Source organism: Tasmannia lanceolata, unplaced genomic scaffold, assembly GCF_043159265.1.
Source record: "Tasmannia lanceolata isolate RefF3 unplaced genomic scaffold, GAP_Taslan_0.1 ptg000002l, whole genome shotgun sequence".
NCBI classification, from domain to species: Eukaryota; Viridiplantae; Streptophyta; class Magnoliopsida; order Canellales; family Winteraceae; genus Tasmannia; species Tasmannia lanceolata.
In genome coordinates this window covers 44,761,356-45,009,488 of record NW_027518679.1, presented here as the reverse complement: position 1 = coordinate 45,009,488, position 248,133 = coordinate 44,761,356, and the positions used below count along the sequence as shown (strand labels likewise).

The window sequence follows — 248,133 nt, the reverse complement described above, 5'->3', positions numbered from 1 at the left end:
ATATTTAAATTAGGGGCAATAAATGAATAGTTTGAATAATGGAAATGACATAGTCGCCCCTTTTTCTTCCCCAGCGTATGCGCCTTTAGTGTAAAAAGAGTAACCATAAGTGCACTAGAGAGGCGTTGCCCTGGGAAGAAAAGGGGGTGAATATATCACTTCCTTTTAGACAATCCAATAATGTGGGTCCACAGTATTTTGTTTGGTATCAAAGTTACAAAACGTGTCGCCCCCAAATCAGCCTTTCACTTTAATGTGAAGGACTGAGATTTTTCTCACTATAAAATATGTCTCTTAACCTCAACCCTTCACATTAAAGTGAAAGGCTATTTGTTTTTTTGTTTTGTTTTTTTGCACTTGGCTTATTCACTATCCTATTGAGACTTGGAGATGCTTGGATGATGTGGGTTTGATTTGGTTAACTAGATTATTTAACAATATTTTGAAGACTAATAAGATGCATGATGAGTGGAGGAAGAGTACATTAGTACTTATTTATAAAAGGGGATATCCAGAGTTGTACCAACTACGGAGTATTTAAGCTAATGATTCACACCATGAAGTTTTTGGAAATGGTAATTGATCATAGACTAAAAAAAGAGACTAAGGTGTCAGAGAATCAGTTTGGCTTCATGCTCGGACGATCGATTATGGAAGCTATCTTCTTGATTAGGCAGTTAAATGAGAGATTTAAAGAAAATAAAAAGGACTTTCATATGATTTTCATTGATTGGAGAAAGCGTGTTGATATGATTAAAGATATGTGTGATGGAGCAGTAACTACTGTCAGAACTACGGATGGCACACGTCTAGTGAGTTTCCAATTACAATAGGATCGCACCAAGGATCAACTCCAAGCCCTTATCTTTTTACGCTAGATATGGATGAACTTACGGAGGGTATCCAGGATGAGGTACCGCGGTGTATGTTATTTGCGGATGACAGCATTAATTGATGAAACCAAAGCATGAGTTAATACTAAGTTAGAGTTTGGAGAACTACTTTGGAATCCAAAGGTTTTAGACTAAGCAGGACTAAGACAGAAGATATGGAGTGCAACTTTAGTAATGTAAGAAAGTTGGGCGACAATGTAGTAAATGTGGTTGGATAGGATGTACCTAAGAGGGGTATCTTTCCATATCTTGGTTCAATCCTACATAAGGAATGAGAGATTGAAGAGGATGTTAACCGCAGAAAAACAGAAGGTTGGTTGAAGTGGAAACATGCTTCAGGAGTTCTGTGCGATCGCAAAATACCTACCAAGTTGAAGGAAAAGTTTGATAAGACAACTGTGAGGCCATCCATGTTGTACGGCTCAGAATGTTGGGCCACCAAGAAGCAGCATGTGCATAAGACCAGTGTGGCGGAGATGCGAATGCTTAGATGGATGTGCGGCCACACAATGTTAGATCGAATTAAAATTGAAGATATCCATAAAAAGGTGGGGGTGTCACCAATTGGGGAGAAGATGAAAGAGCACCGCTTAAGATGGTTTGGGCATATCCAACGTAGGCCTTTGGATGCTCCAGTGAGAAGAAGTGACTTGTGCCAAGTTGATGGAGTAAAAAGTGGTAAGGGCAGACCGAAAACAACTTGCGTAAAAACACTGAGGAAAGACTTGAGGGCTTGGAACATAACAGAGAACATGACCTTGGATATTATAGAATGGAAGAAAATGATCCATGTAGATGAACCCAACTAGTGTCAGGAGTAGACTTAGTCGATTTGAGCCGAATAGATCATTTCACCTTCTTCATGAAAATTTTCTGAAGAATTCAATAGCCGACCCCAACTAGTTAGGGACAAAGGCTTAGTTGAGTTGAGTTGAGTTGCACTTGGCTTATTCACAACAGAGGCGAAACAATCTCATAATAGATAGCCATATTTTCTAGTGCAGCCCAAACACTAAGATCAACCAAAAGCCAAGAAAGAACAAGTAACAAGAAGAACTTGTACGAAATCTCATGTATGCCACTCTAAAAGTAAAAATTCCTATAAAATAGGGAAATTCCTACAAAATAGAAAAAAGATAGCAATTAGCCTATAAGCTAGGAAAAATTACAAAATAGGAAAAGCAAAAACTGAATTTCCAATATCTTTAACTTGCAAAATATTAGGAAATCGTATTTCCCAAATCTGCCATGTTTCCCAATATCTCAACGATTTCCAATATCCCCAATATCTCAAAATCTTGTAAGCTTGCAAGTTTCCACCTTCATATATCTTTCCATATTCTCAGAGTTTCCAGCAAAGCTAAAAATATCTCTTAATTCGCGGAAACGAACTATATTTTCCAGTTGTGAAACTTCCACTTATAAATCTTCTCAAAATAGCCCTCCTCAAAATATGCTCATAATTTTTGGATTGCATCATTTTCCAAGGCAGAATTACAAGAAGGGGTCACTTTTTCAATGATCCAAATCATTAATTTATCAAGGGAAATGATTTTAGCACTCCACTGTTTTGATAGGTAGCGAAAGCTTCTTGTCTTTTAGTGTTCCCAAGATGCTCTCACAATGCCAATTAAACACTAGAAGACAAGAAGCTTTCGCTACCTATCAAAATCATGACGAGCGTTCGAATCCCCCCTTGTTCAACCGATGCGCGTGGTCTACCGGGTGCCTGCGTACATCCCTAGGGACTAGTCCCGCCCCACGAAGTGGGGTGGGGATACCCTATGCTATCAAAAAAACAAAAAACAAAAAAAACAAAACAGTGGAGTGCTAAAATCATTTCCCTTTCTTAATTAAGCCATTTTTATAGATGGAGCAAATGAAAGTTCTCTTCCATATTATGATTATTCTAAGCTTTCAATTCTTGGTGTTCAAATAGATGATTAGAAAATGGAAAAAGGGAAATGATATATTCCTCCATTTTTCTTCCCCGACCACCCCTTCATAGTAGTGTAAAAAGAGTAGTCATACATAGACTAGAGGAGGTTGGCCGGGGAAAGAAAAGGGGGATCATATATCAATTCCCTAAAACAGCAATGGTCTACATTCATCTCGACAAAACAAAGGTCAAGATAGCCATTCAACAGAATAAAAACACAAAGGTCAAGATAAACAATTGTGAAGAAATTATGCCCCATGTCACAACAACCATATTTTTTTCAAAAGCTTTCGAGGTTTTGAACTATAATTTAAAGCTTACAGTATATAATAATATATAGAATCATTCAATGTAGTTGTTTGTCATGTAAACTTATTTAATACCTATAAAGGTACCTACATTTATAACTATTTAAAAAGATACAGAGCCACATCGGCAAATGAATAGAACAAATTTGGTGTTTGTTCTCTTCTGAAAAAGTGGGCCACTTAATTGTTTTTTTGCGGGACCGTCTAGACATTTCCTAATCATATATAGAATGTAGTTATTGAAGTGATCAGGTTGGGGTCGAAATATCATTCCTTGAAGAATGTATAATTCTGTTATTATTACCACCCCTTCTTTCACCCCTATCAATTTCTCCTATTTGATACTTTTACTATTTGTTCACATTTCATATTTGGTTCCTAAGCCTCAATTTCTTTCGATGTATTTTTAAGGCTCCATTTGTATTTTATTTTTTTTCCGGTAACGAAGGGTGTCCCTACCCCCGAAGGTAGGACTATTTCCCTACGGATGCGCGCAATCACCCGGAAACCACGCGCATTGGGTAAGGAAGGGGGGATTCGAACGCTCGTCGCTGGGGAGCAAACCCATGACTTTACGCCAAAGAGCCACACCCTTCCGGGTTAAGGCTCCATTTGTATTGACCTAAAATGGGTGTAAAAACAAATTTTACGCCCATTCTTACACTTAAAAATGAGCATAAATTTTATTTTACGTCCATTTTTACTTTGAAAGAAACGGAGGTGGAAATGGGCGTAAAAATAATTCTTAACCGGGAGCCTAAAATGAAAGTTTTCGGGTATAAATTTATTTGGGTCAACAAGGGATGAGAGTAAAAATTTTCCAGGCACTCATTTTCTCACCTTTCTTTCCCAGAAGTTCTACAACTTGAGTTTCTTTTTCCTGTCGATGTTTTATCTGTTCTTCAGGTTTAAATCTGTATTGGAAGATCAGCAATTATTGTATGTTTTCCGCTTTATGTCTCGGGGGCTTATCAATTGGGAATTTAGAATTTTATTATTTTTGTTTGAAAGTTCTTGATGAGAATTTGTCTTTGTTTTCTTTATTAGAATTTCGAGTTTTGAAGATGATCGTGTTGAGAAAAAGAAATTCACCCTCGAATTTGTGTTCTGATGTTTCTTGTGGAAATTGTGGTATGACTCTAAACTAAGTCATAAGGAATTTGCCCTTCTATAAGATTAGTTCCTAGAAATGTTGAATAGCTGAAATGTCAACAGAAACATGTGCATTAGTGGGTGTGAATGTTTCAATTAATGTCTTGAACTTTTTGGGAAAAAGCATGCATTACTTTGGAACAAGTCTTGCTATGACATTTTAGAAGAAACTAGTATTCTCCTTCGCCCAATGCTATATGCATCGGTGTGTAAAATAATGGGCCCCACCCATCAAAACATGGGCTGTAAAATAGTGGTCCCACCCTATGCATGGGCTTGGATGGAGATCGTGGGGTCCCACCCCATCAAAACATGAGGTAAAATGGTGGGGCCCACTGATCCATGGTTTTGAGTAAAGTTGGTAGGACCCACCTTATCAAAACATGCTGTAAATCGGTTGGCCTTACCTTATTCGTCGATTTGGGTGGAGATGGTTGTAAAATGGCAGGCCCCACGTCGGGGTAAAATAATGGGCCTCACTTTATCAAAACATATGTTATAAAATGATGGGAAAAAAACAGTAAGATCTTGGAAAGATCAGAAATATTCTTTACACCTTATGACCGGCGGTAGCAAAAGAATTAGGAAAAACACACAGAGAAGACAACGAAATGGGGGGGTTGGCACTAGAAGCAGAAGAAAAATCCAAGGAGAGAGTTTCTATCAAGACTATGACAAGATACATTTAAGAGGAGAAATTATATGGTGTTGTAAGACATTTACAACAATAAGGCCCTTGTACCGTTGAGGACCACCCTTGATATTTGATCTAACATTAGGTTTTGAAACGTAAGAAGTCAAAAGAAATTGTTTGAAAAGGTAAGCATTTTGATTTGGTCAAGAGAAAAGTGAATATATTTTGGAATGAAGTGACTGACCGGGCAATATTGTTAGAAACTTACCAACTTCTCCAAAAGCTTAAGCTGTTGGAGACAGGTGTTATTTATCTTTTAAACTTACCAACTCACGTAGACTTACCAACTTCTCCAAAAGCTTAAGCTGTTGGAGAAAGGTGTTATTTATCTTTTAAACTTACCAACTCACGTAGAAGGCAATTATCAGAACTCTTTGGTTTTGATATTGTCACTCCTTTGTCTGTATTCCAATTTTTTTGTTGAACATTTGCATTTCGGGAAATTTCACCAGAGAATAAGACAGCTACGATCTTAATTTTCTGTGCCATCTTTAATGAAATTTCACCAATTGGGGCGCAAGGGCACCTATGAATCTAGCATTCCTCAAGTATGAAATATGGAAGGAGTAATGCTAGGAAAACCGAGAGTATGACCTAAAATGGGACCCAACAAATTGTTTCACTCCACAACATCACTAGTGACATGAGCAATTCCTTAAGTTTAGGAAAATATCAAAAAGTAAATTTTTCATTAACACCCCATTGCAGGTCCCGTTTTAGGTCGTACTCTAGGTCTCCATATCATTTTATGATAGGAAAATGATACATTAGCACCTTTTTTTTACTTGGGATAGCCCCAGTAGCAGTCTCCATAACATTTTCCAATAGGGAAATGATATATTAGCACCTGTTTTTTACCTGGGATAACCCCAATAGCAGTCATAACTCACAAATACACTAGAGGGGCTGTCCCAAACAAAAAAGAAAGGGGGGGGGGGGGGGGGGGGGGGGGGGGTGGGCAAATATATCACTTCCCAAGAATCAATAATTTTCTTGTGAGTCCCTCAAAGACGCATTATTGATGAAGGTCCTAGAATCATCCAGTCATTGTGGGGCCATATCAACATATTCAATAATGTAAGCTTCACATGCAATGGACCTAGAGCCACTTTTCATATTAATTTGAATATATTTAAAATATACGCTACTGATATTCCCACTACCATGTTTTGATAATAAGACAATCCCACCTTGTCTATTCATTTGCCTAAATGCTGCTGAGAGCTTTTTGGGAAGGGAAAGGATATATTCTCTTCTTTTTCTTACTGGGCCACCCACTTGTAGTCTAAAAGGGTAGTCAAATACACTAGAGGAGGCTAGCCAAAGGTAGAAAAGGGGGTAAATATATCACTTCCCTTTTGGAAATTGTAACAGCATTTGACAGCTGATTAAACAATAAAAGGCACAGTGAGTTCGTCCTATTATCAAAACATGGTAGTGCAAGTATGAGTAGTCAAATTATATTATAATATAGTTTAGGGGAGTGATATATTCCCCGGCCCCTTTTTATTTGGGACAGCCTCCTGCAGTGTATTTATGACTACTCATATAGACTAGAGGGAGCCTTCCCAAGGCAAAAAAAGGGGTGAATATATCATTTTCCTATATTTTATGATAGTGCGTAGGCAAATGTTTTTTTTTTTTTTTGGGTGTGAACGGCAGTGGCTAGACAAATTGTTTGTTATATAATGTATTTATGGATTTGCTAGGCAATTTTGCGGAAAGCCATTTCGCGGCTGATTTTGCACAAGAGAGCAGCCACCTCAGATTAATTAAATGAATAAGACAAAATCTGCTGATAAGGGAGCCTATGTAGCTGTTCACCAATGCAGTAGTTGGCTGTGAATTGGCTTTCCAAACAATTGCCTAGCAAATCCCAGGTAAGTAATTTGTTATAAAATAATTTACATTAATAAGGTTTTTAATAACCACCTTTTTCTTTATGAAGTATTTAATGTATAGAGAGAGATTTACATCTATAAGGTTTTAAACAGCCTGGTACCTCCCTACCACCAACTTTTTCCATTCTAGTAGTGATTATGTAGTACGAAGTTGTTAAATTTTGGTACCTTAGTAGAAAAAATCCCCTTGAATAATCATCCATGGAGTCTTGGGTAACTCAGTTGAGATATCTTAAACGAAAGAAATTTCTCTGGTTTTTTTTTTCTCCAAAACATGAAGTCGTTTCAAAGTCGCTAGGGTTAGGGTTTCACATTTGAAAGTAAGCTTATAGCTGTAGACTTGTTTGAAAAGGTAACAAAGTCAAAGAAGTTATACGGTGGCCGCCCAGGCACGCACACTAGCGGGGCATCTCCCTTTGATATTTGATCCAACAGCAGACCCTTAAAAAGTTGAAGAAGTGGGCTCCTGTTGGATCGAATATCAAGGGTGGAAGCCCCGCCAGTGTACTTGCCCAATCGGGCACTACCATGTTTTGATAATTGCACAAATTCAGATTGTCTTTTCTTTTTTAGTTGAGTTCTGACTTCTGACAACCTTTTGAGATCTGAAGTAAGTAATCTTCGACAACTGCTTAAATAATAAAAGACAAGCTGAGTTAGTGCAATTAAATATCAAAATGAGATTTTATATAGTGTAAGCGTATATTTCAAAAGGTACTGTACTTCCTACACCATAGGATGATTCAAACCGTCCCATTCGATGGGCCACAACATAAATAGGCTGTGCCCATAAAATCATTTTCATAGGATGATCCTAGCCCTCCTATCTAGGGGAATTGCATATCATGGAAACTGATCTGATTTGGCTTTACGTGGGCCTTGATTTAAGGGAACTTCTAAATTGCTATAGCTCTCTCTTGTTGTCCCAATCATGTTTGCCTTGTTTTCTTCCCTCATATTGTGGCAATATTTCTTCTAACTTCTCTTTACTCTTGACGTATCCATTTGCTGTTATTTTCTTCTGATATTTTTCATTAGGATTCTGTCTTCTTGCACTTTTTCCTTCTTTATGTACTTCTCTTCAGCCTTTTTTTTTCTGGAGAACTTATATGATCCTAACCCTCTGGTCTGAACTGATCTGAATATGGAGTGCCCCAAAAATCATTTATTGAATCTTCTACAGATCAGAGGGTTAGCATCATCCTATTGAAATGATTTTTGGGGCACAACCTATTTACGTTGTGCCCAAACAGATGAACGGTTTGTATCATCATATGGACTGGGTCGTACCTACTATTTTAAACTTCACGTGTTTTCACGGCCACCCATCATATAAATTCTCTTTTTTCTGATAGTAAAAAGAGGGAACGCAAAAACACTTAAAGAAGCATGTATTTCCTTCTCACCCACAGCTATTGATTGAGGCTGTACCTCTCAAAGGTCCCATGCTTGCAAGGTACTACATAACTATGAAGAAAGAAATGGATTAGAGAAAAATGGGGGTGAACTTATCATCATAGTATTGATAATTTTGAAAATATCATAGATCTTTTACTATTTTTTTGACTTAAGCGACAAAATTCTGAATTTTTCTCAGGATATTGAAAAATCATAGAGATGCCTTCATATTTTATTTCAACTGCAAAAATATCTCTATAACTTCATGATATTTTGTGTTCAATAGAAAGAAATGGAGCCTTCAATAGAAAATCAACACAAAAACCGAAAAAAAAAAAAACATCAAAGAAGATAAGGGTAAGGAAAAGCTCTTTGTGGGCCTTAATGGGTTAATATTTTGGGGGGTTTGGCCCATTTAGGCTAGGGGTTTGGGATAGCTAAAGAGGGAGAAGGCTTAGGATTAAGACATGTATCTGTCCTTGGTAGTTAGGATTTTGAGGAGATGGTTGTTTGGCAACCCTAACTTATATAAATGGTTAAACAAGTTTCACGAGGAGCTAAGAGGTGTACTAATTGGAATTTCATGTAAGTGAAAATTTTGGCCAATGATGTAATTTGTGGATTTCATCCTATAATGAGGGGATTCTCGGTATGTTATATAATAAGAAGCTCCCCACCTCCCTATTAGTGAAAACCCTCACAACCCTAATATTCAATTCTATGAAACGCATATATTACTTCAAAGATTACTAGTGCCAAACAAAAGTTAGACACACCATGTCTTAAATGGCCAAATTTTACTAACTCTAAATCCCACATCGGATTCAGGTTAAGTATTCGCAGTTTGGAAGCCTTTTAGATGGGGAACTAATAGGTGAAATTTTTAGTGGAAATCACCTCTGGATCTTAGTTTACAGGCTAAGTGTGTGCTTCTGTGATTCTGTCCCAAGTGCTTCTAATGCACTACGAGTTGGGTCTGCCTCCCCCTAAATCTGCAGCTCGGCTTTGTTTTGATAAAAATTTGTTCCTAAGAGTGAAGGACCACGACTGAATTCATAGGCACAGTTAGGCATTTGACCCATGTTTATTGTTCTGATGGATTTGGAAAGGTTTCTAAGCAATAACCTTCCAATACAGTACAAATCTGAGTATGAAAAGACACATTTGGTTTACTAATTACAGCCCATAAATCAAGGCCAAAATCAAGGTAAAGTTATTTTAATCAGCTGCCCTGCCTGTGTCAGTTAATGGAGTCCAGAGGGATATTTTAAGAGTTCTGAGGTTACAAGGCAAAGCGATTATGTGTGAAAAATGGCTGAAAAACTTCAGAAAAGCAAATAAGAGTTCACTGAAAGAAATCAGGACAAAACCCATCTCTATATCTGGATGGAAGATATTTCTTGAATACCTCAAGGCAAAGTGGAGAACTGCATCAAATAGCTGAAAGAAATGCTTAAAAGGCCCATAATTTCCTAAAATTGGGAAGGCATAGATTAGAAAGTGGAAAATAGAGAAGCTTCCTCTCCACAGGAATTGAAGCTTAGTCAATAGATAGAACTGAGCAGATCTTTGAAGGCCCATAATTTCCTAAACTCGGGAAGACATGGAAATCCCATTATTGTTTACTGAGATGCTAACTTTGTACCATGCTAACTAATCACTGGTTCTTGTAATACTAATGTTTTCTTCTTGTAAATAATAATGCCAAAATTAGGTGTAACAATACATATCAACTTATAACTACCAACAGAAGCACAAAACCTCCCTCAGTTGTGCAATTCATACTGATATAATTTGTATGAAGTGTGGAAAAGGAACAGAAAATGCATACATTAGAAGTAGAGCACCGCAATTTTGAGAGATGAATCCTACATTTTGTGAAAACAAGGAAAGGGGAAAGAGAGCACCCACTCTGAAGTAACACGTCCAAAATTGTTTTGCTGGTCTCAAGCGAGAGTAGCAGATGGAGGAGCATTTGGAGGAGGTGGTGGTGGTGGCATGGACATCTGATGATGCTGTGGTGGAGGGGGTGGGCGCCAAAGTGGTGGCGGTGCACCCATCCCCATAGGAGGTGGGGGAGGCCTGGATAGCATGCCATGCGGAGGTGGTGGCATGTTAGGAGGTGGAGGTCTCATCAAAGGCCTGAATTGCTGCATGGGTGGTGGGGGCATAACGGGTGGTGCCATTGCTTGGCCCTGTTGCTGTGGCTGACCCGGCCAAGATGGCATGCCCGGTATTTGCATAGGTGGTGGGAAAGGCCCACCCTGTGGAGGTGGAGGGCGAAAAGGTGGCATTTGCCCAGGAGGAACAGGGCCATTGGCAAAGGGCCGAGGAGGCATTGGTGCGCCCATGGCACCATTCGCCTGAGGTCCATTCAGGAGTGTAGGTGGTCCACTCGCAAACATGGTGTGAGGCCTGTTTTTTGTTGTGCCAGGATTGCTTGCGGCCAGGACTCTTTCTGCATTTGATAAATAATTAGAATGAGAAATAATTCAACAACATGGAACCCTAATCGAAATTACCCCAAGTTCAGTTGATTTGGCTGATCCATGAAATAACGTTTTGGGTGTGCCATGGGCTGGACCAGGCCGAGCCTAGGCCTAAGTAACTAATAGCCACCAGAAATGTGGGCCAGACTTGAGTCTTACAGAAAGACCCAACGAGCGACTCCTCACATCGTCCATTAATTCTATGAAATAAAAGCATAAACCAACTATTTCCACTTGAAAAAAGAGTTTAAAAACATAAGTTTTCATGTGTACTTCATTTCTTATTTTTTTTAAAATTTAGTACTTCGTTTCTGTTTACCCTAAAGCAAAAGTGAATAAAAGTCAGGGAATCTGAAATCTTAAATAACCCGTATAGGTTTCTTGTTCGCAGACCGATGTGTTCCGAATACCGTAATACTTACTGAAAATAACACTTAAAAATGTCTGAAGGAGTTTTATATGTTTTTCATAACCATTACTGTAGATAGCAGGGGCAGGGTTAGGCAAATCCCCAAGGACATTTTTGTGGGCCAGGATTGTGCTTAAATCTCAAAACTATAACGAGCTTGGAACAAGAGTGGGCTCAACAAATTTGAAAGGGTTGTGAACCAGCTTAACCCTGCTGAGCAAGTCATACACATGAAATTCAAGGAGTCGTGAAATTGTGATGGGAGTATCTCTCTTTAAAAACCCAAATAACTTGATCAAATACTCGAAAAAAGCCAAAAATAAAAAAACATATGATACCGTCAGGATTTGAAACTCAAGATATTTGATAGAATACTCAAAGAGAGTTTGACTCAACTAGGACTTGGAGGTCTTCACCAAGTCATGTTTTTCGAGTTTTTAAACCATGCTTGCTGACAAATGTAACGGAAATCTCGATTCCAGTAATGAAAATGAAAAGTGCAACTTGCCTGCTGGAGTGCCATGGCGCTCCCCTTTGGTATCCTTCTTGTATGCATATGACACCGTTATTTGACGATTACAAAGATATTGTCCATTCATGGCCTGTAAAGAAGGAAAGAAGAGATTAAATTACTTTAAAAACATGATTTAGGGCAAGAAAATTTTCTGAATGGAAAACTCATTCCAAACTTGCAATTTGCATGAAATCAAATCGAAGACAAAACCTAAAGATGTCCATAACTACATAAGAGAGCTCTCAAGAACATTCAGTTTCCAACAGTTTCTTCAGAGCTAGAATACACTTAATTTTCTTTTCTTTTTTTTGAATGGTCAAGAGATTCATTAAGAAAAAAGACCGAGATGGTCAAGATACAAGAACGAACAGAAAAGAGAAAATAAAGAAGGACAGGAGAAAAAATCATGGCGGTAAGAAGTCATATTGTTCAAAGGACGACAAACACACTCCTTCCTTGGCTAACTTATCCGCTTCCCCATTAGCCGATCTCCTTATATGCCGAAAGGAGTATTTGAGGACCATGTAATATCTTTAATCTCCTCAAAATGCTCAGCGAATCTCCAAGGAAATACATGAGAACTGCTAAGCCACCGAATGACATTGAGGGAATCTCCTTTAACCACCACTCTATCCAAGACCTTCGCATCTTGCAACTTGAATCCCCGGTAAGCCGCACGAACCTCCGCCTCATTGGAGTCAATCTGTCCTATTGGACCCGCAAAAGCCCACTTGACCGAGCCTGCATCATCTCTTAAAATCCCACCTACTCCGGCCAGTCCCGGGTTTCCAAAGCTAGCTCCATCAAAATTTAATTTGAAGAACCCTGGGCTCGGCGGTTCCCAATATGCTACAGGCGGTCAACAGAAGAAATATGGCTAAAACTAATGGTGTTGTTCACGTAGCTTAATAAGTAGCCCTAAAACTTGAACACTCGTTGACTCGGCTCAAATCAGTCAAGACTTAGATCAAGTCAAGAGAATAAACTCGTTTTCTTCAGTACCCAATAGAATGCAGCCCACTAGAAAAACAAAGTGCAGTACTTGACAGTAGGACTCAAACAAGTCCTTAAAAAAATTGATCTAGACCCTGGAAAACCTCAATCAAGCACCCCAAAAATTGACTGGTGTAACGTTTTCAAACACGAATTCGAAAACCTCAGTCTTCAACTACTCAACTGAGTTTCAAATTAGCTTGGACCTATGAGCCTGGGTCGAGCAAAAAGTTTTTAAAGCTTGATCAAAATCTGCATACTACATATTATTCAAAAGGAACACCAATTCAAAAGAATTAAATAATGAAAATACCTCAATTGCCGCATCAGATGTCTCGAAAGAATCATAGCTGATGAAACCAAAACCGCGGGAATTACCAGTTTCAGGATCTCTCATTATCTGAAACAAAACCAAAAAAAAGACCTATCAGAATGCAATGAAAACTACAGCTACAGTAAGTCAATAACAGACACCACAGATAAAACAAACTAACAAGCCTAGCTCGTCTACAAGGCCAAAGCAATCAAAATTTTGTTTCTTGTATGGTAATTGAAAAAGAAATTGTGCGCGTGCGTGTGGACAAAAAAAATAGAGTAAATAAAAACAGCGAAATAAAAGATCCTTCAACAGGGAAATGAACAAAAAAATTGTGAGGGAGTCCTTGTCCACCCAACTATGGGTCAAATCACCCGCATCGCTGAGCAGAACAAATGCAGAAATGAAACAGAGTGCCCCCTCCACCACATCAAGGGCTGCAAATGTCCATTAATGTCCCTTACCATATCTAATTCATCAGATTACTTTTTTTGAAAGGTAACTTTATTAAGGAAAAACCAATGTACATTTACATGAGGGGACAAGATGTCCCGCACTGAAAATACAGAGATATCCTCAAATGGCTGCAACACTTGCAGACCCAGCACATTAAAGTTACTAAGGCCAAAATACATACAGAATCTGCATTGGCAACGATGTGACGATTTAACTCAGAGAAATGCAAGCAGACATATGCAAACACAAAAGCCCACAGTAGCACTGGTAGGAATAAGAGCAGAACCAGTCCTTTATCAATGTAGCCAGTGTCTGCAATTGCAGCCAGAAAGAAACCACTAAAACAGCATCAATGCAATGGATAGTGACAGCCTCTTTGCATGCACTACGAATACCACATACGCCCCTCGATAGGCACCTGCTTAGTGGGAGATTGCAATTCCTGCCGGACAGATTAACTTTCCCTCCATGTCTGCCCCTTCTTTTGATAATTTATCAGCATCCTCATTCGCCGATCAACGCATATGCTGAAAATTCGGAGCAATAGAAGCAACTAGATCTCAGACTTCCGCGATGATGTCCACTAGGCCCCATGGTCCCGCCACTTTACCGCTTGCTTACCGCTTGCACACGATATAAAATTTGAAGAGTTGCCTTCAATGATGACAGGCCAGCTCCATTGACTAGAAACCAACTCAGTCCCCAGAGTAACACCCAAGCCTCCGCTTCATTTGAATAGCAAACTCCAGCTGATCGAGAATACGATAACATTACTCGCCCATTTGAATCCCGGAATAGCCCTCCTATACCCACCAGCCCCGTGTTTCCTTTAGAGCTTCCATCAAAATTTAATTTGATCCACCCGGTTGGAGGGGGGCACCAAGTAGGCCTCCAATTTGACTTCTTTCTTTCGAAGACAATCTCCCTCTAATTCCTTGAGATTTCTCCGTCACTATAAGAGGGTGTTTCCTTATCAGTCTTACTCCACGCTATAAGGTCGGATTTGATATCAAGCAATGTCCTACCCCCATCCTCTCGAGGAGCCTTGAAAGATCCGATTGTTCCGCTCTTTCCAAATATGCCAAATTACCGCATATGGTCCGCCACTCCATTCCAACACTATTTTTTATGGATCTTTGAAATGACCAAGATGATCCAAAGCTTTTTATGGTGTTCATCCACAACCAATGAGTAAGTGCAATGAACTAGATGGTGTTCCCAAGATTACTCATTCTCCTTAAATAATATACACTAAGAGGCCATATGAACATTCCCTCTTTTTAGGCCATCACAAGTATTGATTTTCCTCCTTGCCACTATCTATGCAAAAGCCACCACCCTAGGAGGGGCCAGTGATTTCCACACCCTTGCACAACAAGATGTTTCTTTGTTCAATGATGCCAGCCTGCAAAAGAAGTGGCACCTCTCCACCACGTGAATCAAAGAGGGACAAGTCCACTAAGTGACTCAAATTCTTTATCACAACTCACAAGAACCTCCACTTCATAAAAGTCAGCAACCCCAATGGCCACAAAAAGTGCTTATCTAACAACAATGAGTCCCTAGTGTCACGGAGACGTAGACGATATCAAAAAGGTGACCTCGTCGCACTGTATCTTTGAAAGTATGCAACTACGGCACCTTTGGTGGACACTCCTATCCAAGCTAGGGGGATGCCCCCACACCTTAAGGAGTTAGCTTCATATGGAATGCTTCAACCCTCTAGGCCAAGCAAGCTGTAGGCCGGAACCTTGGTGATGGCTGAAGAGCTGTACAAGGGCCTGGTATGTGTGTGTGAGGCACAACGGAGAATCGGAAAGCTCATAGGTACCCTAAGGGAGCTTTGGGTGCTAATTGTGAGTTATCTAGAGGGATGCTCAAGTTTCTCTGGTTGGGCACGGGACCAAAGAAATCATTTAGGTGGGTTCCACTTGCGTTGGGAGTCCAGACCAGTTCTTGTGGGTAGGCCAACAGTTCGTGCCTCGCGAGACAAAAGTCTTGCGGAATGATCCATGGTGCATGCTTGTGCCTTAGATTAACGAACCTTCAACCGATATGGCCAAACGCTGCAAACTAACAAACTAACACACACACACACACACACACACACGTCAGAGGGTAATGAAAAAAAACACACACCCAACAACGGACCAAAGAATCCTCATTGCCGAGCAGAACAAATGCAGAAATGAAACAGAATGCCCCCTCCCCCACATCAAGGACTGAAAATGTCCATTAATGCCCCTTACCATCTCTGGTCCGCCGGATAAATTTAAGAGAGGCCCTCTGCACTACGAGAATCAAAGAGGGACAAGTCCACCAAGTGAATCCAATTCGTTATCACAAGAACCTCTACTTCGTTGGAGTCGGCAACCCCAATGGCACCAAAAAGTACCCATCTAACAACAATGTAAGCATCTGTAGTATCACAAGGATGCACTTGGTATTAAAATGGTGACATCGTCTCGTTTCATATTTGAAAGTACGCAACAACAGCACATTTGGTAGGCACTCATATCCAAGATAGGGCATGCCCCCATGCCTTAAGGGGTTGGCTTCCCATGACATGTTTCAACCCCTAGGCCTAGCAGGTTGTGGGTCAGGACCTTGGTGGTGGATGAAGAGCCGTGCGAGGACCTGGCATGTACGTATGAGGCACAACGGAGATAGCTCATAGGTGCCCTAAAGGAGCTTTGGGTGCCGACTACGAGTTATCGAGAGGGGTGCTCTAGTTTCTTTGGTCGAGGGCGGGGGCCAAAGACAGTATAAGTTGGGGTGGATTCCCACTTGCATTGTGTGTTTGGATCGGTGCTCGAGGCTTTACCATATTGACGCCCCAGAACCTTCAGGTTTGGCGGATTGGGATGTGGTCTTGCCAATGCCTCATTCCTTTGTGGACTTTAGCTATCCAAGGAAGATGGGTGGACTTATGCCACAGTCTTGCACATTGTCATTGTCCCTTGATGCAGACATATCACTTGTGTGCCTAAGTTAGTGGGCTGAGCAGAGTGAAGCAGAGTGCGGTTAGACTTTACCTCACCTCTAGATGGCTGTAGCTGCTATGCGAGGATTCGGTCCTGCGGATTGGGTCATGAGGCTTTGCGGATTTGTAAGTGGCAAGAACATGCCTCGCACTTGGATGGATTAGTACTTGGCTTGAGGGCATTGTACTCAATTACTTGTCATGCAGGCTGATCACGAGAAGTTGGGCTTAAAGGGTGCATGACAACAACAAAGTAGGCAGCACGAGTGGGCTGAAGTATGAAAGCACAAGAGAATGAGAAACCCTATCATTTTTGTGGCGAAGCTAGGCTGGGCTTGAATGTTGGCCAAGTGGTGGAAGCTTGGTAAAATAGATAGCGGAAGTCTTTGAATCTGACACCTCGGAAATCCAGTTGGCCAAGCAAAACAAAATGCATGAGATTCCTTACAAAAGAGTGGATGAGTAACTTTCTCAGGGTTGTGAGACAGCTGTGCTGGTGGCATGGGCTGCTTTGAGAACAAGGCGGTAAAGAATAGCAGCTTGAATAAGGACTCCCTTATCTTTATCAGAGTTGATGAGCAAAAGCATAGTAGCATGAAATTATCTCCTCCTCGCTCCAGGGCAGACAACTGAGATTCACCCTTCCTTACCTCCTCCCCTTCTTGTTCCAGGGACAAAAGTAGCCCCCTGCCGAACAGCCCCATAAGGACAGTAAATATTTAAGTATTGGCATGAACACTAACATTTCTGCATTAGAAAACAGAATATATACTGAAACGATCATGCAGATTTTCTTCTAGCAGGCAATGTAGGCAATGTAACTGTAAGGGGAACTGAATGTTTAGAATGAATTGCACTGAAAAGTGAGAATGCATGAAGAGGCTACATTGAAGATATAGCTACAAAAAAGAATCAGATGAACTCCATTCAAAGAAAAATAAAAAGAAACAGATGAATTTAAAACAGTTTTAGAAATAGTTAAATATAACAAAATTCCAAAGATACATAATGACATCTGCAAGGAGGAGATATGAAATGGAGCCAATGCGTAGAAAAATCAAGAAGATCTAACCTTAGGATTTGTGACAATGACTCCAAATGCACTAAAAGTATCATACAGAAGTTTCTCGTCCACATCCTGCAAATAAATCATAGGGTTAGTTAGTGAGAAAAAAAGTTTGTTCTCCACTAGATAATATCTTCCGCTAATCTGATTGGCTGGTCCATGGGCGTGATGGAACAGCCTGACATAAGCAGTACAACTACCTGTATAGGTCCCACTTGTAGCACCAATGTGATGGCACAGAGGTTACAAGGTTGTCCTACGGTGGAGGTATGAGGCAGTTCTCTAGCTTAAATATTGAAATCTATAGTGGAGAATAATTTCTAAGATATGAGTGAAAAGTTGCCCCTTGGTGAGGGGAGTACAGCTGGACCCACCAAATATAGCTGTTGCCAAAGTATCTGTTGCCGACTATTTCTAAAAGAAATATATGTGAACCCCACAATCAAGAGGTACATTTTAGGTGGCTTGCTAAGCCACTCAAGTGTGCGTGTGTATGTATCCATGCATATATGTACGTATCTGTGTATAGGGGTCTAGTCATACATAAATTTAGCAATTCCGTCGACAAACTGACATTAGGTGCAAGTGGCAATCTATGGGTGATACAGATATACATACATATATATCCCCCCCCCCCTATATATATATATATATATATATATATATATATATATATATATATATCTGTTTCTGCGCAGAAACAGGGTGGGCCCACATTTTTTGGGGGATCCAAAGCATACATTTGATGGGCCCTACCTATCATAGATTGGGTGTCCACAAAAAATCAGCTCCATTGGATCATCCTAACCATTCCATTTGTGGAGGGAAAAAATGGGCAGATTTGTGGACAAACAGTATCTGTCCATTTTTTCCCTCCACATATGGACACCCTAAGATGATCCAATGGAGCTGATTTTTTTTGTGGACACCGTATCTATGATAGGGTTAGGATGATCCTATAGGGCTGATTTTTTATATACACCCTATCCATGGAAGGCCCTTCCAAATGAATGCTTTGGATCCCCCCAAAATGGGGGGCCACATGTGTTTGTGAGCTCTGCTCAGATAAGCTTCTCTCTCTCTCTCTCTCTCTCTCTCTCTCTCTCTCTCTCTCTCTCTCTCTCTATATATATATATATATATATATATATATAGAGAGAGAGAGAGAGAGGAAAGTGTTGGTGAGCTTAAGCGCCCCAATCACATGGGTCCCACATTTTTTGTGGTGATCCAAACCATTCATTTGCAAGGCCCTATCATAGAAGGGTGTGTACCAAAAATCAGCTCCATAGGATCATCCTAACCCCTCCATTTGTGGAGGACAAAAATGGGCAGATTTGTGGACAAATAATGTCTGTCCATTTTGACCTCCACAAATGGATGGGGGTTAGGATGATCCTATGGAGCTGATTTTTGGTACACACCCCATCTATGTAAGGGTCTTTCAAATGAATGCTTTGGATCATCCTAACAAAGTAGGCCCCAATGTGATTAGGCGCTTAAGCTCACCATAAGTTTGGTGAGCTTAAGCTCACCAACACTTTCCTCATATATATATATATATATATATATGAGAATAGAGTTCCTAAGGGTGCCCTCATATAGCTTATATGAGGTGGCTCTCACAAAACATAAGGGGCCCACATTGTTAGGATGATCTGAAGCATTCATTTGAAAGGCCCCGTCATAGATAGGGTGTGTACAAAAAATCAGCTCCATTGGATCATCCTAACCCCTCCAAAATTGGGGGCAAAAATGGGCAGATTTGTGGACAGAACGTGTCTATCCATTTTTGCCCCCACTTTTGGAGGGGTTAGGATGATCCAATGGAGCTGATTTTTTGTACACACCCTATCTATAATGGGGCCTTTCAAATGAATGCTTCGAATCATCCTAATAATGTTGGCCCCTTATGTTTTGTGAGAGCCACTTCATATAAGCTTATATGAGGGCACCCTTAGGAACTCTATTCTCATATGAGAATAAGGGATTGATGTTCCCAGGCCCTTAAGACATTAAATGCATGACCTTGTTTCGTGTTTAGTGAGACTCTATGGGCTGAGGCAGGGATAATTGCCCCAATAGGTAATTCTTATTAAAAAACATTAAGAAAAAAAAAAAAAAAAACTGGCCATATACTCCATTTTCGTGTTTGTGGTTCAAGCAAGGGGGGCTCTACAGCGGCAATACCTGCTTGGTCAAGGTGAAATCAGAGTTTGAAGGGTCTGCTCAGGTAAAAATAAAGGTTGAAAGAGTAATGTTTATGGTGGTAGATGTTTCCATTCAAAAAAAATTGTTTTTGATGTTGAAATAGGGTTGTAATCAGGATTTTATGCCGTGATTATAAGAACAGAGAAATAACAAAAATGAGATTAGGGATGTAATGTTATGGTAGAGAGGTGGAATGAGGTATTAATTGGTTTGATGGAGAAGGTATTGAAGTGTTCCAAAGGTTTGATTACTGGTGTTTTTATTCTTTCATAGATTATGAAGGGATTTTGAGAATGAGGGTTTGTCCTAATTAGGGTATTCTGAGGATTATTCCATTTATTTCTTCCTCACGTTTCTGGTCTCAATTCTTTTTTAGTGGTTCTGGTTTTTGGATAATCCAGAAGATACTTGGGTAATAAGGGTGAATATTCTCAATATCCTGCCTCGAGGCAGATATTGATATCCACATTAGGGTATTCTGGGTAGGCTGCCCAATGTTATGAAAGAGGTCAAACTAACACGGTTCCTGATAAATCTGTACCATTTAGTCATTTGAACCCTCAACATCCTACCTCAAGAGAGAGATTGATAACCCCATTTCCAGACTGTTTTTTATTCCTGAGGCATTCAAGGAAAGCTAGGACTGATACGAAAATACTTTCCACCCCACATCCCAGAAGGAAAAAAAAAACCCAAAAAGGGAATGAACGGAAAATTGTTTTCTAGAGATGTCCATGATTCTCAGAACACTTAGGAAGTTAGGAGAGCCCCATGCTTGAAGACGAAGCGGAAACAGTGATTTGACTCTCTATCCATCTATCTACCTATTTATTTATCTATCTATATCTCTATGTGTGTGTGTGTGTAGAGAGAGAGAGACAGAGACAGAGACAGAGATAGAGAGAGAATGGTTATGGGTCTTACAAGGCCGGAATTTCTTTTCTGGACACCAAGTATCAATGGCTCCACCATGGTCCAAACAGTTCACCAAGCGGTGTGATTCTAGCCATCTGATCAACGAATAATATTGTCAAGTGTTGATATCTAATACCCTTAATCAAACACATGGCACTTCATACATGGTCATTTGGTGGTATGGATCCCACATACCAAACATGTGTAGCTTAGTATTCTGAAACTAAGTCGAATTGGGGCCAAAACAGACGCACGCACACACGCACACATAATATGGGAGAGAGAATCTAATGGCTTACCAGGTCAAGAAATTGTATAAAATAAATAGATAAATTGACAAGTACATGAGAGAGAGAGAGGGAGAATTTAATAGAATCTAAAGGCATACCGGATCAAGATTTCCAACAAAAAGGTTTGCCCCGACGTCCAAGCTCTTCTTGTCTTGTGAAGCCTAGAACACAAAGAGAAACATTAGATTCCATTTTAAGTTCTGACAAGCCATACAATGAACATTAATTGATTGAAAAATCCTATAGCAATACATTCGGAGTACTTTTCTAAAGCACTGAGGAATGAGTATCTAAGAGAAGAATAACAGTGATGCAGATAGTAGGCCAATAAGTGGTATATTTGCCCATTAGGATTTATTTCCATGTTATTTAGTTTCTAGGATTCTTATTTACGTGTCATTTAGTTTCTAGGATTTTATTTTCCATGTTATTTAGATTTAGGGCTTTTATTTACTTTCGATGGAATTTTATTTAGTTGCCTATAAATAGGCCTCATGTATTAGAGATTTTAAGTTTTGATGATTAATAAAGATTGATTGGCTTCTCCCCTCTACATGTATTGTTCTCCTTCCTCTATTCCTCCTCTTCTTCTCCTATTCTCCCTCACATTTCTTCTTCTTCCTTCTTCCTTCTTCCCCTCTTTCTCGTCTATTCTTTCTATTCTCTTCTTCCCTTATTCTTCTTCTATTCTTCTCTCTCTTCTCTCCTTCTTTTCTTTTTTCTCCCCTTTCCTCTATTTCTCTTCCCAGTCCTACATCAAATTTGGTATCAGAGCTAAAGATCCAAGCATATACAGCAAAAGTGTGTGTTACCACGAAAATCAAAGCAAAGAATTCCGAGCACGCCGTCAATTTCCGACATCACATCCCAAACCTACGTATCTTTTGGTTGCACAAGCAACCCAGAAATCAGCCACAAAGTACCCACTTCGTCATTCAATTGATCCTTCTCCTCCAAAGACTCGCCGTCAATTTCTCTTCCCCAAAAATACCCCAAATCTGATCCTTTTGAAAGCCAGCCCACACCTTTAACAGACACCCTTTTTCTTCCTTAGTTCCAAAAGTTTTCCACCTTCCCTAAGAAGAGAATCGACCAAGCTGCAAACAACCCTTGTTAACCCATATCTAACGGTTCCTACACAACCCTGTTAAAATTTGGTATTAGAGGACCAATCGACCAGCCCATCACCACCCTCACCCACGTCACAACCAACGACTTTGATAGTGCTGCAGACCCCTTCCATTCAACATCATCTGAAACCCTTTATTTTCTTCCCAGATTTTTAGGCCTCAAAAACCAGTCCAAGAAACCTTGCAAAAGGCATAACTTTCCACCTTTCATTCAACCAAACGGCCCCCATATCACAGCTGAATGACCAGATTTCAGCCTCTCATTTTGGGTTAATTTCAGATTTTGAAGTGGAGATCGAGAGCAAATTTGCTACCCTTGATGTCCTTAATGTCGAAAGCGAGTTGACCCGGGAGTTATCGCAGAAGCGCCGATAGAAAGAACAAGTTGCCATATTCCACACGGCACACCCGAAAAAAGGGTAAGTTGATTGGGGCTCTTTCTATATACAGTTATACAAAGAAAGAAAGAGAGAAAAGGGCAATGTTTCCTTTATTGATAAGGATCACTGGATTAGCAAGTTACCCTCTTCCCATGACCTACATCTACAGGTCACAAAAGGTAAGCTTAACCTTCCTTATTTGGTAATTAATTGGTGACCTAAAGTCAGGTAAAAGAAGAAAAAAAGAAGGAATCAGTTACTTCTTGGGGAAGTAAAGTGTCTATTTACCTTTCTTGAGGTTACCAGTGTGTGTCATTCAAAAGATAAAAAGAAAAGGCAACGTGTCCTTTTTGCTAAAACAGAGGAAAAAATATATATTAGAAAGTGGGTTGCATAACGTTTCCAACTCACATACTCATATCCGGTGGATTTCCTCATCAAAGTGGGTTGCCTCATTAAAAGTATCACCCTCCTCTTTCTTCTCTTGAACACCCCCCCCCCCCCCCCCCTCCTCGGGAAAAAAATCATTAATCACCTTATGAAATAAGGTAATTTTCACACCCCATCTTTTACCTTGGGCACCCCCTTAACAGATTCTGACCCTTTTTTCTCATTGGGCACCCCTCATATTAATTTGTTACCTTATGTAACAAATTAAAAGGTTACCCCCACCTTTTTCATCACTTGGACACCCCCTTTATAACTTATTACCTTATCTTACTAATAATATAAGGCAAGATCCACCCCCTTCTTTTACCTTTAGGACTCCCAAAAAAAATCCTAGAAACTAAATAACATGTAAATAAGAATCCTAGAAAGTAAATAACATGAAGATAAATCCTAATGGGCAAATATGCCGCTTATTGGCCTACTATCTGCACGGGTAAAACAAGTCTTCGAAAAGACACAGGGTTTGGATTAGCAACACTCTGTCGGAAAAAAAAGGTTTCGGATGAGGGTTTGGATGGACAGCAAACCCTCGAAAAAGGTTTCGGATGAGGGTTAAAGGATATACGGGGTATCTTTCAAGATAAATTTGCTCAATGATTGTAGACATCCTTTGGTGGATGTTTTCTCTACAAATAGGAAAGATCGAATAGGGATCCCCCAGCTCACCCTTGAAAGTAGGAGTGAATCAAGAAGTCAACGCATGTTTTTTGGGAATAAACGGGAAAACAAGGGTGCACGCAATCATTTTTATTTTTATTTTGAAAGGTAAAATTTATTAGCTGCAATAGGATCCTTACAGGCAGCAAAGAAGGGTGAACGCAATCATCATTATAACAGTATAAGCTATCATAAGTGTAACAAAACTACGGATGTGCAGATGCCAAAATATTTACTAATCCCACATATCATATCCACTAACAAACAATCCCTTTGAGTATCCTCAAACAAACATCAACCGACAGAAAACACGAAGCTTTGGGGGGATATGTTGTGGGTCCATAAGAGGGTCCGATAGGAGATGCAAAACAGTAACTCCAAATGTTGACCAGTATAAAAATAAAATTGATATCTCCTTTTACCGGCCTGTAGTATGTACACTTGTTGATGTACATGTCAATACGACATGATGACCATGAATGTTTACTCAATGCCAAAATGTCAAAGGAAGATCAGGTCATACATGTTAGAGAAGCTGTTTGTGCGCGGCATACCGCAAAGCACATTGCTGCAAACAACCAAGAAACTAAACAAAAGAATATGGAAGTCTGAAGACTACGGCCCTGTTCGTTTGAGATTGTGGCAGCCAATTGTTTTTTTTTTTAATGGCCATTGTGGCAGCCGATTGTGGAAGCCGATTGTAATTAATGGACTCAAAATTAATTTTGAGTCCGTGAATCACAATCGGCTTCCACAATCTCAAACGAACAGGGTCTAAAGAGGAATATAGAATAAAGAAAATCAAAGCAACTATGCCTTGTGGTTATCCGCAAATTGTGTTTCACAGAGGTACATCTAGCCCTCCCCAGACCCCGCAATGGCGGGAGCCTCGTGCACTGGGCCGCCCTTTTTTTTTAGAGGAACATACATTGGTATACATAAGAAACGCAAAAGAAAATAGTCCCAATGTAATATAAATGCATAAACAGGCATGGGCAACCGTGACTGAAGACAATAAAATTATCCGCACCTTATTTACACGTATTGGCTTCCCATAGAGTTTAATCATGTTTAAAGTTTTGATTGCCTGCATTACAAATATGAAATTTGAATGAGAAGAGACACCAATGAATATAAATAAGGAACTTCTAGCCAGCAACAGATAAATGAAATACATGATCTTCAAAATCCACACATTTGTAGTATATATAAAGAACAATACATCAATTCCAGGCAGTACTTACATAGTCAGCATCTTCCTCGCTACGAAACTCCACAAATCCATACCCTTGATGGAGATTTGTCACTCTATCTTTTGGGACATAAACATTAACTGTAACGGAATAAATAAACATAAGGAAATTCCTTCTACAGTTTCAAAAAAAAAAATCCTTCTAGTAGTTACACACTCAATAAATCTAGGAATGTTATCCCATTACACAGTATCCTTCAAGCACAATATTCTCACTCATCAGCAATAGGCTGAGAGAAATCATGCTTTACATTTCCTAGTCAAGCACCATAGCTTAAGTTGGTTATTGTGATTCAAATATTGCCAGTGTTCATATCTGTGTTTGAAAACCCATGTTTTGATGTGTGAAACAACCAACTACTCCAAAAGCTTAAGCTGTTGGAGATGGTGTTATTAAATCTTTTACACTTTAACACTCCCCCTTGCGTGTGGCCCCTCTTTTTAGGGTTGTGCTACACGTGGCACATATGGCCCCTCTTTTGGGTTGGCCATTACATGTGGATTTTTATTATCAAGGAGTTTTGAACCCAAGACCTTTGCTCTGATACCATGTGAAAAACCAATTACTCCAAAAGCTTAAGCTGTTGGAGATGGCGTTATGTAATCTTTTACACTTTAACATGATGAGAAATGTCTATAAAACAAACAGCAACTCTTACAAAAAGGATTTCTAGTTCTAGAACAAGCTATCTCCTTCATGGTTAACTTGTCCAAGCTCAGGTTTGCAGTTTGCAACTTTCGAATGAAACCAAGTCCCTTTTTTGAATGATGAGATAATTCATTGAGGAGGAAGAAAAATAAAGAGCAGAGGCATGAAAAAAGATGGTCAGTTCTATAACAGCAAGGCCAGGTAACAACACGGCCTAGAAAACCAAGCCACCAAGCTAAGTGGGGAAAGAGTCTGAAGAAGTCAACTCAGGCCTAGCCACACCCTCTCTGTTAGAGAGAACCACTTCTTTCACTGATCGCCTAACATGCTGGATGATCACATGATACCCCTCAAGGCCTCAACCTGTCGATCATCTCTTTGAAGTAATCGGCAAAGCACCAAAGATATCCTTCCTTGGATTGAATCCACTTGATTACATTTCTGGAATCCCATTCTGCTTCATTCGAGTCTTTGATGCTGATTGGACGAGTTCAAGATCCCTAAAGATACCTCCAATTGCTATAGGATCAACATTGCTCAAGGTTGGCCCTTCGATGTCTCTCTCTTAAAGGAGGCCAAGGAAGGGAAAGACCATTTGGGTGGGAATGACCTTCTCACAACTGAATCTCCAGAAATCCAATATTTGTGCAGCTCAGATCATGACGTACCATAGAAAAGGCCGGAGAAAACCGCCCACAGGAGAGGAGACGAAAGACGAACTGCTTAATACACTAAAAGGCTTAACCTTGCCATTGAAAACCCTCTTGTTCCTCTGTTTCCAGAGGATCCACAAAAATGGCGGAAAGGAAGAGAGACCACAGTAAAAGCCCAAGTCTCGACCAAGTCAGCTGCGGACTGGGGCATGATCTACGATAGATACCTCGAACAGTTGACACCTCAAGGCTCCAAAGGAGGGAAATGCTAAAAACTGGTTGCCTAACACTTGATCAAACCAAGATAGCAAGTCCTCTTTCACTATTACCCTACCAAGACTATTCATATTCCATTGTTAAGTACTAGCCTTAAGATCCTAACCCTCATCATAAATTGAAATCACTCAAACCTCCGCCCCATTATAAAAGGTATAGCATCCCCTGACTTCCCAAACAACAATCAAACCAAAATATAGTTGTGACTTCGGTCTCCAAGGAGGTTCTCTAATAACCTTCAAAGAATGTTAGTTTTTTATTTTTTTGATAAATTCAAACAATGCTAGTTGTGTCTACTTTTTTCCTAAATTCAAAGAATCAAAAGCTTTATTAAAAAGGTGAAAGGAAAACGAACCTTGATCAAGATTTGTCAAGACCAAACAAACGCAAAATATCTATAGAGAGTAATTAGATGGAAACAAAATTGAGAATGTATGGAACCAGTAATAGCCTCTTAACACATTGACAACTCCTTGCCTTTATCTTAGTTTATTTTTTTTATTTTTTTGTAATGGCAGTTTCTATTTTTTTTAATAGGAGAACGAACCTCGACCAAGATGGTCAAGGTCAAACAAAAGCAAAATATCTAAAGAGAAAAATGATATGGAACCCAAATTGGGAACCTGAGTATGGAACCAGCAATAGCCTCTTAAAACATTGACAACTACTTTTTTTTTTGTGAATGGTAACATTGAAAACTAATTAATCTTAGTTACTTTTTTATTTTTGGTTTTTTCTTAAAATGGCAAAACTACCCCTCCCTATGCCATGTGGCGCGTAAGGATTTGCTCAGTTCTGCTCTTGGTTACGCAGCCACTTTCCATAGCAACACTCATCTAGAGATAGCACAACCCATACATGATCCAGGACATGAAAATGGTCACATGCAACTAGGGACTCTAAGCACATCAACACGGGCCAACAACTCTTCATCCTTATGCGTCCAGTCGAACATATGTTAAAAGAGAACGTAGTGCCCCTCAATATGGTCTAGAACATCCTACAATGCTTCGGTGAATCTCCATGGGAAACCCTTCCCCTCTACCCAACGAATGAATTTCAAAGAGCCTCCCTCCACAATAAAAGAGCCAGGGGAAGCATGTTATCTGCATTCACTTGAAATCACGAATTGAATCAATCCATGCATCAGATTCTATTGATGACTAGATATGTCAAGAGTGCATTGGTTAACCAAAAATCAATTAATTCATATTGATTCATACCAAAGAGACTCCACCCAAATTAAGTGTATCAAGTTTCTTCTGAAATCTCGTGTATCTTTGGATCATCCAGTTCATAGATTGATATGAGAACCTAGTGAGACCAATCAACATACGACATGAATCTTACAGAGACCAAAATTTCCCTCTCTTCTCTTCTTACGCCATTGTATCTCTGTTACATAACTATTATCCCCTAACAAGAACTCAAGGCCTCATTGAAAAACGAGATATGAATAAAGCCTTACTAGGGAAATGGGTGTGGAAGAAGATGGCAACATTCTTTATGAAGAATCTTATGAGCCTTGCTTGGTGAGTAGGAGACTCTTCTACAATCCTAAGGAGGAAGGACCGAAGCACATTTATTGAGGCATAACATTCTCTACTAGGTGTTCCATTGGAAGCCATAGAGCTAAAGTCTAAACTCATCATTGACTCAGGTTGTTGTTTCTCAAGAAGCAGTGAACACGCTCAACTAGAAGATAATCAGAGTACGTAGAAAATTGGATTTGTGCCTAATCTTATTTTAATGTATAGATCTGCAAAATTGTTCTCTCCAATCTCCCAAACCTCAGATGTCATTATATGGCAAACCCACAAGAGCTTGCAGCATGTTCACTCTGCGGGTACCTTAGCTCCAATTATCTCCTCAAGCAAAGTCATTCTTGAAAACCCAATAAGCAGCCAAATATACCATGGCTTTCTTAGGGTTTGATAAACTTAGCCCAAGTTGATACCACCAAGCGGAAAGTACTCTCCTAATGTTCTACGTAGCCAAATGAAGGAAAGAAAGAAAATACATGAAACCCCAGTACGTGCTACACGAGAAACTAGAAAATTTCCAATTTACAACATTCTTTTGTGATCTTGTGTCATCCCAATCCACTGATTTAAATATCATCAGCCACAAAGTTAAGCAGCACTTTAAAGTTCCACATCTTAAGGGACCAAAGAAGTGGAATTTTATACAAATTAGTGAGTAACTTATAATCCCTACCCCATTAGCTGAGGATATGCATACGTAAAGAAGGTTTGTTAAATGAACTTTTTTTTTACTTGTTCTTTTAAAAAAACAAATCAATTTGAATGCAAGTAGGAAACTAGCATGTAAGCAAATCAGAAAATTAAGTTTTAACTGATGTAGTTAAGTAAATAGGAAAAAAAGTAGTGCTATAATAAGTGGGACAAAAGATACAGTTCATAATATGTTCAGGGGATTGTGCCACTTGAAAGGAGAGCAAAGAAAGGATCATTTTGAAAAAAAAAAAAAAAAAATTTTGAATGGTGTCATTTTGATAATTTGATACAAAAAAAGGTGGAAGTAAGAGGATCAATGGAAAAGCAAGCCAAGCACACCCATTCTAATAACAGAAACCAGTTAGAAGTCAATATTCAGAAGTGTTGAGATGACCATTTAAGATGTCTGATCAATTTATATGCAGCGACAATCAAAATGGATAGAATAGCTTATGTATGTAAGCATGTTTATCCAACTGCTAAGTCTTACAAGCATGCTGATAACGCAGTGTCTCATTTCTTCCAATATGTATTCCCAATATCAATGAAGAAGGACTCAATAAGCATCATATTGTACAATGATGGGGATATTAGAACCTACCAACGGGGCCTGCTTGGACAAACAATTCCCATAGTAGCTCTTCAGTGACCTGCAAAAAATAAATAAGTAAATAAAATAGATAATGATCATACGCCAAGACAGAAAGTTCACCTGACATCAGCCTACTATGTGAATGAGAAAAACTGTATGAAAGCTGAAAGCTACAAACTCATAGGGAAATTGATGTTTGTCCCACCTTTAGTTTATGTCATGCGCTTTTTAATTATTAATACTCAAAAACTTAAATAAAAAATTGTATCCAGACCGATAGTGCTTCTAGCACCATTCTTTCTTGTATGAGCTAATCTCCCACTCTTGTCATTATATTGGTCTGTTAATCTGTCACTCCACCCGCATCTTCTGGAGTATGTCTTAATCAATCTTGCTTAGTGTCATATATATTATATGAAGAGAAACAATCAAGGCAGAGATGAGATGACAGGGCTCCAAGTACCATATTTCCATTAATTTTCATATAGTCCTTTATGCACCATTCATTTAACAGATAAAGTTGACGTTAAAATATTTGCATTGAACATCATTATTCAAAAAACCACAAAAGAAAAAGAAATCATGATTCTCAAATAACAGAAGATATTGTAGAGAAATATTAAATATTGTCTGATGCTGCCTAGTTAAGTTTTTGGTAAAATGAGAGCAACTCCAAGATCAAACTAAAGTTGCCATCAAGCTCGGACTTCGGAATTCCTGCAAGAGTCATTGTTGGCACTTCAGTAAACATAACTTTTTTGTAATTTATTTTATCTTTCTAGTTTCAGTTACAACCTATTGTAGATGTTTTTTGAAGGAGTTTGTTTTGGAGAAGTTGCAATGATAAGCTATCCATATGATTCTGTATTTGTTTTTTCTGTCAGCTCTTGACACTCTGCATTTCTTTTTCTTTTTTAACAAATATTTGGTGTCCTGTATTTGTTTCGATATATTTTTTTTAAAGTAATTAATTAATAACGTCTGAGCAAGTTGTGTTTTAATAATAGTAATATATAAAAATTTATCAATGTTAACAATTTCTTAGAACTTTTATATAATACATGTTTTGTCTCTAATTTGCCATATTTGTCAACCTCTAGAATTTTTTCACCGTGAAATTCTGCTTCTGCACTGAGAAATTGTATAATTTGAAAGAGAAATGATCTTCATATTATTTTTTTAATTGCAGACGGCAAAATATTTGTTTCTTCTTGCTATCTAAGAAAGTTGATAAATATGTTAATAGCAACATATCAATCATAAAGACTTCGGTCTACCATCATTTTTTTATAATAGTTATCTTTACTTTTTCTTTTCTCTCGATTATAGGGTAATAATAATGAGGTAACCTTTTGCTCGGGATTGCTTATATGTGTAACCGGCAGCTGCACTATTTTTTCCGGTTCCTTGTCAAATATAACAAAAGTCGTTGCTTTTGTGTGATCGTCAACTTCAATTTGCAGCCTATGCCTGCAATTTTATTTTATTTTTGTATTCAATATAACAAATTTGTGAAATACTTTTAAGTTTCTTATTAATATAATTTTTTGGGGATTTACCTTGTCATTGGAAAGTCAGCTTCCTTCTTGCATGAATCACACCAAAAATTTTAACCGAATGCTCTTAAGTTTTTCCGGCAATCATTGCATGAGACATAAGATCAGTCATTCCGTACTTGAACTTTAGTGATAGTGGCTTTGAAAAAATGTCGCATCCTAATTTTTTATATTAATTTTAGTTATTGGGCTTTAATTTTATATTATCTTAGTATTACATTGTTTAACAATCATTTTTTTTTATTTTACCTGCTGCTCTCCTACTTTGATAAAATTTAAAATCTCCTGCACCGTTCTTCTATTCTTATCAATTGATTCCCTATCATTAGCCAAGAATTTTTTTGGTACCTCTATTGATCGAAAACTTTCTTTTGCATCTACAACACTGTATTCATGTAGTTGTTAATTTATTTTTCAAATATATTTGTTTAAGTTCTAATTATTAATGCATACATTTGCTTGAACTCTATCGCATCCGAAATGTCCAAGTTCACATATAGCTCTGTAAAGTTCGTATGAGAGAGCAATAGATTTCCTGCAAAATTTTAGTAAAAATTATTTTACAATATTTTGTTTTAAATTCGAATCTGTAAATTTAAAACCATCGTTTGAGAATAATGTTACACCTGAATTATAAACTTCGTTTCGTTTCGTCCGAACGTTTCGGCCGAAAAACAGAACGAAATGACGAAAATTTCGTTTCATTCCAGATTTCGACCGAAATCAGACCGACATTGACCGAAATTGATTGGAATTGACCGAAATTTACCAAAAAGTTTCGACCGAAATTGTCTGAAATTTTTTGAAGTGGCCAAATCGAAATGGCCACCGAAACGAAATTTACAACTATGTGTTACACCATTGGAATAAGATTGTAGTCACGTACCCATAAATTTCTTCATCGTACTTGATGTGACAATAATAAATATAAAAGGCTCAGAATTATGTAAGCAAATGTCTTATTTTATTGCCTCTGTCAACTGTCCCCATAGTGTTATTCAAATTTGATTTTTTTGCTACCAAAACAATTTTTTGAAATATCGTAAAATTTATGTCTATATTCTTCTTATATATTCTGTAAATATATTTTCTTTTGTTTTTGTTTTTTACCTTTTGTCTTAAAGGTCAATAACTCTTTTGTTTACCTTATTACCTTTTGCTTTTGTATCATCAACCCCAAATATTGCAGTAATTTGTCCAATAACATCTGTGCAAATTTTATTGTTGTATTATTTATTTTGGCACAAATTGAAGTAGAAATACCTGAAAATAATTTGAATTTTATCTGCGAGGTAGGTGTCAATATCTAATCGCTTGTTAAGAATATCAAAGGTTATGAGTTCGAATTTGTGATGGGCGGTAGCTTCAATTTCTGTTCTTTTTCTCCTAAACGAAAGTTGTATCATGAAAGTTTAACATATATTTATTACTAACCATTTTGTAAGTCTCCTTATTGTCAACTTTATTAAAATTCTTGATTATGTATGTGTCCCTCCTGAAGCAATGTTCTAAATTGCTGAGAAACTTTTTTCTAATTGATGCATAAATATGGTCGCCCTGTATAGACATGAATAGATTTGTTAAAAATATTTAGCGTAAGCTGTGTTTTAAAAGACTAAACAATTAACGTGCTGAATTTGTAATTAACTACTGGTACGTAATACTTAACTTTTTCATTAAGGAGAATGGGATCAAGACTTACAAGTCCATTATTTGACTTTACATTAATGGCATCCCACATTCTTGTTATTCTAACCAGAATTTTTCAATCTTCTTTGTCCTTCTGCAGTTCATTCAGAAATTAGCATCTGCTTTCTTCTTTGAAAATCTGAATCTGTAAAATCAAATAATTTATATCAAAAGATTTTGTACGATCTTTTTGTTCTTTAAATATTTAGTTTCTTGAGGTTGTAAGTAACAGTTTACATTCATAAATATTCTAAAAAAATTTATTAATTGACCTACATTTATGTAAGTTATTAAAAACTTATTTATATACTATGTTTTTGTGTAGCGGTATTCCTCCTAATTGTCTTTTATCAATATCTTCAAACCAAGGAAGCAAGATTCTTCCTTGGGAGCCTTTGATTCCCGTTTCAATTCCCGTTCTGGCAACCTTGAGCGGGATTCTTCCCTGGGAGCCTTCGATTCCCGCTTTCGATTCCCGTCTCGATTCCCGCTCTGGCAACCTTGCTTCAAACCATCAAGAGATGTTATTTAAGAGACGCAACAAATAGTTGGACATGGGTGAAAACATACTTTGACAAATACAGACCAACTTGTTCAATAGTTTGGCATTGACTTTTGTTAATAAACATTCCATAACACTCTCATTGAAAATTATCTTCGCCTCAATACGAAGAGGGCCACTTCGATTTAGTAGCTGTCAATATTACCCCAGGAATGAGAATTTTTGTTCTAATATATGTGCCTATGATTATTCCTTCTTTAATAGTCCAAGTGACTAACTGAGTTACTATTAACCTTGTGTCATTACACAAACCTGCATTTTGATTTATATTTCTCAGAAGTAATATAGAAATTCCAATTTTCAGTTTTATAATGTGATTCGATAATCGTGGAAATTTAAATGTATTCAAAAAATCTACTGAATATATCATGTTCTAATCAGCAACATTTGATGAAGCTTTACATATGGAGTATGAGATTAAATATATCCGGTCCTCTCCAAGAACGAATTGCAGCACTTAAGAGTTGATTTCATCGACTGAATGATTTTTTGGTGCCAATATTGCTCTTTTCTGAATATACCGTAGATCCTTTTGTAATTATGGTGAAAGGACGGATATTTGATGGATACTATTTCACCTATCGGGTTCTCTCCACCATGTATGAATTTGGAATTTTTATCAATGAAAGCCCATTCTCTTCTTCTCTTGATATTGTTAGAATGTTGCCATCTCCAATATCTAAAACTCATTTGCTGAATTCAGATATTGATTCAGCTGTAGTGTTATCAACTGAACTTGGATTCAATCTCATTTTTTTTGTTAAATTGAACATCTTCCAATGATCTCATAAGTAGGAATTGTTAATCGAAGCAAGCACAAATTCTTGCCTTTCACATTTTGGAACAACAGGAAGAATCTGTCTCAAATTACCACCAAGAAGTACAGTTTTTCCTCCAAATGGATTGTCATTTGAATTCGGATCATCAAATTTTAAGATGTCTTTTAAAGTCCAATCAACGGCCTCAAAAGCGTGTCCATGGTGCATCGGTGCTTCATCCCATATAATGAGAGATGTCTGAGTTATCCAATCCGCAAGTTGAGTTCCTTGATGAATACCACATGTGGAGTTTTTCACATGATTAATTAGTATCTCAAATCTTGAATGAGTTGTTCGTCCACCTTGTAGAATGAGAGCTGTTATTTTATTTTATTTTGAAATGGCAATGAGAGCACTTATTCCCGATGACGCAACAGCCAAAACAATTTTGCCTTCTGAGCGTAATCTGGTAATTATAGTTTTATACACATAAGTTTTACCTGTCACCCCATGACTATAAACAAAAACAATCCTCAGTATAACAGAATAATATATCTTTCTTTGGTCTGAGTTAAGCCCGCCGAATAACTTGGAGTGATGTATCCTTAAATGTTCCTTGTCATACGATGTTTCTTCCCTTATAAGTTTATTCTTTAGTTGGCGTAGCAAAGCTAAATCAGGTAGTGGAAATGGCTTAAAATCTTTCAAAGACTTCCCATTTCTCATGAGGATGTTTTCAATCTCAAACAAAGTGTAACTTTGTATTTGATAGTCATTGAGCTGTAATTGTGCATATCCAAATGCATGTCGTTGGCGATACTGAATACATCATATAGCAACTGCCAATTTCTTTCCCATAGCACCAATGGATTAGAGATTTCACAGACGAGCAGAAGTGTCACAAATAATTCTCTTAGCTGTCTTTCATTTGCCCATTGTGTTGCCTCATTAATTGCATCATGCCACTCCTTTTCGCCATCTAACAATCCACATGAATAACATGCAGATTTAAATGTGGGATGTATTACACCGTTGCTTGTTCTAATTTCGCCATAGTACCGAGGCCCTTTAACAATATTTAATAACATCCTCAAATGCAACCTTCCTCCAGAACTTGGATGCGCATAAATAATTCTCCCTATGCATTTCCCCTTTTTCTTGGTTGCCACATTTTGTATTTTTTTATACAAATTTTGTTGGGACAGAAAAGTTCATATTTCGGGCATCTTCATTAACGGCATTAGTATGCATCCACATTAAGTAAACATTGTTGTTTCTACATCATCCCTTGATTGAAGTGTTCAGAATCTCTAAAAGTAATACATTGTTCATCAAGAAAGTGAAACGTCATCCTTTCTACTGCAGGAGTTCACTATTGAATATAAAACTTATAAATTCTCCAACATGCTTCACACGCCGAGACATAACGACAATCTAAATAGCTTTTTGGTCTATCTGGTTTTTGTCCAGAAATTTGATCTAAGAAGTTATGAATTTCAGGCCACTTAGGATTTGCAGTGAATGTTATAAATAGATCAGGATTTCCAGTCCAGCCCATCTATAGATAACCATTGCATTTTGATAATTCTGTACCACATATCTCGAGCTTCCTGTAAACGATGATGGCAAAACTATTCTTCTTCCCACTAAAGCTGGTGTGGTGTCACCTCTCACAATTGCATCATGTAAACCATTATACAATTATGCTCTTAACTGTGGTTGGTTATTGCGGATCCACCTCAATCGATCATCTTCAATAGCTGTATAAGCATTGACTAAAAACTGTTGGAAAAATCGCCCACCACCAATAAGTGCTACATGATTTGTTGTAAATCGAAAAAATGAGGATTGTTCATTGTTTATGGTCATGGAGGGATGGGTAAAACTTATGTATACAGAACTATAATTGTCAGATTATGTTCAGAAGGCAAAATGGTTTTGGTTGTTGCATGATCTAGAATAGCAACTCTGATTCTACAAGATAGACGAACAGCTCATTCAAGATTCGAGATACCAATTAATCCAATAGAGAACTCCAAATGTGGCATTCATCAAGTAACTCAACTTGCGGATTTGATAACATAAGCATCTCATTATATGGGATGAAGAACCGATGCACTACAGGCACGCTTTTGAGGTCATATATAGAAATTTAAAAGACATCTTAAAATTTGATGATTCGAATTCAAGTGACAAGCCATTTGAAAGAAAAGCTGTACTTCCTGATGGTGATTTCAGACAGATTCTTCATGTTGTTCCAAAAGGAGGAAGATAAGAAATTGTGCTTGCTTCGATTAACAAATCCTACTTATGGTATCATTGAAAAGGTTTCCAATTTAACAAAAAATATGAAATTGAATTTAAGTTCAGTTGACAACGATACAGGTGAATCAATATCTAAATTCGAAAAATGGGTTTTAGATATTGGAGATGGCAAAATTGAAGTAATATCAAGAGAATAAGAGATTGAGCCTTCATGGATAAAAATTCAAAATCATCTTCTTTTACATGGTAGAGAGAACCTCATAGGTGAAATAATATCCATCACATATCCGTCCTTTCACCATAGTTATAAAGATCCACAGTATCTTCAGGACAGAGCAATATTGACATAAAAAAATCAGACAACAGATGAAAACTCTTATGTCCTTCAATCCGTTCCTGGAGAAGAACCTACATATCTGAACTCAGACTCCATATATAAAGCTTCATCAAATGTTGCTCATCAAAGACATAATCATCCGATAGAGTTTTTGAATGCAATGAAGTTTCCAAGATTACCGAATCACATTCTTCAACTGAAAGTTGGAAATCCTATAATGCTTTTGAAAAATATAAATCAAAATACGGGTTTGTGCAATGGCACAAGACTAATAGTAACTTGGTTAGCCACTTGGATTATTGAAGGAAGAATAATCACAGGAACAAATATTGAAACAAAAGTTCTCATCATGGTTTTAAATTTCTGCCGAAACGTTTCATTTCGGCCGAAATATTTCGGTTTCGCTAGAAAACGAAACGAAAAGAACATAGAGTCGGAAAAGTACAAATTATCGCCGAAATTTCGGAAATTTCGGCTAGAATTTCGTTTCCACACCGAAACAGTAAAAAAAAACCCTTATTAATTTGAAATTTCGTGAAATTTAGTGAGATCACATGCCAAATAGAAAAAGCCTTTTAAAATTTTAGAATTTCTGAAGAAATGTCACATTTCAGCAGAAATTCTGACAAAAACAGCAAAGAAGGAAAAAAAAAGGTGAAAAAAAGGGAGGACTGAGGGAATCTAACTGACCTTGCATGTGAATTTCTGATTTCTTGCCTATAAAATTACATCACCTTCATCTGCCTTTCATCATCTTCCCAACAAAGCTAAAGTATAGCTTCTTCATCTTCCAAACAAACCCAAAGCAAGCTTCAGCCTCAAGCTCTTGCAGCTTTAAGTGTTGATTCTTCCCGGAGGATTGCAAGTTTCAGCCGAAGCCACGGAGCTTGAGCCGCACAGAAAAAGCAAAGAAGCCACGAAGCTTCAGCCTCAAGCTCCATTTGCAGAGGTAAGAAACTAAATGGGTTAAGTTTCTAGGGCTCTGCTTTTTGGGTTAGCAAAAACCCTTACTCATATTAAGCCATTATTTTGGGATAAAAGTAAAACCCCCCATCTGGTATAATTCGCACCCTTTCACCATGAAATAACGAAAAAAAAGAGGGCATTTGGCAGACTTTTAACGCTTTTTTATGTAAATTCACGCTCAAGGGGTGTGAATTATCCTATAGTGGGCAACGCCCATAATTGTTTTAAATGTATTGTACAGCCACTTCGTCAGATGATCCTAACCGTTCATCTGTGCTACAAAGCAGAAGTTTGTAGGTAATTGTCATATCTTAATACACCCTATTGGTATTTTTAAGGTAATTTTCCAACTTTAGCTCCATTTGTATGTAATTTTTCATTTAAAACTTACCCACATTTGTCACAAATCACAAAAAATCGTAATGATTACTTCTTTTTTTCGATTTTATGCTTTTGCTAGCCACCTTTGCACTTCTGCCAATCTTTGCAATAATGGATGGCCACAGGCCGAGAAGTGGCCTTGGAGAAACTGGCTAGCAAATCCCAATACAAAAAATAAAAAAAATTGATATACCAAGAGAAAAGGAGAGAAAAGTGGCCTTATAAAGCCACATAATTTCAATCTTACCCCCTATAGATTGGGTGATCTTAACCATCTGATTTAAGAGGTACAGCATATTATGGAAACCTCAATAGATTGGAGGGCTAGGATCAGCCTATGGAAATGATTTTTGGGGCAAAACCTATTTATGTTGTCTTCCATCACATGGACGGTTTGGATCAACCTATGGATGTGGTCCGTACAGTGTACTCAACTGCCGACTTCATAAGATGATCCAAACCATTCATTTGTAAGGGACACAACATAAATAGGTTGTGCCCCAAAAATCATCTCCATAGGATGATCTTGACCCTCCAATATTTACATGTTTTCATATTTTGTGGTCCCTAAATATATCGGAAGGTCAAGATCATCCTATGAAGATGATTTTTGGGGCACAACCTATTTACATTGTGTCCCTACAAATGAACGGTTTGGATCATTTTCATAGGCCGTACAGTACTTTTAGGGGACAACCTATTTACATATGATCCTAGCCCTCCTATCCATATATGAACTGCATATTATGGAAACCTCAATAGATCGGAGGGCTAGAAACATCATATGGAAATGATTTTTTGGGGACAACCTATTTACATTATGGCCCATCATATGGACGGTTTGGATCATCCTATAGTGTAGCCCGTACAGTGCTTTTTGAAAAATAAGGGACTATAAGGGCTTACACCATATAAAATCTCTGGTTACCTAGCACTGTGTTATTTTTGTTTTGGTAGGTGATATAAATATATTTGTCCCCCTTTTTCCCTGGGACAGCCCCATATAGTGTATAAATGACTCCACTTTTATACTCCAAGGGCTTTATTAGGGAGAAAAGGGGGTGGATATATCATTTCTCAGTTTTTTAACTTACACAGAACATTCTTGAACCCACGCTGTACTATATCCACCCTCTTTTTCCCCAAGACAGCCCCCTCTAGTATATTAGTTACTACTCTTTTAGACTACAAGGGGTTGTACTAGAAAGAAACAGGGGGCGGATACATTTCTCGAGGAAAGATTTTTCCTTGGAAAATTTGTTTATTTCCACAATTTACTGGAGAATAGTAAATTTTAGGAATGTCATTTATTAAATTAAAGGTCCCTGTACAAAAAAACATGACTTCTTTGGTTCAAGTCACTTATTTTCTTGTGTAATCAAACAATGGAAAAGTGTTAAAGTTTGGAATAGTTTTTCATTTCTAAACTTTCCCAGACAATTCTTACAATCCAAACAGTTCCTAGAGGGACCTTCAGTAGTTTATGACGGTATCACCCTAAATTAACCATAATAATCTTATCGTATCCCTCTAAATTGCAATCCTAACAGAGAAGACCTTGTTTGGATTGCCTAAAAAAAAGACCCTGTTTGGATTGTAGGAATTTTCTGGAAAATTTTGAAAGGAATAATATTGCTAAAATTTGCTACTATTTTCACAACCTATTTACGTTGTGTCCCTTTGATCTTTCAGAGTCTTTACTGTCACAATGCCAAGACGTCCTCCTGCTGAGGATGGGGATGGGGATGATGCTCGAGATATTGGTTGGTTACATGGGCGAACTAATGGCAACAGGCAAAAGACTATATGCGATTATTGCGGGAAGAAAATAGGAAGTGGGGGTGTTACACGATTGAAACACCACCTGGTAGGTGGTTATGGAGATGTATCAGTATGCCCATCTTGCCCTAAGGAGGTTAGGACACTCATCTCAAATTCATTGAAGGGGAGCAAAACAAAATAAGCAGGATAAAGCGAGGAGGAGAGATGAGTTTATCGATGCTGTGGCGGGAAACTATGATGGAGTAGAATGGATAGATGATGATGATGATGATATTGCATATCCATCTGATGTCGAGACAAGCAGACAGAGAATGGAGTATAGACGAGCTATGGCAGAGTCTGTGGCTATCGAGAACGAAAGGCGGCAGATGAACAATCTTAATGCTACGAGGCCAAATTTTGGCCGATCCATACACGAGGCGGGTGGGGGTAGTTCATGGGAGCAGCAGGTGAGGGTAACATAGGAGGAAAGCCAATGCAGACGGGTTTGACACGTGGGGGCAGCCTAAGGTATCCAGCAAGCATGGACCCAGCGATATGCACAAAGGGAAAACAAAGGGGTATCAGGGGCATGTGGGGAAATGCGAGGGAGAAGGTTGGACGAGCATATGCAAAATTTGCCTTCCACAACGCCATCCCAGCAAATGCGGCAAATAGCCCATACTTGCAACATTTTATTGATACAGCTGGCCAACACGGGTCAGGAGTGAAGGCCCCCACTTCATATGAGGTTATGAACAAATACTTGCCCATTGAAGTGGCTGAACTGGAGGAGTACGTCAATGGGCTGAAGAAGCAGTGGGCTGAGTATGGAGTGACAATCATGTGTGATGGTTGGACTGGTCCTACAAGACAGTCAATCATCAACTTTATGGTATATTGTGATGGTAAGACTGTCTTCTTGAAGAGTATTGAGGCATCCGACGTTGTAAAAGATGCAAAATTCATATATAAGGATATGGTTGAAGTGATTAAAGAGGTTGGGAAGATGAATGTTGTTCAAATTGTCACTGACAATGGGAGCAACTACAAGAAGGCAGGACAAAAGATTATGAAGAAGTACAGTATGTTCTGGACTCCGTGTGTAGCACATTGCATCGACCTTATGCTGAAGGACATCGGAAAGAAGACGACGGTGAAGAAGCTAGTTGATGAGGCCAGATCAGTTACTAACTTCTTATACAATCATGGGTATATACTGGCCTTCATGAGAAGCTTGTGTGGAGGAGACTTGGTACGCCCTGGACTTACTAGGTTTGCAACTAATTACGTCGCTCTCCAGAGTATTTTGGATAAGAAGGTTGGTCTAAAGCAATTATTCTCTACCAAAGAGTGGAATGAGTATAAGGAGAGTAGGAGTGTAGCTGGGAAGAAGGCCGAGGAGATCGTCGGTAGACCATCCTTTTGGGATCATTGCAGGAGTATAGTTGGTATATTGGAGCCAATTGTAAAGGTATTGAGGATGGTAGATGGGGACAAAAAGCCTACCATGGGTTCTTTGTATCACGCCATCCAATTGATGAAAGAGGCAATAATAGTGGCTGCTCCTCGATCCTATCAGGGCTACCATAAAATCATTGATGATAGATGGACGAAAATGCTCCTTCACCCACTCCATTCGACTGGTACTGTCATCAATTTATTATCTCTTATGTCATCATTTACAATATACTAACAAATTATTATTTTATTAGCATATTATCTCAACCCAAAGTACAAGTACTCACAAAACCTTGGCACTCGAATGGATCTCATTGAAGACTTAGAAACTGTGGTAGCCAAGTTGGAACCGGATGCGACTACACAATCCGTTCTTCTTGGAGAGGTGAGCATTTCATTATTTCAATGTAAATAGATGGATATGCATTAGAATTTTCTACTACTAACTGTTGGTGTTAATTCAATTATAGCTTAAGTGGTTTAGGGATGCAACTGGCTCCTTTGGACGTGCAGCTGCTATGGCCGGGCGAGCTACGACATTGCCAGGTAAAGGCTTGCTATAAATATTAGTTGTCAATCGACAGTAACTAATTAAAATATTATTATTATTTTGCAGCTGAGTGGTGGGTGTTATATGGGTCCGATGCTCCTAACCTAAGAAAGATAGCCGCAAAAGTGTTGTCTCAAACAGCATCTTCTTCAGGTTGTGAGAGAAATTGGAGCACATTCAACCTCATTCACTCAAAGAGACGTAACAGGCTTGGACATCAAAACCTACACAAGCTTGTATATGTCCACTACAACACACGGTTGAGGATGAAGCATGTCTCTACAAGCCATAATCGAGAGGACTACACCGACCCTATTGATCTGACGGACATATTCTGTGAAAATGATGAGGATGACCCTCTATATGAGTGGGTGAGGGAGGTTGGAGAGGCGCTGATTGATGCCCCGGGAGGTAGACCGAATCCTCTAATCACTGCAGAGATGGGAATAGATTCGGATACATTGCCAGAGACACAGGGCCTCTCTCAACCCGTTGCAGTTCCAATACCGAATAATGATGATGATTGGTCGACAGATTCGCCATCAGATGATGATAGAGGAGGTGGCAATGCTAGTGGTGGAGGGGGCAACATGAGAGGTGTTGGAACTTCTGATGGTAGAGGGGGTAGTGTGGGAAGTGTGGAAGGTGAGACTTATAGACCGCTTAGCCCATTCACAGTGGAACAGGAGTTCGACCATGCTACACAAGACCAAGATCATGGTGCACGACCACAGCCAAGGCATGGGCAAGTATTCCAACGACGACGGAGGTATCAGCCCACCGATGAAGAAAATGACTCCCTAGATGCCCATTCACGTTATGGAGTTGATAGTTTGACAGACACATTCGACGGTATGAGCATGGAAGGTGGGATTTCGCGGAGTGTGGGAATTGCCAACTCCACCGATTCTGGTCCATATGGTTATGGATTGATTGATGCATCTTCTGAGAGTCGACAGGGTTCAACTACTCCTTACGGCTATGGGTACCCCTACGGCTATGATACACAGACGCAGTCACAAAGTGAGTCATATGGGTATGGGATGCCATATGACCTATATGCACATGCACATGGCGGAGCAGCATTGACAATACCTGGCCCTAATGTCATGTACCCACGTTTGGGACTGTTGATGCAAGTTGAGCAGTATGTCTTTGATTATTATGTCCAGCAATACCAACAAATATATGTGGTTAACATGTCCTGGCAGGAATACTACTTGTTTATTGAAGATCAAATTCGTCAGCAGATGCACCGTGCCCATCATGAGAGGAGGGATGATGAATTTGAACCCCCTCGTAATTCAATGTGGTATTGACATAGAGGGGGGCCCTTAGATAATTGGTGATTGTACTCTCTTTACATTACACTTTATTTCATTGTACTTCTTTCCTTTGACTTTAGAGTTTAGAATACACTTCATTGTTCCAACATATGCGATAGCGCATGTTTCTAAATTGGACGTTGTTGAACTACCATAGATGGCTTTCATGCTTAAATGATGGTTTCTATGTGTGTATTTGTGCTTATTCTAGCATTTCCTAAAGTTTCATCTTAAAATTCCATCATTTGCATATGATTTCATTCGTTTCTCTGGTTTTACAAGATTTCGTCCTAAATTTCATACCGAAACCAAAACGTTTCGGTTTCGCTGATGACCGAAACCGAAACCGAAACCGAGATTTAAAACCTTGGTTCTCATTCCTAGGGTAATATTGACAACTACTGAATCGAAGTGGCCCTTCGTATTTAGGCGAAGACAATTTCCAGTCAGAGTCTATTATGCAATGACTATTAACAAAAGCCAAGGCCAAACTATTAAACAAGTTGGTTTGTATCTGTCAAAACATGTTTTCACCCACGGCCAATTATATGTTGTTATCTCGCGAGTACCATCTCATGATGGTATTAAGATATTGATAGAAAACAATCACAAGGAGAAATGTGGATACACAAAAAACATAGTTTATAAAGGGGTTTCTAACAACTTACATATAGGTATCAATTAATAATTTTTTTCAAATATATTAATGAATGTACACAGTTAGAACCTAAAGCAACTAAATATTTACAGAAAAATAAAGACAATAACAAGGCTTCTAATATAAATTATTTGATTTTGCAAATTCGAATTTCCAAAGATGACAAGCAGATGTCATTTCCTGAATGAACTGCACAAGGACAAACAAGATTGGCAAATTCATGTTCAATTAACAAGAATGTGGAATGCCCTTAATGTAAAGTCAAATAATAAACTTATAAGTCTTGATCTCATTCTCCTCGATTAAATAGTAAGTATTACGTAGCAGTAGTTAATTAGAAATTCAATAGCTTAATGGTTTAGTCTTCAAAAACACAGGCTATGTTAAATATTTCTAACAAATCTATTTATGTCTGTACAGGCGACCATATTCAGGCATAAATTAGAAAAAAGTTTTCCCACCAGTTTAGAGCATTGCTTTATGAGAGACATGTATACGTAATCAATAATTTCAGTGTAATTGACAACAATGAGAGTTACAAAGTGGTTAGTAACAAATATATGATAAGCTTTAATGATACAACTTCCGTTACGAAGAAAAAGAACTGAAATGAAGCTATCGCCCACCACAAATTCAAACTCATAGCCTTTGATAATCTTAACATGCAATTAAATATTAACACCTATCTCAAAGGCAAAATCAAAATTATTTTCATGTATTTTATGCTACTTCAATTTATGTTAAAACAACTAATACAACAACAATTAAATTTGTATAGATATCATTTGATAAATTACTGCAATTTCTGAGGTTGATGAGATAGAAGCAACAGGTAACAACGTGAACAAAAGAGTTATTAAACTTTAAGACAAAAGATAAAAAATACACAAACAAAAGAAAATACATTTACAAAATACATGAGAAGAATATAAACATAAATTTTAGCATACTTAAAAAATTATTTTAACAGAAAAAATAAAATTCGAATAACACTATGAAACAATTGACAGAGGCAATAAACCAAGACATTTGCTTACATAATTCTGGACCTATCATTCTTATTATCACATCAACTACAGTTAAGAAATGTATGGGCATGTAACTACACTCTTATTCCGATGGTACAATATTATTCTCAAACGATAGTTTTAAACTTACAGATTCATATTTTTTAATATATTGTAAAATAATTTTTTACTACAATTTTGCAGAAAATCTATTGCTCTCTAAAACAAACTCTACAAGGCTATATGTGAACTTGGACATTCCATATGTGATAGAGTTCAAATAAAAGTGGTATACACTAATAATTGTAACTTAAACAAATATATTTGAAAAACAAATTAACAATTAAATGTTATACAGCACTGGAGATAAAAAAGAAAGTCTACGATCAATAGAGCTACCAAAAAAATCGCACCTCCTGGCAGAGAATCAATTAATAAGAATAGAAGAACAGTGCAGGAGATCTTAAATTTCATCAAAGAAGAAGGCCAGGTAAAACAAAAAATGATTATCAAACATTGCAATACTAAGATAATAAAAAATTAAAGCTCACTAATTAAAACTAACATAAAAAACAATAGAAGGCAATATTTTTTTACGAAGCTACTATCACAAGAGTTGAAGCACGGAATGGTTAGTCTTATGTCGCATGCAATGATTGTCGAAAAAAATTGATGCCATTTAGTTCAAGTTTCTGGTGTGCTTCATGTAACAAGAAAGTTGGTTTTCCAATGGCAAGGTAAATTCCACAAAAATTATACCAATAAGAAACTATAAAAAATCTTTAAAATTTGATATATTGGATACCGAAAAAAAAATTGCAGGTATAAGCTAAAAGTTAAAGTTGAAGATTACACAGAAGCAACAACTTCTGTAATATTTGATAATGAAGTAGAAAAAATAATGCAGTTGTCTGTTAATCGGATAAGCAATCTCGAGCAAATTGTAGCCACATCATTATTACTCTTTAACCGAGAGAAAAGAAAAGGTAAGCATAACTATTATAAAAAAAGGTTGACAGACCGAAGTCTTTATGTTTGATATAATGTTGTTAACAAAGTGATCAACTTTCTTAAATGAATGGAGGAAAAAACAGACATTGTGCCGCCTGCAACTAAAAAAATAATAGAAAAATATATCTCTTTCAAATAAAGGTCACTACATACAATTGCTTAGTGCAGAGGTAGAATTTAACAGTGACGAAAATTCTTGAGGTTGACAAATATGGTAAATTGAAGACAAAATGGGTATTATATCAAACTTCTCAAAAAATGTAAACATTAATATATTTTTATACATTATCATAAATAAAGCAAGACTTGCTCAAACGATATTAATTACTTTTTTAAAAAAGTATTGAAACAAAAGCAGGACACCAAATATTTGTCAACAAAAAGAACTACGGAATGTTAAGAGCCAACGGAATGGATGAATATAGAATCAGATACACAGCTTATTATTGCAACTCCTCCAAAATAAACTCCAGACAAAAAATCTGCAACAGATTGTAACTAAAACTATAAATACAAAATAAATTACAAAAACTCTTTGTTTACTAAAGCACCAACAATGACTCCTGCGAGGATTCCGAAGACTGAGTTTGATGGCAACTTCGGTATGATGTCAAAGTTGCACTCGTGTTACGAAAAACTGAACTAACAAACTTCATACAATATTTAATATTTCTCTACAACATATTTTGTTATTTGATAAATATGATATCTTTTTTTTTCTTTTTTGGTTTTAGGAACGGTGATGTTCAAACCAAATATTTAGACGTCCACTATATCTGTTATATAAATGCAGCATAAAGAACTATATAAAAATTAGTGGTAATATAATAATTTGGAGCATTGTCATCTCATTTCCATTGCATGTTAAAAGTCCATGCTTTTTGAGATATACTAGAGAAGAAACGGGTGGAGTGGCAGATTAAAACACTAATATAATGGCATTTAAGAAGGCATTACCGGAGAAGGCCCAATATAATGACAAGAGTGGCAGATTAACATCTCATTTCCTTTACAAACATCATATGAGCTAATTGATTAACATCACTATTTTCCGATCTATGAGCAATGTGAAACATTGTGAAAACCCATCAAGCCATCCAACACCCCTTAAATTACGTCAGCAAATCTCCAGTGGTAAACTTGCCCTTTCTTTCATCAAACAAATAATGTGAGTGACATAATCCACAATAAGAAAATCAAGGACAGCTGAGACTACGAGCCAAATTCCACTTAACATGGCCTGAATATCTGCCCCATTATAATCTCTCTCCAATCGGACCAGAGAAGGCCCACCGAACCTCATTGTCCACACTACAACGAAATCCCTCAATGGGAGCAAGGCCTGGATTCCCCAAGCTAGAACCAAAGTTCAACTTATAGAACGCAATATGAGAGGGATATTATCGAGGAGAAGGTTTCACCATAGAAAACCTAAAATTGGTCATTCAATTGTTGAAGTTTGACTTCTCCAAGTGAGAAACCATGAAATTTTGGACAAATAAAAATAACATGATATAGTTATTTGGATGTGTCCGGCTAGCTGTCATGCTTTTTAAAAAAGCAATTTTACCGCTCACGGCCGGCCGCCGGTCTGGGACACCGTGGAACACACTCTGTTCCTTCTTCTTCTTCTTTTGCAGGCCGCATCCCCACGGTCGACCCCTGGCATACTTTTCACACTTATAATATTCCATATTTTTCTTATCTTTTGGGCTTTTGGTCCATGACTTATACCTTACATTTTAATACTATATGGAATCTGAATTGCACAGCTTGAGTAGCAAACAGCGTGTTTAAAAACTCGAATTACTGGGAAATTTGAAGGGAGAAAAAAAACAGTGAAACCACAAACCCTAGCTTGCACTATGAATTTCAGCATGGAAACAGTTCTACAACGTACTATCAAGATCACAGCTCAAGTCGTAAAAACAGTGTTTAAAAACTCGGAGTACTGGGAGACATGAATGGAGAAAAGAGAAACAGAAAACCCTAACTAGTAAAAAGAGTGTTTAAATACTCGAATTACTGGGAGATCTGAAGGAAGAAAAAGACAGTGAAACAACAAACCCTAACTGGCACAATGAATTTCTACATTGAAATAGTTCTGCAACGTATCAAGATCACAACTCGAGTTGTTAACACTGTTAAGTACTACTGGATTTCTGCATTAAAACAGTTATACAACGCATGAGTGTGTGACAATCAAAACCCTAGGCTACTTAAAAATCGCTCTTCCCTGAAGTTTATCTTCCTTGTTAAAAGCATTGTGGGAACCCTAATTTTGAAAAAGAAAAAAAAAAACAGAGAACCTGAGCATCGAGATTGCCAACGTAGGCAGTGGCGTCTTGATTCCTCTCGGCCGAATGCTGGCCGAGGAGGTTCGCTCCCACGCCTGGAGCTATTCGAGTCGTCATTCTCCTCTTCTTCTTATGCTTCTTTTCGCTCTTTCGAATGGACTATGGAGACGTCTTCATACGCCCATTCATCATAATATAAATTAGGAGAAATTATCTGGTACACCGTACGGCCAAAAGATTATGGTGGGTCCCACATTGTATGGGTGATCCAAACCATTCATTTGTTGGGCCCTAACCTAAATAAGGTTTGCCCAAAAAAATCTTCTCCATGCGTGGAGGTTTAAGATGGACGGCACCGATAGAGACCTCGAGGATTAGGATCATCCTACAGGGAAGATTTCTTTGGCACATCCTATCTAGCTGGGGGCCCAACAAATGAATGAATTGGATTGAATCGCCTAAAAAATAGAGAAATGATAGATACAAGGGAGCCCCTGCATAAAGAGTCATCAAATGTAATTGATTTTACTTCTTCAACTGATTTTAAAATGTAATTGAAAATTACGTGGATCCAATGAAGAGCCCTTTTGCGGCTCTTTATGTAAGGGCTCCCTTTTTTAATCTTTGGATTCAAGGGTTTGCTTTGAGGTAGAAGACAATGATCTCCCTCTGTTTCTACAACTTCATTCTCTTATCACAAGTGCTCACTTTCTTGTTTTTAACATTTATGTGTTTTTTCATGAAAGATTATCTCACCTTGACGAACGAAAATGGCCACACATGTGGCATGTGTGCTTAGTTATTGAAGGGTTAAGAAGATTATAAAACAAGGCAGTGATTTTCAATCATTCATTGTGAGCTAGAAAACTGAAATCTTTGGTTAACAGAGGGAAACAGTTTCTTTGAAATGGCAAAGGCAGTATTTACTATTTAGATACTTTTAGTTTTCAAAGAACTGCAAATAATCCAAAATAAGTTTGACTCCAATATACAGAGTCTAAATTAAAGAAGGCTATTGGATTTAAGAGGCGTTATAGATACCTGATTAACAGATCAAAATCACTTAATCTGAATTTAAAGAAACACGAGCAAAGTGATGGGAAAATCCTGTATAAAGACTCATATATAGTTGTTGCATGTGCAACGTTATGATGATTCTCCTTGGGCGTGTTCTTGCTTTTGTAGGGCACATGTGCCATAAAAAAGAGTGGAGAAGGTACCTTCAGAAAAGCAATGGGATTATGCCCCATGCTTTGGGTGGCAGATGCTAGTGGCTGAGAATGATGTCCCATTTGCAGCTTTGCCGGACCCTCACCACCCTCTCCATCACTAAGAATGCCCAAGCCCCAAGAGAATCAAATCACATAGTCATAAAATCAGTCCAACCATTCTATGATCCTCTAGTAGACCGTTGTACCCGAATACTCGAATCCTAAAATGCTACGGAAGGGGTGGAAATATCATTTTCCCATGCAAATAAAAGAGAACACCCCAAATGAAAATCGCACTTATTTTTATTAAAATTACAAAAATGCCATTTGCGTTTAAGGTAAAGGTTTTAAGAGAAATTATATGGTGGCCGCCCTTTATCCCTTAGGCTCTGTTCACTTGTTTTCTAGCAGCAGGAAAGGAAAAGAAAAGAAAGGAAAAGAATCTAATGTGGAAAACTGGAAAAGAAAGGAAAAGAAACTGTGAGAAAATTCATTTTGTGAGAAAATTCCCGGTTTTCTCAGGAAAGTGATTTTCTCACCCTTTTGGTGAGAAAATTTAGAGGGAAAGTGCAAGAAAGTTCGTTTTCCACGTCATTATTTATATTTTCCACCTGTGTAATTATGCTTTCCCGAGAAAACAAGTGAACGGCGGAAAATGTCAAATCATGTCCAATCACGGGAAAATTTGGCTTACTTTCTTCTCCTTTCCTTTCTCAAGAAGGCAAGTGAACAGAGCCTTAGGGCAGAGAGAGAAAATATCTACCACCTTGATTTTTGATAAAGGTAAAAAAAGCAAAAAAATCGCTCACGCTGGATCAAAAATCTTTTTCTTTTTTTTTTAATTCAATGTGGCAAAACGGAACAAAGAAACCTAAAGGTTTGGTAGAGGAGAGGGATCGATCAGTTCTAAATGCATGTACTGTTTCTAAAAAAAATTCCAACTGCTTAGAGAGAAAGAAAATTGCCAAAATACATTGAAGTTCAGGTTTTTTACTCAATAAGGCATGGAATGCATGAATGAATAAAAGAAAGAAAGGATTTTAGGCCTCCCCTTTCGCCGTAACAGACGATGAAGCTTGCTTCATGCTTGAGACTTGGGAAGGATTGAGGTGCGAGTTGGGTTGTGTGACCCTGTTTAAAGGCCATGGAGACCATCAAAGGGAGTTTGAAAAATAAAATAAAAAATAGAGAAAAAGCTTTTGCTTGAGGAGATTTCTTGGTTTGGAATATAAAGACTAAATAAAATGGGAAATAGATGAGGATTTGGCTTTCTAGGGAAGAAATCCGTCACTATTGTGTATGGATTGGATTTTGACCTCAAAGATGGTCGTTGAAAGGAGGGGAATCCCGGGCAAGGTAAGGGGAAAAAAAGGAATTTTTGCAAACTTGGAAGGATTCTGAGGAAGATTTGGTTTGATTCAGGGTTAGGGTTTATAGAAAATAAACTTCGTTAGATGAAAATCATGGGTTGAAAGGCATGATTGTGTAAATTCACTGGAAGTTTTGGTTGTTTACATTTGCCCCTCTGTCACTTGTTGTATGCACCAAGCGGATCTATTGTAATACTTCACTCATTACTCACAGCCAATTTGATGACGATACAAAAATTTTCACCAATGAATCAAAAAATTCTCTTCAAGCAAAGATGTTCCTTGACAGGTATGAAAGAGAGTTTCAGTTCTGAAAGTCAACAAAAGGAAAAGTTGCCGTGTTCGGCGGAGGGAATCTTCAAGCAAAGGCCAAATTATTGCAGCTTCCACAGGTTTTCTAGGCCAATAGGACACTTCAACTATCTTGGAGCTCCAATAAGAAAAGGAAGATTAAAAGTGAAACACTTCGACGATATTATCGAAAAGCTCAGAAAGAAGGTGGAGGAAGGAAAAGTACGACGTTGTCCAATGGAGGTAAAAACATTATGATAAATCATGTTCTCAAAGATATTCACAATCTGCATAAAAGAGTTCCATATGGAGTAAATTGGTGAGAGCAAAACACCTCAAAAAGGAATCTTCTTATACTGTAGCAGATAAGTGAAATGCAAAAAAAGTGGTATGAAAACAGCAAGTGGCCTATAGGCAGGGGAAAGGTTAACTTTTGGACAGACATATCAGTATGCTGCTGTCCCCTCATAGAGTTAACGGTTAATGGAGCACATCCCAATCTAGACCTACGAATGAAAGACTTGATTACTGAATAAGGCGAGTGAAAGTTGAATGGGTGGCAGAATCAGCTTCCAACCCTAAGCAGTGGTTTGCATTTTTAGCATCAATATTCAGCTCGATGAGGAATATGATGTTCTCATTTGATCCCCATCTAAATACAGTAAATTCAGCATCAAAACAACAAGTTCTGTAATCAGATTGTTAGGGAAAACTCAGGAACGGGATGAGATATTTTGGGATAACATTCCAACCAAGGTGAGCATGTTTCCTTGGGAGATTTTTCACAATGCGATTGCTGTTGACTATAGAATCCAGGACCTGCATATTTCATTAGCATCAAAGTGCGGTTATGGTGTGAACCCGAATGATGAAGATGCTAACCACCTCTTTGTGGAAAGTGAATTAGCTCATGCAGCTTGGAAATTTCTAGATGGGGAAATGAGAAAGGTAGTCTCCACGGACAAACGATTCAACACCAAGTAAAGATTTGGTTCAGGGCAGCAAAGACAACCATAATGTGATTCTACAAAGAGCGGGCACCCATACTCCTAGTGTGGGAAATATGGTTTGAGCGTTTTGCCAATTGGATGGTAGGGAAACATGCCAGACCAGCTATGATAATTCAAAAAATGCTGAAGTGGCTCAAAGAATTATCTCCTATTTTCAATCCTCAAGATATAATCAATAATGAAGGCGAGTGAGTTATGTCAATTCTTTGGTTTTGAGACCAGGAATCCGGTCAAGAAAGAAGCTAAAACGATTTAATGGAAATCCAAATTCCAATCAAGAAAGAAGCTAAAACGATTACATGGAAAAAGCCGGACAAAAATTCTCTTAAACTTAACATTGATGGAGCCTCCAAAGCAAATTCCGGTTATTCACGAGGAGGAGATTATTAGAAACAGCAAAGCTAAAATGCTCATCGCATTTTCATTTTATTACGAGGAAGTAACCAATATGAGTTGAAATGTCGGGCTACTTGATTCTGGCTAATAAAGCTGCTGTCTACTTCAGCATAGAAAAAAATTCTTCGGAATTCTATCTTACAGTTCCATCGACTGCGTAAATAATTTACTACGCTGCTGTCTCTATGGGAAGTGATACTATAGGTAGTGGGAAATCATCCTCAAGTGTGCTATTGCCACACGATGTGTCAACCAAGAATCTCATTTTGTCCCCCAGATTTGGAGTCATACTTTGCGTCCATCACTAATCTCCAAAGGTGCACCCTTTCTTTAACAAATCTCCATTACCATTTGCCCAATAACGCAAGGTTCATTAATCTCAACTTCCGAACCCCTAAACCACCACTCTTATAGGATTTGCATACATTGTTCCAATTAACTAGGTAGTATTTCTTGTTATCCTCTTTGTCATTCTATAGGAAATTTCTTTGAAGTTGCTCTATGCTGTGGATAATAGAGACCGATCACCAGATGATCAACATAAAGTACAGGGGGAGATTGGCCAAAATAGCCTTTACGATTGTGATTCTTCCTCCTAGAGAGAGGAGACGTTTTCCCTTGTTGCGAGTTTCTATCCATTCTATCAAGCACCGGATCAATGGGCTACTAGAGGGTCTACCTGTGCAAAGAGCCAAAGAGGGTGACCCAAATAAGAGTTTGGTGCATCCCAAGTAATTGAAATATTCCTCAATATCCTAATCATTCAGGTTCACTCCTCCCATGGCTAGAGATATGTTAAAGTTCACTATTTGGCCCGACATGGCTCAAATTACCAGAGAACAGCCTTGAGGTTCCTTAACCTTCGAAAATTAGGGCTACCAAATAGGCGTCATCCGCTAATTGGAGATGAGAGGTTTCGCCCACAGATTAACCTATTATGAAGCCTTCTATCAGTCCAATGGATCTGGCTTTATCCAACATTCTGCTCAAACCCTCTGCCAGGATAGTGAAGTGGAAGGGGAATGCAGATCTCCCTGACGAAGGCCCCTCGAAGTTTCGAAGAAGCCACAGGGTGACCTATTGATTAGAACTGAGCACCACGTCGAAGACATGCATTTCATCATCCAATCTCTCCACTTTCTACCAAAAGCCCATTCGACTCATGACGAAGTCTATGCAATTCCATTACACTCTATCGTAAGCTCTTTCCATATCCACCATATATAAAGTATTCCTGACTTGCCAGCCCTATGGTAGTATAATATATTCTACACATACTAGTCAGAAGCGCTCCGTTTAAGATTTGTCTTCCTCTAAGGAAAGCTTTTTGGATTCTAGAGATTATCCAACCTAGCACATTCTCGGGGCGATCAACAAAGATTTTGGCCAAGATCTTGTAAATGCTGCCAACCAAGCTAATTGGACGAAAGTCCACCAATCGATCGGACCCATCTTTTTAGGGATTGAGGCTATAAATGTGACTCCCATGGACTGACTTAGTGCCCGTCATGCAAAAAAACTTGTCAAATAGATACATGATGTCTTTTTTCATCCAGAACCAGCCTAGTTAGAATAAAGCTAGGCAAAGGGCATCAGTGTTGGGTGATTTATCCATTTTTAAGGAGAAAATGGGCACCCTGAATTCCTCCTCTGAGAAAGGTCTTTCAAAGTAAACCTTAGCCTCCGCATCCAACTCTACAAATTGGACATTTTCTAGGAATGGGAAGCATTGATTATTCGGAAAAAAAAAAAAAAAAAAACTTTTCAAAGAAAGAGACAATTTCAGAAGATATTGTAACCTTATCCTCGACCCTTAGCTCATTAACCGCCAAAGCCAAAATTCTGTTGCTACATATTCTTGACCTAGCAATACTATGAAAATATGTCGTATTCTTCTCCCCCTCCTTAAGCCATCTGGATCTGGATCTCTGTTTCTACTCCAGCTCTTCCCCACGAGATAGTATGATTGTATTCTTCCTAGAGTCTAATTTTCTCCAAACACTCTTGTGGGACAAGAGGTCCCTCTTCACTTAAGACGTCAAGGTTTTCAAGGTTGCTTAAGATAGAAGATTTCCTCACATCCACTTCTCCATAGACCTCCTTGGCTAAGGGTTTCAGTTTTGACTTTAATCTTAGTTTGTGTCCTAATTGGGCATCAGTCGGTCCAGAGCCCCCTGCTTCAGACCACCAGGCTTGAAGGCTCCTCTAGCCAAACTAGTTCAAATGAAAAGGGAGAAGAGTTAACTATTCAAGACACTATTCTCGTGACTACTCGTGAAAATATTCCCATCACTATTCATAGCATGTTTTAGTTTTTATTTTGTCAGTTTTTTTTACGAAGTCTCTAGAGTTTAGCGTTTTATCCAGGAGGCCATATTTTTAAGTTGTAGGAAGAGTCTAGACTCTTAGAAGAGAGAGAGAGAGAGAGAGAGAGTGTGTGAAGCCTTAGAGCTACATGTTATGATATGATGAATAAAACTTCTTTTCTTGCACAAATTTGGAGTTTCTTCATGGGATTTTGGCGTGATGCTCTAATCCAACCTAAGATGTGATACTCTTATAATCCACCATTGGTATGATTCCCTAGAAATTCTATCGTTTTTCTTCCATATAAAGGAATTCCTCATATTTTCTCTACTTTATTCTGCATTGGAAACATGAAATCTCATCTATAATTGTGGTTAAGATTCAAAAGATCCTGTCAGGCATTACTTTAGACTTCGTGATAAGGAATTTATGGACCAACTTGATCTGAAATCCAACGGTTCGGTATGAGTGAATTTTGTTTGGAACTCAAGTGTTTGATATTATCTTTGATTTCAATGATTATGTTCACAAAAACCGATTTGGCTGAATAGATAATTCAAACAATCACATTCCACCCGATCATGTCTCTTCCCTGTCCAGCTTGCATACGACCTCTTTTTTGTCGTTCTTGGAGTAGAACTCGACCGCTTCATTTGCTATAAAAGCACCGTCAAGGATTTGACGCCCTTGAATAAAGGCCGACTGATTTAGAAATAATTTGTGCGTCACCTTTTCCAATCAGTTCGCCAAGACTTTGGACATGATCCTGTAGATACTCCCAAACACGATTATTGGGCAAAATTCTGAAATGTTTGCCGCCCCTTCGATCCTAGGATTCAAAGTAATGAAAGTGGTTCCTGTGTTCTAAACTAAAACTAGGTCCTCATAAACAATTTGAATAGAGCACACATGTCAGATTTAACAACTTTCCAACTGCACTGGGACAATATTAGGTTGAAGCCATCTAGAGTCCTTATTTCTTCCTCGTCAAACAGTTTTTGTAAGAATGTTGTATCACCGTCATCAATCCACTCAATCAGGCTTGCGATGGCCCCCGGTCTCCATTGTGTATAAGTTCTTGTAGAAATTACTTCCTAGTTAATATCTACTTGTCCTCACTTCTCGATCCATCAATCATAAGGGAAGAGATTCGGTTTCCTCTCCTTTTAGAGCTCGCAATCCCATAAAAGTACGTAGTATTCTCGTCGCCTTTCATCCAGTTCGATATGGATCTTTACCACCTGAAAATCACATTCCGCCTAACTAAAAGCAAGGTATTGCTCCTCCCGGATCTGCATCTCCGCCACTTCCTCCTCATTGGCCGCTCCTCTCTCCGCCCTACTGATCTCCTGGATTCTAAAAAACAACCATTATTTCTCTCATATCAATTCAGAATACTGTTCCTGCTCCATTCTTCCAACTGATGCTTCACATGTCAAAGCTTGTGGAAAATCACCACATCAGCCGGCCCAGTGTAGATAGCTTCTCTCCACCAACTTTCCAGCCTCTCCTTCATCTTAAGCAGTGTCTTAAAACGCGGATGTGGGCCAAAATGCGGCCAAAGTAAATCCTAGTCGACTTGGCACAGTGCGGACGAGTATTCGGTTGACGGGGCAGAGTACTCTGTTGATGCGGTCATAACTCGGGAGCGTCAAAGAAGTTTTGATTAACTTTGTAGGGCAAAACGTGGGCTCGGACCAAAACGCGGCCAAGGTAAACGGAAGTCAACTCAGGCGAGTCGACGATGATGCGGGGGAGTATTGAAACTATGATCTTAAGGGTTATATTTTTAGGCAGCAACATGTAATATACATTCTATTCGATTTTAAGATACTTTAAAATAGAAATTAACCTAATCATATTGATCTAGGGCTCAAATGATCATAAACTAAAGGTTAGGATTAAAGCAAGGTTTGAAATGTTTTTGTCTATATGTATGAAGTGTTATTGTAGTTTTGGAGGTTGATGCATAGTTACTCATTTTTCCCTATTGGGTTCAGGTTTCACCCTACTTTAATCATGGGTTTTATTAAATTTGTTGCTGTTTTATCTCTGTCTACTTTTAATTTCCATAATCCAATTGGTTTGATTGAAAATTATTCAATTATCTAGGAAGTTTCTTATTTTTGTTGGATTCCCAGTAGTTTACTTGCATTACAATCGTTTTGAGGCTGCTATTTTATGTTCACTACTTCCACTATTATTATGTTGATTTGATATAACTTTCCCACACTATTCATTGACGATTGCATTTCGTAATGTGTTCATGTATCTTTCCCTCGCTCAAGGGAATACAATTGCAAAAGAAGAAGAACAAGATCAAGAAGAAAGTTGGTCTTTGTGACTACTCAACAGGTACTGCAGAGGAACTAGTTGCAAAAGTCCCAGATCTTATAGGAGCAAGACTTCTATCTACTCAAATCAACAAAATCAGCAGTATTTCCTTCTTTGAATGAAATGATTTCCTGCTCTTTTCCCTAAAACTATTTAGGAAGACAGCGATATGAGGGAGATGTTGAACACGGATAATTGGTTGGGAGATGTTGAACACAGATACTTGGTTGGAAGAATTCTATATAAGATTGGTAAGCTTAGGGAAGACAAGTTTGAGAAAGATGTCAAACAGAAATATATAATGCATTTATCTTTTTTTCCTTTTTGGTATGTATACACTTAACTTACTAATTGAGCTGTATTACATATTTATTCTGAGTATCATATCTTTAGTCCCAGATCATTTAGAGATGATTCTTATATCCAAACTCTCCTTCATACAAATAAGCTTCAGGCATAGCGCTCAGCCATCAAAGAGTTAAGAGTATTAGTAGGAATAGTTCGCAACATCGTATTGAATAGTTATAACAAAGTGCGCACATAGCATATCAGTAGATCCACTGCACCGGAAGATCAGCCGGTTGATGCCACCTATCAGTTCATTTTTTAAGAGATCCATGACTGTGCTCCCCTTGCCAAACACGGGAAAAAAAAAGAAAGGGATAGCAGTAATAAAATAAAATTGGTTTGAGTGAGGAGAACTAATTGGTCTACTGAAACTTAAGAAGCAATGTAAAAGATGCAATTAGGAGCTGTAGGCTGTTGCAAGGCATAAAATCTTGATATGTTCAAAGTCATATTGGAGATAAAAAGTTGGTTTCAGATGGATTTCCAGCCACAGAGCGATAGGGGCAGGGGGACGTCCCCACTATCGCCCTATACATACTTGAAGAGTCTTGTCCTCAATCTAAAGCCAAAATAACATGAAGAGTGATGTGCTGAAAGAAAGGAAGTGAACATAAATTCTTTCAGCAATTGTTTCACAATCACACCAGAGAAAGGTTTAGATACATAGATCCGATGATCACACACCAAAATCCAAAATAATGGGATCAGTGATCAAAGCATGAAACTCAAAAGAAGGAAATAATGCTCCTACATGAATGAAAAAGTATAATTAACAATAAAAACAAGGCTGTGATGATAAATCTAAAGCGTAATTAAGATCATACAAATAAAACCGAATTGGATCGATTTGCATCAGAATCCAAAATAACGAGGTCAATAATCAAAGCGTGAAACTCAAAAGAAAGGAAATAATTCTCGTACATGAATGAAAATCTACAATTAGCAGTAGCAACAAGCCTGCGATGATAAATCTAAAGCGTGATTAAGAGCATACAAATAAAACCGAATCGAATCAATTTGCTAAAGCAAATCAAGGGATTCTTCGATCTGAAAATTCATGAGATCATCATCATCATCAGTCAAGACGGAAAAACCAATGAACATACAAAACCTCCTCCCGATGCATCAAATTCAAAGAAAAAACAACTTCATCTCGAAAGGAAAAATTATAAAACTGCTAGGGCTAGAATTAAACAAAAACCGTATATAGAAAGAAATCACCGAAAGATTTACAGCACAAAAATCCGGATCTGCCTAATTGCTAAATCCCGATCAAGATTCAAGATTCACCATCAGATCTGTAACACTAAAGCTTACCGAAAACGTAGAAAGAACTTACTGAAAGATTTTCAGCACCAAAATCCAGATCTGGATAATTGTTAGATCCCGATCAAGATTCAAGATCCACCATTAGATCTGTAACGGTATAGCTTACCGAACACGTGGAGAGCAGTGACAAAACCGATGAAGCAGAGACTCATGACGAGAACAACGGTAGGTGTGATCTTGAGGCCAGGAGCGTCGTCCGTGTAGAATCTCAATATGTTGCTTCCGCCGCCGGAGAAGCTACCGGAAGAACCTCCGCCGGTGCCGCTGCTTCCTGCGAGTTTCCGGCGGCGCATTCCGGCCGCTGCTGCCGGAGTTCCACGAGCCGGTACGCCGACGGTGCCGGGACGAGATGTGGACGAAGATGAACTCTGAGATTGAGAGGTTCCCCTTGCCATTCTTGGTTTCGTTTTGGCTGTTGACGATGATGAAATGCGAGATGTTTATATTATAAGGAAACTAGTCTCGCACGGGGCGGCAAAAGAAAATAAATATTATGGCTGTATTCCTTATCCATGCGATTGTGAAATATTATTTGGAAGCACAGCATAGGCTGACGAATATCTATGTTTTCCACGAAGGGCTGAGTAGTAAAATATGTACATAACCATTAGACTATATATCTGTGAAACTTTGAGTAAAAAAAATCAATAAATAGTACCATTTATAAAATTCCATCTGAATGAAAAGTAAAACCACAAGGCAACAAATAGACATCATTTTTTCTATTTATAAAAAATAAAAAAAATAAAAAAACGGTGATTTAGATTTCAAAGTAGAGAGAGAGAGAGAGATTAACTTGTAACGTGAACTGTCACAGTTCAAATTTTAATTAGGGGACCTACAATTCATAATTATATCCCTCTAATCAAAACTTCTTTTTGTATTTCTTCACTGTTCCAATTCTCTTCTTATTTTGTTTAGGTTATTAAAATAAAACTAATCCTTTTTATTATTTTGTGTTTTCCAAGGACCAGCGTACCTGAAAATATACTATTAAAAAAATTAGTTCAAGAAAACATAGAGGGTGAAATTGTAGAAACACCAAGAAAACCTCAGAAATCAGTAAAACCTAAGAGAAAGAGAGATAATAACCTATTGGTATCCAAATCCAATGATGAATAGGGCGGTGTCATCCTCTCACTCTCAACATCAGCTGTGAAAACCTAGAGAGAAAAAAACCTAGAACATGGAGAGAAACAATAGGTGAGAGAGAGAGAGAGAGAGATCACACAAAAGGCAGTCACCGTACATAGCTATGAAGATAAACCCATCAAAAGAACCATGTAAATCAGGGAAAAAAGCTAAGAACAGAAATAAACCTAGAACATTAGATGTGCTTTTTTAATTCGTACGTGGAGAGAGAGAGAGAGAGAGAGAGATTAGGAAGATTTTGATAAACTTCCCATACGTATAGGGGGAATATACACACACACACAAAGGAAGTCCTGGTTTTTAGGTATGTGACTCTTTGAAACGAAAATAACGTTTGGGATTCTTGTAGCTTTTCCTATTTTATTCAAACTCTACTAATTGAGGGTAATTAACTGTTAAAATAAAGGTTTAATTAAGAAATTAAATGAGTAATAAAATCCAAATAGAAACGTTTGAAATTGAATAAGGGGAATTTAATATACGGGATGGAGAAATATTTATGGAGAGGGGTGGCACGTGGCAACACCACGGCTTAGAGGATTCCGCTTTGCTTATATATATAAGATGCGACGAATATTTTTAATGACAAGAGAGACTCTTCAAGAATCCAAATATTTAGGCTTCTTTGCTTTTTTGGGAAAAATACACTTAGACCCCTCAGTGGTTTCTGACACATTCAACTTAACCCCTAATGTTTAAAAAGTTACAAGTAGAACCCCTGTAGTTTAAATTTGTGTAAGATAGACCCCTCTCAGTTGACGGTTCGTCCATAGATTGAAGGGTTAGGATGATCACATGGAGCTGAATTTTGGGCACACCGTATCTATGTTAGGGCCCATCAAATGAACGCTTTGGATCATCCAAACAATGTGGGCCCACTGTGTTTTTGGTGGTGTTTGGATTCGTATGGGGTTAGGAGGGGTGTATGCGGTCTTCATTAGCATTGATAGTGTTTAAAAAAGAGGGGGCCTACCTTGTACAAATTGAAACCCCAGGGGGTCTACTTGTAACTTTTTAAACATTAGGGGTTAAGTTGAATGTGTCAGAAACCACAGGGGTCTAAGTGTATTCTCCCTTTTTTTCTTTTCTTTTTTCCGTAGATGGGTTTTTGCGAAAGAAGTCTCATGCCTTTCTTTATTTGCAAAAAGAGACAACTTGCAGATAGAGTAAGAAGGTGAATCTCAAAAGAAAAATTAAAAAAAAATAATAATAATAAGGGAATTGCTAGCGTCCATCGCAAAAGGGTTGGGTTGAACTCAAATCAACCCGGTTTTTTGGGCGGGCTGAGTTGAAGTTTTTCAGGTTACAAATCGGGTCGGATTGTGGATTTATAACCTTGGAGTATCGGGGCAACCCGACCCGAATTGTAACTCCAGATAATTTTTTCAGGTTACAAATTGGGTCGGGCTGGGGAATTATAACCTGAGTATAAATCGGGTTGGGTCAGGTTGGGGTATCAGGCAACCTGACTCGAATTGTAACCCAGACAGTTTTTGCTAAGTTTTTTAAATTTTTTCCAAATTTTAGTAAATAAAGAATTCATAATCTGCCATGTACACCTCTAGCAAATAAATAGTTCTGCTCTTGCTGAAATTTTTTCTTTTGTTTGATTGTAAGTGGTGCTCGGCTCAGGGGATGGCTACAATCAGCTAGTAAAATTAGACTGGTGATACCAAGTGAAGCCACTTAGACCGATGACCAGTTGGGTTTTCAAATGATCATTCTTATGACTAATGCAGGGTCTGAGCTTATTCACCTCTTGGGGTGGAAAGGAACTGTTGGTTGAGAGCTTCTTTCCAATCTTAAAACAGTTAAAGTTTAGAACAAACATAATTTCAATGGTTCAATTTAGATCAAACAGGATTTCTAAACCATGCACATTATGGAAGTTTTGTGCTTTTTTTCGTGTCAACCCGACCAAACCCAACCTGAATTGGAAATCGGATCGGCTTGGGTTGGGTCAGGTTGAGGAAATTGTAAATCGGGTTGGGTCGGATTGAACCCCGTCTGGTTGGAAATCTGGGTGGGTCGGGTTGGGTTGGAAAGATGGGTTCCTCCAGCTGGGTCGGGTTGGGCTGGCCTCAACCCGCGCCAACCCGACCCGACCCAAGTTGCACCCCTACTTAGCAAATCCCTAATAATAATGATGATGATGATAAGGGACTTTTTTTTTTGGGGAAAAATACACTTGGACCCCTGTGGTTTCTGACAAATCCAACTTAGCCCCTAATTTTTAAAAAGTTACAAGTATACCCCTGCGGTGTCAATTTGTGTAAGGTAGACCCCCTCAGGTGACGGTTCGTCCACAGATTGAAGGGTTAGGAAGATCCTATGGAGCTGATTTTTTAGGCACACCCGAGCACACCCTATCTATGTCAGGGCCCATCAAATGAACGCTTCGGATCATCCAAACAATGTAGGCCCACTGGGTTTTTGGTAGTGTTTTTGGATTCGGGTATGGAGTTTGGGGGGGGGGGGTGTCTGGGGCCTTCATTAGCATTGATAGTGTGTCAAAGAGGGGGCCTACCTTTTTTTTTTTTCTTTTTTTTTTATGGGTAAGCTGGAATGATGCTCACAGCGGATTGTTTTTTTACTGGTTTTTGCATGTGTGGGGGAATTGTTTTTTTACTGGTTTTTGCATGTCTGCCCCCACACGTTTTTTTTTTTGGTTATGTGTAAGCTGGAATGATACTCACAGGGACTTGCTAGGCAATTTGACTGGTTTTTGCATGTCTGCCCCACACGTTGACTTTTTGACACCTTTCGTCTTATTGAATTAATGCATCTGAGGTGGCTGTTCTCACGTGCAAAAGCCAGCTGCGAAATGGCTCTCCGCGAAATTGCCTATGAAATCCATAATAATAATAATAATAATAATAAAACATTTCAGTGAATCTTGAAAATCATGTATTTTCAAAAAAGAAATCTTGAAAATCAGGTCATGCTATCAATTTGTAACCATAATACTCACAGCGGATTGTTTTTTATTCGTAACAAGACCAAAATGTCGTATGAAAATTACCTACTAAAAAGACCAAAATACCTGTGATGCTCAGATTATGCTAGGGTGGGTCCAACCAACTCGAGTCAAAGTGTCAAACCAGTCCATCGGGTGGAGCCCACTATTTAGCCTCATGATTTGATGGGTAGGACTGACGATCTGTGCCCTAGCACATGTATAGTGTGGGTCCCACTAACTCCGGTCTAACAGACTCAACACCATGCAACGGGTGAGGCCCATCGTTTTGATAGGTAGGTCCCAGGATCTGCAACCGAACCCATGCATAGGGTTGGGCCCACCATTTCCCCCCTCGTGTTTTGATGGGGTGGGTCCATGTTTACCTATGGCATAGGAAAAGAATGTTAGTCTATAGAAATGATATTCCCACTTGATTCAGAACGTATATTTGACCGTCATGGGTATTTTGGTCTTTTTGCAAAGTGGTTTTTATCTTTTCGCATATATGGACATTTTGGTTTTTGTAAGAGTAAAAAACAATTCACCCTCGCTATTTTGGTCGCAAATTGATAAGGTGTCAACGGATCAACTTCGGATTGGATCCACCTATGTCCTGGTCACAATCCATTTAAATCCCTTATCGGTTGCATTGGATTCGAAGTGTTCTTCGGATCCTACTTCTTGTGTCCCAGTCACGATCAGAAATTGATCGGACCGTCCATCGGAATGTCCTAGCAGGCCCTACTTACAAAATAACAAAAAATCTCAACTTTCTTCATTTGAAATAAACTCCAAAACTTCCTCAATTCAGAAAAGAATCAATCACTATATCTAATAACAACCCATGATTTTGATGAAGAATAGGATTTTATTGTTAAAAAGAGCTACAATGTTCAAGGGTGCGTGACGATAGGACTATCTAGTAACTAATCCTTGTTGAGGGTGAGTGGCAAGTTAACAGGAAGAAAAACCGATTGAGGAAAGGAAGAGAACAAGATGTCTCGAAAAGAGGGGAAGTGAAAAGTCGTAAGCTAAGCAATATTTACTTCATTTTTTTTAATTTTTTTTTTATGAAAACACTCCCTCTTTAATAGGGGTGTCAATGGATCCACTTCAGATCAGATCCACCTATGTCACAGTCATGATCCATTCAAAATCCTTATCGGTCGGATCGGATTCGGATTGTTCTTTGGATCCTACTTTCCACGTCACGATCACGATCCATTTTAATTCGGACCGTCCATCGGAGTGTCCTATTTTGTCCCACTAAGCTAAGTACACAATTAATTTTTTTTTAAAAAGAGTTAGAATGCCAGTCTACTCTTAGTGTGTCTATAAGCCTTTTCTACAAATAAATTAAAATTTTATTTTTGTTTAATCTGAGTAGAATAATTATTGTAAACAATAAAATTAATCTAAATTACATACACGAATATAATGTATAACTATTATCAAGGAATATGATGTATAGCAATAACATTCAGTAATAACAAAATGATGAACTAATAGTATATTTATGACTGCATATATGTTCAATAGACTATCATGATGAGCATAATGGTGGTGCTGCGATTTTGAGGTGATTATGGAAAGGGGCCGGGACTTAGAAGAGGTGGTAGAAGTGGCGTATGGGGGGAGATGGTGGAGGGGATCGGTGGTCAGAGGAGGAGCTCGAAATTTCTTCTTCTCCTCTCCTCTCTCTTCTTAAAATCTCACAGCAAAAGAAAGAAAAAAAAAACCCTAAAACACGAAGGCAAGAAGTTGCTTTTGAGTCATGAAATTGCACTCCATTTCACTAATTAGAGGTTTTGACGAAAATACCCTTCAAAGAATTATAAACATCATGAAAATTTGGAGGGTATTTTGGTAAAACAATTCGGATCATGACTGTCCAATGGATATCTGTTGCAAGCCCATATCCAATCCAAAATTTTTTGGATCCCCCATTTGATGATCCAAAATAGGCCCATGGATCCAATTGATTTGTTTAGATCCGGTTCATTAACGTTCGGATTTGGAGGATCCATTAGACCGTCTGGATCCATTGACACCCCTACTCTTTTAAGTGTAAGAAATATTTTGAGGGTATTTTAGTAAAAGGACTTCGGACCGTGACTAGCCATCGGATTTTTTTGCCATTCTCGATCGCGATCCGAACTTTTTCGGATTTTATGAAGAGGATCCAAAATATGTCCATGGATCCTTCTAATATGCCTAGATCCTATCTATTAAGGTTCGGTTTCGGACTATCCATCGGACCTTATGGATCCATTGACACCCCTACAAATTGATTGCATGGCCTAATTTGCAAAATTCACTCAAATGTGATGGCTCTATTTGCAAATTGTCAAACCTGATGTCTCTTTTTACAATTAAAGCTCACTGGAAGACTATGTTTGTGAAAATCCCTTAATTTTTTCTCTTTTGTCATGTCAACCACCGCTGATGAACACTGTTGTAACCAGAAAAAGAGGAAGAAGAAAAAGGAAGAGGAATAAGATGCAACAAGAGGAAGAAAAGGGAGAAGAATAAGAGGATGAAGAAAGGAGGGCTAAGAAGGAAAATAGAATCAACATAGGAAGAAGTGGAGGATGCCCGAGAAATGGAAAATAAGAGGAGAAAAAACACGATTCGAATAGAGAGAGTAATAAGAAGGGAAAAATAAGAATTGACGTCGGGGTAAATGAGAGACACCATAAAAAATGGAAAGAGACGGAAGAAGAATGAGAAGGGAAAGTTGGAGTCGTGTCGCTGGGATATGAGATAGAATTGGTGAGATTTCGGGTCAACTTGGCGTGATATGGGTCAAAGTTGGGGTCGTGACAATGATATTTAGGGGTTGACTCAAAAAGATTTGGGGGTCGACTTGGTCGGATGTGGGGTCGTGTCGGTGAGATTTGAAGTTGACTATGTGAGATTTGAGGTCAACCTCACATTTTATCCAGTAGACCTCAAATCTCATCGATTCGGTTCCAAATTTCACCAAGTCAACCCAAATTCTCATCGAGTTGGCCCTAAATCTCACTGACACGGCCCTAACTTTCCATGATCTTCTTTTCTTTCCGACGTCTTTTTATTAATCGACCTCGAATCTCACCGAGTCGACTCCAAAATCTCACCGAGTCGACCCCAAATCTTACCGGCACATTCAAAACTTTCCATTATTCTTGCTCTCTTTTTTCGGTAGCTTTCATTTTTCCCAAATTCTGATTTTTTCATTTTATTGAGCCGATTCTTGTTTTTCCTTCCTTTTGCTCCTCGCCTCTTTCTCTTTACTGTCTTCTTCTTTTCTTCTTGTTCCTCTTCCTCCTATTTCAAGCTGCTGCAACAATGGAGATGAAAAAACAGTTTGTAGTGGAGATGCAAAAACAAAAAACAAAATTAAAGAATAGGTCATTTTGACCTTTTGGCCAATAAAGGAGCATGAAATATCATAATGATGCTATTCTGATGATGGCCGGCCCAGTCTGGACTGCAAGAAAAACATTTATGATATAATATTTATTCTCTGGATTTTTTTTCTCACCACAATTTAGAAGGAAATAATATGATCATAGTGAATTTAGAAGAATAACATCATAAATTGAAGGTATCTCTAGATAAAAATTGAATAGGGCTGGTTCAAGTTATTTTTCTCATGGGTCAAATAAGTACGCAATTTTACAAATATTTTTTCTTTCCAAACTTTTCCATAAATTTCTAATTAAAAAAAGAGGGAGGGAGGGGAACCCACATACGGGGTAAGAAAGGGTAAGTTCTTGTACTTACCCCGCTAGAATAAGGATAGTTTTAAGTCGGCAAATGTCTTACCCTCTCGAGAACAGACCTTACCGGGGGAGAGGGGGCAGGGAAGGGTAGTCGCGGCGCATTTACGGTATCTCTGGCGGATTTAAAGAATCCGTTGGTAGTTGCATATGAGTTTTTAGGAAATGTTAAATGCGCCCTTAGTCGGAATTTTCGAAAAGTCATGAACTTTAGGCGAGGCTCGAGCTTAAAGTTTGAGTTATAAGTAAAAGTTCGCTCATAATGTTCACCTTACACGCGCGAAACTTTAAGAAGTCCGTGACATCAGGCAATACCCGTCTCCGCCTGTGGACCCCGATCCGAGAGGGGCGGAGGACGAGCCCCACGCGCGAAGTCTCTCGGGATCATCCACGTGAATGGAGAGCTCTACCAAGGAACTCTCGAAAGAATGTGCCGCTCACAGCATGAGTGGCGATATAAGGTGAGATACCTCTTGATTCGGGGATTAACCCAGATTCGAGGCGTACCTTAAACAAAGAAGAGTCGTCATCCAAGGAAGTTGGCCGAGGATCCCATACTATGCTATGTTGCAACAGATAACCAGAGATATAAAAGAAGGTTCGTGCCTGGTTACGAATTCGGAAGGTCCAAAGAGCTCCTCATCCGCCCAAGTGCAAACACGTGGTCTCTTATGCCATTTACTTAATAATTTTGAAGAGTTTTGGGTGAAAGTCATATGAAATGGGAACGAATATCTCCGAGAAGACGTCTATTTAATCATGCATGTCTCGGAGGAATAATAAGCACACACAAAATAGATGAAATAAGTGTCACCTGAGAATAGATAGGTTATGAGTGTCATACCTAATTGGTGTCTAAATTCTGGTGTGCAAACACATGCATGCTACAGCTAAAGGTATAGGATCTGTACATGAAAGTAAGATAACACTGCAAAACATACAACACAAATCGACTCTATACATGACTGGACAAGATGAATCATAAAACTCCAATGCAGGACTTGACTCGGACCAAGATGGTCGTCCATCCCAGCTGCTCTACGTATCCCGGCCTTGGGAAGAATCGGAGTCAACGTAGTTCGATGACCTATTCTAAACTACGATGCCTAACCATCTAGAACCGCTATCCTAGACTCGATCCACTAGACTCGACTGATTTTTAAAGTTTTTTTGTACGATTGCTTAAATTCAAGTGAATTGTAAATTTTAGGACTCTCTATATGCCTTAACTAATGCAAGTTGATTAACCTTAAGCTAATGCAGGTGAGCCCTACATCCTATGTGTAACTAGGCTGTGCATCCTAAAGAAAACCACGGGCTGACTATATGCTTCCTAGTCTAGCCATCAGTTCGACTAAATGTCTAACCGATCAACTTGAGGCCTCTTAACTCTAGGGACACTCACACGACAGGACACACCATATCAACAAAAACAGGACAGCCTCGTAACTCTAAAACACTCCAAACAGCTAAGACAGACTCCTAACTCTAGGGGAAGATCTTTTTGAAAAGGTTTTGAAGAATCTTTGTATTTTTTTGTAGGTTTTGAAATATTTATTTTTAAAGGTTTGGCTGGACTTGGGATATAGATCCCAATCTGCACTACGTACCCATTGGAAGGGATCAAGCCAACGTAGTTCGGAACAGAATTCCTAACTACTCTTCTAATGACTCAAGATTTTTGAGATTTTTTATTTTTCAGATGTATTTTATGTTTTTGACACAAGAGGACAGAATCCTATCATCATAAGGGGAGGGCAGACTCTTGATATCCTTCAAAGGTTGGACAGCATCCTATGCTTTGCGGGGGAAAAAGACAGAATCACGACTCTGCAAGGGTTGGACAGCATCCTATACCTTGCAAGAGTGGATAAGATCACATGGCTTGATGAGAGGTTGGACAGAATCCTAACTCCTATGATGATAGGACAGACTCCTGAAAGATTGACTCTCTAACTGATGACTCTAAGAAAGGTGCTAATGAGACATGGCATGTCTCCTAGGGATGGACTCACTAATGAGACAAAGCTTGTCTCTAAATGATAGAACATTCTCTGCATGAGACATAGCCTGTCTCCCTGAAGGTAAGCTTTCCTACGAGACAAAGCATGTCTCTCTAAAAGGGTAAGCTCTGGATAACTCCTTCATTGCCTTTGCAATGAGAGGACAAATTATAAGGGTTTCTAAACACTGAGTAAGTCTAAAAAATAAGAGGGGAGACAAGAAGGGGTGACAATGAGACTAAGCAGGTCTCCAGAAAGAGAGGGGCTCCAGATATCTCTTTCATTGCCCTCAATGACTACATGATCCACTCATAAACCTATTATTATATCCATAATCTGAAAACAATCTCTATTGCAAAGATAAAGATATTTGCAACCAACCAAAACAACTAAGACCAAAGAGTTAATGAAATACTATTTGTAAATGCCTCATGCTCATGAAAGAACTTTGGCATTCAGTTTCAAACACCAATTCACCAATTCACCAATCCACCTATTGACATTTTTAACAAGAATGAACATGACCTTTCTGTTCAGATTTATTATCAATTGCCTAAAGTATATGAATATACATGTCAGAACAACGCAACAATAAGAATAGCACCTGGAATAAGTCTGTCTTTCCCTTCTAAAAAGAATAGTAACATAATAAGGATCATTGAAAAATGTCGTACAACATTTCATCTTAATGCAATTTGGATCCAAACTCAGTCAGCTCTACTTTATTTTCACATGCATTGGTATGAGATAATTCAAACAAACTAACAGAAACAAACGTATTTGCCTACCCGTGGATATAACTAAAAGATGATGTAACTAAAAAATAAATGCTCACGGAAATTCAATCAATTATCTACTCACCAATATGTGATCAGGGCATAAATTGGAAAAATAGTTCAGAAATTAATTCTTCTTGGTGAAGGGATCAAAAATAGCATAATTCAAATGTCATTCTCCATACACTCTAGGGACCAATCTTATAACATACTCAAAATGGAAATTACTTTGATACAAAACTGTTCAGGAAACAGGACCTGCTCTACAAGGTTATAGCCTTGCTCACTTAAAACAATCAGGTCTTGCATATAACATCACATCTCTCAAATGAAATCTACATATTTCAGAGCATAAAAAGAAATTAAATCTAGAACAAATGAGAAATTAAAATACACAAACTGAGACATTAGAGATCAAATATGTCAATTAAAATCTTCAAAAAGATCAAAACCACAGGCAATCAAAACACACGGGATTGAACAAAATTATGAAAATACACTCAACAAAATGAGAAAAGCATACAGTAACTTACCTGGCAAAAGCAAAGGCCGAATCCACCGATTAGAGCTCTAATCCAAAAAAGATATCTGAGAAGAGTTTCTTTGTTGAAACCGTTGAAGAAGATCAGGTTTCTTATTCTTTTTGCCACTTCCACACAACACTTTGTATTTCTCGTGAGTTGCGAGCTTGAATAGGGGTTTCTCGTCTGATCTCCTTCTTCTATGCTCCTTTTCCAACTCTTTCAAAACCACAAATACTTACCCGGTGGATTGATCTCTTTCTTTCTTTCTTTTTTACTCAGCCATTTCACTGCAACTTTACAATGCTTGAAACCCCTTTGTAAACACAGATAACGATGAATCAGGTATGAGATCCCAATCGATGGTGACTAGAGCTTCAAAATCACAGAATCAATGAAGGTAATGACTGGATCTGAGGGCTACAATCTCAGATTTAGGCTCAAGAAAACGAAAGCCTACGGTTTGAAAACTTAAAACGCCAAATCTAAAGTTTTGTGTGAGAGCAAAAGAAAATAATGAAGGCTGGAAGGTCTGATGAGTAAGAAGAAGTGTTGATCGGAGCTCCGGCAAACTTGCCGGATTAGATAGCCGTAGAAGAAGAGTAAAATGGGTTAGGGTTTGATATCTTGGATCTGTGATTTGAGTGTTTTAATGGATGAAGCATGGGTAAGAGTGACAGAAATAAAGAAGATGGAGGATCTGTAGTGTAATCGCTGGTCGGAGGTTTGCTGGAGAGACAATCGGAGAAGAAGACCGGAATCCGATAGACTTTGCCGGAGAAGACAAATTGCAGAGATCCCTTCCTCTCTCTCTCTCTCTCTAATGATTTGAGATTGAAACTCAAGGCATTGATCGGCCGGAGCTTGCCGGAGCACGATCGAAACTCGATCGGAGAAGAAGAAATCGGAGATGAGCGGCTCTCAGATCCCCTTTCTCTCTCTCTAAAAACTCACCGATTTTCCCTTTTTTTTTCTTTTTTTTTAACGAGAGAAAAACGTGATATTTATAAGGGGTTTTGGTGGTTGATATCCACACTGCGATTTTTGATTGGCGCGCGGTTGCGCAAATATTGATAAACGCATAGTGCAATCGTGTCCTATTCGGACCACGATCTGCACCGCTCAGGATGAATTCACCCCCCTTTTCTGCATCTGTACTATGATTCTCTCTTGGCACGTTTGCTAGGCAAACGCGCTCAGATTTTGACGAAATTTTGCAGGGACCCTGGTGAGGCCCTAACCTAGCTTGGGGTGAAATTTGAGGCCCTACCTCATTGATTTGATGGGATTTTTGCACAAAATTAGATGGTTTAGGGCACGGTCAAAATGGGGTGTCTACACCACCCTAACCTTATGAACCCTGATCTCACAACTTTCTTCGTCTCCCTCCTAGGGTTGTCTCTCCCCCTGTCATGATTCTAGCTATCCAGTCTGCGACTGCAATCCGGCAACTCTATCCTATCTTTCTTGACATCCTCTCTCACTGGTCGGTGACCTTCTCCAATCAAGGCATCTATCTCTCTCTCTCTCTCTCTCCACACACACACACACACACACACACACACATATATATATATATATATATATATATATATATATATATATATATATATATTGTAGCAACCCTTACAGAGAATTGAATTTGGAGTTCGTAAGGAAGCCCTCTGAAGCCCCCACTTCTCCTCGTGCTTGGGGTTGGCGATGTTGAAATCCTGCTCTTGATATTTGATCCAACAACAGTGCACTTTTTAAGATGCTGCTGTTGGATCAAATATCAAGGGCAATACTTCTGTCATAACGCCAATACCGTCTCGTATGCACATTCACCGTATAATTTCTCTTGTTTCTATATCTTGTTTTTCCTTTTGTTCTTTGAATATTGGCTGCGATGGGTGACGTTGAACTCATCTATTATATGGATCCAAATGCATATTATTAACAGAAAAGGCTTTAGTTCGGCTTTAGTTCTGTGTATCCGATTCAAAGCATTGACATTTTGAGAGCAATTCCATTGAAAACCAATCATACTTTACCAAATGATTCACGATCAAGAGTGTATGCCAATTGTCAGCTGTGTCATGCTCATATCCAAATGTCAATGAATGCGCGACTCTAAAAACCGTTCTTCTCGGAGTCCGAAGTGTCCACACATTAAAATCCAAGTCACCAAAGAGTCATGGATAGTTTGTAAAAGTCCATTAAGGACTTAAAGTCCCTCACGACTAAACCTCCTTTGGAGAACTATACTTGTGGTAAGGACCACGGTACACGTTGCACCTAGTGGCACCAAGAAAGAAAAGTGGCCTTATATGCGTATTGCGCACTACGTACATTTTATGTTGCCTCCATTTAGATGATAAATTCGCACCCACTGTAGGATAATTCGCCCCCCTATAACGTGAATAGTTGCAAACTTTAACGCCTTTCGACGTCGGTCCAATCACGTTCACAGGGGAGCGAATGATCCTACAGGTGGTGCGAATTTGTCATTACCTTTTTTTTTATATTCTCCTTTTTTCTCTTTTTTCCAGTTCCATTTTCATTGGTAGAGAGAAATATTTCTCAGATCTCTTCTCCTCCTTATTTTAATGGAATCCAGTTCGACCCATTTTAACGTGAATTGAAATCCCATTTAACAGAAACAAGAGAGAGAACGAAAACCCAATCTCTCTCTCTCTAGGGTTTTCTGTTTTCAGATCTAGCCTCATAAAAAAGCATTTCGTTTTTGTCAAACCCTAGAGAGCGCCAAACCAGGCGCCATGGCTGCCGCCAATGCTCCCATCACCATGAAAGAGATTTTAACGGTGAGTTCCCTTCTCCCGCATTCTCCGTTTTCCTTTTCTCTGTTTCTGTTGGATTTCATAATATTTTATAGAATTTAAGTTGAATTCGAAGATTCATAGTTCTTTGGATCAAGATCTAGGCTTTTAAATTTATTTTATTTCCTTTTATTCTGCTCTCATCGATCAGTTTCGGATACCGATTCATAGTCGTCTGGATTGGGATCTAGGTTTTTAAATTTATTTGATTTGTTTTTTTTTTTTGCTGCTCTCATCGATCTGTTTCGGATACTGTTCTAGTTAATCGGATTTTATTTAAGAGTTTGATTGGATCTAGACAGATCTGTTGGAGAGAGGTTGTGATCTAGGTCGCAATGCTCATGTCGGATCTGTAGGATAGTAAAACGTTATATGTTTTTTCGTTTGTTTTTTTGTCTATTCTCTGCTTTTGATAGTGCCTGGGCTCTTGATCTTTACTTCTCTGTTGAAATTTTGAGACTTTGTAAATGTTATCTGTAAATGTGTTTCATACTTTCATTGATCTTGGATGTGTTATTGTCTATGAAATCATGCTTAAAATTGCTTCACTTGCAATTGACGAGTCTGGGAATAATTCCACAATTCTTCACCGGGGCTTTTGATCTTTACTTCTCTGTTGAAATTTTGTAAAGGTCCTATGTACATTTGTTTCATTGATTTTGGATGTGTTTTTGTCTATGAAATAATGCTTAAAATTGCTTTACTCGCAGTTGCCGAGTCTAGGAATAAATCCGCAATTCATCACTTTCACTCATGTTACGATGGAGTCTGAGAAGTATATATGTGTCCGAGAAACCTCCCCACAGAACAGTGTTGTGATAATTGATATGAGCATGCCAATGCAGCCATTAAGAAGGCCAATTACTGCAGATTCAGCTTTGATGAATCCCAACACCAGAATTCTTGCCCTTAAAGGTTTGTAATTGATCCATTTCTGGTTTTTGAGTTCTCGTGTCATGGTTGCTAGGTTTTTATTGATCTTTTTTTGGTTTGATTTGATTTGATGGTCATGGGAGATATGTAGTCGGATCATGTTCTTAACAAATTTGAATTATGCTTACTCATTAGTGTTTGGTTATAAGAAGTTATGCATTGATAATCTTAAACCCTCCGAGGGTGGAAAGTACTGTTATTGTGAATTTTCTAACAATTTTATTGAATGATTTATGCACGGTCAAGTTGCTTACTTTTTATTTTTTCTCAATTTTTTTTTGTTATTCCATATATTCATTGCATATTTTCTACATCAGGAAGCCTGCATTTCAGTCTTCTCCTTTTGTTTGTGGTAGTTTGGTACGTGGACCATGAACTCAGCATTGCGACCAGTACCTCCTAATCATCATGGCCTGGGGTTCAACCCCCAGATTGCAGTTCAATTAACTGTGTTTTTGTATTGAAATATACTGTATCATACTTGCACCATATTGTTGTTATTACTATTATTATTTTTATCTTCATATTGTTGATTTGTTGGTATTATTATTAGAAGAAAGTTGCACCTAATTTGTTGGTAAGCTTTCTATCATTGATATCAGTTTTGCATTTTCCAGTTAGGTGTAGCTTCTTCGTGTTGCTGGTCAGTTACTTTTTGTAATAATTGGCATTGAAAATCCAGTAACCCTCACACATGTTTCAACTATTTCTCTTTGACATTGCATGAATACACTCATATACACTTCATTAGTCAAAAGACTCGATCAAAAGGCTGGATTCAACACTCCCCTTTTTGGCAAGATGAAATGACTCTATTCATTCTGAAGAAAGAAATGTAAAAGTTATATTTTTTTCGAAAAAGGAAATGTAAAAGGGAAAGCGAAAAATGTGTAACTTTTGTTCATAGCATTGCAAAAATATCTTTTGGATCACTGTCTTATCTTGCTCAACCCTAAGATGGATTCTTGGAAGCCTCCCCCCTTTCAGTTCTAGAGGGTGGACCCTAATATGGCCGACAAACTTAAGACTTAGTTGATGGAGGCTAGAGCTTCGGGTCCAGTAGTCCAGTGGACATCATGATTGAACAAAAGTTTAGATTTGTTAAGGATAAACGGAGAAGATGGTCCAAGAAAAAAAGGTCTCGTTCAGATGGAAATGTGGGGCAAGTTGCTTTGTTTCCCATGGCTAAGGTTTCTTAGTTGTGGTGGGAAACCAAAAGAGGAAAGAGGCTCCTTTAGGTTTCTTGTAAAAACCTATGATATATATATAGGGTTTTCTTCAACGACCAAAGTGTGGCAGGGAGACTGAAGCGTCGGCAAAAAGAGGTTTCTCTCTCTTGGTGCGTGAGGTGCAAGGACAAGAGTGAGGAGGGAGAAAGAGAGAATTTCTCTTGGGTTTTCTATTGTGGTTTTTTCTCCTAGGTTGCTCTTGTGTACGATCTTGGTTGATAGGTCAAGGAAAAGGTTGCCGTTTGCAGGTTTTTTGTTAATCCATTGTAATCCTTGTATTTTGTTTTCACATAGTGAAAGATTCGTGGATGTAGGCATCTTGGCTGAACGATGTAAATCTCGTTGTGTTCATCATGTGGCTTGTTTATTTCTACTTTTCCGTTGTGTTGTGCACTATTAGACCGGTTATTGCCCAACAGACTTCTCAACAAGCGGTATTAGAGTTGTGGTTGGAGTGACCATCGGTTGTGATGCAGTCAGAGTGATCGTAGGCCTTGTGCTTGGATCGTGGTTAGACTGTTTGTCGGAAGTAGAAAAATTATTCAAGTGATTTTCATTCGAGGTGGAGCTTTGCAATGAAGTATTTATCATCTAAATATTCCTCCATAAGTTCGGAAGGTTATTGTATCAATCTAGGATTGATTAGAATCATTTGATTGATAGGTGCGTGGAAAGGGGGTTGCCTACTTTCTTTTCGAGGTTTTCGACTGTGCGGAATGACTGTATTTATAGTGTTGCTTAGAGGTATGGGTTGATATGAAATAGCGGTAAAATCGAGGTTTACCCAGTTCAACATCTATAGGGTTGAACGAAAGATATGGTTTCACTCTATGACAGATGAGGGTGAAAGACATCCTTGTTTAACAAGGCCTAACTAAGGCGCCGAAGGGAAAGGATGGGAAGCCAGAGAAAATGATGGATGCCAAGTGCAAAGACATTGAGTCGAAGACAGGCAGCACAATTCAACTGTGTTTGCCGATAATTTTATGGAAGAAGAATCGATTCCTAAGTTATGGGCAAGGTTTTAAATTTCGGTTTCGGAATGCTTTTCGGTCCTCACCGAGCTGAAATTTCGGACGGAATCTATCGAAATCAAATAAAGTAATATTTATCCCGTACAAAATTTTGGCTGAAATTCCGGGATAATATTAAATAATGAATAAAATCCATATTTTTTGGTTATATTTCTAAAATTTCAGAAATTTCGATCTATGAAATTTTGTAACGTTTCGAGTTTCCCCAATTTCGTTTTCGGTCTTGACCGAAACCCAAAATTTCAGACTGAAATTTTGGATTTCGGTCGAAATTTAAAACCTTTGTTATGGGAGAAGTTGCAAAATCTTTACATGTCAAAAGGCTTGGCCAACCAATTGTATCTGAAGCAGCAATTGTATGGGCTAAAGATGCAAGAAGGCATGAATATTTTAGAACATATAACTGTGTTTAACAGGCTTGTGGATCAACTCCACAAGGTTGATGGCCTTGTCTTCTTACCTTGCTTTCGGCTTCGTATGACAACACAGTGACGATTCTATTATATGATAAAGATACGATGAAGTTAGAGGAAGTCACGACATCGCTCTTATTGAATGAGATACGGAAGAAGGTCATCTGATAGAGAATTTGGAAAAGATAGGTCAATATACAAGGTTGGCAGAAAAGGGTGTGCAATGTTATTGTTGCAAGGAACACAGTCGCATCAAGCAGGATTATCCGAAGGGAGATGACAAGTTGGACAATGATGCTACAAATACGGTAGTGGCCGCAATTGATAAGCAGAGCGAAATGTTTGGAGATGTTCTCACAGTCTCCACAGACAATTACACTTCTTTTCATGATGAGTGAGTTCTAGTTTTAGGGTGCTCTTTTCGTGTATGCTCCGTGAGAGATTATTTTGATATGTTATAGGATAAAGGGCAAAACCCGGGGAAAAAATGGCAGATGTAGTGTCCTTAGGTGACGAGTCAACTTGTGACGTCATGGGAGTTGAGATGGTGAAGATCAAGATGTTCAATAAAGTGGTTCGTACTTTAGGTGGTGTGGCGTATGTTCCAAAGATATGAAAGAATCTAGTATCTCTCGATCCATTGGACTCCGACGGTTTCAGATATTCATGCATGTGGAGCCATGAAAATCACATGTGGCTGTATGGTTTTGATGAAAGAAGCGAAGTGTGACATATTGTTTCATCTGATTTGGGGGCACAATGAATAGTGTTGCTAAGGTCTTGATGGATGGTTGGAAACAATGCACAGATGGCAAGTACGTGCGTAGGGTCTCTTTTGCAGTTGTCGCAAAGATGAGTTTCTAGGTTGCACACAATGATGAGGAGGTTACAACTCCTGAGACGAGGAAGAAGGATCGAGACCCCTCTCAAGAGTTGACTCGAGGCAGCTGCACATGTGCATTGGCCATATTGATCGCGTCGGGTGGAGTCAAAACAAGATGATTTGTTAATGTGTAGCTCGTACTTCTGAAGGCCAATGGTGGTTTGCGGTGGTAGCAAACCGGTGGCGACATCAACATAAAATCTTCAGGTGCCCGGGAAACAAACCAAAGTGGAGATTGTTGGGAAAGTTGCTTAGTTTCCTACGACTAAGGTTTCTTAGTTGTGGTGGGAAACCAAAGAGGACATAGGCTCCTTTAGGTTTCTTATAAAAATCTGTGATATATAATGGGCTTTCTTCAATGATCTAAGTGCCACGACTGCACAGGGAGGCTGAAGCGTCAACAAAAATAGAGTTTTTTCTCCCCCAGTGCCTGAGGTGCAAGAACAAGAGTGAGGCTGAGGAGAGAGAAAGAGTGAGAGTTTCTCTTGGGTTTTCTCAATGTGTTTTTTCCCGGGTTGATCATGTTTACAATCTAGGTTGAGAGGACATGAAAAGGTTGCAGTTTGCGGGTTAATCCGTTGCAATCCTTGTATTTTGTTTCCTCATAGTGGAGGATCGCGTTCTCGCTCGTTGTAACGACCCGGATTTTCATAGAATTCTAAACCCGGACCGTTAACAAAAGACAACATTTTTTTTTTACAAATTTGAAAACTCATTTAAAAGCTTACTAAAGAGTATTTGACAAAATTACCAAAGACAGAAATAAACTGAGAATAAGACGAATAGCTGCCAAGGCCAAACGGCCACACCAATTACTCTATCCTCGCTCTTGCACACCCCTTTTTATTCTCGATTTCTTCATTAGCATTTGTCTCAATGTCATCAATTGTAGCAAAACCTGTGAGGGATTTTTGGTGTTAGTTCAAACAACTATGTAGATTCATTCGGTACCTAAACAAATATAATTAAACAACTCTTGAATTTAAAGCATACAAATTAATTCAATAGTGAACATGCGATAACAGTTATTTCAAATTGAAACATGAAATATTAATAAAAGAACACGCCATTATATCCATTAAATGTGAATCTACTGATCTCATAAAACATACAACATTTTACCTTTAAGAGGTTTATATTTATTATTAATTTAATGCATGAGACGACCCCCCAAGGCAATCCAGCTCCTCATAGCTTGTTACCTTGCCTCCAATACGTTCCACTACCCTCGTCTACAGGTAGTGGGCATGAAGGACTTTTTACGACGTGCTTAATAGCCACTCTGCCTCTTGACATCATGGTCTAAGAGGATGCATTTACCGCCAAAGGGGTGCGCTAAAACCCAATGCCGGCTTGGAATTTCATTATTCTTGGACGACTCATACCTCTGCCCAAACTACCAAACTATTTTCCCAATGCCTTTGTTTCTTATCAGTTTTACTGACATATCATCCATATCTTTTTTTTTTCCAATATCCTAAAGATATTTTTAGCAATTTTCTTGCTTCGCACATTTTTTTTCCTTTAATAAGGAATCATAACATTTATCTTTTGTAAGCTACTGGTATAGCATCGTTTTTCAATATTTGCATGCTATTAATATAACCAAACACGAGAGCGAGATGCATATTAATAAGAAACAATCATCTTAACTACCTTATTAGCATAAACAATTCTATGTCTACTAAGAATTTTCATTGCATGCATATAAATCAATCATTGCTTAAGAGTACAAGTTTAGGGCACCGTCACCTACCTTAATTACTTGTGGTGTGAGAGAGTGAGAAATCCTTAATGTCAAAGGACACAGTCGAATGTGCTACCAAATATGGATCAAAAAGTATTTGTAAAGCCCACAATCTTCTTCTTCTTCTTTTCCTCTTCTTTTCTTCGTTTTTCTCTCTTCTTTCTCTCTCATGGTTTTTGGACGTGCAAAAGTAGGGTTTCAAAAGCCCATGTTTGGGGTTTTTAATGGCTAATAAGTTTTGTGCTTAAAGTGAGTTTCCCAATTAGATTTAATGTTAAAGGTTAGTTTCTTAATCCAAGTCTTCCACAATTAGCAAGAGTCCATCTTTATTAAAACTTCCTAAGGGTGTACTTATCAAATTTAACAACTAAACTAAAGTTTTTAAATAAAAATAAAAACCCAAAAGTTGCCTAATAAGACAAAACTCGTAACTATGCCTAACCCTGACAGAAATATGGTCATAACTTGCTTAAATCACGTCTGAAATGCTAAATCTTGGGTCCGTTGGATAGGTATTCGAAATACCCATCTACCGGGACCAAAATCATGTCGAACGCACACGATTTGATGTCCTAAAAATTTGTTATACTAAAAAAACGAAAATACACTGTAATTTTTTGTCTGGGGATCTACGGTCCAGATTTAATTAAGGTTATTAACTTTCTAGGCCCGTGTGGGCCGGGTCTTTACAACTTTCTAGGCCCGTTTGGGGCTGGGTCTTTACACTCGTGGATGTAGGCATCTTGGCTGAACCGCGTAAATTTCGTTGTTCATCTTGTGGTTTGTTTATTTCTACTTTTTCGTTTCCTTGTTCATGATCTGATCGATTATTGCCGGCGGATTTCTCAACAAGGAAGATGGATATGTTTAAGCAGATCAAGGATATTGATGATTTAGGAGGCCAAAGACAACCAGATGATCCTCCAAGAAGAGTTGTGTTTGGAACAGAGATCCCGAGTGAAATTTCTTGAAGAGGTTGATAAGAACACAGTAATAGGAATGCTATTGCCAAACGAAGGAGTTACATAATTCATTCTCTTGGGATTAATGGAGTGAGATTAATCAAGGAAATTGTGAGCTTATGCCAAAGTTTGTATTCTTCAGAGGGCGGACACCTTCCTATTCCAGTTGGGATTGAGTTCGATCAGTTGGATCTAGTTAGCGCCTCTTTTTTCAATGTTCATTTGGGTGAGAATGAAGAAGCTGCCTCGCGCTTCGTGGTTGGACGGTTTTGTTTAGTTTTCTTTCAAGTGTTCTTTGATACAGTGAAAAATGATGTGATGGATTTGTTTGAGGCCTTCGATGGTAATTTAGCTCTAGACAGAAACATGGGCATGACTTTCATTGCTGTTAAAGTATTAAAGATAAATAATGCCTTTCTCCAACAACTTAAGCTTTTGGAGAAGTTGGTAAGTTAACATGGTATCAGAACCAAAGGTCTTGAGTTCAAACCTCCCGGATAGCAAAAATCCACATGCGATGGTCGGCCCAAAGTGGGACCACATGTGCCATGTGTTTGCCAAGTGGGCCGCACGTGCGGGGGAGTGTTAAAGTATAAAAAATAAAAAACGCCTTTCTCCAACAGCTTAAGCTTTTGGAGAAGTTGGTAAGTTAACAATTTGCCCTACTCCCCCAAAGGACATAATTCTCATCTTTCAGACTGTAGACCTATCAGCTTGGTAGGGTGTCTGTACAACCCTAATGAACTTCTGTTGGACTCCATATTAGATTTAGTCCTCCTTTTTTTTCTTCTTCTTGAAGCATGATCCCCATCATTTTCCCCCAGTTGAAAAGAAGTTGACTCTGTCGAGTGAAGAATTCAGTCCATCTTCATTGTTGCCCATGAGATCATTGAATAGTACGTCTCCTTGAGCAATAACTAATCCTGTTGTAGAAATCCAACTGCAGCAGCATCAGCCAAATCTCTGATGCCAATTTGATGTGGGAAAGATCTACGAAAGTGAGAGAATTTGGATATGTCGTTAGGAAAACAACCTCTCTAAGGTCGAGGCTCAAATCTAGATCAAGTAGGCTAAGGGAATAGGTTCAGGAGGGCTGTAATATGTTCTCAGGTCTGCTGCAGCTCTGGTGTTGATTGTCTTAACAATTGTTAACAGATCTAGACAGATCTGTGCCTAGATCTGGGCTATAAGGGTATTATGGAAGATTTGAGATGAATCTGGGTAGTAGATGATAACTGGGTTTACGACTAAGGTTTTGGGTTGGAAGGCCACTAGTATGGGCAATAGGAACAAGTAGTAGGTTGATGTATTGTGGACCGTTGAAACTGCAGTTTCATACGTATATTTCAGCCGGTAGAACTGTTTCGATATTTCTGGATAAATGAGAATGATCGACTTGATCGAATATAGGTTTAGGTGAAATTCTTGGTTGAAGAATAAAGATAAAGGTTGCAGGTTTATAGATTGTTCCAAAAATAAAATTATGTTATAGGAAAAAAATCTGTAATAGGAAACTTATTCAACCAAAAATGTCTTTGAAAATGTTCTGGATAGATATGTAAAGGTTTATAAGGATGAGGGAAGTGACTGTAAATATATTGGAAGTGTTTGGGGGATGTAGGCTTCCATAATAGAAAAAAGGATAGGGTTTTTTTGCGGTCTGATCTGGATCTGGGTGTTCACAAACCGGATCATGGTATAAGAATTTTTCGTAGGGTTTTGGAAGGTTTGTCATGGGTAGGGTTTTAGATCTTGATCAGATATGTAACATGTTTATGACAGTTTATTGAGCAAGAAAACACAGGTGAAAGTGCAGAGATTCAAGGACTGAAACAAGAACGTAAGCAATAGGAGAAAGATAAGAAAGATACTTAGAATCTCTCTAGGCTTCTTAGGGATCTCATGTAGGTTGAAGCATCACACTCCAAAAGCGAGAAAGGGATAGATAGCAAGGTTGGAATCTCACCAACCAAAACCCAAGGCATCACACCAAGGAGTTCCTAGGCATTGCACCTTAGGGAAGATCGAGGCGTCACATCTTAGCAAGGAGTAGACATCGCATCCACACAAGAGAAAAAAAATTTCAAATCTTCATTCATTCGTTATACCATCCATCCATCTAGGAGAAGTGCCTTATATATATATATATATATATATATATATATATATATATATATATATATATATATATATATATATATATATATAAGAAAAGAAAGAGAACTAGAAAGTTCTAAAGCCCTAAAACAAAAATGCAACACTTTTGGAATAAAATACCCTCTAATGACTTAAAAGGACTTTGCCTCCACTTAAAATTTTCGTAATACATGTGTGGGGGCCTATTTAAAACCCCCTTACCTTAGACTTACATAACTTAAGTGATTCGGGTGAAAAAAAGACCCTACTACCCCTTATGACTAAAAGACTCATAAAAGGCTCATTTAAAACCCTATAACTAAAAGAGAACCCTAAAAAACTTCTAGTGGATTCCACATTAGATTTAGCCCTCCTATTTTATCTTCGTAAAGCAGGGTCCTTACCTTACCCCATTAGCATGTTTGGGCCTTAGGTATTTTTCTTTACATATGTGATTTCCTATTACCTATTTTACTGAGATATGATTTTTGTTCGTTTTTTTAATGGTGATTTTTATTCATTAGCTAGCTGTTCCCTTTTTTGTGAATTACTGTATGGAACATAATTTGGTGAATTTACTTTATGTGATGGTTGATTCTTAAGTTTAGCATTTCTTTAAAAATCCTTGTTGTATTTGACAATTTCTGATATTTTAATACTGATTTGAGAATGCATATAGCTGTTGTGTTGAGTTAAAACCCATATTATTTTCCAAAATTCTAGAAGTTATTCCTGGGAACCCTAAGTTTGCACTAGAGTTTCTCCCTATTGTGAACAAGGTAGAAATTGCATGGTATCCTTAGCATTGAAAAGTTGATGTCGATGAGGCGAAGTCCCCATGAGCTACTTGTTAATGTTGTTGGGTCATTGTCCCACTGTTGGTATGAGAACAAGAATATTGATCTTAGTCCCTGTGTGCGACCTTTTGTTAGATTTTATCCATGTTTTCAACCGCCCAGTGTAAGAAAAATGAAAAAAAAACATCTACATTTGATATGACCCCTTAAAGGGTCAACTCCCACATCAGAAGTTTTCTGTTTGCTGCTTCCATCAAAGTTCAGTTTCTGCCACACCACCTCTTAAGAGGGAGGAGCCAAAAGCTTCCAAACATATTTGGGCCTGTTTTTCGAATTGTTGTTTTGACTGAAGCGATAAAATCCATGGAAAATTGAATTTATAATCTCTCTAACATAGGCTGAGGTGTAGCTCTCTTCAGACCCTCCAAAATAATTACCAAAGTTGGAAATATGCTTCGAGGAATTAAAAGGCATATTTTCTCTTCACTTTCGTTCCATCTATGTATTATATTGAAAAAACATCATTTGTTGCTTCCATTATATATATATATATATATATCATTTGTTGTTATTGAAGAAACAACAAATGATATGTATATAACAACAACAAATGAATAGCAGGAAACAGCCTCTCTGCAAAAGCAGGGGTAAGGCTGCGTACATCTAGCCCTCCCCAGACCCCGTGCACTGGACCGCCCTTTTTTTGTTGTTTCTTTACAATGTCCTAACTTTTCCTGCTCTTCATCAGTTTTAGATATGCTTACCTTGATTTGGAAATGAATCTTTATCTAAATTTTCCTGCTTCCGTTCATTTTGTATTTTCATGCCTCTATTCATGCTTCCATTCATTTTTTATTTTCATGACTACTTTCATATTTTGGAACCTTTTCAAATTTTCCTAATTTTTTATTCCATTCTCCTTGTCTACTACTCAATCCTTACTGGAATTTTTTTCAGAAGTTGATGTGGTAACCGCTGAATACGTATTTTCTGCCTTATGCTGATTTCAGAGCCTTTTCTTTTTGTTAAATATTGGACTAATGAGTTTTGGCATTATATTTGAAGCTCAAGTTGCGGGAAGTACTCAAGACCATCTACAAATATTCAACATTGAGATGAAGGCAAAAATGAAATCGTATCAGATGCCTGAGCAGGTGATAATGCAATCCTTTACACTTACATCGTTCAACACTCTAGTTGTTTATGAGTTTATCTTGTTCTCGGAGGAGATACATTCATTCAAGTACCAAAATTTTCACCTTGTCATATCTGCAGGTCGTCTTTTGGAAGTGGATCACGCCAAAGATGTTGGGGTTGGTCACACAAACCTCAGTTTATCATTGGTCAATAGAAGGTACAATTTTTTTACCAGGGCTGTTTTACTTGAAATTTGAGTTTCTCTGTTTTCCTGTTTAATGGGTTGCTTCAGATTCCACTCAGACTAAGTGCTTTTATTATTTAGTTGAATTGCTGGCTGCAAAATGTATGTCACTTTAACTTGTATGTCAGGTGATTCTGAGCCTTTGAAAATGTTTGAAAGAACGGCTAATTTGGCCAACAACCAAATAATTAACTATCGCTGCGATCCCTCTGAAAAGTGGCTGGTTTTGATTGGAATTGCTCCTGGTGCACCAGAGGTATAGTATACTACACTTCTGCCCTAAGTTTGCAATTGCTGTTTTCTTGGGATAAATCGGCTATAATGTCTATAGGCTAATTTTTTTTATATTATTAGGCTAACATTGTAAGGTCCACATTATTCTGACTCATTCAGTTCAATGACGATCCATTTCGTAATTAGCGCACAGTGTTGCCTAGCAGAACTGATCTCAAAATAAATGTTTGACATGCCATAAATTTTGAGTTAATGTTTCTCTCTCTTTTTAGTTCATGACATTTCTCTATCATGGTATTCATGCCCACAGTCCTAATTTTTATGTTCATATAGAAGCTTTATAGATATAGAACCCTAAGAAATGATAAAAAAAGTGGTCCTGGGAAGTATCTATTTTGACAGTAAGAATCATCATCAAGTTTTACCAGGGAGATGAATTTTGTGTTTAAGTGCTTTTACACGCAAGCATAGATACTTGTGCAGATTTGGTATCTTACGACTTGTATGGTGGCAATGGTCTCTGTGTATCTTTAAATACATATTTTATCGCCATTTTTGGGGATAGGGGTGCAGGTTTTGGGTTCATTGGGTTGAGCTTTTTCCTTGTTTTGGGTTTGGGCTTGGGTTGAATCCAATTCATTTTCATTTGAATCTCAACCCAGCCCGACAAAAGTTCCATCCTTAGATGCATACATGTACTGTAACAAATGCAAAGGTCTGTCCAATTTATTTTTTTCTTACCTCCAATAAAATATGTAGCATTAGTATTTTTGGGGGGTTTTAGTTGCGCCGTGCATCACCAAATACATTAACATCACTCTCATTCCTAAAAGGAAAGGCATTTTTGGGTGTGTGTGATTACCAGACCATTAGTCCTGTGTAAAAATCATTGCAAAAGTCCTCGCTAGGAGATTGGAAGTTGTTGTGGATGATATCATCTCCCCAAACCAAGGTTCTTTCATCAAGGATAAATAAATCCTTGATGGTATCCATATCGCCAATGAGTGCCTCAACGCAAGGGTTCGCTTGGACGCCAGGAGAGAACTCAGATTCGGAAAGTATACGTGGCCGGCAAGGAAAAGAGAAGGATAGGAAAGACTTGGAATCGGAAATTTTTACGATTCCAGAAGCTGTTTGGCGGACAGGGAATTGAAAATTTTGTTTTGTTAACTACCGACTTCATTTTCTCCCCTTCCTCATCGTTGCTACCGCCGCTGCTTTGATTTTCGGCCCTCAATGTCTCATCCCAAACCCAGTTGCAAGAATGTTTTTTTTTTGGGTGACTCATGGTCTGGCGATACTGAAGAAGCATGCGTCGGGTATCTGTTGTTAAGTCCGGTCCTTGTTTGAGTCCAACACTAGATTTAGGGTACGAAATGGGGCGAGAGTGAGGTTTTTGAAGGAAAAGTGGTAAGGGAAGTCGTCCATTTACCATGTGTTTCGAGACCTTTACATTCTTTCTATCCATATAGGGACCAAAATTTGCGATTGTGTTGAGTTTAGGAGGGATATATCGATTGTTACAGATGTCTATCTTAGGAGAACTCTTAATCCAATGGTAATTGACCATCTTGCTGCCTTACTTTGGGGGCTCGATGATTCTCACCGGTCACCTAATAAGTATAGCACTTGCATTTGGGATTTGGGCTCCAGACCCAACCAGAAAAATTCGGCCTATTGCCAGGCTGTGGAAGGTGCTTCTCCCTCCTAGAGTAGCCACATGTGTTTGCATGGTGGCAAATAGAAAGATAAACACTTGTGATACGTTAAAATGAAACAGATTCCACATTGCTAGCCGATGTTCCCTATGCAAGTGTGAGGAGGAATCACTTGATAATCTCCTGTACACACAAACTTGTGAGTGGGTTTGGGTGGGTGGGGGGTGCAGTTGTGGGTTTCTTTGGCATTTGGCATTTCTTTAGTTTTCTTATTATCTATCGATTCCACCATCCTATATTGGGGGTCTGGCACTTTCGGTCTTTATGGGAAATTGCTTTGGCAAGTTGCACCATACGCCGTTATTTGGAACCTATGGGAAGAGAGGAATGATATAAATTTTAGAGAAGTTAGCAGATCGATTGGTAGAATCATAACAAAAATAAAATTGAAATAATCCGGTATACTTTTTGCAAACTTGAATCTAAAGGCACTCCCATTGATTTTTTTTGTTTTAATGAAATCATCGCGCAATGTGATTTTCTGTTTGACTCCTCTAGCACAAATTTTATGTACTTGCTCAATAACTTGTATTAACTTCAAACTTGATAATGGGCATCATAGAATTAAATGGTGTCATTCAAAAAAAAAAAAAACAGAGTTAAATAAGCAGCACAGAGTTAAAAATGTCATGACTTGATAATGGGCAGCATAGAGTTAAATGGTATCTCAAACATAGTGTTGAATGCTTTTCTTATGCCTTGAAAATGTCATGATTTAAAGTCTATTCATGTCTCTTATATCAAACGTAGAATTTAATACCTATTCTTATGCCTTAAAAATGTTATGATTTAAAGTTTACTCATGTCTCCTATTTTGGTTGTAGAGGCCACAATTGGTCAAAGGAAATATGCAGCTTTTTTCTGTTGATCAGCAGCGTAGTCAAGCTCTTGAAGCACATGCCGCATCATTTGCTTCATTCAAAGTGCGAGCCTTTCCTTCACTTTTGTTTAAGAGCTCTGATTCTTGCATATGTTGTTGATCTATAAGTTATATTGCTGTTAATTGGTTTGGGACAATCTATTTACATGTTCATGTTACACAGGTTGCTGGAAATGAAAACCCTTCAATTCTGATTTCGTTTGCCTCAAAGACCAGCAATGCGGGGCAGATCACATCAAAGTTACATGTGATTGAACTTGGTGCTCTGCCAGGTTCACTCCTTGCATTCACGTGCATTTATATTATGAATTCTTGATCAGCTTTCCATTGTTTCTTGTGTTTTGTATCATGAGCTTTCTTTTCTTCCTGAAAGATAATGATGTGAAATAACCAATTACTCCAAAAGCTTAAGCCGAGTTGGTGTTATTTAATAATTTATACTACTCCAACAATTGATATTTTGTTTGTTATATTTTCTCCGGTAGTCTTCCATTGTGTGTTCGTATCGTTAACTTAGGAAGATGCGTTTGTTATCATATCTAGAACCAATGCTGTCATTCTGCTTGTGTTTCATATGATTGTATTTCCTTCGATTGTGGTGGACACTTGAACCTTCAGACTTTCTTCTTTTCTGGTCCTAACTTGTAAATTTCTTCACCAGGGAAGCCAGGGTTTACAAAGAAACAAGCAGATCTTTTCTTCCCTCCAGATTTTGCTGATGACTTCCCAGTGGCCATGCAGGTAATTTTTGAACCCCTTACGTCTGACCAAGTCCAAGAGTACACTATCAAGTCTAATATTTACTTGTTTTTGGCAGATATCGAATAAGTACAGTTTGATATATGTGATCACAAAGCTTGGACTTCTATTTGTGTATGATCTGGAGACAGCTACAGCAGTTTATAGGAATCGAATTAGTCCAGATCCTATATTTTTGACGGCAGAAGCTTCATCTGCTGGGGGCTTCTATGCCGTTAACAGGCGAGGGCAAGTGCTCCTTGCCACTGTCAATGAAGTAACACTTGTGCCTTTTGTTAGTGGCCAGGTATGCCGGATTAATTTGCACCGTTGTTCTATTACTGAAAATATAATGTGTTGTGTAACAAACACACGGTGACCGTTACAGCTAAACAATCTGGAGCTTGCTATTAATCTTGCCAAAAGAGGAAACCTTCCTGGGGCAGAGAATTTGGTAAGCCATATGGACCTATTTTTTCCACATACTTGTTATCTCTTTGCATTCTGAAAATTTTGCGAGCAAATAAAAAATACTAAACTTTATGGCTGTCGCAAGGGAACCTAAAAAGTGTCATTTTTCTAGTGCTGCTTTGGTTTTGGGAGTGTTTCTGACCTTTTGCTATAGTGTCAGCTGGATGCGCCCTCATCCAAATTCTTTTATTGGAAATGGGAAGTATTGTATCTTGTCATGTTTGTTGTTATTCTTGGCATTTGTTATCTTTTCTGGATTTTGAATTTCAATACAAATGTGTACTCCTGTAGGAACTAGCCCACTTCGTGTGGCGTGAACTCAAACTTCCTTTGTGAACTAGGTACTTTAAAGCCTCATGGACCGAATATCAGAAAACTCTTGTATGAGATAATGATACATATGTCTTAAGGCTTGCACGACAACATAAAATTCAACGTATACCTGGAGTATCTCAGTTGTGCATCATTAAGCATGAAATAGGTCACTGGACGACTCCCTTGGCTAAGAACAACCCCAATGCCAACATAGGAGGCATCAAAATCGACCTCAAAAACCTTTTCAAAATCGGGCACTACTGACCCAGGAGCCCGCGCCATATTCTACATGATTAGTTTGAAACTTCCAACGAAAGTCACCCCTTTACATACAGTTTGTCATGAGTGCAATTATGCTTCCAAAATTTCTAATAAAACGCTTGTAGAAAGACACTAATCCATCGAGGCCTCTTACCTCTATCATGTTAATGGGCGTTCACCAATCAATGATTGCTTGCACTTTTGACGGGTCAGATTTGACACCTGTGGAAGGGATTACATTCCCTAAAAATATGAGACAATTCTCCATAAATATACACTTCTCTATATTGATATACAGTTCTTGCCCTCTCAAGGACTAGTAATTGGCGGAGCTGCATTAGGTGATCCTTTTGAGAGCGACTGTAAATGAGGATATAGCGAAAGTACACTACCATGAACTTGCTTAGAAAAGGCCTTGGTATGTGTGTCATGATCTGATAGAATGCAGGTGGAGCGTTAGACAAACCAAAGTGCATCACCAACCACTCATATGGACCCTCTTTTAGTTTTAAAACCTATCTTCAATTCGTTGCGTGGCCGAATGCGGATTTGATGATAAGCACTCTGGAGATCAATTTTTGAGAACACATTGAAGCAAGCTAGCATATCAAATGTCACCAAGTTGTGGAATTGGGAACCCATACTTCACTGTTAGTTTGTTGATGGCACAATTGCGATGCACATGCGCTAGCTGCCATCTTTCTTTGGTGTGAGTAATGTTGGTACAACACACAGCGTCATTCTTTACCAAATGGTACCCAACCCACAAGACAACTTTAGTTTTTTATTTTATTTTATTTTATTTTGAACAGGACAGCTTTAGTTGTCATGTCTCCACTTTCCATTTGTAATGGTCCTATAGCATCTTATCAAGTCTACTCTAGTTTTGTGTAACTTTACCACTTGTCACCACGTACGCTAAATTTTGGGTTCTGGCATTATGGAGTACAATGTCATGAATTATGAATAGTCTTAGCTTGATGCGTGAAATTTCCAACTACCACTATTCACTGGAGGATATCTGGATGGTGGAAAGATGGAATTTCAGATCTTACCTAATTTTCAAAACTTATATGCCTGTGACTAGCAACTGGTGAGCGTGACAGGAAGAACTCATATTAATACATCTATATATGCGTACAGTTAGACAAACTAATTTGTTTAGTCTGATGGTTGGTTCTGTTGTATGCAACATGAAACCTACCTTTATATTCACTTGACCCCTGGAGTATTATGAAACTGGATCAAGTTTAGGTCGTGTTCCTGAATATTTATGAAGAAGTCATATTTTACATAAAATAAATAATGTTACTAACACATACTCATTCAAACTACCCGTTCATGTCAATGAAGGACGGTGTTCTTGTTCAAAACGGAATCTTGGGTTCATTTCACGTTTCACTGATGATATTTTATGTTCCCAGGTCCTAAACTCAGATTGCCTATGGATAATTTTCCATGTTCTTAATTGCATACCGTAGTTATATTGCATGATCACTATTATGTAATCCATATCCATCATCCTTTTATACTTCAGGTTGTTCAACGGTTTCAAGAATTGTTCTCTCAGACCAAATATAAGGAGGCTGCTGAGCTTGCAGCAGAATCTCCGCAGGGCATCCTTCGGACACCTGATACTGTTGCCAAATTCCAGGTGTTTTTTCTAATTATTTACCATTTTTATTACTCTTTTTTGTAAGTGTAAGTTTTGTCATTTGATTCTTTGTTGCTTATCTTGAATCTAGTGTTTCCACTATAAGAATGGAAGAAAATTCTAGTTGTCTTCTTTCAGCTATGTTTGGATCAGAAGAAATGGTACATCTAAATGCTGTTTATTTTGTGCAGAGTGTTCCAGTTCAAGCTGGTCAAACGCCGCCACTGTTGCAATACTTCGGAACATTATTAACCAGAGGAAAACTCAATGCCTTTGAGTCTTTGGAATTGTCCCGCTTAGTTGTGAATCAGAACAAAAAGAATCTTTTGGAGAATTGGTTGGCTGAGGACAAGCTTGAATGTAGTGAGGAACTTGGAGATCTTGTGAAGGTCAGATTAGGGTTATTTTATTCATTATTATTTGATTGCCTAGATATAGACAAATGATACCCACAACCCCTTGTTTTTATAGTGGCACTCTCTTTACTTTACACTTTTCTATTTTGTAGTTACAGGCTGTTATAATTCCTAAAATAACTTTCAACAAGCAATTAGAAAGTGGTTAATTGAGTGAGGAGTGCCATTATCAAAATAAGAGAATTTGCACATCGCTTTACTAGTTGTATTGTTGCACCATTAAAAAAAAAACTAATTGTATTGTTGTGTTTACTAAATAACTTTCCTACAACATGTTCTTTGTTTTCTAAAGTTAATCTATAAGAGCGCGCGCTATAGGAAGGGCTTGAACCTTCGACCTTGTGGTTTCCTACAGCATGTTCTCGATCCAACAATTTTCTTTTCTGGGACCAAAATCAGTTTTTTATGCAAATGGGGCGGTTTATGATTCTTCTATGCAGTCATTGTTTCTTTTATCCCATTCCAAGTCTTGATAGTGTATCTTGGTCTTGCAACTTTTTTGACACCTTGATGCAATTTTCTGTTGTAGACTGTGGATAATGACCTTGCGCTGAAAATATATATCAAGGCAAGGGCCACCCCAAAGGTTGTCGCAGCTTTTGCTGAACGAAGGGAATTCGACAAAATTCTCATTTACTCGAAGCAGGTAACACTCATATACTTTCTGTGGTGACATTCTCTAACATCTTATAAACCTTATATTTGTTATTCAATGAAAACCTTCTATCAATTATACATTACTATTAGGGTGGTTAAATTGAGGCGTTGTGCCACTGCAAGATTTATACTTCATTTTCTTTGTTCTGGTAATGTGTGCTCTTCACACCAGTTATCTCTTATTTCTGATTGCAGGTTGGATACGTGCCCGATTATCTTTTCCTTCTGCAAACAATTCTGAGATCAGATCCCCAGGTATTGCTATCTAATTTTGATGGGGTTTTGAGACAAAATAATTTTTTTACCTATTATCCAATTTATTGATTATTGATAACCAAAAAAGGACTATTTTGCATAAAATATAAGACACATGTCACCAATTTGATCTTTTAGAAGGCAACAATTGAAGGTTGTTTACTCTTATATGGAACAATTGATAAATCAATAATGTCCCTTGAATGCTTTAGACTCTAATTATCTCTATTTTAATGGATGATACTTAGTAAATTAGGCTGCTCTGGAATCAAGTGCATTGCAAGGCCTTTTGTTTATTCTCTTCTCAGTTAATATATATATTTAGAGGAAATGGTTTCTGAGCAGCTGCTCAGATAAGCTTATCTGAGCAGGACCTCACAACCACATGTGGCCCCACATTTTTAGGGGGGTCCAAAGCATTCATTTGGAAGGCCCTTCCATGGATTGGGTGTGTACCAAAAATCAGCCCTATAGAATCATCCTAACCCTGCCATTTGTGGAGGGAAAAAATGGGCAGAAACATGGACACACAGTGTCTGTCCATTTCCCCCTCCCCCTTTGATTGGGTTAGGATGATCCTATTGATTTGATTTTTGGTACACACCCTATCCATGGAAGGGCCGTCCAAATGAATGCTTTGAATCCCCCCAAAAATGTGCACCCCCCTATGGTTTGTGAGCTCTGCTCAGATAAACTTATCTGAGCAGCTGCTCACAAACCATTTCCTCATATATTTATACATAGAAAATGTGTCTCAGATTCTGCCTAAATTATTTTTGTTTAAATACACTCATGTTCTAATAGTGAACAATTTTGTTTGTAATTCCGTATGTCAGGGGGCAGTTAATTTTGCTCTTATGATGTCACAAATGGAAGGAGGTTGCCCAGTTGACTACAATACAATCACAGATCTCTTCCTTCAGGTCCTACTGTGTTCCCTATTTTATATTGTTTCTATGTAATGTTGTTTGTTAATAGACTACATTCTTGTTATCTCAGCCATCTGAAAATGCATTTGAGTTGGGAAATTCATGCTAATGTTTTTGTTTTGGTGCCACATTCATCCCTGCTTCTTCAATTTTCTTCTCTGCTTGCATATTTTGTTTTCAGTATGTTCCTTTAGAAGAACAAGAAACTTAAGATTTTCTCTTGGTTTTGGTGTTGCCTGCAGAGGAACATGATTCGAGAAGCAACTGCCTTTTTGTTAGATGTTCTGAAGCCAAATTTACCAGAACATGCTTACCTTCAAACAAAGGTCATCATTTTTCAATAGAATTTACCCATTGCATGTTTTCCTTTTTTCGTACTCCTGTTCAGCGACTTAATTTTTGTCTTCATATAGGTCTTGGAGATTAATCTAGTGACATTTCCAAATGTGGCGGATGCCATTTTAGCGAATGGAATGTTCAGCCATTACGATCGTCCTCGAATTGCACAACTCTGTGAAAAAGCTGGTTTATATATGCGTGCCCTTCAGGTAAGACTAATTCATATGAAATATATTGCATGATGAAACTTCTCTACTTATGGAGACCATGATTATTCACTACAAGCCTGATGTCTTCCATGCAGCATTACAGTGAGTTGCCTGATATTAAGCGTGTTATTGTAAATACTCATGCTATTGAACCACAGGTCTGTATGCCCTTGTTTTTCTTGGTCTGATAAAGAGTTTTCTTTGGTACTAAATAACTCTTTGTATTCCAGTCACTCGTGGAATTCTTTGGAACCGTTTCTAGAGAATGGGCACTAGAGTGCATGAAAGACCTTTTACTAGTTAATCTGAGAGGAAATCTTCAGATAATTGTGCAGGTATCTGTTCATTTCTTTGCACTAATATTGCTTTTATTTCACCTATTAAGGAAGGTTCTAACACGTGTTCTAACACGTGTTTGAGTAGACTGCCAAAGAATATTCCGAGCAGTTAGGTGTGGAAGCCTGCATGAAGCTTTTCGAGCAATTTAAGTCCTATGAAGGACTGTACTTCTTTTTGGGGTCATATTTGAGCTCTAGGTATCTCCTCTTTAGAAAGAAAAATTATGCTCTTTTATTTGTTCAATGTAGCTATTTCATTTACTGCGTTCTTATTTTTGGGTGACATGAACAGCGAAGATCCAGATATACACTTTAAGTACATTGAGGCAGCTGCTAAAACTGGGCAAATTAAAGAGGTTGAGCGTGTGACCAGAGAATCCAATTTCTATGATCCTGAGAAGACGAAGAATTTTCTAATGGAAGCCAAACTTCCAGATGCACGGCCCCTGATCAATGTTTGTGACCGTTTTGGCTTTGTTCCAGATCTTACGCACTACCTGTACTCGAACAACATGCTTCGTTATATCGAAGGTTATGTTCAGAAAGTAAGATTTTCTTCGAACATTCCATAATTATTTTGTGTACCTCTGATATAATTGTGTATTATTGTTTATTTTAAGTTGGATCTATATATTGATATTGATATAGCTGCCCAAGTTGGTTGATAAGTTTTCCATTTCAAGCATTTGATAAGCAAAAGTAAATTAACTTGGGTGTCTTCTATATATACTTGACAGGTTAACCCAGGAAATGCTCCTTTGGTGGTAGGCCAGCTGCTAGATGATGAGTGCCCTGAAGACTTCATCAAAGGCCTTATTCTTTCAGTCCGGTCCCTCCTTCCAGTTGAACCCCTTGTGGATGAATGTGAGAAGAGGTCTGCCATCATATCTAATCCCTATCGCTCTCTTTCCTCTACCTTATTCTCATGCTCATACTTCACTTTGTGGACTGCAGGAATCGTCTTCGTTTACTCACACAGTTCTTGGAGCATCTTGTGAGCGAGGGTAGCCAGGATGTGCATGTTCACAATGCTTTGGGTAAAATCATCATAGACAGCAACAATAATCCAGAGCATTTTCTCACGACAAACCCTTACTATGATTCCCGCGTTGTGGGTAAATATTGTGAGAAACGGGACCCAACCCTTGCAGTTGTTGCTTACCGGCGAGGACAGTGTGATGATGAACTTATCAATGTCACAAATAAGAACTCTTTGTTCAAACTACAGGCTAGGTATTTATAATGCTTTCCACCTAATTCATATTCCTATACATCTCAAGATCTTTCAGTGCTTGGTGATATTGACCCCATCCTTTCATTTCAGATATGTTGTGGAGAGGATGGATCCAGATCTTTGGGAGAAAGTCCTCCACCCTGAGAATGTCTACAGAAGGCAGCTTATTGATCAAGTTGTATCTACAGCCTTGCCTGAAAGCAAGAGCCCAGAGCAAGTTTCTGCTGCTGTTAAAGCTTTCATGACCGCCGATCTTCCACACGAATTGATCGAGCTTCTTGAAAAGATTGTTCTCCAAAATTCGGCCTTCAGTGGGAACTTTAACCTGCAAAATCTGCTGATCCTAACAGCTATCAAGGCAGATTCATCTAGGGTCATGGATTACATTAATAGGTTAGATAACTTCGATGGACCTGCAGTTGGGGAGGTAGCCGTGGAAGCTCAACTGTATGAAGAAGCCTTCGCCATCTTTAAAAAGTTCAACTTAAATGTGCAGGCAGTAAATGTCCTGTTGGATAACATACAAAGCATAGAACGAGCTGTCGAGTTTGCATTCCGTGTTGAGGAGGAGGCTGTTTGGAGCCAAGTAGCCAAGGCTCAACTGAGGGAGGGACTTGTAAGTGATGCAATCGAGTCTTTTATCCGTGCGGATGATGCCACCCAGTTCTTGGATGTTATTCGGTGCGCTGAGGATGCAAATGTATACCATGACTTGGTGAGGTACCTACTCATGGTTAGGCAAAAGTCTAGAGAGCCCAAGGTCGACAGTGAGCTCATCTATGCGTACGCAAAGATTGATAGGCTTGGTGATATTGAGGAATTTATTCTTATGCCAAATGTTGCTAATCTTCAAAACGTCGGTGATCGCCTATACGATGAAGCCCTGTATGAGGCCGCAAAGATAATATTTGCCTTCATTTCTAATTGGGCCAAGTTGGCTGTTACTCTTGTGAAGCTGAGACAGTTCCAAGGTGCAGTTGATGCTGCTCGCAAGGCAAACAGCTCAAAGACATGGAAGGAAGTTTGTTTTGCCTGTGTTGATGCTGAGGAGTTCCGCTTGGCCCAGATATGCGGTCTCAACATCATTATACAGGTAATATTTTCTAGATTACTCATCTATGTATATTTGGAAGTTATTCTCATCTAACATGATTGTTTTTTTTTTTTTTTTTTTGGCTCAATTTAAGTCAACTGAACAAAGAATTGTAATCTGTTGATGTGATTTTTCTAGGTTGATGATTTGGAAGAGGTGAGTGATTATTACCAGAACAGAGGATGCTTCAATGAGCTAATCTCTCTCATGGAGAGTGGGCTAGGGTTGGAACGTGCACATATGGGCATATTTACGGAGTTGGGAGTTCTCTATGCTAGATATCGTTCAGAGAAGCTTATGGAGCACATCAAACTGTTCTCGACCCGTCTCAACATTCCCAAGCTTATACGAGCTTGTGATGAGCAGCAGCACTGGAAAGAGCTCACCTATCTTTATATCCAATATGATGAGTTTGACAATGCCGCAACCACGATTATGAACCATTCTCCTGAGGCTTGGGATCACATGCAGTTCAAAGATGTCGCCGTTAAAGTTGCAAATGTTGAGCTTTACTACAAGGCAGTGCATTTCTACTTGCAGGAACACGCTGACCTTATCAATGATTTTCTCAATGTGCTTGCCCTTCGTTTGGACCACACACGTGTAGTTGACATAATGCGGAAGGTTTGTCTTAACTTGTATTTGATGCTTTTTGTTGTTCTTGGATTCATTGAATTGACAATCATAAGTTACGTTATCCCAAAATGTTCTTGGATTTTTTGAATCAATTTCATTCCATTTGTGTCTCTTCTCTGTGGGTTTCAGGCGGGTTACCTGCACATTGTAAAGCCATACATGGTTGCAGTACAGAGCAATAACGTGGCTGCCGTGAATGAGGCTTTGAATGAAATGTACATTGAAGAGGAGGACTATGACAGGCTGCGTGAGTCAATTGATATGCATGATAACTTTGACCAGATAGGCCTTGCACAGAAGGTGAAAGCATTGTATTTTTTTTCTTATTTGTAGCATGTTCTCCAATGCTTTCATTTTTCACTCCACCATCATTTTATGGTTTCTGAGCAGGTAGAGAAACATGAGCTTCTTGAGATGAGGCGCATTGCTGCATATATTTATAAGAAAGCAGGGAGATGGAAACAATCCATTGCATTGTCTAAGAAAGACAACCTTTACAGAGATGCCATGGAGACATGTTCTCAGTCCGGTGACCGTGAGCTTTCTGAGGAGTTGCTTGTTTATTTCATTGAGCAGGTATGGCACTTACTTACCCTATCGTTCCATTAACATAGTTAAAAGTTGTTCTGGAATGGCATATGATACATTGATTGATATTATGGTGATTGTATCTGCAGGGAAAGAAGGAGTGCTTTGCTTCGTGCCTCTTCACTTGTTATGATTTAATTCGACCAGATGTTGCACTTGAACTTGCCTGGACGAACAACATGATCGATTTTACTTTCCCCTACCTCTTGCAGGTGAGATATAATCTTTCTTCGAGTCTTTCTCTTATGAACATTTAACCTTCAACATCTTTTATTACTTCTCTACCATGGCTGTAGTTTATCCGCGAGAATACAAGCAAAGTGGATGAGCTTGTTAAGGACAAACTTGAAGCACTTAGTGAAGTGAAGGCTAAAGAGAAGGAAGAGAAGGACATGGTCGCACAGCAGGTAGCTATTGGAAGATGTTTTCTATCCTATCAGCTCTCATCTTCTTTGGGTTTGGTGGTTTGGTTGGTTTGGCCAAGTTTTTATATGGTGTGCGGGCGTACGGTCCAATATTTTTCTGTAAGTGCTGTACGGCTCACTCCATAGGATGATCCAGACCGTCCATTTATTGGGCCACAACCTAAATAGTTCGTGCCCTAAAAATCATTTCCGTAGGTTCTTCCTAACCCTGTGTTCTCTGAGGTTTCCATGATTTGCAGTCCTTCTATGGATCGGAGTGTTAGGATCATCCTATGGAAATGATTTTTGGGGCACGACCTATTTAGGTTGTGTCCTAATAAATGGACGGTTTGGATCATCCTATGGAGTGGGCCGTACATTAGTTTTTGAAAAATACTAGACTATATGGCCACACACCATATAAAATCTCTGGTTTGGCGATTTCTTACATAGAAAAAAGTCCTCATGAAATGGTTCTATTTGTTTGCAGAATATGTATGCCCAACTGCTGCCTCTTGCTTTGCCTGCGCCGCCCATGCCTGGGATGGGAGGAGTTGGGATGGGGGGAGGCTATGCCCCTCCTCCACCCATGGGGATGCCGGGGATGGGGATGCCTCCAATGCCACCATTTGGCATGCCCCCGATGGGTGGCTACTGAGTGAAGGATCGACAATATTACGAGTTTTTGCTGCCAAGTGGTTGGATTTTTTCCACAGTGGAATGTGGTCTCGGTTCGAAATAAACTCTTCTTTCTTGTGCTATTTTGTTGTAGTTGTGGTTATTTCTCCTTAGTATTTTTTTGGTAGCAGGCATTTTTTCGCAGCCGTTGAGGCTGAGCAGAGCATTTTTCTGTCTGTATGAACTGATTTTCATGTGGAGAGAAGGGTTTAGAGGATGGTAGGATCAATGCAACATGGTCGTGGATGGATACTGCGTGTATGGTTTCCCAAAGTCTGTTGATTAGAACCCCATTTTGTTCTTTAATCTATTCTATCATTCAGAAGCAATTAAAACTCCTTTCTGGGTTTCTTTTCTTTTGATGTAATTGAAATTTTTTGTATTCTGATTGGGTTCTTAGCCTACTCATACTGACTGGGTTCTAAGCCTATTCTTTGTGTTAATCTGCTTTCTATGTAAATGGTTGTGGCATATTATCTAGTCCTTTGCTGTGCTATTTTGTTAGCGTACTACAATCTATCACTTTAATTCACTTCAGTGAGGATTCTTTGGGATCCGTTTCCTTTACACCTGAATCATGTTTTCCTGGGAAAGAATGGGTGGAAAATGGCATCTATGAGTGCCTGGGTATAGGCTTTCAATTGTCAAGTTGGCCAATCCTTGTACATGCAATTGGAAAACTAACAAGCATACACTTCACCTTGAAACCATGCATTGGAAAGCATTAACTAGACACTTGCACTACTTGAAAAGATGGTGCCTTATGGGTTGAATTATGATAGATAACCCACTATGTTTGAATGCTGTGATGTTTGGCATGCAGTTGTGATCTAGATAAGTCCGAGCTGGTAGTTACATGAATTTTCCACCTTAGGGGGATGTGTTATTTCTTGGAAATCTTAGAAAGAGACACTCATTACTTATTCCTTCATGAAATCTTAAAGGCTCTATTTGGTTGCACAATAGCCCGGCTTTTATAGGGTTTCACTTGGGTTTTGGGTGTCACATCATCAAAGCCTCTGCCTGGTTGTCATTAGACGAATGAAATCCCTGGAGGCTACCAAGGATGTCTTCTTGTTGTCTACTCCATGTTCTCGTCTCCTCCCAGCAAAATTCAAGCAAAAAACTGCAAAAAAGGTCATTTTTTGACTGAATTTCTTGGGATTGATGTCCCCCCGCAATGGGTTAATAGATTTTTTTAATGTAGTGTATAAGTGCAAGTGAACACTACAACTGGATTCAATTATCTAAGTACAATAGTGAGGCCGCTTCCTATGTGAATAGGTTGATCTCTTTTATCACTTAGTAAAAATAAGTGAATGGTGTATAATCATATTAATGTTTAGATTTTTTTTACATTGAATTCGAGTCTGGGAGTGACTTTTTTTTTTATGTACAAATCTACACGGTTGCGGATCAAAACGTGGCTAAGAGACCAACCATCGTTTCCGATTTCTCGCCGTTTCTTTCTAACTGCAAGAGAGCAGCAGATCGTCCCATGTTTTCATGTTTTAGAAATCTCAGGATAGGGGAGAGATTTCTAAAACCTGGGTTTCTTATTTAAAATTCAAGAAACGCTGTCAGGGCAGCATACAACAGCTTGGTCATTAACCCTCTTTTACACCGTTTTCAAACTAAATCTTGGATTCTAAAATCCGCGTATCCAAATGGCCCCTGACAATAACGCATCTAAGGTAAAAAGGGAGTCGACTCGGCCGATTCAATGACGACACGGTGCAGTTTTGAAACTATGTTACAAATCTAGTTGAATGCCTAAATTTTCATTTTAAGTTTGAAACTATTGAAGCAATTTTGAATTTTTAAAAACTACTTTCACCATCGAATGATCCAAACCATTCATTTGATGGGCTACAACGTAAATAGGTTTTGCCTCAGAAGTCATTTCCATAAGATGATCCCAATCCTTCTATCTACACAGGGAGTTTTTATATGGTGCCAGACCCTCAAGTCCCTTGTGGGTGGTACCACACTTGGTGTTTGATCCAACAGCAGACCACTTTCGAAGTACCACCAACAAGGGACTTGAAGGTCCGGCGCCATATAATTTCTATCTATATCGGTTTCCATAGTATGAAGTTCTTTAAGATTGGAGGGCTAGGATCATCCTATGGAAATCACTTTCTAGGGACGACCTATTTAAGTTGTGTACCATAAAATTGACGGTTTGGACGGACGGAGATTTTATATCTTGTAAAAGCCCTTATAGTCCCTTATTTTTCAATAAGTACTGTTCGGACCGCATCATAGGATGATCCAAACCGTCCATGTGATGGAACACAACGTAAATAGGTTGTTCCCCCAAAATCATTTCCATAGGATGATCTTAGCCCTCCCAACTATAGAGGTTCCATACTATGCAGTTCCTCTGTTGATCGAAAGTGTTGGGATCATCCTGTAGAAATGATTTTTTGGGCAGTTGTGGCCCATCTCATGGGCGGTTTGGATCATCCTACAGTGTCGTCCGTACAGTCTTACATCGTATAACTCGGACGTATGATGTGGGCCGTACATTACTTTTTGAAAAATACTGGACTATACCGGCTCACACCATATAAATTCTCGTACCTTTGCACTCTCTCTCTCTCTCTCTCTCTCTCTCTCCCTCAAGAGGGGAAATGAAATAAAACTGTACCCATTCCTTGATTCAGTCATTCACTCACATTCCTTTACCGTTCTCATCCTCTTTCTTCAGTAAACCCTAAAAAAGAAATTCCTCCTTTCTCTCTTTTTCTCCTCTCTCCTTCATAAACCCTCCATTTCCCTTCTGAGTCACCATCTCTCTCTCTCTCTCTCTCTCTCTCTCTCTCTCTCTCTCATTTCATTCTATCCTACTTTTGATTCAATCGATTTTTCAGACATTTCTCAGATTCAATCAATGTCTCTCTCTGCATCAGACCTTCCTACAATCTTTTCTTTGCTCTCTAATTCACTGAGCCCAGACCCGAATTTGCGGAAACCCGCGGAATCTGCCCTTTCGCAATGCGAAAGCAGACCTGGGTTTTGCTCTTGCCTCATGGTAAATCTTCCATTTTGCTGTTTTATTTTGATTAACAGATTTCATGAATAAATGTTAAGATTCATGTTTATTAGATATGTATGAATTCTGCTGCCATGTATTTATTCTTAATTTTAGTCCCCTGTTTGGATTGCATGAATTTTTTAGAAAAGTTTGGAAAGGAAAATATTTCTAAAATTTCTTTCTTTTTTTACACACAAACAGAGATAACATGACCCAACTCTATTCAGTTTTTATTTAGAGGGACCTTCAATTTATGTTGATATCCCTCAAAATCAAGGGATTTGCTAGCGTCATTCGCAAAAGGCATTTCACGGATGGGCTGTGGTGGCTGGTGCCACATGCAACAGCCCATCTGCGAAATGCCTTTTGCAATGGATGGTAGCAAGTCCCCTAAATTAAACATAATCATTTCATTTATTTCTAAATTGTGAGAAGAAAATAATTTCCATCAGAAATGTTTTTTCTTGTAATCCAGACAGGACCTTAGTTTCTCAGTTTTTTCTGTCAGTTATCTCGGCGATCAAATGTTTAATCAAATGGGGTTATGCTGATTGCTTTTGCTATACTGGTAGTGTTATTGTTTCTTACCTGTTCTGAAGTTTCCGGGATTTTTTTTCCATTGTTTTGGCTTCTTAAGCTGGGCAAATCTCAAGTGGGCTTATGCAGGACCTATTGGAGTGACAGATTCAAGTGAGGCGGAGGTACGTGTGGCTTATCAAGGCATCAGATTGTTGGTGGAGGATGACCTAGAAAATGTGGTGATAGGAGGGGATTCCCTCAATGTAGTTCCTTGGCTCATTGGTGATCGTGTCCCCCCTTGGAGATTTGCCGAGTTTTTTGACGAGATAAATGATACTGTGGGGAGAACCAATATCCCCTTCCGTCATATTAGGAGATCGGCCAACGGGTGGCGGATAAGTTGGCCAAGGATGGGGTGCTTTTGTCGTCTTTTCAACCTTATGATTTCTTGCCCCCTTGATTTTCTTTGTTTCTAATTTGTATTTCTCTTTTTTTTTTCCCTTTTCGTGCTTTTGTACTTGACCGTCTCAGTCTTTTTTTTGAATGAAATCTTTACCATTCAAAGAAAAAAAAGAAGATGGTACTCTAGTTTGTTTCAATGCATTTTGATGTCACACTTTATTTATTATTAATTTTAGTTTCTCAGCTTTTCCATCAGTTATCTTGGCAATCTAACGTTCAATAAAAAAGCAGTTGTGTTGATTGCTATTGCTATACTTGGAGGTATTATTGTTTCTTATATGCACTGAAGTTTCTAGGTTTTTTTTTTGGGTTCATTGTTTTCACTTCTTAAGATGGAACCCTACTTTGTCTGCATGAATTATGATGTTTTATTTTGCATTTTTAAATTTTTTTTCAAATGGGGCTACTTATGTATGGTAACACATTGATTTCTGTAAGTGCAGGAAGTAATCACTGCAAAGGATTTAACTTCTCAGACAGATGTCCGCCTCAATGCTTCGGTATATTTCAAAAATAGCATTAGTTGCTACTGGAGGCATCGGCGTGATTCCTTGTATGTTTTCATTTTCCTCCTTCCCCCCTTCTGTTTTTATTCTGAAGTTTATATTGAGAAACTACTTTTATGCACCCATGTTCCCATAATGATCAACATATACCGATGCACCATGAACGGCTTTTGAAAATTTGCATTGGTTTGTTACTCTTTTTTCCCCTTTTTGAACAAGTGCAATATTATTATTATTTTCCAACAAGTGAGATTTTATAAAAAAAAAGAAAAGCCATCCGAAGCCGCAGCTACGGGCATACAAAGAAAAAAAAGGAAAAAGAAAACTACAAGTTGGGCAACTCATGACCATCAATCCTGTGCAAGTCTTACCAAAATTAGCTAACCGATGGAAACAAGTATTTCCTTCTCTAGTTATGTGAGAAAGGACACTCTAACTCTTCTCAATACATTAAAAGTCTCCTTAAACAATGATCTAAATCTCCAGGGAGAAGGACCTCCCCACTAAGTAGAGGAATCATGTTGAGGGAGTCACCCTTAACTCACAACTTCTCAACACTAGTCTGAGAAACTAATCAGACACTGCAATGATCAACTTGGATTTCAGCCCTTGCCGCATCACAATCACTATAGGGACCTGCAAAGTTAAGGATAATTCGAGTGTTATGATCGGAGAAACACCCCTCGACGCTTGCGATGCGGGTCATGGAGCCACTTTGATTTAGGTTTAGTACGCCCATCAAAATTTAGCTGAATGTATTCTTCGCTCAGAGTGCACACTTAGGAATCCTGATGGTAAGTCTTCTCTTTGTTCCTACTGGTCATCAGCTCGCTGATGTCTTGATGAAAGGAGTTCTGAAGTCCGATTTTGATTTTATTCTATCCAAGCCGGGCATGATTGAAATCTATGCTTAGCTTGAGGGGAGTGTGGGAAATAAGGGTTATTTCTTGTATGGGAATTAGATAGTATTTTGGGGTATTTATGCCTTTTCTATCTTATAGCCCGTGTTTTGAAAATCGGAATTGAATCGTAAATCATAATAAGGGTTGAATCATAAATCATAAGATTCATTCAGATACATATTACAGATATAAAGTTTAAAAATCATAAAGAAATCAGAGAATAATAAAATGGACAATTATTCATTTTTCATTCGAATCCATTAATTTCATCTAGCCCTCCCCAGACCCGCAATGGCGGGAGCCTCGTGCACTGGGCCGCCCTTTTTTTAATCCATTAATTTCAATAGAAACTACTATGATTAGTTATTCAATATAATAAGATGAATTGTTTGCTAACAAACTTGTCACATATTAATCATCTATTTCCCATCCAAACCTGTGTATATTGGATAATAATCTTAAAAATAATAGACACAAGTTCATGCCGCATCTCAAAGTCTCAAACATCAAATAACAAATATCAATTATAAAAAACTGGTAAGTCGTCGATGTTGTCTTCAATTTAGTCGTCTCCCTCCTCGATGCAAGTCGTGCCGCTAGTGGAATTTGCTGCCCATTGGCGAATGTGACAACATCCTCCAGGCCGAGCCCTCCTTTTAGATGTTATGCTCAAGTCAGATTGGCGTTGAAGACTTGCATTCCCTGCCGGAAACCAGATCACATAGAGTACTATTTCTGGCCATTTGCACCAAAGAGGGACGCTTATGATTCTTCAAACAAAGGTATGGCTCAAAACCTTAAGTCAATCAAAAATTTAGATAGGGATCCTACCCCTAAAAAACAGAAAGGGAAGGTGATGATTGAGTTCCCCCATTCATCCAGCCTTGATGCGGAAGCAGATAGCCCACTGGGGGGAAGCCCTTACTCCTTGCTAGTACCATTTTTATGGTTGCACAATCTAACACTGCTTCAATTCTTGATTTTGAAACCATTTCTCTCAGTTGTGATAAGATTAACTAGTGGGCATCTAAGCTGTGGGTATTGTTGTTTCTAAGTATAGCAATAGTGCCATGACAATATTGAGGATGGCTAAAAAATCGACGAAGTCTACAAAGAAGGGCCCTAGGGAGTTGATTAATCTTGTCTCCTCTGTAAACTAACAATATCGAGGATGGCTAAAAAAGCAACGAAGTCCACAAAGAAGAGCCCTAGGGAGTTAATGCGGGTGCTTAAGAGCAAGGTTTTAAATCTCGGTTTCGGTCATCAGTGAAACCGAAACGTTTCGGTTTCGGTATGAAATTTCGGACGAAATCTTGTAAAAATTTCCGAAACGTTTCTCCGAAATTTCCGAAATGTTTCACCAAAATTTCCGAAATTTAATTTCCAAAATTTCACCGTTTCGGCCGAAATTTCCGAAAAGTTTCGGCGAAGTTTGGTACTTTTCTGAAACAATGTGTATTTCGTTTCGTTTTCTACCGAAACCGAAATATTTCGGCCGAAACGAAACGTTTCGGCCGAAATTTAAAACCATGCTTAAGAGAGAAGAAGAAATCAACACACAAGAACACAACAAGAGAAGAAGAACGAAAATGGGAGCATTGCTCAACCCAATTGATATATCATCAATTACATAAGTTTATCAAAATCCAAAATTCCCTTCTACAGCTGGTTTCTATCCCTTTAAATGAAAGACTACTAGAGAAAATTTGATCAACCTCCTCCACTAGCTAGCTTAGGGACTTTCATATCATAAATTGCTTTGGAACTCACAAAAGTTGACTAATTTGGGAACCCACACACTGTCCACTAAAACAGTCATATCTCTTCAACCACTTATTTGATTTTCTAGTGCCTATACTTGTTGGAGACATCACAAAAAATACCCACAACTTTCTAATATACTACTTTTTGAGATTTTGCCATCTAGAAGTCCAAAAATCACTATGATTTGTGGACACGGACATGAGTGTTGTATGTCGACACGGACACGGAGTGTTGGACACGGCAAACTCCCAAAATTTAGAAATGGGGAGACAGCTAAAATAAAAAGTACATATAATCATGATTTGTGGACATAGATTTGTGTGCCGAGTTTCGATACGGATATGAGGTATCTGACATGGAACCCCCTAAAAATCTAGAAATAGTGGCACCCTCATACATATACATCCATATAAAGGTAATGACACTTCTAACAGTACACTTAGAAGTGTCTAAAGGAGTGTCGACATGTGTGGACACGGGTGTCGTATCGGACACGACACGACACGACACGCGTGTCAACAATAAATTCAAAGTGTCGGCCAAATCATAGAAAAATCAGGTTCAAAATCAGGCTACAGCATTATGGCGGGAATGCACCTTGGAACTCCACCAAAGCCACCTAGGCATGACATGGCTGCCATGTTGGCTCTGCATCAGGAGTTGATTAATCTTGTCTCCATTATAAACTACAAAGCTAAGTCTCGGAGGACTATGTCTAAGGCCATTAGTGGGCCCAAATTCCTCTAGTTATTTATGAATATCGTCCTGGAATTTCAGAGGCCTTAGGGGCCCTGATAGGAAGTCACCTGTTAGGAAGGCTGGTTCCTGCAATATGATTCTTAATTTTGAACTTGGAGAGGGCATATGATCGGCTTGTTATGTGGATCATCCAAAAAATGGCTTTTGCGTCAAGTGGAGGAAGAGGATCTATTGGTTTTCCCATCCTCAGTCTGAGCGGTTACTTGCTTCTCTTAGATATCCTAAGAATAGGGGATCCTCAACCCTTTCTCTCTGTCTTTTTTTTATTCTTGACTCTAACAATGATGTCTATTAAGTTATATATTCACAAATAGTCTTAGGGGTTGGTTTTTTGAAAGCTATTGAAGTAGTGTTTGTATGGCCTTCGGTGTCTCATGTCCAATATGTTGATGACTACTGCTGGGCATTGCGGAACCAAGTTAGAAATATGAATATCCTGTTGGCATTATTTGAAGAACCATCAGATCAAAAAGTTAACAAGAGTTCGTCTATAGTTTGTAGTATTAACTTAAGGGTAAGACATGCAAAGTTTTAAATTTCGGTTTCGGTTTCAGTTGCTACAGAAACAGAAACATTTCAGTTTCAGATAAAAATTTCAGTGGAAATCCTGTAAAATCAAGGAAACATATGGAAACAAAAGCAAATGATAGAATTTAAAGATTAAACTTCAGGAAATGCTAGAATATGCACAAATATACCCTTAGAAACCATCACATACGCAAGGTAAGCATCCATAATGGTTTAAAAACATCTAAAACGTCCTAGTGACATGCACTGTCGCACGTGTATGATAACTTAGAACATACAAAATTTCACATGTAATTCATATAAATATTTATACATAATACATGCTCCACATTTCACATGCTAATTCATATAAATATGTAATACATACTAATATAGTATAGCACTATTATACTTCATATAAATATAATTATGTAATACAGACTAATATAGTTTACCACTATTATCCTTACGATCTCGGTTTATACATTTGCATCGTTTCAGATACAGTTTCAGTGGGATGGAAACGGAAACATTTCTCTCGTGTCGTATCGGTTTCAGTGGAAATTTAAAACCATGTAGACAAGTACCACACTTTTTTTTTGAATGGTAAAAGGGAGCTTATCTCTTCAATTCTTTTATGCTAGTAACAAACTTGGTTTCAAATTTCTGTTTCGGAATGCGTTTCGGTCCTCAGTCGAAATCCAACTAAATCAAAGAAATGGTTATTTTATCTCGTACCAAATTTCGGGAAAATATTAAATAATTATCAAAAAGAGATTTTTGGGTGAAATCCCTTAAATTTCGGATGAACTTTCTGGATTAACGAAATTTTGACTGAATTTTGAAATTTCGGTCAAAATAAATGACCGTTTCGTGTATACCTCGGTTTCTTTCTCGACCGAAATCCGAAATTTCGGATTTCGGTCGAAATTTAAAACCATGGTTCTATCTCGGTTGTGAGGAGTTTTCATTCCCCATTAAGTATCCCCTTGAAGGAAGGAGTCTCAAGTGCTCATGATTGGGACCCTCTGGTGGGAACGAAAGTAAGAGAGATCAGATTGCGACTGAGATGATCAAAAGAATTCAAAGAAATTTTCTCTCCAATGATGATCTCCTACTTCCTAAGGTTCACCTTGTTAATTGCATCAAGTTTGCTTTGTTAAAAGAGTTGGCGGTCTTAGTACGAAGTGTACCTGGAGACAAAATTCCACTCTCTTACCAAAGGGTGGGGATATTTTTCTACCCTAATGACCTTGGTTCCAGGCATTGTTACTGCAAAATAATGGTAGGACTGAGTTTTACCCATTCCTCAAAAGGACTCTCTGTAAGGGTCTTACTTATCATACATATATCATTTTTAATAGCTTTCGTTACTAGATATAATTGTCTGTTAGAAGAAATCATAAGGAAAGAACCAGAAAATGGAAGAAAGAACCAAAAAATGAGGGCCGAGTAATTACGTCATCACGATATCAGCAATGATTCATCGGATTTGTTTTTCTAAATGTTGTTAAGAGGAATACAAATAACCTTATTTATACCCACATATTTATATGTTGGAGTTCGCATACTAAGAACCAAAAACTTGTACTTGGCAATTGGACACATATTTGGCTAAATCATTCTAACAACCACATGAACTCTTTTGCTCTGCTTTTATTCTGTCTCACTTCTGGCAGATGTGAAAACTCTGCTATTATGGGTGAGATTGACTGGAACCCAGTCATGGATTATCACAATAAACGAGTTCTTAGCTTTTTCATGAACTGCTATATGATAGGAGAGTACCAGGGGACTGGTTTGCTGATGCTTGGACCAGGATACATTATTTTTTCATAATCATTATTTTCTACTGTTTTTTCAATGGGATTTTTTCTTTATTTTTGCAACTGTTGGGTCTATGAATGCATCAGCTAAGCCATTTCTTAAAGCTAGAATCTAATGAGAAAATTATCATGCAGAGGGATAAGCAACGAGGAGAAAATTCACTTGAGAAAGAAATTGCTGTTACACTTAAGAGAAGAGAATTATCAGGTGGTACTTGGGATTGAATTTTTGGTGGGCCTTTTTTGTCTTTTTTTTTTTTTTTCGATGGACAGATCCAAGTATATTACTGTTGATTCGGGTTGGTTTAATATTCTATACATTTTTCATTGTCCCAAGCCTAGGACTGTTAATGTCGTAGTAAACTAGATTGAAGTGCAATGCACCATGGAGTGTGTCAGTTGAACATCACCTGGTTTTATTGTTCAATTTTATGCTCATTGGGCTCGTATTTGTTTTATATGGTTGAATCTTTCTGTTTTATTTTCCTGGTGTTTTCTTTCTTTAGTTAATTTTTTCTGCTTTAATTCTTGGTTTTGTGCTCCTGGCCAATACAGATATCAGTTCAGTTGGCTGTCCTTATCTCAAAAATTGCTCGTATCGATTATCCAAAAGAATGGTACATTTTCATCTCTTGAATCTTGCATTATTTATTTACAATTCTAATTAAGAGATTTTAGCTTTTGAGAAGTTGTATAGCTATTCTGTAATATAAGTTTGATGATCGTTCTCTCTGAAGTCCAGTCAACTTCAAAATTATTGGGCATGTACATGTAAAATGTTTTCGCTGTGGATGGTGACCTGTGGGCTGAGCATAAGGCTACTAATTAGTATCATTAACTTAGTCAGATTTTTTCCAAGGAATCACCTAGATCGTACCAAGAATTCATATCTTATGAACATCGAACAATGGTGGGAAAACTGATGTGCCTTCTATTCTGCCATTCTATGCATAATCAAGGTTGAAATTATCAGTATCCATCAGCGTGTCGACTGGAGGGCAAAACAATACATATATTCCCTATTGGGGATACACCTGTGAATCGCGTGATATAGATTCCCATGGTCTCAAAAGTCGAATGTAAATAATTTTCTGCAATGAATTTGTGTTTACATCTATTTTTAATGATTTTTGGTATATTTACTTCAAGTAACACCGTGATTTGATATTTTTAAGATGATTTGTGCGATTTTGCTGTTTTGGTGAGCATATTGGTCACCTGTTAGTTCCTTGAGGGTGCAACTAGGGTTGATTCTTAGGAATTCGGGTTGAGCCTTTACCTTAAAATTGGGCCGTGTTCGGGTTGAGTCCTATTCATTTTTTTAGCAAAAGCTTAACCCTACCCAACCCAAGTTGCACCCATAGTTAGCAAAACGTGATTCGGCAAAAAAACGGGATGGCAAAAATTCGAGTTTAATTCGGTACTGGTTGAAAAAAACATTGTAAAAAAAACGGAACTGAAGAAAATGAGTTTAAAGTTTGGTCATTTACAAAATATCGTGGGGTTTGGGCGGGTTCGGGTTGAGTCCTATTCATTTTTAGCAAAAGCTCAACCCTACCCAACCCAAGTTGCACTTGCACCCCTTGCATCACTGCGTAAGTTATTAAATAATGTCTCCCAGACTTCTACTCTGCCACCAGATACTGGGCACACACTTGCAAAGTGCAAATACAAGTTACATTCATTAATAAGTTTATTAACATAAGTTTTAGAGAAAAAATAAAATAAAACATAGGTGATAGAGAAGTGTCCATGGATTTGCAACTAGATGTCATTGTTGTTCATCTTGTGTGGTTTCTATTTCGATCTTTTATTGTCCATGAAATTGATGATCTGATGAAGTCGGGGACATTTTAGGATTTTTTTTCTTCTGATCTTCGTAGTTTTATGCATTGGATTTCTATGGGCATTCTTAGCAATGAAGTTCATTTCAGATCACTTTTTCAACTGGGTTGTTGGAAAATGGAACGGGAAAACGGAAACCAGCCCTCTAGCGAACTGCATGCAGGGCTGCGATATTCCACAAACTCACCGGACTACTTGGAGGTGTCGTTGCCTCATTCCATACCTTTTGATGAACCCAAACATTAGTGTTGGAATTGAGATTCTGTTTGTCGGGTGAATCGGAAAAGGAATGGCATCTGATATCCATTCCGATTCCCGATTCCAGCAATCCAAACACACCCTCAGGTCTTTTCGTGTCGGTTTCGGTGGAAATTTAAAACCATGCACTTAACACATGATTTTATGGAGGCTCATGATCATGCCAAGAAGGAATCTATAAAAGGCTTTAGGAGCCCTCAATTTACCACATTTGGGATTAAATCCCATCAATCGATGATCCAGTCCATTGATCAAGAGACCTAGTTATCAATGAGGGTTTTCTGGGATAACCGTGGACGAGTTAGTTATAACAGTTTTTTTTAGAATCTTTTCTTTGCAGTTTTCTTTCTTTTCTGGGATAAATTCGTGTTCATTCAAGATTTTGGCTAGACGTGAGTGCTTATACTACATAAAGAAGCACATATTAATGTTTGGAGTTAGTTGTTGATGAATTATTGAGTTTTATACTCCTTTTAATAAAAGTAGATAAGGAACACTTCTTTCCTTCTTGAGTTCTTGTGTTCATCTTTGATTTCCTGATTTTCTAGCTGGATTCCTACATCCAATTTTGTGCTTCTACTACCACACTGCATAAGTTAGATTTCAGAGTCAGAATTCCTTTCTGGGAGATCAATCATGGTGCCTTCATGGAAAGCTCGCAATGCAAGAAAAAGCTGACGAAGAATGGAGAAAGAAAGTACTTAATTGTGCCGTCAGTTTGAATCTCTTACACAACAAATTCACGTCAACATCACCTGTCTTCGAATAGTGAGAATGCTTCGGATCAAAATTTTCCCTTCCATGAGGACGCCTCTCAACGACAAGATTGTAATTGTATTGATGGTTCTTAAAATTGCCAGTGTGAGATTGGATTGAAGATCAACATCTAAGTTTTAAAATTCTTTTTCGTCTGCCATTTCGTCTTGGCGACTGGAACGGAATGTGTCGGTCATTTCTTTCGGATTTTGGTTGAAACTTTTCGTTCCGCTACAACGAATGGAATTTTTTAATAGTTAAAAATATGAAATAAATCCCAAAAATCAGAAATTATTAAAAAAATATAAGAAACAATTAAATGAAGCAAATATGTAAAAGATTCAACATTTACTTAAAGGAAAATCACTAACGGCTGAAATGCCCGTGTTGACCAGTGCCTGACAAGGTGAAACATTTGTAGAGACCAAATTATGAGATTTTTTTCCTGGACTATTGGGATTTAATAATGTTTGGACATGAAGGAATTCATGAATTTTTAAAATTGGAAAGATACCCCATTGCTCCCATTGATAGTTGATGGAAGAGGAAGAAAGAGAAAGAATAGAAGAAAAATAGTGGATTGGGGGAAATGAAGTCGTAGAGTTTCTTGGTGAAAACTCACAATCTTTAGTTTCTTCTGTTTATATTGATGGAAAAGCGTTACAAATGTGTCCCTTGGTTTGATAGGTCCCATCATAAACACACACATCAACACGACCAGTTGTTATTCTTCTTGGTATCTGGATTATATAGTTGCTGCTTTTTGAAACAAGTAATACACACACATAGACACACAGTAGTCAACTATAAATTCCAACAATCCGTACATGCCACAAAAGGCTACATCAGCCTAAGACGAGAGGCATCTCGTGCCGTACCACCAGATCTGTACAATTTACTCCAAACTTTGCTACCATCTTCACATTGTAAAGTAGCCGTTCAATACCACCATGTGTTTCTGGTCCATATGTTCATGATTGACTAGTTGCATTACCTATTTCTTCATTTTTTTGGATTGTTTAATTTATCAATTACCTTAAATGAGAAGATATTTTACTTTTTAATGAATTGCTGTATTGTATTAGCTTCTGTGTTCATTGATGGAATAATTCATCCAGGCCCGAGCTTTTTCCTACGTTAGCACAACAGCTTCAGTCGGAAGATATTCTTACTTCTCATAGAGTTTTCATGGTCCTCTTTCGCACCTTGAAAGAGTTGTCAACAAAACGTCTTATTTCTGATCAGAAGAGCTTCTCGGAGGTATGATGCTGTTTTCCTTTGGCCTTTTTTAAAATCTGATTCATTTCTCTTACATATTATAAGAGCACAATGCCAAGAGTTTTTAGGCACCCTTTTCCTTGATGTAGATATCCTCGCATTTTTTCGAATATAGCTGGCACCTTTGGCAGACTGATGTACAGACCATCCTGCATAAGTTCTCTGCCCTTAGCCAATTCTTTGCTAGTAATGCTCCAGTAGTACATCAAGATGATATGCATTTAACATGTGAGCGATGGTTGTTATGTTCGAAGATAATACGGCAACTTATTATTTCAGGGTTCCCAAGTGATGCGAAATCTGTGCAGGTAATTATGTAATAATTTTCATAATTCAACGTTTCTTGGTATCTCTTTTCCTGTTTGTTATTTTGGTTTCCTTACCAATTAACAAGTATTTTTTTAACTTAGAATGTCTTCATGTGTATATTTTAGGAGGTTCCACCAGTCAGGGAAGTCTGTCCTGCCCTTTTGAATGCCGTTCAATCGTTTCTTCCATACTGTAAGATGGTTTTTTTTTGGTCCGTACTAATTCCATAATTCAGCTTTGCATATGTATCTGCTGCTGTATTTGTTAGCATAGTTGCCGGAAAATTCCTAGTTGGATTTTTTTTTTGAATGGGGAAACGGTCAAACGATCGGAGAAGATGATGATGAGAAGTTCATCTCTACATTTTTCCTCCAAAAATTTTGAACTTTGACTCAAGGCATTTCAGAGCTAAACATAGATTAATCTGAAAGAAATGATAAACCACAGTAACAAGCACTGCACTAATTACACATGGAATGAAATCTTTAATTTTAATTTTTGGATTATGAGTTTAACACATGATGAAAATTGAAATCATATAAATTCTCTTTCCACCAAGTAAATAAGCTCCAGATTCAAAAGATCGTATTGTATCATTAGTACTTTCATGAGAAAATGTACAGAGCATAACAATTTTCTGAACACATTGTCTCATTCCTTGGGAGACCATGAACTAACATAACAAAGTTTTATAAACTCTCACAATTGCTTTCTGTAAGACACAATATATATGAGTTTACCCATTGATAGCTTTAATGTTACTTTTTGGATTATGAGTTTACCCATTGATAGCTAGCTAATTGGGTACAAAGAGGTCCACATCATGATGTATGACAGAAATGATGGTCAAAGTGCCATTTCGGCTGACAATCATCTTGACGTGATATGTCAATTTGGCCGAAACAATATGTCGGCGGATCGCCACCCTGGGCCGATAAACCAAAATGACTACACAATATATTGCAGAGGAACAAAGTGCCATTTCGGTAGATGATCATCTCGACATGGTAAGTCAATTTGGCCGAAACAATATGCTGGCGGATCGCCACCCCAAGCCGATAGACCAAAATGATTACACAATATATGAGGGAGGAACTAATTATCATTTTGGCTGACAACCATCTCAGCACGGTAAGTTAATTTGGCCGAAACATGCCGATAGACCAAAATGACTATCCAATGTATCGTTGAGAAACAAAATATTCAGAAAAACACAAGCATCATAAGTCCATGGTCATTTCAATGTGATAGTTCGCGAAGGAAACGAAACATACGCTATGTTTATGTAATAACTCACAGAGTGACAAAACATAGATTCCTGTATGTGAATACTGACAGAGGAACAAAACTTAAAATTCATAACAAATTATCATATCCTTGTCACATAAGCAAATTTTAATCAACACAATTTTCATTGTCTAATAGAATTGATAGTGATGGTCAATGAAGCACGTGTACGGGTCCGGGTGCGGGTACGACACGACACGGGTACGTGATTTTCCAAAAAACCCGGGTGTGGGTACATTCGGGTACGCCGAATATAATAATATATTTTAATAGAGAGAGAGAGAGAGAGAGAGAGAGAGAGAGAGAGAGAGAGAGAGAGAGAGAGAGAGAGAGAGAGAGAGCCTCTCAGTTTTGCTGTAGCAAGTCTATGTTTATACTATTATATATTTCTCATAGTTGTCATTTCAAAAATTTCAGAGTGTGTCAGTGCCATTATGGTGCAGGCAGCAACCTTCTCATATCAATATACATATATATATATATATATATATATATATATATTTATATTTATTGCTGTCAACAAGTATTTGCAAGTCTAATATAATGTACATGTTTCTTAGTATTTTTATGTATTATTTGCTTTCGTATTATGGAAGATATTACTCAGTTCAGCTGTCAGGTTTCTCTGCAGAAAGCAAATAATATTTGTTAGAACTTGTCAAATTGTCAAAAAGTAGCAGACTTTTAAAGCAGAAATCAGACAAAAGCTGCAGACTTTTATTAAAAGCATTTATTACATATAAGACAGCACATCTTTACTAACAAGCAGCAGCTCTTTTAACAATAAATAAAGATAACATGGCACATATTCAGCCGTATGCCAGGGGAACAGAAAACTTTTCGTGGAATAAAAACTCAAAACGTGTCGGGTGCGACGGGGTGCGCACTCTCGATGCACCCGGCACAAAAAAAAAAGATTTTTTTAAAAGAAATTATGGGGTGCGTACCCGGGACGTACCCGGGGCGTACCCGAACGTATCCACACCCCATACGTGTCGGATACGGGTACGGGAGCCCCGGGAGAGTACCCGTGCTTCCTACTGATGGTGTCATGAACTAGAATGTTTAGTTTTTGCTGCTTTTCTCACCTTCTATTTTTCTTTTGTTTTTTTTTCTCGATTTTTTTTCCGAAAGAAGCTAGAGGGAAATCATATCATGCTACGTTTCATATTTACTGAAACTATTATGTAATTTTGCTTAATACTTGTATCGTGGCCTATAACTTTTATTTATTGCTGATTTCAATTTCGTTTGAGATGTTATCTTGTCAATCCTTTGGCTAACATGTGTGTGTGTGCACGCTCGCGCGTATTATATTTTCTTTCCATCTGGAACTTCTTGCCTGATTCATAATTTGTTTGGATTGTTCTTATTTTTTGCTGTTTTTTCCTGTTTTGGCCTTCTAACAAATTTTAGCTTCATTTGGTAAACTAAATTATTCATTTTGGTGCTTATCAAATTTTGAAGTGTTATGACTGTTTATCTTAATATGCAGATTCATCTTTCCGAGAAAGACATCATAAACTCCTGGAATTTATAAGTAGGACGTGTATTAAATTGATGAAGGTTTTAGTTACAATACAGGGCAGACATCCTTATTCATTCAGTGATAAACATGTTCTTCCGCTTGTAATGGACTTCTGCTTGAAGAAAATTACAAGTCCTGAACCGGCAATTGTACCCTTTGAGCAGTTCCTGATTCAATGCATGGTCATGGTCAAGTCTATATTGGAGTGTAAAGAGTATAAACCAAGCCTTACTGGTCGTGTGATTAATGAAAATAATTTCACGCTGGATCAAATGAAGAAAAACATTTCCCATGCTGTCGGGGAAATCTTTACCTCTCTTTTACCCAATGAACGTGTGATATTGTTATGTAATGTCTTGATAAGAAGGTAATTACTGCTAGGGATTGTCATCTAGTTCCATTATTTAGACAATGAATTTAAATTTATACTGTTTTTCTATTTCTTTTTTTCTAATTTTCAGATTGCTCTATTAATTGTTTCCAAACATTGTGTCTTGAAGGTAAGGTTTTGCTGTTTAATAATCTGCTTCATGAAATGAATCTCTTTAGGTTTCTATCGGTCAGGTGTATTGCATTCATTTACATTGATATATGACATCGGAATTGCCTTACATGATTATCATAAAAATGGATTATGATGAACAGAATAGGGAAAAATCATGAGTTAAAAATGAAATTTTTTATGTTTTGTTTATGTCAAATACTTAATGGCTAACAACTTGCAAGAATACCTATATAAGACAAATAACTGTACACATTTAGAAGTAACATACACTGCCCCCAACACTTGCCCTCATGATGTGATGATGGCTATAATTCTTTGTCCCAAGTTTCCAAAACTAGTCCTCCCTAGTGCTTAAGGAAATACTTCACCTAGCTCGTTATGAGAGTGTAGATATGGTTTATGATGCTTGCCTCTTGTCTTCTTCTCCCTAATAAAGTGAACTCCATGGCTAGTTCTTCTTTGTTAACGACTTCTGAGAAACGGTTGTAAACAATATCAATGGCTGCATGATTATAATAATTATCTAAGCTCCTGTACTTGTAATCTCTGTGAGCAACATCTTCACTCACATAGTCTCGCTAGTTGCATGTGCCGTTTGATCTATACTAGTCCTCAACACTTGATTTAGCGGCTGCTTGTTACTTTTTCATTTTACCAAATCATTTCTAGATGGCGGACGATATCCAAATTTAGATCACTCATCATATGGCAAACCAGCTCCATCATCATCCCCACCGTTGAAGATGACGGAGATATTTTTTATTTTCAAACATAAGTTCTTTCTTCTAGAAGATTATATTTAAAAAATCTTTAGGTGATTTCTAGAAGAGGAACCATCAGGTGATCCCATCAATTGGCTGATGTGTAACTACTCAGCAACAAATAATAGATCTGACATGTCAATGTGAGAAACATCAGATTACGAATTACAATGATGCATTCCTGGGCCTTTAAAAGCCGTGGTATGTCAAATCTCAATTCAGAGGTTTTTCTACTTGTCAATGTCGATGGGACATAGTAGATAATAGGTATTGTCCTACTTGAAACAGTATATAGGATGTTTTACAACCGCACATATCATCTTTTTTTAGTGTATTTCATTTGGGACCCTTGTGGATATTAGACCATATTGTTGTCATGTGCATGCATTCCTTGGATGGAACATATGTTTTTTTTTTTGGTAGGTAAGCTGGGATTGAACCTGCGACCTCTAGGTTGAGATAGAAAGCCTCAACCATTGAGCTACATGCCCAACCCCTGGATGTAATAGATCTGGGATAGGATTTCATAGATACGGTTGTTGTGGCCTATTTTGGCTTCTCTTTTAGAATCTCTTCTAGAAAAAAACATCGTTTGACATTCTAATAGTCAAAATAAAGTGGTGGATCGACAATTTTTGGCTTTTATGTTTAATTGAATTTTCCATCATCTTTTCAGTTATACGTACATTTCCTTCTTCCTTTTACCTTTTCTTCGCTAACGACGAACATGAATGAGTGTTTTCTCCTTTTTTTGATGATCTCACAAACCCTTCCTCCGCACTTCACCCATTTCGAGATTTCCACTGTGTAGTTAGACCTTCCACTAGCAGGGTAATTAGTCTGGTCGCTATTAGAATCCACATCTTGAGCCTCCTTTGGATTAAGAGATGTGTTTCTCCACATCCACCACTGTTCCTAGATACTCCCCTTTCATTTTAAGCGTCTCCACATTCAAAGCATGAGTTAGGATGTTATAGAGACAAACATGTTGTTTTCTCACCCTCTTTTCCCCATTTGATGACCATTTTCTTAGGTTATTTACAGAGGAGAGCAAGCCCTAACCATGGTACAAAAGTCCTTTTTCAGCATCGACTTCTAATGAAAGACAAACAGATATTTTACGTTGTATAATATTCTCTAGTCAAACGATCTCTGGTTGCATTTGCATAACTGAATGCCTTTTTGTCGATTTCTTGTTAAACCTCCTTTACAAACATTTGCTCAGAAAGTACCTCGTTCAAACACTGCTTCTTCAACCTACACTTTTCAAGCTCCTTTCTGCATTAGTATCTTTACCCTTCTTCCCACTGTCCAATTCATTCCTTTCATTTCCGCTTTAACTTCCTCCTTTTGTCTAGTGAATCCCTTTCATGGCCGCTTTCAAGTACGAGCCTGTGGCTCCTTCCTCTTTTCCTCCTTTCTTGTCTGCTTAACTGTCCTCTCTTGCTCCCCATTTTTCTTGAATATTGAACCTGATGCAATAGACCACTTCGAACGTCCTGTTGCCATTTAAAATTAATATATGAAAATTTAAAAAATGCACTGAATTGTTATTTATTGATTATGATTTATGAATTATCAATAGATTTGAGCTTCTAATTTGAGCAATTTCTAAAACAAAAATCTCAACTAACCAGCAAGTAGTAACTATTAACTAACAAATATTCTTAAATGGCTAAATTACTAAATTATTAATAACTCTACAATCATCACTCAACCGAGGTAGTCAATAAACATTCATGTTTCAATATCTATGCTGTAAATCATGACATCTTTCCATTTTTTTTTTTCATTTTGACCATTTCGGTCGAAGTTCGGTTGAAATTTAAAATTTTTGGCAGAAATAATGAAGGGGAATGAATTCATTGAAATTTCGTTTTGGTGGGGATGGAAACGGAACATTTCGGTCGTTTCATGTCGGTTTTGGTGGAAATTTAAAACCATGGAATTGACTAGCCACACTCACAACATAAGTAATATGTGGAAGATTCATATATATTTTCTTTGGAAGATCATCATGAATATATTCATTCTTTACATGTAATTGGTGCAAAGGCCAAGGACAGGACACAATGATTGAAGGAAAGACGTCAAAATAATTCATCTTAGCTACAGGAGCAAAAGCCTCTTTATAATCTGCACCATCAATGTCCGTGACGCTCTTACCCACCAAGTGTGCTTTTAATTTGTCAGTGGACCCATCAGTTTGCTCCTAATGGTATAAACCAACTAACATCCTGTCACATTCTATTCCTCGGGTAATTCATTTCGATTACAGGATCTCTGCTTTTTCAATAGCTGACATTTAATAAACCATAGCCTCTTTCCACTTTGGATGAGTCAAGACATTTGCATGCTTTGGATGATGAGTACAAGAACATATTTTTCCCATGAAGTATTGGGAAGATTGTGGATGGAACCTTGGAAGAAGAGAACTAGTCAAAGAATCTGATGATGGAGGATGGCCAATGATTTGATCTTCCTACTGGATACAAGGCGCTCGTCTGAATTAGACTAGGCATTGGGAAGATTAGAGGATGGAACTTGAGAAGAAGAACTACCCTAAAAGTCCGATGATGGAGGATTTTCAATGATTTGAGCTTCGTCTTGGATCTGAGGTACTCTTCTGGAGTAAACTTACGACGGCTTCTGAGCAGTGTTTTAAATTTCGGTTTTGGTTTTGGTTTGGTATGAAATTTTGCCGAAATCTTATAAAATTATGGAAACATTTTGATACGAAATCAAGGTCGAAATCTACGTAAAATTCTTCACCACTATTTTTTTTTTAAATTTTTTTGTGGTTTTTTGGAAATATTTTGAAGGAATCTTGTTGTTCTTATCTTGTCTGCCAGTGGAGTTTAGTTTTGTCATGGTTTTTGTCGAAATGTCGACATTTCAACATAAAATTTGTGTGTTTTTTTCCTAAGTAGCAGCATGTTTCACATATTTCGATCGAAACATGAACGAAATCTCGAAATTTTGAACGCAATCTGGTATTTTTTTTAATCCAAGTTGATTTCGTTTCGAACCAAACCAAAATTGAAATATTTCAGTTGAAACGAAATGATTCGGCCGAAATTTAAAACCATGCTTCTTTGTAGGTTCGACTTTTTTCTTTTGATTATTAATGAGATTTCCCAAAATCTAAAAAATGAGGATGATCTTCAACATGTGGCATCCTTATAAACTTACCTCTTATGTGTGAAAAGACAATAACATTTATATTCCTTTCAAGAGTTGAAATATCCCAAAAAACACACTTAAACAGATTGAGCACCCAACTTGTCTCATGTAGGAACAACAATATGAACAATGGAGACACAAGCAAGTACTTCTTGAGAAGGAAAAACAAAATTGTATTGGGAGACAAAAGATGAAGATGGTATTGCCCTTCCTGGACAAGAGCGAGCATCCGATTAGTCATATGCATGCAAAAGTAAACACTGCCTCATCTTGATAGATTTTTGGAGCCTTCATCCCAATAAGAGATATATTAACCTCAAGAAGATGCCAATTCTTTTGTTCATCAAAACTATTTTATTGAGGTGTGCACGAACAGGAGGATTGGGTTTCAATAGACTCACTCAACTCAACTCAACTAAGCCTTTGTCCCAAACAAGTTGGCGTCGGCTAATGATTCCTTTAGAAAATTTTCATGAAGGAGGTGAAAGAATCTACCCGGCCAAATTGACTAAGTCTAATCCTGAAACTAGTTGGGTTCGTCTACATTGATCATTTTCTTCCACTCTCTCCTATCCAAGGTCATGCAACTTAATATTAATTACCTCATCTATGGATTTCATCAAATATATCAAGGTAGCATGAGAATAATTTTTGAAGGGGAAATAGTTTTGGGAATCAAGATTACTCTTAGTAATAATGAAGTGTGTGTGCGTGCATTGTTGGCCATTATTTTTTACGGATTTTCTGCCATTGAAGGATGATCGATTCTTTTGTCAGCGCGACAAATTTTATACAAGCGTCAGAATTATATAAGGATTTGATTTTCGGCATTATTTTCGATGGATCTCTTTATAGAAAAAATTGCCCTTAAACCAAAGTTTCACCTTTAAATTATGCCAGGAGATAGAGCTGAATCTTCAGAAAACAAAATGCTTGAGTAGGGCCCGCATTGTAGCATTGTAAGAAGGCAATCCCACTTCAGAATTATGGGCCCAACTTGTAGTTTATCTTATGTCTACCTGATAGGCCTATGTTGGATATCCAATGGCTCTTTTTTGTTGTATTTTATTAAATTACATATTTGAACAAGGGACAATCAGGCGCAAGACATAAGAATTAAATTTACCTGTGATTTTTTTTTTTTTTTGAATTTTACCAAGTAGCTCAACCACACTATTTTCCATAAAGTCAAATTTTATTAGTACTGTAAATGGCCTCTCCTTTGTTTTCAACAATGCAAATATATATATATATATATATATATATATATATATATATATATATATATATATATATATATATATATATCTATCTTTACACAGCCTTTGTCTTTGGAGCCATTTCCCTTTGGATGTCAATGCTAAGGATATTTGTATGTTGTTATATTTTTTACAGGTATTTTATGTTCACAACTAGTGATTTAGAAGAATGGTCCCAAAACCCCGAATCTTTTCATCACGAGCAGGATATGGTTCAGTGGACAGAAAAGCTGAGGCCTTGTGCTGAAGCTCTGTATATTGTTTTATTTGAAAACTATAGACATGTAGGTATTCTTCTCATTATTCACCTGTTTGTCCAGTTTCCTGGTTTTAGAAAATGTGTTGCATCATCAAAATTACTGTTTGAATTCTTTTTTGGTATTGGGTTGAAAACTCCAATTCTCTCTCTCTCTCTCTCTCTCTCTCTATATATATATATATATATATATATATATATATATATATATATATATATATATTGTGTTGAAAACTATGGAGTATGTGACCTTGCTTGCAAATTTCAGCTTTTAGGTCCAGTGGTTGTTTCCATTCTTCACGAGGCAATGAATAGTTGTTCAGCTTCAGAAACTGAAGTATCTCCGAGGATGCTTCTTAAGGATGCTGCTTATAGTGCTGCTGGACATGTTTATTATGAGCTTTCAAACTTCCTCAACTTTGACGACTGGTACTTTCTGTTTCTATGTTTGTTCTTGGTTCAGTTTTTTATTCTTCAATTATCTTAATGTATCCCTGCTATTATCTTTAGTTTATTTTTGTTTGTCCTGAGTTTTATATACTCGTACATTATTAATTTTTGATGTTACTAAGAATTTTGCATCCACGAGTCTTCATGTTTCGATAGAACTTATTAGATGTTTGGATATGTTTGAATTATCATTGTACTATTGTAGTTTGCCTGCTATTTGTAAGTTTGCTCTTATTTTGATGGTCCATTATTGTAGTGAAATTGTTAATTGGAATAGTAAGCCTTATCTTTAACTTTTATTTTCTTTTGGACCCTTTCCTTTAATAGTTGCATTTTTCTCCCTCGTATTTTCCTCTTTTGCTTTGAAAAAATTTCACAGGTTCATGAAAAAATATATTAGTTATTTAGTTTTTCAGTTTTTGATAGTCTGTTTATTTTTCAAAAAAAAAATAAAAAATAAAAAATATCTATTTGTTTTTTTATGTAGTGTGCGGATTACTTATTCCTATTACTTTTGTTTTGAGTTTGTTATTTGCAGGTTTCGGGGGGCGTTGTGTCTCGAACTCTCCAATGACCATCCAAATATGCGCATTGTTCATCGAAAAATTGCATTGATACTGGGTCAATGGGTTTCTGAGGTTAAATACTCCTCTCTCCTGATTATTTCTTGTTTCCATTCTTCATTTGGTTTTTGGATCTATACCAATTTTGATTCTGGGGAGGATATATCATTGCATGATCTTCATTTCACAAATATGCGTTTAGATAGCAGTTTTTATTTTATTCCCAAGCTTTGACATATTTGTGGAGTTATTAATAGCGCCGTTATTTTTTAGGCATTGCTCCTTGTTATTACTTGGGGGTTTGCTAGGGTCCATCACAAAAGGCATTTCGCGGCTGGACTGTCGCATGTCAGACCAGCCACCTCGTGAATGGAGACAACTTTTGCGATGGACGCTGGCAATTCCCTTATTACTTTTAGGGAATTGTCAATCTCTTAAGATATTTGACGAGGGACAAGTACAGAAAGATCATTATACATGCAACTCTGATACCAAACTGACATCTTAATTATATACAAGTAAAACAGAATCCTTCACGTTGGGAGTGCGCCACGTGGCAATCCCTTTGTATCCTTTTTTTATAATCTATTATATTAAAAGTGATACCTCTAGATCCTACGTGGCAAATGAAATTCCAAATGTGTGCTTCACAAAACCGCTATAAATGATGTTTTAATACATCATTCCTAAATTAACGGAGCTCTTTGGAATCCTTCAAACCGGAAACCAGTTCACCTTCCAAAGGACGCTATCCAAAATACTTTGCTAATCGCTATAAATGACGTTTTAACACACCTTTCCATAACCCACGTAACTCTTTAAAATCCTTCAAAACGTAAACATGTACACCTTCCAAAAGACGCTATCCAAATTCGTTTGGTAACTGCTATAAATTACTTTTTAAATGACCTTTCCAAAATGGATTTTTTGCCACTAAGATCAAATTTATATCCCTAAAAATTGGCCTCCACTGCTAATTTGGTTTCTTATTTCACGGATCTTTATTTTGTTGGCTTCGTTTCCTAGAGATTCTTGGAGATATTTTCTCCTCATTTATTTCGCCCTTTATGCCAACATCCTAAACTTAGATGAGCAATGAGCGTTATCTACCTCCTCCTTCCTCCTCTTTTTTCATTGGATTCATTCCCCATTTCTACTGCCGACAAGCAGACTAGATGGAAAGGCTTACGTGAAGAAAAGAGATCTCAAAACGAGTTTATCTGCAGCCGAAGATGCCGAGCCCTGCTACGATTTTCGTCATGCAATCGATGCATCCACCAAAGGATAAATAGAAGAATCCAGGAAGAGGACTTATAATTCTCATTATTTGTGAGTTATTTTCCTCCCTTATTTTGCAAATCTTGCGAAGCTTTACTCAATTCATGCCCTGTTTATAAATCTATAAAAGAAGCAACCATAGGTTTACATGTCTAGGGAAAATCAACATTTCTTTTTGTTTTTCCGATTCAGATGTATTCCTTGGAACGAAAATGAATTTTTCTTTGGGGGTATTTTTCAAATTAGCAGAATGCAACAGAGAAAACATTTTATTGGAAACACATTTTATTGGTTTGCCGGTTAATACTTTATTAAAAACTTTTTTAGGAAAACATTTTGAAAGTATTAAATACATTTTTGGCCAATATCGTATTAAACTTGAATTTTCCCTGTCGCCTTTTTTTGCCAAATCATATTTTACTAACTATGCTAATCTGAAGGGCACACATGGAGAAAACCTGCCACAACGGCACCTCATTGTATCCACGTCACCCAAACTGCATTTACCATTCCTTCATTTTTGTATTTTTCTGTGATGTTAGAAATGTTTAGATTCTTTGTTTTTCTTTGTCTTTCGTTCCCGTGCAACGCACGGGTCTGCAACTAGCTGGAAGGGTATGGAAAGATCATTATATATGCAGCTCTGATACCACGTTGATGCCGGACAGGTTCATCAATGGTAAAGGTTCTTGAATGGGTTCTTTGAATTCTTGAGAAGTTTCTTGAATTCTTAAAAAGGTTTAAAGAAAGGGTAAAGATCGATAGAGATTGGTTATACTGGGGAAAAGATTGATAAAGAATGGTACTTAAGCGATTGCGTAGTTTATAGGTTGTGTAAGGAAAGAGACTGGGAAAAGAGAATGTGGGAAGGAGAAAAAAGAATGTGGAAATGGAAAAGGGGAAAATGTGGTTTTCGAGAAATAGAAGGGAAAAAGATATTGGGGTGACCTGGTGAGAGGGAAAGGAAAAATGTATTGGATGTGTGTAGTGGTCATGAGTTGAGGATTGTGGTCTCAAACACATGTAACCAACAAGACATTCCCATTCTGCAACTCCCTGAAAATTTTGTATGTCTTTAATCCTTATAGTGTATCGATTACTATCCATAGGCCTGTATCTTCCAATCCAAAATCTTGCTATGCTGAGTAGCCATTCTAATCTTAGCTTTGATACCAAATTGACGCAGGATGGGTACGGAAAAATCATTATGCATGCAGCTCTGATACCAAGGTTGGCTGAACGAATTGACCTATGGTAATGATCCTTGAAAGGTTCGTGAATGGGTTTATTGAATTCTTGAAAAGTTTAAAAGAAAGCCTCAAGAAAGTCAAAGATATGATAAAGAATTGGTAAAAATGTAAAGAAAGGGTAATATCAATAAAAAATGGTTATATGGGGTCAAAGATTGATAAAGATTGGTTGTTGAGCGATTGGGTTGTTCATAGGTTGTGTAAGGAAAGAGATGGGGAAAAACAGTGGCGGAGCCAGGATTTATACATAAGGGGGGCAAAATAAGATAATATATTTAATCCCAAAAAACAATACATTGTTAATGAAAACTTACTACGACTGTCCTCGACGAGTCTTCATGTTCTGAAAGCAATGCATTCATACATAAATCCAATTCACAGAAATAGCGTAAAGTGGTAACTAGGGCAAATCTCATTAATCAAACATAAGTCAGACATAATTTCTAGGGTTTTATTAGAAATATCTAGGGACTACATAGTACATACTATAGAAAAATAGTAGCCAATCCTATGGTTCTATGACTTCTATCCAAGATAAAATTATCCAAGCTGGGTAGTGAATCTCTGGAACAGCTTATCCAAGGAATTTTATCTCCACGGATAAATGCCCAAGGCTAAAATGATTCAGTTTGATTATGCAAATGTTAACAATTCAAGTTAGGTGAAACACAACAGGAGGAGCTGTTTCAATATAAAGGGGCTATTATCATCTATTCAATGTGGAATTTTTCCATGTTTATGGTGCTGCCTAATGGGAAGAGTAACAATTAGCAAAAAATAAAAAAATAATCTTAGAAAGCAAATATTGTTTAAGTGGGCCCATATTCTTGGATGATCCGAATCGTTCATCTATTGGGCCCCACTTAAACAGGCCGTGGTGAGAAACCATCTGCATAGAATGATCCTAATCCACTATTGTGGATCACAAATCCGAACCCAAACTAAGCAGACTGATGAATCGAGTAACATAGGTATACAGACTATGTATTGGCTTCAATTTAAAAAAATTTCCATGGAATTTTAGTTTATCAAGTGGTGAGAGAGGACGAGGGAGCGTGGGAGAAGGAGAGACTAGAGAGAGCATAAGTGTGGAAAGGATTAGAAAAATGCTGAAAAACAGTGTTAAGGAAAAACATTAATCAAAATACAATTTTTCCCCAATGTTTTAGCCACTTCTTACCCTCTCCCCGGTCATGAGATCTCTTCATCTCTTCATCTCCCACCCACCCTAGCCCTCTCTCACCACTTGATTAACTAATATACGATGAAAAAAACAAATGGTTGCTAGTCTAGGGCAAATCTCACCAATCAACCTTTAGAAATACAAAAAAGTAAAAAAGAAAAAAGAAAAAATAGCCCTTACCTTCTTCTTCTTCTTCTTCTTGGGGTGAGAGTGGCCCAGGAAGTCGAACGGCGTGGGACGGTGGGAGTTGCTGTAATACCCAACATTTTTTTTAGTGATAATTATAAAGAATATATATATATATATATATATATATATATATATATATATATATATAATATTGAACATGATGTTATGGACACACCTCTATCCCAAATATTAAAGGGTGTGACTAAGCTATTATTATATAATTAAAATAAATGTTAATTAGGGGCAAATTAGGAAGAACTAAAATTAAGGAAATTTTTTAAAAATGTAAAGTTTTGTCTAAATTGTGAATAAAGGGTAGTGATTTGAAATTTATAAAAAAGGTGTTGTCAGATGAGAGAAGATGGCTTTTAGGACAAATATACCCCTCCTACCTCTTTTTTCTCTCCACCTTTTTGTACCTATCCCTATGCACTAATTACCTTCTCACCTACCACCTTCTTCTTCCTCAAGACTTTTGTAATGTGGAAAACTCCATGGAAGGGTTTTGAAGGTTGCCATTTACAACAGGGTTTGGTATTCATGAGGGTTTATTCGAGATAAATCCATTTTCTTTGCATTTTTGGATTCTAAAACATCAAAACCAAGCTTCAATTTATGGTTGCCTGCATGACACTAAGATCACAATGTATATCCCTATTATCCTTGGAATTATTACTCAATTTGAAAATAAAATCTTTGGAATTATCCCTATTCTACTGGCTTCCGTCGGAAGTCCGAACAAAACTTCGGACTGCCGAATCGAAGCCGGTATACGTAACCAAAATACTGGTTCCATTCGGACTTTGTAGTTCGGTAATTGTCATATGTTAGTGCATGCTTTTGGTATTTTTTTTCGTAATTTTACTACTTTGCTTCCATTTTTTCGTAATTTTTCATTTAAAACTTAGCACTTCAGCCACAAATCCGTAATGATTACTATTTTTTGCAATTATGTTTTTGCTAGCCACCTTTGCACCCATATTACTTCTGCCAATCTTTGCATCAAAGGATTTGGTTTTATAGATTCCAAATTCCTTGATTCCTAATTACACTCCAAATTTGTATTCTTTGCATGTCTAATTTATACAGATTTTCTAATTTACCATAAGAAAGGATCCCGATGAGGTGTAATCATCACCTCTCATTCCCTAATTTAAGAAATTAGAATTTATATAAGTACAGTGGGGCTCACTTTAGCGTGCACATCCTCCTTGTATGGGAAAGTGTACACGGCTAAGATGGTCGAGAACCAAATCTTTGGGTTCCTTGCTTCCCAAGCAAGTCTCCCTCTAAATATCTTGTTTCCAAATAAATCTGTCTCTCTTTTTTTTTTGGCAAGATACCATGAGTTGTTTAAATTTTATAACCAGAAGATCTTATCTTTAAAGTAACTTGCTACAATTTGGGATTTTGGATTTCAATTAAGAAAATCCCACAGATTTTTCCTATCTTTTGGGCACCATCCATATCTAAAACCTACTTTATTTATTTCTCCTTCTTCTTATGGGCTTCTATCTAAGCATATTTGGGGATTTTCTAATCCACCAAATCCCCACTAATTTAGGCGTGTAACAAAAGGGAAGAGATTACAATTTTTGTTTTTAAAATTTGTAACGCCTATTTAGTTGGGCAGTATTACACGCCCCACTTGTTGTAGCTAAAAGTGAATTTCTTAGTTAATTTTATTTCTTCCTAATTTGCGCCTAATTAACTGTTGTTTTAATTATATAATAATAGCTTAGTCACACCCTTTAATATTTGGGATAGAGGTGGGTCCATAATATCATGTTCAATATTTTATATATATATATATATATATATATATATATATATATATATATATATTCTTTACAATTATCACTAAAAAAATGTTGGGTGTTATATTCTACCTCCCTTTTATGAATTTCATCCCCGAAATTCCTAGGCTCCTGTCCTAGAGGTTACAATGTCTAATATTAAAAATGAAATGGAAATAATGGCGCATACCTACCTCTCAATTACTGCTACTGTCATAATCTTCATCCTCGTATACCGAAAACCGATATTCTGCGACGTTTGCTTGTGACCTCTTCTTCTGAATACAGAGGCGTCTGATCGCCGATCGAGTCAGATGATATGCTAATGATCTCTTGTTCATTACGAGTAGGTTCCTCCTCAGGATCTTCTTCTGCATCCTCCTCTTCTGGATCATCTTCCTCTGGCTCCTCTTCTTCTGGTTCGTCTTCTTCTGGCCCTTCCTCCACTGGTTTTTGTTCTTCTGGTTCTTCCTCGGAGTCAGAGGAAATTTCAATAGGTTCTAAATCATTAGCCGCAATCATTTCTCTCCTTGCCATTTCTTCCAACTCATGATCTCTCTGCCTATCCCATAGCCTTAGCTTCAACATACATTTCGTGGTGGTTAGCTTTGTACTTGCCATCCTGAAATTTCAAAAATTTTATGACAAGATTGTCAGAGGTCGCAACATACTGTCTCTAAAGTATCACCATTTGTAGGGAAAAATCTTCATAATTCAAAATATTTTTGTTGATAAAAATCTCGATGTATTTCGTTCTCATCTTTAAATTTCATAGCATACTCATATATCAACATAAAAAATCTTAGACACGTAGAAATCAATCATCAAAATTTCTTTATAGTATATCACGTAGAAGTAAATCATCAAAGTTTTCTTTATAGTACGATGACACCTCTTGGTACCGTAATAATTATCATCCCAATGCATAACAGATTTACGATCATCAATTTTTACTTTGCGAGTCCTAATTGTGATTAAAATTGATTCCTTGTGAAATCCATTTAAACTTTTGACTCCCTCGAGTTATCCTCAAAATTTTCCTTTTCAGGTGATCTTAGGCGTAAAAGTTTTAACCCTTCCTTCCGATATTGATAAAAATTGCCTCTAAGTTCCTTAGCTCCATAGATCATACGCTATTACTGATCCCAAAATTCTGACGTACCATGCACTGCCGCGTAAACATTACTAACCTTCTAATTTAGGTAGACATTCTACTCTTATATTCAGCGCCGCCCACCTACGCCACAACAACAACCAGCGCAGTCAACTCAGCAACACCAAGGAAGAGGAAATCAGTACCGCCCTCTGGCCCAAGATAAGAACGCACCGCCGGGAACTGAGAGGCGTTTCTTCGCCCTAGTCAACAATGACACTGAGGTACAGGATGGGGCGACAGAAGGTCCGAAATTTACTTATATACTTTCTTGAATTATTATCCTTGTTACAATCTAAAGCTGTATTTAGTTTAAAATTTCTGTTAAAAGTCAGGATTATGGAGAAAATGGATCATAAGAGTAGAATGTCTACCTAAATTAGAAGGTTAGTAAAGTTTACGCGGCAGTGCATGGTATGTCAGAATTTTGGGATCAGTAAGAGCGTACGATCTATGGAGCTAAGGAACTTAGAGGCAATTTTTATCAATATCGGAAGGAAGGGTTAAAAATTTAACGCCTAAGATCACCTGAAAAGGAAAATTTTGAGGATAACTTGAGGAGTCAAAAGTTTAAATGGATTTCACAAGGAATCAATTTTAATCACAATTAGGACTCGCAAAGTAAAAAGGGATGATCGTAAATCTGTTATGCATTGGGATGATAATTATTTCGGTACCAAGAGGTGTCATCGTACTATAAAGAAAACTTTGATGATTTACTTCTACGTGATATACTATAAAGAAATTTTGATGATTGATTTCTACGTGTCTAAGATTTTTGATGATGATATATGAGTATGCTATGAAATTTAAAGATGAGAACGAAATACATCGAGATTTTTATCAACAAAAATATTTTGAATTATGAAGATTTTTCCCTACAAATGGTGATACTTTAGACAGTATGTGCGACCTCTGACAATCTTGTCATAAATTTTTTGAAATTTCAGGATGGCAAGTACAAAGCTAACCACCACGAAATGTATGTTGAAGCCAAGGCTATGTAATAGGCAGAGAGATCATGAGTTGGAAGAAATGGCATGGAGCGAAATGATTGCGGCTAATGATTTAGAACCTATTGAAATTTCCTTTGACTCCGAGGAAGAACCAGAAGAATAAAAACCAGTGGAGGAAGGGCCAGAAGAAGACGAACCGGAAGAAGAGGAGCCAGAAGAAGATGATCTAGAAGAGGATGATGCAGAAGAAGATCCTGAGGAGGAACCTACTCCTAACGAACAAGAGATCATTAGCATATCATCTGACTCGATTGGCGATCAGACGCCTCTGTATTCAGAAGAAGAGGTCACAAGCAAACGTCGCAGAATATCGGTTTTCGGTAATGTATTGGATGTATACGAGGATGACGATTATGACAGTAGCAGTAATTGAGAGGTAGGTATGCGCCATTATTTCCATTTCATTTTCAATATTAGACATTGTAACCTCTAGGACAGGAGCCTAGGAATTTCGGGGATGAAATTCATAAAAGGGGGTAGAATGTAACACCCAACATTTTTTTTAGTGATAATTATAAAGAATATATATCTATATGTATAATATATTGAACATGATATTATGGACCCACCTCTATCCCAAATATTAAAGGGTGTGACTAAGCTATTATTATATAATTAAAACAACAGTTAATTAGGCGCAAATTAGGAAGAAATAAAATTAACTAAGAAATTCACTTTTAGCTACAACAAGTGGGGCATGTAATACTGCCCAACTAAATAGGCGTTACAAATTTTAAAAACAAAAATTGTAATCTCTTCCCTTTTGTTACACGCCTAAATTAGTGGAGATTTGGTAGATTAGAAAATCCCCAAATATGCTTAGATAGAAGCCCATAAGAAGGAGAAATAAATAAAGTAGGTTTTAGATATGGATGGTGCTCAAAAGATAGGAAAAATCTGTGGGATTTTCTTAATTGAAATCCAAAATCCCAAATTGTAGCAAGTTACTTTAAAGATAAGATCTTTTGGTTATAAAATTTAAACAACTCATGGTATCTTGCCAAAAAAAAAGAGAGAGACACAGATTTATTTGGAAACAAGATATTTAGAGGGAGGCTTGCTTGGGAAGCAAGGAACCCAAAGATTTGGTTCTCCACCATCTTAGCCGTGTACACTTTCCCATACAAGGAGGATGTGCACGCTAAAGTGAGCCCCACTGTACTTATAAAAATTCTAATTTCTTAAATTAGGGAATGAGAGGTGATGATTACACCTCATCAGGATCCTTTCTTATGGTAAATTAGAAAATCTGTATAAATTAGACATGCAAAGGATACAAATTTGGAGTGTAATTAGGAATCAAGGAATTTGGAATCTATAAAACCCAATCGTGGGTTTTACAAACCCACTTTCCACACCTCGCTTCTACTGAAAACGTGATATTTAGAGAGAGTAGAACTGAAAGAAGAAGAAGAATAAAGGGAAATTACGGGTTCTACCTTTCAAATTGATATCAAGTAAGTAGGGCATATCTCAAATCCTCTTTTCTTTGCTTTACTTCAAGAATTGAAAACCCTTGCAACGCTAATTACAGCCATTTAAAATCCTAAATAATACAGACAACAATACTCCGATCATTTCTACCTTGATGTTCTCAAGAACTTCCATGAGAGTTTTCAACTCGAAATCCTTGGCCAAACCCTATTTGGATTTCCATAGTAAGCGCCCATGCTCTGACAATCGATCCCATGCCGTTAACCATGCTATGAAAACCATTTCTTTTAACATGCAAAACTTTTAAAACAAAAAAACTGGTTAGAACGAAAAATAAAAAGGGAATCAGTGAAATAGAGACATTATAGTAGGGTAGAGCTGTATATTCAACCCCTTTTTCTTACTTTTGATAACCTTTAGTAAATTAAAGACTACTTTCCTTTCGCTATTAGGGGGTGTCTCGGGGAAGAAAAGGGGCAGATTTTACCCTTACTAAGAATAGTATTTATTCAATGCTTTTGAAAGGAGTCTTAGAATGGTAATACATTCAACGGACAGGGGAGAGTATCCTTGCTGTCCGGGCAGAACTTAAATTTCCCACGGTTACTGCCTAAAAGTCCCCTATGTCTCAAACCACTTATTTAGTATAAAATAATAATAATAATGATAATATTAATGCTCACTTGCTGCTTATCAGAGTAATAGAGACCTCAACTTAGTTAAATTCTCGTATCTGTCGACTTAAATATTTTATTTAGCAACATGTCCGTTAAACAGTTATGATGTAATTAATAAAGATTGCCACTTTTAGGAACTTTATGATCACCATGTGTTGTAATCCGTTCTGTAGTTCTTGAAAAATATAGATTTTGGTACTTAGACTCTATACAACATGATCTAATAATAGATTTCCAACTCCAAATGGGTCTTCCTCATCTTGTGTCTGATTGTCTCAAATTTTCCCATCGATTGGACGGTTGGATCATATGGTGTAAACCTTGGGATCTTTCTTGATATATATATATATATATATATATATATATATATATATATATATATATATATATATATACAGTACACCATCTCATCTACATAAGCCCGTTGAAATAGTAATATCCCGTTGAAATAGTAATATTCAGACACATGTATGGCCGGACACCACCATTCGCTCCTCCACATGAGTGGCCGACCACCGCCTTGGAATTCTTATAGGACCAGCAGCCACCTTCACATCCTCTTTGGAAAGAGAAACCTGAAACATAAGTAAACCCAAAAGTTTGTTAGAACCTACAACCTAATAAAGATGGGAACAGAAGATAAAATATTGTGGAGAGTACATCCGGTCCTTCTTGTCTCTATGAACCCTATCATAAACTTTATGTTTATCTTTATGATGGAGAAGGGCGAGCGGCTTCCGGGGAGAGAGGAAAATACGAATGGTGATTTTTATTTTTATTTTACTGTGAAGGGTTTACTTTATGTTTTTTAACTTTTCAACTGTGGGAAATACTTTTCCTAGAAAAGCATAGAAAAGCTTTTTGAAAACTGTTAGAAAAGTACTTTTTCTAGTTTTTTTTTTTCAACTCATGGGGGGCACTGCCTCCCTTATTCTATACTTGGCTTCGCCCTTGGGGAAAAAGGAAGGTGAAAGGGAATGTGGATAATGGGAAAAAAGGAATGTGGAAAGGGAAAAAGGTGTTGTTGGAGAGATGGACGGGAAAAAGGTGTTGGTGGAGAGATGGAAGGGGGAAAGGTGTTGGTGGAGAGATGGAAGGGGGAAAGGTGTGGGTGGAGAGAGAGAGAGAGAGAGAGAGAGAGAGAGAGAGAGAGAGAGCATCCTCTAGGGTCTTCTTCTGAGCAACGGTTTATCCAAGCTTGGGAGCAAATTGCAATCTTCTATTCTTTATTGTATTCTCAAGAGTGGCCAAAGGCCTTACAATTATTGACAAAACAACTCCCTACTATTAAAACTTAGATTTTTTATCTCACTTGACAAGACTCATCCACTAATTCTAATGGAACCCAAGATAAGACTCGTAAAAATCTCTACAAACTAGAACTCTTAATCAAACCCAAAGGACTTTCCCTATTTAAAAAGTTCGAACTTATTATTTTTAGTAAACCCATACTTAATATTATTAGTAAACCCAAAATTACTTTATTTAGTAAATACGAAGGAACTGTACATAGTAATTTTGATCACGACACCGTAAAGTACTTTAATGCTCTCCTTTATTTGATATCTAACACCCTTTCTATAACATACACCTAAAAATAATATACCAGGCTAAGGATGGCCTCGAATATTTTAATTATTTGCAAGTGTAGCGACAACAACGTGGTGAAACTTCTCTGAATTGCAATTTGATGGTTTGGCCTTTGTTTTAGAAATTTTTATGATTTACCATTCTAATCAAATCTTATGGATTTCATTTGAGTCCCATGATTGATTCTAAATATGTATGAATGTTTCAATTTTCAATTGAATTGTATGGATTCATGCGATTTATTCTCGTTAAGTTTTGTATAAAAGATCTTCCCTTTTATACAAGGGGCCACAATTTATGCTAGGTTATTTAAAGGTTATTTCAAGGGGGCCGCAATTTATTTACAATAAGGTCATTGCTTCCTGTATCTCCTGGACGAGAACTTTTCCTTGCTTTAGATTTGTCTCAGCCTATGATCTTTGGTTTGGTTGGAAGGAGATATGTCGCGATTCTAAATGGGAGTCTAGAATAGTTCAAAATTGGGAGACTCCGCCGGCCGGATTTCTTAAGCTGAACTTTGATGGTTCCAGTTTGGGAAATCCGGGTCCTTCTGGTATAGGAGGCATGCTTAGAGATGATCAGGGTTCGGTTGTGTGAGCTTTTTCAAGTCCCATTGGTTTGTCAGATGCGAGTGGGGCTGTAGTGCGATCAATTCATCATGGTATTAAATTGCTTGAGAATATTGACCTTGAGAAAGTGGTGGTAGAAGGAGATTCGTTTAATGTGATTAGATGGTTGAACGAGTCCCATTCAGATCCTTGGCTGTTTGCATCTTTTCTTGACGAGATCCGGGATAGAGTGGCAGGCACCAATTTATCATTTTGCCATGTCCGCAGATCAGCTAATTCGATAGCTGACTCTCTTGCTAGAGCAAGGGTGTCGAGGGCGGAGATGGAGTTGTTTGATTATCTTCTTCCTTGAATCATGTCTCCGTCGTTTTCTTATGTATCTCTATTGCCCCTAGAGGGGTTATTTTTCTTTTTATGTTTCTTCTTGTCCTTGTTCTCTTGTAAGACCTCAATTTTTTTTTAATGAAATTATTCTTACCATTCAAAAAAGAGTTTTGTATAAAAGAAAATTGGACTTTATTTTGAAAGACTTTCTCTCATGAGTTATAAAAAGCCCTCGAAAACTCTCGTGGGAAGGAAGAAGAAAGAGAAGGGGCTCGAGCAAATTGAACCAGAAGGAAGGAGAAGAGGACGATGATCAAGATAGAAGAAAGAGAACTTACCCGGTGACCGTTACCTCCTTTCTTCTGGACAAATCGCCTTATGCCTGTTGCAAATCATTGCCTAAAGTATGCAAGTTCTTTGCTTTTTTCCCCAACTTCTTTGGCTGAAATTCGAAGTAGGTGGGAGCTACAAGTCACCATATGCACTTTGTCCCCATTCGACAAATCATCTTTTTATCCCTCTTTCTGAGTGGACGAAACAGGCGGAACATGAGAATGTGAATCACCCGAAACAACTCTGCTTTGCTTTGAAATGACCACGCTTTTACCACTCGAAAGGCGGGATTTGGAGAAACAGGCATTGTGAATTAGGAATGCAGAAATTGTTCTTCCTGATTTTTTTGTTGTTTTTTATTCTCTGCACAGAAAAAAGAGGAAAAATGCTGCGGAGAATAGTTATCGAATGTCGCCTTTTTCTTTTTCCACACTGAGATTAGAAGTAGGTGGGGACAGCAGGTCACCTTCAGGTGTGATTAGAAGCAAGTGGGAACCGTGAGATTAGAAGTTATTTGTTTATTTTCCATGCATACATTCTCTTTTCTATAATACATGTGCACTTACTGTTACAAAAAGAATATGCTAATGAATACTGACACTGCAACATACTTTCTCTGTTATTTTAACCTTCTTTGGGAACATATGTCGGTGTGTGCACTCAATCAAGCAGAGTCCATATGCTTGAGGGACTTACAAGCGAGACAATGATAATGAAGACAGCTACAATGACTTACCAGTTTTTTATAATTGATATTTGTCATTTCATGTTCGAGACTTTGAGAATTTAAATAAAGTTGTATCTTTTATTATTTTAAAGATTTTTTCTTGAAAATTGACATATTTTCATTGATACTATGAAAATTACATTGGGGACCAGAAGTCCCACCTGGCATTACATAGTATCAAATAAAGTTGGCCAAGGCATACCCTGAGCCAGAAATACTGAACAAAAACAACAAAAATCTGGGCCCTATCTTCCTTAACCATGCCATTGGTGAGTCTTACACTACAATCAATTCAAAAAAGAAGCTATGCCCGACCATGCCCAGCCAACTGCCTTGCACTACAATCATTCCAACCTACATCCATCATCTTCCTCAAACAACCTCTAAAAAAACCCCAACACTTCTGTAGCAGCAACACCACCACATTCCTTTAGTAACAGTAATGTAGAAGAATTTCTAGGCAGCATTGCCTCGACAAGCAAAAGACCATGGTCTCTCAAGCTATTGATGATCTAATACTTTCCTCGGCGCACCTGGAATCTGATATTATATGGGACAATTACTCCTGCTATCTCTCCAACCCGCCATTCTAAAGTATCACCTTAACACCGACCAACAGAACTAAAACCAACTTGATGGATCCCACAAACTAAATAACAAAACACCCAACTTCCCCTTTGAACATCCCTTTTTCCTTCCTCACTCTACTAATAAATAAAAACAACAAACATAACCATATCTATACTCAACACTTCCTTGGAGACAAGTATTTGAAACCCTCAGTACCCCCACCTACTCTTAACCAAAAAGCCAAAAATTACAATCGTCCAGGGGTCAACTACTGAATTAGCCATAAATAGGATCTATCCTATCAGATTTGGAGTAGAATTTTAGGAGGTTTACCAATCTGCTGTTTATCTTTTTTGACCCTAATTTTGTAACTAAAATATTTAAATCCCCCCTAGCCAAGGGATTTAAACCATCATAATATCTGCCAGGGGCTCGATAGTCAAAGCTCTTCCTTGCTTTTGGGTGAAAGCTAACTGACTTGATATTCTTAACGGGTGCACCCAGCCAGGCAACTTTCCGCCTAGGGGTAGGGTATTTTAGCTTAGATGTCTCGGGCCTTGCTAACGGTAAGCCTGATTGATCGCTTTCAAGACACACCACACCTTCATCGAGGCGAGCCATCAGCACTTCCTTGGGCGGCAAAACCAGAAGATTCGATTGGTTAGATTTGAAATTTAAAAGCCAAACGGGATCCATAGGCTCACCAGGAGACCACCTCTGACTCGCTGGCGATTGAAAACCCGATCCTCGAATGCCCAAGGAGGATGTGGGAATAGGAGACCTTTCTTCCCCCGAGAGCTCAACCCCAATAGTATAGGACTGGTCAAGAACTTTGATTTTAAAACAGGATTTAGGGAGGTGCCAACATGGGGCTAGAATTTTGGCCGAGACATAACTCATACAGTTCTGGTGATTGCCTTCCATCTTGGTTTCTACAACCTTACCAAAGAGACCCCCTATAGCCTCCACCGTTGAAACAGCCCAAGCATGTAAAGGGATGCTATAAAAGTGAACCCAGTGAGCTTCCTCGCCTTAAATAAACTCCCTTTTCCATTGTGAGAGGGAGAGCAAATGATTACCCAAAGCCTCAGGTCCCTTAGCAAGGATCTGTGATGCCTGTGATTCTGTTTCAACATAAAGAGAATTTCATTCTTCGCCAATATAGAAGGACAATGTAAAGATGGGATATCCCAAGACTTTTGTGCCCATTTCTAGAGCTCCTGCAGGGTCTCATTCTGATTTTTCTTTTTCCCTATTAGGCAAGCTCTTAGTAAACCCATTCGTGTGTCCACCTCCTTGCCCGAGACAGATAAAAATGGACTCCCTGAACTTCTGTGGTAATAAATTTTGCCCAAATCGGGCCAACAATCATCCTCACCACCATTGGATTCTATCCTAGAAAGTGAGCTAGCACGAGGAACCCACTTCGAGGGGATTCTGGCCCGATGACACCAGCGGCATTCATTCCGTCATATGAAATTAAGATATTGACAGGGATAGCAGAACCATACACCAGATCGATTACCTTGATTTGGCTTATAACTCCCTGTAGGCCTTCTCCCACCGTCTAGAGGCGAACTAGGTGAAGGGATTGATTTCGCTCTAGCTTTCGAGCACCTTCTACATCTATCCCGCCAGCCGAAGTTGTGGTAGAGACAATAGGGGCATTGCCAATCCTCCGCCTTTTTCATTTGTAGTTCAAAAATGGAAGAATCGCCGCCGGGTGGAGACGATGGCCATGGCTGGGAAAGGAGGTGGTTGGATCAAACCCTCTACAAACCTTCTTCTCTTACCCTGGGAAACCCTAAAAACCCCTTTAAGGAAACCCTAATCTCTCCTTTTAAAACCTCCCTAGTTTTGACTAGCACCAGATGTGTGATCCATCATTATTATTTTTGAGATTATTATCCAATATACATGAATTTAGATGGAAAATGGATGATTAATATGTGGCAAATTTGTTACCAAACAACTCGTATTATCATGTTGAATGACTAATGAATGGTTTGGATCACCCAAACAGTGTTGGCCCACACTGTTTTTAACCCGACCGAGTAGATAAGCTTATCTACTGGACCGAGTTCCGATATACGGAAAAGTGATTGTACTCGGTCGAGTAGATAGGCTTATCTACTCGGTCAGGCAAAAAACAGTGGGGGCCCACATTGTTTGGGTGATCCGAACCATTCATTTGAAAGGCCCTTAACTAGATAGGGTGTCCGCAAAAAATCAGATCCGTAGGATCATCCTAACCCATCCAAATGTGGAGGAAAAAAATGGGCAGATTTGTGGACAAAATCAGATCACCCAAACAATGTGGGCCCCACTGTTTTTTGCCCGACTGAGTAGATAAGCTTATCTACTCGGCCGTGTACAATCACTTTTCCCACACACACACACACACACTAGTAAAAAACCCCGTGCGATGCACATGCCGACAAAGAACTGTACGGACCACATCATAGGTTGATCCAAACCGTCCATGTGATGGAACACAACATCAATAGGTTGTGCCCGTAAAATCATTTCCATAGGCTGATCCTAGCCCTCCAATCTATAAAGGTTTCCATAATTAAAAAAGCATAACGGAGGGGGGTAGGATTGAAATTATGTGGCTTTAATGGGTGCCTTTGTTAAAAAGCATAAAGGAGCGGGTAGGATTGAAATTATGTGGGTTGAATGGGTGCCTTTGTTAAACAAAGTAAAAAGTGATGTGTAATTCTCATAGAATTTTGGGAGAAATTCAAATAATTCTCTCCTTTTCTCTTCTGCTATATATATATATATATATATATATATATATATATATATAGAGAGAGAGAGAGAGAGAGAGAGAGAGAGAGAGAGGTGAGTGTTCCTAAGCTATAGCTTAGATAAGCTTATCTAACCTAGAGCTCAAAAACACATGTGGCCCCACATTTTTTGGGGGATCCAAAGCATTCATTTGGAAGGCCCTTCCATGGATAGGGTGTGTACCAAAAATCAGCCCTATAGGATCATCCTAACCCTGCCATCTGTTGAGGGAAAAAATTGGGCAGAAACATGGACACACATTGTTTGCTCATTTTCCACTCCACCTTTGATTGGGTTAGGATGATCCTATAGGGCTGATTTTTGGTACACACCCTATCCATGGAAGGGCCTTCCAAATGAATGCTTTGGATCCCCCAAAAAATGTGGGGCCATGTGTTTTTGAGCTATAGCTTAGATAAGCTTATCTAAGCTATAGCTTAGGAACACTTTCCTCACATATATATACACACACACACACACACACACAGAGAGAGAGAGAGAGAGAGAGAGAGAGAGAGAGAGAGAGAGAGAGAGAGAGAGAGAGAGAGAGAGAGAGAGAGAGAGAGAGAGAGGATGGTGAGCTTGAGCTCCCAAACACATGGGTCCCACATTTTTGTGGTGATCCAAACCATTCATTTACAAGGCCCTATCATAGATAGGGTGTGTACCAAAAATCAGCTCCATAGGATCATCCTAACCCATCCAAAAGTGGGTGGCAAAAATGGACAGACACTGTTTGTCCACAAATCTGCCCATTTTTGCCACCTACTTTTGGATGGGTTAGGATGATCCTATGGAGCTGATTTTTTGTACACACCCTATCTATGATAGGGCCTTGCAAATGAATGGTTTGGATCACCACAAAAAATGTGGGACCCATGTGTTTTGTGCGCTCAAGCTCACCATCCTTTTCCTCATATATATATATATATATATATATATATATATATATATAAGGAAACTGTTGGTGAGAACACCAAACCTATGGTGCGCTTAAGCTCCCCAATCACATGTGGTGATCCAAACCATTCATTTGCAAGGCCTTATGATAGATAGGGGGTGTACCAAAAATCAGCTCCATAGGATCATCCTAACCCCTCCATTTGTGGAGGACAAAAAATGGGCAAATTTGTGTCTGTCCATTTTGTCCTCCACAAATGGAGGGGTTAGGATGATCCTATGGAGCTGATTTTTGGTACACCCCCTATCTATGTAAGGGACTTTAAAATGAATGCTTTGGATCATCCTAACAAAGTGGGCCCCCATGTGATTGGGCGCTTAAGCTCACCATAAGTTTGGTGAGCTTAAGCGCACCAACAGTTTCCTCTCTCTCTCTCTCTCTCTCTCTATATATATATATATATATATATATATATTACACCTTCAACTGATTGTTGTGTATTGTATAAAGTGGCACTCATTTAGTGTCATTGTTCTTCAGTGGTATTTACACAACAATTTTTCTATTGTTGCTTGATATTCTATCAGATCAAAGGTGACACAAGAAAGCCCGTTTATTGCGCTTTGATCAGATTGCTTCAGGACAAAGACTTGGCTGTTAGAGTATGATACTCATTGCCACGACTTTCCTTCCACAATATTAAATTCATTCCTATTGCTGCATTAGTTTTGTTTTTTTCCCTTCTTATTCTGCCTTTTTTGCTTCATAAATCTTGCTATTTTTCTAACCTTAGTTATGGCTTGTTCCAGCTAGCAGCTTGTCGCTCTCTATGTTTCCTTGTCGAGGATGCTAACTTTTATGAACAAGATTTTACCGATCTTCTCCCAACATGTTGGGATTTATGTTTTAATTTGGTAGAAGAGGTGCAAGAGTTTGACTCGAAGGTCAGTTCTTGGAGCTCGTCTCTTTATATACTACTTGGGAGTGCTTATACTAAATTCATTATTATTTTTCTTGGAAAAATTACGAAACTAATTTATTTTTCAAAGCATTTTCCAAGTCCATCTTACTTTTATGATTATTCGCCATAATCTACATATTAGAGACGCATTTTTGAATTCTAGATAAGGCCTTGATTCATGGCACTTGCTTTGGATGCTTTTATTCTTGCATAGGATAGAGCATATTAGGTTCAGAGTGTTCGATATTTTGTTTAGTCTAAGAACAACTTTTAGCATACTATGTAACTACCTAGACAATTTTTGTACTGCTTGCGACTTGAGCCGACTATTCATTGGATACATAAGACAAACTTAGCTGTTGGGCTAGAGCCTCACTAGCAGTTTAGGCATCATAATGTTTATAAGGAACGATGCAATTTAAACTGAATAGTGATTTACTTGTTCTATTACTTAGACATAGAGTGTTGTAATACTCTTATTCAAGCCTACCCAGATTGTTCAATATTGTTCATTTGCTTCTATATTTACTTTGTCATTTTTATGGCCTGATAATTTTTTTGAATGATGAGATTTTATTAATCAAAAGGAAGAAGCAGCTTCTAGACCGAGATGGTCAATACAAAAGGGAAAGAAAGCACAGGAATAGTTTGATAGCTTAAACATTGAAATTTGAACCTGTGATATAAAAATTGTGTAGTAGAAATGTATCCCTAGATTCTGTGATCATTATGCATAATATATGATATGCTTGTCGTACTCATATCCTAAGACTCTTGGATTTGGAGAACCCTCGTACTTGATCCCTAATTTTATTGGATACCCTACCTGTATCATTATACCATACTTTTTTATTCTATTCTTCGCCTTTTGTGGTTGCTTGTTCCTTCTAATGACTTCTGAGCTACCGTTGTTGCTTCTTTAATCTTTGTAAGATTGCACTTTGAAAGTCTGAGCTGATGCCTTTTCTTTCTATTATTTATTATCAGGTTCAGGTTTTAAATTTGATTTCTGTGCTGATTGAACATGTTGGTGTACAAATCGTTCCTTTTGCAAATAAGTTGGTGGAATTTTTCCAGAAGGTATCTATGTCTGTGTATGAGCAAGTCTACATGTTTTCTTTTTTCCCATGTCTATTTTTAGTATTATTTTGTTCTCATCTTGATGTTTATTTGCTTGTGTAAAATAGAGGTTTAAGTTCTCCAGGACGAACAACATTTGTCACTGAATTGATCCTTCTTGTCTTAGGAGATAATACTGGCTTAACATATTACTTATTGTTGGGTTTAAGTCCTGCCCAATAAGGGCTTATTTGGAATTTGTTTTAACTAGAGGGATAATATGGTCTTTCTATACCTAAAGCATATCTCTAAGTGTAGCCCTAATCTTTGGCAATTAGAGAGAACAACACAAAAAATAGAAGAAAAAGGAGGGGAAATTCGCAGGAATAGGGGTTTCTGCGCAGCAGTGATCAAACCGACGATCGGAGGTCGATCCGTGGTCCGATTGAGCTGATTTTTGGACAGCAGGTTCGTGACATCTTGATCTACATTCTGAACGGTTGAATTCTGATTTGGAGTTCTCTAAATCAGGTTTTTGGGTCGTTTACGGACAGCAGATTTTGGGTGAAATCTTCACCATTTTCTTCATCTTTTTCTTCTTGTTTGGAGTTGATATTGTTGCTCTATCTTCACTCATATTTGTGGATTCCATTGTTGTTGGAATGGGGGACGTTTATCCCGTTGATGATGTTGAGAATTAGGTTTTGTACCTAAAGTATTATAGTGGAGATTTGGGTGGACTCCGAGAAAAGTCCTGTGGTTTTTATCCTTCACGTTGAAGGAGTTTTCCACGTAAAAATTCTCTTGTGTTGATTGTGGTTGTTTGTTGATATTTTTTTGTGGTTAGTATATTTCCATTGTTTGTGTTCAATCGTTTTCTCACAGGTTTGATCAAAGCGGGAAAGAGTTTTTTCCCAACATAGTGGTATCAGAGCATTCGGGTTGTTTGCACACAAGGTGTTTGTGATATTGCTTGAGAAAAGCAAGGTTGTTATTGACTTTGATTGAACGATGGAAACGAATTTGAATAGAATGATCAGTTTGAATGGAAGAAATTATCATGTTTGGAGGGGTAAAATGGAAGACCTTCTATATGTTAAGCGTTGGCATCTACCGGTGTTCGGCGATACAAAACCTGACAACATGACTGATGCCGATTGGACTCTTGAGCATAAAGTTGTGTGCGGGTTCATTCGACAATATGTGGATGATAATGTTTTGAATCACATCAGTAAAGAATCACATGCCAGGACTCTGTGGAGCAAGCTTGAATCGTTGTATGCGCGAAAGACCGGCAACAACAAGATGTACTTGATAAAGCAATTTATGGGGTTGAAATATAGAGATGGACAATCTATATCCGATCACTTGAATGAGTTTCAAGGAGTGATAGATCAACTTTCAGCCATGAATATTAAATTTGAAGATGAGGTACAAGGGCTTTGGTTGCTTGGTACTCTACCAGACTCAGTGGAGACATTTCGTATGTCGTTGAGTAATTCTGCTCCTGATGGTATTGTCACCATGGACTTTGTTAAGAGTAGCATTCTAAATGAGGAAATGAGAAGAAAAACTCAAGGTTCTTCGTCCCACTCTGAAGCTTTGGTTGCCGAAAATCGAGGGAGAAGTCAAAGTAGAGGTCCAAAAGGTAAACACAAGAGCCGAAGTAAGTCACGTTCATGGAAAAAGGATGTTGAGTGCTATGAGTGGCAAGAAGGGCCATATTAGGAAAAATTGCTTCCAGCTGAAAAGAGAGAAGAAAAATTGTAGTAACAACAATGAGAAGAAGGATCACAATGACAATGATCGGGTCGCCACTGCCACTGAGGAACTTGTCATTGTATGTTATGATGATAATATTAATTTTGCATGCAATGAGACGAGTTGGGTCATTGATAGTGGAGCTTCGCTTCATATCACATCAAAGAAGGAGTTCTTTACTTCTTATACGCCAGGGAACTTTGGCATATTGAAGATGGGCAATGATGGCTTGGCCAAAGTTGTAGGTGTGGGAGATGTGTGTTTGGAGGCAAATAATGGAACAAAGCTGGTTCTCAGAGATGTCAGACATGTACCAGATATTCGTTTGAATTTGATTTCAACGGGAAAACTTGATGAAGAAGGGTTTTGCAATACCTTTAATAATGGACAGTGGAAACTCACCAGAGGCTCATTAGTTGTGGCTAGAGGAAAGAAGGAGTCTTCTTTATATTTGTTGCAGGCCAAGATGTTCAAGGGTATATGTAATGTTGTGGAAGATGGGAATGCAACTGAGTTTTGGCACAAGGGACTGAGTCATATGAGTAAGAAAGGTATGGGCATATTAGCTAAGAAGAATTTACTCTCTGGAGTGAAGAGTGCAATGCTTGAGAAATGTGCACATTGCTTGGCTGGGAAACAAAGAAGAGTTTCATTTCAAAGTCACCTTCCTTCGAGAAAAGCAGATTTATTAGAATTGGTACATTCAGATGTTTGTGGTCCAATAAAACCTTTAACACTTGGTGGTGCTGCTTACTTTGTTACCTTCTTTGATGACCATTCCAGGAAACTTTGGATTTATGCCTTAAAGACGAAGGATCAAGTGTTGGATGTATTCTAGCAGTTTCAGACTTCAGTAGAGAGACAGACAGGAAAGAAGTTGAAATGCATCCGGTCAGACAATGGTGGTGAGTACATCGGACCATTTGATGAGTACTGTAGACAGCAGGGTATTCGACATCAGAAGACACCTCCTAAAACACCTCAGTTGAATGGTATAGCAGAAAGAATGAACAGAACATTGGTTGAGAGAGTTAGATGCCTGATTTCAGATGGCAAATTGCCAAAATCCTTTTGGGGTGAGGCTTTAAATACAGTGGCACATGTTATTAATATATCCCCCACTGCTGTTTTAGATGGTGATGTGCCTGACAGAGTTTGGTTTGGCAAGGATGTCTCTTATAACCATCCAAGAGTATTTGGTTGCAGAGATTCTGATATGTGGGTTGATGTTGACTCAGCCCCATCCATCGAGTTGCAGACGCAGTTGCAAGGTCAAGATGACGTCGATACTCAGTATGATGTTCAGGATCAGATTCCATATCAGGTTCAGGATCAAACTTAGAATGACCAGCAGAGTGCAGATGACAGTAATGCTCAAGCAGATGGTGTTGTTGATGTTCAACAGCATGCACATACGGTTCCACCAGCTACTGCTTTGAGGAGGTCTACCAGAGACCGCCATCCATCCATTAGATACTCTACTGAGGAGTATGTGCTACTAACAGATGCAGGTGAGCCTGAAAGGTTTGAAGAAGCAATGGAGGATGCGAACAAGAAAGACTGGGTTGATGCGATGCAAGATGAGTTGAAATCGTTGCATGACAATCGCACCTTTGAGTTGGTGACATTGCCTAAGGGCAAGAGAGCTTTGAAGAATCGATGGATTTATAGGTTGAAGGATGATGGGAATTCTTCACATCCTCGATACAAAGCTAGGCTGGTCGTTAAGGGTTTCAGTCAGAAAAAGGGAATTGACTATGATGAGATCTTCTCGCCCGTTGTGAAAATGTCTTCAATCCAGGTTGTCTTGGGTTTGGTAGCTAGTCTTGATCTTGAGGTTGAGCAAATGGATGTGAAGACCGCTTTCCTTCATGGTGATTTGGAGGAAGATATATACATGGAGCAGCCAGAGGGTTTCAAAGTGAAAGGTAAAGAGAACTATGTTTGCAAGCTAAGGAAGAGCTTATATGGGTTGAAGCAAGCGCCGAGACAATGGTACAAAAAGTTTGAGTCTTTTATGGGGGAGCAAGCCTATAAGAAGACAACTTACGATCATTGTGTCTTTGTGAAGTTCTCAGAAAATGACTTCATCATTTTACTGCTCTATGTGGATGACATGCTTATAGTTGGCCAGAATGCTTCAAGGATTGAAAAGTTGAAGCGAGATTTGAGTAAGTCGTTTTCAATGAAAGACTTGGGGTCGGCTAAGCAAATTCTTGGTATGAGGATCAGTCGTGACAGAAAGGCCAAGAGGTTGTGGTTGTCTCAAGAGAAGTACATAGAGAAAGTAGTTCAAAGGTTTAAAATGGATAAAGCTAAAGTGGTGAGCACGCGTCTTGCTACACACTTCAAGCTTAGTAGGAAACAATGTCCATCGAGTGAGAAAGAAGTGAAAGACATGGAAAGAGTTCCTTATGCATCAGCCGTGGGTAGTTTGATGTATGCAATGGTTTTGCTCAGCCGTGGGTAGTTTGATGTATGCAATGGTTTGCACAAGGCCAGACATAGCTCATGCGGTTGGAGTAGTTAGTCGGTTTACTTCAAATCCAGGAAGAGAGCATTGGAATGCAGTAAAGTGGATCCTACGATATCTCCGAAGCACTTCTAGTTTGAAACTTTCATTTGGAAGTGAGCAGCCGATTGTTGTTGGGTATACTGATTCAGACATGGCAGGGGATGTTGACACTAGGAAATCTACTTCAGGCTATTTGGTCAATTTTGCAGGGGGAGCTGTGGCTTGGCAGCCAAGATTGCAGAAATGTATTGCCTTGTCTACAACAGAGGCAGAATTCATCGCAGCAACTGAAGCTTGTAAGGAGTTGCTTTGGATGAAAGGGCTTACAGAGGAACTTGGTCTCACTCAAGAAAGGTATGTGCTACTTTGTGATAGTCAAAGTGCTATCCACCTCGCGAAAAATTCCACTTTTCATGCGAGGTCGAAACATATTGATGTAAGGTATCATTGGATATGAGACATCTTAGAGTCCAAAGAGTTGGAACTACAGAAAGTACATACCGAAGCTAATGGTTCAGATATGATGACAAAGGCACTTCCTAGAGAGAAGTTTGATTTTCGCCGGCATCTGGCCGGCATGGATTTCACTTGAGGAATCAGTGTTGGAATCTCCCTCATTGGGCTGGAGGGGGAGATTTGTTGGGTTTAAGTCCAGCCCAATAAGGGCTTATTTGGAATTTGTTTTAACTAGAGGGATAATATGGTCTTTCTATACCTAAAGCATATCTCTAAGTGTAGCCCTAATCTTTGGCAATTAGAGAGAACAACACAAAAAATAGAAGAAAAAGGAGGGGAAATTCGCAGGAAAAGGGGTTTCTGCGCAGCAGTGATCAAACCGACGATCGGAGGTCGATCCATGGTCCGATTGAGCTGATTTTTGGACAGCAGGTTCGTGACATCTTGATCTACATTCTGAACGGTTGAATTGTGATTTGGAGTTCTCTAAATCAGGTTTCTGGGTCGTTTACGGACAGCAGATTTTGGGTGAGATCTTCACCATTTTCTTCATCTTTTTCTTCTTGTTTGGAGTTGATATTGTTGCTCTATCTTCACTCATATTTGTGGATTCCATTGTTGTTGGAATGGGGGACGTTTATCCCGTTGATGATGTTGAGAATTAGGTTTTGTACCTAAACTATTATAGTGGAGATTTGGGTGCACTCCGAGAAAGGTCCCGTGGTTTTTATCCTTCACGTTGAGGGAGTTTTCCACGTAAAATTGTCTCGTGTTGATTGTGGTTGTTTGTTGATATTTTTTTGTGGTTAGTATATTTCCATTGTTTGTGTTCAATCGTTTTCTCACAGGTTTGATCAAAGCGGGAAAGGGTTTTTTCCCAACACTTATGTACTAGTGATGATATTGTAAATAAGATTCCTCATTAAAACAGATTAATATATTTTCTTTTACTGGATTAATAGTTGATGAATCTAAAGTCCTTACCACCATCCTTTGAGAAAGGATCTATGTTATTGGGTGGTAAATAATTTTGTCTCTTCTTTCAAAACATTTCAGAAATCTACATATAAAATGCATGATAACAGTAGAGCTAATTGTATTTCCAAATTTTAGTTAGCAGTAGTGCCCAATTGCATTTCAAATTTTTGTTAAAATTATGCTCTGGGGTATTGTGAACAAGAGTTCAAAAATTCCATGTTAGGTTTGTAAATGTGTAATTTTACCATTTCAGAGTGTTCTCATTTGAAAGGTCTATGATTTTGTTCTCATGTTTTTTTTTTCAATGGTAGATTTTGTTCTCATGTTGTGTGTAACGGTGTCTGATTGCATGGTGATTATTGATTTTTTTATTTATCTATTTCTTGTTGTTGCTTTTTGTTTGGAAGATGATACTCACTCTCCCTTGTTTTGACCAAAATAAGGGCTTATGATATCAGCTCTACTATTTTTCTTCCATCTAATCTCTTCTGTTATCCATCTTAGATTTTTAATTTCTTGTTATGGTTCTTTCTGTTTCTGCTTTCTACCCATATTCTTGTTACACCTAAGACTTATTGTAGAAAACACAATTGTTAGCTTTACGAACTGGCGTGCCTATAAACTTTTTTAGTAGTGTCTTTGTATTAAATTTTTTAATGGAGAGGTCTGCATTGACTTCAATTTATTATTGCCTTTTCCCTTCGTTCAGGGTGTCATAATTGATTCATTTAATTACGAGGAAGCTAGTGTTAAAATAAATAAGAGGTGAAGAAAGTGAATTGGGGATGAAGACATACCAGAGAGAAGTCGTGGAGTTTGGAGTAGTGAGCATGCCAGCCTCACGACTTTCTCTTGTATATATTCACATTACTAATTCAGAAATTACATAAATTACTAATCAGTTGACGGAAAAGTAATGATACATATACTAAACATAATAAAATAAGTAAACTTCAACACTCACATCATGCTTTCCCATCCCTTGCTTACCACTAATTCTCTAAAACTAATCACGACCAAGTGATTTGGTAAAGATGTCTGCTAACTAATTTTTGGACTTCATGTTTTTTTTTTTTTGAATGGTAACTAATTTTTGGACTTCATGTATGGTGTAGATATTTGTTTACTCAAAGACCTCTCCTCGAATAAAGTGATAATGTACTTTTATATATTTAGTTCTCTTTGAAATACAAAATTGCTCAGCATATGAGTAGACATCAGCTCTTCAACCTGATAACTCATCTTGGATATAAGAGTTTTCATGCTCATTAACTCACAAGTAGTTTGAGCAATCGCCTTGTGTGCAGCTTCTGCACTGGACCTAGTTACTACACCATGCGTTTACTTTTCTAAGCTATCAATTTTCCTCCAATGAAGGTACAATACCTAGTATTGACTATTGGGCTTAAAAGTAATCCCTTTACATATAGAACCTTAAAGATATTGTAAGATGTGCCTAACTGCTTGCCAGTGGGGAACTCTGAGCATAATGATTGCCTCGATCATTAAAAATAACATCCTTGGCCTATAACAACTTAGTTTTGGATCTATGAAGAGATAGGAAGTTAAATAGTTCTTAGACTTATTCTTTGAATGTTTCTTAAAGTTATTGGTGAAGTTGTTAGGTTGGGCCCCATCATAGTCTTCCCTAATGACACTTTTTGTAATTTCTCATTGACTTCTTTTTAAGGCTTATGGGTGTCATGGCATTTGCACTTCAAATCCGGTGAATTTCCTCGTCTTTTTTCTTCATTTCTCATTTTCCTTCCTTTTCTTCTTTTTGCATCTCTTTCTGCTTTCTTTTTCTTATTCTTCTCTAACCCTAAATCTAGGTCTTGGGTGGTCTCCTCCAGGCAATCTCTTTCTTTTCACTTTACCATGTTCGGAACAAGATACGTTAGTGCCTTGATCTGATTTCCTTGTTTTCCCTTTGAGAACCTTACATAGATCATTGTTTAATTTTCTTCTGTGAATCTCATCCTAAGCAAACCCCATGGTCTTCTATACGGTGGGGGCTTATCTGCAAGATTTTATCTGTTTTTTTTATGTAAGGAGGGACCTTAAAGTAGAGTGGATGATGCTTTGAGTATGAGTTGTGTCATTGAGCTCTTTATGTACTAAAGTTATCAAGTTTGACATGATGCCTGAGCTTATATGCAAGGAACTTGATTTTATGGTCTAGATGCAGCGTCAACATTGGACAGTTGGTGACTGTCTGGGGCAAGACGGGTATCTCTTCATAGGAACTATGTTATGCTTTTCGATTAGGTCTTTGAGAAAGAGAGCAGTGTCTCCAAGTTACATGGTGAGGGTCTAGCTGGAGTCTTTTGTATTGACAAGATGATTGTCTTGGTTGAAGAAAAGCATTATTGGCCAAAGATGTACTGAAACATCATTTGAGCTGTGGAGAGATCTCATATTTTTCAAGTAGCCAAGTACATGTGAATATTGGGTTGTACACTTTGTTGCCAGTCCCGTAGGCCCTATGGGAGGATATTGTAAAGGATATCAACTTGGGCCCTCCATGGACTCAACAAGGTACCGACTATAACTTCGTTTTTGGTAATGAAACCTATAAGATGTCTCAATTGTTCCATGTATGCTTCACATGTTACTTTTGGAGAACCTTCTATAGGAGGATGTGCATGCAATCATAGTATATCAGTGATTATGACCATGCCAATTAAAAAAAAATAAAAAATCAGTGATTATCACCATGGCTTTAAATTTCCACCAAAATTGAGATGAAACAATCAAAATGTTTCCATTTCCATCTCCATTGAAACAATACCGAAACCTAAATGCATACCGAAACCAAAATTGTAAACGCATTAGTGGTATTCTATATCAATACGTGTTACATAATTATATTTATATGAATTGCATGCAAAATGTGGTGTATGTACTATGTTTTCATAGTTATATGAATTACATGTGGAATGTGGTATGTAGTGAATTTTCAGACATGTGCGATAGCGCATCTCACTAAGGGCCCGTTTGGATACGCAGATTTTAGAATCCTGGATGGAAGATGAGAGAAGAAGTAGACTGTCTGTCGTTTTCAGATTTCACGGCCTTCTTTCCGTCGAGCCAGAGAGCAGGAGATCGTCCCATTTCTAGGTTTTAGAACAGGATGGGGGAGAGATTCCTAAAAGCTGGATTTCTTACTTAAAATCCAAGAAATACTGTCCGGACAGCATACAACAGCTTGATCACGAACCCTCTTTTACACTGTTTTCAAACTAAAACCTGGATTCTAAAATTCCCGTATCCAAACGGCCCCTAAGTGTTCGATTTTATCAAACCATTATGGGTGGCTATTTTACTTATGTGATGGTTTCTAAGTTTGTATTTGTGTTAATTCTAGCATTTTCTGAACGTTCATCTTAAAATTCCATCATTTGCATATGTTTCTGTATTTTGCGGGATTGCACCGAAATTTCCAACCGAAGGCGAAACATTTCTGTTTCCGTGTCGACCAAAACCATAACTGAAACCGAAATTTTAAACCCTTATGACCCCTAGACAGACGGACGGACTGAGATAGCTAATCGTAGCATTGAAAATCCTAGTAAAAGCATTGTTGGCAATCAAAATAGATAGTGGGACCTAGCGGTATCTCACACAGAGTTTACATATTTCTCTTTGTGCGACAAGTCTACTTGTAAGAGGCTAGTCAAGATAGTCTATGGAGTAATCCTAACAATCTTCTCGATTTTGTGTCTTTGTCGATTGTGCGAAAGGTTATTGATGATGCGCATCTGAGAGATGCATGAGCATGCATGCAAGGAGCTAGAGTAGAGCAATTCAAAACATAGTTGCTAGTGAGAGAAGTGAAAGCGGGAAGCAAAGGCTCTCAAGAAGGTGGGAATCATGAAGGGTCGAGCGACAGGGAAACATGAAGGGATGCGTAAAATAATTGAAAAAATGAGACAATTTAAAAGAAAAGGTAAATTTAAGTTTCTAACCAATGTAAGCAATTTGAATCCAACCATCATAAATTACGTGCAAATCCAAGAACACAATTCGTGTCTTCAGAAGTTCAGAGGTTTTGAGCAAGTATCAAACAAGAGATTATAAAGAATCAGACAAGGGTTAAAAAACAGAACAAATTGGGGAAACACGATTCCTTTGTTTTCGGAAACGCGCTTGTGTTTCCAGCTTTCGAAATGCGGGAAGCGCCCTTCCCACCCTGCAAGGGCATTTTTCATAGCTTTGATTCAGAGTAAAAGATTCAACAAGTACAAGAAACATCAAGAGATTCAAGAAGGTGCTCTTGTCATGGGTTATTTGTGCAAAGAATGGTTGGCAGTAGTTACGTACAACAAGCTTAACAACAAAACGTCTGGATCATTCATCACGCTTGACGAAATTTGGGAACAACACTTATGTGACTGACATGCCAGAGGACATGGAATTTCCAACATCTTCAACGTTTAATATTTGTACAATTACTATGGCTGGGAGATTGCAGTCATGGAACAACTGAAATCGATGTCAAGTTCTCCAACCGGGGAGACTGATCCATGTGTGATCCATAGCCCACCAGGATTGGCATGTGTGAGACCATGGCCTACTAAAGGCCCATCTGATCCTTAAGTAACCTTATGGAGGCTTCTTTTTTATTTAAGATCATTTAGTCACTTAATTAAAGGGTATTCTAGTTGACCAGAGTATTAGTTTATGTTAAAGTAGGGGCTTAAGTAAGGATAATTGTGCCTTTTCACCTCAAGATCCACGAATTTAGTGTTTTGGATCTTTTTTTTATTTTGAAGGGAGAGAGGCTTCTCGTCTTGGTCATCTCCTCCAAAATGTGAATTTGAAGTGGAGCTTGGATGGATTTAGAGTGATTCCTTCCATTAAGTGATATTCGTGTTCAGTTATTCTCTTCTATCTTCTATTGATTAAGGTTTTATGTTTTGCTTTTCATGTGAATTTATTCTTGCTTAATCCTTTCTTCCCTAGTTCTATTTTTTCTGTAGTTTTTAGGATTTTTTATGCAATAATCATCTTGTCATTGCTTATGTAAATCTGTTGTTTGAATTTGTTCCCACAATTATCTTTGAATGTTTTTAATGTTTAAGCCCGTCCTCGGTGTGTCCATTATCTGGAACTTAGGAATGAAAAAAGGAGTTTTTTATATGGTGCCCGACCGTCAGGTACCGTCAAAACGGTACCACCCTTGATATTTGATCCAACAGCAGCGCACCTGTTGTTGGATCATATATCAAGAGTGGTATGTCTGACTTATCACCTTGAAGGAACTTCATGGTCGGCCACCATATAATTTCTCTGAAAAAAGAAATAATTTCTCACCTACATATCATTAAAACATAGCAGATGTCTGGGAAGAACTGGATATTGCTCAAGTATGGTAGTCATAGTTTCTTAATGGAATTTTGAATGGTAGGTTTTTCATAAAAATCAGCAGCGTTCGCTCTTAGTATGTTGCATGTTTGCCATTTTTTTGCCTTCTGCTTGTTTTACGAAAATTCAATTTTCATAATATTTCTCTAAATACTATTACATCTGGGTGTTAATTAACTGTATGTTGAAATTTACTCCTAGATGGGGTTGTCTATGACTCAAAACATATTGGCACACTCATTTATTATTATTCATTTATTTAATCACAGAATTTCCTTGTTTCCCTAATACTACTGTTCATCTGATGTTGTCAAGTGTACTTGTTTTTATATTTGATAAGGTCTGGGAAGAATCCTCTGGTGAAAGTCTATTACAGATTCAACTTCTAGTTGCACTACGGAATTTTGTCGGCGCCCTTGGTTACCAGTCGCCCATTTGCTATAACATGCTATTGCCAATTCTGCAAAGGGGTATAGATATAAATAATCCTGACGAAATTAATCTTCTGGAGGACAGTGTTCTGGTTAGCTATTTTTCTTGACCATTTATGTTTCTTTTTTATTCACTCTTGTGTCAGTGCATGGTATCATATTTATAATGGGGATATGAACTTCTGCAGCTATGGGAAACCACGCTCTCGTGTGCTCCCTCAATGGTGTCTCAGCTTATAGAGTTCTTCCCTTGTCTTGTGGCAATTATGGAAAGAAATTTTGATCACTTGCAGGTTAGTAATTTGTGTGAAAATGATCCCTTTCATTTCATTCTACGACATGCATTTTAGTGTTCCCACCAATACTCTTGTTCATCTTTCTTACGGTGGAATCTTGTTAAACTCTTTTAGTCCTTGTATTGATATTGTAAAGAATTTTCAAAAAAAAAAAAAAGATATTGTAAAGAATTTTTATTTTCCCTAGTGTGAGTGGACGATAAATGAGTTGGAAAATGGGGAACTATTGTTATGATGTCAAATTTGTTTTCTATATTGATGAAGCAAGTGTTACTTCAATGTGGAAGGCCTTTTAATACAACGTACCAGAGCATCTAAATATTAACCGGGTGTTTTAGTTCATTTATAATTACATTTTATTTTAAGAATTATGACGTACATCATGAATCAAATAAAGTTCTTAGAAATTTTCCTTTTTTTCATTATCTTATGATGTCAATCTTAAAACTCTCAATTGCAGGTTGCTATCAGTATTGTTGAGAGTTACATAATTTTAGGTGGGACTGAGTTTCTTAATATGCATGCTTCAAGTGTGGCTAAACTACTCGATGGAATTGTTGGTAATGTCAATGACAAGGGACTTCTTTCAACTCTTCCAATTGTTGAAATTCTAGTACAGGTATTTCTTTCCCACTTTTCTTCGCTCGTTATTTTTAACAAAAGAAATTGTCAGAGTTCACCTATGATCTCTGCTGCCTCACATTAGTGAAGTTTACTTCTTGCGTGCCTACTTTCTGTTTTTGCATCTGGATCTTTTTCTTGTACATTTGTTTACCATGCATTTCATGAGGGGTTTGAGCTCCTCGATGTTTTTTCCACTTACGGTAACATTGGATAGTTGCACATTCTCTTCTATGAATTGAGGCTTCTTTTACTACTACTCCTCAATCATATCCCCACCCTTCTATTGAAAGGTTGGTCATCAACCCCCCTATAGTGTACCCAACAGTTTTTCTTGGACGTCGGAATTAGAGCAAGGGGGCGACAACAGCTATTGTCATTAGATCATCCTCTAAGTGATGTGCAACATAAAGTCATAAACTACCTCTCAAAAAAAAAAAAAACATAAAAGTCATAAACTAGCATGACCTAGTGCATCTATGGATGTAGTTCCTGTTGTGAAACGAAACTCTTAGTAGCCATCCAATAGGTGCCCACTGCTTAGGAGACCAGCCGGCTTGTCCAAGAGCAAGCAGAAGAAAGACATCGGCGGCAATGCTCGGGCTATGAGAATGCTCCTACTGTGAAGTCCCATGTAGTAGAAATTTTTGCAGAAGGGACATGGTGGATGGCGCCGATCTCTCTTTTGACGGCCATGACGGAGACAAGGCTTGTTTAGGAGTAGAAGGCCATCTAGTGGCAATCCATCTTGAGAATTTCATCGATGCCTACGTGAAGGTAGGAGGCTTTGAAACCCTCTTGTTGGAGTTGACTGCAGGAGTAGATTTGTCGAGCCTCTGTAAATTTGCTCCAAGGTGTGGGGAGAGGAGGGAAGAAAGCCCCCTCTCTTTTTGGAGAGGACCTTGACGATGCTCGACGAGGATGGGTGGTTCTTGAGTTGCAGTAGCTTCTGCTGCTTCCTCTTCTATGAGAAGCATTCAATGAAAAGCCTCAAAGAGCTCTCTTTACCAGGGGACGACGATGGGTATGATTACATAGAGCAACTTTGTGTTTTTTTCTGAGTGTGAAATTGTCATGGCTATATTGAGGTAATGTTAGAGATCAGATAGAAAAAAATACAAGATGTTCTTGGAAAAAATAAAAAATTACCAAGGCGAAGTAGCATGGTGCGTCAGAGGTTGGGCAGGCGGTCGATTGATCACTTTCGACTGATCTGGCATCCGCTGGAGAACAGACTCTTGGTATTTTGGTCAAAGGAAAGTCCAATTGACCTTCTTTGATGCCGTGTTAGAATTTATTAATCTTGGTTGCTTACAATGATACATGATGTGTTCTTATATAGAACACTAAAGGGATAAACATAAAGAGATGAAAATAAGCTTAAAGAGATATATATAAAAAAAGGAAACCCACTACGACCTTGTTGCCTAACCTAACCTAACTACCTCATCAAACTTAATATAATGATATAATCCAACTACTTCATCTAGCACATGATCCAATAGTGAGATCTCATATACTCTTAACTTTATCATGAGTTCATGCCTGATTAGGAAAGGATCTCCATGAATATTCCACTCCACCTTGTGGGACATCTTGCTGGCATGGCCCTCAAGGGGCCAAATGCTCGTATGGAAGACCTCACATTTTTTAAATAAAAGAACACATCAAGAATAAACTTCACTTGCTGGAGGATTTTGTGATAAGTGTGATGGATAGCAGACATCTTCTAATCCGATTGTTGAATTAAAATGATTTCAGAACTGTCTGGTTGAAGGAAAACCTGTATATTAAGCATTACTTTTTTAGATTAATGAGTTGGTATCCCTGCTTCCGAGCAGAGCACGAACCTCCCTCTTTCCCATGCTGAATTAGCCTCCCTGCCTTGCCACTTTTTTGTTACAAATTAGATATTCTGAAATCATTTGGCATGTCAATTGTGAAGGCGATTAAGATTGTTGGGCCCACCCTTTAGGGGACAAGAACAGATGCGGCCGTGCTATGCATTGAATTGGATCTTTTGAAATCACACACCAAACACATGGATTGACACATCTCAGAATCAAGGAATGTGGCAAATTGTCTGTATAAAATCGAGATCTCTAATCTCTCAAAATAGTATCAAACACAATGTGCAGCAAACGACACTACGAGATGCAAGAAACACAAAAACACAATGAAAGAATACAAGATTTATTGGTTTGACTGTGTGCCTATGTCCATGGGAGAAGGGTTTCACCATTTCAATTAGGGTTACAAAACTCTTGTTTATTTCCTCTTGGCCAAGAAATGAATAAGGAAAAAAACCTCACCATAACCCTAATACATGGCTTATATATTAATGTCACTACAGCAAGAAATTATTGAAATACACTTACAGCTCGACTTACGTGTGCATCCGCACATTAATCCGCCAGGGTAATGAATCAGTGCTGGAATACAAGACATCTGCACAACATCATCATCTATGAAATCTGTGCTACAAGATAGGACATGTTAAAGAAGAGTGCAAGTCACTGTTGAAAAATGCAGACAAGGTGTTTGCTAATATGCCTTAGAAAGAAAAGGAACCAAAGAAAAATAAAATGGAATGGGTTAGAATTGAAGGAAGCCAACATAACTCTTTTAATGGGAATGAGAATAATGAAGTTAATGAAGAAAGGCAACTAGAAATGGCAATCAACCACCCCCAATTGGAGGATAGAAACTTGGATACTAGCTCAATCAATTATAAGCGAAAAAAGAACAATGAAGAGAATACCCATTCAGAAAACAGCGCTGAGGCAGGGATAGATTGCAATTGAGTAAGAACACTAAGGGATAGATTGCAATTGAGCAAGAACATTAAGGAGATTTCCAACACTGGTATGGCAGATAGAGATCTGATCTGACTTACAATCAAGAGATTATATCTGCAGCTATGACAGGAATAATTACTGACACGAACATGATTAGACTCCTGTTTTGTCGACCAAATCTAAAGGAAAGGCAAGGTAACAAGGTAATCACCTGCCCCAGGAAAACTTTTGGAAACAAATTCCCACGGTCTTTTGGAATGTTAAGAGGCATTGGGAATAAAACGACTTCTCGACATTGGGAATAAAATGACTTCTCGACATGTGACCAACTTTATTCAAATGCATAGGATTGACTTGATGGCAATTATAGAACCCATGATTCAGGAATCGGAATTTCAGAAAATAGCTCACATTGTTAAGATGGATAGCGGTATGTCTAATCCAAGAAAGCAGGATTCTTCCCTGGGAGTGGGGAACCTCGATTCCCGGGTTCTCGAATCCGAAACGGGAATCTTCTCGAATCCCCAAAAACTGGGAATCCCGGTTCGGATTCGCCGGAAACCCGATTCCCACTTTTGGGAATCGCGGTTTATGATTCCCCGGAAATCCAAATCGTACTTTTGGGAATCGCGGTTTAATGTTATGTGAAATGCGATTTCCCGGCGATTCCCTGGCGATGCTCAACTCCCCAGCGATTCCCCGGCGACTTCCTGGTGACTCCCCGACTACTCCCCAGTGACTTCACAATTCCTGCTTTCGACCATCCCGGGAGCCTTCGATTCCCGCTTTTGATTCCCGTTTCGATTCTCGCTTTCGATTCCTGCTCTGGCAACCTTGGTCTAATCTGCCACTCATTTCCATATTTTGGAACAGTTCGAACTGTAAGTCTAATCTGCCGATTATTTGGTTATTTTGGAACAGTTTGATGGAGGTTTGCTATGTTTCCACGAACGGTCAGGCTCTTACCACCGTCGTCAAAAGTTTTAGTTGCGGTCTTGAATGCTTGCTTACTCTAATTTATGCCGGCTGTTCTGTTTATGAAAGAAAAACCTATGGAGATACCTGATTGACTGCAGTTCTATCTGTAATCTTCCTTGGATTGTCGGAGGTGACTTCACATTTAAAAAAGAAAAAATTAGTCGGAGGTGACTTCAATGTTTTGCTCAGAGAGACTAGGGGGCAGACCTCCCAGCAGCATCTCCCCTCAAGACTCTCAAGATGAAGTGGTGGCTGGTCTGATTGGTGTTGGGTTTGAAGGGTGCAGATTTACGAGATGCAATAACCAAGTCGGCGAAGGCTCTGTGTGGGCTTGCCTTGACACAATCTTTGTTAATACTATGTGGGTAAATGCCTTCCAAAGAATCCAAACTACCAAAGTCAAATATTTAACGAGATTATGTTCTGATTGTTGCCCCTTATTAATCATCTATGCTGCAACTTCAGCTGCCACTATTCTGCCATTCAAATTTCAGAATCTGCAGATGAGATGTGAATTTTATGGAGGTAGTCAAAGTTGAATGGGATTTAACCAACTGGTGGCAGTTCTCTGGACATTCTGATGATTATGCGTAAAATTTTAAAGAAGAGAATTAAGATATGGAACATTGAAGTCTTTGGCGACATCTTCCAAAGTGTTTAGGCGGAGGACAGAGTGCTTCAAGCTGAACTGAATTATCTCTTAGATCTCTTCTTGGAGAACATAAGATATGCCAATTGTAATCTGAATGAGGTGTTGCTGAAAGAAATTTTTCTTGAGTCAAAAAATCAATGGACAGAGTTGTTCGCCATCGAAGTCAGAAACTCAAAAATTTTTCACACATCCATACAAATACATTGGAAGCATGGAGGCTTCACACATCCATACAAATACAATGGAAGCATGGAGGCATTAGGAGGATATGGTGCAATGGTAACTGGGTTGATGAACCCGAGAAGCATTGGCAAAATTATCAAGGAATTCTATTTCAAGCTGCTGTGAGGCAGTGTTTCAAAACACGGATGTGGGTCTAGGCCAATGAAAATCCTAGTCGACTCGGCACCATGGTTTTAAATTTCGGTCGAAACGTTTCGTTTCGACCGAAATATTTCGGTTTCGGTAGAAAACGAAACGAAATACACATTGTTTCAGAAAAAGTACCAAACTTCGCCGAAACGTTTCGGAAATTTCGGCCGACACGTTTCGTTTCGGTGAAATTTCGGAAATTTCGGTGAAACGTTTGGTGAAGTACAAAATTTCACCCGAAATCTGAAATTTCGGTGAAATGTTTCGGAAATTTCAGAAATTTAGGAGAAACGTTTCGGAAATTTTTACAAGATTTCGTCTGAAATTTCATACCGAAACCGAAACGTTTCGGTTTCGTTGATGACCGAAACTAAAACCGAGATTTAAAACCTTGCTCGGCACGACACGGTCGAGTACTCGGTTGACTCGGTCTGTTTGGACATTTCCAATAAAATGGGACAGTTTTTGAAAATTTTCAAAATTTTAGATTTAGGTTTTTGTTTTTTCCCCTTATTTTATCATGTTTTTGGCCCTTTTTTTCATTTTACGTCCTTTTACCCCTTTAAACATATAGAAGAGATAAAAACACATAAAATGCTCACTGCATCAATAATTCTTGAAATGCTCCCAACAAGCTGACTGCTCAGCTCGACCAACGTCAACACACGCCATTAATCTGATCGGGTGATGAATCCATGCCAAAATACAAGACATTTGTGCACAATTTTTCATGCTTTTAGTTTCAAAGCATTGTAAACCAAGGGACTAAGTCTTTGCTTACGTTGAAGTATCATATTTAGATTTTATTTGTCTTTTTAGGGTTTCTTTTGTTGTGTTTTTACTTTTAGTTATAATAATTATAGTTTGCATTTCGTATGATAAATGGTTAGTTTATGATAAATGGTTAGTTTCACTGATGTTTTGCATGAAATTTGATATTAATTAGGCCCATCACGAGTCTGTATCATGTGTAAGGTAGATGTTTTAATTAGTAAAATGTGTCCTTTTATTAAATTTGGTTGATATTATGGTTTCTTATATTTTTTTAAGTACTTTTTTTAAATTTTTTCAAATTTCAAGTACTAAAAAAAAACTCTTATGATCGTAGTGTCTTTTCCTAAATGAAACATTGATCTTTCTCCCACCAGTACCGTGAAGGGTAGGGTTTCCGATGCACTTGCCAATGAGGCTTTTCAAACCCATCTAAACAAGCTTTATTTTAAGTGGGAGGATCTTCCAATGATAGGGAGGGGGGCTGTGACGGGCAATGGTTTGGGTTTGCTTAATATTCAATTAAAAGGAAGATAGCATGTTATGTAGCTTTCTTTGGTTTTCTTTGTAGTTTGAACTTAGGGAGATAGAATAGCTTCCCAAAATAACTGTGATCAGGGCTGATAAGACCATCTTCTTAGGGCGCATATCATTAACACTGGCAAACAAAACAAGTCGCACAGTTCAGAGCAACAACCTTGATTTAGTACATTTTATCTTCTGCGATTTAGAACTCCATAGCTGTCTTCACAAAATTTATAAGTTCAGGCTGTCTAATGGTGGTTACATTGTACTTTGAGTCAGATATGTGAGCACATAAAGTTGGAAATAGTTCTCAAGACTGTTGTGTTGTGCAGGGATGACTAGATCATCTCCCCACGGCGTGTATCATTAACAACTACAAACAAAACCGGTTATTAAGTTTTAGGACAATAGACTTGATTAAGTTTTAGAGTCATAGCTTGTTTTTTAGAGCATATATTTTCTCTTCCCCAGCTTAGAATTCTCTATCTAAGAGTATTGAAAATTTATGTGTTCAGGATTTCAAAAGCTGGTTGCATTGTACTTTGAGCCTTATACGTGTCATAAAGTTGGAAATAGTTCCCAAATCATCTTGACTATCAGAACCTGAGGTATTGGTCTGGCTTCCTCCAGAAAATATCCAATGGAATCCTTTTATAATCAAATTATTTGCCCGCTAATGAATGTATAAATGGTACTCTTAACTCGGTGCAAATTTCACAAGTAAAACATAACAGGAAACTATAATTTTTATGTGAACCATATTAGTAACAGCTCTCTCGTGGGTAATTATCATTCGTGTGAAAAATCTGTAAATTGTCAGCAAAGTGGTTTATTTTTTTGTTTCTTTTTTTCATCTTTTGAAAGTGAAGGGGCCTGCCTCACCCATATCTTTTCTTCAATATTTGCAGTGTTTTCCGATGGAATCACCTCCATTGATTGGCAGTACTCTTCAGGTAATTTGGTTTATTTGGCCATAGTGATGTTGGAGTTTATTGACAATGGACCTTAAATGATAATTTTCTCCCCATTATGAAGGATGGTTTTGTTGTTTACATTTTTTCTTATTTGTTGTGCATTTTGTAGAAACTAATTATAATATGTTTGAGTGGAGAAGATGACCATGATCCTTCTAAGACATCAGTGAAGGCTTCTTCTGGAGCCATTCTAGCAAGGCTCTTGGTAATGAATACCAATTATCTTGCCCATTTAACAGCAGAGCAATCCTTTTCTCTGGTCCTTCAACAAGCTGGAATTTCAATTAATCAAAATATACTTCTTTGTTTGGCTGATATCTGGCTCGAGAAGGTAAATAAGCCACAGGAAATACTATGTCAATGGTTTATCTAATGCTTCTAGCAATTTGTTTCTCTCTTTTTTTATTCCGTTGAATGATATTTAAATTTATATTGCCTGGCTAATTGCTTTGTGGCATCCGTTTTATTTTATTACCTGATATCTTATTGATTTTATTCCAAGTGTGATGATTTCTGTGTACAACCATTATATTTATGTTGCTATTGTTGAGTTTTAAACCCTAGAGTCTTTTTTTCAACCCTAGAGTTAAAATGTATGAAAACATGTTATTATTAGTGGGTGATGATATTTTCACCCCCCTTGCATTACTTGCACACCCCCCTTATAACGTGATTTGACATAAAGTTGCTCACTTTTCAAGTCAAATCAGGTTGTAAGGGCTGTGAGCACGTAATGCAGGAGTGAAAATATCATCTCCCTAATTAGTGTGTTAACCAACCCTAATAATCTACTATATTTTCACGCACTCCAAGGGTATTGTGACATTAAGGACGTGAAAGGAAAAATAAGTACTTTTGTGGTTCTGAAGATTTTTTACTATTATCTTATCCTTTTTTTTAATGGTAAGGAAATTTTCATTCAAAAAAGGCTTTACAAGAATGAATGAAGAAAGAGGAAAAAATACGAAAGTACAGAAAATAAGAGGCTAGGATAATGCAGTCAAGGGGGAGGGAATCAAAGAGATCCACCTCCGCCCTCGACACACCCTCTTGGGCCTAGTTAGCACAGATATTTGTAAATAATAAAACTAAAGACTTGGTACCTATTCATTTTAAAAAAGAGTTGGTACTTTTATTCCTATTCATGTCTACACTTATTTATGCCATTTCAACAAATGCAAATGAAGAAATTCATGAAGTAATCCAATCTAGTTATTACATGTATTGAAACACCAAAAAATTTGGGAAATTTAGGATTAAATTTACTTTTTTCGAAAATTTTAGCCGAAATTTAGGCACAAGTTTGAAATTTGTTTTTTTTTTTTTACCAAATTTTGGCCGAAATTTCGGCTCCGGCTATGTCTGAAATCGAAACCGAAATTTTAAACCTTGGCTGCAACATGGGGCACCTTCCAGCTGAGATACAGGCGCAAGATCCAAAAGCTCCTTTCATTGCAATGCTCTCCCTCAAGCTAGAACATAGATGTAAATCATACCCAGCTTTCATATTGTATATTGCAAATTGTTTCTTCCAAGGGCTCTGGTGAGCATGCCCGCTGGATGGTCCTCACTTCACACTGTAAGCATTATCTCACAAAGTTACTGGCAAGAAAAGAGAACGAAGAGTACACAGAAGAAGCCACAATAACAAATAAAAACAAAGGGAACGGAACGTCAAGGGGGGAGAAAGTCAAACGAGTCTAGAGCTTCTAACCAAACCCCATTCCTAGCAATCCTGTCCACCACGCCATTGGCGGATCTCCGGATGTGGTGAAAAGATATACGCGAATTGCCCACGATGTCGTTAATTTCATCAAAATAAGCTGTAAATCTCTAAGGGAAAATGTGAGAGCTACCTAGCCAGCAAATCACATTAAGGGAGGCCCCTTCAATCACTACTCTGTTAAGTCTTCACCTACAAGTAGTTTGAGGACATCCAGATGTGAAGGTGCCCAAAATGGTGCTGCTCCAATTTTCAGTGTTCTCAAATTCTCATCATGGAGTCTTCACTGTCCTACCACTTCCTGCACCTTTGGTGGCCAAACTGCAAATGCACTCCGTTCTACATTGATGATGCTAGAAAATGCTCTCAGGAACTGATTCATGCAATTTTAGAATATTCAATATTCTTAGAAGCTTTTCGATATGGTTGCTTTTTTTTTTTTAGTGGCTTTTCGATATGGTTCCTACTTCCTGGTAATGTGTTAGGCGGGGAAGGCAAGTAGTATTAGTGGTTCTAAAATGTTAGACTTATATTGTTCATTTGAGAAGTTGAGAACCTATTTATTTTTAGACTCTAAACTTGAATTTTTTGCTGAACTGTGCAACTTGAGAAAAATTAAATCTCCATGTTTACCTGCTTTCCAACTGTTTGTATTTATCATTTATGTTATGATATCCTTTCAAAGTCTCTGATATATGTTCTTACGTTGCTCTTGGCGACAGATTGACAATGTAACAGCCATCCATAGAAAGACATATGCATTAGCTCTTTCTATTATTTTGACCTTAAGAGTAACTGAGGTCCTTGATAAACTTGATCACATTCTAAGGTACTATTTCTCTCATAATAAATGACTTGTAATGCTAAGTACATCAGCACCACTTATTTTTAATATATGATGGCATTTACTCAAATACTTGCAGTATATGTACAAGTGTTCTTTTGGATGGAACTGAAGAAATAAATGAAGAAGATTCCAGGTGACATTTCTTACAATGCCTCAATCTCATTATATGCTTTGCTGTTTTATTTGTGGCTGTTCAATGGTTGCGATTTTCTCAAGGGAAATGATATATCCACCCCCTTTAACTTTTACTGAAAGTGAAAGAAAAGACAAATTAAAGGGGTGAAATGCGGCCATTTTTACGAAACGCTGGAAACGGGTGGAAATCTCTTTTCGCTTTTCTTAAACGTTGTAGAAATCTCGTTTCCCTTTTTCTTATATGTTGACGTGATATTCTTTCTCAACATTGATGCTAGTGGCGATACTATAAGCTCTACCGGATCTCTCAGAGACGGCACGGCTGTATTAAGTAAAGAGTTGAGAAGAAGACAGGTAAACTGCTGTATCCTGCCATTCAAAAATAGAAATGAAAAGAAAAAAGAAAAAACTGCTATATACTAGTTGTAATTGAGTAGGGTCAGTATAACTTATTTTCTTGTAATGCGATATTATTTTTCAGTCTCTTGTCAGTAAATGACAATTGGGATCTGTTTCTAGATGCCATTTTACAAGAAATTCCGAAATTGTTCTTTGCTTTCGAGCAACGGATTTAACTGCCCTAACCCTTCCACTGGGAGCTTATGAAGATACACAATTACAATGAACACATGGTTTAAAATTTCGGATTTCGACCGGGACTGAAACCGAAAGTACCTTGAATTGATGTCGGTTCCAGAGTTTGGCTGAAATTCCGAAATTTCAGTAATTTTGGCCAAATTTAAAAAAAAAAAAAAATTCCTGGAATTTCAAATTTTAGTTGAAATTTTGATTTCGGTTGAGGCCGAAACCGATACCGAAATTTTAAACCTTGAATGAACACCAATGTGGGGGATGCAAGTTTAAAGCTATATATCTTTTCTTTTTCCTGTCAGATCAGAGCTTCAGATCCGATCAAGCACTTATCATTGGAGACTTCTCTGAAGGAAAACCTTACAGCGTGTGCTGCTTTTCATGGGGAATCATCTTTCAATGCAGTCATTAGCAGGATGCATCCAGCAGCATTTGTGCAGCTACAACAAGCTTTGAAGATGGCATAGAAAACATTATATTTATACAAATTCCATCTTTGTACACTTTGGCGACTTCAATTCATGGCTGATTTTCAACAATCTTTTTTTCTCCATCACATATGATGGAATTTTATAGTGTAAGTGGAACTCCTTTCGGCTCCAACTTCAATTTTTAATACCTGTGTTTGGGAAGACAGTTACTTTGCACATTGTGACTAATATGTAGAGATGTTTTTTCAGGTGTTTTCCCAAGAGTTTTGCTCAGAAGTTTTCCAAGTTGGCTTTCCATCTGCTTCGTGTTCAGATTGTTGTAAAATTTATCCAGAGATTTCAGAATAGCTGTAATCTGTAAATATAGGGTTGAACTTCTAGAATTTGTGGTTGCAGGTCCAATCAACATACACAACAAATGAAAAAGAAAAAGAAAAACATCAGGCATATGTAATCAAGACTTGATTTTAGTTGATTGATATCAATTTTGAATGAGTGGCTATGTAATGTAGGAGCCTTAATTGCTTCCCTACAATGCTTTCTTGGAATGTATGGAATATTATCTAATATAAGTTTTCTTTTTATTTGTTATTTTTTTGGCAGTCCATTAACTGATCTCTTTAAAATACAAATCATACCCAAATTCTGTATTGCAGTAACCGCTGCAGGGATCTGGATTCTGGACATTTGAGTGTCATGTTTATGGTGTTTGATACTCTTTTTTCCTTTTTCTTTTCTTTTATGACATACCATGAAATATGTTTTAAAGTATGTCAAATGCAGCTATCTCTGGAGAGAGATTCAATGTAATTAGGAATGTCAGAGAATGAGTTTCCATATTTTCTCAAAAATATTTGCTTGTCTTTTTGTAACATAGTAGAACCTGTTTTGTGAATTTAGTTGTGTTGGTTTTTCTTGTAGAGGTCTTTTAGTTTAGACTTGGTTGATACTGAGATTGTGTCTTACTGTGAGCTTTCATATATTTTTCAAACAAAAATCTCTAGGTTAATAGTTGAGTTTGGGGAGGATGTCAGCCAATTGTATGGCTAGTTTGCTAGTTGTTGAAAATAGTATGAGTGTCTCTGTTATTGTTAGCAATAGTAGGGGTGTATCTCCTAAAGTTGGTATTAGTGTGTAATTGATTTGGCTGGATCTGCATTTTGCTATATTGGAACTTGGAAGGTATTTATTCAAACCTATACCTAGAGTTACTTTATGGTCATGTGGTGGCATGTTCCCATGTCTTTGTATGTGCTCCCAGTGTTGTGTTATATGAGTTCTATTCAGTGATTGGCTAATAGATGTTGGTGAGTTGTATCTTGGACAGTGTAATGTTTGAAGAGGATGAAGTTATTTTCTCACCAAAGTGAGCATGGTGATATGTTTCATGAGTCAACCTTATATTTGTTACAAAATTGGGATACGGTTGTTCTGTGGGTGCAAAGTTTTTTTTTTTTTAAATCTCCTTCACAAACTTATTGCCAACCATCGGAACTCTAAAGGGAGGGGAGATGGGAAACTATTTTCGGATTTTTCATTCATTCGCTACAACTAAATCCTAGAATGGTTTTTTATAAAACTCATAATTCAAATGAAAGCCAAAGATTATATGCCTAAGTTCTATCTAATCTGACTTTAATTAAAATTATGGTTTATTTCAAATAACCCCTAAAGTCTACACTTTCTAAATTATTAAAACAACTGATTTGTCTAATTAACTATAGTTATGCCATTAATGAATAAAATGACATAATGTTCCAATCTCCTTTAAATTACTATATTCTTTCCTATTAAATTGTTAGTGATTAACCCTAGAGATTGAAGTACATAACCCTAAAAGCAAATACATTCTAAGATTTTAGGAATTTTTTTTTATGTTCTGTTTGATTTGGGCTTTTCCTATACAGAGTTTTTACTCTATTTTGAATGAGCTGGATAGAAATTTGTCTTCTCAATTATTTCTCACTTGTCCTTCCATCACCTCTACCTCTTCTAACTGATCTTTTGGAATAAGAGATCAAGACAGAAATATCACTCATAGAAGCAGAGATATTTATCTCAATTCTTGTACTCAACACTTGAGAGGACATTGACCGATTCTCAACAATATAAAGCTAGAATACGTTAAAACTTCCCATTGTGCCCACAAGCAATTCAAAAAAAAAAAACCTATAGCTTTCTTGATATTTTTCCCACAATCCAAACAAATTTGCTTAGAATTTATGATGAATTGTTACCCCTAAAGTAATTGTAAAAATCTCTTGGTACAACAAATAAACTAGCAACATTATTTTTTTTCTGAATACAACTCACAGGCAGTATCCGAACACCTTAAAAAGGGCGGCTCAGTGCACAAGGCTCCTGCCATTGCAGGGTCTGGAGAGGGCTCGATGTACACAGCCTTACCCCTGCTTTGCAGAGAGGCTGTTTCCGTTACTCGAATGAGATCACCAGGTCACAACGGAGCAACCTTACCATTGAGCCAAGGCCCGCGCTCAGTGTCCAAACACCTAGTTAAATTAACCAAGACACAATCAACAATGTGTTTGAATTCCTCATTACTGCATTTTGGACCTTTCAACTCTAGGGGTTTGATCTTCCCTCCTTATCCGAACTCCATGAGATAGCATTCTTACACTTTCTCTGGGTATGAAAACATCATTCAAATAAGGATTAGTGTTACTAGATCACAAACTTGAAAATTTTGGAACCGTAAAGTTTTTTTTTGTTATTATTTAGTTGTTTATAAATTCCAAATTTGCCTCACCTACATATGCAATTGTTTTCCTTTTAACCATATAAAACTCGCAAACTCCTTTGCTTTCCCATCATCACAGAATGAAAAATAACACTTAAAAACAGGGAGAATTCTCTGGGCAAGCTTACAGCAGAACAAGTCAGCTTTGGTGTGAAGGGCAAGCAATACATAAATAAAACAAAATTGAGATAATCTCATTCTTGAGCAGCGCCATTTGATGCCTCAGTGTCCATGGGTTCGGCTTCTGCAGACTCATCTTTCGAGTCACCTTTCTTACCTGCAATCAGAGTTGGATGCACCAATAAGATCTCCCGGAAAATCTTACAAGTAATACAATTGACTTATCATGGCAGGCAAATAGAAAACAGGGTGCGCACACCTTTCTTTTTCTTTCCTCCACCTTTCTTCTTCGTCTTTGTGCCCAGAGCTAACCACGCCTTGATTTCAGGTTCATCATCAATTGACTTTGTAGGCTGCAACTCCTGCAAAGTATGGGATGTGATCCTATCTGATCCGTTCGGCATCAACAGAACTGTGAACTTGATATGAGCAACAAGGTCTCCTGAAATTAACACAATATCAACTTAATTAAAACTTGCCCACTTCCAAAACAAAATTCAACTTCTACTCTCTGAAGGGATATAAACAGTAAAAGCCAATCCACATGGTTGAGCTTTTACCATAAAATCGGGTCGGGTTCGGGTTGATTCCAATTCATTTTTTTAGCAAAAGCTCAACCCGGCCAGACCCAAATTGCATCCTTACAAGCTACGCAAAAATTTCCAGACATTCATGCATAGAACACGCAAAAGCTGCAATGACTTTATAGTTAAATTAATTGATAGGAAAAATATAACATAAAATACATTGTTATGCAAGCCCAGAAACGTACAAAGCATTGGACTTGAACTGAACGCTTACCGGGCTTTTCATGCAGAACGGGATATGGTTGCAAGAGATCGTGATTCATACACTCAACCAGTCCCAGCCGGGCTCGCTTCTCTTCCAGCGCCCTGATAAAAAAACACACAAGATTATTAAGGTAAAGATAAAATGCCAAGAATTAAAACTCCATAGGCCCTGTTTGTTTAAGAATATGCCAATTGATTGTGAATCGAAAACCAATTATAGGACTCAAATTTACGTCTAATTTTGAGTCCAATAATTGGTTTTCGACTCACAATTGGTTCGCATAATCTCAAACGAACAGGGACTAAATATTTACTTGAAGAAAGAGTGCTTGGAGCTGACAAACCTAGCAGTAAATGGCATAATAGGGAATTTCTGACTGATTTCGCTGAAGATAAACCTTGATGATTTCATTTTCAAGTGATAATTCTTGTCAACGGCTCTTTTATAGATGGTTGTTTGCCTCTCATCCAACAGTTTAGGCTGCATTTTACATCATCCATCAATACATAAGACAGGGATCAGCAATACCCCAAAACATGTACTAGTTGAACTTCCACAGCACTAGAATATCCAACATGAAATCTAATGATTTCAATTGGAGAAATATGTAGTAATGATGTTGCCCTCACCTTGCCATCGCCTGTGCTGGTTACAATATCAATGGCATAGACTTCGTTCTCCTCGAATTCAGCATCATCAACTTTCGTCTCAGGATTGGTTACACTCAGTATGACCTTGTTGCCATCAATAACAAATTGTTTAAGCTGATGACTGAGGACACCTTCAACTATTTTGCAATCGTAGGCAGCAGCAACCTTTTGAATAGCTTCTGTTACATCTTTATTCTGCCACATCCACATAAAGGGTCTGTGAGTAAATGAAAAACTAATTCCAACTTAGCAACAAAAAGAAACAGTAGCATCAAAAGGGAAAAAATGCAAGAAAGTTACATATACTGTTTTCCAAAATTAGAATAGACATCTAACAGGTGTTCATTCTAAGACTCGAAAAAAGTACAAAAAAAATACTATAATGAAATGAAGTGGTGTTTTCGACATAAATATTGGAGTTCTGTTTCTACCACAAATTGAACAGATAAATCTAACAAATGCTACGAAAGATATGAGAAATTTATTAAGTGACTTGCAAGTTAATAATCCAATCCACATATTGCCAAGATACTTCTTTTGATTGTTCCACACTTCTACCGCAGAGATCTATTTTTGTATACACTATCATATTCTTTTTTAAATCGAAAGTATGCACTCATTATTTAACGAACTCTTCATTGATTTTTTAAGAGTGTCCTATTCGTGTGAACAGTCAATGTCTTCCCATGTGAGAAGCATTCAAAAATCCCAACTAACAAATTGAATATTAAATGTAGGTATCAATAAGAATGTTGCATCAGTTTCAAGTTTACTTTAATCTGGAAATCAATCAAATATAGACATTTGAATCCCTGGCCCTCAAGTTTTGAAATGAACCATACACAAGCACATTCATTTCTGGTGTAAGCTAAATTTAATCATGGAAATCAACACTGGTCTTCAATAAATAAAGTGAAGCCCTGACTTTCATTTTTTGAAGCAAATCAATCAACTTTTCACCAGTAAAGTTACCAAAAACACAATCCTCAACTAGAGTGATTTCTTTTTTTCTTTTTTTTTGATAAGTGACATATTTCTTTAATATTCAGATAGCAATCGAGACCAAGAGTCCCAGCCTGCCATACAAAATATTAAGGTGAATTGGAACGGGCATACCTGAGACCAATTCAAAAGTAACCAAAATAACCAAAAATTACAGTAGAAACTAAGCATTCCTTTCCTCTATTCTGTAGTATGCCTTCTTTACATCTTTCATAGCAATCTTTTGAAACTATCACCTGTACCATTTTGAGACTGCGTATAATTGTAGTTCTCCTAAACAGAAACCTCTTGAAACTTCAAGGTGACTGATTCATCTGAAACTACCAAACCTGCCTCTTGAAACTCTAAAACTCCATATCTAAAGAAAACTCCATGAAGGTATAGCAAAGTTAAAATATCCAGACATGAAAACGTAAGCGAAAGAACGAATCTCTCAAGCTATGGCTATGGAAAAAGACAATTTTTGGATAACGACAGGCAATTCACAGTGCTATTAAACGATAGGTATCCTGGAAGATTGTGAAAGGGATTTACCCATTAAGGACCTACAGTCCCAAATTCTGAAACTCCATTAAAAAACCACCAGATTAGAAACAACCCTATACTATCACCAAAAGGCACTAGACTGATAGATTCACAAGCCTATGGGGAAGAGCCTCCCACGAAAGAAAACACTTTTAGTGAAGCAATCCCACAACACCTATCTTTTTCTTATAGTCCGGCCTTCAATTTTCTTAGGCTCTATTTGGTTAGCTGGGATTTTAGTGGAAGTAGTAGTCAACAAGGAGGTGACAAGGATGGGAGATGTGTAGAGTTGTCTAGAAAAGATTAGGGGAATATTGGTAGTGTGTTTGGTTGGATGTCAAAGCATGTGGAGAATGGAGGGTGTCATTAACAAAATAAATAGTAGAAGAGAGAGAAAGGGAGAGAAAAGTAATGATTACACATGACAAGACATATTCTACTCTTCTCCCCTCTAAAATCCACCAAAATGAAGGTTCTGCATTGGAAGATTAGGAGAGGGGTCAATCCCGCCACATAGGCGCCACCTAAGCAAAAAGCTAATAATAATGTCTCCTCCATGTCTAGAAGTCCAATGGAATTTGTGCTAAAATTTGACAACCAAACAACATTTGGTGTTTCATATTCCCAAGAATGCCCAGCCGTCTTCCATGTATTTTGCAACCAAACAGAGCCTTACTGAATTCTATTTTCCTTTCTCCTTCATTTCTCTATCTATTCGTTTTCTATTCTCTTCTTCTTTTTCCTTTCCTTCTCCTTTTGTCCTCTTTTTTTTTGTTTATTTTCCTCTTCCTTCTCCTTTTGTCCTTTTTCTTCTTCCCCTCTCTTTTCTCTCCTCCCTTTTTTTTCCCGAGGCTGGAAGGCCTTTCATTCAGGGTTGCTACGCTCGCCCCCCTTTTCACCATCATCCTTCTCAGGTCCAACCTCTCTTCGCTCTCTCAGATCCCTAATAGCCATAGACCGAAACAAATTTTGAGTGGCTTCTAGATCATCGTCAAAACCTATTCCAAAGACATCCCCCATAGCCAACAGCTCATCCATTTCCTCTGAGGGAACAACTTTACTTTCTTCTGATTCCAGAAAATCCATCAGCCTTGAGATCGCCTCCTGTCTTTCCACATCCATACCCATCCGATTCCGGACCTCAATGCTGACTTCCCGATCTAGGGAATCCTGGACTCCTGAGATAAGTCTACTGAAGTGCCCATCAATTTTTCCAATCGCTCAATCTTTGTTGCCTTAACTAACCTCCTCCCAACGTTGACGATGGGCTCTTCGCTCCACGTCCAGAGCTTCCTTAAAGAATGAAAGTTTATAAATTCTGACAAAAGCTTCATTCGGATCAGACTTCCCCGAAACCTTTAGAAGACAGTCCTTGTTAGCCAGAGCATTCCTCGAATTGTTTCCATTATCTCTTCCAAATTCCCATGGTAATTTCCTTAGGCGTAGGACATTCTTCGCCCGCCATTGCTTCATCATATTCCGAATCCCTAAGAAACTGCAAATCATCTACCTCGAACGTGACCGCCTTCCTCTTCTTAGATGAGGAACCAGGGTCGGACGACATGGTAGATGAGAAGGCTTTGAAGGGTTTATCAAAATCTTTAAGAAGAAGGCTAAACTTGGAAGGTAGGTTAGAGTTCTTTGGTTTTACTTTTCTCTGAAAACCCAATAAGTTTCTTTTAAATAGAGAAAGACCTCCTTTTGTAGCTAATAAATAATTCTGGAGGCACACGCCCCGCCCTTCTGACCTACTTTTTCTTTCTGAAACGGAGTGCCTTTTTTGGAGGGATTGACACGAAACCTTTTGATCTGACTATTAATATCATTCAAGACTTTTGAACTTCCTTTATTCTTTTTGCTTCTAAAAAAGCGGTTTTTAATCTTTACCGCCTTTTATACTGACAGCGAATGTAGATTGCGATAGTCAGAAATATCTTTTCTGGAGGCTTTTCCAGCGAAAATACTAGATTTAGTTTTTAATGACTTCTGACAGGGTCCTTTCCTAGGACTGACCGATTTCCCTTTCAATGATGGGGCTAAACTTTTAAGTGTATCTGCCGGGTACAGATCTGTCCAACAATTCTTTTAACTTTGATAAGACAAATTTACCCCTAGAAACCACCGGTAGAGGGCCAACCACAGGCGGATCAACCACAGGCGGTGGATCAACAGAGACATCTAAAACAGGGACCAAAGGGGCTGAATCCCCCTCAACCAAAGGATCTTTAAAGGGTATTAAAGACTCATCCACCATCTTAACTCCAACTGGATAAGCCGTGGAGTCTGCCAGAATATTTATAAAAGATGGTAAATAATTCCACAACGAAGTTAAGACCTTAACAGAAGCAAATTCCAGGAAGTGGTCATGACTGTCCGACATCTGTGTTTTCAAAACTTCTCCAAAATGCTAACCCAGAATCTCAACCGTGGAAGTGGGATATTAAAAAACCTAAGGGGTCGTTTAGATACACGGATTTTAGAAACCAGGTTTTTAGTTTGAAATCAGTGTAAAAGAGGGTTCATGATCAGGTTGATGTGTGCTGTCTTGGCAGCGTTTATTGGGTTTTAAGCAAGAAAATCAAGTTTTAAAAATCTCTCCTGCAACCTGAGATTTTGCAACCTGAGATTTCTAAAACCAGGAAAATTGGAGGATCTTCTACTCTCTTGCTGATGGAAAGAAGGGAGAGAAGTAAAAAATGAGTCAAAAACGACGATTGGTCCGCTTCTTCTCTTGTCTTTGACCCTCTTTTACACTGTTTTCAAACTAAAAACCTGGCTTCTAAAATCCGTGTATCCAAACAGCCCCTAAGTCTCACTGTTCTTGCACCAGTATTTAAGGCAGGGACCACGGTTGAAGGGAAATGAGGTATCCACCCAAAGCATCACCTCCTCGCCGTAGGATGGAGGTAGCTTGACTTTGAGACTCAAAGCAAAAAAGCACCATTGAGGGACTAATGCAGAACGGTTTGCTGGGAAGCGGCAGGGCCCATTTTCTTTTCGCCAAGGTCCAAACTTCTTCCAACAGGGGCCTGTTTCTCAAAGTACTTATCAAGCAACTTTTTAGGGTCTTCTTCCTATCATTGATCAATTCGCTTGGCATAGAAAACACGGGGGTTTTTTCATCCATTCTAGGTGTAAGGATCTCCTTGGGGTCGCCTTAGGTATCCACGACTTAAGGACCTATGCCTTTTTGTTATACTTCGGCCCCAAGCATTTTCTACAGACACGTAGTGTGCCATAGTTGTTGTAGCTGCACTTCATACACTTCCAATCACTTACACTTTGGTTTGGAGTAGTCTGCCTTCCTCGAGCAGATCCATTTCTGAAGTCAAACCTTCTTGCCACATGTCCAGATCCTCCTGGCTCCCTAACGATCGAGGAAAATATCCGAGGGGCGCCATGGTGGTCCTCTCTACTCCCCCCTTGACTTATTACAAACAAAGATCTCCGGCAACAGTTGTTAAAGAAGGCTCCAGTCGTGAAGAAAGCTCCTGAGCTGAGTATCCACTTTCTACCAGATCTAGGAAAGTTGGAGCCACCCAATCAAGGTTGGACCACAGACACACTGATTTGTGAAGGTATCCAGGCCCGATGGGGGATTTGTATGCCGGCGGTTAAAAAACTCTCGGACAGACATTCTACCCTCTTTCTCTAGGATCTCAACCAGAGAGATTTCTTCCTATGTCTACATGTATCTCTAGTACCATGCAAATATCAAAAAACATAGAATTAGTTTCAAACCAAGTGACAAGTATTCATTAGGCAAAATTGCAGATTAAGCTACATTAATGGGCATCATTTGATTGTAAGTACATCAAATTCAACCACTATATTTCACAGATTAATGGAATTCTTGACCAAAAAATCCAATATATACAAGTATCGATTTCTATAGAAAAAAAAGGAAAAAAAGAATGGGGATAAAAACTAAAAAGAATGCTTCAACAAACATACATACAAGTATCCCTTTCTATAAAACGAAAAAGGGAAAAACATGAATGGGGGTATAAAAACTAAAAAGAATGCTTCAACAAAACAACTCAACTCAACAAAGCCTTTGTCCCAACCTAGTTGGGGTCGGCTAATGCTTCAACAAAACAGACCAACTGAAAAATTGAAAGCCAATGGTAGGGTCGACCGATGAGAAACAATACTACATGATAACAAACCAACAAAAGGCAAAACGGAGAGAACAAGGCTATTATACCAATGCTCTACATATGAATATACAGAGAATAAATCATTGACTTGTTTGCTCGCAACCGGTTTCATGAAATGAAAATTGCAATTTTTTACGAGGTTGTACTTGGAGGCTTCAAAGTGAATTCCTCACTGTCAGTTATCAAGATAACATTAACACTAGATTGTATTATAAGTGGAATGGCACAGGCATCTCCGTCATGTGACCAAACATGTCAGATACACACCAATACAGCTATTAGACGTATAAGACACATCTATAATGCTATAAGGAAATACCATATTTGTTTCCCTCACTTCATTAGTTTCTTCATACCAAACTAGTATCAATGTACAGAGGACACGCCAAAATTACCACACCTAACGGTTTTTTGTTTCATTCTAGCACATGTAGACGTGTATCTGTCTGAGGAGAAGAGGCTATAGATGAAGCATCCAATCTCTTTCAGACACATTTCCCAAAATACAAGTCACAATTTCCTGAACCAGTGGGATCAACAAAAATCCTATATTATGGTATCAGGAAAATGGTGGCAAAAACAGTATTAAAAATAACATGAACAATGGAAAAATAAGCATTCCTGTGAGACTAAAAACTAAGCAAGCAACTAAAGTGATGTCACAAAAAATCGTGAGAGAAAATGTACATGAAAAGTTGAAAAGCAGTTTAAATCCAACAAAGAACAGAACAATGCCCGATGCAATACTGATAATAAGGAATAACATAAGAAATGGAAAAAAAAAAGTTCCCATGCAGCTCAAAACAGAGCAACACAGGAATTATAAAATATGAGAGGAAGAAATGTAAATGAAAAGTTAAAAACCAGTTTAAATCCAACAAATAATGGAACAACACCCTATCAGAGTAACTATGACAAAAGCCTCATTTGGAGGATAGCCCCATAGCTTCTAACAAAGATTCGTCATTTAGAGGCATAATTTCCACTCAAGAACATTATAATCAATACTCTTATCAGTACAAAATTAAAAATAGAATGAAGATTCATGAAACAAGTTTCCAATTGTGATGCAGAATAAAGACATTTACACTGAAGAAACAGTGAAAGTGTGGTGGCTTGCCGAGCAGATGGAACAAAAGGCATGTATTTCAAAGTTCAAACCAAGATCGGTAGTGAAAGAACAAGATATCGACCAAAACCACCAAATTAAAGAAGCATGCCTTTCAGTTGGAGCTATACTTCATTTAACCATTTCCAACATGGTCTGAAACAAACAAAAGGCCTGAAAGAAAAATGGAAAATTTACATGCATTTCAAACCAACATCGGTAGTTAAAGAATAATATGCCGTCCAAAACCAACAAATTAAAGAAGCATGGCTTTCAGCTGAATCGATACTTTATTGAACCATTTCCAGCATGAACAAAAACAAACATGCCAAGTAAAAAAAGTAAGTGAAAATAAAAAAGGAAAATTGATAGGACAAATAGTAACAATAAGGAATTTTCAAAATAATAATTATAATAATAATAACGATAAGACACAAGTCCCTATTAGAGTAACTATGACAAAAGCATCATTTGGACATTGATCCATAGCTTAAGACCAGTTTTCATCATTTTTGCCAAATCATGTCCACTCAAAAACTCGCCAATCAGCAGAAAGAGAAAAGGCCAAAAAAATTGGCATGAAAGGCAGCATCTATGTCAGTATGCATATATCATACAAAGGATTCTGTCAGAGAACTATGCCTTGTTTTAATAGCTAGCATCCACTCATGGGGCCTCTACTACAATTTTTACTTAACGAATGGTAAAACACCAAACCCCGATTTGATAAAACAAGACAAAGCCAGATAGTTTATTTAAACAGATAACTTCACGTGTGTATCAAACATTTTTATCACCTAAAAGGACAAAATAAGCACTGTCACTTCAACAGTTCCTTGTCATGTTTTCCCAACTATTTCCCATCCATGGATTACCTTCCAATAGAATCCAAACCCACAGTTATTCTATCAGTTGCATGTTCAAGCTTCTCCAAAGTGGGTCATTCAAACCAGCTATTAAAACAGCAACAGAAATGCATGACACTCTTATCAGAGTAACTATGACAGAAGCTTCATTTGGATGGTGATCCATAGCTTAAGATCAATGTATCATCATTTAGAGGATGCAGGTCCACATGGCCCTCGAGTTTATAGTTACTTGCACTGAAAGAAAAGACTGGTTTTCCTTCAAAAGATACTATGGTAATACCTCTATCACACAGGGTGTATGACTACCATGCAAATGGCATAACAGAAACATCACTACAAAAATCGCGTTCTGATCTGTCATTCATCTGGCATAACAAACACAAATGACTCCTTTATTTATAAGCTGTCTGCAAGATAGTACTCGAAAAGACAAATTACATCCAATGAGTTAGTTAATGAAGGTCAAAAATTAAAGACATGATGATCTATCAGAGTAACTATGACATTAGCATCATTTGGATATCAATCCATAGCCCAAGAAAAGTTATCATCATTTAGAGGAATAATGCCTTGCTAGTCTCCAATTTAAGGACAAAATGGTTTTGTAGAAGAAGCACAAAGGTGCTTTATTTAAGAAGCTACTTCCACAATTGAAATTGACAACAAAACAACTAGACGTTCCAATTTAGAAGAAAAATACGAACATCCAAAATGGAATTGACTACTGAGGAGCACTATCACCAATATGTGGCTTCTGGAATTTTAATGATGCTCTCCATAGAATCAAACAGGTTTAGTCCCCTGGAAATCAATGTGTACACCCACTTTGTTTTTGAACTTGTGTTAAAGCATTACAATCCCAACAATGAGCTGTCTTAACCTACTAAGGAAGTTTAAAGAACAGAAATGTTTATCAATAATAAAATACATATCTCTATACTTCGATGAATAACGATTGAATAATCCAGAATTTCTGGAATGGGTCTTGCAGGGTTAAAGCCACTATCTATGAAAAATTATAGAAGTTGAAGACACCGTCAAAAATAAAATGAAAAATCCTAATTTTTATTTGAGCCATATGTTCCTATTCGCAGCTAATAAATTCACCACTTCTATCCCCAATGAAACAAGCCATCCCCCCACCACCCACATCCATAGCAATATTCCAATTTTTTTCTTCATAGCAAACCAGGCGTTAAAGTCGCAGACTCCTATTATTGGAATGAGGAGAAAAAAAAGAGCGAGTTCCAATTCTCTAAAGTTATGAAGCTTGTGAGGTGTAAACAAGTAGATTCCTTCAAGATTTGAATATAATTTTCCCCCAATAGTTACAACTTGAGGAATATAATTGGGCCAGCATAATAAGTAGTACCCTATTGTCATAGATTATATCAGTTACAATTATTAATAAACGTTCATCCGTAAAAAGGAATTTGCTAGCGTCCATCGCAGATGGTCTATTGCATGTCAGATGAGCCACCTCATGAATGAAGACAAAAGCGGCAATAAAGTGAGCCTGTGTGGCTGGTCTGACATGCAACAGACCATCTGCGATGGACGCTAGCAAATCCCTTGTAAAAATCATAAAACCGTTCATATGTAAAAATCATAAAACATACACACACAAAAATTAATGGAAAGGAAATAAGTAAAAACAAAATAGTGCCCAAAATTGATTTGTAGAGACTAGCCACATGTGGTAATTTTGTTTAGCAGATCAATTAATGATTTAGCACAACGGTCAGGAAAAATTGAAATGAATGACTACCCAAGTACAAGAGACAAAAGACTCTTTCTGATGTGGAATAGAACAACCACATGCAATAATTCGGTAAGAGAATTTAGCATGAGAAAATTCAAAGAACCCAATCACAAATATGTCAAGGCCAGTTACCAATCAAAATTGTCCATTTGGATTACACTCTCGCTTCCATTCTCCAAAAAAATATAAAAATCTCTTCAAAAGTTTCCAACAAACAAAAGGGAAAAAACGAAGGCACAAAGTGCTTCTCTGAAGCCTCAAGGCTCTCCCTTCTTTTCTTTTCTTTTTTCTCTTCACAATTTTCTTCGAAGAGAAAGCATCCCAAAAAAAGTCATGCAAGTCAAGGGATAAAGAAGTCCTTTTTATGAGATTTATTTCAACTTTTCTCCGCAGTTTTGCTTTCCAACATAAATTTCCAAACATCAAAGAAATATGTCTCCATGCAACATATGTCTTGTTCGCTTAGAAATTAATTATGGGCAGTTGAAATTTGTGAAAGAGCCAAAAAGCATAAACGGTGACTAACGCATGTCAAAGCTTTGACATGCCAAAGCTTAAGCATTTAACAAGAGAATGAAAGCTTTTGCAATAATAACATTCTTTGAATTACAAAAATGCCATACATCCAGTTTCTAAGTTACTAAATTACTATAGCCCTTCATCGCCTATGGAAACACCGAAAGAGTAATTATTAATTAACTCTGCCAGAACAAAAAGGAAATCATAAAAAAGTACAACTGCCCCAAGAAAATAAAGCATGGCATCAATATGTATAAAGAAACTAAGTATGATTCATAAACACTGTTATGTAGATATCTAGGCCACCAATCAATAAGTGTAGTACCTTTCTTCCCGGCCTCACAAGCCTCAAAGCAACTTCAGCTGCAGTGTTAGCAGCTGCAATAACGTCTGCGGCCCTTCCTGTGACTGGGCCTTCCTTAAGAACATGAGTATGGGCAACAACGGCAATGAAACCATCTATATGACATCCCATATCACTTCAACCAATAAAGAAGATCAGTCTATGAATAGTCATTTACTTTAACTCAAGAAGAGAAAAAAACATAACAAGGATAAGAATAAAGCTCACATCTTCACAACATCATTTTCTTCCAAGATACTTTCATCGCTTGCGAGAGGAGAAAAATGGCATATGGTGTTGTTGACAGAAATACACGTCGGGAATGCAACGCCCCTTTCTATCTTCTTCTTAACATTCTTATACGTGTTACCAGTTTGCCTATACACAAAGAACAAATTAACCAATCGACCATAAAAATCGCATTCGTACGTACAAAAAAATCATTACAACTTAAAATAATAGAATCCAATATACCCAATTAAAATAGGCGACAAAAAAGGTTAATAGATGGCATATCAGCACTCAATTGGTTACAGCCTCTCGCCAACAATACACAAGCTAAATGTTTTAGACAATAAAAACATTCTTCAATCTCAATGACAACTACAAAATTTACAAGAAAATGAAAAAAACTTACTAATAACAACAGGGTTCAATCTCAATGACAACTATTAAATTTATAAGAAAATGAAAAACCTTACTAATAACAACCTGGATCAATCTCAATGACAACTACTAAATTTACAAGAAAATGAAAAGAAAAGCTTACTAATAAGAACATGGTTCAATCTCAATGACAACTATTAAATTAGAAAATGAAAAAACTTACTCTCTGATAAACACATCACCCTTCTCGCATATATCTACAATCTTAGCTTTCGGTTTGCATTCTGACAAGACCAATTGCAATGCCTCTGCACATTTTTGCATTATTACTCAAAAGTTATCAAAAAATCGTAAAACCAAGAAAAGAAGACCCTAAGCCCCCATTTAGATTGCAAGAAAAACATTTCTGACAGGAAAATTTTTCTCAGGAAATTTTTTTCCTTCTCACAATTTATGGTTAATTTAGAGGGGTTTCATCATCACTTGAAGAAGCTCAGTAAAAATTGAATATGATTGATTCAAGTTATCCTTTTTCATGTGTAAATAAAGTAAAAATTGAATATGATTGATTCAAGTTATCCTTTTTCAGGTGTAAATAAAGTAGGTAATTTTGGAAATAATTTTCCTTTCCAAACTTTTCCAGAAAATTCAAACAATCCAAACAAAACCCTAATCCCAAATATTGCAAAGCAAGAACTTCAAACAGTTTTATAAAGTTCAAAAAAAAAAGGTACATATAGACCCCCGTTTGGATATATTTGGATTTTATAATCCAGAATTGTAAAACCCTAGATTTTACAAGCTAAAACCTAGATTTTTTTTTTAAGCTAAAACCTTGATTTGAAATCCTAAAAACTAGATTTTAAATGCGTAAATAAGGTGTGTTACCACTCAATCTTGTAGAATTCAGATTCTCGCTCAAAAAATCTAGGTTTTAGCTTGTAAAATCGATACAGAAAGAGGCAGAGAGAGAGAGAGAGAGAAAGAGAGAGAGAATTACTGTTGAGGATTTCAGCAGCGTTTTTGTATTTATCAACCACTATAGGAGTAGAAAGATCCAACTCCTTCTCTTCCTTTGTTTCATCGTCCGACATTTTTAGGTCTACACGAAAAAGGAAGAAAAAAACTAAGAGAAACAAAAAACCAAAACGGATTCCAAAAATCAGAAAAAAAATCTCAATCCTGAAGGAGGAAAAGAGAGAAAGTTGAATTATTTTTTTACCGGAATAAGCGACAGGAGATCGAAGCTTCGAACTAAGCTAGGGTTTTTCAGTGAAGAAAGAACAATCGAGAGAGAGAGAGAGTTAGGGTTAGGGTTTTGAAATCTCTGAAGCGGAGAGAAATATTCTTCTCTGTTGTAGAGAGACTAAAGAGTGATGAGGCGATTAGGGCATCGTTTCGTTTAGTTGTGATCGTATATTTATATGTGAGTGGGGGGATTGGGAATTGGCACGTGCGAGAAACGTTGTTAGCTTATGAGAGCGTAACGGTGCACGTGTGATGGCCCTATTGAAGGTAAGTGTTACTCTTTCAGGTGCATTTGGTTGTAATACAAAAAATAGAAGGAAAATAGAAGGAAAAGAGATTCTCAGTTGTTTACTTGTCTTTTTGCCTCATGATTCGAGAGGAAAGTCGAACAATAAAAAATAGGTAAATGATATCAGCACAACCATGTTCTAATAATTGCACTGACTCATTTGAGCTTTTTGGGAGTTGTAATCCTTATAATATATATAAAATGAATCATGGCTAAGTTCTTCCTCCGTTCACCCTGTAGTCCATCCATGTCCCATTTGCATTATGACTATATTTTTAATAAGACCTTATGACACTATCTATTTTTGTTAGCCTATTTCTGTCATTTTAAGCAATGAATCCCCTTCTACAATTGTCCAAAAAAGCATTATGACAATGCTTTTGTTTTTTTCCTTCCTCCCTTCTTCCTATATTCCATCAATGTCCCATTTGCATTTAGGACTATGTTTTTCATAAGACCTTATCACATCATCTATTTTCTTAGCCTATTTAAGTCCTTTTAAGCAAGCAATGAATACCCCTCTACAATTGGTCCAAAATAGCATTATGACAATGCTTTTTTTAGTTTTTATATGATGAACCTCTCTACAATCAACCAACAAAAATGAATTTTGTGTGTCCTATCTTATGAACGATTTAGATCATCCTATTGTGTGGGCCGTACAGTACTTTTTGAAAAATAAAGTACTCTTAAGGCCTTTCATCATATCAAAACTCTTTTTGACCGTTATTTATTTTCTTTACCCTATTTCTCGCATTTGAAGCAGTAAATCACGAACTATCTTATGGACGGTTTGGATCATCCTATTGTGTGGGCCGTACAGTACTTTTTGAAAAATAGAAGACTCTTAAGGCCTTTCATCATATAAAGACTCTTTGACCGTTATTTATTTTCTTTAGCCTGTTTCTCTCATTTTAAGCAGTAAATACACGAACTATGTTATGGACAGTTTGGATCATCCTATTGTATGGGCAATACAGTACTTTTTGAAAAATAAAGGACTCTTAAGGCCTTTCATTATATAAAAACTCTTTTTGACCGTTATTTATTTTCTTTAGCCTATTTTGCTCATTTTAACCAGTAAATACACCACTACAATTGTCCAAAACAAATCACCAACTGTTGCTTTTTCCTACGAACATTTCCTTCAATATGCATCCAAAAGTTGCCTCCTTCACTACCATTCTTGCAACGCCAATAAAACTTCTTAAGACCACCAAACATGTCAACTAACATAGAGATTGCCTATTAAAAAGCCAATAAAACTTCCCTCATTTCTTTCACTTCCAATAAAACTTGCATGATCATATCATTTTCCTCTTCATTGTAGAAGGAAAATTTTCCCTAAAATCTCAATATATACATGATTTTGAACTTAAAAGGGCGATGATATTTTCACCCCCTGCATTACACATGTGCCCCCCTTATAATGTGATTTGACATAAAAAAGCGTTAAAGTTGCCCACTTTTCACGTCAAATCACGTTATAAGGGAAGCACATGCTTAATGCAGGGGGGAGTGAACATATCATCTCCCACTTAAAAACTGTGTATTTCCAGTAATTCTAATAAAAGTGACTTTATAAATCTTATGTTTAATGGTGAAATTATATATAAGCCCCCTATTGTTTACTTGGGACAGCCATCTCTACAAAAGAGTAGTCAAAATACACTAGAGTGCTTTTAGATTCGAGATCTGATTGAAGGAATCGTGACAAAGAGATCGCCTCTTTTTTTCCTTTCCTCCTCTTTTGCAACCTTGCGAACAGGTACACGATTTATTGTTTTTGATCTTGTAGTGATATTCTTCTAGCTAGGGGTTGGAATTTATTTATTTTTGTTGTTAAAGTTTAAATTTTTGTGGATGTTGGATGTGTCTGATTGAAAATTAGGGTTAGGATTTATGTATTGTTTGAGTTTTTTGTATAACAAGGTTGGTCCAATGAGGTTGTGCCTTTTTTGTTTCGTGATATATTTTTTTTCCTCTTTTATTGATAGGTTTGATGCTGGTTAGGGCTAGGATATGATTTTTAATTTCAGTTGAAGGTTTTGAGAATCTACCTTGATTAGGGCAACCGGTTCTGAAAATCTAAAAAAAGGGGGGACTTGGTACATGTTTGTTCTAGATTTGAGAATCGATTTTGAGTCTAAAACTGTTATTGAACTCAAAGTTAAGGCCCTGTTTCTTCGGGATCTTGGGAACCGATTGTTGGTCCTAAATGGACTCAAAATTAAGGCACCATGTTTCTTCTGGATTATGAAAAGCGATTAACTACAAACTGGAACTAAACTGAAACATTTTTTGTGCAATATTATACTGAACACATCAATGGTTCAATAACTGATCTACTCCATCAATATGTTGATGGATCACCATCCGAAAATCACACTGACTAGATAACTATACTGATACAAGGTTTGGTGTGCAAATTGAAAGCTACACTGAAGTTTGCCAACCAACCAAATTCCCTTGCGTCGTGGAAAATGATAATAATGCCCTTATCTTAAAATGACCAAAGTACCCTTCTCATGGAAAATGAGAAAATCCAAAATATTTTCTTCTATCCTGATCTGATTTTGCAGTATGTAGGTGGAGTTGTCAACTGATCTAACAATCTACATTTTCTTTTGTGCACTTTGGTAATAAATTCTTCTCCAAAATATAGAATATTTCACATGTTCTAGAGCCACGAGACATTATACTACAAATCCTGCTTGTATGCTTCATTCTCGCCCATATCCAAATTATCGTTTTGCATTCTTCACTAAAGATGTATTTTTTAGAACTCTGTGAATTTACCTTTCTTTTTTATAGCTTCCATGGGTTAAATATTTTGGATTGGTCTAACTATGAAGTTAATAATATTAATCTTGAATATTAGCCCTTTTTATGTAGACTTGAAGGCACCTGATGTTGTGTGATTGTTTCGTTTAGGAGTCACATGGAGATTAGTCAATCACATTATTGTTTGGCTACTACATCTTCAGGAGAAGTATGATTGGTTACCTCAGAATGCTATATAATAAATTTGTTATCATTTTTAATTAATATAACTGCAATTGATAGGAAGAATCTCTCACATTAATGTAGAGATACTCTCATCTACCATTTGTGTTTTTTGTTATAGCTTATAGGTCCATTTATATTATTTATTTTGCTTCCCATTAAACTGCATAAAACATACCCTGGATACATTGTCTTAAGATAGATATATATGCATGAATGCACCACTTGGGAAAAAAAAGATATAAGCTTCATTGCATAAATCATATATACGTATGAATGTATACAATACAACATAATACCATATGTATTAAAAACTACTTATTTGTAAGCATGGATGTCACTCCTTAACCCAACTCAAATTTCAGCTTTGATCATAACTTCAGTAGAAATGCCATTGAAAATGTATATATTTGTTATCCAATCAATAAGTATCAACATGCATTTTTAAACAACTTGAATGGCTTAAACTGACATAGTTATCATTTAATGAAACATGGCTTTTACAGTTTAATGTTCTAAAATATAAAATACTTCACTAGTAATGTCAAAAAGCGTTAAAGTCTGCCCACGATTCACGTTAAAGGGGGCGCATAATCCTAAGGTGATAGTTATTTTTCAACGAATTTAGATTTTAAATTAGAAAAGGTATGAGAAGTTTTCACCCCAGAGTAAGGAGCAATTATGGGTGATTTCATGAAGAGAGCTATCTAAAGTGAGAGCGTAACGGTCCACGTGAGATGGCCCTATTGAAGATAAGTGCTTTTCTTTCAGGTCCATTTGGTTGTAATACAAAAATAGAAAGGAAAATGATATCAGCACAACCATGTTTTATTAATTGCACGGACTCATCTTGAACTTTTTGGGAATTGTAATAACATTTGACAATCGGTTGAATAATAAAAGACGAAGTTGAGCTAGTGCTATTATCAAAGCATGGTAGTGCCAATATCAATGGCCTTTTTAAAGGAGCATATGTTTTTTTGAGAAAATGACTTTGTAAAGGCAAATTTATTAATGTAAGTAGGTGTCTGCACCCATTTTTCAAAATAAAATAAGTTCGGCATCGTAAGGCCGAATCATTTAATAGATACTAATTCGTAGAATGTAGAGACAGTTATCTGCCAACGGTCATTTTCTTTTAAAAAAATAGAAATAATGATAGTTATTTTCAACGAACTGAGATTTTAAATTAAGGAAGGTGTGACAAGTTTTCACCCAAGAGTAAGGAGCAATTATGGGTGATTTCCATTTCATGATAGTTATCTTTTCATAGTTCATTAGTTATTACAATTTGTAACTTGGGGATTTGCTAGGCAATTTTGTGGAAAGCCATTTCGAGAGAGAACAGCCGCCTTAGATGAATTAAATGAACATGACAAAATATGTTGAAAGGCGACTCTGTATGGCTGTTCTCTCTTGCAAAAGTCAGGTGCGAAATGGCTTTATGAGAAATTAACTAGCAAATCCCTTTTAACTTTTACCCAAGGATACAAACAGTTGAAGAAATAGAGTCATCCTCGATGGTAAGTGTTTCCATTTAATCTCTTATTCTACCTTGATGCATTATTTGTAAGGGTGCAACTCAGGTCTTCTCGGAAGTCGAGTTGAGCTATTACCATAAAATCGGGTCAGGTTCAGGTTGATTCCAATTAATGTTTTAGTAAAAGCTCAACCTGACCTGACCCAAGTTGCATCCCTAGTTATGACCCAAGTTGCATCCCTAGTTATTTGTTCATTTTCATTGTTATTTGACCGAATGGATATTGCTTGCCTTTCCACTTGCATTCATGCATTCATCTTTACTTAGGCTTGCATTTTAGTAATTTTAAGTCCCTTTGTTTCTCGAAAAAGGTATTAATCCTTACTATTCTAAAAGCCTAGACCTTGCAATTTCGTCAACCAACTTCCCTTCTAATTCCTTGTGTGTCTCGGCAGCTATATCTCCCACGACCTTTGATTTCCATTTTGCTTTTAGTGAAGTCATCTGATGCGTCGGCTACACCATGGCATTTATGTCTTTTCCCCTCCTGTTTTGCCCTCGAAGAAACGTCCAAAAAACACCGTCTTCTCTTCTCGCACAACGCAACACCTGTTGCTATTATGTCCCAGACCAGCAGCACCTGTCATCTAGATGCCAGCACATGTCATTTAAATGTCAGCACCTCTCGTCTCTCTCTCTCTCTCATCATCTATTCTTCTTTTTCCACTCTCCGGTTCTACCCACTGCGAGGGCTTGTCACTCCATTTCCTAAGGTTTCTTCCTTGCCACCACCGCATCTTCTGGTCAGTATTTGATTTTATCTTTTTCTTCAATGCCAATTTAATTTCTTGTGTCAAACAACATAAAACCCTTCATATGTAAACATGTTCTTGTTTTTGTTTTTTTTTTTTGTCCACCGGAGGAACTTTTGTTCTCCTTCTTTCCTGGGCCTTGCTGCCGTCGGTGTATCGACGTCCATCTGCTAATTCTTTTCAATCTCCAGAATCAACATGCTGTGAGGATATCTTTCTAACAGGCACTTGTTGCCGAGTAAACAAGGCAGCGGAGGATGCATCTTACTTCATCATTCCATGATCAATGAATCTGCTGCGGTAAATGGTTTGATCATCTGTTTAAGAAGAACTGTTCATGTGAATTGCAAACAGCCATGAATGATCTTCTTGGACATTCTTTCGTTTACTGATTAGGTTTCAGCTTTCATGATATTGAGTGGGTCATGGCTGCCAGTCTTTTTATTTTTTTTCTCCACATTTGGAGTATGGACCTTTGTCTTATAATTTTGATTTTCGCCATATTTTGATCGTTTATTTCATGTGCTCTCTTGTTCAGGTCAAAGCTACTCCTCTGGAATACTTCTCCCAAAATTTTGAGGAACTTTATTATAAGGGCAAAGAAAATCAAGGTACACTGACATTTATTCCCTCTTTGTTATGATAGATACACCCTGTTATTTTCTACTACTAATTCACAAAGATTTTGTATTTTCCTCTGTTTTTTTTTAATTTCTCTTCCGAGATATTTGATTAGTTTTTTGAAGGAATTATTTTGCTTGGTTTTTATTTATATCCAGGCATGATAGAGCAAATGGGACTGAAGAAATCCTTATTGCTATTGTGATGGCCATGAGTATTTCGTCATCTCTCAGCGCCAGAAGAGAGTAGCCTTACTGTTCTTACCCACATTCATGAAAACAAGCCAAACAAAATCATAGAGAATTCAAACAGACTTAGATAAAAGAAAAAAAACTACTTCCTATCAATCCCATTTAGAATTTAGACATATTAAAAAATTTCAGGGAAAACCAAATATATCTTATATAATCGATATAGGTGGCAAAAACCAAAACAAGAGGGTATTTACATACTTAGATATGACTGTCAACAACAAAATATTGCGTGGTGGCAATTGCCAGATGGAAATCTGAAACAAGGCTTCGTTTCGCTGTTGAAGCTACATGGTCATGGAACTTACCATAGTATTTTCTTCAGAGAGGGCTGAGCTGGAAAAGCATGAAAGTGAAAGTTTAGACTGAATTTGATTCAGTATTCAAGGATTTGGCATGAGTACATATACTCCTGTATTTATTGCTAACAGTCCATAAGTGTCACTCTAGATATATAATACTGAAGATGTAGAGCTTAGACATTTCAGCGTATGAAAAGGCAAGGGGAAATAAAATGTCACACTCTGCACAAACCCATTCGTCATCCCCCAGTTTTAAATACACTAACAACAAATCCACCTCCATTGGTAGCACTAGATGTCTTCCTCTCCATCACTGCCAGTTTTGTGACAACAAAATGGGAGACATTTACATTGAGCATATTTTATCTTTGGATGCTTATGCCACTTCATCAATTGTGGACAGGCAATCCATACTACTTTTCGCTTGTCTATGTTGCTTTAAGTATGTCTTTGAAGCTTTATATTCTGAATTTTTTTGGTTTTTTGGGCTGAAAGGTTGTTGCTCGTTCTGTGTGCCATGATCCAAATTCTGTTCTTTACTTTTCTTTTATAGAGTGCATTGATGAGGGTAATTTCCACTACCTATACGAGCTTTTGATTGTGCTTCCCTAAAAAACAGCTATTGCACTGATTAACCCAACATTCTTTCCAACGGTGAGATTTTTTTTCTGATTGATGATTGTAAATCTCTTTGGACAAAATGTTATTTTTATTCATTTCAACATAATATGAATCACTAATGCATACCTTAGTCCTGATGTTCCATAATTTATTTCTTAGAAGTTTGTGGCTCATTGTGGTCTATAGTCTGAAGATGAACATGAGATGTGCACAAGAACTATTTATTGTACAAATATTGACAGGAAGATAGATTTCGAATTATATGTTATGCTTTCAATTGGTCTTGGAAATGGATACCTAACCTATTTCTGATTTATTTGTTCATTTGATGTAAGGTTTTTTGAGTAGATGTTACTATTCTTTGAAACAGTATGTGGAGAGGTTGGTGGTTGCTATTTTCAAATTTGGTTTCTCATGATCTGTTTATCTTCCCTTCAGAAAGGAAAGTCTGATGAATCACATCCTATACAGTGTAGGTTTATTGCTTGAGACTGCTTGGACACTATCAACATTCCACCCATTCCGTTTTTGTCTGGTTTGTAAATGTAAGTATTTCTTAGTTGTTGCTTATTCACGTAGAAATTGCTATCTCTACACAATATGAATTCCGAGCAAGGATTGGAGAGATCTCAATAGATGTTTATAAGATAAAAAAAAATCTTGATATTTCCCCAGCTTTTTTTTATGATGGAACAATTATTTTTCATTTATTTTTATTAATAAAAAAATGATATTTAAAATATTGACAATCTTCTGAGGGAAAAATGATGTAGTGATGGTCCTCGTGATCAGTTTTGTTTTCCCAAGATGATACCTACCATATGATTCGAGACAAAAACTATTGATGCTTATAGGTTTCTCTTGGAATCACACATACAAATTCATTATTATTTAGTTGATTAATGAGGGTATGGTGTCAGTCATGTTTTGTTTTGTATGCTCTATGCTCATTATTAGTGTTCTCTAATCTGGATTAAGGCCTTTTATGATGACAAATATTGTTGGATGACACAATGGCGTAAAAGAAGAAAAATTTGATTCAAATCCATTTGAACCCTAAAATGTGCTAAAACAAACTTCACATCTGACTTTGGCAAATAGAAGGTAATCTTAGTGAGAACAAAAAATAATCTTCTTTCAATCATTTAACTGCGTGAGCTTTGGGTTTAATTAATTCTTTGAACTCACCTAGACCTAAAAAAAACTTTTCCCCATTATATTAAGATGAAGATTCATCTCCGTCATTTTAGAAAGGCTTGGTATGGAAAATACTGCTTTGGATTCCTCAATATATGATTATAAGTTGCACAATATACTGACAACATCACAATTGCTACAAGTTTAAGGAAATGCTAAATATGAACTGATTTTTTTCCAACTCAATGAGATACTCATTTACATTTCTTTCCCTCTCCCTTGATCTCTCCCATTTTTTATTGCATCATCTGTTTTGCTCCATCTTACTTAGTAGAGGACAAGTTTAATCAGATGCTTTTCGAACTTTTTGTGTTTCTAAATTCTTGGTAGTTTTTATGCTCATGCAATAACTTCTATGCATGTAACCATGGACAAATGTTGGTGTTTAAAGTCAGTAAAATCATTTCATTCAACTTTTTATTGCTTTTCTACAAGTTTTGAGCCATGTTTTTGAAGAGGCCGGTTACACAAGGGAGTTCTTTTGTTATTGGATAACTTCATTAAAGTACCGTTCCTTTATTTGGAGATTTAAACTGGGCTTCCCATTTAGAAATTGTGCTTTTAGCATAGTATAATGTACAAAAATATGGGGTCCCTCTCTTTCTTTCCATGCTGAAATTTTGTTTTCATCATAAAAATCATGTAAGCCTATACTCCTGGACTTTCTGATTCCTATTTATTGAAGTATGGTATCTTCTATATATAATTTCAAAGTAGCAAAGACACTTATTTCTGTAAGATTTGAAAATGAGTTAGTCCTCATTTATATATATCTATGAATGTTAGTGTTTAAGTCGTATCATTTTGGCTTTTGCAATTGAGTTTGACTAAGCAAATATGAAGAATATGTTTTCTTTTTCTTTACTTTTTATGGTTTCATGTAGTCATTAGAAGAAACGAACAAATGGAAAAAAATGTCTCCGAAGACAAGACGCGATTGAAATAAAATCGAAAAGGAGATGGGAGAAGGCGTGCGGATATCAATGATGTCGAATGTCCTGAGGGAAAGCTCGAAATCAAAGAAATTTTAGGTTTTTCTTCCAATCCTTTTCCGTCTCTTTCAAGAATGTTTCTTATAGGAAATGTGTCTCCTTTACACTAGGAAGGGTTTTCCTACTCTAACGGAGCAGAAGAAGACCAAGAAGGACGATAAGAAGCTCTGCTTTTGATATCCTTTTGGAGAATGTTAGAAGATTGCTTCATTTGAAATCTGTGTTTTGGCTGACTAGGAAAAAGGTTAGAAGAGAACATCACATTTTGAGGTTTTCGTTCTCGAGTTTTGTTGTGCATAGTTTGATCTGGGTTGTTGATACAATAACTAAGCATGAAATTTTGTGTTGTTTTGATTGAAAACCCAGTTTGCAGTTTTCTATTTTTACATTTTTCCAGATTTTTGGGGATGAATGTTTTTTTTAAATGCCTGTTCAGGTTGCTTGTGTTTGTGGAGTTCTAATTTTCTTTTCGGTTTGTTTCCTTTGTTTTGATTTTATTCTCGCCATATCAGTGTAATGCTTGATCAACTGTTTTACTCCATGACTTTCAAATACCTTTCTTTACTTGAATTTGTTTGTTCTCTGATATCTCTAATGCTGACTAAAAAACTGAAGGCAGATGTTTGTTTTTTATATTTGTGGTTGTATGTTTCCCTTCTTATTTAGTTACTTTTGAGCCCGATTCATCAGACATATTAGAGTCCACATAATGTTGTGATTTTTATTAACATCGGCGATATTCTATTGCTGGAGACTCTTGTCATAAAGCCTCCTAAAATATCTGCACTTTTATTGAGGATGTTCCTATTATTCTTTGCAATGATTTGTGGAGTTTGTATTTGCATGATCCATGTAAAGCGATCCTAAGTACTTCAAGGTTCAAGAACTACTCGAATGACGTTGTCATGCTTCTGGTATTCAACCATGGGCGGGCCTGCAATTGCACTATCCTAAACCCAAAACTGTTAGCAGGTCATTCAGATACCGGATAACACTATCCCTGGTTTTGAATTTGGATTCTACTTTGCTTATTTGAGTGTTGTTGACTGTTGAGGTGCATAAACAGGGATGATTGCTTGTGCAACCCTGTCTGGCTCTAAGCAATTTTGTCGGTGCAGAGGTCTGGAAGTGGATGGTTTGAAACCTTCTTGAACAACCACCTCAATATTAGTTCTAATGGAGAGATCCCCTCTATGGAGGAGGAGTCATATTTCAGCAATTGTGAATTACATTAGATAAAATGTACAATCTGGATTGGTTCATAACACGGGGGTGATGTAGGACCGGGAGAGAAAATAAGAAGAGGAGGAGAATAGAGGAAGAAATAGAAGAAGAAGAGAACTAGAAATGGAAGAAGATAATATTAGAGGGGAGAAATCTCTCAAAAAAATGGGAAAAATCTCACTCAATCAATTCAATTAATCATCTAAACTTAGAATCCCTAATACATGAGGCCTGCAATTAAACTAAAATTCCATGGGAAATAAATAAATTCTCTAAATCTAAATAACATGGAAAATAAAATCCTAAAAAACTAAATAAAATGGAAATAAATTCCTTCAGTCGGCTTCAAGTGGATGCGTAATCATAATCAGGTATTATATATAAGATACTGGTTTTTGCACTAACATGTTTTCATAATTGCACTAGCTCACCTTGTCTTTTAGTATCTAACCAGGGTTCAAATGTATCACAATTTCCAAAAAATTTAGGCTACTGATATTGGCACCACAATGTTTTGATAATGGACCGAAGTCACCTTGTCTTTTATTATTTAATCAGTGGTCAAAAGCTCTCAGCACCCAATTAAAACAGAAAGTCAGGGCCAGTTTGGCCCATTATCAAAACATGGTGTGCCAATATCAACTCTGTATGTGTGTGAGAGAGAGAGAGAGAGAGAGAGAGAGAGAGAGAACAAATTGTAAATGTGACCAGTTAAGTACTTAATTGTCATTTTAATTGGTTGACATGATGAGTATTTATACTATACATGTAGCTACTGATGGGCCTTACGTGTAGCCATGGCATCTCTTGTCGGAGTGCAGAAGACAGAGGAGTTCGCTGTGGAGCTCTTGCTTGAAAACTTCCATTCCAAAAGACCATTGGAAAACTGGTTATTGGACAGCCCAGCCCAGCCGTTGCTACCACCCGATAGATGCCTTTGCTACCACCGTATAGAAGGAAGCTTTGGAAGGGAAGTGTAAAATGAGGGGTCTTTGATTAAGATTCAGAGCAGAGGTGAGATCGACGAAACGAGATCCTCTGGACTGGTGCGGATCTGCTGGGTAGAGATTGAGGCGCAGATTTTGAATCGGCCATGGTGAGATTGAAAAAGAGGGAGAGAGAACATGAAATAGTTTTTTGAGGGTTTGGGAGAGAAAATTAGGGTTTTGGATTTGGGGATTTCGGGGCCTCTGAATGTGGAGAAGAGAGTGAGGGAAGAAGCCATCAAAGCCATCGAAGTAGAGGGAGGAGGAGAACTGGCAGAGAGGGTTTCGGGTTCCACTCTCCGGCATCCTCGCCGGTTGATTTCGACCTCGATTTCCACGCTCCGATCACCTTATCCATCTTCCCTACCATCGCCACCACCACCTCCATCTCTATTGGGCCCAGATTCAATCCCTTCCCCGTCTCGCCGGTGCCGATCTCCACCTCCTCAAGATTCGACCACCATCATCTCTTTTGCTTACATATCAACATCCACCTCTACTAGAGCAACACCACCCCCTTCATTTCCAACCTCCATCTTCCTTTTAAACCCTCTTCTATTTTACTTCAAAACCCCATTTACCTCTGACCTCCCTTGACTCCGGTGAGCTTGCCGGGATCCGAACACTTTTATCTCCTCCGGTGGTCCGTCGGAATCCGGTCATTTCTTTTACCTCTTGAAACCCATCTCACACCTTCATCTCCTCCAACAGATCTGGAAAACCCATTTCAAAATCTCTAGCCCCATTTCTTCTATTCTCTATAGAACCACCACCATCTTCTTTGCCACAGCCACATCCTCATCTTCCACGAAGATTTTGAAACCCACTTTGATTTCCCTTTCAATTCTCAAATCAGCCACCATCTACCACATTCACCACCTTTTTAAATTCCCATCACCTCCATTTTTTCCGTCAAAGACCCATTTTCTCCGATTACCACCACCTATAGCCACCACTTCTATACCCTTTGCCTCCATTATAGCTACCCACTCCACCGATCGGATCCCCATTTCCTTTCATCCCAGATCTGAAATTGGGTGGGATTAACATAAGAAGAAGAAGGGGGTTTGTAGTATATAGCCCATTCATCATCACCAATCTCAGCCGATTGCACCACGGATTGCCGACGGTCACTCAGGAATCACTCAATACAGGTTACTCTCGGAGAGATACTATAAGTAGGAGCCGTGAGGGCTATACCCGCCTTCTAGTGCCACCACACCATTAGTATCTCAACACCTGGACACCTTGTGTGTAAAACGGACATAGTTCGTATGCTGGGCGATAGTCACAGCATACAAGTAACTATGCACCCGGCCAGGTGGACCTCACGACATTAAATCTGGTCGACATCTACAAAAGGATTCTCGTACAAGGATAATTTTGCAGGGAGAGGGATCTTCTTCTCATCTGTATCCTCTACCTCTTCTTCTTCAGCTCCTTAAGATTCGGTGTCTTCCTCCATCTCGGTCTCCGCGTGGGTTTTCGATCCAGAATCCGGTGGATTCTCACGGCTCGGTGGTCGGCACATTTTGCAGAGTGGAGGAGGATTCCGTGACAATTATGATCTCCGTCGGGGTGAGAGGTGTTGGGGGAGATCGCCCTAGATGGGCCAGTGGGGCGAATTTGATCCCTCTTGGGGTCCGGCGGATCAACCCCGAAGCAGGCCTTTTGGGCGATTCTGTAGGAGGTTGGAAGAAGTTTGGCTCTGAGCCGGCAGTTGGGCAGAGAAATTGGCCTCACCGATCTGAAGAGGAGGAGTGGCTACCCGTCCGAAGCAAGAAGGGAAGACGAATGGAGAGTGCCTTCCACAAAAGAAAGAATAGAGAAATGGGAGATTGGAGATGTTGCAGATGTGCTTTCAGGAATTTTCGAAGGAGGGTTAGATGTTGGAAGTGTCATAAAGTCTGGTCCAATTCGGACTTCAATTTTCCAGGGCACCAAGAACAGTCGCGGATCCGGTGGCGAGGAGGCGGCTTGTTCCTAAACCAACAGCGCCTCAAGCAGAGAATGTTAGAATGGAGCCGTTGCTTCCTGCAACTTCGGAAGGTGTAGCTTTCAACCTTGAAGTAGTCCCCCTTAAGTCTATTAGTAATGCAGACTTAGGCTTATGGGGGAAGATGAAGGAAGGGTGGGATGGTGATCTGGATGCGCTGGAAGACTGGCTCTCTCGCAATAGCAGTCAAGAGACTGAAGCTGTGGTGTATAAAATTGCTCCTTTAGAAATCCAAATTTCCATCCCAGCGGGCGCTAATCGATCTCACTTAATCAGAGATTGGTGCTCTCCATCCCATTCTCCTCTGGAAGATCTACAGAAGTGGGATACAAAATTTCCTAAGGCGGGGAAGCCTTCCTGGTGGAAAATAGAAGGAGTTCCACCTGAAGCATGGTGCACCGATAATTTTCAGCGTATAGGGAGGAAAATAGGCCAGGTGGTGGAGGTAGATTTGTCGTGTTATGCGGGTTTCGGATATGAAGTGGGTAGGATGCTGATCATGTCTGAAGGACGCCCCGGAAGTGAACTATCTCTCCAAAGCTCTATCGATGGCACAATTCGTTGGATTCTAGCCTCCCGGGAAAGAGTTGACGACGACCCGAACTCTGCAAAAATCTCCTCTCCTTCTCCGGCTGGGCAGATGGTTTCCGAAGAAGAGTTGGGTCTTCCTTTAAATACTCCTACTGAAGGGGTAAGTGAAGCTGAAGTAGTTCACCATCCCATAACTGCAATCCATGATGTCTTCAATGCCATCAATGAAGCCTCAGCATTGCTGTCTGTGCCGGAGATAAATGCTGGGGTCGTCGGGTTGGTGGAGTCGGAGATTCCTTCACATTCAGCCTATTGTGCGCAGAAAGCGGCACCGGTTAGCAGCATCTCACCTGGCAAAAATGTTGAATTTCAAAAAGGGGGTCCCCCACATGCATACAGGTGGTCCAGTGTAGCTGGTCCTATTCAAGACTCATCAGCAACAGCTACTCCTTACTCTAAGGTCAACAACTTTGAAGATATTATCTCAGCCTTATCCCCTCCGCACCACAGAGACTCTCCTCGAGTAGATGTAATCTACGTGCCCGATTCGGGTCCAATGGAATTTTCTGAAAGAGAAGTTGCTTCAGAGGACCTTTGGGCTTCTCCACTGGTGAGCCCTGGGAACCAGGAGGAGAGCCTCCTCCACGACTCAAGCACAATGGGCGCTACTCGCACGTATTCTGAGACGGAGGAGGAGCTCGGTGACAACCGGGTGTGGGGGTATAGTCTGCAACGTCACAAGAGTAGGTGTATCCTTATCTCTCGTGATGACCGTTTCTTCATTCAGTGCCGGGTGGGGCAAAGGAAGGTGATCATTGATTATAGTGGTTTGGGAGGTATGAAGCATTTATTCTCTGGTGAAGTTAGGGAGTGGTCCTTTCGCTCGCTCGTCAGGGTATCGCTTGGAAGTTTCTCCCATCTTTGTCCACTGAGATGGTGTAGCAAGGCGGATTTTCAGCTCCTGTCTTGTGCCTCAGAACTCTCTTATGTCCCTCCACGGAATGACTCGGGCCTGGTTTCTTCCCAACAAGTGCTTGAATTGATGGTGGATCATACCATGCACATTAGTTCTCATCTGGGTCTAATATTTCCGGGTCCCGTTGAGGAATATAGGTCTAGCATAAAGGCGGCAGAACTACGGGAGGTCGCTGGAGTGTCATCTCCAGTCTCCATATCCGAAGTAAACCTGAAACGCACGGAGCGCGAATTGGTGAGACTTCAATCGGATATCAATTATGATTATGGATCGCATAGCAAAGGTCTCACATCCTAGAAAAAAGGAAGAAAGTCTGGTATCAGGGCGGGGAGGAATTCATCGGAATACAGTTGTTAATGAAGATTTTATCCTGGAATATAAACGGCTTGGGCTCTCGGGAGAAAAGAATTCAAATCAAAGCATTAGTTAAACATCGGCGCCCTGAGGTTGTTTGTCTTCAGGAAACAAAGATGGAGCAAATCCGTAACATAGATATGAGAAGCATGGGGTTCAATACTGACTGGAATTTTACTTTCTTAGCATCCAAAGGAGCTTCAGGGGGCATCTTGGTGGCTTGGGATTCAGTCTTGTGGGACAACACGGATGTTTGGCGTGGAGTTTTCTCTCTCTCTCTCCGTTGCTTTCCAAAAATGCAATGATAATTCAGTCTGGTTCTCCTCAGGCGTCTATGGTCCTTTGTCATCCTCTGAGAAGTGTCCTTTTTGGGAAGAATTAAATCAGACGCGACGCCTATGTTCCGCTCCTTGGTGTATCGGGGGGGGGGGGATTTCAATGAAGTTCTAGGATCAAGAGATCGACTTGGGGGTCAGCGAGTCACTGCGGGCATGAGATCTTTCGCTGATTTCATCGCAATCAACGAGCTCGCAGATTTACCTTTGGGTGGCTCCTCTTTCACATGGGCCAGAGGTTCGAACCGGAGTCGGCTTGACCGATTTCTTCTCTCGGGTGACTGGTTGGCAATTCTTTCTGAAGTCTATCAGCAGGCTTTACCCCATTCAGTTTCCGACCATTGCCCTCTCCTTTTGTCTCCTAAAATGGAGTTCTGGGGCCCGCCCCCCTTCAGATTTGAATTAGCTTGGCTGGAAAATCCCCAAATGGAGGCTCTCTTAGTCCGATGGTGGTCTGAAAGCGTCTTTGAAGGTCCAGGGGACGTAGTTATAGGCAAAAAATTACGCTTCATTAAGGGGAAATTAAAAGAGTGGGATAAGGAGCAGAAAGAAGTGGACCAAGGCAGGAAGAGGATTCTTGAGAACAAATTGATGGAGATAAATACATTGGCAGAGAGTGGTTTGGCCTCGGCGGAGGATTATGAGCAACAAGGAAGATTAATTCAAGAGCATAAAGAGTTGTTGATGCTTAAAGAAATCTCTTGGCGCCAAAGATCTCGAGTCAAGTGGTTGTTGGAGGGAGATAAAAACACAGCCTTCTTCCATGCCATGGCTAGTGCTCGCAGAAGAAGGAACAGAATTGAATCCTTAGAAGTGGAGGGGGAGATTGTATCTGACAAGGAGCGAATTATTGAATTCTACAGATCTTTATACTCAGCTAATGGGATATTACTCCCAATTCCTCAAGACATTTGTTTTGCTAGCTTAAGCCTGGAAGACTCAGCCGGATTGGAAATCCCTTTCTCTGAGGTGGAAATCCGATCAGCACTATTTTCTCTGGCAAAAGATAAAGCCCCTGGACCCGATGGTTTTTGTTTGGCTTTCTTTCAAACTTGCTGGGAAACAGTAAAATCGGACATTCTTCGATTCTTCATAGAATTTTTTGAGGGAGCCATCCTTGACAAAGGGACAGGTGCAACTTTTCTCGTCCTCATTCCAAAAATTGAAGGAGCAACAAAAAGCTCGGATTTTCGCCCGATTAGCTTGGTGGGCAGCCTTTACAAAGTCCTCGCAAAGGTTCTGGCGGATCGTATCAAAGTGGTTCTTCCTTCAATTATATCGGTCTGTCAAAGTGCCTTTATAAGCAACCGGCAAATTCTTGATTGTTCTTTAACAGCCAATGAAGCCATTGACTATTATCGGAGGAAGGGAGAAGGTGGCATTCTATGCAAGCTTGACATGGAGAAGGCATATGACAGAGTGGATTGGGCAGCATTAGATTTTCTCATGGGTCGTATGGGCTTTGGGGGTCGGTGGAGAGGGTGGATCCGGAACTGCTTATCGTCCGCCTGGTTTTCTGTCCTCATCAACGGATCAGCAAAAGGATTCTTCAAATCTTCTAGAGGATTGCGGCAGGGCGATCCTCTCTCTCCTTTTCTTTTCCTGATTGTGGCCGAATCACTGTGCAGACTGCTGAAAAAAGGAAGTGAGTTGGGGCTATATCAAGGGTTCCTTATTGGCGAGAGTAAGGTGGAAGTATCGCTTCTTCAGTTTGCGGATGACACTCTTCTGTTCTGTTCTCCGGTCATATCCCAGATTCTTAACCTTAAAGCTATGCTTCGTTGTTATGAGATGGTTTCGGGTCAAAGATCTAATTTCGCAAAATCTCGGTTGTTCGCGATCAACGTTTCTGAGAGCGATGCATCATTTTTCACCGGAATTATGGGGTGTGGTTTAGATGTCTTTCCAGCAACCTATCTGGGTCTTCCTCTTGGTGTGGGTCGACCGAAACACAACCTATGGGCTCCTATTATTCAAAGGATTGAGCGACGTTTGGCCACCTGGAAGCGCCGGTTGGTTTCCAAAGGAGGTAGATTAGTGCTTATAAAGGCCGTTCTATCCAATATGCCGATATATTTTCTATCTCTTTTTCAATGTCCCGCCTCGGTTGCTAAACGCATCGAACAAATTCAGAGACGCTTCCTGTGGGGCGGATCAGGGTCTTCCAAGGGGGTCTCCCTGATTAAATGGAGTATGGTCTGCTTGCCTACTAAAAATGGAGGTTTGGATATCAGGAGGGTTCAGAGTTTTAACCAGGCCCTTATGGGCAAGTGGCTGTGGAGATTTGGCGAAGAACAATCCTCTTTGTGGGTCCGGGTCATTGGAAGTAAGTATGGTTCAGATCATGGGCATTGGGACTCTGTTGATAATTTTAAACTCAAAGGTCTCACGGTTTGGAGGGACATCTTGAAGTTGAAGTCGTTATTTGCTCCTGGCGTCCGATTCAGAGTATATAGGGGGGATCGGATTCGGTTCTGGCAGGATCCTTGGTGTTCGGATGTTCCTCTTCAAGTGATGTTTCCTGACTTATTCATCGTTTCATCTCAGAAAGAGGCCTGGGTATCGGAATGTTTTGCAAGGGAACATGGGAAGGTGGCTTGGTCTCCTACGTTTCGCAGAGACTTCTTTGTTAGGGAGTTAAACTCTTACATCGCCCTCCTCTCCTTATTGGATTCTTGCTTCATCAAGTCTTCGGGCGTAGATCGTCGGATTTGGATTTGGAATCCTTCGGGGATATTTTCAGTCAAATCTTTTTATAACCATCTGATCCCTTCTTTAGTGGAGCATGTGTCCTCCTCGGTTTGGAGACAATCTTGCCCTCCGAGAGTTGCTTTCTTTGGGTGATCGGTTAGCTTGGGCCGCATTCAAACTATGGATTTTTTGAGGAAACGAGGAATGTGGTTGGTAGATCACTGTCCTCTATGTTTATCCGCTGGGGAATCCATTGACCACCTTTTCATACACTGTAAGGTCGCTCGCCATATTTGGGGTCTTATTTTTTCTCGTTTTGGAATCAGTTGGGTCCCCTCCAACTCTATGGCTGAATTCATTCAGAGTTGGGCCTGGACTCCTTGGAAAAGGAAAGGCAGAACGCTGTGGAAGATGTGTCTCCTGGCCTCATGGTGGTTCTTGTGGAAAGAGAGGAATGCTCGTATCTTTGAAGGGAAGGCTAGATCTCCCTATTGGATTTATATTCAGTTGATAGCTGCGGTCATATCCTGGGCTCGAAGCCTTCCCCTGTTTCGTTTTGTTTCAGCTTTCGACCTCTGGGAAGGATGGTCAATCATATGCTTGGAATCGGCTACCAAAGTGAAAATCCTCCCCTCCTAGATTCCTCCTCCTCCGGGGTCCCTGAAACTTAACTTTGACGGATTGTCTATCGGCAATCCAGGAATGGCAGGAGTAGGGAGGTTATGTAGAAACCACAAAGGGGAAGTCCTCTGGGCCTACTCGGGGCATATCGGAGTGGCAGACTCAAACGAGGCAGAGGTCCGAGCCGTTCATAGCGGGCTTCTCTCGATGCCTCGTCTAGAGTGCGACAAAATTATCGTCGAAGGGGATTCCTTAAATGTTATTCGCTGGCTTTCGGGTAACACTTCTCCCCCTTGGCGATTTTTGCCTCTCTTAGAGGAAATAGAGGACAGAGCTAAGGGCTCCTCAATAGTTTTTCGCCATGTCAGGAGATCAGCCAATGCGGAAGCAGACACCCTTGCCAAGAAAGGAGTCTTTCGGGCCGCGTTTGAGTGCTTTGACTATCTACCTCCTTGAATTATTGTACTGCTATCTTTGTATTATCTTTGTTCCTTCAGGACCACCTCGGTTCTGTTTTTACATATATATATATATATATATATATATATATATATATATATATATATATATATATATATATATATATAGAGGTTGCAGTTCCTGCGGGTGCCCTCAGCTAAGCTTAGCTGCGGTGGCTCTTTAAAAACATAGGGGCCCCACATTGTTAGGATGATCTGAAGCATTCATTTGAAAGGCCACATCATAGATAAGGTGTGTACAAAAAATCAGCTCCATTGGATCATCCTAACCCCTCCAAAAGTGGGGGCAAAAATGGGCAGATTTGTGGACAAAATGTGTCTTTCCATTTTTGCCCCTACTTTTGGAGGTGTTAGGATGATCCAATGGAGCTGATTTTTTGTACACACCATATCTATGATGTGGCCTTTCAAATGAATGCTTCGGATCATCCTAACAATGTGGGGCCCCTATGTTTTTAAAGAGCCACCTCATATAAGCTATATGAGGGCACCCTTAGGAACCCTTTTCTCATATATATATATATATTCTGTTGCCCTTTTCAAAAAAAAATGAGGGCTCTTTGTGCCCAGCTTGATGTTGTTGTTTGTATGTATGATTTTATTTATTTTATTGTCAAACTTCTCCGATTGTTATCCTCTCATTAATCCTCTCATTAGTCTCACGTGCAACGCACGTGCACTTTTACTAGTAGCATGAAAGGAAGAAGTCGGATGGCCTATTCTTCTCAATCGCAGGGAATCGAATCCCATGGGAAGAATTGATTAACCCTCGCATTGAGTTCCGGGGTGACAAATAGTAAGGCATCAACATTCACTCTGCAAACTTTTAAAAGAAGAAGAAAGACGATGGAAATGAGGATGCCCTTTTGCTTTGTAGGAAATGGACCAATTTAAGGGGTCTGTTGTTGCTAATGGCTTGAACAATGCCTCTTTATGTCACGTTCTCTCTTCACCCAGTCGTACACATTTCAACAGGTTTTTCAGTTTTCAATGTCCTTTTACACAATTACCTTCCCTTTTGAACAATGCCTATTTTCCTCGTTAGATATTGCAAAAAAATCATGGAAGTCCATCCCTAAAAATCTACAAAGTAGTAATATCAGTGTCCTTTCATGCAACCTCTCCCTTTCTCTCTGGTGTAAAGTCATGGGTTTGCTCCCCAGTGAACAGCGCTCGAATCCCCCATATTTAACCGATGTGCGTGATCTTCCGGGTGCCTGCGTGCATCCCTAGGGAATAGACGAATAGTCCCACCCTACAAAAGTGGGGTGAGGATACCCTATGGCATAAAAAATAAAAAAACCCTCTTTCTCTCTCTCTCTCTCACTCATATGGTGGCAAGTTGCAGGCCGTGTTCTTCACCTCAGGAAGTCCAGGTAAGCCTTGATTTACTACAACCTATTTATGTTGTGGCCCGAAAAATGAACGGCTTGGATCATCTTATGAAGTGTGGGTCCACTGTACTTTTTGGATCATCTTAGCATGTGCCACCAAAAACAACATTAAATGCCTTAAAAATAGGCGTTAAATTCCTCAAAAATAGAGAAGGTTACAGAGAATACGGTAAAATGCCTCAAAACTAGGCATGATGAAAAGAAAGTTGTTAAAGTGCATGCACTAAGGAAGATCTAAAAGGCTTTAAAAATGCCTTAAAAAGTAGCCGTTTGGAATTAGCGAGAGATATTTTGGGGGTAAAACACTTTCACAATGGGATTTCAAAATTAAAGATAGGTAAACTTTTAGGAATAAATTCAAAGAAAAAAAATTAGGCAAATCCTCACCCTTGACTGCGCCACTGATGGGCGAGATGAATGAGAGACATTCTAAAGGATTGTGCTACAATTGTGACGAATACTTTATTCTTTGTCACAAGTGTAAGTTTCCCCAGCTTCAGCAGATTGAAGTTCTGAAAGTGAGAAGGAAGAATAAGAAGAAACTCATGAAGAAGAGCATCATGGAACCCCAGAAATTTCTTTCCAGGCTATCATGGGAACAGTCCACTCCGCTTACATGTGTCTTAAGGGACAAATTGGTAAGCATACAATTATCTTTCTTGTTGATAGGGATAGAACCCATAACCTTGTACATTCTCAATAACCGGTTCAAACGGTAGAAAGGAAGAAAAATGATTATGTTTGGGAGGACCAGTCCCACGTTCAAAGCAAAGAAAAAAAGGTAGAAAAACTTACCGCATTCCATAAAGCAAAAGAATAAATACTGACTACAAAAGAATATATAGCTGGGTCTTTACCATAACAACCTAACAATAACAGATAAATATAATCACTAACAACCAGCAAAATTTCCATTTATTTTGGACTCCTAATCACAACAAAACTGCCTAGAAACAAGGCTGGTTATTCAAGACTACTACTCAGACTAGCAAACCTCCATCACACTCCAAATAGCTGGAACATAACGTAACCCGCCTTTAAATCTCTCAACCATGACCCTATTTTCCAAATCGAGTTGGGTTGGAACAAATGAGGTTTGTGTCGGTTGGAGGCAAAAACATACAAAAAATACAAAATAAAAAATAAAAAATTGTAAAACTAAGATTTTGAAATCGCTATAAAATCACAATAAAATTAGAGGGACAAGGTAGGGTTGGGTCGCTAATGGCCTCAACTCTAACCCAACCCAATTCGAGGAAATGCCAACCCAACCCAACCCAAAATCAGGTTGGACGGGTTCAGGGTGCGCCGGACCACAAACATGTGCTACATGTGGTATGCAGAGGACCACAAACATGTGCTATAAACATGTGCTACATGTGGTATGCAGGACAAAAAGGTAGAATTATTAGATCACAACAAACATCAATCATTATTAGATCACACACAAACATTAGTCATAATAATTCTTACAAGCATATATATTTTAGTGAGATTTGCTAGTGAATTTTGCGGAAACCCATTTTGCATAAGAGAACAGCCACACAGGCCCACTTTTCGGCAGATTTTGTCAAATTCATTTAATTCGTAGGGCTGTTCTATCGTGCAAACGTCAGCCGCAAAATTCTATTCCGCGAAATTCCCTAGCAAATCCCCTTTTTATTATCATGATTCATGAACCACGTTCGAGGGAAGTGCACGACTCTGTTCCGTGATAGAAACAGACACATTTTGTACCTAAAATACAAATGGAAACAAACGAAGCCCTTGGTATTGAAAGCCGGTGATTTTGCAGATCTGTCTCCCTCGAATAAAACTAGCCCCCTCTTTTAACATGGCCACCCCCTCTATAGTGTTTCAACGACCATGTTTTCTGCCTGTTATAAAACCACTTCAAGGAGAGAGTTCCACGTATAGATGCTGCGGATTTGTCGTTTTCCTTAAGAACGAAAGGAAGGGATTTGCTAGGGAATTTCGGGGCTGACTTTTGCACAAGAGAACAGCCACCAATGATGATTAAATGAATAAGACAAAATCTGTGAAAATTGAGCCTGTGTGGCTTGTTCTCTTATGCAAAAGTCAGGGGCAAATGACTCTATGAGAAATTCCCTAGCTAATCGCCAAAACAATGACCGTCGAAACATAATTAATAATTTACACGATTAGATGCGAAAAATCCGCTGCCTGATTGGATTCCACGAATCCTTTACTTTCGGGCTCTTCGCACAATACGAGATTCATGTGTTAAACTCGGAGAAATTACATAATATGTGGTCGCACATAAACCCATATTTAAAAATAAAAAAAAAAACATCCCATACCATAGGTTGATCCAAACCGTCCATTTGATGGGCCACAACGTAAATAGGTTGTGCCCCAAAAAATCAAATTTCCATAAGATGATCCTAATCCTCAGATCTATAGAAATGATTTATGTGGCACAACCAATTGGAGTCAAAACTACTATAAAAAGTAAGAATGACTGTATGTATTGGATTTTAAACACTCGGAACCACTAATTAGACCTAGGAACCACTAATTTTACCTTTTCACATGTTTTACAACTGTTTGACGGAATGGTGGAAAGGTCGACCTGTAATTGGTCTTCCTACCTGTTTGGTCAAATCGTGAAAAAGTCGACCTGTACACATCATATAAAATCTCAATAAATCTAGGGAGATGATAAATTTGCCCCCCCTCTGGGATAATCCACACCTCTATTAACGTACATTGTGCAACTTTAACGCTTTTTAACGGCAATTCACATTACAAGGGAGTGAATTATCCCACAGGGGTGCGAATTTATCATTGCCCTAAATCTAACCCTGTTTTTTTTAACGCTTTAAAGTGTTTCTACAACAATGTTTTTGCTACTGATGTTGGCACTATCATGTTTTGATAATTGCACTAAATCATCATCTTGTCTCTTATTATTTAAATAGCTCTCAAAAGTTATTATGGCCCCCTAAAAATCTCTGAAAAGCCAATTAAAAATTAAAAAGACAAGGTGAATATGTGCAATTATCAAAACACAGTAGTGCAAATATCAGTCACCATCTTTTCAGTTATACAAAACCACTTCAAGGAGAGGAGAGGAGAGCCATCCCATGTGTATGTGCAGCGGTTTTTACTTACACCTTTCCTAGAAGAAGGCTAAAACTAAAAACCAATGATAGGCTCAGAGCAATCCAACCCCTGATTGAATGCCGTGAATCCACTACTTTTCTGTCGGCCTTTCGCACGATACGAGATTCAAACTCATTTAGAAACTTAGACCCGTCTTCAAAACCATTCAAAAAAAATTGAGCCACACAAAATTCCACTCCAAAAACCGCCCCTTGTTTCCCAATCCCATCCCCTTAAATCTCTCTCCCACTTCCCTCTTCACATTCCAACACAAACCAAAAAAAACCTGCAAGAAATCATCAACCCCATACCAAAATCCCCTCCTCCCCTCTTACAAAAAATGGAAACAAAATTCGGAACCACCTTAGATTCATCATGCACAAAACCCACAACAACCAACGATGTGGGCCACCCACCATCATCTCTCACACTCTCACCCCTCCAACCCTCAACTTACCTCCCCACAACCTCCGACTCATCCACACTCGGTTCCCACCTCGCTCGTCGACTCGTCCAAATCGGAATCACCGATGTATTCTCAGTCCCCGGTGACTTTAACCTAACCCTCTTAGACCACCTCCTAGCCGAGCCCGGACTCAACCTAATCGGATGCTGTAACGAACTCAACGCGGGCTATGCCGCTGATGGCTATGCCCGGTCCCGCGGGGCCGGAGCTTGTGTTGTTACCTTCACTGTTGGTGGTTTAAGCATTTTGAATGCTATTGCTGGTGCTTATAGTGAAAATCTCCCTTTGATTTGTATTGTGGGTGGGCCTAATTCTAATGATTATGGGACTAATCGGATTTTGCATCATACTATTGGGCTTCCGGATTTTAGCCAAGAGCTTAGGTGTTTTCAGACTGTTACTTGTTTTCAGGCTGTGGTTAATAATTTGGAGGATGCTCATGAATTGATAGATACAGCCATTTCTACTGCTTTGAAAGAGAGTAAGCCTGTTTATATAAGTATTGGGTGTAATCTTTCTGCAATTCCTCATCCTACTTTTAGTCGAGAGCCTGTGCCCTTCTTCCTTTCTCCCAAGTAAGTACACCTAACAATCAAATACCCACTTTTTTTTTTCTTCATTTTCTTTCATTGATGATGGGTGGATTGAATTTGAAATGGTAAAATTTCCACACTGAACAATCATATGGGTGTTTGAATTTTGCAGTTTTTTTTAGAGTTTAGATATAATGTAAGACCTTATAGTCTAGTGTTTTTCGAAATGTACTGTATGGCCCACACCGTAGATTGATCCAAACCGTCCATTTGATGGATCACAACCTAAGTAGGCTGTATTTTAAAAATCATTTCCATTGGATGATCCTAGCCCTCCGATCTATAGTCTCTATAGATCGGAGGGCTAGGATCATCCTATGGAAATGATTTTTGTGGCAGAACCTATTTACACTGTGGCCCATCAAATGAACGGTTTGGATCATCCTATGGTGTTGGGTCGTACTGAATTTTTTGAAAAATACCGGACTGTATGGTTTTACACCCTTTTATTTTTAAACCCGGAATTTATCTAGGACAGGGAAGCGCCTTAAATTTTATTGATAAGAAAAATTAGTTACAAGAGGATGACATACAACCTTGCCTCTAACCCATCAAAACCCCTTTGCCCCTTTACAAAGAAGCAAACAATATTTATTTAGTACGAGTATAAGAATACATAATTGGTCGCATCTAACAGCTCCTCTAGAGTAGTAGAGTTTGAATCTATATTTTTGCCATTCAGAAAAAAAAAGCTCCTCTGGAGTGTTCTTGGGGAGGTAGCCCATTCCCAAAATACATAAGGCCACGTTTGGATACCAACAAGATTTAGATTTGGATTTAGTTTATATTTTCAACTAGATCATATCCTTAGATTTCCAAATCGGCTACAACAGTGCAAAAAATTCTGATTTTCAAATCTGTTCTGCGAGACATTATTTGGAAATCAATATTTGTGGCAACTTCCTTCACCATCTCCGGCAGCAGCGAGACACCTCTCTCTCTTCTCTCTCTCTCTCTCTCTCTCTCTCTCTCTCTCTCAAAACATGATCATGAAGATGATTGATGTGTTTTGTATCCAAAACTCAAATCCAAATCAAAATACAAATGCATGAGGTATCCAAACGGGCCCTAATTGAAATTTGCAGATTGAGAAATCATATGGGCATCTTTGAATTTTGCAGATTTAGCAATCATATGAGTGTCTTTGAATTTTACAGTTTGAGCGATCATATGGGTGTATTTGAATTTTGCAGATTGAGAAATCATATGGGTGTCTTTCACATGAGTGTCTTTGAATTTACAGATTAAACAATCATATGGGTGTCTTTGAAATTTGAATTGCGCAGTTTGAGATCATATGTGTCTTTGAATTCTGCAGATTAAACAATCATATGGTTGTCTTGGAATTGTGCAGTTTGAGAAATCATATGGGTCTTTGAGTTTTGCAGATTGAGAATTCATGTGGGTCTTTGAATTTTGCAGATTGAGAATTCATATGGGTGTCTTTGAATTTTGCAGATTGAGCAATCATATGGGTCTTGATGCAGCCGTGGAAGCCACTGCGGAGTTCTTGAACAAGGCGGTGAAGCCTGTCATGGTGGGTGGACCGAAAATTCGAGTTGCGAAAGCAGGGAGTGCATTTGTAGAGCTCGCCGATGCTTGCGGGTATGCAGTGGCAGTGATGCCTTCGGCCAAAGGGCTCGTGTCGGAGACCCACCCGCGATTCATCGGCACTTACTGGGGTGCTGTGAGCACTGCATTTTGTGCCGAGATTGTCGAATCGGCTGATGCTTACCTGTTTGCGGGACCCATCTTTAACGATTACAGTTCAGTTGGGTACTCTCTCCTCCTCAAGAAGGATAAGGCCATTATAGTACAACCTGACCGAGTTGTAGTTGCTAATGGACCGGCATTTGGATGCATTTTGATGAAAGATTTCCTGCGGGCATTGGCAAAGAGGCTTAAACGAAACACAACTGCTTATGAGAACTACCATCGGATCTTTGTTCCAGACGGAGTCCCCCTCAAATCTGCTGCCAAAGAGCCATTGAGGGTAAATGTCCTGTTCAAGCATATACAGGCGATGCTGTCTAGCGAGACTGCGGTTATTGCCGAGACCGGTGATTCATGGTTTAATTGCCAGAAGTTGAAATTGCCGCAAGGCTGCGGGTAGGCCAACATATCTATTTACTTATGCTCTGCTCTCTCTCTCTCTCTCTCTCTCTCTCTCTCTCTCTCTGTGTTTTCTTCTGTTTTTCACCCAACATGTATATTTAATTCCGCTCTGTTTTCACCATTGATGTAAGTGAATGACTATGATGAAATTTGAAATGGGTATTGCAGATATGAGTTCCAAATGCAGTATGGTTCAATCGGTTGGTCCGTGGGAGCGACTCTTGGGTATGCTCAGGCAGCGAAGGGCAAGCGAGTTATTGCATGCATTGGTGATGGAAGTTTTCAGGTATGCACAACCACAATTCAGTTGAGTTGGGTTGATGGACCACTGAAATTTTTGTTAAGAGCACAAAAAAATGATGTTTCTTCTGATCTATCAAGTCAATTAGTAAATGCTATTGATTGAGTTTGCAGGTAACAGCCCAAGATGTATCAACAATGCTGCGTTGTGAGCAGAATACCATCATCTTTCTCATAAACAATGGTGGTTACACGATAGAGGTTGAGATCCATGATGGCCCATATAATGTCATTAAGAACTGGAATTATACTGCATTGGTGGACGCAATTCACAACGGAGAAGGCAAATGTTGGACAACCAAGGTAAGTAGGATTGACTATTACAGCTCTAGTTTTTCTTCCTTTTTTTTTTTTTTTGAAATGGCAAGTTTTTCTTCCTTTATATTTCTCATCTCAAGCAATTCTAATAGAAATTGATTCATTTACAGGTTGTATGTGAAGAGGAGCTGAAGGAAGCGATTGAGACTGCAACGGGGCCTAAGAAGGACTGCTTGTGCTTCATCGAGGTGATTGCTCACAAGGACGATACGAGCAAAGAGCTACTTGAGTGGGGTTCGAGGGTCTCTGCTGCCAATAGCCGACCACCCAATCCTCAGTAATTCCAGCACTCATTCCGACCAGATACTCATGCTGCTTTGATCAGAGACTTTCCCAATTTAATTTGTTGAGAAGATATGCTGATGCTTTTCTTCCCTCCACTTTTTGAAATTAGTGTGTTGTTAGCCCTGTATTTGTTTTCGTCCATGTCTATTGCATTAATATGTAATTGAGCTATTTGGATTTTCCCATTAATATGTAATTGAGCTATTTGGATTTTCCCTGAAAATCAGTTCTTATATCATATGATTTTTAGATGGATATTACAGTAGGCCTCTAATATTACAGTAGGCCCTCTAATAATGCAGTGAAACAGAATCCCCACAACCTCTTTTTATGGAACTTATATCACATACAACAACCGAACAAAGTAATTATTGGGTGAATCTCAAGCATTCTTAGTATTGTCAAAGAAGATCTCATGTGCAAATGACGAAGAAATGTAGATTGGTAATGGATGGAAAGGAACCAAATAGGGCATTGAATGACAGATTGGTGAAGGGTGCAATGTTTTTATGTTCTGATCAGATCCTTTGGTTGCAGGCTGCTCTTTGAATCAGTAGATGTGGGAGGTGCCCCTCCTGATGGTGAAACCTGTATTGAAGATTTGGTCATGGATGAGGGAGGCAATTAGTAATGCTCTAAACTATTCTGAATGACCATTGCCAAAAAAATTATACCCACATTTCATCTTGCTACTGCAGAACTGGATGGCATGCTTTGGGCACTCAAACATGACGCAATGTTCATATTTAGATCAGTTTACACACTTATTCACAAATTGGACCATGGCTCTCATCCTTCTTGGGAGGAAGTTTGGGATTTACTAGTGCAATGAAGATTTTGAGTATTACATTCACCACCAATTAGGGATGATTGTGTTCTTAAATGTGGAGGACCACATTCTGTCCTTTGGATGATCCTTGGCAGTATTGCAAGCAAGTTTCTGTTCACTCTGTTGTTTCAAAACTCGGACAGAGTTCGAGTACTGTAAAAGTGAGTTGAATCGAGCAAGTCAATGATTATCATGGTCAATTTTTTCATTAAATCAGATCGAGTCAAAGGAGTTTTGATTAACTTTGGAGGGCAAAACAAAAAATAAGCCACAACTTGGCCAAGGTAAAATGTAGTCAACTTGGGCGAGGGAATGATTGATGCAGGGAGCTTTTAAAAAGCGGTTGACTCGCTATTGGTTTTCATTTGTGAAGGTGTGAGGTATGAAAGGTTGTGGCGTTGGAACCAAATCCTATATGATGGCAAGCCTCTTATAAATGATATATAATATATGGATTAATGTTTGATCATCAAGATGTATATTGAAGAATTTTGGGTTAGGCTGATTTTAGCGAACTTAATTTGGGTGAACATTCCAAATCAAGAAAAATGGGCTCACTGAGAAGAAAGAGGTGTGGTCTGTAGAGCACGTGTAACTCCTTACTAACAGGGCGAGTTCCTCACGCAAGTAGGTGCATTTTTGCATTATAACTTGGAACTATTAAGCTATCACATATTAATCTAATAATTTAAAGTTTTTGTTCTTGTTCAAGCTCTGCCTTAGAAAAATTTGCATGATTAATGTTAATCCGAAGCTTGAATAATTCCACTTTGAATGGTTGAACTGTAAAAGGTGGTCGGTCATATGTATTTTTCACATTCATGGAAAGCCATTGCTTTGAACTCGTGTCATATGTATTTTTACATTCTTCACATATTGGATTTATATTTCCTTCCCATTGCATTCTAAAAAATATATGAATTATTTTACGGGTTTAGGATCTCTACTTACATGATGAGGATTGTGTCCCTTGAAAATAACAGTGGCACACGTATTATGCTTTTGTTCATGATGAGGATTGTGTGTGTGTGTGTGTGTGTGTGTGTGTGTGAGAGAACTCAATCAAGAAAAGTGTCATGATTTTTTGATCTCAACATGGCTCCCTGTCTACTTACAGTTTTTCCTTTGTGAGTTATATTTTGCTATAACAAATTTGATAATCTAAGTACTAGCCCATCATTTTATTCCTCTTGATGATCATTTCCATGCCCACCATATCATTAGATGTATATGTAATTATTTTTATTAAGTTTCTTCCATGAAAATTGACCTAAATCTAATGGTTTTGCTTAATAGAGACTCCACAATGATGATTTTTTACTCTTAGGGGGGTAGTTTTTTGTCATATTCATTGTCCCAAAAACACCCAAATCTTCTGGCTTTCTCTTCTCCTTACCTCTAGGCACAAACTCAGAGCTAATGAAAAAGTCCTGCCAGAAGGAAACATTTCATGAGGGGTCTCACAAGTTACTAAATATCATTCACAATGTACTGTCATTAATTCAATATCTTTAACAAAACACCTAGACTTTAAAAGAATAATCCAAACCCAACTCTCCAAGTTGTCCAAAATGCAAGGAATTCTCCAAACTCAACAAACTGGAAAGTAAAAACAAACGAAAGAAAAATCCACCAACATTTTCGTCCCATAAAAGCAAACACTCACTGATATTTCTCATCTCATGCAGTGGGAAATTTTCTGAAATGTGAGAAGTTAAAAAAGAGAAGGCAATAAAATTCATACCGGCCATGAATTGATTTATTGGAATCACAAAATGCAAGTAATCCCTTCTTATCCCTTCAATCAAGGGATTTTACTCACCCTCTATATATGTAGGCCATTATAAATCTATAATACATGCACTGCATTTAAAATACTGGAGTTTTCCTCCTAACATGGTATCAAAGCCATACAAAACTTAAAGTTTCAGTGTGATCTTTCTTTCTTCTTTCACATCTTCTGAAACTTCTTCCACTTTGGCTGCCCTCCCATGGTAACCAACAATGCAACCTCCTATACTGCGAAACTCACACCAAAGATGAATTCATTTTTTTTGGTAATGGCTCAAACAGAGCCTAATAGAATTTGGGCCTTCTCTCGATTGGAATAAGAGACCAACAATCTTGATTTCAAATGTATGTCACCATATTGGGCCATAAAGATGATTCTTAGGATTGATCACGAGTCGAGCAATAGAGAGAGAGGGGTAAAACTAAAGGCACCCTTACAAAAACTAAGCAGCAAGGGCACCCCTACTGGATCCACATCACCAAACTACATTTATATCTCCTTTAATTTTGCATTTTTTAGATGGAGTTGGTCACACGTACTGATCCAATGGAGAGTCCTTGAAGCTGTGTTGTTACAAGAGTTCCCTTCAGTTTAGGTCTTGATACGTAGGGTTCTTTTATATATGGACGGTCGACGAGGGTACCCCATGGCCCTCATTTTTTAGCACGGCCTGACCAAAATAAGCAATGATTTAGATCTTTTTTAATCAAAAGGCTAGGATCATCCTGTGGCCTCATGTTTGGGGCACACCCTATCTACTACAGAAACCAAAAAATGAATGGCCTGGATCTTTTCAAATTGAAAGCCTAGGATTATCCCATGGTCCTCATTTTCGAGGCATGACCTATCTATGACAGAAACCCAAAAAAATGAAAAGCCTGGATCTTTTCAAATTGAAGGGCTAGGATCATCGATGTCTCTATTTCACCCCCCTCCCTGTATAAAATCTTTGATGCTAGTTGTCTATTTCACGGCATCTCATGTGCATGATAGTTCGAAACATGACCATGCATGGTTTTAAATTTATGCAGAAATCGATATGAAAATGAATACAGAAAACAGAATACATATCAAAACTCAAATCATAAGTATATTAGTGGTATACCATACCAACATGTGTTATATAATGGGAAGTTATATATCAGCCCCTTTTTTTTTTTACTTAGGACAGCCACCTCTGGTGTATCTTTGACTGCAGAGGGGCTGATTTACTTCACTTGGGAAGGATTCAACGGGCTTGATCGTCACGTACACTGGAAGTGGCTGTCCCATGTAAAAAAAGGTATGAATTTATAATTTCCCATATATTTAGGGAAATAATATTTCCCCCCTCTGACGGATAAAATCCCCTCTTTTTAACGCTATTCCTTAAGTTTTAAACGCAGAGAAAAACGTTAAAGGGGGTGAACTTATCCTCAAGCCGTGAACCACTCTCATAGAAACCGTCAAAGGGGGGAATTTTATTCATTTAGGGGGGGGTCTATATTTATATGAATTGCTTGGAAAGTGTGGTGTATGTACTATGCATAAATATTTATATAAATTATATGTGAAATGTGGTATGTACTAAATCATTAGACATGTACGCACATGTCACTATGTATTTTATGTCAAGCCACTATAAGTAGTTTTCTGGAGATGTGATTGTTTTTTAGCATGTGTTCATGAAAGTTAAATGTCAATTATATTTGCATATGTTTCTATATCTTTTTTGAGATTTTATAGGATTTTTATCTAACTTTTTCCCTGAAATAGATTGTATTGTCATTTTCTTCCCAATCCAAATGCACATCAAAACTTAAAGCTGAAACTATGAACATGACATGTGGGTCATTGTATGGGATTAAAAGAGAGAGATATCTAAATTAGGCTCGCGTGCAATTTGTTTTATGTTCATCTTTACAACATAAAACAAAATTTACAGAGCCTTAATGGCAAAGCTAATATCTTGTTTTTGTTAGAAGGAGATTGATTTGCTTTGAGGAGCTGAAGATATGAGACAATCTATTGTGGGTCCCGCTTGTTGAGAATTGATAGGAGAAGTACACTCCCCTTCGATTATAAAGGTAATGTAAGGAATGGGGGGATGTGATGTGGGCCCACCTCATCCTCCCTACATATTTCCCTTCCATTATTAAGGTAATGCAATGAATGATGATGTGATATGGGCCCAACCCTCCTCCCTTGATATGCAAATGGAACTCATAACATATACTTCTTTCTCAACCCTTTCATTTGTACTACATTGACATATAGAAAAAACAAATGGTTTTTTTTTTTTTTGGTTAGCATTATTGAATGTTGATGAATGAATGAGGGCCCACTTATATTACTAATGCTGCCATCCATTTTGGTCATATGGTAGACCTCTAGTTCTCCCTCTTACTAGCCTAGTTTTTTTCTGCTTTGAATGGCTCTCTTATTAGCCTAGTTAGAACTTAGGACACTATCTTCTTCTTTTCTTTTTTTTCTTTTTTTACCAAAGGTCATTTGGAAAAGAAATTATTTTACATGGAAAAAATATACAGTTGAAAATTTTCTCCATAATCTGAGAAATTATCAATTTTAGAAAAAAAATCCCATAAATAATGAGTTGGCCAAAGGTTGGAAACTCATTTTCCAGGGAAACAAATTCCATCAAAATTTTTATCCTACATTTAAACATCTAAACAGACCAAAGAGTTTCATAAAAGTTTTGATAGAAATTTGGATTAAAATAGAAGCTTTTAAATATAACAATGATCATAATCTTAAGGTTGAACAAAATATAACTATGACCATACTTAATTGTATTAAATATAATAATGATCATAATCATAAATCAGGAAGGATCAAACTTAAGGTTTCACAATGTTGGTGCCTAATCCCTTCTAATTATGTAACAAGAAAATGTACCTATTTCAGGTGGCAGAAGTCTGGCATGGATCTTTTCAAATTGAAAGGCTAAGATTATCCCATGGTCTTCATTTTCCGGATAACACCCAAACCAATTCTTTTTTTTTCTTTCTTTGTAAATTCCATTCATTTACGTATAGCAAATAAGCCTAATTATAATAAAGGATAAAAATTAAGATTTATGATAAAGTTCTTTAAAACTGTCAAATCATGTCAAGAGACCGTGTTTATCCGGGCGTGGGGTGTGCCTGACACCTTCCCCGAATGTGACCAAAACCCTTACTTAGATTTTTGTAAAGACCATGCCTTAACAAACAGAGTAAAATTACGAATTCTAGGCCCCAATCCTAGAGTACAGCTTTGGTTACTGTTCTTTCAATGAAATTCAGATCTCTATCCCCATTTCATAGGAAAAGCAGACACAGGTCTTAGGCCCTAACCTGGTTGGCGACTCTGAGACTTTTTTATGTGAAATTCGGATTTTGGTCCAAAGTTCACAGAAAACGTAGACAAACAAACACCGCCCTTCAAACCCGATGTGGTGATCCCGCACTACCGAGAGGGGATACGGGAGAAAACCAGCTCCCACATCCGCCGACGGTCCTCCAGTCATCACAGGTCCCCGGCATGGCATCGAAATGAGCGGCTCCGATGCTCTGTCGACCCGCACACAGACCGGCGTGCACCGGTCACTGGAAATGTTAGAATGATATCGGGTGGGCCAGCCGCAGGTGGTCCGACCACGGCTAGTCGGAAGGCCTATGATATGTGCATATCATTATGGTGATTATGGGTAGTTATAATCTAGTTGTAGGAATATGTTTTAGAGTTATGGGTGTTAGTTTATGTGTTTAGGGTAGTGGGTAGTGGGTAGAGGGTGTTGGTTGTTGATGGAGTGTGTTGTAAGTGGGAAAATGGATGGGTGATGTGTAACTACTTTGTGTTTGTATTTAGTAGTTATATTATAATGAAATGCGGGGGGGGGGGGGGGGAAGAATTTTACAACAGCAGAGGTGACTTTGTTAGGAGAGTTGGAGAGTCATGGTTCCTCTCGAATCGAGCCATTAGGAGGTCTGGTTGCCTCGAATCAACCTCTCCCCGTCTCTTTTTCTATTTTACGTTTGTTTATTTTCGTTACGGGTAATTAGGCACGTAGCAAGTGGTATTAGAGCCGTTGATCTAGCGTGATGGCTGGGTCTTCGGAGTTTTGGGAATCCATACGTGAAGATTTGTAGGAGATTAAAGCGTTGGCTTTGAAAATGATGGAAGAACACCGATGCTTTGCGGAAGGCTTCAACAAAATCAGAATGGAGATCAAGGAAATGCGCAAAGAAGATAAATAATTGAAACTGGAGGAAGCTGATGTTCGTGTAGAGAAAACTGCGAGAATTGATGAAGAAAAAGATGAAAAATCATCTTTCTTTTCGAGTTTGATCACGACGGATTTTGAAAGTGGAGTTCCAAAGATCGCTAATGTTTTGAAGATGGAAGTCCAATTTTAATTATGTTCCTCAACAAAATGATTTCCATTACGATTTGGGACCCCGGTGGATTAAAGTATTTTGTTCAATAATTCGACCTTGAGGGCAAGGTTATTTCTAAGGGGAATGAATGATATGTGCATATAATTATGGTGATTATGGGTAGTTATAATCTAGTTGTAGGAGTATGATTTAGAGTTATGGGTGTTAGTTATGGTTTATGTGTAGTGGGTAGTGGGTAGTGGGTTTTGGTTGTTTATGGAGTGGGAAAATGGATGGGTGATGTGTAACAATTTTGTGTTTATATTTAGTAGTTATATTCTAATGAAATGAGAGGGGAAGAAGTTTACAACAGCAAAGGTGACTTTGTTAGGAGAGTCATGGTTCCTCTCGAATCGAGCCATTAGGAGGTCCGGTTGCCTCGAATCAACCTCTCTCCCTCCCTCTTTCTATTTTACGTTTGCTTATTTTCATTACGGGCAATTAGGCACATAACAGCCTATGCCGACCGAGTGCATTCCCTCACCAATTGCCACCTTGAGGGTGAAGTGGTTAAAAATCAGACAACAGAAAACAAGAAACTAGTGTCTCTCATAATGAAAAGTGGCAAAAAATCAGGAAACAATCAATTGATTTTGAGTATAGTTTTTTGTTTCATGATTTTGAGCCCCTTCTCACCACTTGGAGATGCAAGTTTCCTGATTTTTAGTCACTTCACCCGCCCAACCCCTCTCTCACCACTTAGTGCTCATTTATCATGAAAAAAAATTCATGGTAGCCAAGTGCTCCCTTACTCTATTTGATTGCATAGAAGCCATGATAGCTTAGGGGTTTTGCTTGGCTTTTAGGTGCCATGTTAGCAAAACTTCTTGTGTGATACAAATATAGTACTAAAATCCCAAGAGACTATTGGGGATGTTTCTGGTCATCTCCAGCTTATCTGCTGATGTGACAATCTTGTATCCTCCCAGCAAAATTCAAACGAAAAATCACAAAAAACATGGCTTTTTGCTTGGATGTCTTGGGAATTATGCACTCATTCCTTTCTTTTTCTCTCTAAATTGGTAATGACATCCGCGCTACTTACCACTATTCTACGAGGTAAGTTCCCCGTAAATCCAAAACATATCTCTTTCCTGTTGACTGCGTACACCACTACTCTGCGAGATAAATACATGCAACCAAACATAAGGTTTAAGAGTGAAAGATTTGACACAATCTAATATTGGTCCCACCCTGACCGTGGAAGGTTTGAAGTTCATCCCCCCTTCCATTATTAAGGCAATGCACTTAATGGATGAATGTGACATGGGCCCACCCTCTTCCCCTGATGTGAAAGGAAACTCTCAACATCCACTTCTTTCTCTACCATTCCACCCGTACTACATTCTCATTTGTACGGTGGACGCAAATGATTTTTTGGGGAAAAAAATGTTTTTCTAAAGGGAAATGATATTTTCGCCCTTTTTTCTTACTTGGGCCAGCCCCTCTAGTCTAAAAGAGGAGTCATAAATACACTAGAGTGGGCTTTCCCAAGTAAAAACAAGGGTTATCATTCCCCTTTTTAACCATTTTGATGTGGTGTGGGCCCACTTACATTAAACTAATGCTCATATGTCACACCTATCTATTGTCTCAATCTTTCTCTGTTGTTAGTCTAGTTAGAACATCATTTCTTCTTTTTATTGTTTTCTTCCCTCTAGTAGTTTGGAAAAAGAAATTATGGAAAATTGTTTTTTTTCCATGGAAAAATTCCAAGGTCATAGGGTTGAAATTTTGTACAAAATGGGAAACCTTAGGCCACGTTTGGATACCAGCAAGATTTAGATTTGGATTTAGTTGATATTTTAAACTAGATCAGATCCTTATAATTTCCAAATCAGTTACGACAGTTTAAAAAATTTCGATTTTCGAATCTTTTCTGCGAGACATTATTTGGAAATCAACGTTTGTGGCAACTTTCGTCACCGTCGCTGCTCCTTGACGTTGTTCCGGGAGCAGCAAGACATCCCTCTCTCACTCACTCTCTCTCTCTTTCTCTCTCTCTCTTAAAACATGATCATGAAATTGATTGATGTGTTTTATATCCAAAACTCAAATCCAAATCAAAATACAAATGCATAAGGTATCCAAACGGGTATTTTGGAAAAAATGGGAAATTTTATTTTATTTTGGAAAAAAATACCATGGAAATTAAATGAGTTGGCCAAATGCAAGTGAAAATGATCATATCCATTGATCCAACCAGTGACCACAAGACTGACCCATTGCCCATTGAATTCTTCTTAATCGGATGATTCTAGCCCCTTGATCATTCAATCCTCGGTTAGGGTCCCACCAAGAAAATATAAACCATTAATTTTTCTAGGACTTAATCTTACAATTGGGATATCAATTTAGCAAGAGTCCAATATCAAGTGGGTCTTCTCTTGATGATCTACAACTCTACAAGATCAACGGTGTGGATCACACATACATGTCCCAATGCAAGATCCAAAGTTGATAATCTGTATTGATCCTGATAGTAGGTATGGTTGTGATTAAGTCCAAGCCAATTCCCTTCATTCACCAAATACAGTGATCTAATTTTGGAAATGATATCTCCACCCACTTTTCTAACATTTTCACTTTTTTAGTTTGTAGACAATTCAACCCCTACCACCTAGAAAAAACAAAAACCATTTCAACCCCCCATTTATTTACTTCTTACTTCTTACCTACCAAAAAAGAAATCATTTGAAATAAAAGACAAACAAAGGAGGTGTGAATATCATTTATCGTTTAACTAATCCTTGTTTTCTTGGAAAATAATTCCACCAAAGACAATACTACTACTAATTAAACCGATCAACAACTATCTATGTTTGGCTGACTAGGCAAAAAAAGGGAGGAAATGAATTTTTCACCTCATTTCTTAGCATTTTCTTTCTCCCCTTTGTCTTTTTTCTAAAGGCTATTGATATTGGCACTGCCCTGTTTTAATAATTTCACTAACTTACCTTGTCCTTTATTATAACCAGCTGCCAAAGGTTTTTACAATTACCCATAAAAAGGCTACTGATATTCGCACTGCCATGTTTTGTTAATCGCACTAGCTCATCTTTTCCTTTATTATTTAAACAGTTGTTTACTGTTTCCAATAAGCTCTCAAATGTCAATTTAAAAAGAAAAGGAAAGGTGCCAATATCAGTAAGAAAAAAAAAGTGATTACAATTCCCAAAAAAGTAATTAAAAAAGAAAAGACAAGTTGAGTTAGTGCAATTATCAAAACATGGCAGCACCCATATCAGTAGCCTCTCTTAAACTAACTATACTTGCATAAAAGAAAAGAAGGCCAAAGGAGAGCAGTGGAAATATCACTTTTCCAGTAAATAAAACACATAAAATTCCAATCATTTAAGTCTACAACTGATTAGGAGGTTCAACCCATCCCTACGTGAACGTGCAGAGGATGATAGGGACTCCCTTCCAAAAAGGCAGAGAATAGGACACAATTGACAGTAGAGATATTTTTGCTGACGCTCACAATTCTGTCCCACATTAAGTCCATGTTTGGATTGCAAGAAAATTCAGGAAATTTTCTGAAAGGAAAAGTTTTTCCAACATTTCCCCATTTTCCAGGTTGCACTAAAAAAAAAAAAAATCCCGTGGAAAAAAAAAATTCATCCTGAAAAAGGAGACTTTTGGAGGGCAACACCAAAATTTGAGCCATGTACATGAATAAATCTAGACCGTTGATTTCATCTTTTCCAAGCAATGATGATCCGTGCTAAGATGTTGAATAGGATAGAGGAGAAGGAAGGATTCTAAAAATTCTTGGTAAGGGTTCTTGTAAAAGCTACAAATCCTCTAGTAACCCCCCTCAAGTTGGAGCATGGAGGTTCTTAAAGATTAACTTGTCAAAAATAGAGTGAATACCATCACAAGAGCCTTTGTAAATATGTAGGGTGAAATGATCAAGGCTTTATTCTTCAACCTGGAGGTCGGAGGTTCAAACCCAGCTTACCTACTTAAGAAGGATGAAATGAAATTATGTTGAATTAAAGCTATGAATCTTTTCTAGTTTGAGATGACAATTCTGTTGAGAAAATCAGACCGGCAAATCTAATCTTATCGGGCAGAAGTAAATGAAAAGATAAAATAAACACAAGCCACAAGATGAACAACGGCATTTTACGGCCAAGATGCTTACATCTAAGGGCGAAAACAACATCTTCCACTATGAAAAAGCAAAAATACAAAGATTACAATGGATTAACCAAAACCTAACAAACCCGCAACCCTGTACTTGCTTCTCAACCAATATTTTACTTGCTTCTCAAGCAAGATTGTACGTCGAAAGTAACCCACTCTCTCTCTCATTCTCACGGCCCTCCCTAGCCTCCACACTCGTCCTACGTGCTTAGAGAGATTATATCGTAGGTTTTAGAAAAACCCCAAAAAAACCCTACTATTTTTTTTCTTTTTGCCTTCCCACCACAGTCGTCGGAAATAAGGCAACTTTCCTAACAAATCCAACTCGATGTGTACAGATCTTTCATGAAATACTAGTTTGCAGATTGTCACGATAAAACATCTGTTGAGAATAAGTACAGCGAGGATCTATTATGTACCTAACTGATATGCCAAAAGCTCTAGGGTTGATGAAATGTGTCACCGCAGACCTTTTAAACTATCCCACTCAGTCTTAATACCTAGGCAGGCCCTCACTTAGGACTGTAACATTTTATATAGTGAAAATCTTTTGAAGTCTTCTCATATGGATGTAGCCACACACTTTCAGTATACTTGGTGTGCCTTCTTTTTTTTTTGACTGCCTTGTACTTTATTTTATTTTTGTTCTTGTAGATCGATCACCGGTGTGGGCTGTTTAAGGCCTAAATTTATAAAGCTCCCGACCTCTCTCTCTCTCTCTCTCTCTCTCTCTCTCTCTCTCTCTCTCTCTCTCTCTCTCTCTCTCTCTTTGATAAAACTAAAATTCCATGAAAAAAAAATTCATGGTTGCCAAACATGGCCTACACAATTTAGAAGTAAATTGATATGTTAACGAGATATCATGATAAATTTAGGGAAATGTTATCAGCACTACTGTATTTTGATGAGGGCATTCCTCACTTTATTAAAAGTACGGTATGGCCTACACCATAGGATGATCCAAACCGTCCATTAGATGGACCACAGCCTAAATAGGTTGTGCCCCAAAAATCATTTCCATAGGTTGATCCTAACCCTCCGATCTGAATGTTAGGATCAACCTGACCCTCTAACATTCAGATCGGAGGGTTAGGATCAACCGATGGAAATGATTTTTGGGGCGCAACCTATTTAGGATGTGGTCCATCTAATGGACGGTTTGGATCATCTCATGGTGCGAGCCATACCGTACTTTTAATAAAGTGAGGAGTGCCCTCATCAAAATACAGTAGTGCTGATAACATTTCCCTAAACTTAAGGTCCCTCTAAATATAAGTTGGCTCATGTTTTTCCCCCCTCTAATCAAACAATGGAAAGCAGGAAATTGTAGAAAACCTTTCCTTTTCCAAACTTTTCTGCAAAATTAGACCCTGAAAAATTGTGTTTCTAGGAAAAAGATTTTCAGGAACTTTTTCATGATAATTCAACTAGTTAGAGAGAAAAGAGCATTGAATGAAGTTGAATGTAGTTCAGCTCCTTTACAAACTTTAGTACTGTTTTCTAGAGAAAAGACCATTGAGTGTGGAGAGAGAGAGAGAGAGAGCATTGAATGCATTTCACATTTCAGTAGCTCCTTTCATGCTTTAACTGCTTACTACTTACTGCCTACTGGTTACATTCTCATATTCTTATTTGTATGTTATTAAATGAACAAGTGTTTTTGTTCTCCTTGGCATCACTGGCACCTGTAATTCTCTCTTGCTCTGAAATCCTCTCTTTACCATGAATCCTACAACGCCAAACCCACCATCAGTTGCACCAGAAGAAGGGTTCTGCTCCCAGGTGCATTTTTTCTCCTATACTCATATTCTTCTTGACAACTACAACTTGGTGCATTGAAGTGAAAATTTCCTTTTTTTTCCTGGGTAGTGAAAGTGGGTCTGTGAGAGGTTACTAAACATTTTTATTTTTTCTATCTATAGTCTGGATTCTTGGAAATGGGTAATGATGAAATGTGTTGTTTCTTCTAAACGAAATGTTTTTTTTTTCTGGGGTATTAAGCTGGGTTTGAAGTTTGAGCTCATAATCAAATGGTAGAAACATAAATGCAACTTCCAGCTAGAAACAATAAAAAAAATTAGGGGAAATTGGGTTTGATTGTAGCTATGCAGGCATGGACAAGAATTGGTGGAAAAAGAAAAATGCTTCAGTAGACTGACATTTTTTTGTATTTTTTGGGTAGGTAATCTTGGTTTGAAGTTCGAGCTCATATTCAGGGGAAATTGGGTTTGATTGAAGTTATGCAGACATGTACAAGAATTGGTGGGAAAATGCTTTAGTGCACTGATTTTTTTTTTTTTTTTGGGGGTAGGTGATCTGGGTTAGAAGTTTGAACTGATCATTTCTTGTTAGAAGCATAAGAGCACCTTCCAACTAGATACAGAGTAAAAGGTGGGAAGCCATTAAAAAAAAACTAGATACAGAGTAAAAAAAATCAGTGGAAATGGGGTTTGATTGAAGTTATGCAGACATGTACAAGAATTGGTGGGGAAATGCTTTAGTGGTCTGAAAATGCAGAGTTCTCTGGCATTTGTATGATGAATATATAACAGTTTATGGTATTTGACTATTATTTAGTTTAATCAAACTAGAAACCTTTGTGGGACTTAAATCTTCTTATTTTAAGCAACATGTGATTTGAAAATTGATGCAATGTTTAATTTATTCAAAATTTTTTATTTCTTTTGTTATAATTTAGCAATCATCCACTGTATTATTTGTTCATAACGTTCTTACTAGATTGTATACTGTCCATAACTTCCCCATGTATTTTAAAGGATTTCGTAATATAATTGTGGTATCACAGCATTGCTGTTTTGTTTCAATGTCCTCGGCTTGCCTTTATAGAAGTAATTTAAACAATCATATGCAGAGTTTTTCATTGAATCTATTTATGCACCCCTCTTTGGCTTTCTGCAATGGTGGTCATGGAAATTGGCAGACTATGTCATTTTGGCATCACCTACGTTAGCGAAAACTGCACATTTTATTCTGATTTCACGTTCTAAATGGCGTCGCTTTTCAAAAATACTTCGACCCATTTATTCAAAAAGCTTGAATTCTGCTTAATTGAAGGTCTTTATGAAAAGCCCTTTTTATTGTTATTTTCAAAATTGCTTTTGAAAAAACTTCCTTCATTTTTCAACTCTTTAATCAGTTCCTCTTTTTTTTTTCTTTCTTAATTCCACTTTATTCCAATCTCCATTTTAATTGCCTCAATTTCTTCCACTCTCAAGCCTCATGAGAAATATTTTTTGTCTTGTTATCTTTTTTCCTTTCTTCACACTCTCTCTTGGCGCTTTTGGTAGTTCATTACACCAGATATCTCTATCTCTGCTCCTCTGCCCTCTTATCTAAGAAGAAACGAAAGAACCACCTCACTTGAATTCATTATGAGTAATCTAAGTTAGTTAAATATGATGAGAAATCAATGAATCATGGGTTATTGTTTTAGATTTTTTAACTTAATGATATTTATTGATAATTTTTTTAGAATTTTTGGTACATATATGCATGTTTTTATGTAGCATTTTAATGAAATGATGCCGTTTTATACCCTTGTTTGACTCACCTTTTTTTGCCGTTCTTTTTTTCCTACATTTTTTAAGCCATAGACATTTTAAACCTGTTTTTTGGGGTCGACATTTTTTTTGCTGTTATATGTTTTGCTTACTATGGGCATCACTCTGATATTATTGAATGATAAAGTCAATTTAACATTTTGATTCAACAATCAGCATAAGATATTCTTCTTATCTAGCAATTTCCTTAGTCAATTCGACATCTTTAGCAAAATGTTTCACAGCATTTCAAATTTCCTATGATTATATATTACTCTCATTATCGATTCTATCTGCCATTCTAACTGCAATTTCCCACTCAGCAGACTAGGTGCATCTGCTCTGTGTGTTCATTGATATAGAGTATCTGCATTATAAGCATATAGTTTACAAGAGAATTTGATCTCTTCTACAATGGTTGAGCAGACACATGATTATAAATTACTCTCATTATACTTTTAACTTGATTCTTCGTTTTTAGATTTTAGATGCCTTTTACATTTAATAAATAAATGTTCTGTTTGGTATCTCCTTCATGTTTGGTACTTCGTCTCCGTGTGATACCGATATGTGTCTCTGGTTCTAATGAACACTTTCTGACATGAACAAATTTGTGTCATGAACTAGAACTTGAAGAGGGCTTCCTGCAAGGCTGTGCTAACACTTGCTTATCAGAGTCTTGGAGTGGTCTATGGTGACCTCAGTACCTCACCTCTCTATGTTTACAAGAGTGCCTTCTCAGGAAAGTTGAGCCTTCATGAGAATGATGAAGAGGTATATGGTGTGCTTTCCTTTATCTTTTGGACCTTCACTCTCATCCCACTTTTCAAGTACATTTTTGTCCTGTTATCAGCTGATGACAATGGTGAAGGTACGATTTTGTCTTTCCATATGTAATCGATATCACTCTTCTTTTTCTATTTCATTGGATCATCTGCCCATTTATTGTGAAACAACCAATTACTCTAAAAGCTTAAGCTGTTAGAGATGGAGTTATTTAATCATTTATACTTCAACACTCCCCCTCACGTATTGCCCCTCTATTTTTGGGTTGGCCATGAGGCAATAGCTTTGATACCATATGCAACGACCAATTACTCTAAAAGCTTAAGCTGTGGTGTTATTTAATTATTTATACTTCAACACTAATAGTGCAGGTGGAAGTTTCGCATTGTACTCGCTGCTCTGCAGACATGCTAGACTATGCATTCTACCCAATCAACAAAGTGTTGATGAGAAATTGTCTGCATATGGGATGGAAGGAGAATCTGACACATGGGAGAGCTCTATGCTGAAAGCATTTTTTGAGAAGCACCCAAAATTCCGTAATGGGTTGTTGATATTTGTTCTATTTGGAACCTGTATGGCAATTGGCGATGGCGTACTCACCCCCGCAATCTCAGGTAACTGAATATTTAGATCACTAGTATTGTAGATTTATTTACACTCGATCAGATAAATGGTATGTATTTTGTTGTCATCTGATTAGGAGCTTGTTGATCTTCACTGTTTTACATAAGTTTTATGGAACTGATTGCCCGACAGCTAGAAATCAGTTCTTGAACTTCACAAAAAAAAACGTAAAAAAAGAAGAAAGATGTGAGGATTTACTTGAACCCCTAGAAATCCACAAGATAAATCAAATTTGGAGGCTGCAACTTTAAGAAGAACAACTTCACTATATAAACTGGTCAAAACTCAAAAGTCCCCTCTAGATCTCTTTTTTGAGTTTTACCTCTCTACAGGCTTACAAACCCTTCAAAGAAAACCTAAAAACATAATCTACAATTAAAAGGTAATTGCATAGAAATAGGCTCCTAAATATACAAGGAAGCATCCAACAAAAATCTGAAAGGCTAAAGACAAAAGTTACTAAAAACAGTTGTGCCATAACTGCTCTGCATCAGTCATCGATCGATGGCTGAATTGCCTTCTATCCATTACTGTCCAGATATACTCTTCGCCATTCATCGATCAAAGACTGAATTTCTCGACCGATGACCATTTCTCTCGATCGATGATTTGGCATATCGGTTGATGATCTGGTCTGTTGATCGAGCTACTGTCCAAATCACACAAACAATGACCGATCTCAGTGTATCTCCTTCAAACCTTTGTAATCTATGAAGGACATTTGGATGGCTAAGAGGCTTTAAAAAAAACTCTTCAATCTCTTCTACCCCTGATGCTCGTGTTTTAGTTTGGGACATAATGTTAATTTTCTGTCAGACTCAAAAGATCTGCTTTTTTTTATCAGTTCTTTCAGCAGTATCGGGCATTAGAGTAAAAATCTCAGAACTTCATGAGAGTAAGTTCACCAGCACTCACTTCTTCCCTTTAAAGATGGATGTGCAAATCCCATTAGTTTCTTTGTAATTAATGGCTAACATTTGTTCCTCTTTCCAGATTATGTTGTTATGATTTCCTGTGTCATTTTAGTGGGGCTATTCTCACTTCAGCATCATGGAACACACAGGGTTGCTTTCATGTTCGCACCCATTGTAACAGCTTGGCTTCTGTGTATTAGTGGCATCGGTATTTATAACATATTTCGATGGAATCCAAGTATATTCCGTGCACTCTCTCCGCTCTATATGTTTAGGTTCCTCAGGAGCACTGGCTTAGAAGGGTGGGTGTCATTAGGGGGAATAGTGCTCTGCATTACAGGTAGCTCTTTAACATTTCTATATTTCTTAAATCTTCTCATCACTTAGTTCACCTGATACAAAAAAACAAATAATTGTTTCAGGTGCAGAGACAATGTTTGCTGATTTGGGCCATTTCTCCCCATTCTCAATTAAGGTTAAGGCATATTCTTGCTGATAACTCATGTTAGTTGTTGCGATATTATGCGAACTTGAACTTACAGTATGTGTACGACAGATTGCTTTCACATTTCTAGTATATCCATGTTTGGTACTTGCGTATATGGGCGAGGCTGCATTTCTCTCAAAGCACCATGAAGATATTCAGAGAAGCTTCTATAAAGCCATACCAGGTAAGATATACTTGTAATATCCCTATTTTTCAGTTTACCCATTGTTGAAGTATAAATGATTAAATAACACCAACTCTTAACAGCTTAAGCCTTTGGAGTAATTGGTTGTTTAACATGGTATCACACCTATTGCCTCACGGTTGGTCCTGGGTTCAAAACCCAATGACTCCTTTATATTAAAAACTCCACGTGTAAGGCCAACCCAAAAGAGGGCCACATGTGCCACGTGTACGGCCAACCCAGAAAAAAAGAGGGGCCACGTGTGAGGGGGAGTGTTGAAGTATAAATGATTACAGAACACCAACTATAACATATTAAGATTTTGGAGTAATTGGTTGTTTAACACCAATATGCATAATTCACTTTAATTATCTCCTCTTTCTACTTACTCAAGTCCAACTTATCATGCAGAACCTGTATTTTGGCCGGTGTTCATAGTGGCTACTTGTGCATCTGTTGTTGGAAGTCAGGCCGTCATATCAGCAACCTTCTCTATGGTGAGCCAATGTTGTGCACTAAGTTGTTTCCCTCGCGTGAAGATCATTCATACTTCAAGTCAAATATACGGGCAGATCTACATCCCAGAAGTCAATTGGATGCTCATGTGTCTGTGTTTATCTGTCATGATTGGATTAAGGGACAGCAACATGATTGGTCATGCTTATGGTATGATCCTAAACTTTTAATAGGATGCATATAAATTTTAATGTGAACTTATTTAGAGTGTTATCATTCAAAAAAAAATAAAAAAAAATTATTTTAGAGTTTTCATGAACGAATAATCAGACTGGTTTGCCTGAATTGCAGGGCTTTCAGTCACAACTGTTATGTTTGTGACAACTTGCTTGATGTCTTTGGTGATAATAATAGTCTGGAAGCAAAATATAAGCATCTCTCTCACATTTCTAGTTTTTTTTGGATCAATTGAACTATTATACATCTCAGCATCCCTTATCAAGGTCTCCGAAGGGGGATGGATTCCTCTCGTTCTGTCGTTAATATTCATGGGCATCATGTATGTATGGAACTATGGTACATTGAAGAAACATGAATTCGATATGGAGAACAGGGTCTCAGTGAAAAGGATTTTGGCTTCCGGGCCTAGCTTAGGCATGGTTCGTGTTCCTGGAATTGGCCTTATCTACACTAATCTAGTCACAGGGGTGCCGGCCGTGTTTGGACACTTTGTGACAAACTTGCCTGCTTTTCATCAGGTGTTAGTTTTCGTGTGTATCAAATCTGTTCAAGTTCCACATGTTTGCCAAGGAGAACGGTTTCTTATAAGTAGGATTGGGCCAAAAGAGTACAGTATGTTCAGATGCATAGTAAGGTATGGGTACAAGGATCTACAACAAGAAAACTATGATTTTGAGAATAGATTAGTATCCACAATTATTGAATATGTTGAGACGGAACGAGAAGAATGTGCGCTAAGATCAGAGATTGGATCATCTTGTGAATTTGGGATCTCAAGTGGTGAAAATAGTAATAACCGATTCCCTCTTTTTGTCTATCCTAATGATGGGAATACCCAATCTTCGTCGGACATACAAGCAATGGAAACTGAGCGTGGGTTTCTGAAGAATTCTGTTCTCAGAGATGAGTCTTTAGAGATCATGGAAGCCAAAGAATCTGGGGTGGCATATATTCTTGGGCACTCATGTGCCAAGGCAAAGATATCATCATCCCTGATCAAGAAATTTGCGATAAATATTGTCTATGCTTTTCTTAGCAAAAATTGCAGGGACCCTGATGTGGTTCTGAATGTTCCTCACACTTCTTTGCTTGAGGTTGGTATGATCTACTATGTCTAACTGACAAGAGTTTTTCTTCTACTTCATACATGGTTTTTGTCACACTTTGAAACAAAGTACATCAACAGAACTGATGTTTTGTGTTCAAACAAAGATCAAGACATAATGTTCAAATCCATCTATAATTTCCAGTGTTGGAGCACAAGCTGGAACCTGTTGTAGATTTTACGTGTACATCCCGGGGTAATAATATACACTACGTAAAGAACAAAAATATAGACCCTCTTATCAATGTTGTGATTTGTTAAAGATTCAGAGCACAATCTAGACCTGGAAAGTAGATGATGAATTCATACATGGTTGAAGGGAATCATTGGTTGAATGTAAGCTGAAGAATTCCTGTTCTGTCTGTATGGATATTTCTTGGACATTAAAAAAAATATACATGTTCTATTTGCTCAGTCATCTGAACTTGTTGCCATTTCTGTGCAAAGTCATCACAATCCAATTCCTTGGGCAATTTATCTTAGGGACTTTATTTTTGAGTTGCTCACTTTCATAGTTGGAAATATAACTATTTATGACAGAGCCTTAAAGTTTCTTTCATAATTGGAAAATAGGTCTTTATAACAACCTTAAGTGCGTCTTGTGGCTAAAGGATATACCCAACCCCGTGGGTGTATCCATCTCTGGGAAGCTTTTGTGCCAGTGGTAAAACTTGTTACTGTTCGTTGCCTCCTTGCCATTTTTGCCATTAGGAATTGGTCACATCATCCTCAACTTAACATGAACTACGTGTTACCTCAATGAAGAGATCTATATTACCATTCCACTAGTTTTTTCTCATAAGGGGTGAAACGCGTCTGACCCTTGAACAAATCCTTAAACCTTTAACAAATCCTTAAACGAGCTTAAACAAGTCTCAAAATTGGTTTGCAAAAATTTTCTTCTACGCTTCAAAATGCTGACCTTTGACAAACCAAGGCCGATTATTCTCTTTTCACTAATGCCAATGACGCCATGTCTACTTTCATCCTCGTGTATGTTGATGATATTGTTATCACAACTTACAATCTTAATGGAAACAATTTCTTGAAGGTCTTTCTTCAAAAAAATGTCAAAGATTGACTCTCTTGAAATATTTTCTTGGCATTGAAGTCATGCACTCTACTCTACATGTTGGCTGTTTCATAGCCAACAGAAATGCGACTGCAAATCACCTCAAACTTGTATGGTTTTCGCCGAGCCAAAGCAAGTATATGTGAATTAAATAACTAACTGTCAACAAGTATCAAAATGTGTGCAATCACCAAATGATAGGATCAAACCCAACAACAAAAATAGGTGATAATAATAGAGTAATTCTAAGTGAGACAATTCATTAAACACGACAAGCGCAAGAACATGAGAACACCAAAGATTTACGTGAAAAACCCTCAAATAAAGAGAGAAAACCGACGGAGCGAATCCAACAGAAATATCTACTAATGAAAATGGGTATTACAATGTCTCAATTTTTTGGTCAGGACTTTAGGAAATACAAGATATTTGAGGAATACATGAGTTATCTTCCAAGGAACAAAAAATCCCAATCTCTCATCACAATTGTGAATTCCGATCTTTAAGATGGAGAAACAAAATCTTCACGCAATCTCCATGCACCAAGAAGATTAAAAAATGGTGGTGAAAAGTCTCTAAGAGTATTCAATGGCCATATTGTAAACCTACGATCATGGTATTCAATTATTATGTCATATCACAAACACAATAGATCTAATCAAAACAATATTACATGGGTGGGCCTGTAGCTCAATGGTTGAGACCTTTTATCTCAACCTTGAGGTCGCAAGTTCGATCCCAACTTACCTATAAAAAAAACAATATTACAAATCTATTAATCTAAGGATCTAGCCATGAAAATTACTAGAATACAAATGAGAGAATAGAACAAGAAACTTATCTCGATCGGCCATGGTGGTGATCGATCAACCTGGTTGAATCTTCTCTCTGGTTTGCCAGATCTTTGGTGAGGAAGATCTCCTTTGGTCAAGTTAGATGACAGCAAAGACAAACCCTATATTTATAGAAAAGGCCTACTTGAGTTCCACCCACAATTAAACTCTATTTGGCTTAATCTATTTATCCAACTATACCATCCAGATCAACTTAGCCGATGTAGTTGAATTAGGCTAAACTAACCATCAATGTCTGAAGAAGATGAAATGCACTGATCACTGTGGTCAATAGGTAACTCCAGTCATTTCACTCTTAATGTCATTTTCAATCTAGACTGCTGATCTTAGATCAATTATTGTCCACATAAAATCTTATATGTCTTATCGTCGAACCAAAACCTATAACTTTTTCCTTCTCTTCTCAACTTTTTTCTTTTCTTCTTCTCTTTTTAACTGTTTTGTAGTTTTTTGTTTTGAAAAGCTGCAGAGAGCAGTTACAATAGTATCTGAAAAAAATGTCATCCCCACTTTAAGTAGGTAAATCCTCACATATGCACACAACAAAATGAAATCCTCACATATACACAAAACGAAACACACATCACTAAAAGAAGATAAAGAAGGGGTTATTTGCACCACCCACTTCGAATGCATGACTAACTGAAGTGATTGAATAGTGGTCGTATCAAAAGTAGAACAATATCAAGTGACATTTCTAAACACTGCCCGTGAGAAAAATAGGAAGCTACCTTGGCCGAGAATATAATGGACCCCTTCTTTTCTCTTGGTATACTTCATCTATTTTGTCTTTTTATGACACTTTAACCACCGATTAATGTCTAATCATATAGCCAATTGGGCCCTCTTCATTTCTAGGCAAATGGTGCTGCTAAAATAGATAACCCTTTTCATTTATAGGTCTCGGGTGACAATAAAATTCCACCCGTTAGAAATTTCGGTATGTAGTGACAATAGCTCGTGGAGAGAGGCAACTTAATTCTTGCCTGAGTCTGAGTTTTGTCCTTCCCTGTTAACAAACTCCTTTGATCAGTCCAGTTAATGAAAATTTGACCACGCATTGACTCACCAGAGTTGACTCGTTTTCAGCTTTGGCAAATTTTTTTTGGCAGGTATACTGGGTTTTGCTGGAGACCCCTACCGGTTTATTAAATGAAATGAAAGATGATACATTTAAGTATGAAAACCATCATCCCTATCCGTAAGACACTAGATACGGAAAACGAAGGACTCAAATGACCCAAAAATACTATAGACTTATGAGTGAAACGACGGCGAAGAAACAAATTTCAAGCTCATCGAACTTGTTTTCGCTTGAGTGGACAATATTCCCCTAATGTTCCAAGAGGTCTATCATCTTTTGACTTAGCTTTCTGATTCTCGATCCGGCTCTTCCTCAACTTCTGGTGGGTTGTTCTTAGTGGTTTGTCCTTTGTTTTTTTTTTGTTTGTCCACAGTGGGAGTAGGGCTATCATCTCCTTACCCAGATTCTAGTTTCTCTAGCTCTTCCTCCACTCATGATGGTTTGTTCTCAGAGTGGGTGTGGCTGTCTTCCTCTGGCGGAAGTTGAGCTTCTCCTGCGACAAAGTCCTCATCTTCAGTTTCAGAGTCGACGTTTCCCCTTCTGAGTTCATGTTTTTGCCTGAGGATGGGTCAGATGGGAGTTGTCATCCAAATTAGAATCTTCCTCTGGGGTTGTCATCCACCTTTGGCAAGTTCTCATTAGAAAAGAAAAAAAAATCAGTATTGGTAAAAAGTGGGGTCACCTAATTAATCTTGTTAGAAAACTACAAGTGCTCCTTTTTAATGAAAACAAGACACAACCCAAGAGAGAGCATTTGTCATCACTGAGACATACCGGAGCAAAGACAAGTGCACAACCATAAAAATATATAGCAATGGAAAATGACTCAGAAATTGCATTTTATTTATGGAAGCATAGGGGGCTGGTACTTTCGACTACTTATACTGATGGATGGCATCGTACAGTACAAAAGACCATTTTGCCTCAAGGTATGCGTGTGTGATAATATTGCTATTTTTCTTCTTCATCTTCTCCAATCGAGGGTTCCTTCTCCCCGGTGTTCGTCGCACGAAGTGGGCTCGACATGACCCGACTTTTCACCAACACAATATCAAATTTCCCAACACGACCTAAAATTAACGCTACACTACCCCACTTTTTTCCTACACGACTTGACGTTGGGGCACACCATTTTACAATTGTGCATGCTCACAAATGCTAGTTATAGATTTGGGTTGACTCGGGGAAAGTTGGGGTCGTGTTGGTGAAATGTTGGGTCGTGCCCAAGGTTTAAAATTTCGGTTTCGGACCCTGAAATTTCAAAATTTCGACCGAAATCTGGTACAAAACCCAAATTCAATATTTTATTCAATATTAAATTTCGGTGAAATATTAAATTAATATTAAAAAAAATAGATTTTTTGGGTCAAATTTCGGAAAAACCGAAATTTCGGCCGAAGTAAATGACCGTTTCGGTTTTGGGTGATTTCGGTGTCGGTCTCCATCGTAATCCAAAATTTTGGTCCAAAATTTTGGATTTCGGTCGAAATTTAAAACCATGGTCGTGCTGCCAAAATGTCGAATCATGTCGGGATTATATCGAGTCGGGTAAATGTTAGGTCGTGTTTGGAAAAGTGGGGCGGGATTATATCGGGTCGGGTAAATGTTAGGTAGTGTTTGGAAAAGTGGGGCGACACGACCTCACATTTTCCTACACGAAGAAAGAGGTAAAACTATATTGAGAGAGAGAGAGATCATTTATTAAGGAATCTTGGTGGCCCCACACAAGTGCTTAACGACACAAAATATTAAAGAAACCCTTAACCCATGTTCCTTTTGCACAATCGGACAACAGAGTACAGCTCCTCTTCCCATAAAAATAACAAAATTACATCACACTTGTCACAATAAGACATTGTTGTGGTTCATCTCTCTAAAGCTTTCGTCCTACTCCTCACCATCTTGTTTCTCCTTCTTCTTCTCAAATCTCCAAAAACCTCCCTTCCCTTCTCCTTTCTCTCTCAAATTCACACTACAAACTCCACCAAAGACGCCCTACACATAGGGCAACTCGATTGAGTACTTAGCCACTTATCAACACACATAGGATGAAAAGCATGGTGACAATTAGGCAACACCTTAATCTTCTCCTCTTCTTCAAATTTACTAAGACATATAGAACAATCCGCCTCGTCGGCCGACGATCGGTGCACGTACACCGGCAAGCTTTCGATCGCTGCCGGGTCAAGACCCGCCGCCGCCAGTGGCGCACCCATTGCCGGATTCAGGTCAACGTGCGTGCTAGCCACGGCTAATTGCCGGTACCTACACACCCATCTCGCGTATATACATAAGAAGGTGATGAAGAGTAGAGTGGTGAAAAGGATGACTGTGATAAGGAGGGTTCGGCCATGGAATTTGAAGTTCTTCCCGTCGAGGTCTGGGTAGTGCCAATGAAAGGATTCAGGTTCTTCAGAGGCCATGGATCATAGTTTGAAGAGGATGGGAGTGAGGTAGAAGAAGACATGTTTTTGGCCCATGCTCACCAGAGCTTTCATTTAAGAGGCCTTCCTATTTTGTATGATAAAGGAAAACAAGTACATACACTTAACTAGGATGTATGTTCTATTATGTAAGGTTTTCATGTTAGTTTTTGTAGTTGGACAGAACTACCCCTGGAATGGGATGGTTTTTTTTTAAAATTTTTTCACTTCACAACATTAATGCAAGATGGATATTTTTGGTATTTCCATGGACCTAAGAGATTATTTACATTTCTTGGGTTTTGGCATATGGACCGACAGAAGACTTTTTAAGGAATTTTCCTCTTGAGAGTTCCACACAGTTTAGGTCTGATTTTGATGGGTTGGGGAAATGATATTTGCACTCCTTTTTTTTTTTTATAATGGCACTCTTTGATATATTAAAGTAAAATAAAGTATCATTTCCCTATATTTAATGAAGAGAAGCTGGAGCAAGTGCATGTGAGATATAAAGCTTTCACTTCACTGAACTCATATTTATTGAAGGTGTTGGAGTAGTTGGTTCGACATTTATTTATGGGGCATGGCTTGTAAAGGAACATCTAGGGCCTATTTGATTTCATAATAGGTTTTTTTTGGACAAAACCTGAATAATCACTTATTCAATACTTGTTTACTTGCTATTGTTGATTTCATAATAAGTTGTCCCACCTTAAGTTTTAAACCCTAAAAATAAGAGCATGAGAAAGCTGATATGAGGAGAGGGATCTCAGCTAGCTTGGTAAGGAATAGTCTCGAGTAACTATCGTATTCACCATACTATGAAATTATACCTCAGTGCATTTGGATTGCCGAAATCAAGTACTTGAATCGGCATCCTATTCTGATTCTGCCTGATTCTGACATTTTACTCAAAATATGAACGGAATGACCCAAGACATGTTCTTATTCTGCCCCATTGAAGTTAAATTTTTATTAGAATTTTTTCATTCCATTCACAGGGAAAGTGGAATAAGAATCATCATAGGAAGTTTATTTCAATTCTTATGGTGTCCACATGTAGGTACAAACATCTGGAAAAAATGCTGGGACCCACATGGTTCAATGATCCAAATCATTCATTTGTCAAGCCCTGATTTTGGTAGGCCGTACCCAAAAAATCATCTCCATCGGATGGTCCTAACCCTCCGATCTGTAGTGATTTCTATAAATCAGAGGGTTTGGATCATCCTATGGAAATAATTTTTGGCATACGGCCTATCTAAGTTGGGGCGAAACAAATGAATAGTTTGGATCATTGGACCATGTGGGTCCCACTTCAATTTAAAAAACATAGGATGAAATACTTACTTCATGAAAGAAATATCAAGAAACTATATAAGAAAATGTTTTCGAAGTTTTTTAACTTTTACAATAGGACAAGAAATAGTTAAATTACAATTAAGTAGGACAAGAAATGATTATATTATAATAAGCAGGACAAAAAACGATTAAATTACAATTAAGCAGTGGGAAAAGGATTATTATAAGAAAAAACCCCTGTATAATGAAGATTTTTGGGGAGGGCGATTCTGTAAGCTGCCTCACATTAATAATTAGCAAGTGGATAAGAAATATTAAGTAATTTATTTAAAAACATCGACTCTACTTATTTTATTTTCTATATGAAGATTTTTTTTTTCAGAACTTCCATGTTGCATTGAAGTTAAGAGGAATATGATAAGACCCATGAAGTGGATGAAGGTGATTATTCCTCATTAATTAGTAATTAATGAAATGACAGGTTGAAATAGGGTTTAGAATATGGGAAGTGATATATTCGCCCCCTTTTCTTTCCTGGGCCACCCCCTCTAGTGTATTTATGACTCCTCTTTAACACTACAAGATGGTGGCCCTAGAAGAAGAGGGGGCGAATATATCACTTACAACATACATATGATTCCAACCAGGAGCTATTTATTTCTGTTAAATAGTCATGCATGTTTAACAAGCAGCTTTATATATTGGTTTGGACTCATAAACCTACTCTTGAGAAGATCTGCATTGATAGATACAATGATGATATTTTAGGAATACAACCCAGAAATTGCATTTTATTTCTGAAATTATGGGTGGCTTATACTTTCAACTCTTCTCTCCTTCGGATGGCGTCGTGCAAGAAAAAAAACACCTATTACCTCAACTGTATGTGTATGAGAGTAGTCATTTTCCTTCATCTTCTCCGAACGCGGGTTCCTTATGCTATGTGTTTCTTCTTCTGATACAGTTAGAAAGCGCCACCAAACGAGGGTTCCTTCCTTTCTACGTTGTCCCTACAAGGACCGCCACCCGTCGGTTGGCAAAAGGTAAATTTCTAAACTTTTCTCCTCATCGATGAAGAATGTAATCAAACCGAACTTAAAAACTCAAAACATGGTCGAAGAAAGCCGGTCGTATAATAATTAAGGAAGAAATCTGGTCGACTTGTGAAAAAATCTGGTCGAGTAGGTGAACTTAATTTGGAGTCTGGCTCGAATGCTGAACTTATTTGAGCCCCCGATAGAAGGCTTAAGGTGGTGGAATCTCGGGTCGTTTCAGTAATAGTAGGGTCGAGTAGCTGAAAATTGGGGTCGTGTCAGGAAAAAATCAACACGACCCCACTTTTTCCCAGTGTGACCTGAATTTTACCTGACATGGCCCTAAACTATACAAGCTACACTGCAAAGTTAGCGATATTTGGGTGACAATATTCTATATTTGCCCATTTAGACATGAAATCTTCACCGACTATTTTGTGCTAATTTTTTCAGTTTTCAAGCTATCTGTCTTCTATCATTTTATCAATTTATCTGTGCCTTTTTTGTAACGGTTAGTAGTTTGTTGTAGTGCTACAATTGTGTTCTTATTAATTAATGAGTTTGTTTTAACATTTGCGTTTAGTTGCGCTTCTTTTCAACATTTCCTTTTAATTGTGTGTGGCTCATATCACTCTAAGACATGTGCCCGTAACTGTTTGTTGGGTGTGGGAAAATGTTAGAATCAAGGACCTCTTTTATCTTACACTTTGATGGATAATTAAAAGATGAAGTATCATACGACTATGTCAGCGGAAACAAAATGTCTCTAATGTGAATCACAAAATAAAATTTCGAGAATTTGAATATCTAATTCTCAACAAGATTCGGTGAACAGGAAGTGAGGGGGCACTCGTTGCATTGAAAATGTAAATGTATACATTGTTTGAGAAAAAAAGACTCAAAAGCCATGTAAATTTACAGGGGGACTCGTTAACAAAACCCTAAAAACATTTACATGAATATCATAGATAAATACTAACAAAATTGCAAATGAATAAATTTAGTAAGATAAAGTTGATTACCATAATATATCTACTTGAGTCTCCATTTTTTTAGTTAATACAGCTAAATTTTAGTGGGAAATGATAAGTGCGCCCCTTTTCATCACATGGGACCGCCAACTGCAGTGTGCGTGGCAATCAAATCCGTTGAATTCTTCTAACGTGAAGTACATCTACCCATCTGACTTCATTGATACACTGCAACTGGGTGTCCCAAGTAATGAAAAGGGGCGGATATATCACTTCCCATTTTAGTAGACGCTTGTTAAAAATCAATATTTCCTTTTAAAACACCTAACTTGAAGCAAAAAAAAAAACTTTCTTTAAAAAAACACTCTCTTACCGTAAAAACACCTTTCAAAAATTACAAAAAATCCGATCGAAAAAGTCAACATGGTGAAAAATGGTGAAATGTTGGGTCAACTCGGCCAGATTTGGGGTCGAGTTGGTAAAATGTGGGGTCGACTAGGTGAAAGTCGGGGTCGACTCAGTAAAATGTGGAGTTAAATCGGTGAAAGTTGGGGTCCTGTCAGTAAAATGTGGGGTCGTGTTGGAGAATGTAGTAGGATCGTGTCGAGAAAACATATAATTCATGTAAATTCTAATAAAATTCCATTCCAACCTCAGTAGAATCAGAATCAGAATGCTATCTGTTGAGGTGGGAATCAGAATGCCGACATTCCCTCTCTCCCTCCTCTCTAATTCAGTCGTGGTGTCAATTTCACCCTCTTGATTCCATTATTTCTCCAAACCAAAATGCTAGACTTGAAATCATATCCATATTCCCACACCTAATTCTGATAATCCAAATCACACCCTAAATGTATACAACGTAAGTAGGACCCGGGACATCCTTAGTGTAGGGAATTTAACCGGGTAGAACTCACCCCTAAAAGCTAGCCGTCAGATGGAGGATGCCCATTCCCTTATAACCCATCCACATCCATTTCACACATCCGATGTGGGACTATTGCTTTTGCATGGAACCCCCAACAATCTCCCCCTCCACGCGGAAGCAATGTGGACAATCTCGTCCCTCCACGGATTGGCGACGTAGGAACTACGAGATCTTCTCCGAGGGAATTCCATCATCCTCGGAGGCACACCGGGGTTACCGACATCTTTCTGGGAGTTACCATGCCTCAGCTCTGATACCATTTGTAGGGAATTTAACCGGGTAGAACTCACCCCTAAAAGCTATCGTCAGAGGGAAGGTGCCCATTCCCTTATAACCCATCCACATCCATTTCAGACATCCGATGTGGGACTATTGCTTTTGCGTGGAACCCCCAACACTTGAGGTTCGATTGAAGATGATTTGTGAATTTGCTAGAGACAGCCACCGATAGAGGTATAACCTACAGGATAGAGGTATAACCTACAGGGGATCCGACTGGGTGTGACAGTAAAATAGGTGGATCGGTTGAACCACCTGAATACAATTCCCAAAAGAATAAAAAGAAGAGAAATTAAAATAGAGGTGCAGTAATAAGAGACATAAATGTGGATGCGAGCCTTAATCATGAGTGGCATTCACTAGAATTTTAAATTAAAGAAGTGATTATGAAGATGTTCGTTTATATTAGAACCTAGGGCATCTTTGGACGCCTAAAAAATGGTGCTTATTTACAAATAATACAAATTTGATGTAATCTTATTCAACAATGGGACATGAAGGCCCTGTTTTGGATTTTTAGAACTGATTGTGAGGCTAAAAGTCCAAAACTGATTATTGGGCTCAAATTTACGTTTGATTGAGTCCAATAATCAGTTTTGAACTCACAATCGGTTCTCATAATTCAAAACAAACAAGGTTTTGCGGAAGTGTCTTGTTACAATTCCCAAAAGGCTCTAAGAAGCCAATTAAAAAGGAAAAGACAGGGTGAGTGAACAAAACACGGTAGTGCAAGTATCAGTATACTCTGCAAACAATCATTTGTACATTCAAAATCATTTCCATAAAAGATTATGAGGACTGATATTTTCACCCCTTTTTACTTGTCTTTATCAAAATGATTTCATTTTGCAGTCTCTTTTGGGTGGAAATGATGGAAAAGCCTGGGTAGAGTAAATGAAAGAAACTGTTGATGTATCCAAAGAGAGCCAATTCTATATGTCTGTAATTTACCAAACCCAGAAAAAACCCTAAATAAGAGAATCAGTAAAACCCATAAAAAACCTATCTAAAATTTATAAAAACTAGATGAGGCCCTAGTGCTTCATTCATTTTCTATCATGGTAACTACAATTCTATCAGTAATTTACCAAACCCACAAAAAAAACCTATACAAGAGAATCAGCAAGACAACTGACATGACAATAAGTCTTATATATAGAGAACAACTTTCTACAAAGTTACATACTCATGCAGCTTCATTTGAGAGAGAGAGAGAGAGAGAGAGAGAGAGAGAGCTTTTAGACATCAAATTCTCTCTAAGAAACATGGTCTGAGACAAAATAGTTTAAAAGTTAGATACCAAAACAGCCTTTAGTAATCAAAAGAAACATGAGGAATTAACATGGGTAGAATCTCCATCAAAGAAAGAAGGCTGGAATGGAGTTGAAGGTGGTGGTGGTGGTAATGTAATTGCCAAGGGGGAGTAATGTGAATGGGAATGGTGAGGAGAAAGTGAAGAGGGGTCAAAAGAAAGAGAAGAGTCATGGAAAGGCATGATTGCTTGGTGAAGCCAAATTTGTGTTTTGAGAAACTTAACATAATGGATGGCCTCTTCTAACATGGAAACAGTGTCCATTTTGCTCCCTCCAGGAATCAAACTCTGTAGGATTTTGAACCTTTCACTTATCCTATGCCTTCTCTCTCGGGCTGCAACACTTTGAGGGTCTGTTGAGAGCTTCATATTCCCATTTCTCTGTTTGGGTCTTTTCTTCTCTTTGTGAGGTTGGGAAGAAGAGGCTTCACTTGTTATTGCCATTGAGGAAATTAAATATTGGGTTTGAAGAGAAAGAACTTTTTGCCACTATATATATATATATAGTGGGGTGAACGAGGTAAGTCTTATGATTACAGAGAGAGAGAGAGTAAAAGATGAGGCAATCTCTGGGGAGAGATACGGGGTCTCGTGTCACTCTCAGAAGAGAAAGGCTAAAAGGCTATAACGTATAGGAAAGGCTTATGAGGCTGGCGTAAGCTTGTGAAGGAGTCGGTAACGGGCTCTTGGGAGGTTTGTTTTCTCGGGAGTTTCTCGAGAAGGTGGATGTATTATAAGTGAGAAAGAGTAGGGGGGAGTTTACACTCAAGGTCATTTTTTAGGGTCCCACATGAGGACATGTATGTGAAATCTTGACCATTGATTTTGTAGAACATTATGGGGGACTCATATGGTCCTTGCCCAATGAAAATCCTATGTATAAGATAAAGGGCTATAAGAGAAGGGTTTAGCTTCATAGAACCATCGTTTGGGGTTAAAATAGCCATCAACTTCATTTTATTATAGAATGTAATTCAACAAACGTCTTATCGTGTGCCAGTTGCAAAGCCCATGGCCATGGAATCTAGACAATATTTTCACATATATCCGATACGCGCAGAATCCTTCCCCCAAAATTACATTAGGTGTTACTTTTTCCTTAATTTATTTAGAAATTCGAATTTTAGTTATTAATTTTTATACAAAAGTCATGTATATTTTTAACTTTGAAGAAAAGTATCTCTTCACTAATAAATATACATACTTCTACTTGCATTCTTTAAAATTTTCCCTGGTTTATTCTCTCTCTGGTCAAGGCAAACATAGGTGTGTTCGCTAAGCAACAAGGTTGTTTGAGTGCACATCGTGGAGCGCGGACACCATTGTATCCTTGAGGCATATGCTGAAGAACCAATATGCATTATCATTCATCGAATATGCGGTTATATTTGCTTTAAGAAGAACGGATTTAGATTCGTGCATCGACTCAACCTATAGGTCATTCTTTCTTCTTTACAGTGTAATTACCTGTGGTTATTTCTGTTGTTTTACAATGTAATTACCTGTGGTAATTCTAAGATGGGTGGGATGTGCGTAGAATAGGTAGAGGTCGAGGCTCAGGAGCATGGAAATCTATTTTTGCATTGTCTGATTGTTTCAACCAAGGAATTAGCTATAGGATGAGGGATGGGAAAAGAGTGGGGTTTTGGAGTAACATTTGGATAGGTCTGTCATTTATCCTGTGCTTTCCCAAGTCTCTATAGGATTGCAACAAAAAACAATGATAGTATATATGAGTTATAAAAGGGTGGGGGTAGAATAGTTTGGGATATTGTTTTTAATAGGAATTTTGGACGTCATATGTTGATTGCTTTAGTTTGGCAACAAACAAAGTATTTCATCATGTAAGATAATGATGATTGTGGTATTTGGACCCCCGATCCAAGAGGTCTCTTCTTGGTCAGGCAATTTTTCAGGTTTCTTAGTCTCCTCCCGGCTTCTCCATTTCTATGGCTTGAGGTTTGGAATTCTCTAGTGTCAACTAGGATCCAAGCTTTCTCGCGGATAGTAGTATTGAAAAAATCAATACGATGGACAAGCTCAAAAGACGCAATATCTCACTGATGAACAAATGCATCCTTTGCTCTCTATAGGAAGAATCTATAAATCACATATTCACCCATTGCAAAGAGGTGAGTCATATATGTTCTTATATGTATGAATGGTTTGGCACTCAGTGGGTAGCTTCAGACTCCATCAAGAATCTTCTATTGAGCTAGAACAGTTGAGAGTCAACACTGACTCTACACGTACGCCGGAGGGACCGGACCGGCATGGTGCGGGCCGACATGAGCAGGTATGAGTCCATATTCTAGTCAAACTAGAAATCCTAATTAGTTTAGCTGTTTTTGGTTAATTAGTTTAAGAGTTGAGGTTTGTTTAAGATTTGTAGTTTGTAGAAAGTGGTTAGAGGAGTAAGATTCTTAATTGGTGTTGGACTTTAATTAGCTAGAGGCAGAGAGGAATAAGTGAAGTGAAAAACACCCAGAGAAATGGTGTACGGTTTTTGGTTTTGAAGTACTAGTAAAAATGCACGGGCGTTGCACGTGCAATCAATTTCCTGTAAGAGTAACCACAAATTAAGTTCTATAATAGTTATATAAGTTTAATTGAAACCACGGTGCGTCTCGATTGATATCTATAAAAATAATATTCGTTAAAGCTCATTGGTTCTCTGAAGACAACAAGCCCAAATTTAATGGTAACTAAATACTCACAAGTAGAACGATATTGAGATATTCATAAATGGGTAATAGCATCTCTGAGAGAGAAGGCACAACTTGAAGAATGAAGGCATAGCATTTGCCGAAAGAATAACATTCCAAAAGGTACAATTGCTACAAGCAATGGCAGATTCGTGATCGGCCCCAGCATTGGACTGGCTTGTGGCTGACAACTTGTTAGTTAAAGTGGCCAACTCTAAGTCCTGCTCTTTCTTGAGAAACCTCTGAGCTGTATTGGTGACTCATCTTAACAACAAATTTGATGAGCACAAGCGACACAATAGTATTCCAGATGGAACCAATTGTTAGATCCCAATGATCTTGCTGGAAAAATATATTAAAAGGATTAATTTCAATTATTATCATAGAAACAATAATACTTCAGGTTACATAATAAAAAAAATAGAAACCATAAGCATTATATCGAACAACCTGGTCCTAATGGCAGAAAACATAGATCGAAAGGGGGAGCCAACATATAAAATTCATAAGTTTCAGTAAAATCGATTGCAAAGTTTAAATCTCTTGGTGGATTCGAACCACCATCCTCTTGGGAACATTGTGGTCAGACCTCATTTCCCAAGGGCTTTACCATTTAAGCTAAAGATCCACCTACTGTCTGAATATGAGCAATCCAATCCATTCATATGTTGGACCCTAATGTGAATAGGCTGTGCCCCAAAAATCATCTATGTTGGATGATCCTAATGAGCTGCACCACATCAAAATCTCCATTGATAGGATGGCCGCGATCATCCTATGGAGAGCATTTTTATTGGTGCAGCCTATTTACACTCGGCCCCAACAACTTATGGTTTAGATAATTGAGCAAGGTGGTTGCACGTTTTTCGTAGGAAAACAAATTTAGCTGCATCTACATACGGACATCACATAACGTGTATTTATTAAAAAATTCATTTTTTCCCTACCTTGTTTGAAAATCCAAACCGTTAATTTCTTGGGGCCCAATGTAAATAGGCATTTTCATAAAAATAATCCCCATGAAATGATCCCAACACTTCGATCTATAGAGGCTTATTTATGGTGTGGTACGTTTACATATCGGAGAGTTAGGATCATACCACGGAGAAGATTTTATGAGCAGGGCCAATTTCTGTTGAGGCCCAACAGATGAACGGTTTGGATGTTTTAATAATGTGGGGCCAAGTGATTTTTTTTTTCAAATACACATTATACGGTGTTTGTAAATTGTTGTAGGCCCACCTGGATCAAAGATCTAAACCATTCAATTGTTGGGCCTCAACAACTGATGTTTTAGGTTTTTGAACAAGGTGGGCCCACCATAGCTTAAAAAAAAACATATTTTGACCTACATACAGACACCACATAATGTTTGTTCATTAGAAAATTCATTGGGTGCATCTTGTTCAACAATCCAAACCGTTCATTTGTTCGGCCCTACTGCAAATAGGCATTTCCATAAAAATAAACCCCATAACTCTCCGAGCAGTAGGAGAGAGATGGGCAATGCCTATTTCCATGGAATATAGTTGAGAGAGAGAGAGAGACGCTGCACAAAAAGCGAAGAGAGAGTGAGTTTATCAGTAGCACTTGTTAGTTTTTGTTGAAATGACATAAATGTCCTCCGGGACACGATGGGAATTCATACGAAAGGGTGGAAGAGTAAAACCCACGGTTTTCCCTTTATAGTACGACTGTGCTAACAGGTGGCATTATTTTTTCGACGCTTGTGCTAGGGTATTTATTGCCCAAAATGAATGCCGAGAATACCCCTAAGGAAAATCAGAAATGTCAAGGAAAAAGGTACTGTGCTGAGCTGTGGGACATGAATGGAAAAAATGAAAAAGTGAGGTAGAATTTAACCCATGATTCACGCTTTATATACAGTATAAGGATTATTTAAAGAGAAAATTTTCTATCTCATCTCTTGTGTGATCTTGTGGTTTTGTGGGTTTTTGCTTTTAGTGCTTTGATCTTGCTTTCTACAAGTGGTATCTCTTGTGCTTTGATATTTGATTTTCTACAAGAACAAGATAGGTCTTGGCTCATTAGGAAAAATACTTAGATGCTTATGTCCCTTCGTGTTAAATAGGCTATACACCATAAATTTAGGGGTGCAACTTGGGTCGGGTTGAGCTTTTGCTAAAAAAAATGAATAGGAATCCACCCAAACCCGACCCGATTTTAAGGTAAAAGCTCAACACGAATTCCCAAAAATCGACCCGAGTTGCATCCGTACATAGATTAATTTAAAGGATGACCTCTGCAGATCTGAGGGCTAGGATCATCCTAATGAAATGATCTGTGGTGTATAGCCTATTTAGGTTGTGGCCAACAAATGAACAGTTTGGATCATCCGGTGAAGTAGGCCCACTGTACTTTCTAAAAAAATACTGGACTTGACGAGCACTGCACGTATTAAATCCCGGTAATTATTACGAGAAGATAGAATAACTACAGGGCAGTGATAAATCGACCCCCCAAAATGATAAATCGACTCCCCTAACTACACTGAGAATCATATCTTTTCTCCATCTCACGATAGAAACCATAAAAAAAAAATTATTATTTTTGCACGGAGAATGGTTTTGTCTCTTGTTCTCAAATTTCGAAGTCGATTTACTCTTGTCTCTGTCAAAATCCAACTCCCAATTTCTCCTCTCAGTGTACGGCAAATAGCGTTTCCCTATGTTATAACCTGTCCTTTTTCGTATTTCGTGTATCAACCAAAAACTCCCGTAGAAAGCTTCCTTTTTTTAAGAGATTTCTCTGTAATTGGAAAGGGAAATTATCTATTCACCCTCTTTTCTACACTTGGGAAGATAAGAAGGCCAATATATCATTTCCCAATTGGAAATTAGAAATAATTTCTCAAAGGATGTTTCTATTTCCAAATTGAAAATTTCTGTTCTTTGAATTGGGTTACATTCCTCTACATACTGCTCAATATCTACATGTACCTCTTCCCAATGAATAGTTCTCTAGAATTGTTTTTTGTTATCTGTAAAAATTTTCACCCCGAATCCAAATGGCAAGTAGTGGGCCAGGAATGGAAAAGATGTAAAATGGGTCAAAAACAAATTTGGGTTTTTTTGCAAAAAGAAGTCTTCTACTTTGCTCTATTTGCAAAGATAATCTTCTAGTTTGAAATTTAAATTTGTAAATAGAGTAGTCACCTCCGAAAGAGATTTGCAAATCAGGTCGTGCCATCAGTTTGTGACCAAAATACTCAACTAAGCCTTTGTCCCAAACTAGTTGGAGTCGGCTAATGAATCCTTTAGAAAATTTTCATGAAGAAGGTGAAAGGATCTACCCGGCTCAATTTGACTAAGTCTAATCATTGTAAGAAAAAGGACTTTTACCGACGTGAGTGAAAATAAGCTTGAATGTCGGTATAACTTACTCCAACGTTTTCTCCAAACGTTGCTAATTTCAGCGTCCCTAAATCAAAAGTAAATTATTCAACGACGGTTTTATAAAATGTCGCTGTAATATACACCGACGGTCAACACAGTCAGTGAAATTCGCATTTATGTCGTCTTATTTTGTCTGATTCACCGATGATTATAATCACTGTCGGTGTTTATTATATTACAGTACTGCCGCTAAAATAAAGAATATATTCACCGAAGGTTTTGTGACAGCCGGTGATTTGTTTTTTTTTTTTTTGAAATCTGCACTACAAGCAAAACCTGTATAAGCCAGTATACACCTGTATATAAGCTACAATGCAATTTTGATGTGATATACTACGATGCCATCTATATAAGCTACAGGACCCATGCTTTTCAGAAATTATCAACGGGGGACAAAATATGTCTTCTCATTAAAAGCTGGACGAAAATGCCCTTTTCTTAAGCAACACGTTTTGCTTTTCCATTTTTCCCTCTTCTCCCTTCTTTCCCTCTTTTTTTTTCACTTTTTCATTTTCAACTTTGTTTTTTTCTACATTACCAGTCATATTCTTCATCATTTAGCCACCAATGGAGGTGGGAAAACTCAAAAATTTGAAACGTGAGTTCATTCCCATCTATCTTTCAATGTCTAGGTTTTATTTTTCATTTGTTTTAGGGTTTTGCATTTCTCCTTCTCCCTTTCAATGGAGGATGAGGAAGATGAATCGTACGGTAGAAAGAAAAAAAACGTGAAAATGAACGAGTGAAAAAAACAGGAAGTAAAAACGTGTTCATAAGGGACTTGATAAGCCCATTCGGAATTTGGTAACCCCATTTTGATACTGGATAACCCCAACCCCAGAGACTTGAAAACCCCCCTCCAAAACTCCAGTACCCTTAGGCAATTTTAAGGG

The 248,133-nt window shown here is 38.0% G+C and overlaps 9 protein-coding genes and 1 long non-coding RNA gene across 13 annotated transcripts; 6 read left to right on the top strand and 4 right to left on the bottom strand.

The window, feature by feature from the left end:
• Positions 1–9,949: 9,949 nt before the first annotated feature.
• On the bottom strand, positions 9,950–47,967 carry LOC143875018 (uncharacterized). Its single transcript, XM_077376933.1, has 9 exons — positions 47,800–47,967; positions 29,213–29,261; positions 24,789–24,877; positions 24,575–24,631; positions 21,026–21,088; positions 17,518–17,583; positions 13,004–13,090; positions 11,692–11,785; positions 9,950–10,743 (listed from the first exon to the last, which is right to left on the bottom strand). The coding sequence occupies exons 1-9, from the start codon at positions 47,902–47,904 to the stop codon at positions 10,232–10,234; spliced, it is 1,122 nt and encodes a 373-aa protein (XP_077233048.1). The 5' UTR covers positions 47,905–47,967; the 3' UTR covers positions 9,950–10,231.
• Positions 47,968–58,051: 10,084 nt separating this feature from the next.
• On the bottom strand, positions 58,052–58,950 carry LOC143885378 (uncharacterized). Its single transcript, XM_077389529.1, has one exon. The coding sequence runs from the start codon at positions 58,776–58,778 to the stop codon at positions 58,452–58,454; it is 327 nt and encodes a 108-aa protein (XP_077245644.1). The 5' UTR covers positions 58,779–58,950; the 3' UTR covers positions 58,052–58,451.
• A 13,151-nt stretch (positions 58,951–72,101) lies between these two features.
• On the top strand, positions 72,102–98,419 carry LOC143875002 (clathrin heavy chain 2). Its single transcript, XM_077376932.1, has 30 exons — positions 72,102–72,362; positions 73,088–73,292; positions 83,577–83,665; positions 83,787–83,865; positions 84,021–84,148; positions 86,669–86,767; positions 86,888–86,996; positions 87,386–87,465; positions 87,542–87,769; positions 87,851–87,916; positions 90,047–90,163; positions 90,355–90,552; positions 91,109–91,225; positions 91,432–91,491; positions 92,328–92,414; positions 92,663–92,746; positions 92,834–92,968; positions 93,064–93,126; positions 93,199–93,303; positions 93,392–93,504; positions 93,599–93,851; positions 94,044–94,180; positions 94,261–94,539; positions 94,631–95,633; positions 95,772–96,257; positions 96,399–96,569; positions 96,660–96,845; positions 96,947–97,069; positions 97,154–97,264; positions 97,752–98,419. The coding sequence occupies exons 1-30, from the start codon at positions 72,318–72,320 to the stop codon at positions 97,917–97,919; spliced, it is 5,124 nt and encodes a 1,707-aa protein (XP_077233047.1). The 5' UTR covers positions 72,102–72,317; the 3' UTR covers positions 97,920–98,419.
• Positions 98,420–100,562: 2,143 nt separating this feature from the next.
• LOC143874966 (ARM repeat superfamily protein) lies at positions 100,563–166,078 on the top strand. Of its 3 annotated transcripts, XM_077376929.1 has the most exons (24): positions 100,563–100,976; positions 102,404–102,513; positions 108,360–108,432; positions 108,780–108,841; positions 112,202–112,343; positions 112,451–112,669; positions 112,796–112,862; positions 115,453–115,852; positions 121,330–121,477; positions 121,718–121,878; positions 122,438–122,537; positions 140,833–140,907; positions 141,055–141,189; positions 142,194–142,286; positions 153,683–153,865; positions 153,962–154,066; positions 154,530–154,688; positions 161,695–161,739; positions 161,870–162,091; positions 164,206–164,312; positions 164,407–164,463; positions 164,744–164,819; positions 165,359–165,633; positions 165,737–166,078. In XM_077376929.1, the coding sequence occupies exons 1-23, from the start codon at positions 100,836–100,838 to the stop codon at positions 165,521–165,523; spliced, it is 3,045 nt and encodes a 1,014-aa protein (XP_077233044.1). In that variant the 5' UTR covers positions 100,563–100,835; the 3' UTR covers positions 165,524–165,633; positions 165,737–166,078. The 3 variants fall into 3 exon arrangements, with proteins under 3 accessions (XP_077233044.1, XP_077233045.1, XP_077233046.1); XM_077376930.1 differs by lacking the exon at positions 140,833–140,907; XM_077376931.1 differs by lacking the exons at positions 164,206–164,312; positions 164,407–164,463; positions 164,744–164,819; positions 165,359–165,633; positions 165,737–166,078 and adding an exon at positions 161,302–161,394 and having other exon boundaries at positions 161,870–161,963.
• A 2,181-nt stretch (positions 166,079–168,259) lies between these two features.
• LOC143874950 (ERBB-3 BINDING PROTEIN 1) lies at positions 168,260–182,106 on the bottom strand. The gene is made up of 10 exons (XM_077376928.1): positions 181,924–182,106; positions 181,702–181,803; positions 180,925–181,009; positions 180,324–180,473; positions 180,078–180,231; positions 169,787–170,002; positions 169,501–169,637; positions 169,167–169,258; positions 168,625–168,807; positions 168,260–168,522 (listed from the first exon to the last, which is right to left on the bottom strand). Exons 2-10 carry the CDS (start codon positions 181,793–181,795, stop codon positions 168,440–168,442), a joined length of 1,194 nt encoding a protein of 397 aa, XP_077233043.1. The 5' UTR covers positions 181,796–181,803; positions 181,924–182,106; the 3' UTR covers positions 168,260–168,439.
• Positions 182,107–187,453: 5,347 nt separating this feature from the next.
• Positions 187,454–188,152, top strand: LOC143887632 (uncharacterized). Its single transcript, XR_013254315.1, has 3 exons — positions 187,454–187,527; positions 187,728–187,836; positions 188,075–188,152. It is a non-coding gene; the product is annotated as an uncharacterized LOC143887632 (long non-coding RNA).
• Positions 188,153–198,078: 9,926 nt separating this feature from the next.
• Positions 198,079–199,360, top strand: LOC143892253 (uncharacterized). Its single transcript, XM_077396741.1, has 2 exons — positions 198,079–198,987; positions 199,259–199,360. Exons 1-2 carry the CDS (start codon positions 198,079–198,081, stop codon positions 199,358–199,360), a joined length of 1,011 nt encoding a protein of 336 aa, XP_077252856.1.
• Positions 199,361–206,213: 6,853 nt separating this feature from the next.
• Positions 206,214–210,565, top strand: LOC143874934 (pyruvate decarboxylase 2). Its single transcript, XM_077376927.1, has 5 exons — positions 206,214–207,274; positions 208,751–209,401; positions 209,576–209,693; positions 209,822–210,010; positions 210,136–210,565. Exons 1-5 carry the CDS (start codon positions 206,574–206,576, stop codon positions 210,304–210,306), a joined length of 1,830 nt encoding a protein of 609 aa, XP_077233042.1. The 5' UTR covers positions 206,214–206,573; the 3' UTR covers positions 210,307–210,565.
• A 12,254-nt stretch (positions 210,566–222,819) lies between these two features.
• On the top strand, positions 222,820–230,353 carry KT1 (potassium transporter 1). 2 transcript variants are annotated; one of them, XM_077376925.1, is made up of 9 exons: positions 222,820–223,283; positions 225,689–225,932; positions 226,219–226,464; positions 227,319–227,369; positions 227,468–227,728; positions 227,811–227,863; positions 227,945–228,059; positions 228,471–228,725; positions 228,867–230,353. In XM_077376925.1, exons 1-9 carry the CDS (start codon positions 223,224–223,226, stop codon positions 229,871–229,873), a joined length of 2,292 nt encoding a protein of 763 aa, XP_077233040.1. In that variant the 5' UTR covers positions 222,820–223,223; the 3' UTR covers positions 229,874–230,353. The 2 variants fall into 2 exon arrangements, with proteins under 2 accessions (XP_077233040.1, XP_077233041.1); XM_077376926.1 differs by lacking the exon at positions 222,820–223,283 and having other exon boundaries at positions 225,817–225,932; positions 226,214–226,464.
• Positions 230,354–234,757: 4,404 nt separating this feature from the next.
• Positions 234,758–235,293, bottom strand: LOC143892246 (RING-H2 finger protein ATL66-like). The gene is made up of 2 exons (XM_077396727.1): positions 234,949–235,293; positions 234,758–234,865 (listed from the first exon to the last, which is right to left on the bottom strand). The coding sequence occupies exons 1-2, from the start codon at positions 235,291–235,293 to the stop codon at positions 234,758–234,760; spliced, it is 453 nt and encodes a 150-aa protein (XP_077252842.1).
• Between the last annotated feature and the right edge of the window lie 12,840 nt (positions 235,294–248,133).

Bases quoted from the DNA above. Each gene is read 5' to 3' on its own strand.
- LOC143875018 (XM_077376933.1), bottom strand. From the start codon at position 47,904: ATGACGACTCGAATAGCTCCAGGCGTGGGAGCGAACCTCCTCGGCCAG. The intron at 29,262-47,799 runs GTTCTCTGTTTT...TATTTTTTGCAG, and splicing joins TTGGCAATCTCGATGCTCAG to GTCACTGAAGAGCTACTATG. The intron at 24,632-24,788 runs GTAAGTACTGCC...TTTGTAATGCAG, and splicing joins GCGAGGAAGATGCTGACTAT to GCAATCAAAACTTTAAACAT.
- LOC143885378 (XM_077389529.1), bottom strand. From the start codon at position 58,778: ATGGCAAGGGGAACCTCTCAATCTCAGAGTTCATCTTCGTCCACATCT.
- LOC143875002 (XM_077376932.1), top strand. From the start codon at position 72,318: ATGGCTGCCGCCAATGCTCCCATCACCATGAAAGAGATTTTAACG. The intron at 92,969-93,063 runs GTAAGACTAATT...TCTTCCATGCAG, and splicing joins TATATATGCGTGCCCTTCAG to CATTACAGTGAGTTGCCTGA. The intron at 96,846-96,946 runs GTATGGCACTTA...TTGTATCTGCAG, and splicing joins TTGTTTATTTCATTGAGCAG to GGAAAGAAGGAGTGCTTTGC.
- LOC143874966 (XM_077376929.1), top strand. From the start codon at position 100,836: ATGTCTCTCTCTGCATCAGACCTTCCTACAATCTTTTCTTTGCTCTCT. The intron at 112,344-112,450 runs GTATGATGCTGT...TCCTTGATGTAG, and splicing joins ATCAGAAGAGCTTCTCGGAG to ATATCCTCGCATTTTTTCGA. The intron at 141,190-142,193 runs GTCAGTTCTTGG...ATTTATTATCAG, and splicing joins TGCAAGAGTTTGACTCGAAG to GTTCAGGTTTTAAATTTGAT.
- LOC143874950 (XM_077376928.1), bottom strand. From the start codon at position 181,795: ATGTCGGACGATGAAACAAAGGAAGAGAAGGAGTTGGATCTTTCTACT. The intron at 180,232-180,323 runs GTGAGCTTTATT...TATTGGTTGAAG, and splicing joins GAAAATGATGTTGTGAAGAT to TGATATGGGATGTCATATAG. The intron at 168,523-168,624 runs GTGTGCGCACCC...CTCTGATTGCAG, and splicing joins TGGAGGAAAGAAAAAGAAAG to GTAAGAAAGGTGACTCGAAA.
- LOC143892253 (XM_077396741.1), top strand. From the start codon at position 198,079: ATGAGATCTTTCGCTGATTTCATCGCAATCAACGAGCTCGCAGATTTA. The intron at 198,988-199,258 runs GTAAAATCGGAC...GTTCTTTAACAG, and splicing joins TTCAAACTTGCTGGGAAACA to CCAATGAAGCCATTGACTAT.
- LOC143874934 (XM_077376927.1), top strand. From the start codon at position 206,574: ATGGAAACAAAATTCGGAACCACCTTAGATTCATCATGCACAAAACCC. The intron at 209,402-209,575 runs GTAGGCCAACAT...TGGGTATTGCAG, and splicing joins AAATTGCCGCAAGGCTGCGG to ATATGAGTTCCAAATGCAGT. The intron at 210,011-210,135 runs GTAAGTAGGATT...ATTCATTTACAG, and splicing joins GCAAATGTTGGACAACCAAG to GTTGTATGTGAAGAGGAGCT.
- KT1 (XM_077376925.1), top strand. From the start codon at position 223,224: ATGAATCCTACAACGCCAAACCCACCATCAGTTGCACCAGAAGAAGGG. The intron at 227,729-227,810 runs GTAGCTCTTTAA...TAATTGTTTCAG, and splicing joins AATAGTGCTCTGCATTACAG to GTGCAGAGACAATGTTTGCT. The intron at 228,726-228,866 runs GTATGATCCTAA...CCTGAATTGCAG, and splicing joins CATGATTGGTCATGCTTATG to GGCTTTCAGTCACAACTGTT.
- LOC143892246 (XM_077396727.1), bottom strand. From the start codon at position 235,293: ATGGCCTCTGAAGAACCTGAATCCTTTCATTGGCACTACCCAGACCTC. The intron at 234,866-234,948 runs GTGTTGCCTAAT...CCCTATGTGTAG, and splicing joins AAGAAGAGGAGAAGATTAAG to GGCGTCTTTGGTGGAGTTTG.